General features: G+C 42.4%; 2 protein-coding genes across 2 annotated transcripts; both read right to left on the bottom strand.

The window, feature by feature from the left end:
* Positions 1-50,519: 50,519 nt before the first annotated feature.
* LOC124798782 (piggyBac transposable element-derived protein 4-like) lies at positions 50,520-126,318 on the bottom strand. The gene is made up of 2 exons (XM_047262312.1): positions 126,180-126,318; positions 50,520-52,135 (listed from the first exon to the last, which is right to left on the bottom strand). Exons 1-2 carry the CDS (start codon positions 126,316-126,318, stop codon positions 50,520-50,522), a joined length of 1,755 nt encoding a protein of 584 aa, XP_047118268.1.
* Positions 126,319-129,650: 3,332 nt separating this feature from the next.
* LOC124798204 (arrestin domain-containing protein 17-like) lies at positions 129,651-287,907 on the bottom strand. Its single transcript, XM_047261506.1, has 6 exons — positions 287,719-287,907; positions 183,068-183,184; positions 168,565-168,785; positions 147,531-147,713; positions 137,038-137,223; positions 129,651-132,079 (listed from the first exon to the last, which is right to left on the bottom strand). The coding sequence occupies exons 1-6, from the start codon at positions 287,837-287,839 to the stop codon at positions 131,906-131,908; spliced, it is 1,002 nt and encodes a 333-aa protein (XP_047117462.1). The 5' UTR covers positions 287,840-287,907; the 3' UTR covers positions 129,651-131,905.
* Between the last annotated feature and the right edge of the window lie 451 nt (positions 287,908-288,358).

Below are 288,358 nucleotides of genomic sequence, written 5' to 3'. Positions count from 1 at the left end.
ATTATTATATTCTTCTTGAAGTCCGAGGGTATTTCTCCTGTCTTATACATCTTGCTCACCAGATGGTAGAGTTTTGTCAGGACTGGCTCTCCCAAAGCCGTCAGTATTTCTAATGGAATGTTGTCTACTTCCGGGGTCTTGTTTCGACTCAGGTCTTTTAGTGCTCTGTCAAACTCTTCACGCAGTATCGTATCTCCCATTTCATCTTCATCTACATTCTCTTCCATTTCCATAATATTGTCCTCAAGTACATCGCCCATGTATAAACCCTCTATATACTCCTTCCACCTTTCTGCTTTCCCTTCTTTGCTTAGAACTGGGTTTCCATCTGAGCTCTTGATATCCATACAAGCGGCTCTCTTTTCTCCAAAAGTCTCTTTAATTTTCCTATGGGCAGTATCTATCTTACCCCTAGTGAGATAAGCCTCTACATCCTTACATTTGTCCTCTAGCCATCCCTGCTTAGCCATTTTGCACTTCCTGTCGATCTCATATTTGAGATGTTTGTATTCCTTTTTGCCTGCTTCGTTTACTGCATTTTTATATTTTCTCCTTTCATCAATTACATTCAATATTTCTTCTGTTACCCAAGGATTTCTACTAGCCCTTGTCTTTTTACCTACTTGATCCTCTGCTGCCTTCACTACTTCATCCCTCAGAGCTACCCATTCTTCTTCCACTGTATTTCTTTCCCCCATTCCTGTCAATTGTTTCCTTATGCTCTCCCTGAAACTCTGTACAACCTCTGGTTTAGTCAGTTTATCCAGGTTCCATCTCCTTAAGTTCTCATCTTTTTGCAGTTTCTTCAGTTTTAATCTACAGTTCATGAGCAATAGATTGTGGTCAGAGTCCACATCTGCCCCTGGAAGTGTCTTACAATTTAAAACCTGGTTCCTAAATCTCTGTCTCACCATTATACAATCTATCTGATACCTTCTAATATCTCCAGGATTCTTCCATGTATACAACCTTCTTTTGTGATTCTTGAACCAAGTGTTAGCTATGATTAAGTTATGCTCTGTGCAAAATTCTACCAGACGGCTTCCTCTTTCATTTGTAACCCCCAATCCATATTCACCTACTATGTTTCCTTCTCTCCCTTTTCCTACTCTTGAATTCCAGTCACCCATCACTATTAAATTTTCGTCTCCCTTCACTACCTGAATAATTTCTCATCATACATTTCATCAATTTCTTCATCATGTGCAGAGCTAGTTGGCATATAAACTTGTACTACTGTAGTAGGCATGGGCTTTGTGTCTATCTTGGCCACAATAATGCATTCACTATGCTGTTTGTAGTAGCTTACCCACACTCCTATTTTTTTATTCATTATTAAACCTACTCCTGCATTACCCCTGTTTGATTTTGTATTTATAACCCTGTATTCACCTGATCAAAAGTCTTGTTCCTACTGCCACCAAACTACACTAATTCCTAGTATATCTAACTTTAACCTATACATTTCCCTTTTTAAATTTTCTAACCTACCTGCCTGATTAAGGGATCTGACATTCCACACTCCAATCAGTTGAACGCGTTTTCTTTCTCCTGATAACAACGTCCTCTTGAGTAGCCCCCACCCAGAGATCCGAATGGGGACTATTTTACCTCTGGAATATTTTACCCAAGAGGATGCCATCATGATTTAACCAAACAGTAAAGCTGCATGCCCTCGGGAAAAATTACGGCTGTAGTTTCCCCTTGCTTTCAGCTGTGTTAGCTGCATACTTTACTGTAATTAATTAATATGTCATTGTTCTGACATATAGTATCTACAAAAATCTTTTTTAAGGAAAATTTACTCTATATATGACATCTTTGGTTTTCATCCAGCACTGGTGATGAAATTTTGTATAGTTCTTTGATGCGTCTCTGAAAATAACAATGATTATAGGTGGCCTGTTCCCAAGAAACAATACATGTAGCATGTAGGCAAAATCTCATGCAATTAATGTGTGAACTGACTCACATTCTTCTGGAAACTGCACTTCCTTCTCCTACTTCTTCTTATTCTCCTCCTCCTCCTTGATATCAGATAAATCAAAATGTGTGTTCATGGTTTAAGACTTCAACATGCAAGATTACAATACCTCCTGAGGCAGAGTGTCAATACTACATATACCTATCTGATGTATGCGTCTATATGATGTGATACAATAATATTATTAAAAGGGTAGTTCAGGGTTGCAACAAGTTTCCCCAAGTAAAATTCCCTGATATTTCCATGATTTCCAGACAAGTTGTAGCATTTTTCCCTGACAAATTTTGAACTCTCAAGGTTAAGTAAAGACATAAGTTGTCAAAAAATGTAAGGACCTCCTTATTTCTAAACATGCAAGCAAAAATCTTAAGTGCTAAGATCAACGTCTTTTGTAATGAATTTTTTTTAGATGGAGAAAGCAAGCCAAATTGTATATATATTTCATTAAGAACAATGATATTATTTTATTTCAATAAAACAAAACACATTTGGTGAAAAAAAATGTATTTCCTTGGAGTCACAAGACAGATTTAAAATACATCAAATGAACTCACAATTGTGAATAAGAACTACCATCAGCTGTAAAACACCTTCACTGATTTCAGAAATAACCGCAATAATAAGCTGGCCTCTTGACAGAAATGTATAAGGTGCGGAAGAGTTGTGTAAACCACTAGCATAGGTGACCACCAATAAAATGTTGGTTCTACTATGTTCGCCATTGTTGGTTATTACTCACTGTGTTATGTCTATTAATTTACAAGTATTGTGTGATTTTTCTTTCAAGAAATACATGAGTACATAGTATACAAACTGCCAGTGACTACCATAATTTTCTTCTTCTTATTATCCATACTTTCTAATATATAAACTACTTTTGAAGTGTCAAAATGTACTAGAATAAATAAAATGTCTATAAAAGACCACACTGTACAATGTACTTGTGGTGAGACAGTCGCAATTTCTGAAATCCATCATCCATCTCTGGGTTGCTGAGGAGCACTGCAGTCCTGGGTCCAAGGATAAACCATGGAAGTCTGCCGCATTATGCCACACACGAACAGACCCATTCTGCAGATGGATTGGTGAGACTAGATCCGACGTGCAGGGCCTGCACATTACTGGGAAACGATGGGCTTCAGATCAGCAGGGCGAATCCATTAAAGATACCCACAAAAGTTGATTTTGGCCCATCTAGAGGTCCACTCGTGTGGCCAGGTATTCACATGGCACAGACAAATCTTGATGAAATGAAACCAAGATGGTAAATCCATGCAACAGATAACATGTGCAAGTACTCTGAGAATCAATACTAATGAGGATAGGTAGTATCTTGCTGTACAGATGGTCACTGAGTTGCAGACAGCCACCTAGAAAAGACAACCACACTCTCACAACTGAATTTGTGGCCATAGCCTTTGTCAGAGAATGAGAGCACATACACATTCACAAAATAACTCAGACAGAACACGTGCATACATGACTGCCATCTACGGCCGCTGCATCAACAGTATCTGAGAATCAGACACAAACAAACCACTCTTCACGTCTGCCTGCCTTTGGTTGGGAGCTGCTAGGCTAATGGCAAGAAGTGGTGGCAGCACTAACTGCAAGATGAGGGGAGTGGAGGGGAGGGGAGAAGCAGTAAGAATGAGGGAGAGGGGAAGCAGCGCAAGGAATTCATTTGATGTATTTTAAATCTGTCTTGTGACTCCCAGAAAATGTGTATTTTTGTCACCAAATGTGCTTCGTTTTATTGAAGTAAAATAACATCATTGGTCTTAATGTGCCCAGTCAGTAATGGTGCATGACATCTCAGTAAACAAACCATTTCATATACTGAGACAAAAATGAGAGTTTTCCAGTGTTTTTTACAAATTTCCCTGGCACATTTGAAATTCCCTGATTTCCAGAACTTGTGGCAACCCTGATAGTTACTACTCGTCATATAGCAAAGATGCTGAGTCGCAGATAGGCACAACAAAAAGACTGTCACACAATAAGCTTTCTGCGAACAAGGCCTTTGTCAAATTGATTGATGTGATACAATGAATCACGATCATGTATAATTGGAATTATAAGTATCAAACAGATAGGATTAAAGTATGAACAAATGAACCACACAAGGTGACTGGAAACAGTTCTCCATGTCGACTCAATTTCTACTCCAGCATGTCAGGATCTTCCTCAGGGAACTAATCTGCATGCTGACTTTGTTTCTGCTGTTGCTGCTCAAATTTATCAGGCACTGAATCATACACGTCATGGAACTGTTGAAATAAGGGAGAAGTAAAAGAAATCCATGAAAAACATATACATCTTTATACATATACATATAATAGAGGGAAACATTCCACGTGGGAAAAATATATCTAAAAACAGAGATGATGTGACTTACCGAACGAAAGTGCTGGCAGGTCGATAGACACACAAACATACACACAAAATTCAAGCTTTCGCAACAAACGGTTGCTTCATCAGGAAAGAGGGAAGGAGAGGGAAAGACGAAAGGAAGTGGGTTTTAAGGGAGAGGGTAAGGAGTCATTCCAATCCTGGGAGCGGAAAGACTTACCTTAGGGGGAAAAAAGGACAGGTATACACTCACACACAAACACCCATCCATCCGCACATACACAGGAATGGTTTAATACTAACAATCAAGTATATCAGTCAGTTTTTTATGTCTGGAGATGGCAAGTCTCTGGTGTCACTTCATGATGATAATGTGATGATGATGATGATGATGATGATGATCAACCATTCACTACAGAGTGTGAAGCACAATTGGTGGTTCCACTTAGTGGCTACTAAGCCTGGACACTGCAGATGAGTGGTGGCGGTAGATACCCACAGTGCCACAGAAATTGGAACAATTGTTTTGGACTGTGTCCATATCCCCAGGTCAGTGTTTAAAAAGCACAGCACTCCATCTTCAGGCCACAAATGGCCCATCGGGACCATCCGACCACCGTGTCATCCTCAGGTCAGGATGCGGATAGGAGGGGCGTGTGGTCAGCACACCTCACTCCCGGTCGTTATGATGGTTTTCTTTGACCGGAGCTGCTACTATTCGGTCGAGTAGCTCCTCAATTGGCATCACGAGGCTGAGTGCACCCCGAAAAATGGCAACACCGCATGGCGGCTGGATGGTCACCCATCCAAGCGCCGGCCACGCCCGACAGTGCTTAACTTCGGTGATCTCACGGGAACCGGTGTATCCACTGCGGCAAGGCCGTTGCCAGGTCAGTGTTTACCACTTTACAAAAGAAACACTTTGGTGGATGGGCAGTAACATGTAAGATCTGGTGTTGCCATTTTAAAGTACGACAAGTCCTTCATGTCCAAATATTTTTTTTTTTTTTTTTTTTTTTTTTTTTTTTTTTTTTTTTTTTTTTTTTTTTTTTTTTTTTTGGTGTGTGTGTGTGTGTGTGTGTGTGTGTGTGTGTCAGATGATGGGATCTTGTCTCCTGAACTGCATTTCTGAGGCTATGTTTCTAATATTAGTGGTTGTATGCTAATGTATTTATAATGATTATCTTAACAACCACTGCCCCAATCCTTAAGATGGGCAATATTAAAAAGCTGAAATATTTCAGATGAAGTTTTGTACTTACAAGGAATTTATTTGAAGTGGGAATTAGAACAGTGGAGACTCCTAACACTTCAAGGCGTAGATGTTGAAGCAAAAAACGTATCAAAATGCTCCCAGACGACTCTGAAATGTTGTACAAGATACACATAAACTGTAGCAAAATGCTCCCCAAACTGCAGCCTCCATCACCAACAGCACCACTGTCAGCACTCTTTTCACCACATGAGCATTCCATACTTAACAGTGCTAGTTGGCAGTCCATGAGTTCCACCTCTGCACTGCATTTTGTATGAGGGTGGTCAAGCTGGAGCTTACCCAAAGGAATCTGAACCTGGCATATGCTCACTCCAGATGCATGCTGCTTGGTATTTTCACTACAGTCAATAATTCCAGTGATGATGTATAGGATTTCTAGTCCTATTTATGTGCCCAGATTTATTTACATTTTGGTCACCCCCTCTCTCCAGTTCACTACCAGCTTATTCTAGACAACTTCATTGCCTACAAAGACGGTATGTCCAAGTACCTCACAAGCCACTGTATGGCGCATGGCAGAGGGTGCATCATACCAGTATTATCAATTACACTTGCATCCCATGTTCATGCACTAATTGAGTAAAATATGATTGTGTATACACCCACATGTTACATACTAAAATCCAGTAACACTGTTACAGCTGGAGAGGTGAATGTTGCAGTTGTTTGTGCTGATATCTGATATAACTGATATCATCATTATCTGACAATTTTACTTTCATGTCAGAAAATCATGATTTTTAACAAATTAATACTACACTGTACTCTCAGTCTGATGACAGTCATACAACAACACATTCAACATTGGAGAGAGTAACACCACATAAATTGGTGCACTATATGATGCTAGTGGCATAGACATTGGAAATAGTAGGAACTCAAAGTATGGAATCAATTTGTGTCTCCTGCTCCAATGTATTATGGAGCTTTTTGGAAATGATTTTATGTGCTCCTCCAATATATGGTTGATAGCATGTAGTTCTTGATGCTAGTGTGGCTGGTGGATAGAAACTTCCTGGCAGTGTTAGATGACATCTCTACAATGGAAAACAGGTATAATTTGATGAATCATTTAAAAATACAGAGCCAGCCGATATATTAGATCACATTTTATTGTAAGAATGATTGTTGGAGTTTAACATTTTGTTTACATCAACATTATATTTCCATCACACTGAGGAATGCCTACAGTAAAAATTGGAGTTAGTTTTTGAGATGCTATGGTTCAGCTGGTTAAGGATCCTACAGTTAGTTTGGAGTCTAATGCAATCTGAATTCACCATGGGACCTACTATTTAAATTTATGGAATCTACTACTACTACTACTCCTACAACACATTTTTCAGTACTATACCAACTAAGCCAAAGTCACCCACACATCATTATGAGCTATTATAACCCATTTTCCTGTACAAGAAACCTTACAATTTATGGTATCCGAAATGAGAGGGGCGATGTGCAGTTTTTGATGTGTGTGGTGTTAAAGAATTTGATACTGCTTCTGCTAAGCATCAAACCTTAGAAAGACACCATGTATACTCTGCAAACCTGCATACAACACATTGCAGAGAATATCTTATGTGACTGCTAATTGATCCCTTTTTCTATTCCACTTGCATATGGAGCAGTTTGGGAGAAGGGGGGGGGGGGGCAGAGAGAGAGAGAGAGAGAGAGAGAGAGAGTGGGGGGGGGGGGGGGGGGGGAATGAATATGTACCTCTGTCAAATAACTAAGTGTTCAAGGGTGGTGATCTTGTGCAATGTCTATTCTGTAGCATTGAAAGATTCAATTTAAGGTGGACATATCTTAAACAGAATGAGATTTTCACTCTGCAGCGGAGTGTGCGCTGATATGAAACTTCCTGGCAGATTAAAACTGTGTGCCCGACCGAGACTTCAACTCGGGACCTTTGCCTTTCGCGGGCAAGTGCTCTACCAACTGAGCTACTGAAGCACGACTCACGCCCGGTACTCACAGCTTTACTTCTGCCAGTATCTCGTCTCCTACATTCCAAACTTTACAGAAGCTCTCCTGCGAACCTTGCAGAACTAGCACTCCTGAAAGAAAGGATATTGCGGAGACATGGCTTAGCCAGAGCCTGGGGATGTTTCCAGAATGAGATTTTCACTCTGCAGTGGAGTGTGCGCTGATATGAAACTTCCTGGCAGATTAAAACTGTGTGCCCGACTGAGACTTGAACTTGGGACCTTTGCCTTTCACTGGCAAGTGCTCTACCAACTGAGCTACCGAAGCACGACTCATGCCCGGTACTCACAGCTTTACTTCTGCCAGTATCTCGTCCCCTACATTCCAAACTTTACAGAAGCTCTCCTGCAAACCTTGCAGAACTAGCACTCTTGAAAGAAAGGATATTGCGGAGACATGGCTTAGCCAAACGAGATACTGGCAGAAGTAAAGCTGTGAGTACCGGGCGTGAGTCGTGCTTTGGTAGCTCAGCTGGTAGAGCACTTGCCCGTGAAAGGCAAATGTCCCGAGTTCGAGTCTTGGTCGGGCACACAGTTTTAATCTACCAGGAAGTTTCATATCAGCGCACACTCCACTGCAGAGTGAAAATCTCATTCTGGAAACATCCCCACGCTGGGGCTGCTTGTGTCTGTATATGTGTGGATGGATATGTGTGTGTGTGTGTGTGTGTGTGAGTGTATACCCGTCCTTTTTCCCCCCTAAGGTAAGTCTTTCTGCTCCCGCGATTGGAATGACTCCTTACCCTCTCCCTTAAAACCCACTTCCTTTCGTCTTTCCCTCTCCTTCCCTCTTTCCTGACGAGGCAACAGTTTGTTGCGAAAGCTTGAATTTTGTGTGTATGTATGTGTCTGTTTGTGTTTCTATCAACCTGCCAGCGCTTTCGTATGGTAAGTCACATCATCTTTGTTTTTAAATATATTTTTCCCGCGTGGAATGTGTCCCTCTATTATATAGAATATATGTTTAAGTTAATGTGACAAATAAAATTACATCAGTGAATATGTCTGGTTCAAAATGGTTCAAATGGCTCTGAGCACTATGGGACTCAACTGCTGAGGTCATTAGTCCCCTAGAACTTAGAACTAGTTAAACCTAACTAACCTAAGGACATCACAAACATCCGTGCCCGAGGCAGGATTCGAACCGGCGACCGTAGCGGTCTGGCGGTTCCAGACTGCAGCTCCTTTAACCGCACGGCCACTTCGGCCGGCTGAATATGTCTGTCAAGCACATAAGAAATTATGCTATAAAAACACTTATTATTTGTATATTGTATTAAACATAAGATAGATTCATATTCAGCACAGATAAAAATTTTGTAAAGATATTATATAGTTGCTAAAATGTACCCTGAGAAATCCTATATCACAAATGTGATCATTGGGATGATAATAAATAAATAAATAAATAAATAAATAAAAGAAACCTCCAAGGCCTGATGGGATCTGGGGATCTTATCAGATTCTATATAGAAATTTTGACTGAGTTATCCCCTCATTAACAGGTAATATTCTGTAGAGCCCTCAAACAAAAAGCTGTGCTGAGTAGTTGAAAGTAAACACAAATCTCAACTGTCTACAACAAGAATTGCACAAGACTTCCACAAAACAACTGCAAAAAATCTTTGATGTTATGCTGTTGTAGAATCTTGGAAATATTCCAAGTCCAAATTTAATGAAGTACAACAATCTCCTCCATGCCAACCAGTACAGTTTTCGAAAACATCTACTGTACAAAACCTGACTCATGCTTTAGTCATGTGACATCCTGTAAGCCATGGATTTAGGTAGTTTTACATGTTTTTCACCCATGATAATCTAAGTTTAAGTGGGCAGCTGTGTTGTCACATCTAAACAAATTTATGTACAGTCTTGAATTACAGTAACAGAAACTTATGTTAATGTATTCAGTGTAGAGTTAAATGGTTAGAGCAGAAGAGACATAGTCATGTTGTGAAATTTTTGTTTAACTGTCAGCCATCCATATTTTTCTGTGTACTTGTAGCTTTCCGCTGGTTATTCTTTCCAGGTTTAAAATAGAGACCATGTCACAGGTATGATCATTTGAGTGATGATGTATGTGAAAATGGCAGAGAGCATCATAAGACATCAAATATAACCCACTCCTTCAACCATTTCTTGGGTATATACACCTCACATAATTATTGTGGTATCAAAATTAAAGCAAGTCAGCCACATAAGAGGCATAATAATAGTCCTTCTCCTTGAGTACCATGCTAATATTAGATTTCTGAAAGATTCATGCAAAAGAAACAATTGTGAAATGTTATTTACACCATAAAATTTGAGTTTTTTTGTTGATTTTTCCCCGTCAGACATCAAAGAAGCCCTGGGACTACAAAATGCATCAAAATACATGCAAGGAAAAGGAAATGGTTTGAAATGTTAGGAAAAGTAGGTATAGGACAGATTTCATACTGCAAGAAATGCTGTACTTTATTCGGAAAAGTGATTAACAAATCAAAAATCAATTCTTTATGGGCATTAATTAAACAAGATAATCAATTGAGCAGTGTCAGAACTTTGTTATTAAGGAAAGCAACCAGATACTAAATGATAGCCAGGTAACAATGTGTTTAATAAACTCTTCCTTGAAGTAGCTCAGAAGATTTGCATAGACGGTTCAAGGGAGAAAGCAATAAAATACACGCATTATATATGTAAGCAAATTACAATTACTCCATGCTCTGCCAAATAAATTCAGACTGTAATTAATTCCATCAAAACAAAAAATTCTCATGGAGTTAGAAATTGAGTAAAGTACTAAAATCTTGTTCTTCACATACATGGAATGTTTTTAGTCATACCGAAACAATTGGCTATCATTACCACAGAGGACATTTCCAGACAGACTGAAACATGCAATTGTCAATCCCCTTTACAAGAAATATAGTGAACAGTCTCACTGCTTATCTTCTTCTTAAAGGTACTGGCTAAAGTCATATACGAAAGTATCATGAAATGCCCCTCCCCCCTCTAAAAAAACCTCTCCATAGAGCATTCTAGTTTTTAATTCACAAATCCAATTAGTCAATATTTGAATGACTAGATATTGAGAACTGGTATCTTCCTGCGAATTATCGAAAGAATTTATTGCTTGGTTCACAATATTGTAAAGGCTGAGGTTGAGGCCTCCATTGTTACCAGGTTGTCTGAGTGAGGAGTACAGTAGTGAGGGCCAGATGGTTTGTAGGTCCTGGTACGAGGCCATTAGCAAAACATTGATGTATTGACATTAAGTATTACAATCCAAACATAATGTTAGCAGCTGTATGAGAGTCAGTGGATACTGCATGCAGCTCTGGGCATGTGCTCATAAGTGCAACCTCAGCAACACTTGAGGTCACTGCCTCTGTCATACTGCTTTCTTAACCCACAATATCGTGCAAAGAAGGTGGTCACTTGATAGAAGACTGTTGTACCAAAGCACTTTGATTGATGGCAAATGGGTGTGCTCAGGTAAATACCAACAGCTGTGCACCAGCTGTAGGTGGAGATATCAGGTGACAATGTGACTCAACACCAGAGGTAGTGGCACTTCTCTTGGGGATAAGCTGGTTTGGGTCCTAGTGGTGGCTAAAATTTTCCAGGCAAGTTTTTGGTAATGCAAGAGTGACATTCAGCTCTGCAATGACTTTTGCAGCTCTCCTCTTACGTTTCATGGAAATCCTCTTCAATGACTGTCTGTCATCATAAAAATGTGCAATTTCTTCTACATTGTGACACAGCAGATTATGTCTTTCTACTTTCACTGTATACAGTATAAATTTTTGATATGATGCCTCTTGAAACACCAAATACTTCGACTATCTTGGTTATGGAAGCACCCATCATAAGAGCACCAAAAATTTGCCCATGCTTGATTTCATTCATTCATTTGTTCATACGTTCTGTAAATCCGCTCAGGAAGGAGAATCTTCAGGGATGAGTCAAGATATAATATGAGACAAATTATCACTCCACTGCTTAATGCTATTGAGGCTTGCGCCATCTGAATTTAACCAAGTACATTAGTTAGAAAGTGCTACTTTGAAAAAAGTTGATGCTGTCTCTTTTTATTATACAGATGCTGTTTATCTACTATTACTGCAGTAATGTAATATTTACTTGGTAACCCAACATTTTTCAAATGAAATGCTTTTACATCTATAAATACTGAGTTAATTTGAAGCACATTATTACTTGTTATACAACTTTGACACAGACTGCTGTTTGCCACATGGCTATCAGTAATTTAAGTGCCATAATCTAAATATCCAGATAATTTGTAGAATGAGTTTCTAATGAAATATTGTTGTATCAAACAGTATAATGACTTACCTCTGCATCTCTCCAAGCAGCTTCAGAATTTACTTAGCAGAGTTGGGTTTGTCTAGATGTCAGCTAAAAAGTATATTTTGTAGCTAATACATGGAGAGTTTTGTATTTCAATTGGAACTTGAGCATGATAGGAAGAGTTTCCAGATGTAGAGATGAAGTTTAGTTTAATACAAAGACACTCAGAAGTTTCAATGGATAATCGTCTTGATGTTGAAGCTCTGTTGTCTGTGTTCGCTTTAACAATACCATATGTTTTTGAGTGGGGTCCACCTTTAGTAAAACACAATTTTGTTTATTGTCCCAGACATGTTTCACTGCAGTTGCAGCTTCATCAGAGGTTTTTTTGTTATTATGGCTTCCTACCACATGGTGTGGTTTTCCTGCTGTATTACATTTTTACAGTGACTATTTTTCTTTACAGTTTGTCACCTGCAAGGTTTCTTTTTTCGTTATCTTCTTCATTGTCAAGTTCTATGTATTGAGTTGTCACTGTCACTGTCACTGTCACCTTGCAGGTGACAAACTGCGAAAAATATGGAAATGAGCGTTTGGCGTCATTTGCTGGGAGGCCTCTTGCAGGGCAGGTCTGGCCACCTTGGTGCAGGTCTTATTACATTCGACGCCACATTGGGTGACCTGCGTGCTGCATGGGGATGAAATGATGATGAAGACAACACAACACCCAGTACCTGACCAGAGAAAATCCTTGACCCAGCCAGGAATCGAACACTGGCCCATAGGTTGGCAATCCGTCATGCTGACCACTCAGTTATCGGGATGGACACAAACTGTAAAGAAAACAGTCACTGCAAAAATGTAATACAGCAGGAAAACCACACCATGTGGTAAGAAGCCATAATAATAAAAAGCCCACTGATGATGCTGCAACTGCAGTGAAACATGTCTGGGACAAAAAACAAAGTTGTGTTTTGCTAAAGGCAGACCCCACTCAAAAACATATGATATAGTTTCAATGGAGTTCATTTACCATTTAGTCAAGGCACATCTGAGAACAGCTAAGTGTTAATGTAGAACTTTGGTAGCTGACCTGTTGCTCCAACTTCTATGACATAAAGTCTGTGTCACATTGACAAATAAAATGTTATAAATACTTTCTCAGTGTACCCTCAACTTATTTCACTTTTCATGGTGTATAATCTTAAAAAGAGAATCCAGTTCTTGGCAAGATTTCCAGGACAACAACTAGATATCAAGCTAAGTATTATTCATTATTGGGTTACACCACCCTCATAGACTGTTTCGCTTTACTGAGAACATTAGATTAGATTAGATTAGATTTACTTTCATTCCAATTGATCCGTAGTGAGGAGGTCCTCCAGGATGTGGAACATGTCAGAAAAACAACAATACATGACAAATATTTAAACTAAAACAAATAAGCTAATGTACCATTCCACAGGTCCCAAGTGGAATGATCGTCATTTTTTAATGAACACTAAGAGTCATTTTACAAATACTATTGCACTGAATTTAAAATAAAAAAGTTTTATATTTATTTATAAGGTAAGAAACATGTAATACAACTACTGTAATACTTATTTACAATGAACACATTACTGCACTGAAATGGTGCAGAAGTTAGATTATACTTACACACACACACACACACACACACACACACACACACACACACACACACACACACACACACACACAAATTTTCAGTGAACACATTACTGCACTGAAATTGTGCAGAAGTTATGTTGTACTTATATACAAATCAGTTGGTTTTCCTCAGAAATTCATCAATGGAGTAGAAGGAGTTGGCCACCAATAAATCCTTTAGGCTTCTCTTAAACTGAATTTCATTGGTTGTTAAGCTTTTTATGGCTGCTGGCAAGTTATTGAAAATGTGTGTTCCTGAATAATGCACACCTTTTTGTACAAGACTAAGTGACTTTAAATCCTTGTGAAGATTATTCTTATTTCTAGTATTGATTCCATGAATTGAGCTGTTGGTTTGAAAAAGTGATATATTTTTAATGACAAATTTCATTAAGGAATAAATATATTGGGAAGCTGTAGTTAGTATCCCTAGTTCCCTAAACAGGCTTCTGCAGGATGTTCTTGAGTTCACACCACATATAATTCTTACTGCACGTTTTTGTGCCCGGAAAACTTTAGCTTGGCTTGATGAATTACCCCAGAAAATAATCCCATATGACATTATGGAATGAAAGTAAGCATAGTATGCCAGCTTTTTCATTTTTATATCCCCTATGTCTGATAAAATTCGCATTGCAAACAGAGATTTGTTAAGACGCTTCAGCAGTTCTGTGGTGTGCTCCTCCCAGTTGAATTTATTATCAAGCTGTAATCCCAAGAATTTAACACCGTCCACTTCTTCTATCTTCTTGTCATCATATGTTAGACATATACTCTTGGGACACCCCTTACAAGTTCTGAACTGCATGTAGTGTGTTTTTTCAAAGTTTAGTGACAAAGAATTGGCTAGGAACCAGTGATTAATGTCTACAAATATTTTATTGGCTGATCTTTCTAAGACTACACTTGATTTGCCATTTATTGCAATGTTTGTATCATCAGCAAACAAAACAAACTTGGCATCTGGTAATGTTACTGATGAAAGGTCATTGATATACACAAGAAAAAGTAAGGGCCCCAAAATGGAACCTTGTGGGACCCCACATGTAATTAGTTCCCAGTTGGATGATGCCTGATAGCTTGATACATGTCTCTTTCCTAATAACACCCTTTGTTTCCTGCCAGAGATATAAGATTTGAACCATTTTGCAGCATTTCCTGTTACACTATAATATTCTAGTTTACTTAAAAGGATATTGTGATTTACACAGTCAAATGCCTTTGACAGATCACAAAATATACCAGTTGCCTGCAATTTTTTGTCTAATGAATTAAGTACATTTTCACTGTAAGTGTAGATAGCCTTCTCAATATCAGAACCTTTTAGAAATCCAAACTGTGACTTTGACAGTATGTTATTTGAGATAAGATGGTTATAAAGACGACTGTACATTACTTTTTCGAAAATTTTTGAGAATGCTGGCAACAGTGAAATTGGACGGAAATTTGATGCTATTTCTTTATCTCCCTTCTTAAACAGTGGCTTAACTTCAGCATATTTCAGCCATTCGGGAAATATTCCACTGATAAACGACTGGTTACACAGATAGCTTAATATGTTACTTAGCTCAGAATCACATTCTTTAATTAACTTTGTTGATATTTCATCATACCCACTAGATGTTTTTGATTTTAAAGATTTTATGATGGACATTATTTCTGTTGGGGTAGTGAGGGTCAAATTCATATTATGGAAGTTACTTGAAATGTCTGGTCTAAGGTAATCCATAGCAGCATCTACCGAACCTGACAACCCCATCTTTTCAGTAACAGTTATAAAATGTTTGTTAAAAAGTTCTGCAACACTATACACATCTGTCACCAATGCATCATTTACTCTTAATGCTATTTGCTCCTCTTCATGTCTGGTTCTACCGGTCTCCTCCTTCACTATATCCCATATTGTCTTTATTTTGTTATCTGATATGACTATCTTTTCCTTGTAATATATTTGCTTTGACATCCATATTACAGTCTTTAATATTTTGCAGTATTTCTTATAATGTGCTATAGCATCAACATTGGAAATGTTTCGGATTGACAGATACAGTTTTCTTTTTGTTTTACAAGATACCCCTATCCCTCGAGTAATCCATGGCTTCTTTGTAGACTTTGCTCTAACCTTGGTAAGTTTTGTGGGAAAGCAGTGTTCAAATAAGGTAAGCACTTTATTAGCAAAAATGTTATATTTTTCATTCATGCCATGAGCACTGTAAACATCAGTCCAGTGAATGTCTCTGAGGAGTGTCCTAAAATAATCAATTTTTGGCTTACTGATTACCCTCTTGAGCTCAGATTTAACAGATTTTATATCCTGTTCAGTATTAACATTTAACAGAAGGAACTGCATGTCATGGTCTGAGAGGCCATTGACTATTGGTTTTGTAATATAATTTTGTTCATTTGACTTTTCTATAAAGATATTATCAATGGCTGTTTGTGAGCAAGTGGTTATCCTAGTGGGGAACTTTACTGTGGGAATTAAGTTGAATGATAGTGTTACTAACTCAAATAGGTTCTTATTGGGAGAGTCTTTAAGGAAATCTACATTGAAATCACCAGCAACCACTATTTCTTTGTTTTTGGTTGTTAAATGGGCCAGTACAGCTTCAAGGTGGTTTACAAACAGATTAAAGTTACCTGCAGGTGCTCGATATACACTTAATATTATGAAAGATTTTTTGTGAAAATCTAATTCTGTTGCACATGCTTCCATATGCTGTTCTAGGCAAAATTTATGAATGTCTATGTTCTTAAATTTATGACAGTTCCTGATGAATGTGGCAACTCCTCCTTTCTCCATTTCTGATCTACAATAGTGAGATGCTAACCTAAACCCTGTAACACTTAAAAGTTCTATACCAGTGGTCACATGATGTTGCAACATGAACAGATTATTTAAGTGCCATCCAAAAGCAAGCAGAACTGTAACAAAGACCATTAATATCTACTTCTGGTATTAAAAAGTAAACATTGTTTGTCTAAAATTGCATAATTTGCATCTTTGTGTGGTTAAGACAAACTGTTTGCTGTGAATCATGTATAAGCCTGTTCAACTAACATTTGAGCTGTGTCAGGCTAGGATTGAGTTTGGATCCTTGATTAGTATGTTTGAGTTGTCAGCAAACATTACAGTTTTTCAGTTGCCCTTTGAAGTCATTGGAAGATAACTTATGTAGAATAAAAACCAATCTCTGTGGCATGTTCTCCCATTCTGAAGTTATTTGCATACTAAATACAGAGTATGTTATAGTTGAATTCTTTTATCTTGGCGGCTTGAGCATGCCCGCCCAGATGCGGGAGATTGCTGCATTGCCAGTTGCACACAACGCACGCACCAAGAGAAGCAGCGCCATAGTATAGTTTGCAAGCTTACGTTTAGGGGGGAGCGCGCAATTCATGAAGTAAAGTCACCACGGCCGCATTAACCCTTTCGCTGCTACAAAGACGTGCTCCCCGCATTCCGCGCTGTGCACGATTTTGTCACTGCACTGCTCGCCTGTGCACACACGTCATGTTCCGACTGCTTTGACACTCTTATCAATCGATTCTACAAAAACTATTTGGCCCAAAAATTAGATTTTTACACATCTTCTTGACTGATACCTTCCCCCCATAAATGACTTAATTTTGTTTCGATGTTCAATGCAGTTATTATGCAGCATTAAATATAGTAAACCATTGCACGAAATTTTGAAGAGTTTGCAGAGGTAAAAGTCCATAGAGTATACTTTCCATATGGTCGATTTTAGTTGCCACAATGTTGAGAATGAAATGTGGACAAGATACCTAAATTTCATATAAAATTTACTGTATAACAATAGCTCATTTAAGTACCACATAGGTGTCGTATGTAATATTGAGAAATATTCCGTCTTTCGCAACTGTAACAAAAGTTTTATTTACACTGAGCACGTTTGGCTTTATTTTAAAGCACTTCAATCAATCAAAAGGAGGTAGACAAAATACATTAAACAAAACTGTGGGCTTACAAAAACATTAGGACTTGAATATACCGTCTATCAGTGAAGTGCTCTGAGCTATGTCAAATATAATTTTTGTGTGTGGCACACCAAACATCATTTATTTGCTAAAACACTGATCTGCCAACACAAACATTGAATATTGTGTTACCGCAGCACAAAACTACAAAAGGTGACTTGGCAATGGAGGAGACAAAATACTGTCCACTGAAGATGCTTCAAAAGAGAGAAACGCGTCTGGTCTAAATAAGCCCCTTATTACAGTTGCAGAAGAGGAATATATTTCAGTACCATTGGTAAAACTGCGACTGTGGAACAAAAACAAGAAAGAGAACATGAGTACCATTGTGTATGTGCCATACCTTTCCTTGATTGAAGTGCTTTAAAATAAAGCCAAACGCGTCCGGTGTAAATAATACTTTTGTTACAGTCGTGAAAGACGGAATATTTCTCAATATTACATTCGACACCTATATCGTACTTAAATTAAATGAGATATTGTTATACAGTAAATTTTATATGAAATTTAGGTATCTTGTCCACATTTCATTCTTGCGGCAACTAAAATCGACCATACGGAAAGTATACGCTATGGACTTCTACCTCTGCAAACTCTTCAAAATTTCATGCAATGGTTTACTACATTTAATACTGCATAATAACTGTGTTGAACATCGAAACAAAATTAAGTCATTTATGGGGAGAAGGTATCAGTCAAGAAGACGTGTAAAAATCAAATTTTTGGGCCAAATAGTTTTTGTGGAATCGAATGATAAGTGTGTCAAAGCAGTGGGAACACCATGTGTCTGCACAGGCGAGCAGTGTAGTGATGACAAAATCGTGCACAGCGCGGAATGCAGCGAGTACGTGTCTGCAGTAGCGAAAGGGTTAATGAAGAGACAAAGCACTAGAAATTTCAAAAAATTGCATTCAAACGAATATAATTAGTGATGTAAGGCACTTCGATATTGTTTTTAAGTAATGAAAATATTAAGCACCGCACAAGGTTTGCACTCATAACCTTTCGCATAGCAGCCCAACACCTTAACCGTTACGCTAACGCACCTTGTCTGACTACATAACGCCATAAGGAATATAAGACTTCACGTAAAATACTGACAAACACTGTTGGTATGACTATGAATTACTCACGCTTCATCAAAGTACAATAGGAAATAAACAATTACCGCCGTTCTTTATTGCGAAAAAGCGGTTCGTGAGAGTGATACAAACACCTTTCCTTGCTATCGCCTGAATTAGGAGTCTTATTGCTTGTTTGGTTTAATTAATTAATAGAATATGAAGCAATTGGTATAAAGAATGCTTTTTCCAAACTTTCTATAAAAGAATGTCTGCTATTAAGACATTGCTTTTGTTCTATTACTTTATTTATCACTGAACGTTTCTAAAACTGAAGACACTCGTCCATGCTCTGCACTACAGTCGAGATGTGGCAACGTCGTTCTCTGTTCATTGGCTGACTGTGTTTTGTGACGTCAGATGCGCAGAACGAACCTAAACTCGGCCGCCAACATAAATGACTCGCACTTTAGTAAGATCCTCTGATTTCTGTTGTGGTGATAATACATCATCCATGCAAGAGGGATGCCGTTAATCACCATAACACTTTACTTTGCACAGAAGCTTTGTAGACATTTTTGATCTACACTCAAAGGCTTTGGCAAGATAACAGAATATGTCAACAGGATAATTTTTCTTGTTTAGCTCCATCAGTACATCTGTGGGGTCTTGTATTGTCTTCTGTGTCCAGGACCCCACTCCATCCTTATTTTTAGCCATCAATCTTCTGGCTGGTTTGATGCAGCCTGCCATAAATTCCTCTCTCTTGCCAACCTCTTCATCTCAGAGCAGCACTTGCAACCAATGTCCTCAATTATTTGCGGGATGTAACAGATGTCCTTTCATCTGCTCCTTCTTCTTGTCAGTGTTTTCCACATATTTCTTTCCTTGCCAATTCTCCGGAGAACCTCCTCATTCCTTACTTTATCAGCCCACCTAATTTTCAATAGTCTTCTGTAACACCACATCTCAAATGCTTCGATTCTCTTCTGTTCCAGTTTCCCCACGGTTCAGTTTTCACTACCATGCAATGCTGTGCTCCAAACATAAATTCTCAGAAATTTATTCCTCAAATTATGGCCCATGTTTAGCACTAGTAGGCATATCTTGGCCAGGAATGTCCTTCTTGTCAGTGCTAGTCTGCCTTTTCCCTCCTTGCTCCGACTGTAATGGCTTATTTTGCTGCCTAGGTAGAAGAATTCATCAACTTTGTAATCATCAATCCTGATGCTGAGTTTCTCACTGTTCTTATTTCTCCTACTTCTCATTAGTTCCATCTTTCTTCGATTTACTCTCCTATCCATATTCTGTACTCATTATATTGCTCATCCATTTGGCTAATTCTGTAATTCTTATTCACTATACTGAGGATAGAAATGTCATTAGCGAATCTTATCATTGATATCCTTTCACCATCAATTGTAATTCCACTCTTGAACCTTCCTTTTATTTCAGTCATTGTTTTTTTGATGCATAGAATGAACATCAGAGGCAAAAGACTACATCCCTATCTTAAACTTTTTTTAATCCAAGCATTTCATTCTGTGTCTCCCACTCTTATTGCTCCCTCTTGGTTCTTGTATATATTGTATATAACCCATCGTTTCCTATAACTTAGCCCTGTTTCTGTCAGAACATCTACATCTACATCGATACTCCGCAAGCCACCCAACGATGTGTGGCGGAGGGCACTTTACGTGCCACTGTCATTACCTCCCTTTCCTGTTCCAGTTGCGTATGGTTCGCGGGAAGAACGACTGTCTGAAAGCCTCCGTGCGCGCTCTAATCTCTCTAATTTTACATTCGTGATCTCCTCGGGAGGTATAAGTAGGGGGAAGCAATATATTCGATACCTCATCCAGAAACGCACCCTCTCGAAACCTGGCGAGCAAGCTACACCGCGATGCAGAGTGCCTCTCTTGCAGAGTCTGCCACTTGAGTTTATTAAACATCTCCGTAACGCTATCACGGTTACCAAATAACCCTGTGACGAAACGCACCGCTCTTCTTTGGATCTTCTCTATCTCCTCCGTCAGACCGATCTGGTACGGATCCCACACTGATGAGCAATACTCAAGTATAGGTCGAACGAGTGTTTTGTAAGCCACCTCCTTTGTTGATGGACTACATATTCTAAGCACTCTCCCAATGAATCTCAACCTGGTACCCGCCTTACCAACAATTAATTTTATATGATCATTCCACTTCAAATCGTTCCGCACGCATACTCCCAGATATTTTACAGAAGTAACTGCTACCAGTGTTTGTTCCGCTATCATATAATCATACAATAAAGGATCCTTCTTTCTATGTATTCGCAATACATTACATTTGTCTGTGTTAAGGGTCAGTTGCCACTCCCTGCACCAAGTGCCTATCCGCTGCAGATCTTCCTGCATTTCGCTACAATTTTCTAATGCTGCAACTTCTCTGTATACTACAGCATCATCCGCGAAAAGCCGCATGGAACTTCCGACACTATCTACTAAGTCATTTATATATATTGTGAAAAGCAATGGTCCCATAACACTCCCCTGTGGCACACCAGAGGTTACTTTAACGTCTGTAGACGTCTCTCCATTGATAACAACATGCTGTGTTCTGTTTGCTAAAAACTCTTCAATCCAGCCACACAGCTGGTCTGATATTCCGTAGGCTCTTACTTTGTTTATCAGGCGACAGTGCGGAACTGTATCGAACACCTTCTGGAAGTCAAGAAAAATAGCATCTACCTGGGAGCCTGTATCTAATATTTTCTGGGTCTCATGAACACATAAGGCGAGTTTGGTCTCACACGATTGCTGTTTCCGGAATCCATGTTGATTCCTACATAGTAGATTCTGGGTTTCCAGAAATGACATGATACGCGAGCAAAAAACATGTTCTAAAATTCTACAAGAGATCGACGTAAGAGATATAGGTCTATAGTTTTGCGCATCTGCTCGACGACCCTTCTTGAAGACTGGGACTATCTGTGCTCTTTTCCAATCATTTGTAACCCTCCGTTCCTCTAGAGACTTGCGGTACACGGCTGTTAGAAGGGGGGCAAGTTCTTTCGCGTACTCTGTGTAGAATCGAATTGGTATCCCGTCAGGTCCAGTGGACTTTCCTCTATTGAGTGATTCCAGTTGCTTTTCTATTCCTTGGACACGTATTTCGATGTCAGCCATTTTTTCGTTTGTGCGAGGATTTAGAGAAGGAACTGCAGTGCGGTCTTCCTCTGTGAAACAGCTTTGGAAAAAGGTGTTTAGTATTTCAGCTTTACGCGTGTCATCCTCTGTTTCAATGCCATCATCATCCCGGAGTGTCTGGATATGCTGTTTCGAGCCACTTACTGATTTAACATAAGACCAGAACTTCCTAGGATTTTCTGTCAAGTCGGTACATAGAATTTTACTTTTGAATTCAATGAACGCTTCACGCATAGCCCTCCTTATGCTAACTTTGACATCGTTTAGCTTCTGTTTGTCTGAGAGGTTTTGGCTGCGTTTAAACTTGGAGTGGAGCTCTCTTTGCTTTTGCAGTAGTTTCCTAACTTTGTTGTTGTACCACGGTGGGTTTTTCCCATCCCTCACAGTTTTACTCGGCACGTACCTGTCTAAAACGCATTTTACGATTGCCTTGAACTTTTTCCATAAACACTCAACATTGTCAGTGTCTGAACAGAAATTTTCGTTTTGATCTGTTAGGTAGTCTGAAATCTGCCTTCTATTACTCTTGCTAAACAGATAAACCTTCCTCCCTTTTTTTATATTCCTATTAACTTCCATATTCAGGGATGCTGCAACGGCCTTATGATCACTGATTCCCTGTTCTGTACATACAGAGTCGAAAAGTTCGGGTCTGTTTGTTATCAGTAGGTCCAAGATGTTATCTCCACGAGTCGGTTCTCTGTTTAATTGCTCGAGGTAATTTTCGGATAGTGCACTCAGTGTAATGTCACTCGATGCTCTGTCCCTACCACCCGTCCTAAACATCTGAGTGTCCCAGTCTATATCTGGTAAATTGAAATCTCCACCTAAGACTATAACATGCTGAGAAAATTTATGTGAAATGTATTCCAAATTTTCTCTCAGTTGTTCTGCCACTAATGCTGCTGCGTCGGGAGGTCGGTAAAAGGAGCCAATTATTAACCTAGTTCAGTTGTTTAGTGTAACCTCCACCCATAATAATTCACAGGAACTAACCACTTCTACTTCACTACAGGATAAACTACTACTAACAGTGACGAACACTCCACCACCGGTTGCATGCAATCTATCCTTTCTAAACACCGTCTGTACCTTTGCAAAAATTTCGGCAGAATTTATCTCTGGCTTAAGCCAGCTTTCTGTACCTATAACGATTTCAGCTTCGGTGCTTTCTATCAGTGCTTGAAGTTCCGGTACTTTACCAACGGAGCTTCGACAGTTGACAATTACAATACCGATTGCTGCTTGGTCCCCGCATGTCCTGACTTTGCCCCGCACCCGTTGAGGCTGTTGCCCTTTCTGTACTTGCCCAAGGCCATCTAACCTAAAAAACCGCCCAGCCCACGCCACACAACCCCTGCTACCCGTGTAGCCGCTTGTTGCGTGTAGTGGACTCCTGATCTATCCAGCGGAACCCGAAACCCCACCACCCTATGGCGCAAGTCGAGGAATCTGCAGCCCACACAGTCGCAGAACCGTCTCAGCCTCTGATTCAGACCCTCAACTTGGCTCTGTACCGAAGGTCCGCAGTCAGTCCTGTCGACGATGCTGCAGATGGTGAGCTCTGCTTTCATCCCGCTAGCGAGACTGGCAGTCTTCACCAAATCAGATAGCCGCCGGAAGCCAGAGAGGATTTCCTCCGATCCATAGCGACACACATCATTGGTGCCGACATGAGCGACCACCTGCAGATGGGTGCACCCTGTACCCTTCATGGCATCCGGAAGGACCCTTTCCACATCTGGAATGACTCCCCCCGGTATGCACACGGAGTGCACATTGGTTTTCTTCCCCTCTCTTGCTGCCATTTCCCTAAGGGGCCCCATTACACGCCTGACGTTGGAGCTCCCAACTACCAGTAAGCCCACCCTCTGCAACTGCCCGGATCTTGCAGACTGAGGGGCAACCTCTGGAACAGGACAAGCAGCCATGTCAGGCCAAAGATCAGTATCAGCCTGAGACAGAGCATGAAACCGGTTCGTCAGACAAACTGGAGAGGCTTTCCGTTCAGCCCTCCAGAATGTCTTTCGCCCCCTGCCACACCTGGAAACGACCTCCCACTCTACCACAGGTGAGGGATCAGCCTCAATGCGGGCAGTATCCTGGGCAACCACAGTCGTAGTCCGATCAGGGGATGCGTGGGACGAGCTGGCCGTCCCCGACAAACCCCCATCCAGACCCCCACAGTGATGCCCATTGACAACAGCCTCAAGCTGTGTGGCCGAAGCCAACACTGCCTGAAGCTGGGAGCGAAGGAATGCCAACTCAGCCTGCATCCGAACACAGCAGTTGCAGTCCCTATCCATGCTAAAAACTGTTTTGCAAAGAACGTCTGAACTAATCTACAGAGAGCGCAAACAAATCGACAAAATTTAAACGGTTATTAAAATACAAGATTGCCTAGTAAATGCAGTAATGCTGCTACTTGCGCACTGCTGACACTGCTCGGCGGCGGAAGGAGACTAAGCGAAATTACACTATTCAAGTACTAAAACACGATGCTACACTCTCAAATACTATAATACGCCCGAAATTTATGAATTAAACAATGCAAGTACCAAAAACACGCAAAGAAATTAAGAATTAAACTATGTAACAAATGAGTGAGCTAGGAGTATACGACTTGCTGCTCAGCTGCTTATCCAACGGCGGCAGGGAGCACACTGACTGTGACCAACCGACACTGGCCGTTCAAAACAAAAACAGTAGACAAACGACTACGCGAGTTTACACTATTCAGGTACTAGAACGCGATGCTACAACTCTCAAATACTATAATACGCCCGAAATTTATGAATTAAACAATGCAAGTACCAAAAACACGCAAAGAAATTAAGAATTAAACTATGTAACAAATGAGTGAGCTAGGAGTATACGACTTGCTGCTCAGCTGCTTATCCAACGGCGGCAGGGAGCACACTGATTGTGACCAACCGACACTGGCCGTTCAAAACAAAAACAGTAGACAAACGACTACGCGAATTTACACTATTCAGGTACTAAAACGCGATGCTGCAACTCTCAAATACTATAATACGCCCGAAATTTATGAATTAAACAATGCAAGTACCAAAAACACGCAAAGAAATTAAGAATTAAACTATGTAACAAACGAGTGAGCTAGGAGTATACGACTTGCTGCTCAGTTGCTTATCCAACGGCGGCAGGGAGCACACATCTTGCATTTGACATTGCTGAATGCTTTTTCCAGATTGACAAACCCTATGAATGTGTCGTGATTTTTCTGGTCTTCTTCCATTATCAACTGCAACATCAGAATGGCCTATCTGGAGCCTTTATTCCTAAAACCAAACTAATCATCATGTAACACACCCTCAACTTTTTTTCCATTTATATTATTCTTGTCAGCAACTTGGATGCAAAAGCTGTTAAAGTGTTGTGAGATCATCATGAGACCTGTTGGCTGTTGCAATCTCTGGAATTGTGTGGAAGATATTTTCCAAATGTGAGATGGTATATCACCAGACTCGTACATTCTACACACCACCATGAATACCTAATACTTTTGTTGCTACTTCTCACAATGTTCTTAGAAATTCTGATGAAATGTTATCAATCCCTTCTGCCTTAGTCAATCACAAATATTACAAAGCTCTTAAGTTCTGATTCTAATACTGGATTTCCAATCTCTTCTATATTGACTTCTTTTTCTTCTATCACCTCATCAGACAAGTTTTCCACCTTATATAGGCCTTCAATGTACTCTTTCCACATACCCACTATCTTCACTGCATTAACACTGGAATTCTCATTGCACTCTTATCACCATAGCTTTTAATTTCACCAGAGGTTGTATTGGCTTGTCTATATGCCAAATCTGTCCTTTCAACAATAATTTATTTTTCTGTTTCTGCTCAGTTTTCATGCAGCCATTTTACCTTAGCTTCCCTGCACTTTCTATTTATTTCATTCTTATGTAACTTGTATTTCTGTATTTCCCTGAACATTATTTTACTTCCTTCTTTCATCAATCAAATGAAGTATTTCTTGTGTTGCCCATGATTTCTTTGTTGTTATCTTCTTTGTACCTATGTTTTATCTTTCTAATTTCTGTGAGTGCCCTTCTTAGAGACATCCATTCCTTTTCAACTGAGCTGCCTACTGAGCTATTGCTTAACATAGTATCTATATCCCCAGAGAACTTCAAGCATATCTCCTCATTCCTTAGTACTGCAATGTCCCACTTCTTTGGGCACTGATTTTTCCTGACTAGTCTCTTAAACTACAGCCTGCTCTTCATCATTATTAAATTGTGATCTGAGTCTATATCTGCTCCTAGGCATGCCTAACAGTCCAGTATCTGATTTCAGAATCTCTGCCTTTCCATGATGTAATCTAACTGAAATCCTCCTATAGCTCCTGGCCTTTCCCAAATATATCTACTCCTCTTGTGATCCTTGAACAGAGTATTCACTATTACTTGCTGAAATTTATTGCAGGGCTCAGTATTTCTCCTCTCATTCCTAGTACCAAACGCATATTCTCCCATAACCCTGACTTCTACTCCTTCACCTACAACTGCATCCCAGCACTCCATAACTATTAGATTTTAATTTCCCCCTCTGTACTGAATTGCTCATTCAGTATCCTGATAACTTTCTCTTATCTCTCATCTATGACTTGCGATGGAGGCATGTATACCTGAACTATTGTTGTTGGAGTTAATTTGCTTTTGATTCTGATGAGAAAAACATCACCACTGAACTGTTCACAGTAACTCCCTCTCGGCCCTACCTTCCTATTATAATGAATCCTACTCCCATTGTACCATTTTCTACTTCTATAGATATTACTCTATACTCATCTGACCAGAAATCCTTGGCTTTTTTCCATTTCACTTCACTGACCCCCAGTGTATCTAGACTAAGCCTTAACATTTCCCTTTTCAAATTTCCTACCTTCCCTATCACCTTCAAACTTCTGACATTCCACACCGTGACATGTAGGATGTTACCCTTTCATTGGTTATTCAATCTTTTTCTCATTGTTACCTCCCCTTGGCAGTCCCCTCCTGGAGATGTGAATGGGACACTAGTATGAACTCTTTTGCCAGTGGAGATCATCATGACACTTTTTTCAATTATAAGCCACATACCCTGTGGATATAAATTATTTGCCTTTAATGAAGTGGTTTCCATTGCCTTATGCATCCTCATGCTGTTGATCATTGGTGATTCTTCCACTTTTAGGTGCAGTTTCCCATCCCAAGGACAAAAGGACAAGAGAGTGCCATGAACCTCTGTCCACTCCTCCGCCATCTTTGACAAGGCCGTTGGCAGAGTGAGGGTGACTTCTTATGCTGGTAGTCTTCAGCTGTCATTGCTGATGAATTTTATTCAAAATTTAAGTGATGGCAGGGTTTGAACCCTGGACCAAAGATGTTTTGATTAGTAATCAAAGATGCTAGTCCTAGACAACAGGCATATCTTCAGAACCCTTTACAAAATCCCAACAGAGATGGTCAATAAATTCTGATCAGTTGAATCAGTACTCTGTCACAGGTCACTTTCTCAAATTATTCTGAAAGAACTGGAAGAAATGATGTAGGTCTGTAATCAGAAATAGTTTGCTTATCATTACTTTTGTAGATGGGTGTTACTGCAGCATACAAAGTATTTAAGTCATTCAGGAAATATGTTCTGAGTCATGGATTCATTACAAAGATAGGTTATGGGTAATCCTATCACAACAGTACAAGTTTTTAATATCCTACAGGGAACACCATCATTGTAAGGGGTCGGCCATCCAGCATCTGCGTTTATGTTTAAGCAAGTATTTCTTATAGTATTTCCATATTTTTGTCCAACATCTTTAGATGTTGAACATCCTAGATATAAACATGCTTGCACTTTTTTCCTCGTAGATCTCTTAATTTGTGAGATCATTTATAACTTTTTTTTTGTAGAGGTCTCTACAAAAGCCAAACTGAAAAGCAGGTAGCAGTTTATAGTATCAGAAATAACTTAGTATTCTACTGCAGGCTACTATCTCAGATAGATTTCCTTCTTCCCAAAATTTGAGAACAAATTTGTGAACATAGGTGTTCAGTATCTGGTTTATTCAGCGTTAATCATTTACAGCAGAATAGGTTTATACATTCAATATAAAGAGTAATTATAATGAAAGTTAAACTTTCAAACTGCTGTAGAAATAACGCCACTTGCCAGAATGACATAAAATTGCAACAGAATATTATAGGAGAAGGGGGAAAACGTATGGCAGGAGAAAAATAAATAGTTACAAAATGTAACAGGCATAATCCGTATCACTTCAGGCAGGAGGGTTACCTTCATAGCCTTTGATGTTATTGAATTTAGCATATGTTAAAATTCAAGAGTAAGTAAGAAACATGTACTTTTTTGTTTTCTCCAAAGAAAATTCCTGCCCTGAGATACAGGCCTCCAAAGATGACATTGCAAACACCGTTTTGAAGATGAGAATTTCACAATTTTTTCAAAAATGTTGTATCTCTGTAACAGTTCTAAATATTTTGTTAGAGTTTTTTTATTTGGAAGATAATTGCTTTATGATTACAATGGTATCCTCCATTTGGTCATATCTGTCAAAGTTCTTTTACTGTCGCCTTTTGAATTTTTTTTATAAGTTACAGAAAAAAATTTTTTTTTTCAGAGAAATTAGATTTTTTCTGTTGATTATTACCATGTAGTACTATATTATCTGTAAAGGAAAGCATCCACTTTTAAGTTGGATAGGTTTTACTTTAAAAAGTAATTTTTTTAACTTTCAAGGGTAATTTATGTCTTCATTGTAGTTGTTTCTTACTAATTTCTTTGTTACAATGTTTATTTCTATTGCCTTTGTTGCAGTTATTTCTTTTCACTTTCATTGTTGCAGATATTTCTTACACTTTGTTATAGTTTCTTGTCATTTTTTTTGTAGTTAATGTTCAGTGCAGTTTTCTGTATTGTAGTTGTTCAGTGCTAATTTGTTTACTGAAGAAGTTTCTAAGAAATCTGAGACCATCCAGGGTGTTTTCATGAGGAATTTGCCAGTTGACACAGTTGCAATGTGTTTTGTTAAAAGGACTGTGTGAAATGTCTCCTGACTGGGGCCACAAAAGAGTGAAGTGTGCCGACTATTTGGAAATTCATAAAATAGTGATATATAAGACAAACAAAAAACAGACTTTGTTCAGGGAGGGAATAAGTGTTCTCATTTGAAGACTCTGTTTCAAAGTGAAAATGTTTCCAGTGACAACTTTTTGTGTTCTAAATGTTTTGACAGAATAAGAACAATGATAGCATCTGAACAAGGTGAGGCCTCCCATGGTGCAGAAGATGCTCATTTTGCATCAGTAGAAGAAGAATTAAATGCCATGAATCAGTCAACTGTAGAGGTAGGTGTTAGTCCTATTAAGAAACTGTGGTCAGTGAAGTCGAGTCATATGCTCTATGTATCAAGAAAGCACAGAGAAATTACTAAAGCTATGGATGAATACACTACAGCAAAACTGACCACACTCCTCAAAGTAGAAATTCCATCTTCAGAAGAAAATGAACCAAGGCACTATTGCACCTCTTGCCAGTAATTTTTCACAAATATCAATTCAGCTGTTGAATATTGTGCATCCTACAGTGAAAAGATGCAAGTTTTAACTGTTATTCCAGAGAAATTTTCAGAGAAAAGAATTTTGAACCACATTCTCTCAGTATCAAAGGACATGGTAGGCAAACCAAGAAATGTGAGGTCTGTAAAAGGAGTCTCTGGAAGATCAGATCCCTATTATGGTTATCATGTAGAAGCAGCTCAAGTTCAAATAGTGCAGGGTCATTCCACGTCAAGTCATTCAGGCCATGAAACCCATTATATAGTTGTGAACTGAGATTTTGTTTACTGCTTTTGTATCTAATATCATGAAATTTCGACAATTTTTATTGCTTTCTATACATTTTGTTGGTAGCAATTTCTGCAATGCATTACTTCAAAGCAAACTGCAAAAATTTGAAAATTGGCTGCAGTTTTTAAACAAAATATGGTATGCTGACAGTTTTTCCCTGAATATGCTTTCAGACATGTAGTTTCTGAAAACATATTAGAACTGTCCAATTAAATTTTTGTAAATTAATTTTATTTAATTTTACTGTTAAATTAGAAAAAATATTTTGGACAATTGCCCCCCTCTGGAAAATACTGAAAAAATTAGAAAGTGATCTACAAATGATAAAGTAAAGTTTCATCACACACAAAAAATCAGTTTTGAGAAATGAATGGCACTGGGATATATATATATATATATATATATATATATATATATATAAAAAACAAAGAAGATGTGACTTACCAAACGAAAGCGCTGGCAGGTTGATAGACACACAAACAAACACAAACATACACACAAAATTCTAGCTTTCACAACCAACGGCTGCTTCATCAGGAAAGAGGGAAGGAGAGGGAAAGACGAAAGGATGTGGGTTTTAAGGGAGAGGGTAAGGAGTGATTCCAATCCCGGGAGTGGAAAGACTTACCTTAGGGGGAAAAAAAGGGGTGGTATACACTCGCATACACACACATATCCATCCGCACATACACGGACACATACAAGACACAGCACAAGAATATTGTGTGTATGTTTGTGTTTGTTTGTGTGTCTATCAACCTGCCAGCGCTTTCGTTTGGTAAGTCACATCTTCTTTGTTTTGGCTTGTGTCTGTATATGTGCGGATGGATATGTGTGTGTATGCGAGTGTATACCACCCCTTTCTTCCCCCTAAGGTAAGTCTTTCCACTCCTGGGATTGGAATGACTCCTTACCCTCACCCTTAAAACCCACATCCTTTCGTCTTTCCCTCTCCTTCCCTCTTTCCTGATGAGGCAACAGTTTGTTGCGAAAGCTTGAATTTTGTGTGTATGTTTGTGTTTGTTTGTGTGTCTGTCGACCTGCCAGCACTTTCATTTGGTAAGTCCCATCATCTTTGTTTTTAGATATATTTTTCCTACGTGGAATGTTTCCCTCTATTATAACCATATCATTAATTTGAACCCAACAATTATATATATATATATATGAGACTCCTTACCGTCTCCCTTAAAACCCACTTCCTTTCGTCTTTTCCTCTCCTTCCCTCTTTCCTGATGAGGCAACAGTTTGTTGCGAAAGCTTGAATTTTGTGCGTATGTATGTGTCTTGCCAGCACTTTCATTTGGTAAGTCACATCATCTTTGTCTTAGATATATATTTCCTACGTGGAATGTTTCCCTCTATATCTAAAACAAAGATGATGTGACTTACCAAATGAAAGTGCTGGCAAGACACATACATACACACAAAATTCAAGCTTTCGCAACAAACTGTTGCCTCATCAGGAAAGAGGGAAGGAGAGGGAAAGACGAAAGGAAGTGAGTTTTAAGGGAGACGGTAAGGAGTCATTCCAATCCCGGGAGTGGAAAGACTTACCTTAGGGGGAAAAAAGGACGGGTATACACTCGCACACACACACATATCCATCCACACATATACAGACACAAGCAGACATATTTAAAGACAAACTCTTAGTGCATTGTGGCATTAGCAGTGTAAGTGCATCTGAGAAATGATGCACAATACTAAAATCCGTATCACAGTTCAGCCATTTTGCTCCAGTCTTGGTTGGTGATATTGGTACAATACGATGGACATATCGTGTTCCAGGAATTGTTTCTGCACTTCTGAAGTGCTGAGAAAGATAATGTCTGACTTGTACCATTTCATCTTTTGAAACAAAGGGAACTTAAATGGCTTGCAGGTTCTCATGACAGAATTCAAATACCTGTGAAGCTGTAAGTATTTGATCTTTATAAACTCTTTTCAAACTTGTTTTCATGACAAGTCTTTTAACAATGCCACCAATACCATCACAGGGATATTTGCCATGGCTGGTAACAAAAAAAAGGACCAGCTGCACTTTATGTTGAAATTGTGTTCATGGTAGCAGATATTTCTGAAATTCTTATAATTTTTATATTGTGCAGCACAACCATCAGTGAAATATTTAACATACACAAGATGAATTTCTGGAAATTCCCACTTTAAAAAATTCAGTAGTGTCTTCTGAGACTGGTACACCAAGTCAACATCATGTTCTAGATCATCAGAAACAATACAAATGCTTTTTCGCATGCAACTGTTTTTTTAAATGTATATGGACAGTGTGAAGAATGCAGCTGCCATTGTTCCAATGGTACCCCTGTACTTCGTCTTGAATAACAAAATTGAGATTTTCACCGAAATCCATTAAAATTAACACTGATCTTTCATCAAGTGTTTCCTTCTTCATTTTCAGATAATCAGATTGTGACTGAGAAATAAAAGATTGTGGAGCAAGTTTTTCAATTTTCTTAATTTTTGTATCACAAAATTCTGACAGAAAAGTGATTTGAACATGTAAAGTCATTCTATCAGTTGATACCCGTCGACTGTACTGAACCATCTCATCAGGATCATAGTCTTCTATTTCATTTTCTAAGTGGGTTTGAAGCAATGAACTGGTGGGGCATTTTTCACACAGACGAAGTATACAGGATCAGCTATTTATTTCATATGTTATTATTTCAATAGAAATGGAATTTAGAGGCAATTTAATGTTTTGGTGGTAATGACACACACATACAGTATGTGTTCCTGATAATCCTGCACGTATACACTATTTTGGCCGAAGAGAATCAAATTTTGAGAATCCTACTTTGTCTTCAGGACACTTTCTTTTTATAGAGAAAATACAGTTCAAATAAATTACTTAAAACTAGACGTTTTTGTTCATAGTTATTTTTGGTGGTGCTCACTTTGTCTTTTTCCCAAGCATTACTGTTGTGTTTTTGCCATCCAAATAAAAACTCTTTACTTTTTGCACTGTATCATGTGGCATTGTCTTTCCTCTTTTCTGCTCAGCTATTGATGAAATACCCTTCTCCATTAAAAAAGCTGTTGCTTGTTGTACCAAATATTCAGAACCTGAAATTTGGAGCTGACTTTCTGTCCAGACCAAGTTGGCGGCACAAGGGTAAGTAACTGAATTTTTCACAATCATTTGAATATTCAATTTTCTGTTTGATTTTGTTCATGGGTTCATCACGATGTTTTGCCTTTTCTTCCAGTTCTGTTAAATCACTGTCAGGGATAGCGCCTGCATCAGCAGCCAGCTCAACTAGATATGTATGTGAAATTTTAGTTTTCAGAGCCCCAGCTGCTAAATCCAATTTTCGTTTGGCTGCTGCATACCAACTATGCCAAGCAACTGAATGCAGTTTTGCAGGAGATGCTCCTAAGCTAGTTAAGCTAGTATTGAGCACAGATTTTTCAGTAGTCTGCACCTTCACGTTACTGTCTTTTATATAGTCTGGTGATGAAGTTGTTCATTCTATCCCATTGTTTCACATTATTATTGTAACATTAGAGGACTTACTTTTGTTTTGGAATAAATAGTTAAAACTGCAACAAACTGAATTTTTAACCAATAATTGACTCTGGATACGTCTCAGTACAAGAGCTCAGTGAACACATGACTGGAAGATGCAATACATGTAGTGGCAATAAAACAGTGTTCTCAGATATTATTTGTTCCTATGGAAATCTAGTGTAGCCAACTTCAGCAATTTAATGATGACATGGTAGTCATGAATTAGCAACTTCAATACTTATTTTACAGTAATGTTGTTTCTGACATTTCCCATTATTTCTACAAACTGATTCTTTTTGTGTGACACACTGGAATATTTATAATAATATTGTAAATTTTTCAAAGGTATCTATGAGGGGACGATACCTTAAAAAATTATACTGTCCATGCATGGATCCTGATTAAAATAAATTATTTACAATTTTTTCTAAATGTAGATGATGGATATTCACTACAAGAGGAATTACTATAAGTTAAAAAAATTCAAGTTTCCACTGCAAAAACTGTAGCAACTATTGCATTTTTAAATTATAAAGGCGCTCATCTATGAAAGCCTGAATTCCTGAATCTATACAACTTCTTTTTATAATAAGTGAAAAAGTAATTGACTTGCAACATTTACATTTTGTAAATGTGAATATATCTAGGTAAACTTACACTACCCAGAATTTCAATAATTTGAATGAAAATGGATGTCATTTCCTAAAATTTATGGATGATTTGATGTGGAATGACCCCAGAGTCATTCTATCTGGAAGATAAATGGAACTGTTCTCACCAGAGTGCCAACAAAAAAGACACTATAACTGTAACAGCTGAAGGTCAAAAAGTTGTGAAAGTGAAGATGTACATGACTTGCAGTATTAAAGAAACTTTTGCAATTTATAATAGCAACTATACAACTTCACATATTGGAAGATCAAAATTTTATGCGCTATGACCTAAGTGGATAGTTCCACACCCACTTAGATATGTGTGTTTATGTGTCTACTGAGCAGATTTTGAACTTTGTGTGGTAACTGTGAAGAACTTACTGGAGCATGTGACATATTACACCTTGGTTGGGCGTGTGAAGTCATCAGTAGTCTGTGACATAAAGTGAGAGACATAGCAGATAACTCTGCAGAAATTACATATGTGACATAAGAGGAACATAAACTAATTAAGAAAACTGTTGTCTTTGACAGTTTCATTGATGAACTTGGTAAATGGTCAGTGAAAGCAGTAATGCTCCAGCATCTGAAGAAACTGCAACAATGACACATTGCTGAAGTGAAAGGGTGTGTACAAGATGAAGAACTATGTTTAGTGCTTCACTATGATTTTGCTGAGAACTGGTCTGTAATTCTCTTACAAGACGTACAAGGGTATCATTGGAGTAATGACCAGGTTTCAATTTTTACAAGAGTGACATATTTTCAAAACAAGATCACAAGTATTGCAGTTATAAGTAATGACACAGGCCATGACTCAGCACTTGATTTGCTAGCAATGCACAAAATTCTTCAACTGCAAACAGGAGCACAGAAGATCATCATTATTTCTAAGGGTGCAGCTAGTCGTATTAAAAACTGTTACCAGCTGTTTGAATTGACTAAGCCACTTGTGCCAACTGACTGGTTATACGGTGCTGCTGGTCACGGGAAGGGGCCTTGTGATGGTGTAGAAGGCCTGATGAAGCACCGTGCTACAAAACATTATCTTTCCAGACCAAATACAGCTGCAATTCAGAATGCTCAGGATTTTATGAGAGTTGTGAAATCTTAAACATCCACAGCTCTCATTCTTTTGTCCAAAGAGGAAATCGAAGAATTCCATGATCAGAAAAAAAGAAGAATGGTCCAAACAGACTATTCCTGTGAAAGGAATTCAGAAGACACATTTTTGGACTCAAAATGTTAGATGAACTCATACTGCACGCACTTTAATAAGCAAGAAAGAAGAAATTTCATGTATTTGGCCAACACCTCAGAAAAAGCAGGATAATATTCAGATTCACAACCTGAGAAGGGGGATGTTTGTGGTGTGTGTGCATGACTATAAATAGTGGACTGCAGAGATTATAAGTTAAACGAAATAGTAATAAATTTTATGTTACCACATGGACCAGCTGCTGGATATAGGTTTCCAGCTGAAGGACAGCAGCAACACAATCAGTGCTTACTTCCTGTTCACAATGTTTTGAAGACTGTAAGTGCAACAGTTCATTTAGGTTCAATGAAAGGCATCACTGTATATCAAACGAAGATACTGAAGCAGTGGAACACATTCTTAGTTCACTGACTGCCTAATTTCAGTACAAAACAGAGTGCACAGAATTTGTATAAATTGAAACCTTTAAGCCTTTGGACCTTCCACAGACATTTTAGACCCATTTAAAATACTTGAAAAATGAGTTCCTTACTCATCTTTCAAAACTAAAATTATGTTAAATAAGGCTAGGTCTTGATTTTTATGAGCCTGTTATGTGATAATGTGGTAATAAAACAGGTTGTATTTATGGCAAAAATTTCAATTGTTTATAAAACCTGTTCAACCTAAAAGTGGGAGCTCTCCTTTTCAGGGAATGTAGAACTATATGGTACTAATCAACAGAAAAAAATAAAAATTTCATGGATTGGCATTTTTGAAAAAAAAAATATAAAAGAAGTTCAGAATGCTATAGTAAAAGAACTGACAGATAAGTCCAAATGGAGGATTTCTTTGTAAGCATAAAGCAATTATCTCTCAAATAAAAGAAAACCAACAAAATATCTAGAACTGTTCCAGAGATACAACATTTTAAATATTTTTCCAAAAATCGCATCTTCAAAATGGTATATGCAGTGATATCTTTGGAGGGCTGTATCTCGGAGCAGAAATTTTTTTTGGAGGAAACAAAAAAGTACATGTTCCTTACTTAGTCCTTCTTTTAACATATGCTAAATTCAATAACATCTGAGACTATGAAGGTAAGATTTTTTTCCTAGCCTGCCTGAATTGACATGGACTATGCCAGCAATAGATGGTGCTGTAAGCCTCATAATTTAATTGTGGTCGACTACAAATGCCTAAGGTGTACATTTAACATTAAACAAACTGTACTACTCAGTGTGCATTGATGCACAGGTGTGACAATGTTAGTTACGGAAGCCCATTCACCACGGCAAAGTCATGTCACTTTGGATGGGAAAAATCGGTTTTTAATAGACCTGAGGCCAAAAACTGCGTAAGAAGGATCAATCACATCAGTTTGTAATTGTCCTGAGGCCAAAAACCACATAAAAAGCATCAGTCAAGATCAAACCAGATTATTAATTTCTGTGTGACTGGTGCAAAACATGTTCGATATGCCTCAACCATTTTCTGCAACAGGTTGAAATCAGGAAACAGCATGTTCCACAACTGATCGAAGTGTTTCCAGGGTCACATTGAGAATGTATTGCGCAATGCATGCCTTCAATATAGCTAAGTTTGCAATTGGAACACTGAACACAACATCTTTCAGGTAGCCCCACAGCCAGAAGTCACACAGATTAAGATCAGGTGATCGGGATGGCCAGGCTGTAGGGAAATGGCGGCTAATAATTTTAGCATTTTCAAAATGGCACTTCAGCAGCTGCTTAACTGGATTTGCAATGTGTGGAGGTGCACCATCTTGCATAAAAATGATCCCAGCCACACATCCATGCTGCTGGAGAGTTGGAATGATGTTGTTGTGCAAAAGACACTCATAACACTTACCAGTGACGGTACAGGTAACAGGACCGGAAGCACCTGTCTCTTCGAAAAAATATGGCCCTATGATAAATGATGCCATAAATCCACAGCACACAGTGACCTTTTCAGTATGAAGTGGTACTGGTTGATTTGTGTAGGGATTTTTCATTGCTCATATTCGACAATTCAGTGTATTGACATATTCTGTCAAAAGGGAGTGGGTTTGTCTGTCCACAAAATCTTCCGTGGCCAATTATTGTCCACTTCCATGCAAGCAAGAAATTCTAAAACACAGGTCTCTCTTACTGGCAGGTCAACAGGAAGCAACTTGTGTACTTGGGTAATTTTGAGTGGATAGCAAAGAAGGTTGTTTTGTAGGATTTTACACACTGTGCTGATGGTTATGTCCAATGTTCGGGCAATTCTCTATGCACTACACATTTGCACACCACCACTTGTCTCCTCCTGCATTGCTGTGGTCACTGCTTCTACTGATGTCAAATCAATACATTTCCTCCCTCTACCAGGTTGCAAACCATAAGAACCTGTTTTTTTTTTTTTCAAATTTCTGAATCATTTTCTCCAGATCCACGGCAGTCATTGGACTAACACCTTGTTTCAAACCCTTCAGTGTGCGGAACTTCCGCAGTGCAATGTGTGCACAGTCATCACTCTTGTAATACAGCTTTACAAGCAGAGCATGATCCTGCATTGAGACAATCATGTCAAATGTTGCAGATGCTAAAGGAGGAAAAGCCATGCTGTGTGTAAAGCAATGCTGTGTTAAAGTCCGCGTCATGTTGGAAGGCGGCCATTCTGCACATCCCCCTCCACTAGCCACTGGCAGCCAATAATATTCATTCTCTCTCCAAGTGGCTAGCAGTAACTTACAGCTAGACAGTGAGAATCTCACTCCTACATGCTGCACTGTTGCTGCAGTTCACGACAACCAAATTATTCATTCAACTGTCAGTTTTTTTTGTTTCCTTTTTTTCTTGTAGCAGTGTAGGTGTGAATGTGTATCTGTAAATGTTTAAGTGCAACTTAAAGATTTATAACTTATTTGAAAGCAGGTCTCCTACTGTGGACATTTGAAGATACAAGAACGGACTCCAGAATGAAGATGTCAGAGCTGTAGCAACCATAGAAAAAGTTGGTTTTGTGTTGTCTGGAAAGCATGAAAATCTCTAGGAACCTGTAACACAAATGGATGGTTTTTATAACAATGTTTTAAAGTGCTCCATGTGAATGATAACTGCCTGACATCACAAAAATGTGTTACAGTTATGCAGGAGAAAATTAGCTTCAGTGGTAAGGGACAATGTAAAGAATTTTAAAAGACGCTGGTTCCTGACATGTTAAGAAGAGAGATTTAGTTCAAAGAAGTGATATATGTGCAGCATGAACTACATCCCATATAAAGATTCATGATACAAGAGAAGGAAGTAGTTCAACATTGTATTACCTTGATGAAAAGTGGACCAATTACAATCATTCCAGGAAGATCCACTGGAAAATGAGTGATGGTACTGGAGGTTTTAAAATTTTCATACGAATAGGTTCTGGTATAGTTATTAATTTAATTGTATAATTTGTATAATTTGGTACAGCAGCAGAGGCAATATGTGGTATAATAGAAGTGTGTCATAGTACAGCCTTTTCTAACATTAAGGAATTACAACTTCAAACATTGTTGCCTGGAATAATGTGTGGAAAGAATAAGCAAGATTTGTATGTATATCACCCTTCAGGCTAGAATCTTAAGCAATTTGATGGAATACAGTGAAACAATAGTTTTTCAAAGTGATAATTTTGTCTTATCAGTAATAAGAGTTAAGTTTGCCTTGGCATAAGAATCTGTTACTGTGGAGTGTTTTTCAATAGAATCAATTTTGCATTGAAAAAGCAGAGCAGGTATTTATTTACTAGACAATGAAGTAATAATGAAATAATAAAATAATGAATAATGTTAGGGTCTTTATGGTTAGGGAGCCTGTCTCTGCAGCAGGGATATTTTTTGAGAATGCACTCCACTAGCTAACGAGATAAAAAAGGTAAGTAAAATAATGGAGCTGACAGACATGACTAATGAAAATGATGAATGTATAGAAACAAATGTGGTGTAACTATAGCGATGATCTAATTTTGAAGCAGGCAACATTGGGTACTGTATGTAGTGTGTAGTTCATGACACTGCAGCTGGGAATGAGAGCTTAACAGAAAGAGTAATACTTCAGTGAGATATAAGTCATATAATGCTGCAGTATCTGGTCTATAGATTATGTGAAAGCTTCTATTTGTGTTCTGAGGAATTATGAGCTTAAAGTGGCAATGCTGGAATGAAGAAAAGTAGCATTGCTGATTAATGGATAACTGTGGTGCAAGAGTGATGTGAATATTCTGACAGGTCAACTATTTGGTAACATTTTGTGATTTTGAGAGGATTTAATTTTCTGGTTGAATCAGAGTAGTGCTCAGAGTTGAATAGAGAAGTGGGGAAATGATTTGGTACAACTTCAGTCCCCTCAATTTTGATTTGAACAGTAATTAACTTATATGATGGTGACTCCATTCTTTTTTTTTATAACATAATGATTCATAAATCTATGCTACTGCACATCATAAGTTTTTGCTATTTTTTTAAATGGGAAAGAGACCCATATCTTTCAAGTTTAAACAGTTTCAGACATTTATGACTTAGTGTAATGTTTTAAAGTGTAATGTGTACCTGATTTTAAAATTTTTTCTAGTCCACACCTTTCATACTATAGTAAATTTTTGTGCTAAATGTTGTGATGTTGTGAGAACTGTGTAATGTATCTATGTATGAAGTAATGACCATTATTTGCCATTAGTGTTAAACAATTTTTTCCTTATATTTAGAAGTAAATGTGAGTGTACTAAAGTAGGGTGTTTTGTCTAATTTTTCATGTACTGTGGCAGAGTGGAATCACCTCTAAGGGAACTGACAGTAGTGCTTTTCCTTACTAACTGCCACCTGGACCTGTTGAAGGTCTGGACAACTTGGTGAGAAAATGTGTAAAAGCTCATTAAAAGTGTGAAAGTGCTTGTGAAAAATACTAAACATTGAGCAAGTGAAATTTTCTGTCTAAAACAATGAACTGCAATGTGCAGTGTAATTTAACTTTATGCAACCCATGAGGATTTATTTTTTTAAGCAAGATAGGACAGGTACAAAGTGATAGGTATCTTAGAATGTAATCCTTGTTCACCCAAAAACGACATCACTTATGATGAAGATGCCTAATTTTTATTAAAAGTATAACTTGTGGATATTTTGTGCCATTCTACAATACACCATATGTAAATATTTTTTATGAGTATTTGCATATGGTCAGTTCATATAAGTATAAATTTGAAAAAAACATATGTACTGTAGTATTAATATGATTTCTTATGTAATATTCTTTTGTGTGAGGTCACTTGTGGTCATTGAATTGCCCAGTTACCTATCTGCAATATCTATCTGGTCAATCCAATGAGGAAGTGATGTGACGAAGCAAGCTGGGATATTTTTACTTCCCCTCTTGTTTTTGCCATCTGCCTCCTTAAAATTCATTTTTTCATGTCTCCATTAACATACGTGAGTATAATCTGCATTTTGATAAAAGAGAGAGGTTGGCCCTCAGTTTTAAAGAATATAACACTAAATCTAATTTTGTTCTTAGTTTTATGTATGTAATTGATTTTCTAATTTATTTTGACTATTCTTAGTTAGCATCTTTTGTTATAGGGTGAAATCAGTAATTGTTTCATAACTTAAATTCCGTTGTTGAATTATAAACAAATATAAATTCTGTACTAATTTCAAACATTTGGAGGAACAACTAATAGCATTCTTTAAGTATTTATTTGGCTCTATTCAAAAACATTTTAGCAAATCCAGCTCTTAATTAAATACATTAAATATAAAATACACCAGAACTGTAGTAAAATGCTTCCAAAATTACAGCTTCCATCACCATCAACACCACTCTGAGCACTATCACATGAACATTCCATACTTCACAGTACTAACTGGCAGTCTGAGAGTTCTACCGTGCAACTGAGTCTTGTATCAGGGCAGTCAAGCTGGAGCTTGTCCATTACTTCCCTTAGATTTCTATGAATGAATAGGAACCCAACATATTTGCACTCCAGATGCTTACAGCTAAATGTTTCTTCTCTAGTTAATCTCTACAGTGACAGTGTCGTTTCTGGACCTATTTATGTGCAATAGATATATTTACCTTCAGATCTCACTCCATTTAATTCCCAACTTCTTGTAGACAACTTCACTGCCTACAAACACCCAACATCTAAACAAATAGCCCACAACCTGCTGTAAGATGCATGGCAGGGAGTACCAGTATTATGATTACCTTTTCCTTCCAATCTCATGCATGATTAAGTAAATATACACCCACATCTTACACATTGTAATCCAGTAACACTGTCAGTGCCTGATAGTTGAATATTGTAGTTATTTGTGCTGCATTCTGGTATAACTGATATCAAAATCTGACAACACTACTTTCATGTAAGCAAATCATGGATTTTTGTAAATTAATGCTACACTGATGAAAATTCTATAACACATTTAACACTGCAGAGAGTAACATCACTTCCAGTGGTGCACTATGGAATGCTAGCAGTATGGACATTTGATATAGTGGAAACTTAAAGTCTGGCCACAATTGTGTGTGTGGCCTGCTTCAGTGTATCATGGCACTTGATGGCAAGTAATCCTGGATGTAGCACTTTCAAAAGGTTTTCAGGCCTAGGGCGGAGCATTTCCAAAAAGTTTGTAAACTGTTTGTGTGCCACCAAGGTTAAAATATCCACAGGTCATAGACGACAGGGTTGCAGAGATGTGTACAGCCAAGCAGATGTGTAACTGACTGCCCAGGTGAAGAAAGGGTCTACCAACAGTATCTCCTCACCGACTGTTTAGCAAAAGCTGTTGCATATAGGTCTGTGCAGAAGGCACATGATTCATGCCCCCTTCTTGATCTGCTGAAACGTTTGAGTTCAGCTACTTATGCAATAAGGGTAATTGCAAATTTTGGTGATAAACATCTTAGTAAATTAGCTTACTACGCCTATTTTCATTCATTGCTTTCATATGGCATCATATTTTGGGGTAATTCATCACTGAGGAATAAAGTATTTATTGCACAAAAGCGTGTAATCAGAATAATAGCTGGAGTCCACCCAAGATCATCCTGCAGACATTTATTTAAGGATCTAGGGATATTCACAGTAGCTTCTCAGTATATATACTCTCTTATGAAATTTGTTATTAACAACCAAACCCAATTCAAAAGTAATAGCAGTGTGCATAACTACAATACTAGGAGAAAGGACGATCTTCACTATTCAAGATTAAATCTAACTTTGGCACAGAAAGGGGTGAATTATACTGGCACTAAAGTCTTTGGTCACTTACCAAATAGTATCAAAAGTCTGACAGATAACCAACAAGTATTTAAGAAGAAATTAAAAGAATTTCTGAATGACAACTCCTTCTACTCCGTAGAGGAATTTTTAGATATAAATTAAGGAAAAAAGAAAAAAAACAAAAATATTAAAAAAAAATAATAAAAAAATAAAAAAAATAAAATAAAAAATAAAGAAAAACAAAAAACACAAAAAAATTGTTTTATTAACTTAAGTATGTTGTTAAATTAACCTAATTATGTCATGTATTGGAAAATTCGACTCGTTCCACATCATTACGAAATATCGTATTCATGATCCATGGAACTAGTATTAATCTAATCTAATCTAATCTGTTCATCAGTGGCTGTTGGTGTGTACAGCCCTGCAACAATCATTTGAAGGATTTAGGCTGGAGAAGGGATACAAATATTTTTTTGTCATTCCCTTAGTGATCTCAACATTCTGGAAGGCACAATACACAAGTATGCATGTCAACCCCTACATGCAGTTCATTCTTTCCATTGTATGATGGCATCAATCTGCAGGACAGTGCAACAAGTCATACAGCTTAGTGTACACACGCGGTTCAAAGAAAACTAGGGGTGAGTTTACCATACTCCACCGGCCACCAGATCCCACAGATTTAAACTCAACTGAGAATCTGTGGGACCACATCAATAGGGCTGTTCATGCCATGGATCCACAGCCAAAAAATAGCTGACCATGGCACTAGAGTCAGCATGACTGATGGGGATCCTGTCTTTACCCTCTAGAACCTCACTGACTCTCTTTCTGCAAAGAGTGGTTATTCAGACTTTTGACAGGTAGTCACATTAATGTGACTGGACCATCTAATTTATTTGAGGAGTCACTGACATTAGGTCACATTCTGTTTATTTGAGGGATGGTTGGATTTTAACATTTTGTCTCTGTTGATATCTAATTCCCATCACACCAAGGTGTACCTACAGCAAAAACAGGTGTTAGCTAAAAAATAATACTGCCACCCATCAAAAGAGTTTTTGGGTCACTGTGGTACAGCTAGCTTAGACTCCACAGTTATGAATCTACTACTATGGCTAGTTGGGATACAATTGCATTTTATAGTATGAATCTGCTGCTAAAACCTTACTGATTTCAGCATGGAACCTGCTGATTGAATCTATTGAAGCTACAACTATTATAACCACTAGCTTGAAGCAACCTTACAGGTCATCAGAAATTATTTAGGAATCACTAGGAAACATTTGACGTGTTTGTCAGTCTTTTATGTATATTGAGGTGTAGGACACTTGCAGTCCAAATTGAAAGGGCCACTCTGCAATGTCTAGAGCTATTTTCGACACTTGTAAATACAAGACTTCCATGCTACTTCTGTTGAGTGAAAAGCAATGGATAACTGAAATCTTTTGTGTCCAACAGACCAGTCCATTACTGCTCTGTCAATTTTACTTCAACTTATGGACCTAAGGAGAATTGTATGGTGTTAAAGCACCATCAACATGTTCGCATTCAGAAAACATTTCAATAAGAAATCCTCTAGATGTGTTGTATGTCCTATGTATTCTGTAAAACAAAGTTTTGGTGAGGTTCTGTCTGCATGCATATGTTTCTCTAGCCATTTGTTTGACTTGAAAGGTGAATCAGCAGCTAAATATGTAAACATAATGTACTTAAGTGATGTAGGACCACTAAATATGTGAAATTGCGTGAAACATATCAAACTGTTATGATTATTATCATGAAAGGCTTTCACAGTTAGGGTTGAGTCATTCTTTAGCTTCATAAAAAAGAAATGGAAGACTTAGATTCCTTGGAAACATTAACAAGCCATTATATCACTAGCACCAGTACTCATCAGAAATGTGTCTGAAACACAGCTTCATAGTGGTTGTGGTTTTGGATCTGTAGCAGAAATGAGAACACCTTAACATGATAGTTACATGGACACTACTGCCACATGTTAGAACTACATGTACTAATTTCCATCTGTTCCACTAGCTGTGTTTTGCTCTCTTACAGGTGACATGAAAGTTGATGGTGTTAAAACTAACAGAATGCACTGAGATCATCCTGGTATTAGGAAAGAATAATAACTGTGTTATCACAGAGGACTTCAACCAATACAAGCCAGACAGACAATCCATCACTCACAGTGTGGAGGTGAAACTGTAACTGCCCTACAATTCCTGATATACACTGTACCCGGCCACAATTATATGTACTTAAGTTATCGGAAAGCACTGATTCCAAGGAAAATCAACCACAATGATGTTAATAAGACAAGTGGATGCACTGCCATGATAATGAATGATTGCAGGCAAGATTTATCATTAATGAGAAAAATGCAGACTAATGAAATTTTAATGGTTTAATAAAATAAGACACTCACCAACCCTAAAGCAGATAATTTACTCATGAAATCAGGAAGATCAGGAAGCTACTTCTAAAATATGGTTTCCAGTATATGAGAGCTGAAAAGTAGTGCCTTCAAATTTTTTATTTGTAAACTCTAGAAACTTTTTAAATAAAATGAACTTTATTAGGCCTAACATTATTTATTTTTATTCTTCAAGCCTACATATTTATTTCTCAGTGTTGTCGCCCAAGTGATAAACACTTTTCTCCTAATGAGGGACCAGTTTGTTGGGACTGTATGTAGACTGATGAAAGGAAATTCAAGGCATCAGATTGTCACAGATGTTGCAGTGCTTGTGTGTGGTCAGTCATTGTCATGCTGAAGGGAAGGTGCTCCATGTGTGGGTGAACTCTAAGAATTCGTGCTTTGTTTTCTGTGGGTCTTGCAGTACATTGCAGAGTTTAAGATGGTGCCTTTAGACACGAATTCCATATACAGCATGCCCTTAACATCCCAAACACTGTGAGCATGACTTTGCCTGCTAGCGGATGGAGAATTGTAGGGCTGCCCCCATCCTTTTAATAGGTCATTCATGTACTACATGAAGGAAGCTATTACTAAGATAGTTTAGCACATGTGGCATGCACATGTAGGTTTCTTAGGATAAAGAAATATCTCCAAGTGCTCTATAAGACATGTTCTGATTTGAGAAAAAGAAGAATACTGCCCCAGTAATTAAAGAGAGTAGCATTTGGCATGGCAGTTTGGAGAAATAAAACATTAATACATTATTTGTTAACTGGAGGAGCATCTACAAATAGGTCCCAGAACTAGTCTGACTTATATACCATAACAATGCCCAAATAATAGGTATTACGGACAAAACATAGCTGAAAAAATGTTAACAGGAGTGAGATTCTAAACCCATTGGAATGTATATTGCAATGATAGGTTTAATGCCGATGGTGGAGGCGTGTTTCAAAAAAAAATGCGACAATGTCTAGTGAGGTCCATATACTGTAGATTTTGAATGAGAAATAATTTGGATGAAGATAAGTGTAAAAGGTGGCTCAAACACGATCATCGGATGATTTTATACATCACCATGCTTCAGAAATAGTAGTGGCGGAAAATCTGAGGAAAAACTTGGGCAATATTTCGTGCAATTTTCCTGGTAATGTTATAGTGTTGGGTGGAGATTCGAGTGCAGGCCTACCAGGTAGGGTGAGTAGTAGGGACAGGGAACCATGTGAAACTGTTCGGAATGCCTTATCAGAGAACTACCTTGAGCAGGTAACCAGAGAACTGACTAGTGAAGGCAACATATTAGATGACCTTGTCACCAACAGTCCCGAACTTTTCAACTCAGGTGTGGAACAGGGTATCAGTGGAACAGGGTATCAGTGCTCATATGGTAGCTACACCATCACTGAATTATGCTATAAATAGGCTTACTTGAGCAGTCAACATAAAAGTTTCATCTCCAGCACTGACAATGTTGAGCATCAATGGACAAAGTTCAAAAGTATTGCACTACAAGCTTTATACCCGCATGTGCCGAGTACAATTGCGAGGAATGGAAAAGACTCGCCGTGGTTCGGCAGCTCAGCACCCGTGTTAGAATGCTATGATGAAAGCAAGAGAGCATCACTGCAAATTCAAATGTAGCCAAAGCTGCTCAGACAGATAAAACCTGAGCAAAGCCAAAGTCAGCGTAAGAAGTGCCATGTCTGAATTGTTCAACAACTTGGAAAAACAAAAAATGTTCAAATGGCTCTGAGCACTATGGGACTTAACATCTGAGGTCATCAGTCCCCTAGAACTTAGAACTGCTTTAACCTAACTAAGGACAGCACACACATCCATGCTCGAGGCAGGATTCGAACCTGCAACCGTAGCAGTCACACGGTTCTGGAGTTCGAGTCTCGGTCCGGCACACAGTTTTAATCTGCCAGGAAGTTTCATATCAGCGCACACTCTGCTGCAGAGTGAAAATCTCATTCTGGAAACATCCCCCAGGCTGTGGCTAAGCCATGTCCCCGCAATATCCTTTCTTTCAAGAGTGCTAGTTCTGCAAGGTTCACAGGAGAGCTTCTGTTAAGTTTCGAAGGTAGGAGACGAGGTACTGGCAGAAGTAAATCTGTGAGCATGGGGCGTGAGTCGTGATTGGGTAGCTCAGTTGGTTGAGCACTTGCCCGCAAAAGGCAAAGGTCCCGAGTTCGAGTCTCGGTCCAGCACACAGTTTTAATCTGCCAGGAAGTTTCATGCTTGCCATTATTATAGATGATGTGCCCCATACGAATAGCAAAATTCTGGAAGACTCACTGAAGTTTCGGAACATCGATGCTGTCAATGACCTCCTGAATGGCTGTTTTCAGCTCAGCAACGGTTTTGAGGTTATTGCTGTATGCCTTGTCTTTAATATAGCCCCACAGAAAGGATTTGACTGTGTTCAGATCCGAAGAAAATGACAGCCAATCGACGCGCATGCCAATGGCGGACCCCAAAGTGGTTCTCAAGGACATCAAAAACTCTCCTGCTTCGAAGGAGTCGAGCTCCGTCTTGCATTAACCACATCTTGTCGAAATCAGGATCACTTTGGATAATGGGGATAAAATCATCTTCCAAAACCTCCTACGCACCGTTCGGTAGTCACCATGCCATCAAGGAATATCGCACCAACTATTCCATGATTGGACATTTCACACCACACAGTCACCCACTTAGGGTGAAGAGACTTCCCGCTCGCGAAATGCGGATTCTCAGTCCCCCAAATGTGCCAGTTTTGCTTATTGACGAACTCATCCAAATGAAAGTCGACTTCCTCGCGAAACCAAACCACTCTAATTCCCATCATGGCCCGCGTCCTACAGTGCAGTTTGAATGTCCATCGTAAACCGTTCAGAGGTTATGATGATTTCGTTTGATATAGTTCAATAACTGCCGCTCTGTGGTCTGCCTAAGGAGCTCGCCCACCTAAAGTCAGTGTTCAGGAAAATGATTACTGTACCCGGCAGATTAATAAAAATGGTTCAAATGGCTCTGAGCACTATGGGACTTAACTTCTGAGGTCATCAGTCCCCTAGAACTTAGAACTACTTAAACCTAACTAACCTAAGGACATCACACACATCCATGCCCGAGGCATGATTCGAACCTGCAACAGTAGCTTAACGCGGTTCCAGACTCAGCACCTAGAACTGCTCAGCCACCCCAGCCGGCCACAGATTAACAGGACACTATCAGTTAAAACCGGCAACCAGGAAGCGGATGAATAGAACACGCTGGCAAAATCCTTAGATTTTCTTCCTTTTCTGCGCAACATTTTGCTTGAGATGCAAGAATTTCAGGTGACAGTGGTTTCTACGCGTGGTCTAAGATACAGACATTCCGGGATCAGTGAAGGACGGATGATCAGTTATTGCGAAAGACCCGATTTTACAAAATACCTTACCAATGGGTTATGGCTTACATAGATCAGACCACATGCACCATGAAAGAATGCTGCAGTTGAGAAAACAGAAGTAGAGGACATAAAATGCAGACTGGCAATTTCAAGAAAAGCATTTCTGGAAAAGGAAAATTTGTAGATTTTTGTTGTTGTTGTTGTTGTTGTTGTCTTCAGTCCTGAGACTGGTTTGATGCAGCTCTCCATGCTACTCTATCCTGTGCAAGCTTCTTCATATCCCAGTACTTACTGCAGCCTACATCCTTCTGAATCTGCTTAGTGTATTCATCTCTTGGTCTCCGTCTATGAGTTTTACCCTCCACGCTGCCCTCCAATGCTAAATTTCTGATCCCTTGATGCCTCAGAACATGTCCTACCAAACCGGTCCTTTCTTCTTGTCAAGTTGTGCCGCAAACTCCTCTTCTCCCCAATTCTGTTCAATACCTCCTCATTAGTTATGTGATCTACCCATCTAATCTTCAGCATTCTTCTGTAGCACCACATTTCAAAAGCTTCTATTCTCTTCTTGTCCAAACTATTTATCGTTCATGTTTCACTTCCATACAAGGCTACACTCCATACAAATACTTTCAGAAACGACTTCCTGGCACTTAAATCTATACTCGATGTTAACAAATTTCTCTTCTTCAGAAACGCTTTCCTTGCCATTGCCAGTCTACATATTATATCCTCTCTACTTCGACCATCATCAGTTATTTTGCTCCCCAAATAGCAAAACTCCTTTACTACTTTAAGTGTCTCATTTCCTAATCTAATACCCTCAGCATCACCCTTTTTAATTCGACTACATGCCATTATCCTCGTTTTGCTTTTGTTGATCCATTTCGTTCAACAGAATTACAATGTCATCGGCGAACCTCAACGTTTTTATTTCTTCTCCATGGACTTTAATACCTACTCCGAATTTTTCTTTTGTAGATATTGATTATAAATTTAAATGTTCGAAAGTATTTTATAGAAGCATTTGTGTAAAATACAGACTTGTATTTAAGTGAAACGTGAACGATAAACAATCTGCCAAGAAGACAATGGATGCTTGCGAAACGTCTTGCTTGAAGAATGCTGAAGGTTAGACATGTAGGTATTATAACCAAACAAGAGATTCTGAAGCAAATTGAGGAGAAAAAGGAAATTTTGGCACAATTTCTGAAGGAGCTGGCTGACGGGCATATTATTAGGCTTCAAGCAATCAGTTTCATTCCTGATTGCATAAGGAAACCAAGACTTAACTACGGTAATCAGATTCGAATCGATGTAGGATGCAGTGGGTATGTATAGTTGAAAAGAATTACACAGGATAGGCTAGCTTGGAGCGCTGTTTCAACACAGTCTTCAAGCCGAGGCCCACAACAAACAAACAGTAAGACGAACCCAGCGCAAATAGCAAAACCTTTCATTAGCTAGGGCAGTTGCGTATTTATTGCCAGAATATTTGTTCAATATAGATATATAAGAATATACAGCCTACAGTTGCAGGTTAACTTCATCGTTTACCTAGGTTTCAACGTTAGTAATAACGTCTTCTTCAGAACATAAAATATTATTTAAATGTTTGCCTAAAACAAGCCATGTCCTAAGTCAACTTTATGAAACTTGATGCATAACCATAAGGTTTTGTCACTTTTATTAAACAAGCTGTAGCAAATTCACTTTAAGCCCGTTGTATGGGCCTCGTCGTGTGACAAGTTGACTTAGGACATGGCTTGTTTTAGGCAAACATTTAAATAATATTTTATGTTCTGAAGAAGACGTTATTACAAACGTTGAAACCTAGGTAAACGATAAAGTTAACCTGCAACTGTAGGCTGTATATTCTTATATAAACAATATCAGTTGCTGTCGCTGCATAAAAATGTTAAAAATTATGTTCAATATAGACTCTAGAACATGTCATTTGTGATGTATTTGTGTATACATCTCTATTACTCACCGCAAAACAGCTTTATACACCGCTCAATCGAGAGAAGCGATGAGGTCTTCTTGGTGTTAACACTCTCTGTACCAGGCCTATTTTATGCACCCGTCCCTAGAAACCGGGCAATTTTACCAATATTAAAAAAATTACTGCATCAAATCTACTGTTTGGATTGTGGCAAATTTGGTACCATCTTGAAGCTGCACATTTCTACTTTAATTCTGAGTGAAAGAAACTACTTTACAATGCACAGCTTTAAGGTACAGTTATAGAAATCACTTAGATGTTTTAAGAATTTAGAAAAAGTCATACGAATAAGGGAATACAATTGTGATTTATTTTTAACCAAAATTGTGGCACTACATTACATGTTTCTGATAGTATACAGTATTACATATAAATTTCACACAGAATCATATTGTTTTTTAGTGTGGAAAATTTTAAAGCAAGGTTCCAGGCAGAGTGCAACGCCACACTGTTCACATTCGTATCGTGTCTCTTTGCGAGAAGCCTTGCCACTCTGTTTCTTGCTCCTGGAACTGCACACGTGACACACACGAGCAGCATACTTCTTAGTAGTTGCAGGTATGTGCTGCAAAAAATGTCTCTTTGTTAGCCGACCTACAGTTCCTTCATTTCTTGGAATGAATTCAAGTGTGTCGTCTTCAACAAGCTGAACTGCAAGCACTGTTATAAAGTCTGTTATTGTAATTTTCTTCCTGTGCACTGCATTGTACAGCCAAAATGCATTTGATACTCCCATAAGCAGCAAATGGAAATATAATTTTCGCCACCATTTCACAGTTCTGTGCTGGAACGGATTGTACTGCAGGCGTTGGTCTCCAATATCCACTCCAATTTTATTGAGGTTGTAATCAAGTACCTGAAGTGGTTTCAATACTACAGACCCATTTCTCTTAGTATGCGTACCAAATGTTGCTTGATGCCTTGTAGACAATGTATACACATCTCTCTTATCTTTCCACTTCATTGCCAATACATTATCTTTACGCCGAAAAGACATTTCGCCCTTTTTCAGCGTAGCAGATACTAAATCTTTAGGCAATCCTTTCCTGGATTTGTTCACAGTACCAACAGCTCCAGTGCCTTTCTCTGCCAGTTGCTGAAATAGCTCTGGACTGGAATAAAATCGATCTAAATACACAGTGTGGCCTTTGTTCAGCAAGCTGCTGTCAGACAACAATCGCAAAATAACCGCAGACGAAGAATTGTCAACAATATGCTTACCAGCATAAACTTCAAAATTTACAACATAGCCACTACTGGCTTCAGCAACAGCATATACTTTCAGTCCATACTTATGAGGCTTATTTTGCATGTAAACACGGAAACTCACACGACCTCGAAATGGGCAAATTCCTTCATCAATTGTCACTTTTTCTGAGGGACGATATGCCTGGATACATCGCTCCTTCAAATTATTATAATATGGCAAAACTTTGTAAAGTGGATGAAATCCATCTTCGCCTGGTTTTTTCTGATTTGAATTGTCAACAAGATGCAAGCATGACAGTATCTGAGTGAAACGCAAACGGCTCATGACATGGGGACAAAAGTTACAACTAAGAACAGGATTAGTGCTCCAATGGTCCGCAATTTTGGGCTTTTTCGAAACACACATGTGGAAAATAATACCCAAGAAACGCCTCATCTCACTTATAGTCACTGGCTTCCACGAACTCAAAACTGAATGGGGCTTCAGATTATTTCCTCTTCTTTTCTTCTGTATTGTCTGTGATGCATACAAATTTGTCTGTCTCTTGAGTTCATTTACGTCACTGTCAGTAAGGAACACTTTACTGCAATCCAGTACAGAACTCGACTCATCAATATCCACTAGTATCTGCCTGGGTGTCGTGTTGACAGGCAGAGGTCGGTAGGTGTCAACTGCAGTCCACTCACTGTCTTTCGGATACGGCACAGCTGCTGGATTTGAAGCAACACCTTCAACATCATTCTCGTCTTCATCTGAAGACAAACTGTCATCAATCTCGTCTTCTAAAAAGAATATCACATTATGTGTAACTACATACATCGTTTACACATGTTCAACAGATATGTGCGTACTGCACAATTACGTGGAAAATTCGGAAATACGTACCTTCAAACACACCATTGCATTCAGAATCGTCTGAATCACTCTCTACATTATCCAGAGTGTCGCTATGATTGATCAAATCCGCAATTTCTGCGTCTGATAAACCGCGCCGAAACATGATGACAAACAACTGAATGATATACAGACTGAGAACGCAAAGATAAGTTTTAACATGAATTACAGCGCTGCCGTGACATCTATGGACGCATTTTGTTAATAAACATCTGAAAAACGTATAGCGCTGGCCAAACCCGTAGAAATAACGTTGCAGTGTTTTGAATGAAATTAAATGTAGCGGCCCGTAAATTTTACGGGCTTGGTGATTTTCGCGCGATCCCAGGCCCGTAAATTTTACGGGCTTGGCGCTTAGAGTGTTAAGCCGGCTCTCAGGATCTGTTGCGTATTGTTACCGAGCGAGGTGGCGCGGTGGTTATGACACTAGAATCGCATTCGGGAGAACGACTGTTCAAACCCGCGTCCGGCCATCCTGATTTAGGTTTTCCGTGATTTCCCTAAATCGCGTCAGGCAAATGCTGGGGTGGTTCCTTTGGAAAAGGGCACGGCCTATTTCCTTCCCCATCCTTCCCTAGCCCGAGCTTGTGCTCCGTCTTCGTCGACGAGACGCTAAACACTAATCATCTCGTCCTCCACTGTATTGTCTGGTCACTGACACTGCAACAACTTCACTTACAAGGGAACCTCCCCATCGCACCCCCCTCAGATTTAGTTATAAGTTGGCACAGTGGATAGGCCTTGAAAAACTGAACACAGATCAATCGAGAAAACAGGAAGAAGTTGTGTGAAACTATGAAAAAAATTAATAAAATATACAAACGGAGTAGTCCATGCGAAGATAGGCAACATCAAGGACAGCGGTAGCCCAGGAGCGCCGTGGTCTCCTTGTTAGCGGCAGCAGCTACGGAACGAAAGGTTATAGATTCAAGTCTTCCCTCGAGTGAAAATTTTCATTTTTTATTTTCAGTTTATGTGACAAACTCTTATGTTTTCATCACTTCTTTGGGAGTGATTATCACATCCACAAGAAAACCTAAATCGGGCAAGGTAGAAGAATCTTTTTACCCATTACCAAGTTAGGTGGGTCGACAACATATTCCTGTCATGTGACACACATGCCGTCACCAGTGTTGTATAGAATGTATCAGACGTGTTTTCCTGTGGAGGAATCGGTTGACCTATGACCTTGCGATCAAATGTTTTCGGTTCCCATTGTAGAGGCACGTCCTTTCGTCTACTGATCGCACGGTTTTGCGGTGCGGTCGCAAAACACAGACACTAAACTTATTACAGTGAACAGAGACGTCAATGAACGAACGGACAGATCATAACTTTGCGAAAATAAAGAAAGTAAAATTTTCAGTCGAGGGAAGACTTGAACCAAGGACCTCTCGTTCCGACTCACGCTAACCACGGGACCACGGCGCTCCTGAGCTCACATTCTCCTAGATGTTGCATATCTAGCGCATGGACTACTCAGTTTGTATATTTTACTAATTTTTTTCATAGTTCCACACAACTTCTTCCTGTTTTCTCGATTGACCTGTGTTCAGTTTTTCAAGCCCTATCCACTGTGCCAACTTATAACTAAATCTGAGGGGGGTGCGATGGGGAGGTTCCCTTGTTAGATCACTTTATAGGTCTCGGGCAGTCGCAGAGTGCCGTCGGAGAGAACAGTTAACCACATTCGATCGCCTCTGACCATGTTTTCCGTTTTATCCCTTGCCCTGGCTTTGTTGTGTATGAACCTGTTTCACGAAATCATTTCCAGCCCCCCCCCCCGCCAATAACAACAGATGAAGCCAAATGAAGCTCTGCAGACACTGTACAGATATTCCACCCTTACTGCAATAATGCCACTGCCCGAACATGTTCTGCCTCAATCAGCTGCCTCATGGTGACTGGTGAAACGTATACAAAGACACACTCGTTACTTACTAAATGGCAGAATGAGACACTGCTTATCCATATGACTCGTAGGCATAGCGCGATACGTTTCAATACTGTCACGGTATTCTAACGCATTGTGGAGGATTGTTCTCATCATTTAAACACATCGTAACACTATGAGCAACAGTATGTATACATCTTAATCACGGACGACATGTATATCGTACACTCAATCAAATTCTTGCCCCTCTAATTGTTTTGAACAGTGTATTAGGAAAAAGTTACAACTTGAATGCAGTTTTCTTATGACGACTGTCAGTAATGATAAGGTTTAATTACTGTTTTGGCCACTCTGCAATTTGTGGCGCTTTCCGTAGGACACGAATTCCTACATGAACCAACGACCGCTGGCCGAAGTGGCCGTGCGGTTAAAGGCGCTGCAGTCTGGACCCGCAAGACCGCTACGGTCGCAGGTTCGAATCCTGCCTCGGGCATGGATGTTTGTGATGTCCTTAGGTTAGTTAGGTTTAACTAGTTCTAAGTTCTAGGGGACTAATGACCTCAGCAGTTGAGTCCCATAGTGCTCAGAGCCATTTTGAACCAACGACCAATGACGGTTTTTGCGCATGGGAGGCTTTTCCGCTGACTCCAAATACCACGTTACCATTCTCAGGCCTATTAAATGATGTACTAACATCGTACGAATCTGTTTTTAATTACCGTTTGTATCGGGGACTCAGGTTAATCAAAAATAAATACGGCATTGTGGCAAACAAATACAGAATCAACCATTGTATCATTACATCTAAAATGGTAACTGTGAAGCTAATTATTATAACTGGTCCTCCGTAACTACTTGCTAAACTGGGCTCAGTGAGAATGCTCGTCTATTATGACATATTGTCCTTCAGAGCGTAGGGATACTGAAGACGATGCATAGAATATTATACACTCCTGGAAATTGAAATAAGAACACCGTGAATTCATTGTCCCAGGAAGGGGAAACTTTATTGACACATTCCTGGGGTCAGATACATCACATGATCACACTGACAGAACCACAGGCACATAGACACAGGCAACAGAGCATGCACAATGTCGGCACTAGTACAGTGTATATCCACCTTTCGCAGCAATGCAGGCTGCTATTCTCCCATGGAGAAGATCGTAGAGATGCTGGATGTAATCCTGTGGAACGGCTTGCCATGCCATTTCTACTTGGCGCCTCAGTTGGACCAGCGTTCGTGCTGGACGTGCAGACCGCGTGAGATGACGCTTCATCCAGTCCCAAACATGCTCAATGGGGGACAGATCCGGAGATCTTGCTGGCCAAGGTAGTTGACTTACACCTTCTAGAGCACGTTGGGTGGCACGGGATACATGCGGACGTGCATTGTCCTGTTGGAACAGCAAGTTCCCTTGCCGGTCTAGGAATGGTAGAACGATGGGTTCGATGACGGTTTGGATGTACCGTGCACTATTCAGTGTCCCCTCGACGATCACCAGTGGTGTACGGCCAGTGTAGGAGATCGCTCCCCACACCATGATGCCGGGTGTTAGCCCTGTGTGCCTCGGTCGTATGCAGTCCTGATTGTGGCGCTCACCCTCACGGCGCCAAACACGCATACGACCATCATTGGCACCAAGGCAGAAGCGACTCTCATCGCTGAAGACGACACGTCTCCATTCGTCCCTCCATTCACGCCTGTCGCGACACCACTGGAGATGGGCTGCACGATGTTGGGGCGTGAGCGGAAGACGGCCTAACGGTGTGCGGGACCGTAGCCCAGCTTCATGGAGACGGTTGCGAATGGTCCTCGCCGATACCCCAGGAGCAACAGTGTCCCTAATTTGCTGGGAAGTGGCGGTGCGGTCCCCTACGGCACTGCGTAGGATCCTATGGTCTTGGCGTGCATCCTTGCGTCGCTGCGGTCCGGTCCCAGGTCGACGGGCACGTGCACCTTCCGCCGACCACTGGCGACAACATTGATGTACTGTGGAGACCTCACGACCCACGTGTTGAGCAATTCGGCGGTACGTCCACCCGGCCTCCCGCATGCCCACTATACGCCCTCGCTCAAAGTCCGTCAACTGCACATACGGTTCACGTCCATGCTGTCGCGGCATGCTACCAGTGTTAAAGACTGCGATGGAGCTCCATATGCCACGGCAAACTGGCTGACACTGACGGCGGCGGTGCACAAACGCTGCGCAGCTAGCGCCATTCGACGGCCAACACCGCGGTTCCTGGTGTGTCCGCTGTGCCGTGCGTATGATCATTGCTTGTACAGCCCTCTCGCAGTGTCCGGAGCAAGTATGGTGGGTCTGACACACCGGTGTCAATGTGTTCTTTTTTCCATTTCCAGGAGTGTATCTGCTATTTTATACCAATGTGTTTGGTACAAGGATGCGATCAGGGATGTAAAATCTTTCGGTAAAAGAAATTGACTTAAACCAGAGGCTATATATCCTGCTTGTACAGACTATTTTAGCCATCCTGGAAAGAGTAATTGGCAAGCTAGTATTCTTCCATGTTGTTATAAGGACTTCTAAACGTTGCGAAGAAACAAAATGTCTTAAGGCAAAACGAAATAATTAATACTTGTAGATACTTAGCAAATACATCTTATGACATACCAATAAATAAGCTTCGGTTTAAGCTCTGGAAATCTGTATAGAATATTGTACATTTTAATGTGTTCTCTGTCACCGTACTGCTCATTTCATATGCTACTAAACGCTGTTTAAAAAAGTATATCGATCCATTGTAAAAGAACTGGAGTTAATTCCACATCTTGATAGATAAAAAGGTTTACTAGCGTATTTATCATGCGACACAATACGTGACTCTTTGCAAGCTATCGTTTAAGAAAAAAAAGAAGAAAAAGAAAACGAAAAAAAGACAATCTGCGGCTGTTAAAATCACATGATTTACGACCAGCGGGACGGGGTATTAGTCGCATCGCGCACGAGGCCCGTCCTGCGACATGTCATTCAATATCTCGAGAACGGGGATAATTATCGTTCTGTTCTCAACTTTAAAAACAATTTCTATATGTTGGCTAAATGTCATACGCAATAATGAGTACCTAAAGTGAACTAACTACATGCAAAATCTACGCAATGCGTTTTTCCTTCTACAAACTCAATAACATATCGTGTAGTGGTTTACTTGAAAGCGATTCAGCAAGTAATCGTGACGGAAAACGAAAACAAATTCATTCTTTTACCGAGCGAAGATATCAAGCTGTAAGATGGGAAAGAAAGAAATTTTTTTCACTGAATAGATTCCTTGAAATCGGATGGTAAGTATTTCATAGCGACGGTCACTTCCGCATCAGCGCTCCGGCAAAAGTTATTATGGCCGGGATTACGTAACTGACGTCACGCTCAGAGCGTTCTGTGATTGGCGGCGCGCTGCACGAAAGCGGCAGCGGTTCGATAGCTACGGACCCCGACGCTAGGGGCGTTTCCATAGCAACTAGATGCTGCTCAGGGCGTTCTGTGATTGGCGGCACGCTGCACGAAAGCGGCAGCGGTTCGATAGCTACGAACACCGACGCTGGGGGCGTTTCCATAGCAACTAGATGCTGCCACGGGCATCCAACGAGCGCGAACAGGACCTAGCTCCCCTTCGCGACACTGAGCGGCGCCACTCATATTTCCGCGCTATAACGGCGGATAAGAGCTGAATTTGGATGAACAAACAACTCAAGCCACATATTCCACCACAAAATATCATTTGCAGATTTACTGCTTATTAGTCTATTATTAATGCAACATGTGAAGTCACTGTAGAACAGGAGGGATGTATCTACTCATCTAAAACACCTAACTCGTCTTCTTTATCAACTCGCTGTTCGGCCCTTCTAAACGGGGTTGCATTTCTGTGAACTTCTATGTACTCGAGGGTACCTGGGCGGCTCCATATCCGCCAAATTTTTGGAGGGCGCTAATGCCCCATAATATAATGAACGTTGATGATTATAGACAGTGAGGTTGAATTTTAATTTTCCGTGTAGTCTGGAAACGGGTTGTTACTGAGATCAGTTATCGCTGCTCTATTTCGGCATCAGTTATAAGTAACTGCCAAAAATTAATTACTCGTGCTACCGAATGCACAAACCGTATCCCTCCGTACGTGGTACAACCTGTTGTGGATGCTGTTATGTATTAGCGCAAAAAACAGTTATTGCGGTTATCAGTAACTGGCAGCAGTGTCTGCTGAGCTGTACCATGCTATGAAGCTGGGCGAATCCTGAGCTCCAGAACCTTCCAGTTAATGACGTCTCAGGAGTAACCGGTGTTTCATTGTTGTTGTTGTGGTCTTCAGTCCTGAGGCTGGTTTGATGCAGCTCTCCACGCTACTCCATCCTGTGCAAGCTTCTTCATCTCCCAGTACCTACTGCAGCCTACATCCTTCTGAATCTGCTTAGTGTATCCATCTCTTGGTCTTCCTCTACGATTTTTACCCTTCACGCTGCCCTCCAGTACTAAATTGGTGATCCCTTGATGCCTCAGAACATGTCCTACCAACCGATCTCTTCCTCTAGTCAAGTTGTGCCACAACCTCCTCTTCTCCCCAATTCTATTCAATACCTCATCATTAGTTATGTGATCCACCCATCTAATCTTCAGCATTCTTCTGTAGCACCACATTTCGAAAGCTTCTATTCTCTTCTTCTCTAAACTATTTATCGTCCATGTTTCACTTCCATACATGGCTACACTCCATACAAATACTTTCTGAAACGACTTCCTGACACTTAAACCAATACTCGATGTTAACAAATTTCTCTTCTTCAGAAACGCTTTCCTTGCCACTGCCAGTCTACATTTTATATCCTCTCTACTTCGACCATCATCAGTTATTTTGCTCGCCAAATAGCAAAACTCCTTTACTACTTTAAGTGTCTCATTTCCTAATCTAATTCCCACAGCATCACCCGACTTAATTCGACTACATTCCATTATCCTCGTTTTGCTTTTGTTGATGTTCATCTTATACCCTCCTTTCAAGACACTGTCCATTCCGTTCAACTGCTCTTCCAAGTCCTTTGCTGTCTCTGACAGAACTACAATGTCATCGGCGAACCTCAAAGTTTTTATTTCCTCTCCATGGATTTTAATACCTACTCCGAACTTTTCTTTTGTTTCCTTTACTGCTTGCTCAATATACAGATTGAATAGCATCGGGGAGAGGCTACAACGCTGCTGTCTCACTCCCTTCCCAACCACTGCTTCCCTTTCATGTCCCTCGACTCTTATAACTGCCATCTGATTTCTGTACAAATTGTAAATAGCCTTTCGCTCTCTGTATTTTACCCCTGCCACCTTCAGAATCTGAAAGAGAGTATTTCAATCAACATTGTCAAAAGCTTTCTCTAAGTCTACAAATGCTAGAAACGTTGATTAGCCTTTCCTTAATCTTTTTTCCAAGATAAGTCGCAGGGTCACTATTGCCTCACGTGTTCCAACATTTCTACGGAATCCAAACAGATCTTCCCCGAGGTCGGCTTCTACCAGTTTTTCCATTCGTCTGTAAAGAATTCGCGTTAGTATTATGTTTCATATAATGTGAAAGTCATCTAACAAGGAAACTGTCCAATCTGACATGTCGAAAGGGTGGCATCTTTTCTTATAATACGCGAAGAGTGCCGTTATAAATGATGAAGGAAAGTGTCTTGCTCCTGACGAACCATTCCCTTGGGTCAGTGGACTGTACTGAGGAAGTGAACCTTTGTAAAAACGTATGTGAAGTGAAAAACAATGAATTAAAAACTGTGGAGTGTGTTACTGAAGGATAGGCTATCATTTTTAACTCCCTTGCATCCCAAGATACCTGCTGCAAAATTTTCGGCTCATTATGCGTTCGTGCTAGCGCTACCTCGCATTAATACTGCTGCAGAACGTGTGTTCTCGGCCACAAAAGCTTTGTGGACTGATGCAAATAATAGGTTTAGTTTGGAAGCTATTAAGAATCTAATTATAATTAAGACTCATTTTCAGGATACTTCATGCGTTAATTTTAAAAAAATTCTATTTGAAAAAATCAGACTCCTGAATGAAGTGCATTTTTCTGTAAAATACACTCCTGGAAATTGAAATAAGAACACCGTGAATTCATTGTCCCAGGAAGGGGAAACTTTATTGACACATTCCTGGGGTCAGATACATCACATGATCACACTGACAGAACCACAGGCACATAGACACAGGCAACAGAGCATGCACAATGTCGGCACTAGTACAGTGTATATCCACCTTTCGCAGCAATGCAGGCTGCTATTCTCCCATGGAGACGATCGTAGAGATGCTGGATGTAGTCCTGTGGAACGGCTTGCCATGCCATTTCCACCTGGCGCCTCAGTTGGACCAGCGTTCGTGCTGGACGTGCAGACCGCGTGAGATGACGCTTCATCCAGTCCCAAACATGCTCAATGGGGGACAGATCCGGAGATCTTGCTGGCCAGGGTAGTTGACTTACACCTTCTAGAGCACGTTGGGTGGCACGGGATACATGCGGACGTGCATTGTTCTGTTGGAACAGCAAGTTCCCTTGCCGGTCTAGGAATGGTAGAACGATGGGTTCGATGACGGTTTGGATGTACCGTGCACTATTCAGTGTCCCCTCGACGATCACCAGTGGTGTACGGCCAGTGTAGGAGATCGCTCCCCACACCATGATGCCGGGTGTTGGCCCTGTGTGCCTCGGTCGTATGCAGTCCTGATTGTGGCGCTCACCTGCACGGCGCCAAACACGCATACGACCATCATTGGCACCAAGGCAGAAGCGACTCTCATCGCTGAAGACGACACGTCTCCATTCGTCCCTCCATTCACGCCTGTCGCGACACCACTGGAGGCGGGCTGCACGATGTTGGGGCGTGAGCGGAAGACGGCCTAACGGTGTGCGGGACCGTAGCCCAGCTTCATGGAGACGGTTGCGAATGGTCCTCGCCGATACCCCAGGAGCAACAGTGTCCCTAATTTGCTGGGAAGTGGCGGTGCGGTCCCCTACGGCACTGCGTAGGATCCTACGGTCTTGGCGTGCATCCGTGCGTCGCTGCGGTCCGGTCCCAGGTCGACGGGCACGTGCACCTTCCGCCGACCACTGGCGACAACATCGATGTACTGTGGAGACCTCACGCCCCACGTGTTGAGCAATTCGGCGGTACGTCCACCCGGCCTCCCGCATGCCCACTATACGCCCTCGCTCAAAGTCCGTCAACTGCACATACGGTTCACGTCCACACTGTCGCGGCATGCTACCAGTGTTAAAGACTGCGATGGAGCTCCGTATGCCACGGCAAACTGGCTGACACTGACGGCGGCGGTGCACAAATGCTGCGCAGCTAGCGCCATTCGACGGCCAACACCGCGGTTCCTGGTGTGTCCGCTGTGCCGTGCGTGTGATCATTGCTTGTACAGCCCTCTCGCAGTGTCCGGAGCAAGTATGGTGGGTCTGACACACCGGTGTCAATGTGTTCTTTTTTCCATTTCCAGGAGTGTATAAATGAGAGTGAGAAATAAATAAGCTATGTAATCATTGTCTATCCTAGTTAAAAGTCTGTTTATATTAAAGTGTTTTATTGTGTTTGCGTATGACAACAATAACACGATGAAATATTTACTCGGTTAGTAATGCATGGCATTTCGATGCTTTTTTAATGTGAGTTTTAACAAAAAGGTGTGACGAGCTGTGTAGTTGTAGCATAAATGTGACCGTATTTTTGGAAGCTGAAACCAATATGGGTGCCCGTACAGGAAGGCAAGGGAGGCCGTGACACAACCCCCACCACACCAGCCAGCTCTCGTTGTCTTCAGCTTCTGGCGTCTGCAGGTGAGGCGTCGACTTCCTCCATAACTCCAGCCTTGCCTTCTCTGGTGAAATGGTGAGCTTCTCGGATGTTCTCAGGAAGCTCTTTCGCGATCTCAGCCGTTGCTGTGGTGGATTATGTCCGTGCAGTGGATGGGCACTGTCCTGTTCCACTTTCAGTCTCTCCTTGTTGGCAGCCACTGCTCTGCGTACCCATGGTGGCGCTATTCCAGCCAGGCAGTAGAGCTTATCAGTTGGGGTAGGTCTTAAGCAACATGCGGCCAACCTGCAGGTTTCGTTAGGAGCAATGTCTACAGAAACATCATCTTGGTCCTTTTCAGGACCACAGTTGACCATCACATCGATGAAACGCGTGCTCAGAATATCTGACATGCCAGATATTTCTCTGCACGTTCGGAAAGACTCCCGAGCGTGCTGTCCCACGCTATGACGTCAGAAACTCGGCACGCTCAACGCTCAACGTTCGGATTCACGGTCCGTGTGCCGACGGCTTTAGCAGTGCCAGTCGTGTTGACAGTTCGAGCGGCGCGGTCTATTGCCCGACGAATTTGTCGCAGTTCTGAAGCGAATGCTGTGAAGTGTTTCCTTCAGTTTGGAAATCGAGTTGAACTTATGAGGGTTTACGTCAGGGGAGTGCAGTGGGTGGTATAGCACTTAGCAACCCCAACAGTCAAAAGTCAGTAAAAGGCTGCACTGTACGTGCTGAGCAGTGTCCTGCAAAAAGATGGTCAGGTCCTGCAGAAAGTGTCATCACTTCTGTCTCTATGCTGTTCATTTTTGGAACACAACCTACGACCAGCTTAGAGACATAGAAGTTGTACTCATTCTAGTAAATAATGAAATTGTGCGTCGTTAAGATACTACTTTACTGATGATTTTCCTGCGTTTGGCCTAACACTGAGGTTCACAAAGCTAAGAGAATTTCAAAGACAGTACAACAGATTCATTCCCGCACGATGCAGCGACTCTTATCAAGGTCCATTTGCTGGGACTGGACAGTGGACGCTAATGGGAAATATTTCCCTTCAATCAACAGCATCCGAACATGGATATGGACCTATTTTCAGTCAATTTAGAATCCTGTAATTGGTCAGATTCAGATACTGACTCGTTAACTTTGCTGCCCTGTGACAGATTTTTGAATGTCTTGCGTGAAGAGATCCCGTTTTAGCAGAACAAGCGATGAAATTTCTAATACCTTTAGATTCGGTACATAAGTGTGAATCAGGGTTTTTTAACATTGGTGTTCCTAAAGAAATAAACAGGCCTATATAAACCGATTGGAAGTTGAACTAGCCTTAAGGATAAAGATAACGTCTTTTGAACCGAATTTGGAGTTCATAGTTAAAAATAAACAGCTACATACTTCTCACTAATAGAGAACAGCTAAGGTAATATAAATGTGAAACTGTAATTGTTTTATTGTTAAAAGTTGACGCTTGAAATACATTGGGAAAGAGCACAGGTAGTTCCAGTTTTCAAGAAGGGTTGTCGAGCAGATGCGCAAAACTATAGGCCTATATCTCTGACATCGATCTGTTGTAGAATTTTAGAGCATGTTTTTTGCTCGCGTATCATGTCATTTCTGAAAACCCAGAATCTACTCTGTAGGAATCAACATGGATTCCGGAAACAGCGGTCGTGCGAGACCCAACTCGCTTTATTTGTTCATGAGACCCAGAAAATATTAGATACAGGCTCCCAGGTAGATTCTATTTTCCTTGACCTCCGGAAGGCGTTCGATACAGTTCCGCACTGTCGCCTGATAAACAAAGTAAGAGCCTACGGAATATCAGACCAGCTGTGTGGCTGGATTGAAGAGTTTTTAGCAAACAGAACACAGCATGTTGTTCTCAATGGAGAGACGTCTACAGACGCTAAAGTAACACCTGGCGTGCCACAGGGGAGTGTTATGGGAGCATTGCTTTCCACAATATATATAAATGACCTAGTAGATAGTGTCGGAAGTTCCATGCGGCTTTTCGCGGATGATGCTGTAGTATACAGAGAAGTTGCAACATAAGAAAATTGCAGCGAAATGCAGGAAGATCTGCAGCGGATAGGCGCTTGGTGCAGGGAGTGGCAACTGACCCTTAACGTAGACAAATGTAATGTATTGCGAATAGATAGAAAGAAGGATTCTTTATTGTATGATTATATGATAGCGGAACGAACACTGGTAGCAGTTACTTCTGTAAAATATCTGGGAGTATGAGTGCGGAACGATTTGAAGTGGAATGATCATATAAAATTAATTGTTGGTAAGGCGGGTACCAGGTTGAGATTCATTGGGAGAGTCCTTAGAAAATGTAGTCCATCAACAAAGGAGGTGGCTTACAAAACACTCGTTCGACCTATACTTGAGTATTGCTCATCAGTGTGGGATCCGTACCAGGTCGGCTTGATGGAGGAGATAGAGAAGATCCAAAGAAGAGCGGCGCGTTTCGTCACAGAGTTATTTGGTAAGCGTGATAGCGTTACGGAGATGTTTAGCAAACTGAAGTGGCAGACTCTACAAGAGAGGTGCTCTTCATTGCGGAGTAGCTTGCTGTCCAGGTTTCGAGAGGGTGCGTTTCTGGATGAGGTATCGAATATATTGCTTCCCCCCACTTATACCTCCCGAGGAGATCACGAATGTAAAATTAGAGAGATTCGAGCGCGCAAGGAGGCTTTCCGGCAGTCGTTCTTCCCGCGAACCATACGCGACTGGATCAGGAAAGGGAGGTAATGACAGTGGCACGTGAAGTGCCCTCCGCCACACACCGTTGGGTGGCTTGCAAAGTATAAATGTAGATGTAGATGTATACTGTGTAGACTTTAGAAAGTGTTTTAATTTGCTTCATTATCGGCCAGGAGAGAATTTGAGCATTTTGCTTCCTCTAAGTGCTGTTGGGGTCTTGGCGGCATCATTAGAAATGTTAATTGCATCAGCTGTGCTCATTTTCTCATTGTTGCTAACGCGATTAGATCCAACAATTTTTGCACCATATCGGCGACGCAAAGGGTTGTTACAATAACAAGTTGAATTTAATTTCATATTCTTCGCTACTTACCAGTACTGTATATGAAAATAACAGTCTCTGTAATGCCAACTCACATTTTTTAAAAGTTCACCTGCGCAGTCTGTGAGGGAGAAGGGGCAGTGCAATAGGGCCGACAACGTTTACTCGCGCAGAGCACACGCACTTCAGAAATGTATCTCCTCTGTGCCAAAGACTGTATTCTCTCAACTGTTGGCATCAGTGTGGAAAGAGAGGAGAAGAACTAGCGGTGGAGGCGGTAGCTCTTTCAAATGTTCTACTGCTTGGTAAAAAAAAATTCAGTGGTTCAGGAAGGAAAGGCCAAAATAAATAAATAACTGGCCCAGGACAAAAATTTGGGAGCCTCTGCTGTAAGAGATACTAAAAATTTGAAAAAACTGTTTGCATTACCATTAGCGACACACAGTGCACGTTTTTCGTCTGAAACTGAAATATTTGTATGAAATTTTGTGTGCACTTTTCTCTTACTTGATTCCAAATGGGAAAATAAATATACTGTTTCACCACGTCCAGATGACTTACAGGGTGTTTCAAAAATGACCGGTATATTTGAAACGGCAATAAAAACTAAACGAGCAGCGATAGAAATACACCGTTTGTTGCAATATGCTTGGGACAACAGTACATTTTCAGGCAGACAAACTTTCGAAATTACAGTAGTTACAATTTTCAACAACAGATGGCGCTGCGGTCTGGGAAACTCTATAGTACGATATTTTCCACATATCCACCATGCGTAGCAATAATATGGCGTAGTCTCTGAATGAAATTACCCGAAACCTTTGACAACGTGTCTGGCGGAATGGCTTCACATGCAGATGAGATGTACTGCTTCAGCTGTTCAATTGTATCTGGATTCTGGCGGTACACCTGGTCTTTCAAGTGTCCCCACAGAAAGAAGTCACAGGGGTTCATGTCTGGCGAACAGGGAGGCCAATCCACGCCGCCTCCTGTATGTTTCGGATAGCCCAAAGCAATCACACGATCATCGAAATATTCATTCAGGAAATTAAAGACGTCGGCCGTGCGATGTGGCCGGGCACCATCTTGCATAAACCACGAGGTGTTCGCAGTGTCGTCTAAGGCAGTTTGTACCGCCACAAATTCACGAAGAATGTCCAGATAGCGTGATGCAGTAATCGTTTCGGATCTGAAAAATGGGCCAATGATTCCTTTGGAAGAAATGGCGGCCCAGACCAGTACTTTTTGAGGATGCAGGGACGATGGGACTGCAGCATGGGGCTTTTCGGTTCCCCATATGCACCAGTTCTGTTTATTGACGAAGCCGTCCAGGTAAAAATAAGCTTCGTCAGTAAACCAAATGCTGCCCACATGCATATCGCCGTCATCAATCCTGTGCACTATATCGTTAGCGAATGTCTCTCGTGCAGCAATGGTAGCGGCGCTGAGGGGTTGCCGCGTTTGATTTTTGTATGGATAGAGGTGTAAACTCTGGCGCATGAGACGATACGTGGACGTTGGCGTCATTTGGACCGCAGCTGCAACACGGCGAACGGAAACCCGAGGCCGCTGTTGGATCACCTGCTGCACTAGCTGCGCGTTGCCCTCTGCGGTTGCCGTACGCGGTCGCCCTACCTTTCCAGCACGTTCATCCGTCACGTTCCCAGTCCGTTGAAATTTTTCAAACAGATCCTTTATTGTATCGCTTTTCGGTCCTTTGGTTACATTAAACCTCCGTTGAAAACTTCGTCTTGTTGCAACAACACTGTGTTCTAGGCGGTGGAATTCCAACACCAGAAAAATCCTCTGTTCTAAGGAATAAACCATGTTGTCTACAGCACACTTGCACGTTGTGAACAGCACATGCTTACAGCAGAAAGACGACGTACAGAATGGCGCACCCACAGACTGCGTTGTCTTCTATATCTTTCACATCACGTGCAGCGCCATCTGTTGTTGAAAATTGTAACTACTGTAATTTCGAAAGTTTGTCCGCCTGAAAATGTACTGTTGTCCCAAGCATATTGCAACAAACGGTGTATTTCTATCGCTGCTCGTTTAGTTTTTATTGCCGTTTCAAATATACCGGTCATTTTTGAAACACCCTGTACCATACCTATAGTCCGTGAGACGAGTGATTGGTACTGACAGTTCCGGAGGGCAGACGGCGCTGTTGCCGAACGTGGCTCACAGCACGCGGCGCCCTGTCTGCTACACGCATTCTCTAGCAGCAGAAATAAAAGCGAGACAAAATACAAGTCGTATTGATACGCGTGAATTTATTTAAAGTTGATGCTTGAAATATATTAACTCGAAAACTGATAAAGAGCTATTTAGTTCAAGTATCTAAGATGTTGAAACATAATAAAGTTATTTGTTAAACTTCACAACTGAAATGAAAACTATTTTCGCAAGTTGTTGAACATTAGCAGTTTTGGTTTCCATTGTTAAGTATCAGCATTATTAATTTGTTCTACTACAAGCTACAGAATAATTGGTCAGTGTATTAAGAGTTATAATCTGAAGAAAGTACTCACAATATGGTGATCTGGTTGTAGATCGATAGCAAACTCCCTCCTTACATTCCTGAATACGTTGTAGTTACTGTAATGGAAAAACACCACTCACATCACTGTCAGAATCTGATTTGACATTGTCTTCCTCAGCACTACTCGAACTACCACTGCTGTCTCCCAGATGTATAATTAAATTTTCGATGCATTCTTCCACAACCCCTTCGGTTTTGGCCGCCTCTCTGATGGCACTTGCAGCGCTGTTTACAATTTTAGCCCACGTCTCGCTTGTCGCTTTATTGATAGCTGCTGGAAGGAGAGTTTCCACTTCAGAGATCGTCAATTTTTTATTGTTTGCAGCAATGTAATTTTTTATCTGCGCCCACACTCCTTCAATTGAATTGAAGTGACAGTGGTATGGAGGAAGCCGAACGATTTCATGCCCGTGCCTTTTAGCTATCTCGTCAATTACATATGTCGGAAATTGGGGTTTCTTTTGTGCCACAATTTCGAGCAGTTCCGCCTTCCTTAAATCTTCTCTGAAATCTACTTTTCGCCGTTTCAACCACTGAATGATAGCGTCTTTTTTTGTTGCCAAGGTTGGTGCCTTATCGTGAACAACGGAATGATAAGGCGCATTGTCCATAACAATCACTGATGGACTTGTCAGATTCGTCATAAACGATGTCTCGAACCATTCTTGAAATACTACGCTGTTCATTTCTTCATGGTAATCTCCCGTCTTTTTTGACCGAAACATTTTCAAGCAGTTTGGCACAAAACCTTTCGATGTTCCTGCATGTCAGACAATAATACGCCCTCCTTTGCCAACAGGCACTGCCATTGTCCCCTCGGGCGTTCCATCACTCCAGCCTCTACGTAAAGAATGGCTGGCATTGACCCAAGTTTCATCTAACCACACTATACTTTCGAATCCCACACCCACACCATTCTTGAAATACTACGCTGTTCATTTCTTCATGGTAATCTCCCGTCTTTTTTGACCGAAACATTTTCAAGCAGTTTGGCACAAAACCTTTCGATGTTCCTGCATGTCAGACAATAATACGCCCTCCTTTGCCAACAGGCACTGCCATTGTCCCCTCGGGCGTTCCATCACTCCAGCCTCTACGTAAAGAATGGCTGGCATTGACCCAAGTTTCATCTAACCACACTATACTTTCGAATCCCACACCCATGATCCTGCGCAGAAATCTGCACCGCCATGCAACTACATCTGTCCTTTCCATTAATATTTTGCGTCCGTTAAACAGTGAATAGCTGAAGCCTATGTCTTTCGACACTGTACGCAATGAAAATTTGCTCCCTTTAAAAAGATCGTATTTCTGAAGCGACACCAGTAATTTAGATAGAGTGGGATGTTCCCTTCTCTTATAATAGCTGTATATATGACGACGAATAGCGTCTTTCTGAAAATCGTCCAAAGCTGTCACCTGCTTATTTCTCAGTCGCTTCTTTCCTGGTGTGTGCAGCTTTGTTGTGCCACTCTCGTCACAATCTACACTATACTGTTCTTTCCCTATCTTTACAACAGTGTTCTTACTTATTTTCAATGCTGCTGCAGTTCTCTTCACAACCTGAACAACATGAATTAAGGACCCACCTTTGTCCTTTTCTTTCTCAAAGTAATCCCTCACAGAGCACACGAATTCACGGGCCTGGGTGTGTAGCACACTTTTCTTCCTCCGTTTCACTTCTTGTGTTGGGCTGGTACTACCCGCCGCACTAGACATTGTTTACAACGAAACATAAACAAAGAAATACTAAAAACAACAAAAACTAAATAAACTGCGAATTCAACTTCAGACAAACGACGAACGACCGCACCGCCTGCACGCGAGACACTGGTAAGTTTCATAAGCGCGCGCGACCGGGTTTCAGAGCGGCAACGTGGCCCTTGCTACCCACTCAAAGTCAGGCCGTCATTGGCTGCCTGCCTGCGGTCGCTAGGCAACGGAAAGACGCTACCGAGCTGTCAATACCAAAGACTCGTCTCCCAGACTATATTCCTGACGCCTAAAACCTGTGAATCACACGTATTTGCTACGATTGTGTTCACTTCTGGCTTTATACAGAAACTCGTTTCCTGCGAGTCTACTCGCAGTTGGTGCCAGTGGCCAGTTCGTTCGTACGAGATAACTCGCAGCTGGCAGACAACGTGTTAAGCTCTACAATCTGGCACTACGTAGCTTGATGCAGTTCTTATGAATCGTACTATATGGCGTATTATCAGGGGAGCTAGCGTAAAACTTTTTTACGTAAAATGTAGCTGGCCAAATCTGAACTGCTGTTCAAACTTCCATGGAACGTAGGTATGAACCATTCTGATTAAACCAGCTGTCAAAAAAACTGCATTAAAATCGGACCTTTCGTTTGGAAGTTATGATGCAACTGACATACACAAACACACTTTAAACTTGTAACACCCCACTGTTTGCATCGCCGTTTAATAAGGAAACAAGTGCAGTAATACTCTGTCTAGAGTCTTGGCATCCATGCATCACATTCAGAAGGAAGAGCCCACTTCGATTTGCGTGGATAAGTCATATATCATTTAAAAAAATTGTTGCGCCCTCAGAGACGATCCATAGTAGTTGAGAGTTAATTAAAAGCATGCGCTGCAATATTCACGTCAACAAAACAATCACGACAGGGCTACCGCTAGGGAAATCCAGCTCAGTAAGACCAACTTCAGTGCAAGTATTACTGAATGTCTCGTCAGCAGACAGGTCGTGTAAACGCATTCTATAATGTGGTGTGGTAGGTTTGGAATACGATGTGGAAACAAAGTGTAAAATATTTTTACGGTGTCAAAAATGTGAGACGTTACATGTTGGAACATCCCATGACCGAGACTTGGATTTTATTTGTGAAAACCGCAATATTTAGGCGTCCCGGCTGGGTGTCGTGGGGTTTCCTACCGTGGGGTTTCCTACGAGCAGTGGCACACTAAACCTGTCAGAGGCCCGGGCCGGCAAAACAAATCGAGGCTCCCTTTGTTGCCCCCTCCCACCCTCCTCACCACACAGGGTTTCTCCGAGAGTTTCAAACGCAAACGGAAGGAAGTCCCACGCTGCTTATCATCTTCATTTTGTGTCGTGATAATTTACAAGGTATAACGTTATTTTACGTAACACTGAAAGTGGCTGCTCTCGTAATTTCGTTACTATTATTTAGTAGCTATGTTGCCCCTCATACGACAGATATCATTACATGATTGCTGTTGTTCGAAACTATTATTTATGTTTCGCAACTAAGTCGGCATAGAGCGAGCGGAGTGTATAAAAATGAATTCTTATTTCCCAAACCAAGAGGAAGGTCACTGTCTACATAAAACTTCGTTCAGTGCATGGTGGAGGGTACTTTACTTACGGATTTCAACAAAAGCCCCTGTGTTGCTCCGAGCAGGTCGTGGTGGCCGAGCGGTTCTAGGCGCTACAGTCTGGAACCGCGCGACCGCTACGGTCGCAGGTTCGAATCCTGCCTCGGGCGTGGATGTGTGTGATGTCCTTAGGTTAGTTAGGTTTAAGTAGTTCTAAGTTCTAGGGGACTGATGACTTCAGAAGTTAAGTCCCATTGTGCTCAGAGCCATTTGAACCATTTTTGTTGCTCCGATCTTGATGAAATTTTGCACATTTGATCTTCAAAACAAGGGGAACCTCACCGTCCACGTGAAATTTCATACGGTGTATGACGGAGAGTGCCTTACAACGGAATTACACACCATTTGACTGATCAGCTTGGGAGTTGGCTCATGTATGTATGTTTTCGTGGTGGAGGCATTTACACAAGCCAACGTTTGCTGGAATGCGGATGGTTGGCCTACCTTTAAATAAATTCAACATTGTCTCGTCAATCAGCATGAAAGTTGGCAGATATACGTATTTTTTCATAGACAGGGAAAGAGGAGATGGCACGACGGAGACGGAGGAGGAGATATACGGAGAGAGGAGAACGTGATGGGGGCAGGGAGGGGGGAGAAGGTGCATCCAGAGAAGTGAGAGAAGCAGATTAGAAGAGAGAGGGAGCAGCAGGTAAACAGAGAAAGGGGGAAGGTGATGAATGACTAATGGAACACTGTAATAAATACATAAATTAGGGGTGTTATTATGAATTTGATGTACTATTAGAAAAAGCGGAGGAGGAGGTGGACAGAGACGCGAAGATGGATGGAGAAGGAGAGGATGATGGAGAGAAGGAGGAAGTGTTGTGAGAGAGGGGGGCAGATGGAGGAGATGGAAAGAGAGGCGGATGGGCGGAAGGAGGAGGTGGAAAGAGAGACGAGATAGGACTAAACGGACAAGAGAGATGAGGGAAGAGGGGATGAACTGCCATATAACTGGGATGAAGAAATATCCGGGCAACGCCGGATTTACAGTTAGTAATTAGATAAAGATTTACGCGATAATGGGCGTGTTCATCTGAAAGAAATTACAGAATATTTCCCCTAGGGTTAGATACGGCGTATAGACAAAATGGCTCTGAACACTATGGGACTTAACATCTATGGTCATCAGTCCCCTAGAACTTAGAACTACTTAAACCTAACTAACCTAAGGACATCACACAACGCCCAGTCATACGGCGTATAGAGTCTCGATAACTAGATTGTTGTTCTTGATGTCTAAAGATGATAAAATTCGTTGCTTAATATAGATGATTCCACCAAAGTTCATCTAGTTGGAATTTCATCTTTATAAAATGAACTACATAATAATCAGCTGAAAAATGCTCCTGTTGGAGCACAATAAAGGCAAATATGATCGTGTTTAAAAGTCTCTGACAGAAAAGTGGGCAACCAGCTGTCTGAGTTCTCATTCCACCTTCCTCACCAAAAATTCTGGAAGCTATTTGGTGCCTATTATACTCTATGCTGCTGCGTATGAAATTTGGCTAACATATTGAATTTTTGTTTAGACCTGGGAGGAGGTCTCTATCTGTCCTCGATCTCAAAGAGAATGGATCCTATGTAGCGCATTCACTCCCGATCTCAACACCGACGGGAATTCAATATTCTTACATCCCTCATATCTCCTAAACCGCTTGAAACATCGAAACAAGATTTTGGCGAGTGATGGTACACAAGGAGAAGAGTACTTTGCCAATTCGTAAACACACTGAACTTTCTTATCTATGACGATATGTCAGAAGTTGTACTTATTTTTTTCATTCCAAGGACCGTAATTCTTTAAGAGTTTGCCGGCCGGAGTGGCCGAGCGGTTCTAGGCGCTTCAGTGTGGAACCTCGCGACTGCTACGGTCGCAGGTTCGAATCCTCCCTCAGGCATGGATGTGTGTGATGTCCTTAGGTTAGTTAGGTTTAAGTAGTTCTAGGGGACTGATGACCTCAGATGTTAAGCCCCATAGTGCTCAGAGCCATTTTTTTTTCTTTAAGAGTTATCGACAGCTAGTGAGACAAGAGTTCCCGAGTATGAAAATGAACATGAGATTCCTTCTCTTATGTTACCACAAACAGACACAATGAGATCTTTAGTAAGCTATTGAGCTCTCTGGTCGCCAATTACTTTTTTAATGAGACACTGTGTTTCAGAATTCTGCCACAATAGCTGCTGCAAAAATGAGTTGTGCAAATTATATTGTGTTTTGGCAAAAAAAGTACCATCAAACCTGTCAACAAGAGATATGTGGCCGCTACTCATAAATGGTGATGCTTCTTCGAATGAGAAAAGGTTAACAATTCACACAAAAATAAATCGCCAATTCTGTTGGAATTTTGGTTGAATCCCATAACCTGTCGTATTTTTAAGACTGAGCGACTGGAATGGAAACTTACCAAAGGATTTTATTCCTTTTCTTCATCTGATCAGTATTAAAGTAATGACGAGAGTACCCTTCAGGCGGAATGACAGACACACACCAGATGCTCCGACTAGTCTTGTTTCGAATTGTATCGAGTGGATGGACGTATATGGGTATGGAGAGAACCTCGTGAATCCGTGGACCCTGCATGTCAGCAGGGCACTGTTCAGGCTGGTGGAGGCTCTGTAATTGTGTGGGGCGTGTATAGTTGGAGTGATGTGGGACTCCTGATACGTCTAGATACGCCTGTGACAGGTAAGAATCCTGTCTAATCACGTGCATCCATTCATATCCAATATGCATTCCGACGGACTTGGGCAATTCCAGCAGGACAGTGCGACACCCGACAAGTCCAGAACTGCTCCAGGAACACTCTTCTGAGATTAAACACTTCCGCTGGCCACCAAACTCCCCAGACATGAACATTATTAAGCATATCTGGGATGTCTTGCAACGTGATGTTCAGAAGTGATCTCCACCCCCTCGTACTCTTGTAGAATTATGGACAGCCCTGCAAGATTCATGGTGTCAGTTCCCTCCAGCACTACTTGGGACATAAGTCGAGTCCCTGCCAGGTCGTGGTGGTGGTTGTGTTTGGGGAAGGAGACCAGACAGCGAGGTCATCGGTCTCATCGGATTAGGGAAGGATGGGGAAGGAAGTCGGCCGTGCCCTTTGAAAGGAACCATCCCAGCATTTGCCTGGAGCGATTTAGGGAAATCACGGAAAACCTAAATCAGGATGGCCGGACGCGGAATTGAAACGTCGTCCTCCCGAATGTGCCAGGTCGTGTTGCATCACTTCTGCGCGCTTGCAGGTGCCCTACGCGATATTAGGCAGGTGTACCAGTTTCTTTGGCTCTTCAGTGTATTAGTTTCTTTGAATAAAATATTGAGTAGTAAAACATTCCATGGTTTAGTAACAATGTCCAGGTGTCTCCTCCCCCCTTTAACACTCTAGGATTAAGTTCTGTTGTTGCATTGAATCCGTACCATACCCTCGGAAATCGCTAACGGAAACCACGACATGTTCAGAATAAAACAGCCATACATTTCTGTCAGACAGTAGTAGCAATGTCATTGCTTCATTCGTATCAATTTAAGATGTCATCTTACATTCCAGCCTTACCACATCTCTGACGAAAAAAAAAGTACGAAGCCATAACTCTACTTATTTATATAGTATATGTATTTTAATTTGTGTGTGCATGCGACGAAATAGTCACGTACAATAAATGTACCCATCAACTGTACGATAGAATGACGACAATGAAACTTATTGACAAACCTGGACTCGAACCCAGATTTCCGGCTTATCGGGAGCGATTGCCTTACTTTTTTTTTTTATTTATTGCGGACGTCCGACGATACCCGTTCAGTTTGTTCGATGGTCCGTTCGCTCAGTTCTTTTATTAGAAAGGAAAGCTAGCGCTCTGACCGAACACGCTTTTTTTTCTGTCGCGCTGACCACTTATAAATATATAAAGCAACAGTTCTTCAAGGTACCATTTAAACATATACAAATGAGTGTTAGTTAAACAAAATATTAGAACAACATTAAATACAACAAAATATAACATATTCTGTCTTCTTCATATTTTTAGCAATAATCTTTATTGAACAAACTAACAGTACATACATATACACTATGCAAGAGTTGTTCAAGGTACCATTTAAACATGTACAAATGATTGTTAGTTAAACAAAAAAATATTAGAAAAACATTAAACACAACAAAATATAACATATTCTGTCTTCTTCATATTTTTAGCAATAATCTTTATTGAACAAACTAACAGTACATACATATACACTATGCAAGAGTTGTTCAAGGTACCATTTAAACATGTACAAATGATTGTTAGTTAAACAAAAAAATATTAGAAAAACATTAAACACAACAAAATATAACATATTCTGTCTTCTTCATATTTTTAGCAATAATCTTTATTGAACAAACTAACAGTACATACATATACACTATGCAAGAGTTGTTCAAGGTACCATTTAAACATGTACAAATGATCGTTAGTTAAATAAAAATATTAGAAAAACATTAAATACAACAAAATATAACATATTCTGTCTTCTTCCAGCTTTTTTTTTTTTTTTTTTTTTTTTTTTTTTGCTTGAGAACGTGGATAAGGGTGTTGCATCACGTGACAGGTAGGCATGGCACACCCCAACTTTGAGGGCGACGCTGCGGAGATAACCGTCAAAACTTTGTCGGTAAGATGGTTTTCAGGTGAGGGTGCTATGCGCGGTCACAACTTTGTACCAGAAGTCAAGGACTCTATGCGGACCACTCTGAAAGAGGTATTCTAAAGCCTGTCCTCGAAACCTCGAATGGGTATGGTGCTTAGCAAGAAGGTAGTGAAATGTCTGGGGCAACAACAAGAAATCCGGGTTTACCGTCGTTGGCGGGCACGGAGGTAAAAGCCCACGATTCGTTGGATGAGGAGCCATACGTTTCGTTTAAGGGGGCACGTAAGACGGTGCTCGTCGGTGTCTTCGAGCTGACAGTCAGGGCAGAGTGGGGAGGTGGCCAGTCCTATGCGATAAGGTCGACTATTAGTCGGGAATTTGCCATAGACTAAAATATACCAGAGTGCAGACACAGACGACGGTAAAAAGGGTGCATGCACACACCCCCAAACCGTTCGCCAGTTAATGTCAGGATGCTGTAGCACCATGGGGTCGCAAGGGTTGGACAGCATAAACAAACGATAATAATCTGTTGTACGGGGAAAACGGGTGACTGGCAGATCGGCCCGAACGTAGCTGAGTTTTATGAAACAATTGGCGACGTGGTACAATAATGGAGAAATAGGTGCCAACTTGATCGGTGGATCGAGAGAAGCTGGTCGGAGGACATCTAAGAGACTGCGTGTTAAGGACGGGACCGGCCCCTGCCAGTGTCACAACATAGTGTGGACAAAGAGTGCAGAAGATGGTGCCCGCATTTTTATTAACATTTGAAGATATCACTAATTGGCAGTGCTGTAAGACGGTGAGATAACCTTGATCTGATTATTCTCATGCCGGCCGCTATACTAAATAAGCAACCAAGCCATCTGTCACAGAAAATTATCAGGAATCGGCTACATTACTAGCACACTGGTATTCTGCGCAGACAGGCAATTCCTTAAAACTTGGGTGTAATATTCGTAACTGCAATATAACTCCAGGCAACCAGTGCATATATTGACTCTATTATGTACTTAATAAGACTTGTATCGATTCAAACATCGAAAATCTGCTTATTCTCTCCGCCGCTCCATGGTACCATTCTGAGAAGGGTCTCTCTGATACTCTGCACGTAGGCACAGCCAAAAAGCATGGGCTCTCCCGAAATTAACAGTACGAGCCAATCAGAAAGCTGGATTCTAAAAATTTAAACTGGATGTTATTCGGAGAAGTCATAACGAAAAATCGCAAAGCCTGAGGGAGATCTTTTATCTTCCTAAAAAGCTTTCTGCAAAGAATTCTATATTTATATGTAAATTAAAGACCGAGGGGGGAGGGGGCGGAAGGAAAGGAAAGGGAAGGAATTACTGGTCAGCTACATCGTGACATTACACGGAATCAGCGGCAACGAGTGAAAATGCTCGCCCACTCCCAAGGGGCTCACGGTTCTTTCTTGAGGTCGTGCTATTGCAGCCCATTCTTCCTTCCCAGGCTGCATTCCCTTAACCTTGCCCTCCCTCCCTATCCTCACTCCTTCCCCATTGCCCTCCCCTCCCGTCTCTCAAAAAAAATGGTTCAAATGGCTCTGAGCACTATGGGACTTAACATCTGTGGTCATCAGTCCCCTAGAACTTAGAACTACTTAAACCTAACTAAACTAAGGACATCGCCACACATCCATGCCCAAGGCAGGATTCGAACCTGCGACCGTAGCAGTCGCGCGGTTCCGGACTGAGCACCTAGAATCGCTAGACCACCGCGGCCGGCCCCGTCTCTCAGTGTGCTGATTTATGTTGACATGGCTATCCACCTGGTTCCCTGTACTGCATGCAATTTTGTTCCTTCTTCCTGTTCTCTTTAATCCTTTTTGGCATTTAGGTCCCCACTTGAGGTTTCACCTCCACTTCTAAACTTTTTGTTTGTAGTGTGAGCCGTTTGGGGAAGAACTATGTCCCTAGCGTCTACAGTGTGGATTCCTCTCCCCCCTTCCTTCCCGTCTTCCTTCTCCACCATAGCCCCCCCTCCATCCTACTAGATCACCAGCACGTGTAGCCAGTCCATGTGGTGGGGTGTTATGTACCCATCTGGCTGAGCCCCCTGACAGCACAGGGATCACACTACCGATACCTGAACTGTTCCCTCCCCATGTATGCCAAGGAGTGGTTCTTGTCTTCCTGGAGCATTGGAACTTCCAGCAATGGTGGCCATTGCTGTGGCTGGGTGGCGCCCAGGGGAAGCCCCTGATAAGAGTAGGTGGTATCAGGATGGATGCCTGGCTCGAGAACCGTATGAAACTGCAAAAATCTGGTCATTCTCAACTGACCATCTCTTCTAATGGTGAAGGATCATCGAATGCTGCTTTGTATGACCTGCAGCCTTCCCTTCCCTGGCTATATGGTGGGAGGAGGGCCAGGTTCGCCATCATGGGATGAAACACTTTCCCCACTACCTCGTCTGTACTAGGACAGATGAGGACACATTCACCTCCACAAAACCACTGTTTTTTATGGAGAATATCGAGGACAAGTTTGGTGAAGTGGAGTCTCTTAGTAAGATGCGGTCAGGCTCCCTGTTGATTAAAGCTTCCTCTGCCGCCCAATCTGCACTTCTTCTTGCTTGTGATTGTCTTGGCAATGCCCCAGTGTCTATTACCCCTCACCAATCCCTGAATATAGTCCAGGGAGAGATTTTTCATAAGAACCTCATCGTGCAAACTGATGAGGAACTCAGGGCTAATGTGGAGTGATGCGGCCTTCATTTTGTTTGACATGTGCAGAAGGGTCGCAAAGACAACTACACCAATACCAGCACCTTCATTCTGGCTTTCGAGGGGGATACCCTCCCAGAGAAGACCAAGGTTATGTGCTACAGATGTCATAGCCACACGTCCCAGTACCCATGAGGTGCTTTTGGTGCTTGCATTTTGAGCATATGTCTTCCCGCCGTATGGCGGACCTCCTTTATGGTGACTGTGGACATCCAGTCCTGAGGAAAGCCCCTGTGTTCCGCCCTCTGTGTGTGTGAATTGTCACTCACCTCACTCACCCAGCTTACAAGACAGAAAACAAGATCCAAGAGTACAAGTTCCTGGATCACCTGTCTTATGCTGAGGCTTGCCAAAAATATGAGAGACTCCATCCGGTGTCACTTTCTTCAACTTTTGCCTCTGTTACATCCTTCCCCCCTCCTACCCCCGTCCTGTCTCCCTCTCCCCTCCTCCTCCCCTGCAGTTCCCACGACCTCCCCTCCAGGAGCCACTCCTCCTCACCAGCTGATGAAGTGCCCCCCTTCTATGAGACGCACGATCTGTGCACACCAAGATCGCCCACTCTATTTTGGTTCTGGATCTTACTGAAGTCTGTACTCACTTTGTGGCGTGCCTCCTCCACCTCCAAAAGAGAAGAAGAAGGAAATAAGTCCCAGGACAAGACCCACCTGATGCCCCCAGAGGGACCGTCTCCACCCACGCTAACACAGTCTGACATCTTATTTATGGATGTCACTCCATCCTTGTCAGTGACGACCACTGACCAAGCGAAATGACCACCTCTCGGCTACTTTATGTCTAACCTGGACCCTCACTACACAATAATCCAGTGGAATTGCATTGGATACTATTGTCACCTACCAGAAATAAAACGTTTTGTTTCCCCCTATTCTGCATTCTGTCTTGCCCTTTAGGAAATGCTCTTCCATGATGACCACTCTCCAACGTTTTGTGGTTATCAGGCTTTGTGACAGAACCATGCTGGCCGTCGTATAGCATCTGGGGGAGGGGGGGGGGGTGAACTTTCGTTCACTCCAATGTCATTAGTGGTTAGAACCTTCATACCAACCTGGAAGCAATAGTAGTTAGAGTGCAAACGAATCTGGCAATCACCATTTTCAATGTCTACCTCCCTCCAAGTAGTACACTTCCTTGTGTTGCATACAGCAACTCCTGCCCCCATTTCTCCTCCTAAGGGACTTCGGTGCACTCAAGTGCCACTTATACAGGTAAGGGTCTGCTAATTGACCAACTTATTACAGCCTTTGATTTGTATCTCCCCGATGACAGTACCCCTACCCACTTCAGTGCTGCTCATGGCACCTTTACTGCTATTGATCTCTCCCCTGCTCTTGTGACTACCCCACATTGGTTACCCCTTGATTATTTTTGTGACAGTGACCACTTTCTGGTGATTTTATCGTTCCCCTGCTGCCACCAGGCAGACAGGCCCCCACGTTGGGCATTGTACAGACCCAACTGGCCTTACATACATTTGCTGTGTACTTTCACATCTCTCTCGAATTGCACTGATGCTGTCGTGCAGGGCATCTCTGCCACTATTCTTCATGCTGCTGGCACTGCTGTCCCCTACCAAAGGCCCCCCTCATCATCGATCGGTACAATGGTGGACCAAGGACGCAGCAGTCACTGTCCAGGACCACCGACGGGCGCTGCAGTGATTTAAATGACACCCTCCACAGACCACTCTCCTCGCTTTTAAGTGTCTCCATGCTAAGGCTCATTACCTTATTAATCAGAGTAAGAAGGAATGCTGGGAGCACTATGTTTCCTCCATGAGAACGTATGCTTCTTCCTCAAAGGTTTGTTACAAGCTTTGTGGCCTTCTGGGCCACCAGCAACAGTCAGCTGTCCAGGTTCTTGTCCTCCAAGGTGCTCTGTGCACTGATCCATTAGTCCTTGCAGAACACCGAGAGACAGCATTGGTGTCCTCTTCCTATCTCACTATCTTTTCTCCAGCAGAAATGCCAATTTGAATAGACACCTCTCTGTTTCAGTCTCCACCATGCTGAGCTCTATAATGAAACCTTCACTGAATGGGAATTCTTGCAGGCTCTTACTTCTTCACATGACATGGCCCTGGGACCCAGATTCCATCCACAGCCAGATGATCCAATGCATGGACATTACCCATAGACAATATCTACTCAATGTCTTCAATCACATTTGGCTCACAGATGCTTTCCCATTGCAATGATGAGACAGTGCAGTTATCTCCGTCTTCAAGCCCAGAAGAACCCAATGTCTCTTGATGGCTACTGCCCAATTAGCCTGATGAACATACGTTGTAAACTGCTTGAGAGAATGGTTGGCTTCTGATTATGTTGGGTACTTGAATCTCAGGGCCTTTTCTCCTGGTATCAGTGCAGCTTCTGGGAAGGACAACCTCCAACTGATCATTTACACAGATTGGAAACAGCAATCCAACACCTTGCATCGGCACCTTGTTGCGTTCTTCTTTGACCTCACCTCTGTAAGGCATACAACATGGCTTGGCGCCATCAATTTTTAGTTATCCTCCACAACTGGGGCTTCCACGGCCCCATTCAGATTTTTATCCACAAGTTTTTATCCCACCAGCTCTTCCGGGTTTGAGTTGGGACTTCACTCAGCACTCCTCATACTCAGGTGAACGGTATCCCACAGGGGTCTAAGTTAAGTGTCATACTCTTCCTCATGGCCATCAATGGGCTTTTAACCTCTGTTGGCCCTGTGGCTACCCCTGCTTTGTATGTTGATGTTTTTGTATCTGGTGCAGCTCCCTCTCCATAGCATCTGCTAAGTGCCATCTCCAAGGTGCCACCCGACAGGCTTCTCCATGGGTCATCTCCCATGTCTTCCAGTTATCTCCCTCCAAAAAGGAGGGCTATGCATTTATGTCGTCAACCTACAGTATATCCTGATCCAGAACTTGATTTAGGTGACCAGCTCCTCAATGTTGTAACAAAGTCCCATTTCTTGGGCCTTATTTTTGATAAAAAGGTGACTTGGCTGCCCCATATTTGACATGTGAAGATGACTTGCATGCTTTAAGTTAATGCTCTCTGCCTCCTGGCCCACACATCTTGGGGCACAGACTGTGCTACTCTTCTCCATCTTTACTGTGCTCTGGTCTTCTCCATACTAGATTATGGTAGTCAGGGTTAAGGCTCAGCAGCTTCTTCCACTCTGAAAATACTTGACCCTGTTCACCATTGTGGGGTGCTACTCGCTACTGGTGCCCTTCACACTAGTCCCATTGACAGTCTCACAGAAGCGGGCATGCCGCTCAACAGATATGATCAAGCCAGCTCCATGTTTCTTATGCAATCTCCATTTGCCATTTCCCTGGCAATCCTGTGTATCCTATCCTCTTTGCAAATGAGGGCTGTCTCCCTCCTGATAACCAGCCATGGGTGAGATTGCCAGGTGGAATGCATCTCATTTCCTTCTGTCAAGATTAACCAGTGTTACTCTCATCACCCTTTGGTCTTTGCTATCCATGACCTTCTCTCAGCCCTTGCCCATGCCACCTACTCAGTTGTCTTTCTCTGGGTCCCAAGTCATGTGGACACCCCAGGGAATGAATGGCTGACCATTTGGCTAGAGAAGCAGATACTTACCCCCCATTCCCTTGCATGATTCCAGCTGTGGATATGTGGATTTACATCTAATCTCTCTTTGCCCAAAAGCAGAATGACATCTGGTCCAGTACTGCTCTCAGTAATAAATTCCACACAATCAAGGAGTCTATAGTCCACTGTCTTATTCTGTGTACACATTGGTCATACCAGGCTCACTCTTTGTTTCCTCTTGCATAACAAACCACCCCCACAATGTGGTTGTGGAGCCAGACTGCCGGTATCTCATATATTAGTGGAATGTCCCCCTCTTTTGGCCCTTTGTACTAGGTATAGTCTTTCAGATTCCTTAAATTTAGTATTAGCAGATGATTCTTGGGAGGTTGAACTGGTCCTCAGTATCCTCCGTGAAAGCTATTTTTATTTTCAGATATAAGGTTTTGCTGTACTCCTGGAGCAGGGACAGGGTGGTTGTGGTTGGGGCCTCTCATCATGTTTTCTCAGTCTGCGACCCATCACCACCACCACCCCTTCCTTGCAAAGACCACTCTTTTATCCCTATGTTTTTCCAGTTTTTAGATTTGGGCTGCCCTTTTATACCTTCTCCTGTATGTATTTTAATTTCCTCATATTTATAATTCAACTTCTCTGACTGTATCCATCCACTTTTAGTGGACTCTCTCTCTCTCTTACATGTGTAATTTTGGAATGATGGGACAGATGACCCTGCTGTTTAGTTCCATAACACCCCCCACCCTCAATTAATAAATCAATAAAATGTGTGCTGCACTGGGAATGGAACCCAGAATCTTCTGCTTTCTAAGCAGGTGCTTTAAGCACTGCACCATCCAGGACACAGTGTTATCACAACTATCTCAGCACCCCTCACAGCTGACACACACATCCACTGAACACCACTTGCCTAGTAAGCAGGAGATCCTGGGTTCGGATATCGGTCCGGTACACATTTTCACTTGTCGCTGTTGATTTTGTGCTGACAGTAATCCCATCCTTTTCCTTTCCTTTCTCCACCATCTACCTTCAATTTACATGTAATGTTTCACAGGTGCAGAGTCTGCGTGATGTCTGTTCTTCCAAGCATGTCTGAAGGAACAGACATCATGCATTCATATATTTCTATATTTCTTTTGATAGAAGAAATATGTCCTGTACCTGTCCAGGAGAGTGACCTAGGGGAGCGAGAACAGACAAGAATGCTGGATTGGCTAGCTATGGGTGCACCTCACCCTAGGGCCCAACATGTATATGACAGCAAATTCCTCTTAAAATGACCCTTAGCTCCCATAGCCAGCTTGTAAGCTTTCAACTCCTTGAAATCTCCATCAAGCCATATAGGAAAGGGCAGAAAACAAACAGTGAAACAAAGCAGTGTATGTAAATGACTACTTCACATATCATCCTCAGAAATATGTTAGTGGGCAGTTTCAGAAGCTTTTTTGCACCCTTATTGTCTGACAACAGACGCGCCATGGTTGACAGATCAATGCTGTGCCAAGGGGTCAACCTAATATTCCTCAAGTGTACTCATCTGGTGACCATCTCACACTCAAGCATATATACTGGTGTAGAGGGGATTTTATTTGACAGGACACACACTGAAGAGGCAAATAAACTGGTACACCTGCCTAACATCATGTAAGGCCCCCGCAAGTGCAAAGAAGTGCCACAACACGATGTAGAATGGACTCAACTTATGTCTCAAGTAGTGCTAGAGGGAATCGATACCATGAATCCTGCATCGCTGACCATAAATCCATAAGATTATAAGGGGATTGAGATCTCTTCTGAGCAGTCTGTTGCAAGGCATCCTAGATATGCTCAATAATGTTCTTGTCTGGGGAGTTTGGTGGCCAGTAGAAGTGTTTAAACTGAGAAGAGGGTTTCTGTAGCCACTCTGTAACAATTCTGGACATGTGGGGTGTCACAATGTCCTGCTGGAATTGCCCAAGTCCATTGGAATGCACAATGAACATGAATGGATGCAGGTGATCAGACAGGATTCGTACATACGTGTCACCTGCCAGAGTCGTATCTAGATATATCAAGGGTCCCATATCACTCCAACTGTACATGCCCACATCATTACAGAGCCATCACCAGCTTGAACAGTCCCCTGCTGACATGAAGGGTCCATGGATTCATGAGGTTGTCTCCGTACCCGTACATGTCTATCTGCCCAATACAATTTGAAATGAGACTCGTCTAACGAGGCAACAGGTTTCCAGTCATCAGCAGTCGAATGTCAGTGTTGACAGGCCACAGGCCCATGCAAAGTGTAAAGCTTTGTGACATGCAGTCATCAAGGGTACACGAGTGGGCCTTCAGCACCAAAAACCCATATTGGTGATGTCTCATTGAATGGTTCGCAAGCCGGCACTTGTTGATACCCATCATCAAAATCTGCAGCAATTTGCAGAAGGGTTGCACTTCTGTCACAATGAATGATTCTCTTCAGTCATCATTGGCTCCATTCTTGCAGGACTTTTTTCTGGCCGCATCGATGTCAGAGATTTGAAGTTTTACTGGATTCCTGATATTCACAGTACACTCGTGAAATGGTCGTATGGGAAAATTCCCACTTCATCGCTACCTCAGAGATGCTCAGTCCCATTGATTGTGTGCTGACTATAACACCACGTTTAAACTCACTTAAATCTTGATAACCTGTCATTGTAAGAGCAGTAACTAAGCTAAGAACTGAGCCATACACTTGATTTATATATGCATTGCCGACCGCAGCACCATATTCTGCCTGTTTACATATCTCTGTACTTGAATACGCATGCCTATACCAGTTTAGTTGGCAGTTCAGTGTATAATAATAAGGGAACACAAGCAATTATAATATTGCATATTCATAATCCTTTGTCGATTTCATTTTCTTGTTTGATGATGGCACCGACATTCACATATATTGCCTGTTATTAATGTTCACGCATATATTCATTGCAATTTACAATAAATGATATCATTTCCACCTCTTGCTTTACAGGTTCAACTCAGTCATTCAGATACATGATAGAATAGCATCTAATACAAGGCGAAAATTACATTACTGTTCTGCAGTGCAATACTGTTTGTCACACAGACTGCTTCAGTACACTTTTGACACAAGTGAGATGAGTAAAAGAATTTTTGAATGTTCATAGTTCCAACCATATCTCATCGATACGTGACCTGAATCACAAGTTCAAAGTCTGTTTCTTGTGCAGATAAAAAACCTTTACTAGAGCTAATGTGCTGACTAGCGTAGAAGTTATCTCTATAACCTGCTCTTTACGGTTTATGGTAGTCCATCTGCACCTCACTCACAGCATGTAGTGACACAGAGCTTAGAGTTATTAGCTCTATGATCTGACTGGGCCTCCTCAGTAGATGGTGTGAGCAGTTGCAGAAATATTCATGACTCACAAGTGGCCTTGTGAGTGTCTTATAAGAATGTTCATTCTACCACTAGCACACAGTAAAGAAGATGCCAACATTGACCAAAATGTTCTACACTTCTCTGATTGGCATGACTCATGATGCAAGTACACAATGAGGGTTCATGTTCTTGTACAAAGGTGTGAAAACTAGTTGTGTAATGTGATCTTGTCATGCTTCAGTGTCCATAGAGTGCTTCTCTGGATAGTGTACCATACTGGTTAGTACATGTGTCGGTTTGACTAAAAGCCAGGCTGATAGATTCTCATGTTGACACAAGTTTGATTACCTTTGTCACATTGTTTCATAGTCTGCAGAACTGAAGGGCACAGTTGTTGCCATACACAGGTTGAGCAATTATTCATTCTGGGGAGCAGTGTGGCACCTCAAGTGGAGTGGGTAACCCCTCCAGGCCAGCAACCAGGTTTGTAGGGTATTGTGGCAGAGCAGCCATGTATGTAGAAGAATATGCCTCTTCCCTCTGCTGGCCGTGGAGTGGCAGTATGCTGACAGGGAGCACCCACACAGCAGGCTCACATTGCAGAGTCCCTCTAGCCTGCATTACTGACTCAAGGTTACATTACCTCCATTCAGGGCAACTGTGGCTGGCTCCAGCTATTACCTCTATTCCCAGTGTGCTCCCATGTCTCACATTGAATTTAATTGTCTCTGAACAGCTGTACCACTTCAAATTAGATATACAATAAAGCATTTTAGGTAAAACCATTGCACATGACAACTGTTTCTATGCAATAAAAGATAATCCTAACATACAAATTATGAAGCAGTAGCAATAATGATGGCACTGTGGCCTACAATGAATTTTGTATTGTAATAAGTGCCATAAACTGGGTATACTTTGAATCACTTTTTTCTCACATTTTCTTGAAACGTGTCTCCAGTCTCCATTATTTGGTGTACAGATTTTTCTCTTTGCATGGATACTGTAAGCAGTATATTAATTTAGCTGTATACAATCTGATCATTATAAATTTCTAAATTTCATCTTTATGTACCAAAGTATGTATGTAGAAAGTATCTCCGTAGGAGGAGGATGCTTTGCAAAAGTTTCAGTATTCCATGGAATATGAATCAGAGAATGGATGTGGTGCAAATTTGTCACTTGAGAAGTTTTCTTTGCATCATATTCACATACATACACCATTTGAAGTAGGTGAAAAACTTCATCAACACACATATAGGTCCTTATTACAGATGCAAAAAGTTGTAAAATTTTAAAATTAGACAACATTTCTTAAAATAAACATATCAAAATTGAGTTCATAACCAGATTTAATTTAATTCAAACATTTTGAAATATCCATTATTACTGAGTTGCTCTGGTGGTTTAATGGACGCCAAAGTATCTTCCCAACCATAACTTAAATTATCAGCTGTTGTAGGCCACTTCCAAGCTTTCTTTTCTGTCTACCTTGAAGAAATCACCATGTATTTTCTGTACTTATCTATTGGAAACAGTTTATTTTCACATGTGAAGATTACAAACCCGTCACATAATTTCTGTAGAGGTTGTAAACTTCCAGAAATTTGAGCTCTATACAATCCTGACCGAACTATTCCTCAAATCCATTGCTGACTATGATTTCCTGATTTAGATTCTGAGTTAGTTACAGTAGCAGGGTATTCAGTCCTTTGATTATCTAGTGGTTTTTCCTTCCATTCATTCTGTTTCCCAACATAATGCCCAAAAGAACAGATACCACACAATAAAATATGTACACATATGCACCTTGAAGGCAAAATGATATCTTCTGTGTGGATTCACTCTCTCGTCTGAATCCTTGTGGGCCTCAGCTGAATAGCTGCAAGCAAATAGGGGACAATGGATGGAGGACACTGTATCAGTAATGTGTGGTGCATGGGAATTTGGACTGGGCAGAAGGCACACCTGGATGGCCAAGACAGTTAAGGCAGCCATTCTAAAGAAGAGGAGCATCTTGGTTTGAGTCCTAGTCCAGCAGAAATTTTCACAAGTTGCTGTTGCATTTAATGCAATGCCTGTATGCAGCTGAGATCTGAAAAATTTCTCTTTCATTCTATAAATTCAGCTGCTGAATCATACAATTGGTGTCTGTTCCTCCAGACACGTTTGAAAGAATTATAGCTTTAAAGTATAACCTTGGCACAGGTGGGTGAGGAGGATGAAACACAGTTATGTTAATAATTTGTGGACATGCCCAGTGACTGCATAAGTTGTTAGTTAAAAGTTGAAAGTAAACAGAATGATGTGAGCAAACCCCATAACGTTGCCAAAATGACCATTGTGAGCAGCAAGCTGGATGTGTGACTTTCAGATCATGTACTCAACTCCTCGAATTAACTCAATGGCCTATCTTACCAAAATACATGGAGCATGAACAGGGTAGCCAGTGGTAGTAGCAGCCTGGAGAACATGATTTCCGCCCTCTATTTGCAGTCAGTGCCTAAGTACAGACACCCTCTTGCTGGTGGCAAGGCTTGTCTCATCAGTCATCACTCCAAGCCTAACCTGACACCTTTACTCTCCAAAAATCTAAAATTAAGTCATTACTCTGCAGAAGCTTACAGTGAAGTCATTACTTAGCAAAGGCCAAGACTAAAGTCTTCACAAAACCCAACTGCCAGTTGTACTCTTCCAAATCCTACACTCAAGTATTCTTTTGGTCACTCTGGAACTTTGCTGTTTTTTCATCAGAGCAGGAACTAGCTGCCAAATGTTGCCAAAGATTCTGAGTGTGAACAAGTAAAACTTAAGTGAAGATGTAAAACAGTCTCCTACTCTCATATACACTCCTGGAAATTGAAATAAGAACACCGTGAATTCATTGTCCCAGGAAGGGGAAACTTTATTGACACATTCCTGGGGTCAGATACATCACATGATCACACTGACAGAACCACAGGCACATAGACACAGGCAGCAGAGCATGCACAATGTCGGCACTAGTACAGTGTATATCCACCTTTCGCAGCAATACAGGCTGCTATTCTCCCATGGAGACGATCGTAGAGATGCTGGATGTAGTCCTGTGGAACGGCTTGCCATGCCATTTCCACCTGGCGCCTCAGTTGGACCAGCGTTCGTGCTGGACGTGCAGACCGCGTGAGACGACGCTTCATCCAGTCCCAAACATGCTCAATGGGGGACAGATCCGGAGATCTTGCTGGCCAGGGTAGTTGACTTACACCTTCTAGAGCACGTTGGGTGGCACGGGATACATGCGGACGTGCATTGTCCTGTTGGAACAGCAAGTTCCCTTGCCGGTCTAGGAATGGTAGAACGATGGGTTCGATGACGGTCTGGATGTACCGTGCACTATTCAGTGTCCCCTCGACGATCACCAGTGGTGTACGGCCAGTGTAGGAGATCGCTCCCCACACCATGATGCCGGGTGTTGGCCCTGTGTGCCTCGGTCGTATGCAGTCCTGATTGTGGCGCTCACCTGCATGGCGCCAAAGACGCATACGACCATCATTGGCACCAAGGCAGAAGCGACTCTCATCACTGAAGACGACACGTCTCCATTCGTCCCTCCATTCACGCCTGTCGCGACACCACTGGAGGCGGGCTGCACGATGTTGGGGCGTGAGCGGAAGACGGCCTAACAGTGTGCGGGACCGTAGCCCAGCTTCATGGAGACGGTTGCGAATGGTCCTCGCCGATACCCCAGGAGCAACAGTGTCCCTAATTTGCTGGGAAGTGGCGGTGCGGTCCCCTACGGCACTGCGAAGGATCCTACGGTCTTGGCGTGCATCCGTGCGTCGCTGCGGTCCGGTCCCAGGTCGACGGGCACGTGCACCTTCCGCCGACCACTGGCGACAACATCGATGTACTGTGGAGACCTCACGCCCCACGTGTTGAGCAATTCGGCGGTACGTCCACCCGGCCTCCCGCATGCCCACTATACGCCCTCGCTCAAAGTCCGTCAACTGCACATACGGTTCACGTCCACGCTGTCGCGGCATGCTACCAGTGTTAAAGACTGCGATGGAGCTCCGTATGCCACGGCAAACTGGCTGACACTGACGGCGGCGGTGCACAAATGCTGCACAGCTAGCGCCATTCGACGGCCAACACCGCGGTTCCTGGTGTGTCCGCTGTGCCGTGCGTGTGATCATTGCTTGTACCACCCTCTCGCAGTGTCCGGAGCAAGTATGGTGGGTCTGACACACCGGTGTCAATGTGTTCTTTTTTCCATTTCCAGGAGTGTATTTTCTCCACATTGAACCAATAAGGGTCTTAGATGTTGAAGATGGCCGCAAATCTCTCGCACTCAATGACACAATTCTGAAAAGGGCTTGTCCAATTCTGCACATGTTGGTACAGCAACGAATCCTGGGCTCTTCCAAAATTAACAGTATGAGCCAATCAAAAATCTGAATTCTGAAAGTTTAAACCAAACATTATTTTGAGGTATCATAATTAAAGTTCGCATGCCCTGAGTGAAACCACACCTGCCTAGAGATTTCTTATCTCACTAAAAAGCCCTCTGCAAAGAATTCCATGTTTCTTTTGCAGAAAAAGTATGTCTCATATCCCTTTTGGAGAGGAAGCTGTGGGAATGAGAATGGATGGGAATACCAGTCTGGATAAATGCGGCTACTTCTCTGTCTATATCCCAACATTTATATGATGGCAGATGCCTTTTAAAAGGACTCTTATATCTGCAGCCAGCTTATAAACCTCAACCACCACCAAGCGACATAGGAAGGCGTAGAGAAATGAACAGTAAATGGAAACAATCACTGATGATGCTAATCCAGATCTGCAATTACACAGCATTATATCTGAATAACTACTCGATCAGGGGAATTTGCATATCATCCTCTGATGTATGTTAGCAAACAGCTTCAGAGAAAAATGGCCAGGTTACTCCCAATTTGATTTTGTATTTATAACCCTGTACTGACCTGACCACAAGTTCTGTTCTTCCTCCACTATACTTGACTTATTCCCACTATATAGAACTTCAACTTATCCATTTCTCTGTTTACATTCTCTAAGCTCGCTACCCATTTAAAAGATTTAACATTCCAAGCTCCAACCCATAAACTTCCAGTTTTGTTTTTCTTGATGATGATGTCCTCCTAAGTGGTCCTCACTCAGAAATCTGAATGGGGAACTGTTTTACCTCAGATCGTTTTAATCAAGAGGATGTGATCTTTATTTAGCCATACAGATGAGCAGCATACTCTAGGGAAAAATAACGGCGTTGGTTTCACCTTTCTTTCAGCTGTTTGCACTACCAGTACTTAAAGACCACGTTTGTTCATTTTGTAAGGCTACATTTGTCACTCATGCAGACTGTTAACCCTATAACTACTGAAAAGGCAGCAGCTCATCTTCATAACTGCACATCTGTGTGGCCTCTCCTCAGATACCCCTCTACTGTGGTTGCCCATGCAGTATGGCTATCTGCGTCACCGAGTCACTTAAGCCACCCCACCTCAGTGAGGTCCGTAATTCATGGTTTCTATTGTTGTTGTTATTGTTCTTGTTGTTAGTCTGAAGACTGGTTTGATGCAGCTCCCCATGCTACTATATCCTGTGCAAGCTGCTTCATGTCCAAATAACTACTGCAGTTACATCCTTCTCAATCTACTTACTGTATTCATCTCTTGGTCTCAGCCTATAATTTTTACCCTCGCCCCCCACCCCCACACACTTCCTTCCAGTACTAAATTGGTGATCCCTTGATGTCTCAGAATGTGTCCTATCAACCAATCTCTTCTTCTAGTGAGATTGTGCCACAAATTTCTTTTCCGCCCTATACCGTTGAGTTACACGATCTATCCATCCAATCTTCAGCATTCCTCTGTAGCACAACATTTCAAAAACCTCTATTCTTGTCACTTCTAAACTGTTTGTTGTCCATGTTTCACTTCCATACAAATACTTTCAGGAAATACTTCCAAAAACTTAAATTATGTTCAATGTTAACAAATTTCTCTTCTTCATAAATTCTTTTCCTGTCATTACCAGTTTGCATTTTGTGTCCTCTCTACATTGGTCATCATCAGTTATTCTGTTCCCCAAATAGCAAACTTCATTTAGAACTTTTAATTTCTCATTTGCTAATCTAATTCCCTCAGCATCCCCTGATATAATTTGACTACATGCCATATCCTTGTTTTGATTTTTTGATGTTCATCTTATATCCTAGTAGTATTTTACCCCTGCTATCTTAATAATTTCAAAGAGCACGTTCCAGCCAACATTGTCAAAAGCATTCTCTAAGTGTACAAAGGCTTGCCTTCCCTTAACCTATCTTCTAAGAGAAGTCATAAGATCAGTAGTGCCACACATGTTCCTACATTTCTCCATAATCCAAACTGATCTTTCCCGAGATCGGCTTCCACCAGTCATTCTCCTGTAAGGGATTTGTGTTAGCATTTGCAGCCATTATTTATTAAACTGATAGTTTAGTAATGTTCACACCTATCAGTCCCTGCTTTCTTTGGAATTATTATATTCTTCTTGAAGTTTGAGGGTATTTCGCCTCTCTCATACATCATGCATATACATCTTGCACACCACTCCAAAGGCTATCTGTAGTTCTGACAGAATGCCGTTTGCTACCAGGGCCTTATTTCAACCTAGGTCTTTCAGGCTCAATCAAATTCTTTTCAGAGTATGATATCTAGCATGTTATCTTCATCTATGTCCTCTTTCTTTTCTGTAATATTGTCTTTGCATAAATCTCCCTTGTACAGACCCACAACATACTGTGGTGAGTCCACTTTCACCAGTTTCACCAACATTTATATGGAATGGTTCAAGGAGGAAGCCGTGGAATCAGCCCAATGGAAATGTACCTTTTTCTTCCAGTATGTGAACAATACATTCGTCATATAGCCACATGGAAGAGACAAGTAGAATGACTTCCTCATACATCTCAGAACCGCACAACAACACATAAACTTTACCATGGAAGACAAAGTGAATGGAGTGTTCCCCTATCTGGGTGTCTGGTGAAAAGAACAGACAGCATGATGAGCCATAGCATTTACCATAAGAACACCCACAGCAACCTATACTTACATGCGGACAGCTGCCACCACCTAGTGCAGAGGAATGGCATGCTCAAAACATTGCTGCATAAGGCTTGTATCCTCCCTGAGAATGAGGGCCTCAACAAAGGATGGTGTACCGGAAAAACAGCTACACAGAGTGGCAAATTCAGAGAACTCTGTGATGCTGACAGTACAACTGGCAGAAACAGAAGAGGAAGCTCAAAAAGATGTGGCCACTGCATATATTCTGTTTTGTGGCATATCATCAGGAAAGATAGGTCAAATTCTTTGGAAACATAAACTGAAGATTGTCTTCTGCCCATCAGCTAAAACATATGTCTATTTGGTAGTGCCAAGCACAATCCTCAGACTAAGGAAATCTAGAGTCTGTGAGATGCCTTGCCAATGTCGTATGACTTGCATAGGTCAGACATTGTGTACTGTTGAAGATCGTAACCAAGAACACAAATGCAACACCAGACCACAGCAAGCTATCTTGACGGTAGTCACTGAGTATTGCCTATTGGAATTACATGGAATAGACTATGCCCATACTGACATTCTTACACAGTCGCCTTGCTTCTGGGACTATGTCATTTAGAATCTATTGAGATTTGGCTAAGGAAATGATAGATAGGTTGTGATACTTACTATATCCTTAGCAAGGCCTGAGAACCTGTATTGAGTCTGGTTAAGAAGAGGAAGAATATATCCTACAGTGAACTGACTTTGGGAGCAGGTAGTGCAACAGTGCAAACACTGTCAGAATGAGTGCCTGGGTGCAATGCTTAGACAGAATGGCGTGGGGGTGTTAGGAGGGGACAGGGGGGAGGGGGAAGGAGGGGGGGAGATGCTGGATGCACACGTGCACATTGGCGCAAACCGCTTAAAGAACACAAGGTCAGATGGGGGGGTGGGGGGTGGGGGGGGGGGAGATATAAGCTCTGCTTCAGCTCCAGCTCTCGCACTTGTCATCGCACTTAATGGTGGCAATGTAGTCACTTGCCAAAATATTGTGCCCATTGGACACTGACATGTGGCCATTCATTTGTGAACTATTTTGTTGTAAATTATGCTGGAAGAAGTTGAAGAATCACAATGTAAGTGGGACAAATGCGTAAGTGTCCATATCACCACATTTGCTTCTTCTAATTGATATGTCTCTCACATTACTTTTTTTACCATTTTATTGTTCCATTGCACTCCCACCTTCTTGTAATTGCTCTTCAGTTTTATTGGGCACAGATTTTGATGATGACAGTGCAAAAACATGCCATGCCAGAAAGAAACAGGCTTCAGGTTAATGATCAGTGCAATCAATTTATTCAGAAATTCATATTTTTATGCAAACCCTGATAAAAAGCAAAAATTTGTCAACTTATTTAATTGCACTAAAGTCACCACAATTTAGGATGGTCCTTTGGACATAACAATAAGTGGGACATGATTCTTAATAGGGTGTGAGATCACCACAGATGGCAGTGCACGCTCCACAATATGCTGCCATGCTGACCCTAACGTTGGTAAGGAGCTCTTGAGATGGTGTGTTCCATCCCTCTGGAGTGTGGTTGACAAATGCTGGATAGTCATTGTTGCAAACTGTCTCCCCAACACGTTCCGCATGCCAAATGGGATTTATATCAGGTGAATGGGCAGGTCAGTCCATTTGCTGAATATCTTCCTCCAACTGCCATGTTCAATGCAGCTCCATATCGTCACCCATAAAAATGAAGACATCAGAAGGAGTACACTGTCACAATAATGTTGACTGATCAGTTCAACAGAGCACTAAAATGACCATGTCAACACTGTTCCTGGGTGCAGCACATTTCCCCACTTCATGCCATATGAGGGTATGTCCAGAAACACTACTCAGGCTGAATCCGCTCACATCCAAGCATACAACTCCACTCATTGGCCCAGTCCCCTTTGCCCTTGGCACCATCACACACAGTGTAGTCCTGTTAAATGTGGCTGCAATTGCACCCGTTGATTGATGTTGGTCCCTTCTTGCCTGTTGCACAATTTATTGCTCACCTGCTGCTGTAGTTGATAGTGATACAACTGCATGGAGGTGGTCTCTCTGCCCGACAACAAGTACATTGTGTTCTGTGATGTCCAACTTTCTGTGCAGGACTGGGAGACCTCTGGTAACATGTTCCCACAGTCTCATTCATTTCCACCAGTGACTTACATGTTAAGGTACTTTATGTGTCTCTACTTTAAGTTTTACAGAGCAGTATGTGTTCAAGGCAATATTTTCTCATGTTCTGGGCCTAGTATGTGTTTTAATGTTTACAGTCATTTCTCCCTTCCTCTTCCTTGTTCTACAATAGAACAATATTAGCTTGTCTCTGTCCAGATGTATCTATTCAATTTCAGTGACTTAGAGTAACATTCAGATGAACATAGATACTTTGCTGATCTTTCATTTGTCCCTTATTTTGTCTACTGGTACTATAAAGAATTTTTTAATTCTATGTCCTTTTATGTTTTGATGTTAAACACCAAATGAGTGTTTTCTTTTTCAGATTCAGGAATTTGTTGAAGCTGCAGTATATTGCTTTCTTAGCAGCTGCTTCAAGTGTAACTACTTTTTCTTTGTAACTCAGTCTTTTGGAAGAATCCACCCTCAAGAGGTACTGTTCAGGCAGAGGAACTCAATGGAATAGGAAGGATACTGCTTTAGACATATTGTGTACAATGGCTTGTAACCATGAAAGTACCTTTTTAGCAGAAGCAGCCAGATTTAGATCATCACATGTGAATTCCACTATTTTAGGATTATGAAATAATGGGTATGAATGTTGTTCATACCCAACATCTTAAGAAGCAATCTGATGGTGTAAGGCAAAGGTGCAAGCAAAGGCTACAGAGAGAAGGGTGAAGAAGACCAAGAGGGTCTTATTGCTAGTTAGTGGTCAAGGGAGGTGACTACCAGAACTTATACATAAGGCTCTGAGCTATGATTACCTAGAAACTAGTTCTTTTAAATCAAATGCAGAGCTCAACTATGTCCACTGATTTGGCCTCTTTGTGGAAAGGTCTTGGTAAAGACAAGCATGTAATTACAGTAATGGGTGAAAGGCAAAATCTCAGTCCATAATATTAGCTACACAATGGACACAACCACAGTGCCAGTCCAGTACAGCAGTGTCAGCCGCCAAACTTGTCTCTTTAGGATCAGAAATCTGATGTCCCAGTAAGTGGGGAATTTGTTCAAGTAATTCCTGTATGGTACCCTTAGGCTCTACATTGTGCCTTCTTAATTCATTGGCCAGTTCACTGCATCTCAGATAAGCCAGAATGTATCCTGCAGAATATGAACAATATCAGCAACTAAAACCTAATGTACCTATATCATATCACTGTAACTCAATCAATTGAGTTTGCTCTGCTACTACTACTTTTGAAGCATGGTACGGACCATGGGAAGACAAAGGGTGGAATGACTGACCCAGCTCAGTGACATTTATACAATGCACTTTTAATACATACCATTTCATGTAATAGCACGTTTTGAAGCAAAATCATAGAGATAGCAAACAATTAGAAACAATCATTTTACAGGAAACAATGACCCACAGTTACAAAGCAGCATAACAGCAAAACAAATCTAAATTGCAATAACATGTGATGCTTATGTCATGTATTGGCTGGGGTAAGAAGTGGGTACCATACTTGGAAATAACTTAGATTAAATTTGAAAAAAAAGGTGGCAAGTCTCTTAACAAAAAACCAGGGCAAGCTACGCCGTACCAAAGTTTTATCTTCAAGTTATTTAATCTTCACGTTTCTTAAATCTGCTTTAGTTAAAAGATACAGTATCAGCCACTTGGCAGTTTAACCAAATTTAAAAAGTATATAACGGAACTGTAAACATTATTTCCCTCTCTCTGTACAGTCATATTTGATGTGACCCACCACCAATTCGTCTCCTGTGCCAAACTTTTCATCGCAGCATAGCACTTACAACCTATGTCCTCAATTATTTACTGGGTGTATTCCAATCTCTGTCTTCTGCTACAGTTTTAATCTCTACATCTCCTTCTAATACCATGGAAGCTATTCCCTGATGTCTTAACACATTTTCAGTCATCCTGAGCCTCCTTCTTGTCAGTGTTTTCCATATATTCCTTTCCTCACCTTTACTGTGCAGAACTTTCACATTCATTATCTTATCAGTCCACCTACTTTTCAACATTCTTCTTTAGGACAATATCTCAAATGCTTCAACTCTCTTCTGTTCTAGTTTTGCCACAATCCACGTTTCACTACCAAACAGTTCTCAGCTCATAACGCACAGTCACAAAAATTTCTTCCCCAAATTAAGGCCTTTGTTTGATACTAGGAGACTTCTCTTGGCCAGAAATGCCCTTTTTGCCTGTGTTAGTCTACTTTTTATATCCTCCATGTTCTGTCTATCATGGGTGATTTTGCTGCCTAGGTAGCAGAATTCCTTAAATTCATCTACTTCATGAACACCAGTTATGATAGGTTTCTTACTGTTCTCATTTCTGCTGCTTCTCATTACTTTTGCCTTCTTGGATTTACTCTGAATCCATATTCCATACTCATTAGACTGTTCACTCCACTCAGTCAATCCTGTAATTCTTTTTCACTTCCATTGAGGATTCCTATTTCATAAGCAAATCTTATCATTGATATTCTTTCTCTTAGAATTTTGATCTCACTCTTGAAGTTATTTCCGTCATTGCTTTTTTTTATATATGACTGAATTCTAGGGGAAAGTGACTACATCCCTGCCCTACACCGTTTTTAATCTGAGCACTCCATACCTTGTCTTCCACTCCTGTTGTTTTGTCTTGGTTGTCATAAATATTCCATATCACCTGTCTTTCCTTATAGTTTACCTCTATTTTTCTCAGAATTTCAAACATCTTGCACTTTTTTACTCTGTTGAAAGCTTTTACGAGGTCAACAAATCCTGTGAACGTGTTTCAATACATATTACCAAATATCCAAGACAATAAGAAGCAGTCCCTTTCCTTATGTGTTAATTGGTTTGGGTCCCTGGTGACAAAACTGCGTGTATCGTTTTTAGCAAAAACTGAGTAATATTGATGTTTAAAATCTTTAAATTACTTCTGTAACTCAAGTTAATTAATAATTCACACATGTTGTGGTTGGTAGGAGTCTTAGACTGTTATTGTCATTTAAATGACCTATTGTTTAATACTGTGGCTTTCGTTAATGACCAAACTAAGTGAACTACAGCAGTGCACTTCTGTTTGGTGGATTACTACAAAACAGTACATAAAATGTGAAGTACTGAGTGAATGAGGACCTTGTTTCATGCCACACCTAATATTTTGTTAGTAACTTGTTAGAACTACCAGTGATTATTGTGCTTCACTAACTTGTCTTTCAATAACCTTACAGTCTATGTGAGTAATTCTGCAACTGGTCTCTTGCTTACTGGAGGACACCAACCCATCCTAGGTGCTAAACAATTGTACAATGTTGAAAAGCTGTTAACAGTCTGAACAATAAAACTTTGGCACTAATAAATGTTTGAGAAAGTGCAGACTAAATTGTGGTGTTATGTACATTTCTTGAGCAAGCCTCACCAAACACTCAATAATATATACAGCTTCAAGGCAAAAGACTGCTGTGCTACTGAGGAAATGATGGAAACTACAGAAATCAGGTTGGTGTCCTTTACAATTTGGTGCCCTGTTGAGTGAGGAGTTGTCTCACCCTGTCGCAACCAAAAAGAAGTCATGCATGGGAAGGACTGTTCCATCTTATCACAGTCAAAACAAACCTAGGCAGCACCAATTATAATCTGGTGGCCATGCTTTCGGAGCACTTCACAGTAGAAGCATTACGTATAAAAATTCCAGTGACCATGGCAAAAATTGTAAAATGATAGGCACTGAACTTAATATTAAAAGTAAACAGTTTGAGTTAACATTAAAAATAATTTGTGTGATACAAATGAAACAAGAATGTGAGTAGGACAGTGTATTTAATGTGAATGGCAAAAGTAAAATTAGTTAAGAGTCTGTGCAGTTAATAATAAATGGACATAGCATGGAGAGGATTTTACTCAATCTGGGAAAAGGAGATCAGCACCAATTTGGACTGAAAAGCAGTCAGTCAGAAGATGCAGCTTTGAATCCAGTAGTAAACACTAGACTGACACAGAAGTACAAACAAGCTGACATGGAAATTACTGGAGCAACTAAGCAGTCGACAAATATAGGGGCAGTTTCAGGGAAAAATGTTTGTGTTATCAGGTGTACATTAGAGACTGACAGAAAACATGAGGCAAGTTTGAAAGGAATCCATGACAGTCAGAAGAAAATTGTAATGTTTTAAATTCAGAAATGTACCATGTTTAACTGTTGTTGGTTCCTGTCAGTATGAGTTACCAGAAGAATTTATGATCTTATAATGAGGGCAGTGGATTTATTTCTGACACAGAGCATGTAGATATTGATGATTTTTGGCATTGGCGAACATCAGCAAACTGTTAATGAAAATGTTGGTGGGTGTAATGGTGCTGAAGTAGTGTATGTTCAGTTGCTGAATGGTATTTCTGATAAAATGGAAAACAATGTCATTGAATGTCAATGTGCAAAAGAATGTGAAGTGTTAGTAGTTGATAGTGAGTTGGGTGATGTGCAAGCAACTGAATGTGGAATGAGTGAGGTTGAAACAACATGTGTACAGTAGTGAATGAAACTGTTGGTGAAATAGAGGATATTGTGAGGGACTGCAGTGTCAGTGTAGGATATGTCAATAATTAAAAATAATGTAAATAACCTGCAAATAATTGTATTGAAGAAAGCAAGATTGACCAACAATATATGGATTTATGTGAAACAGTGCATGAATATGATGTTAATATGAATGGTCTTGAAAGTAAGTGTGAAATTTCTGCAGTTAGTAAGAAAGTAAGTGTTCAGCAGTTAGTAAAAGTTAATGTAAATAGTGTCGTAATGAAAGATATACATGTTGGAAAGACAAAGTTTGCTAAAACACAGAAGCCTTTTGCAAAGTTACCAGCAACTGCTATGTATGAATTATTAGAAGTTGACAAAGATGTAAACAGTGTAATTTACTTACGGCATGGCCCCCAACTTGGAGGACCTAGTTTTGTATTAAGGGCTTGCTCCCCTAGGAAGGCTGGTTTCCCCATACCTGAGAAGGCCTTCCTTCCCCATGGATGATATGATCAGAGAATGAAAATGAGACAGCCTCAAGCCCCGCAACTTGATAGCATCAGGGGTTGCCCCCGTGGGGTTCTACTCTTTTCTGGTCTCTCAATTTTTTTTTACAGAGTAAATTAGTTCCACATTAGTGTGTTAGCATGTCAACCAAGTTTTACTGCTGTATGATAATTATAGAGCACACTGGACTTCCATGAATGGCTGTACTTTAATTATAACCACCTAGCAGAAGTAATTACATAATTTATTGCAATATTGTAGCAAAAATATCTTCTAATTGTTTTATTCCAGTTTTAGAAAAGACTGTACTATTTTTGTAATGTAAGCTATCTTGTGTATGCTTTTCAGTAACCTGTTCCCAAGCAAGAGTGCAACAACCCACACTGTCATTAGTGCATGAAGATGAATTCACCATTTGGAAGCTGTGAACTGAGATGTTAATGAAAGCAACAGGATTCTGAGCAAGATTTGTAGTGAGTGATAGTTGTAAAAGTCCTGTTATTATTATCTATTATCTATTATAATGAGAGCAGGGAGATGAGCATAAAATAATGACTCATGGAGTTGATTGATTGAGTATACAATACAAGATCCAATTTATTGGTCAAATTACACTATACCGACCCCAAGTATAAATAATTGATACAACTTAAGTTAATATGAGAATGACTAACAGGATAAAGCCTGTGGTGTCACCGCCAGACACCACACTTGCTAGGTGGTAGCCTTTAAATCGGCCGCGGTCCGTTAGTATACGTCGGACCCGCGTGTCGCCACTATCAGTGATTGCAGACCGAGTGCTGCCACACGGCAGATCTAGTGTAGACTCACTAGCACTTACTCCAATTGTACAGCCGACTTTGCTAGCGATGGTTCACAGTCTACATATGCTCTCATTTGCCGAGACGACAGTTTAGCATAGCCTTCAGCTACGTCATTTGCTACGACCTAGCAAGGCGCCATATTCTTCAAGAATGTATTCTGAACCGATAATATTGTGAATCATGTACCGTCAAGAGCGATGTTCATCATTAATGGACTAAAGTTAAGTATGAAACCAATTATGTCCGCTTTCTGGATACTCATTCCTTGTCATGTTCCAGACCTCACGTCAATATAGTTCATCCCTTCTCACACCAGCCTGCGTGAGCTAAAACGTGTGCATTTTGGCCTCCTCTAGTAACATGGTGTTGGCTCTTCTGCGAACACAACAAAGCCATTAAAAATTTAATCGCTGCGGCAGTATCAGAAAACAGTATCCAACCATTATCTTCCGTAATATAGTTTCTGATAATTAGAGACTTAACAAGATCTTATTAAGGCAAGAATCTTTAAAAACAACAACTAAAAAGCCAAAATTATTACTTTTATAAAAGCAGAATACAGTCACCTTTATTTATCCCCTTTATCGAACAAACCATGATCATTGGACCCACTAGTCTTTTGATCCACATTACAACCCAGTATATGAACACCTTCTACAGCAACATGTACAGAAGTATAAAAATCTATAATGAATACAAAATGCTTCCCTTCAGTTGCAGCACCCCACAACAGCTGCCATTATCCTGTCCAGCAACCGAGCAGCATAGACTGTGTATATGGCATGTTTTCCTTTTACAGAAGCAACAATACATATATGGAGTTCATCAGCACAGACCGTGCCACCTCCTCCCCCCCTCCCCCCCTCCCCCCTCCACACAAACACACACACACACACACACACACACACACACACACACACACACACACACACAAACACAAACACAGACTGGAAATGCCGGCCGGAGTGGCCGAGCAGTTCTAGGCACTACAGTCAGGAACCGCGCGACCGCTATGGTTGCAGGTTCGAATCCTGCCTTGGGCATGGATGTGTGTGATGTCAGGTTCATTAGGTTTAAGTAGTTCTAAGTTCTAGGGGACTGATGACCTCAGAAGTTAAGTCCCATAGTGCTCAGAGCCATTTTGAACACTGGAAACAACAACATTTCCCCAGCTTAACTAATAATATGCAAACACCTGTAATGCTTCAAAACTGTTAGAGAATCATGAGTCTATTACTCTGGTACCTTGTAAGGATGCCTTTAGTGTTCCTTTTAAAATACCATTGACACATTGCAAATGACTGATCACCATTAAATTCAGCATCCTGCCTCCAAACCACAAATAGTTGGTATTTCATGAGAGACAGACTATGACAACAATGTTGAACAGTTCTAATAGGCTTCTTTCACAAACTCTCAGCAGAGACACAGTACAACCATACCTTCATTCAAATGTCAGCTTCATCATGCAGTTATCACATTTTCTGATCGAACATTGATACTTTTGTAATAACACTGCTTGAGGGGGCCTGAGCACACAATTTGTTCCTGTCCAATACTCTTGGTCCACCAGCCACGCCTCGCCACCACATTTCTGGCTTGCCTCACTCCAGTGAACAATCACCTCACGCGCAGCTAACTACTGCACCAAAGAACCAACAGTACTTCCTAGCCTGAAGAGAGAACAGTGCCCCTTGATGCAACTCTTGAAAAGTGTTGACATGGCACATACTCCCCACCCCCTATGCGGATTGTGGCTATCACTGCAGCACACATACTTGCCCTGAGGACCCAGTTTTATCTGAGAGAGGTAACCTCTAATTGTTCGCCAGTTCCAAGATCTGTTAAGTTCACCATAACAGTTGTAACAAATTCAGTGACCTCCAAGGATCACTTGGAACACTGCAGAAATTTTTAGTGATCCTCTCTAATGCCATACTGACTCCTTTATAGGTCTTAATCAATGCACAGTTCTCAGTTTGTTAAGTATTTAGCTGCCGCCTTTGATTATAGCATTTCTATTCTCTTTCGCGGGCTTGCAAACTATTCCTTTTTGCTGGCCACCACTTTGCAGTCACCTGAGGAGAATCCGTGTTCTCCAGTAACAAGTCCTCAGTGGACCACAAATTGCAGAGAGGGGTGGCTAATATATAACTCATCATGAGATTGGCTATAGCAGGCTTACAACTCTTGTGGCAAGCAGTATTGGAGGCCAGCATGAGCCATGGACATGAACAGTCCTGTCCACCTTGATTGGTACTATGGTAAGTTATTAACACAGATTTTAAATTGCAATTAATTCCCTTTCTATACAAAGGGTTAGGTTAATAGGGGGTTTTATTAAGTGATGGATTTCCATACCAAGCCAAAATTGTTTGAACTTGGTAGACATAAAAGTAATGCCATTATCTGTCACCAGCATTGAGGCAGGCCAAATGTTCCAAAAATGCCTTGTAAATTTGAATAACTATCTGTTTGTTAGCAATTTGGGTCATTAACAACCAAACAAATCACATAAATGCATCCACACACAAGAATAAATTTATTGCCACTAATTGACTGAGACAGAAGACCCACAGAGTCAATATAATATTTTTGTTGGAAAGATTTCTCCCCTACCTTGGACACCAAGAATCCCCCCTTAATATTCCAAGCTGACTTACTAAACGCACAGACATCACAGGCCTTGCAGATATTCTTATCCATGCCATTCCAGATAAACTGCTGCCTGATCTTTTCCTTGGTTTCCCAGATTCCCAAATTCCTGCCCACAGGTGCAATGGACACAGTTCCTTAGGAGCAACAACCCTCAATTTCTTTGAGCTGTGTCCTCTGCAACTCATGACTCTGCCCCTCACAGCATATGGTTTTACCACTTCACCCCTTTTCAACATTTCTTTAATCAGGCATAGATCCTGGTCCTGACCCTGAAACACTCTAACGTTCCTAAACAGAGACGGAATCTGAGTCAAAGTAGACATCAGAATAGGTCTCTCATTTCCATCTGCTGAACTCCATTCATTTGTTTGTTGTTTCTGTCTTTCAGCAAACATTTGGCTCAGGCCATCAGCGATCACGTTTGCCGACCCCTTAATATTATGCACATCAAATTTAAAACTCAAAATCCTAGTGGCCCACATTGCAATGCATCCGGTTTTACAGGGCCTGCTAATACCCAACTGAGGACTTGGTTGCAGTTTCCAGTGAAAATTTATGATGTTCTAAATAGTTTTTAAACCTCTCAGTCCAAAATAACACCTCCAATGCCTCCAGTTCATAAAAAGAACATTGCTTCTTCAATTCATTCAATCCTGAGGAGGCACAGGTGATCACTTTTCTACCCATTTCCTGCTCTTGCTACAAAACTGCCCCCAGCCCTAAAGCTAACACATCTGTTTGTAATACGTATAAACTCTATATACATAAACCTTCTCCCATTACAGTATGTCCTCAGAACTTCATAGGCAATCCAGCAAATACTATCTTTGTAGGATTGGTTGTTAACCAAGTCATTCTTAAACATTCAAATACCATACGTTCATGTTGAATATACTCTTTCATAAAACATCTGTAAATGACCAAGATCAAACAGATAATGGAACTTGTATTCAAACTTGATATCCAAAAATACCATCTCCATTAACTGGATAAGTACAGCTGCACCTGTTGCTAGGGTGAATGATACTTGATTGAACTTGAATAAGTTCCAGTCAGTAACATAGGCTGTTACTGGCTTGGAAGTTTCATCCAATAGTATCTGATTATAGGCCTGGTTAAGGTAGACCATGGTAAATATATGAGCTCTCACAAGGAATCCAAATGCCAAATGCAAGTCAGGAAGATGTACTGACCATACGTGACCTTTTTATTAAGCTACCAGTAGTCAACCATTGGCTACTGTTCACACTGGCATTTGCCACCAAAATATATGGGGAGCATAAGGTGATTTTGAGGAATGAATGACACCCTTCTGTAATATCTTATCCAGTTGCTACTTTAAATGCTTCATCCTAGGTGGAGATAATGTGTAATGTGGCTTCTTTACCAGTACTTGATGTGGTAATCCAATATGGTACTCTAATAATCTGGCAATGCCTAATTCATCCATGAGAACATCCGAATACTTAGTGCACATTCCTTCAGTTTGTTCCCTTAATACCTCATCCATGTGAGCAAATTATTCTTCCAGTAGTTCAACCTCACCTCACCCCACATTTTCACCCTTCTGTGCCGTGGTAAACATGCTGGTCTTTTTCCATTGGGCAAAAGGAGAACATTCTTTTTGGATGTAATTTAATATAAAACTGGCCACTAGACCAATTATGAATTGATCCCACCTTAGCAAACCAATTGACTGTGAGGATACAACTGGCAGCTAAATTTTCTGTCACTGTCATATCCACCTTCCCAGAAAATTCCCCAAAATTGGCTTTAATCTTAAACAACCCTTCTTAAATTTGTTTCATTTGACGTCCAATACTCTCTGGATTCTGGACACAATTTCCTCATTTGCATATATGCATCTAGTCAACAAACCAATCGTAATTAATCACCAAAATGACACTGCCTAAGTCTAGTGGCATGTACTCAAGCTCCTTGTTCAGGGCAGCACATACAAACAGCATCTGCTGACCCACCTTGTCATGAATTGCACTCATAATGCTTCCCTGACCATTAATTAATTACCATAATGCTTGCATTCCTGAAGCACATTACTGTTATCTTGCAACTGCTGAAACTGAGTCTTATCTACCTTGGCCAAACCACTCATTCTGTGGTTGAAATGAGCCTGCAGTCTATCCATTTTATTGGCAGTAATACCCCCTTGCCCCATAGAATTTTAATAATTGTTTCAAGTGCAGCAGAAATTGAGGGCCACTGAAAGTTACCACGTTGGTGTCAGAAATCTTACATAGAGGTGTGACTGTTTTGAAATAATCCTTCCATCACTTCCCTGACAGTACCTTCAACTTGAATACCCCTTCTTTGCAATTTATAGATGAGCTCATCCCACTGCAACCATACTGAAATAATAAAGGCAGATCAGGAACAAATATATTACCATAACTACACTAATTACACCTCAGTCAACCAATTATGCTCTGCTGCCAAAGTGTAATGGGAGCAGAGAGTTGTGCCTAAAATAATTACTTGTGGATTTGATTGATTTAGTATACAATATAAAGCTAAATTTATTGATCAAATTGCACAATAGTGGCCCCAAGTATAAATAGCATAATTAGTGCAATTTAAGTTAAGATAGGAATGACTAACAGGTTAAAGCTACTAAAAATTGAATTGTTGCAGCAATATCTTATCAGAAAACAGTTTCCAGCCTTTGACCTCCATAATATAGTTTCTGATGATTGAAGACTTAACAGGATGTTGTCTTCAAAAACAACAATTACAAATCTAAAATTGTTACTTTTATAAAACCATAATACAATCATCTTGATTTATCCCCATTATTGAACAAACCATAATCATGGGACCCAGTAGTCTTTCGATCCACATTATAATCCAGTAGATGAGCACCTTTCACAGCATCATTTGCAGAAGTACAGAAATCTATAATGAATACAAAATAGTGCATCCCCTCTGTTGCAGCATACCTCAACAGCTGCTGTTTTCCTGTCTGGTAACTCAGCAGCATAGGATTTGTATATGGCATGTTTTCCTTTTACAGAAGCAACACTACATAAAGTTCATCAGCACAGACTGTGCCCTCCTTTGTATGTAGACACACACTAACACACACACACACACACACACACACACACACACACACACACACGCACACACACACACACACACACACACACACTGGAAACAACATTTCCCCAGCTTAACAAATAATATGCAAACACCTGTAATGAGGTCAGTACCATCAGACTGCTTCAAAAACTTTAGAGAAACACCAGTCTATTACCCTGGCACCTTACAAGGATGCCTTTAGTGTTCCTTTTAAAATTCCATCGACACCTTGCAAATAACAGACCACTATTTAACTTAGCGCCTTGTCTCCAAACCCCAAATAGTTGTTGGTACTTCACATGAGACAGACTGTGACAACAGCAGTGAACAATTGTAAGAGACTTCTTCCATAAACTTTCAGCCGAAGCACATACAACAATCCCTTAATTCTAATGTCAGCTTGATCATGCTTGCATCACTACAAATACAGTTATTTTCTGACTGAACACTGACACTTCTGCAATAACACTGCTCAAGCAGGGCACTGAGCACATCACTTGTTCCTGGCCAGTTCTTATGGCCCACCAGTTATACCTCACCCGCCATGCTTCCAGGTTGCCGCACTCCAGTGAACAACCACCTCACTCACAGCCTGTGGTACTTCCCAGCCTGAAGAGAGAACAGTGCCCCTTGATGAGACTATCAATAAGTGCTGACATGACATGCTATTGCTGAAATTATGATTTTTTTTCTGTGTCTGTACCTATATAAAAGTAATGAAATATTCCTTGTGTATTTCTGTATGAAGGACAATGACCAGTAACAGTAACAGATTCCAGTTATAGATTAATGTCTATTATTGTAAATTATGATTGTATGTAAATTTGATATTTGTCAAGATATTTGTATACAAATGCTGTACATTGGATTATGCAGTCAGTTATTTATCAGTATCTGTCTGCATAATCCATTGTGGAGGTAATGTGACAAAGCAAGTGTGAACTACTCCATTTGTGATGATTGCACCCTAGAAGATTAATAATTTTTCTTCCCAGTAATTTTGCTATGAGGGTTGTTTGAAAAGTTCTCAGTATCACCATGCGAGGTCAGCACTAGCACAACAAGTTTTTCACATGTTAGGAATGACAATGAAATTGTGAGTCCCAATCAAAGACTGTCCAAGAGATTGCAGAAGAATGTAACATTTCAGTTGGATCACATCATGAAATCCAGACACAGCTTCTTGGAATGCAACGTGTTGCTGCTGAGTTCATACCACGGCTCATGAATCAGTACCAGAAAGGCCTCAACCTCACAGTCTGTGAAGAGCTCTTGGATTGTGCAAATGATAATGAGGTGTTTCTTAAGAGGATTGAAACTGGTGATGAGACTTGGGTCTATGGTTATGATGTTGAGACCAAGGTTCAATCTTCACAATGAGTCAGGAAAGGTTCTCCAAGACCAAAAAAAGCTCATCAGATCAGGTTAAATGTCAAAGCCATGCTGCAAGTTTTCTTTTACTTTGTAGGATTAGTTCATCGTGAATTCATGCCACAGGGAAAAACTGTTAATCGCTGGTACTATCGGGACATGTTGCGACACCTGCAACAAAATGTGAGAAGCAAACGGCCTGAAATGTGGTGACACAATTCATGGTTCTTGCAACACAATAATGCACCTGCACATTCACCTCTCCTGGTGTGTGACTATTGCACAAAAAACAAAATGCTCCATATTCTCCAAACCTGGGCTCAGCAGACTTTTTTATTTTCAAATTTTAAAACCACGTTGAAAGATTGAAAATTTGCAATGATAGGCAATGTAAAAGAAAGTTCTGGCAAGAGGCATATTGTGACTGCTTCTGGAAGTGGAAAATGCAGTGGGAGTGGTGTATCAATTGTGAATGAGAGTATTTAGAAGGAGACCATGCACAATAACTAAAAGGTAAGCATAGAAAAATGTTGTGGATGAAGTTGCGGAATTTTTTGAACAGAACTTGTACACTTCACCGCAGGAGTAAATGATTTTATACACTCGTGTTGTGGCAAGCAGCAGGGATAGGCCCTTTGTTGTGTTTGAAATTTTGCGCACCTTTCTTATTGATTTAAACTTGGAATCCATACCATGTTTTCTGAGTGCTCCATTGAGGCAACCTGTGATAGTTTTCACAAATGGAAGGGAAACTTTCTCTTTAGTTGGGTCTTTTTCATTAGATGCCCTAGAGCTTTTAAGGTGTAGTGCCCTATTTATCACTTTGTCAGAACAGCTGTTTCTTCTGAAGGCAGTTCTCAAATGATTGAGATCGTCCTCCAAGTGCTGCAGTGCACAGACTCTTGTAGCTTCGTCCACCAATGTGTTTGATACTTTTCTGAACAATATAAATTCAGAAACAGAAGAAAATCAAAACATTTGAGAGGTGGTGCTACAGAAGAATTGGTAGACTGATAAGGTAAGAAATGAGGAGGTTCTCTGCAGAATTGGTGAAGAAAGGAATGTATGGACAACATAGACAAGAAGAAGGGAAGGATGGTAGGACATGTGTCAAGGGATTAGGGAATAAATTCCATGGTATTGGAGGGAGTTGTAGAGGATAAAAGCAGTAGAGGAAGACAGATTGGAATACACACAACAAATGACACTGGTCCACAGTGAATTTTTGCAGAAACCAAAGTAGATGGTCTTTATAGATTTCGTTAAGCTGAACATGAATATCATGATTAAAACTGTCTCCTAGACAGATGGGACTTTATGTTTCATGTATATTGCTATCATAATCAAAAGGACATACATCAATTGAACTTACCTAGTTTATTCACTATGCTTTTTTGTCTTCCTCTTGTGGGTTATGTCTGGACCATCACTCTGTAGCATCTAGCAGAAATCAGCCAACATAGCTGTCATCCACCATCCCGTGTACCATTGTTCCATGAGAGTAATGTCCTGGTGTAACCACTCATTGTGCTCATCACTGAATGCAACACAGTTCTCTGGGAATGCATCAAAGTGGGAGTAAAGGAAGTGTGTCTTCAGGGCCATGTTGGAGCGAGTGACCTCATAGGCATGAATGAGTTCATCCACAAAGCCCATGTAATTTTTGGCTCTCCTTTTCCCAAGAACCATGTTGTCACATTACAAAAACAATGCCACATGTACAGCTGATCAGCTGTTAGAGTGGACTCATACAGCTGGCTTAGCTGTGGACCAACAAAAATCCCCTCTGTGCTGAGTTATGGAAACTTCTTACACAAACACTGAAATGTTGCTTCATTCATGTGCATAGCCTTAACAAATGCTGTCACAAGTTCCAACTTAATATGCAATGGTAGGAGAACAATTTTTTTTTAATTCACTGTAAGTTCTTCAGCAATATTTTCGACCCAGCCATCAGAGCAGCTCGTGGACACCATTTTCTCTGTATGTGGTCCTTTTTTCTTCCTTGACTGTCTTCCTTGCAAACCTAAAAGCATCACAATGACTGCAATCTCCACATACCAGTAATTTATGATCACTGTAATTAACGCAGTTGAGAACTGTTTTCTACATGGTATAACGTTCTTTAGCTACGGCAGCTTATGTAACAGGAATGGACGGACTTTCATTATTATTGTATAACAGTACTGCCTTCAGGCTCATATTTTAGCCATCTATAAAGGGTTGACACTCATCTGGTTTGTATGTAATGTTCAGGTCTTTCAACAAACTGTCAATGTCACTGCAGAATGTAATGTCACCTTCAGTACTGAAATGACACTTACATTTTCTCTGAAGCTCCTGGAACACATACACAGTTACTGTGTCAGTGAGAAGTCTCCATTGCTGCAGCCATGAGGCCAAAAGTTTGGCTTAGTGCCTTGGAGGATCTAAATCCGTAATTAGATAACTAAGGTCACACTGCCTAATGTTGTGTTGTTCTCCAGATTATGATGTCAGTGTAAATGTTGGGCCTGTGTCACTGGCAGATGAATTCAAGTTTTTGGCTGTATGCGTCAGTTCAGTATTATTGCTATCACTGCTCGTTGGTGGTACATGTGGAGGAACAGGAACTGGCAATTCTTCACCATTAGCCACAGGGCAGATGACAAATGGGATGTCAGGATACTAAATATTCCTCTTCCTCTTGGTATTGACTCCTTTCCTGAAGGGAGGTGCCATGCAAAAATAGCAATCCAATGGACAATTTGTGGGTTCATACCAAATAGCAGGTATGCAAAATGCTGTGGTGACATTTTTACCATGCATACAAGCATTCAGTGTAAATGAACACAAGGTGCAACACATATGTGGAGCCCAAGATTTATCTTGGCTTCCAACATGACACCCAGAATACAAGACATATGCTTGTTTCGTTACTGTCGTAAATGGTTGCCTTCTTGAACCACAAATAACATGTGCTCGAATATATCAAAAGTTATCAGGTTTGTTACTGCAAGTGTGGGGTTCTTTTGTGAAAGCACACAAGTGCACACTAATCCAATTCTTCAATTTCAACATTTCAGCTTACATACATTCACTGCCAACTGCCGTGACACTTGTTTCAGTACCAAGAGAACTAACACAGCACAAGTGCATAAAGCTGTGACAGATGACAGATGACAGTTAATATTGCGACTGGTTTCTACAATCAACAATGTTCATGTGACAGGATAGTGTGCACATGAGTCATGGTGTAAAGCAGTGTTGCCAAACTGTAATGGAAGCATCCACACCACTCAGTTACTACCCAGGAACCCTTGTCACAATGCCTTTGCATGTAGCTCTTATAATGTCTTGTAAGTGTGTCTGTGTAATGTAGGCACCTTATTTACCTGTAACCCTGAGCTATAAGACAATTTTAATCTTGATATTCACGTTCAACAAGTCCAAATCTTCAAAGCACAGCTAATTTAATTTCTGCTAAAAATGAAAATTTGAGGACCAGTGTAATTGAGGACATAGGTTGCAAGAGCTACTCTGAGATGAGGAGATTGTCATAGGAGAGGAATTCATGGCAGGCCATATCAGACCAGTGAGAAGACTGATGACTCAAAAAAATAAATAAATTCTAATATAAAGTTCACTTCTGGAAAAGAGGTCAGATTTTATTCTGGGATGTACAGTTACCTAAGAAATCTGACAGAACATTAGGGCATAAAGTCTAAAGAAAATGTACTCATGCACATAGATACCTTCACATAAAATTCCAATCAACATCCAGAGCAGAAAAGAGAAATTATCAAACTAATGGTGGACAGGACTACAATAATCCATGAACCATAATACTTGGAGAATAAGCTTAATCATTTAAGAACTGTTTTCAGAAGAAATGGCTGTGGATTCAGTGTTTAAACCAGCAAGAAAGTCGATGAATTTTGAATATTGCAGAGAACCTATTCCCGCCTCTTGCCACAGCAGGAGTACATACAGTCCCTTGTATTTGGAGTCAAGTGTACACAGAAACTACAAAAAGAAGCATTAATGCCCACCTTAAGGAACACGAGAGCAATTTTTGCCTAGGCAAGATGGATATATCAGCAGTAGCAGATCAGGGAATCAATAAATTTGTTTCTCTGACACAGTGCTCTTGTCAAGAACTAATCACTGCATGCAAGCTGTTCCCTATGACTGGCTGAAAATAAGACTCTGATTATGGCTCAAGTGTACATGGATATGCTTGCCTTAAATTACTCTACTGGCCATTAAAATTGCTACACCAAGAAGAAATGCAGATGATAAACAGCTATTCATTGGACAAATATATTATACTAGAACTGACATATGATTACATTTTCACGCAATTTGGGTGCATAGATCCTGAAAAATCAGGCATCAGAAATGCAGATGATAAACAGCTATTCATTGGACAAATACATTATACTAGAACTGACATATGATTACATTTTCACGCAATTTGGGTGCATAGATCCTGAAAAATCAGTACCCAGAACAACCACCTCTGGCCGTAATAATGGCCTTGATACGCCTGGGCATTGAGTCAAACAGAGCTTGGATGGCGTGTACAAGTACAGCTGCCCATGCAGCTTCAACATGATACCACAGTTCATCAAGAGTAGTGACTGGCATATTGTGACGAGCCAGTTGCTCGGCCACCATCGACCAGACGTTTTCAATTGGTGAGAGATCTGGAGAATGTGATGCTGGCCAGGGCAGCAGTCGAACATTTTCTGTATCCAGAAAGGCCCGTACAGGACCTGCAACATGCGGCCGTGCATTATCCTGCTGAAATGTAGGGTTTCGCAGGGATCAAATTAAGGGTAGAGTCACGGGTCGTAACACATCTGAAATGTAACGTCCACTGTTCAGAGTGCCGTCAATGCAAACAAGAGGTGACCGAGTAGTAGTAGTAGTAGAGGGGTTTTGTGGGCGCACGACAGCAAGGTCTTCAGCGCCCGTTCAGTATCATAGTGAGACGGGTGTCAAGAAAAAAACTCAGAACATTTACATAAAACGGAACATAAAACACGGGGAACACCGATGTGTGGGATGAAGCAGGGCGTCAGCAGTAAAACATGGACAACACAGGAAGAAAATAGTAGAGGGAGCTAAAACAATGTAGCAGATGGAAGTGGCTGGCTGACCGCAAGGAAAAAAGGGAGGAGTCAGCCACTCTGCAATACACTAAAACCTCCAGCCTAAAAGTTTGGGCCAGAGTCCAGACACATCACAAAACTTAAAAACCCTAGACACACACGTCTCATCGTTAGCCAAAACACAAGGCAGATCCCCATCAACTTGTGCTTCTGCCCTTGCATCACGGTATAAAATGCGGTCTGTTAAAATGTGCCGGACAGAGATGTGCACACCACAAGCATCACAAACCGGAGGATCCTCCCGCCGTAATAAATAGCTATGCATCAGAGGACAGTGCCCGATCCGAAGACGTGTGAGGGCCACCTCTTCCCACCTGAGCAACCGGCAGGAGGAAAGCCACGGCCGAGTGGTTGACTTTACCGACCGCAGTTTATTGGCCGTCACCGCCAGCCATTCGTCCTCCCACAACTCCATGCACTTCCTGTGGAGTGCTGCGATGACTGACTGCAAGGGGATAGGACACTGGACCACATCCTGCTCTCTGCAGGCCTCCTTGGCAGCCCGATCAGCCTGTTCATTGCCCCATATGCCGACATGACCAGGCACCCAGCAGAAGGATACCTCTTTACCCCGCTGTTGGAGCAAGTACAGTTGGTCATGTATCAGCTGGACCATCTCCTAAGTCGGGTATAGGTTCTGCAGTGATTGTAAGGCACTAAGAGAATCGGAGCAGAGAAGAAATCGATTGCCCCGAACACGATGCATTTGCTCCAGTGCCTTCAGGATCGCGTGGAGCTCCGCTGCAAAAACGGTATATTCAGCAGGGAGGCGAATCCGGGTAACATGTTCAGGGAACACCACAGAACAGCCAAGGATAGTCTCCTGTTTGGAGCCATCAGTATAAACGACAGTGAAACCGTGATGCACATCTAAAATGTTAAAAAACAGAGACTGGAACGTAAAATCTGGTGTGCCATCTTTCTTAAAATTAGTCAAATCTAAAATAAGTTTGGGTCTCCGGTGGAGCCAAGGTGGAGATCTGCTCCAACCGTGACGTAAAACACAAAGACCAGCCATAGACATCGCACCGAGGCAATCCTGTGCGCGAATCCCATAGGGCTGCGTCGCACGTTGCCGGTTATGAAACAATCGTGCCAGAGGAGGCTGAGCAACGGTATGGTATGCAGGGGTGTATGGTGTGGACAAAGTTTTATACGCCTGGCGCACTGTAAGTAGCCATCGCCGCATATGAAGTGGCGGTTCACCAGCCTCTGCACAGAGGCTTGGTATGGGGCTAGTTCGGAATGCCCCAATGGCCAACCGAAGCCCTTCATGGTGCACAACGCCCAACAACTTTAAGTAAGAAGGCCTCGCAGACCCATACACCATGCACTCATAATCGAGCCGAGATCGCACAAACGCCCTGTAAAACTGGAGCAGACAAGTCCTGTCAGCTCCCCATGTACTGTGGCTAAGACATTTTAAAATACTTAAAGCCTTAAGTGACCGCCGTTTCAGGTCTTTAAGATGAGGTAACCACGTGAGCTTCGAGTCAAAAATGAGCACCAGAAATCTCACCGTGTCTTTAAAAGTACGAATAGTGTCCCTCATCCTCAACTCAGGAAAGGTTAAAATCGAACGAGAATGGTTAAAAAGAACACATACAGCCTTCTCGGTGGAAAACTTAAAACCACTCTTCTGTGCCCAGTCATCCAAACGCCCAATCGTAAGTTGCAACTGACGAGTTGTCGTTGCAAGGCTTTAAGAAGAGCAGAACAAAGAGAAATCATCCACAAACAAAGATCACTGGACAGGACTTTTCACTATGGACGTAATGCTATTAATAGCGATGGCAAAGAGAGTCACACTTAAAACGCTACCCTGAGGGACACCATTCTCCTGCTCAAAGCGATCAGACAGGACGTCACCAATACGGTATCTAAAATATCGTGGCGAGAGGAAAGACTGAATAAAAAGAGGAAGGCAACCACGAAAACCCCATTCGTGAAGCTGCTCCAGGATGAGACGCCTCCAAGTGGTATTGTAGGCCTTCTTGATGTCGAAAAATACACCTAGAAGGTGATGACGGCATAGGAAATCTTGTTGTATAGCCGCCTCCAGGAGGGCAAGGTTATCGAAGATGGAACGAAACCTTCTGAACCCACACTGAAAGCGACTAAGGAGTTGCCAGGATTCTAACATCCAGACAAGGCAGCGGTTGACCATCCGCTCCAAGGTCTTCCCTAGGCAACTAGTGAGGGCAATACTATGGTAGCTACTTGGGCTCGTGCAGTCTTTCCCAGGTTTTAAAAAAGGGAAACTGCCTCACGCCACACGTCAGGAAAGTGACCCGACGCCCAAATGTCATTAAAAAGTGCGAGGAGGAGTTCTCTGTTGCGCATTGTGAGGTGCCATAGCATACTGTAATGGATCCTGTCATGAACAGGGGATGTGTCACGAGCTCCAGACAATGCAGAATCCAGCTCCCACATAGAAAATGGCCAGTTGTAAACTTCATGAGAGGTGGACTGGAAGTTCAGACTACTTCTCTCAGCAACCTGGATCCTGACTGGTTGTTGCAGTAACTGTGGCAAAATACGCTGCCATAGTCTGGGCAATGTCTCGCGGCTCCGTGTGGAGAGTGCCGTTAGTCATTACAGGAGCTATGGCGCACCTCCCTCCTCTGCCAGAAATTCTCTGGATGGTCTCCCACACAATGGAACTTTTGGTGGAACGATTAATGGTGTTCAGGAACGTTTACCACGACCTCTTCTTGCTCTCATGAATAGAGGTGACCGAGATGTGTAACCAATGGCACCCCATACCATCATGCGGGGTGATACGCCAGTATAGCGATGACGAATACATGCTTCCAATGTGTGTTCACCGCGATGTCGCCAAACACGGATGTGACCAACATGATGTTGTAAACAGAACCTGGATTTATCCGAAAAAATGACGTTTTGCCATTCATGTACCCAGGTTCGTCATTGAGTACACATTGCAGATGCTCCTGTCTGTGATGCAGTGTCAAGGGTAACCTAAGTCATGGTCTCCGAGCTGATAGTCCATGCTGCTGCAAATATCATTGAACTGTTCATGCAGATGGTTGGTGTCTTGCAAATGGCCCCACCTGTTGACTCAGGGATCGAGATGTGGCTACACAATCCGTTACAGCCATGCGGATAAGATGCCTGTCATCTCGACTGCTAGTGATGCGACGCCGCTGGGATCCAGCATGGCATTCCGTATTACCCTACTGAACCCACCAATTCCATATTCTCCTAACAGTCATTGGATCTCGACAAATGTGAGCAGCACTGTCGCGATATGATAAACCACAATCAAGATAGGTTAGAATCCGACCTTTATCAGAGTCAGAAACATCATGGTACACATTTATCCTCCTTACACGAGGCATCACAACAACGTTTCACCAGGCAACGCTGGTCAACTGCTGTTTGTGTGTGAGAAATCGGTTGGAAACTCTCCTCATGTCAGCACGTTGTAGGTGTCACCACCAGCGCCAACCTTAAGAGAATGCTCTGAAAAGCTAATCATTTGCATATCACAGCATCCTCTTCCTGTCGGTTAAATTTTGTGTCTGTGGCACGTCATCTTCATGGTGTAGTAATTTTAATGGCCTGTAGTGTAAGAGTACTCTTTGCTGAATGTAGTCAAGACATTCTGTTAGGTAAGAAGTGTCAGAAGATCTTACCAACAATGAAATAAACATGAGAATTGGCAAAGTGGTGATCAGGAAGCTTTGCACAAGAGTATGGCATAATAAAAACCTTACAGTGGCCACAAAAATGCTCATCCACCAAGAATGAGAGGAGAGCACCTTCTTGTATGATGCCGAGATCTAGACATCATATGCAAAACAAGAATGTGAGCTCATCTTTCATTTGTGGTGCTTACAAAACATTCATGGTGCAACATGGAGGGAACATGTGACAAGTGGGATCGTTCTGAATACAGCAAAGCTACTGAGCATTACTGCCACTCTCAGGGACCATCACATGTGTTGACTAGGACACCTACAACATATGGACCATTTCTGTCTTCCCCAATGTGCGCTACTTAATGAGATAGCATTTTCCAAGAGACCCTCAGAACATCTGCATTGTATTTTAAAGATTGTATCAAGTGTGATATGAATGCATTTAATAAATACTGTGACAGGTGGGAGGAGCAGCATGCTGGACGTCCATAAATATGTAAGTACAGGATGCTTACATCTATTTGAAAAAGAAAGCACAGTTAGCCAAGGCATGTTCCAAGGATTATTTTAACATAAGTGCTTGCAGTGCAGTGTGATATCTGTGTATGCGAAGGTGAGAATACGCAACATATCTAGGAATGCTGTAGCCATGAAGCATAGGGCTGAACTCCAGTGGATAAAGAGTGAAATAAGAGAAGTTTTTAATGAACAAGTTGTGGAAGCTGTAAACAATAAGTACAGAGACTTGTTTTTGAAGTACAATAGTATAAGCAAGCATTTATGTGGAAAGAGTGCATTCAATAAAGATAATTCTATCACTCAGGTTACCTCCCATTTGGAAATTGGATGCACTCAGTGATGTAAGTGACTTATGCTGTATCCTTAGTGGATAAGCAGAGCAGAAGTGTGGGTTCAATTTGAGGAAGTTTTCCAGGATGTGAGGATATGCAACACAAAGCAAACAATTAGTAATAACTTGTATTAAGAGAAATAAACAGATTACATAACTTCTGATATGTTGAGCAAAGCAAAGTACAGGATACAGTGTTCATAGATAATTTGTTCTTCTCTGCTGGCTAGCTGGTGTACGTCTGCTGTATGGCTCGTCGTCTTTTCAGCAGGAAGACTCAGTGCTCTTCTTCTATTGGCTACCGCGTGGCGGGGCGCCCTCGTGGCGGCCTGCAGCAACTTTGCTGCCAACCTGCGTTTCTTCTCGTGGCAGGCGCAGTATCACAGCTATCGATACTGCAACTTATAAATTATAGAGTGCAGCAATCGTTTATCCTTTTTAGATTTTATTACACAAATCCAGATTTCAGCTAGTAGCTAGCATTGAGAATGGCTAGCTACTAGCCGAAATCTGGATTTGTATAATAAAATCTAAGAAAGATGACTGATTGCTGCACTCTATAATGTGTAATTCTGTCAGTGTCAGAAAGGCCCATTCCTTTTCTGGTCAGATTGAAAAGTTGACCAACATATGCTTTACAAAGAAAGAGATGGGACTTCTAAACAAGGATTTACAATTTTCTCCATATGCATCCCTTTCTGATGTTGGCATAGCTGAAGTCAAATCTAAGGTGAAGAAGTGTGTGCTTATGGTGAACTTAATAGTAGAGAGGAAGCAGAGGTAGTGAGTAAAGCACAGAAGCTTTTGTCTAGGGAACTGTTAAAAGAAGAGCAGAACAAGGATAAGAATGGTAAACTGCTGCTCATAGAGAGGATTAATTGTAAATTATGTAACCATAAGACAATGACAATTAAGGCAAAGAAGGATAATGCCTCAGTGGTTATTTTTGAAATTGAATATAGGACCAAAGTGTTGCAGCATTTAGTGGATAACAATACAACATTCACAGATAAGGAAACACTACATTTTTTCAGGTAGCTCTCAAGAATAATGTGAAATGGACACGTTTTGTTTTTCCCTTTTCGGAAAAGTAGTATGATCAGTATGAATCCTAGATTATCCCCTTTGATCACACAGATAAAACTGCATAAAGAAAACAAGAATATGTGTGTTATTGTGAATGGAAGAAATGCAGCCACGGTAGAATTGAATAAGTTACTTTTTAAAAAACTTAAAACATAAACATCTTTCAAACAGATTATTGTGTAGCAGACATCATAATATTTGCCAGTGAAGCTAAGGAGATTCAGCTCAATGAGGATATAGTACTTGACTTCATTTGATATTGTTAATCTTTACAAAAATATCCCTATTGAGGACATATTCAGGGTTAGTAAACAAAATCTAATACGTGACAACCACAGCTATTGGGGACATAATTGTGTTCACGGACCTTCTGAAGTTCAGATTCGAACATAATTTCTTTGAATTAGACAAGAGTATTTGAACAGAAAGGGGGTTTGGCAATGGTCAGCTGCTTATTGGGTCTATTGGCAAATATTTTCAATAATGACTTTGTGTTGAAGATATTCATGAATAACACTTGGATAGCAGATAAAATCATTTTCATAGGTGCTACATTGGTGATACCTTTCTTATAGTTAAGGGAGGGAATGGGCATGTAGCAGCCAATCACAACAAATACATACAGCAGCGTATGAATATTAAATACACACTTGATAATGAGTTAGGTAATGAAATAAACTGTTTGGTTTAATGGTGACATAAAGTGGGAAGAGATAAGGTTTTTCCATTTTTTGAAAGCCCACACACATGGATGTAATGATTCAAACTATCCTGTGCAACATAGGAAGGCCTTTTTTATGTGATGGTGATGTGCATTAACAGGCTCCCATTAGCCAAGAACCGGGTTCATAAAAAAACTTGACATACTTACGCAAGTTGCAGTGACAAATGCCCATAAGAGTAAATTAATCACATGGATGTATTAGAAACACAGATGGGTTAAGACTCCAAGTCCATAAAATAAAAAATTCTTGATAGTACAGTACCATGGACCAAAAACTATGAAACTGGAACAGCCTTTCCCAAAAGATTTCAGACGGCATTCCAGGCAGCATAGATCGAAACACTAATTGAGTAAGGAGGTACAACAGCATGGTACTGAGAAATTTGATGCATCTGCTATATATAAGTTAACATGCAATATAAAATTTTAGAGAGCATTCTGTAATTGGAGAAAAGCAGTGATTGGTACAAAATGCTAAAAATCAAATAAAAACAGTCTCAATCCTGTTTTTTGAAAGTCCCCCCACCCTTCCCCCCCCCCCCCTCCACACACACACACACACACACACACACACACACACAAACACACACACACACAGATTAAATGATTCAAACTATCCTGTGTGACATAAAGGCCTTTTTCATTTGATGGTGATGTGCATTAACAGTCTCCCTTCAGTTGAGAACCAGGGGCATGTAACAGGTAGTATACAGGAGATGATGGAAGTGCTACATGTCACCTCTAAAGACTTGCAGCTTGATATTTTAGAAGAACTAGAAATATATAAAAATAAAATCAAAGAACTAGATAAGGTACTCAATGAAAAAGTAGGCTTTAGTAGAATGGTTTTTTTTGCCATGTTTAAGCAGGAACTTCAACTTGTCCAATACTTGGTCGATATGGATGCCAATCCCTTAGGTAGGTTGTTCATGCCAGGAGTACTAGTAAATGAGATAGCCTCATGGAAGTTTCACTCCAGGTAGCAGTGATAGAATGTGTATATAAAGTTATGGAAGACATTATAATTTTATGACTGGCATAGTCTTCAGGGTGCCAACAGCATTGCCGCAGCAGTAACACCGGTTCCCGTCAGATCTCCGAAGTTAAGTGCTGTTGGGATGGGCTAGCACTTGGATGGGTGACCATCCACTCTGCCGAGAGCTGTTGGCAAGTGGGGTGCACTCAGACCTTGTGAGGTAAACTGAGGAGCTACTTGATTGAGAAGTAGCAGCTCCGGTGACGTAAACTGACATACGTCTGGGAGAGCGGTGTGCTGACCACCTGCTCCCCTATATCCACATCCAGTGACTCCTGTGGGCTGAGGATGACATGGTGGCCGGTCGGTACCGTTGGGCCTTCCAAGGTCTGTTTGGACCATTTTGAATAGTCTTCAGGGTATGGAACTACTATATTATTAATCAAATATAATGCTGCAGTACGAGCCTGTAATTATATTCATATTCACTATACACATGTGTTTTTGGCATGTTGGTGTGTGCTTGCTATTGCTGTGATGGGCACACTATATTTTTATACATTGGGACAGATGAAGTAGGCATGTTCCACATGCCTCTTTTACATTTCTGTAATTTATATCACACATATTTCTTGGCCATATAATGCCTACGCCACTGTAAGAAGTTTTATTATCTGTAAATAAAGGCTCATTTTTGCACTTCTTAACCAAGTTATATGTTATACCCCGCTTGGGTAATTTATAGATATTTTATCATTTTTAATAATAATATTTTATGTCATAATATTCTTTTATTAGATTACAAGAAATATACTGTCTGTAACTGTGGACATGTTCTTGTACAGTAGTTTGCTATGACTACATGTTATGCTGTCTATGATGCTGTAAGGTCTTTTATGAAAACTATGGAGATATTTCCATTTTATTTTTTATTCTGTACGGTAATTTTTTAAAATTGTAGCTATAGACATGATTTTGTACAATATTTTATTAAGACTACATGTTACATTGTTTGTGATGCCATAGGGCCTTTTATGAATACTGTGGAGATTTATATTTTATTTTATTCTATATTGTAATTTTTAAAATTATTGCTCTTGTTGACAGTTTTCACTGTATCCTTGTTATGTAACTTGCAAATCACACCATATGTGGCATCATAATTTTACAAGGTTGTTATTATTTTAATGGTGTTTGAACCAATTAAGACCAAAATGTGGTTTTAATTTATTTCACTTCTCATTGTGTGATTTGTAATGTTATCATTACAATAGAACAACTGTTTGGATAATAAGCAGTTTGGCCCTTTGCGCACAGCACTACTAGCAGCTTCTGGTTCTTTTACCTGGTAACTGGTGATGTTTTTGAACATCAGTGCCGTTAACCATAGTTTGTGTATTTTGTGCTGGACTATTTGTATTGCCATTCTGGACTATCTGCAGTTGCTGTCTCCAAGCATACTTATTTGACTGTATTTTAATTATTTATGAAGACCATTTCTAACCTTTCATGTAACCTTGTACATAACAGGAACTAATGCCTATAATCATACTTCAGTTGCATAATTATTGTTACATCTATTTGAACTTTGTTTTTATAGGATACTTTGAAAATGGACATAATGTCCAAAACTAGTCACCACCAATAAATAAAAGATACATCTTACAGCAACTTTTAAAAGAATTCCAACCATTTATTTCAATAAAGGAAAGTTGCTGACCTAGGTCTGTAAAAGCGGGAGGCACTTGCCAAAGACTGCAGTAGGTGGATGAAAGGGATGGCAGCAAATTCCATGACAGTGCCTGGTTCAACAACTTAGCTGCAAAACAAGCATGTAGACAAGCACTTAGGACAGACCACTCTTTTGGTGTGATACACGCTGTCCTACTTGTGGTTGCCTAGTGGGCTCTCACATTGGACTTCTGAGTCACTAACAAAAGATCCTGCACAATGCTAATTGAATCTTCCATTAGGAATTAGAGACCATGGGCCTTGATGATGAGTCAGTACTATGTTATGATGTACAGAGAGACTGTAGAAATTCAAAAAGCACAAAATCAGCTTTAACAGAAAAGGAAAAAGGTTGGAATAACATATATTCAAAGATAAGTCGAGATCAGTATTGCCTCACATGCTTCTACTTTTCTCTGGAACCCAAACTTGCTATAAACCTGGATATGTGCCACATGTGTGGCTATCAGCATGGCAGACTCAAACAACCCCATCAGCACCTGCACAGGCCAGCCACCAGAGGTTGCCGCAACTTGTGCACCCACCATGCCATCCACCAAAATTCTTCTCTGTAAAAGGACAGTGCAGCAAGTGGTCACCCTTGGTTGTTTTATACTATGCATTGTTCTGTTTCTGTGCTTGAGTGTACTTGTATGTGGATTAATAAACTCTGTTTGTGGCTACACTATTAACTGTGGATTACATTACAGCACAGTTAGAGACAATTGTTGTTTTCCCTTCCATGTGTACGCCGTCTATTTGGTTACTCCCTGAGTTCTTCCAGCCATGGAGACAGTGCTCAAACCTGTCCTTGGGAATCAGTGTTCTCTTACCATTGTTATCGTGAACTCGTTGGCCACATTCACTACACCAGCTCCCACAAAATAGGTGTACCGGCCGCCCTTTCCCCCTTCCAATAACGCGGTTGAAGACTGGGAGGCTTTGACATCACTTCCTCACCTTTGCTGTCATTGATGTAGACTGGTGTAAGGCTTTGTTTCTTTCTTGGAAGTCTCCTCCAATCCACTAGTTGTTGTGTCAGTTAGCCCCACTCCAGGAACCCACGTCACATTCGTTCAACGACATGTGAAGGTTGTTGTCCAGTTATCACTGTAAATGCATGCATATCATTGCAGCATATGTTGAGTCCTGTCATTGTCATAAACTGCCCCACCAGTCTTATCAGGCTAGGGCAGCTGAACTCTATGGCCTCAGTCGGAAATTCAGTTAGTTATCAGTGCTCATTTCCGCACTGATGCTACGGTCCATGATGTCATCATTCAGTTGGCTCCTGACAAGGAGGTGGGTCAACGTGCACTACAGAGCAAAAATCCACATTTAGCTGAAGAGTTAAATATTGCCCATTCTTTCAAGGTGTCTTGTGCTGCTGGTGATCAGATTGAGGCTCAGTGTGCAGTCACCACAGTGGCCCCTGTTTCTGGTTGTTGGGGATCAGTTAGTTCTTAGGGGCAGGATGTTATGGCGATAGTACAAACACGGCCTCCATCCCAGATTTGACAGAGACATGCCAAACAACAGCAACTATACAACAGTGGCAGCACTTAGTGCTCACTATGCTACCCGTGACCTACGTGCTGGGTGACCTGCAACAGCTGCAGAAGAAAAGGACGTGTAGCATCTGTGTATTATTCCTAGCCTTCTCCTGAAGTATGGACATGGATGTTAATTGTGTGTATCCAGTGCTTATGAATAATAACAAATGTTTATTGCAGTGTGACTGATGGACAATGTGCTCCATCTACAACTGGACGTTGGTGCACCTGAGACCTTGATAAAATCACAAACTTATGTAGACTTAGGATCTCTGGCATTTTTTCCTGTTATTTGATGGTTGGTGAATTACAGCAAGCAGCATATTCCAATTATGAGGCAATTTGCAGATCCTAGTGTGTAAAAATGGTGGTTCATTCCTTTACTTTTTCTGTAGTGGGTGATGCTGGCATGGATTGTTTGTTTGGTCTGGATGCTTTCAATGCTTTTGGTTTCTCTATTGTGGATGCAGTGCATCTCCTTTCTGACCAAGTCTCTTACCAAAAGTTACCATGGATTCTCTATGTTCAGAGTTCTTGTCTCTTTTTACAGATGGATTAGATTGTACCAATAATTTTATGGCACACATTACTCTGAAACCTATGGCTTAGCCTATTTCTTCCGTGCATGCTCTATTCCAGTGACCTTGGGTGAAGAAGTGAAATCCAGATCGGACAGACTAATAATGTTGGGGTCATCCTGCCTATTACACAACGTAAGTGATCTCCCACCCTCATGATTGTTAAAGAAAAACTGAAAGATCAGCTTCACCTTTGTTTTGTTTATCTAAGCCTATATACAGGTTCCATTGGATAAGGATTTGAAAAGGCTCCTTCTGATTAACATGGGCTTCAGACTGTACCAGCATCAGCACCTCCTCTTTGGTATGGCTAGAGCCCCTGCGATTTTCAAAGTTTCTTGGAACAACTGACAATGTCCATTTTGGGGTGCACCAGCTACCTTGACGACATCGTCATGACAGGTGCATCCATGGATGAACACTTATGCAACTGACACTCATTTTTCAGTCTTTTAAACTGCTATGTTGAAGTGCAATGTGGTCAAGTCCACTTTTTCAGCCTTCAGTTGTGTATTTGGGGTTTGAAGTTTCTTGGGATGGTGTAACGCCTGTGCATCATCATGGGACAGCTGTCACGGCTCTGCCTCACCCTACAAAAGTCAAAGGACTCCAAGCACCTTTAGCAAAAATTGTTATCACAGATTTGTTACTGCTGCAGCAACACTGGCCTATCCTCTCCATCAGTTACTCCACAAGGACGTTCTTTTCTAGTGACACTGGCCTGTGTGCACGAGTTCACACTTTTGGAATCTGAATTACATTCCACTCCTTGTTTGGCTACCTTCCATACTGGCCACCACCTGGTCTTGGCAACGGACACTTCCAGTATGGCCTGAGGGCCATTCTTGCAAATCACTATGAGGGTGGTTCCAAATGTCCAATAGTTTATGTGTCAAATACACTTAACTCTGCTCAGGACTACTCGTAAGTTGAGAAGGAAGAGTTTCATGGTCTCTTGTGTGGGTGTAAATTCCACCTCATTATGGACCACAAACCTTTGGTTTTGTGGTTTAATCCTGCTTTTTTGCCTGAAAAGGCATCACACATCTTCAGAGTTGGGCCTTGTTTATGTCTCACTAGAACTATGAAAAACATCTTTGGCCTAACACTTGCATGGATGCCGATGCTGAGGCACTGTCCAGGCTTCCAAGGGGGTCAGATCACTGGTTTTGATCAGGATGAACTACTTTGTTTTCACTTATATGTGTGGCCCAGTGTACAGTGGAAGTGTTTTCTATTACGGGCTCCAGATCACAGCTGCTGTTGCTGCTGATCCTGTTTTGCACCATGTTGTTCACTTTCTTCAGCATGATTAATCGGACAGGCCCCCAGGCAGGGCTTCTGACCCTTTACATAAGTATTTTGCTCTCTGTCACCCCTTTCAGTGTTTGAGGGTAGTGTTGTCTTAGCTACAGATCGGCTGTCACCCAGGGCTGTGATCCAAGCTGCATTGCAGCAGTATGTGCTTGAGCTCCTGCATCGAGGACACTGAGAAGTGCTGTGTGCCAAGTCATTGTGGCTCATTGGCACATGTTTAGTTCACCATCAGCAATGACATCAAGCATTTTGTTGCAGCTTGCTCTTCATGTGCCACACGGCAGGCAGCTGTGTCACTCACTCCATGGTCTACATTGCAGCATCTGTGGCAACGTGTCCATGCTGATTGCGCGGGACCCATCCTCACTTCATTGTTAATTATTAATGCCTTCTTTAAATTTCTATATGTTGTCCATTGTCCTGTGACATCATCCATGGCTACAGTCCAGACCCTTTATAAAAAATTTCTATTGAAGAATTGCCATTTACATGTGTGACAGGTGATAGTCTGCTGTGTGTGTCGCAGATCTTCCATGATTTCTGTGTCTGTCGAGGCATTCACCATGAAACAGCTTCTCCTATTCACCCCCAATCTAATGGTAAGGCAGAATGTCTCATTTGCATGTTTAAGGTTCAAATGAAGTAGTACCTAGAGGACTTTGCTACAGACAATGCACTGACACACTTCTTGAGTTCCTACAGGTTCACGCCAGTTGGGTATTGGAGCTCAGCTGAGGTGCTCCATGGTCGTCAACCCTACACCTTCATCCACCTGCTTATGCCATCTCACCAACATCCGCTGAAGTGGCCCTCGTCACGGTTCGCTCCCAGCTCAACAGTCTGGTGTGGGAGTTTAGCTGCTGACCAAAATGGACTCCAACCACAGTCCACAGCTGTTACGGCCACTACCTCTTTATGGTGCATGGCAGTGATAGGCTAGTGGTGCACCATCATGATCAACTGTGTCTTAACACTGTGGTGAGTGCCATGTGCCCATTACCATTGCCATCACCTCTGCCTCCTCCCTCAGCAGGTCTCATTGGGCATTCCTGCAGTGGGGATGGACCTACCTTCCTTGTGAATATTGCCACCTCCTGCCACTCCTCTGGCGTCCAGCACCCTGATGCCTGCTGCTGGCCCTACCCATGTGGCTGTGCTGCCGTCTGCACTTCCATTGCTGGCTGTGTTGGCGCCAGCAGGTCCCTCCATGATGGCGTCCCTGGGGCATCTGCCCAAGCGGCCAGTATGTTTGCCATCAATACAGATCTGCTACATTGAGTTTCTGGATATCAAAATGCTTCCTGTGCCCTCGTCATTCTCTCTTCTGGTATGTCGCAGGGGGCCAGCTGCCGCACATGTCCACAGCATGTCACTTCCACCCTTACTCACAAGTTCCAGCATGGAATGTCCTTCTGCCATCAGTGTCACCACCTGTGGTGCCCACCACAGATGACATGCATGTGTAAACAGTCATCCTGACATTTGCATCATAAGAGTGTCCTTTTCACAATGCAGAAGGGGTGCTATAACCCTGTGAATCATACATGGATACACACTGTAGGCATGGCCACCAGCAAGCTAGATTCATACACTCTGCCGTCAGCATCTGTGCTGGCTGGCCACCAGAGGCCATCTGTGACTTGTGTACATGATACTGCACCCGCCTCCCCATCTATCGGCAGTCTTCCCTATATTAGGTGAGCACAGCAGGTGCTCCTCCTCAAATGCATTATACTGTTCAATGTACCGTTTTATGTGTGTGTGTAATTGTATGCGGATTAATAAACCCTTGTTCTTTGTGGCCACACACCTGTGTCTTACATTACGACAAAACTGATCTTCCCTGAGGTTGGCCTCTACCAGTTTTTCTAATCTTGTGTAAATAATTTGATGTAGTATTTTACAATCATGACTTATTTTAAACAGAGTTTGGTTATATTAATGTGTTATAAGTATTTTAATGAATAAAATAATCCTTCATTCCTTTAGCCAATGCTTGGAAAATGGCAGGTACTATTTGAGGTATGGTTGGCTTTGAAATATGAATTAAATGTGCAAGCATTTGAAAGGAAGTGTAACAACTATTCTTTGTTTCACACTGCTTTTCTAAAACTTCTATCTTTCTTTGAAACAAGTGTTTTTTTTCTTTCCAAATATGTTAAAATTTCAGAATCATACACAGCCTAGAAAAGTTATGAAAAACAGTGTTATTTTGCAAACTCAGCTGATGCACACAATGTGCATAATTCCTTGGGACCAAGCCATATAACAAGCTAACTTGGAGGTAATGTGTATCAGAACCAATGAACGAGCTTAGTTTAATGTACATTGCTCTCAGAATTTTTTCTCTCGGTGTTGACTTGAAGACCAGGGTGTTGGCCTACTTTATTTCTCCACACTCTTGACATGTTTCTTTTATCTTCTGTGACAAATCAGCTAAAGTAAACAGTAATTATTCAACAAATGTGTGTAGCATGAATACTGTGTGTAGTAGATAACATCACAACTTTGAGTATTTCCAAATATCCTATTGCAGATTAGCAATAGTTAATTAGTAATGCAGTTCCTAAAAAATGCTTCATTTTACTTTTCTCGTGTTCTTCTTCATGGCAGATTCTATGGAATGAGTTGAATTAATTTATCAATCTGTGATCTAATGATCAGTATTGCTGAAATATTAGTTCACACTAATGGTGACAGATTCTGAAAGACAAATGTCTGACAAGATTAGATGAAAAGTAAAACAAAGGGTGTTATTAAGGAACATTATAATTTTTATTTAGAAATATTTCATAAAAATGTATTATCTACATACATATTTGGTAAAATCACAATGTCTTAACACTCTTTTAGTGAAGTATTGCTCTTTAGATTATCATAGCCAAAAATTTATGTGGACTAGGTGTGTTCAGTATTGAACTGAACCACTTATTAGTGTTAACACATAGTGATGTGATGAGTGTGCACCTGTATAAACTTTCTGGAGAAATAAGAAAAGCATTCTAGTAGAACTTGGACTCTGCACTTATCACTTAAGCTACTGAAATATTAATTACATTGCACAAATTTTGGGATTAAAAATAGACATAGGTGACAGTGCTTATTGCAAGCATGCCTTCATTCATAAGGAGGGCCTACATTGACTAAACGCTAAACAGTACACACAGAAAAATAGTAGCTTTTTTCAAAGTAGTTGCTTTTATGCTAACCATATACATTTTCCATTAAAGTATTTTTTTATTACAAGTCATTTGTAATCAGTTGAATAAAGAAACTTCATAAGTAATTTGTGGTGGCTAAATATGTACCTACAGCCTTTAATTTTCTCTTCCAAATTGGACCTACTGAATGAATTAATGAAACACTAGTACAAAGTTTCAGTTTGTCACTAATTCTTTCCTACAGTGACAAACTCCACTTTTAAAATACGAAAAACTTATTATTACATGGTCCTACACTAATATTCCTATATTTCTGTTATAGACGTAATATATGCTATCAATTGTTACTACATGTACATATTGATTATTCAAGAGAGTTACATTTCAGTACTGGACATTTAAGAGCAAATCAAAGAAACAGTACAAAATCATTTTAATCCTGGTTAGAGTTGGGCTCACAAAGAAATGTAAGTTATTAAACTATTGGTATATTATATTTGGATTATACACTGGAACTTTATTTACACATATGAAATATTTATTTCATTATGCTGAGGGTAAAAGGAACAAATCATATAGCTGAGAGGAAAAAATTATTTTTACTAATACACTTACAAACTTCCATACTGAAAAACAATGAAGTCAGTCAGACAAAATGTGAAGTATGACTATTGCTGCCAATGAAGCTAAATTCAAATAAAATGAACCAAAAGCCACTATTTGCTGAGAAAGTGACTATTGTAGGAACTGCTTCTTGCCAAATAAAAGAAATGTGTGTATGTTTAAAAGTCTGAGTAATGTCCCTTCCTCTGATGGTAGAAAGGAAGACCCATGTGATATCCCATTTGCTCAGTTCATTACTTTTTATCTTGAAAGTCCTTGAAATTTTCATGAAAAAGCACCCTTAATATAATTAAATTACTTCTGATGATATTGCTGACTCCAGTTCACATACATTTGTTCTAAGAACAATAAGTAAAAGTTGAACACTCACCGTATTATATGAAACATCTACAGTTTTATCATCTCAACATTTTGAAAAAATTTGTTCTTTCTGACTGACTCGCTCTACAGTTGCAGAAGGAGAGCAGAAAGACAGCAGGAAACATGTTGTAGGAACATAAAGTCAGCACAGTACATACAGGGGAAAGTGAAATCTGCTTCGCTGACTGGTAAAGCTGTCCTTTTTCATCATCTGACAGAGTTCCATTCCCTCCAAAGCAAAGGCTTCCCCATTCTCTCTTAATGCTCTTCTAAAATGAGCACTTTACAGCAATTCTAGGACTGCAGCTAACCTCTGCTTGTTGAAGCACCCATGTTATGACCACAAAATTTTGTGGTGTCTCTCTCTCATGAGTGAACTCACACGTTCCATCCAAATTTTTCTTTTTTAGCATACACTATGGCTTTATGGTTACCTCATTTGCCCCAATCTCACCCCCTCCCCAATTCATTTCTGTTAAGAAAATTTTAAGCAGTGTTGCTGGTGTTGTCAAACCACTTTTTGTAGTCAAAATATTTATAATTAATATATCAGCATCCACTGTCCTTTGACTTGTTTGTTGACTTCCCCCACATTTTTCTGATATCTAATCAGAAATACTTTTCAGTTCAAGCTTTTCTTACTGCCATGACACCCCTTCTTTAATTTCTCGTAGTCAATATACAACTTTTCTTTTTGATTATTTGTTAGCATCTCTTTTAATTCTGTGTCATTGTCAGTTCAAGAATAGTGCTAATATGTACACTCCTTCAAATCTCTTATGTACAAGACAAATCTTTGGATATTTTCCTGTAAAATTTACTCATTCCCCCATTTCTTGGAGAACAGAAGCACCAAATGCTCTCTAGTGGTACTAATTCTCTCTCTGCTGTTTCATCCCATTTACAAATTCTTAGTTTACAACCTAAAATAAAATCCCATTTTTTACATATTCTACCTCAATTCATTTTTATCATGGCTTTTCCACCTGGATGTTGGTGCTCATAAAGAGTACCGTTTTTTAAGCAAGTACTTTTGTGAGTTCAATTTTGATTTACATGATGACATTTTCAAAATTTCATTCTTTCTCCATGATTACATTTTGCTTTTGATGGCATTCTTAGTACTCTAAGTAATACAGCTTTGCATCTCTGTCCCTTTCTGTTTATATACATTCATCATTGGTAATAACAAAAATGATAATGGTATACACAGAAATTTATTCCGGGCTGAGAAGGGGGGGGGGGGAGGGGGGGAAGGACTCTAAAATTGTCATTTTGCATATAAATGATTTTGTAATTTCTAACATGTCACATCACTAGAACTAAATCTTATAGGTGACACAAAAAAATTTATTATATCCCAGGGAATTGATGGTTATCCTCTCATCCAGCAGGGGCGGAGTGGGATTGGAGGGAGGGGGGGTGGAGAAAGTTCACCCTCTTGTGGATACCTGGGATAACCATAGTGGTTCATAGTTTTGTTCCTTGTTTGTGACTGTTTCTGGATTAACAGACCACATAAACACTGTAATTCCTCCCACATACTCTTACTTACAAAATGAAAGTTACACATGGTTATGCCTTACAGTTGAAAAATCCCTTAGTAAATAATGGAAGGATTAAAGGTAACTACTCACGACACAGTTAAACTTTGGTGTTTTCAATTTGTCTGTGTACTTAATGACCGTTCAACACTTCAACTATACAGTAAGTGGCTACCTTCACTCCTCCTATTATCCCACTACAACTTTCTTTCACAGTTAGATTCCTTGAGAATTCACAAAAATTTCTTTCAATGTACATTTAATAATACTAATAATAATAATAATTTAGTAGCTGTAAAGCAAATAGAATTAACTCTAGATATATTGATTCCTAACAATTGGCACATATTTACAGAAATATATAAAGTATCTGAAACAATTTCTTTCCTGCCAGTTTTATGTTTCTATCCACAATATTAGAATAAACGCTTTCAACTGAAATGTAGAATTCATGACTGAAGACTAGTTTATAAGTATTACAATGATATGATAGTTGTTACAGGTCAATATTACAGTTAATGACACTGTCCTATGATGCTAATAATATTGACAGATATACTAAATAAATGTGTCAAACTTTTTCCTTGATAAATGAATTGTTACTTTGTACAATAAATACTTTCACTTATTACATGTTTAGTTAGGATTAAGAACATAAATGTGGGTGTGCTTTTTTTTAAGTATTAATTTACGGTGGTGTATTCACATGTACATGAGACAACAGACCTCACAAATGATAATGCTGTTCTGTTGGTATTGTTTTTAAAGCTAAACCACTAAATATTAGTTATTTATTTAAATAACTCTTGTTACATTACTTAGTGTTTTTAACATTTGATGAATAATACTCAAACTGCCTTTGAAAAAACATTTCATGCACTCCAGTTGCTAATCAAAATGCGTTTAGTAAACTGATAACAAGAGATCATTTACTATGGGTAGAAACTTTCTAGCATTGCAAACAGTTAGTACAGTGACCTGCACTGTTTCAGACAGACATATATCTTGGGTCTACGTATCAGATCACAGCAATAAATGAAGGACTTCACAAGAAGTGCACTTGTTATTTATGACAAATTCGCAAGCACAGTCTTTACCAGTGCTATTTCAGTCAAATGTCTTCTCTTCAAGCCACGGTCGGAAAATGGGCAGTGTTGATGGATAGTGGGTGCCCTGTTTACGCTGCAGTGTGCCCTCTTGATTTCTAAATGGATATGTGGCAAGCATGATGGGTAGTTGCACCTTAATCTCCTTATCCAGGCTCTTTGGTTCTACGATGAACTGTAACAATTTAAGTATGTTAAATTGTAAATCAAAATACAGTTGCTACAAATTTGTATGAGAGCAGATCTGAAAAATTAATATGGAAGACGATTTCACCCAATTAGAAGCCACAATGGCTGTAGTCTGAATAATATTTTATTTTCATGCACTCCAGTTGCTAATCAAAATCTGTCTAGTAAACTCATTACAAGAGATCATTTCCTACAGGTAGAAAGTGTCTAGCATTGCAAACAGTTAGTATAGTGACCTGCACTGTTTCAGATGAACACATATCTTGGGTCTACAAATCAGATCACAGCAATAAATGAAGGACTTCACAAAAGATGATTTCAAACATACATCTGCATGTGTATGGATGCGTAAACAGTAAGTGTAAAGACTCATATTCCTAAAATCATACTAAAAAACTGGCTGTTATCTGCGGCTCATGCATGATTGCTTTAATAATGTAAGATCTTCTTCCATATTGATATTATGGTTGCTGCACCTAAACTGAACAAATTATTTTTCTTAATTTAATATTAGGTGTAGTAATGGGATATCTTGGCTGGAAAACAAAACAACTGAACAAGTAAAGACAACTCACCGTAATGAAAAAGCATGGAGCACTCATGACGAAGAAACAGAATAGTTTAACTCACTTTTTGAACTTTCAACTTTTTGTATTTTCATTCTTCTATAAAGTTAGACACATTCACAAATACGCACATGCATTTAAATGCTTATTGGTTGTCATAGACATAATGTGTCAAAATAACATGGAAAATGTAATGAGCAGGACGAGTTAGTGGTTACGGATATACAGGCAGAGATGACACAAACATGTCAAAAGAGGAAACTCTCCTGGTTGCAGGTAAGGACTGTTGCATGTTGTGCATGGGGTTCAAACAAACACACACACACACACACACACACACACACACACACACACAGTGGGTATCTGCTCTTCTAAATGGGCAGTTCTTACTCATTCAGTGATTTAATAGAGAGTATTATAGTATATGTGTTGTATTGCATAAACAGACACAATTCTCTTGCACCCCATATCCTAATTCTCCAATCACTACCACAAAGCAGCCACAAAGTAGGTCCCCACACACTACACATCATCAACTCAGAATGATGTAACCATAGCCTTTGCCAGGATTTTGACCAGGTTTCATCATGCCCTGAAATGAAGAACATCCTTTCCATAATCCACAACAGCTGTCCACTTGAATGAGTGTATAATGTCAAACTATGGCTAAGAGCAATCTGTGCTCTCTCCCAATCCATTCACCCATTTCATCATGTGCCACCCACAAGTTCCCCTGCCTGCACCAGGGTGGGCTCCCCAGTATCACATTCTGACCTCATTTCCTTGCTGCCTTTCCCTCTCAACCATCAGCCCCTCTTCACTCCACAGCTGTCTTCATTTTCCCACATCCTTGCTCCTCTAATCTGTTCACCTTATACAACACTTCCTCTAAGGCCTTTTTCCTCTTTTATCTCCAGTCAATTATTTGTTGGATATATTCCCATCTATTGCTCTCATTATCCTGCAAGTAATTTTCCTTTATGTCCTAATACATGTCCTGTCATCCTACCCCTTTGTCTACTCACTGTTTTCCACATACACTTTTCCTCATTTTCTACCTTCTCAGTAGACTTAATTTTCAGCATTTTTCTATAACATTTTCTCAAATACTTTGATTATCTTCTTTTCTGATTTTCCTACGGTCACTTTCACATGCTTACAATGCTGTATGCCAAATGTACATTCTCAGAAATTTCTTTCTCAAATTACGGCCTCTGTTTGATAGTAGACATCTTTTAGTGACACACGCTCTCTTTTGCTCTGGTTACCTGCATCTTATGCCTTCCTTACTTCATCTGTGATACACTACTTCGCTTTCTTCACTTCGCCTACTACATGGTTCTCACTTTCAATGTTAACTTTATTATTAGTCTCCTTTCTGCTATTTCTCATTACTTTCATCTGTCTTTGGTTTGCTCTCATACCATATTTTACTTTCATTTACTGTTCATTCCGTTTAGAAGGCCCTGAAATTCTTCCTCACTTTCACTGAGGAAAGCTACATCATCATACCCTTTCAAACTGAATTTTAATTTCACTTGAAGCTCTTTTTTTATTTCCATTACTGCTTCTTTGACGTATAGGTTGAAAAGTAGATGAGGAAGTCTGCATCTTAACCTTCCACCCTTTTTTGTCCAAGAACTTTGTTCTTGGTCTTCTTTTCTTACTTTTCTCTCTTGGTTGTTGTGTGCATTGTATATTACCACTCATTCCCAAAAGTTTATTTTTATTTTCCTAAAAATTTCAAACATCATCTACCATTTGACATAATCAAAAACTTTTTCTAACACTATGAAAATTTTCTGATTTTTCCTAAGTCTTGCTTCCATTCTCAACATCCGAACAGTCTCTCTGATGCTTTTACCTGCCCTAATGCCAAACTAAATATCATCTAACAGAGCCTCAGTTTCCTTCTCCATCCTTCAGTATATTATACCTGTCTGCAGCTTGGATGCTTGAGATTTTAAGGTGATTGTGGGTTAATTCTCACTTTCAGGGCCATATCTGGGGGGGGGGGGGGGGGGGAGGAGGAGAGTCAAACTGGACAACTGTCCAGCAAGTAGAAAGATTTATATGTTCAGTAAGCCAAATAAAGAAACAGTGGTGTCATGTCTCAATAAGGAACTTGAGAAACTTTTAGCTCAGGACAAGAGATTGTAGAAGAACTATGGCTGAAGTTTAAAAGAATATCCCGTAGTGCTCAGAGCCATTTGAACCATTTAAAAGAATAGTTGATTTTGCACTGGATAGCAATACATCCAGTAGAACAGTTCATGATGATACGGACCCTTGATGGTATGCGGCTGCTGTCAAGAAACTTCTAAGGGAATAGAAACTACTAAATAATATATGTAAAACAAAGCATAGGGCATCTGATGGAGAGATACTGAATGAAACATAGTTGACTGTCCTTGTGTGATGCCTACAATGACTACCATAGCAGACTACTGTTGAAAGGTCTTGCACAAAATCCAAAGAAATAGATGGATGACAACAGCAGTTGTGACACATCATTTACTGGTCAGACTATCAGGACTGTGAAGAACAGGTGTATTGAGCATAAATGATAAACTAAGGTACAACAGCCAAGCAAATATGCTATTGCAGAACATCGTCTTGACACCAGTCATCCTATGGAAATATAATAACACTGAGATTCTGGCATGCACTTCCAGCTATTGGGATAGTGTTACTAAGGAAGCAGTTGCAATTGAATTAGCATGTAACCTTGTAAGTAAAGATGGAGGTTTTTTGCTGTGCTTGTCAGGACCATGAAATGAATGACATATGCCAGCAGACTAAGGCAAGACCCCACATTGCAGTGCGCACCACAGATGCCTTTAGGAACATGCGGGTCCTGGACTAGTCTCCCAGGTCTCTTGATCTGTCACACACTGAGCACGTACAGGATGTGATGGAAAGACATATAATCCAGCCAGCAATCTTTATAAGCTAACACAGGCATTGCAGTAAATTCCTCCAGATGTTATTTGCAGGCTATGAGTGTATTTGTGACCATGGAGGTCAAACCTCATAGTGATGTTGATAATGGGTACCAATGCTGAATGGAATCATTTAATTCTCATTATGTGATGAAAATTTCAATCACAGTGTAACAGTTTTCATGCCTCAGTGTACTTGCCATGTAGCTCATAGAACTTCCTTGCATTTGGGTAATTAGATCATTTGAAAAATGTATGGCTAATGAGGTATGTTTTTAATTTTCTTTGAATTGGGTTGGTTCCCCAAATTCTTCCTTTATATTACTATAGAAATTATTGAACACTTTTGTACTAGAGTCCATAACTCCACTCTGAATAGGTAAATAGGTAAAGTTAACATGAACATTATATTGTATATTGATTGTGTAAAAAACAGATCAGCTGAAACTTGCTTTTATTGTCCTCAACAAAAACACATTCAAGAGTAAATATACTGGGAAGTGAGTTTGAGAATTATGAGATACTTAAAGATACCCATGCTATATGTGCATTTATTTACTTCATACATTATTCTCAGAAATTATTCAGCTCTATGCAGTACTTTAAGAGATTACTGCTGGCCAATAGCCATACAGTAAAAACCCATGAGAAAAGGACACAGACCTTCATTTTAAATAATTAGAAGAAATTATTAAGCCATCAAAGAGTGACTTAGAAGCAAATCAAAAAAGAATCACAAAACCCTAAAAAGTATACATGCTCATATGGACACTCTACAATAAAACCCATCAACACAAAATTGAGACACTAAAACTCAGTGATACTTCCAGAAAGGCACAAAGAAATACACAACTGAAATAACACAAACTGGTGGACAGTAGAAATTAGAGAAATAGGAGTATCAGGAACAGAAAAATCTTGAAAAAAATTCAGGCTAGTAAATAGAAAAAGACTCTGGATGAAGAGAGTAACATCAGAAGTATGCATACACAGAAACAAGAATAGAGACACATATAACAAAAGAAGAATCAAGTTTACAGACACATTCACAGGATGAAAGAGAACAGAATAACAAAAAAAATTCTCAAATTCATATTTTCGGGCAAGGCAAAACTTAAGTGGATAAAGGAAGTTATGGATGGTCTCAAACAGCTACACGTGACAAAAGGCAACATGAAAGATCAAGAAAACTTCAGTAATACCATCAACATACAAGAACTAGAAACCACAAGACAAAAGAAGAACACAGGATCCAAGTCAACAAAAGAACGAAAAAAAGAAATATGACTTGAAAAGAATTAGAGAAGAGAGAAAAAATAAAAAGAAATATTTATAAAAGTATTCCAGTACAGATACTCTAACAAATGATTTCTGAATAAACAATTATATCAGTAATATTACTGGGAAGAGTAAAGCACTGAGGAGAGACAACTCACATAGACATCATACTGGACGTTAATGAGGTGGCAACCACGCAGATTGGTGGGCGGCAGTGGCGGCACGTACAGCTGCTCCCCGCGCCATTCGTCCGAGTCCCCAGGCCGCACCTTACCGCGACTCAGAGCTGCCAGCTCACGAGTTTCTGTCTGCACCACTTTATTGCGTGACACATACTGGATTGTCTGTGGGCAGCACACAAAGGCAATCAGGACACTGAAAGGATACAACTATTTGTTGTTGCAAGCTACATTATGAAGTGACTCGGCTTCCTCTTGTACGTAGGTACAACTTCTTTTGCATATTTCCACTACTTATTGTGTTGTTTTCTGATGTTAGGAGCAAATTTTTGACTGCACCAAAGCAAGCAGTGAGGATCATACGTCTGTTAACTGAGAGTCATCTCATGGGTGGATCATCAAAGAGCTAGGCATTATAACTACATCTTGAAAATCTACAGCTTACTTTCAGTACTAAAGTTCTTCATTAATAATTCATTGTAATTATAAAGAGGAAAAGCTATGTCCACAACTACAGCACTAGAAGGAAAATGAGCATTGTTACATATTATCCAAAGATATCAGTGTTCAGCAAAGATATCAGTATGCAACCACAGAAATGTCTGGTCATTTGTCCAATAACATAAAATATCTGGAAAGTATCAAAGCAAAATCTGATCTAAAATTACTTCTTCTGGGCAACCTCTACAACTTCATACTTCAATATTTAACTGAAGATGTGTAGTACATTAGTAAGTACCATTAATTTGTTGTTAAATCCATGTAAACATGCATACTTCTAATTCTCCCATCACCCCCATGAACAACATGCAAAGTGGCACATCCTTCATTGGCCAGTATTACCTCAAACAGTCACAGTTTAGCCACATCCTTTGTCAGGGCTTCAGCTACCTATCACCATGGCTAAGAATGAGGAACAACCTGCTCACAATCTTCCCACCTCTCCATACTTAACAATCATATACAACCATTCGCTCGATGAAAGAACCGTACCCAAAGACTGGAAAGTTGCACAGGTCACACCAATATTCAAGAAACGTAGTAGGAGTAATCCACTAAATTACAGGCCCATGTCATTAAAGTCGATATGCAGCAGGATTTTAGAACATACATTGTGTTCAAACATTATGAATTACCTCAAAGAAAACGGTCTATTGATATGCAGTCAACATGGGTTTAGAAAACATCTTTCCTGTGAAACACAGCTAGCTCTTTATTCACATGAAGTGTTGAGTGCTATTGACAAGGGATTTCAGATCAATTCTGTATTTCTGGATTTCCGGAAGGCTTTTGACCTGCACCACACAAGCGGCTCATAGTGAAACTGTGTGCTTATGGAATATCGTCTCAGTTATGTGACTGGTTTTGTGATTTCCTGTAAGAGAAGTCACAGTTCGTAGTAATTGACAGAAAGTCATCGAGTAAATCAGAAATGATTTCTGACATTCCCCAAGGTAGTGTTATAGGCCCTTTGCTGTTCCTTATCTATATAAATGATTTTGGAGACAATCTGAGAAGCCGTCTTCGATTGTTTGTAGAAGACGCTGTTGTTTATGAACTAATAAAGTCATCAGAAGATCAAAACAAACTGCAAAATGATTTAGAAAAGATACATAAATGGTGCAAAAAGTGGCAGTTGACCCTAAATAACAAAAAGTGTGAGGCCATCCACATTAGTGCTAAAAGGAACTCGTTAAAACTTTGGTTACACAATAAATCAATCTAACTTACAAGCTGTAAATTCAACTAAATACATAGGTATTACAATTACGGACAACTTAAATTGGAAGGAACACATAGAAACTGTTGTGGGGAAGGCTAACCAAAGACTGAGTTTTATTGGCAGGACACTTAGCAGATGTAACAGACCTACTATGGAGACTGCCTACACTACGCTTGTAGGTGCTCTTTTAGAATACTGCTGCACGGTGTGAGATCCTTACCAGGTAGGACTGACGGAGTACATCGAAAAAGCTCAAAGAAAGGCAGCATGTTTTGTATTATCATGAAATATGGGAGAGCATGTCACAGAAATGATACAGGATTTGGGCTGGAAATCATTAAAAGAAAGGCATTTTTCGTTGCGTGGAATCTTCGCACGAAATTCCAATCACTAACTTTCTCCTCCAAATGTGAAAATATTTTGTTGGCACTGACCTACATTGGGAGGAATGATCACCATGATAAAATAAGGGAAATCAGAGCTCGTCCAGAAAGATATAGGTGTTCATTCTTTCTGCATGCTATACGAGACTGGAATAATAGAGAATTGTGAAGGTGGTTCGATGAACCCTCTGCCAGGCACTTGAATGTGATTTGCAGAGTATCCATATAGACGTAGGTAGAACGTGGCACTGCATCACCCACGCCCATCCTTATGCAATACCTACTCCCATACCCTTGCCATATGGCTCGTATCCCAGTAGAAGACTTAAACTGAAGCCCTGCCCTATGCACCCTTCCAGCACATCCTATTTCAGTCCCGCCACAGGCGCATCCCACCCTATCCGAAACAAGGCCATCTGCAAATGCAGTCATGTTATATGACAGCTCAGTTATAACTGTTGCACAGCCTTTTACGTGAATATGAGCATCACAATATTAAAAGTAGAAAAAACTACTTCTAGCTTTTGGAACTGTTAGTTCCTTCATCAAGGAGGAAAGAGGGACCAGTTTGGAAACACTGGTAAAATTCCCTATGAGGAATGAAGAACACAGTACAACATCCAGTCCCATTTTGTTACCAGTCCCAACTACTTGCAGTGATTTAGTTGTAAAACCAATGGTCAGTAGCTTATCTGACAATGATGACCAAATGTTAACAGCACAATATACTGACCAGTTAGGTACAGATTATAGAGGAAAAGTATCACAGAATTGTAAAAAGTGACTTGATCATGGCGTTTAGACAGAAATTTCAGGAAGAACACTGGGGAGCAACTTGTAACACAGACTCGGATATGCAAAACTTAACCTTTTCTCAAGCATACTCATGCACAACTTTGAGTCTTGTTTCCCCATACTACAAATATGGATAAAACTGCAAAGTAAAATACATCTAGAAAGCTGAAAGTAAACAAAGCATCTCTAATTACAAACCTTTTTCACTCTTCAAAAGCACATAAAGTTGCCCATAACAAAAAAACTGACTCATTTAACTGTGCAGAAATTGTTAACTGTTTCTCAGTTTCGCTTTCATAAGAGATTCTCCACAGAGAAAGCAATGTGAGACTTCCCCAGTGAAGTCCTGCTAGAGCATTTTATCATGTGCATCACAAAAATCTACGTCACAAACTAAAGTGTTATGGCATTAATGGTCTCCCTCCTATGTTGACAGACTCTTACCTTCACATCAGAAAGCAGAGTGTCTTACTGACAGATTGTGTAACAGGTTTGAAATTAACCTCATAATGGGGGAACATAAGGTGGAGTACCATAAGTACCAACTTGGCCTGCACTTGTTCTTAACCTATATGTAAATGAGCTTCCAATCGCTTTAAATGGTGTTTCAGAAAGAATGTTTGCTGATGACACAACAACAATAGCCTAGGTTATGACAGCTGAAGAGACCCATATGTGAAGCATGGGTAGCAGTTTAGGTCTTAATATAACAAAGCAAAACTGACCTTCTGGCACCAGAAGTTGGCATTAATGGTCACAGCTTATAAATTAAACAAACATATAGCAAGATAAAATGATGGGAGATGGACTTAACAGATTCTGTATTGGATTTTCCCACAATAATGGAAGATAGCTAGATGACAAAAGGAAAAAGGAGGACAAACTTGGATGTGGAAATCTGAAGATTGTAATGTATGAATAATTTTGGAAGAAGCCTATTTCCAGCAGTAGATACTGAATGGCCATTGATTATGATGATGATGGTGACTGACTCATATCTCTGAAGGTTTGTCTTCTTCATGGGACCTATGTAACACAATCAATGAATTAATTAATTACTTTGTATTTTAGATTTTTGATCATTTCTGCTTGTATCCTAAAGTTACAAACGAGGTCTGTTCAGAAAATTCTGTACCATCCACAATTTCGCACCGACGGTGTCTTGGAGCGAAATGCAGTTGGCGTGCCTGCACACCCCTGTGTTTAATGTGTAACTGCTGGAAGTTTCATTATTGTATATCTGTTAATTATTGTTCAGTGCTGTATTGAGTAGAACGATGCACTGCACAATTCTCGAACTTCAAGATGGCAGAGTTAGAGGAGTAACGCGTCTGCATTAAATATTGCGTGAAACTCAAGATACCCTCTACAGAGACTCACCAAATGTTGCAGGAAGCCTACGGCAATGGGTGCTTAAGCCGTACTCGGTGTTACAAATCAGCCAGATAGAACTTAAAGATGATCCTTGGTCAGAACACTCTTCAGTGTTTACTGACAACGCTCACGTCAGGAACATCAATGAAAATGTGCGTGCCAATCAAAGACTGACAGTCTGAGAGATTGCAGAAGAATGTAATATTTCAGTTGGATCATATCATGAAATCCTGACACAGTAACTTGGAATGTATCATGTTGCTGCCAAGTTGGTCCCATGGCTCATGAGAATGACCTTCCCATCACAGTGTGTGAAGAGCTTTTGGATTGTGCAAATTAGAACAATATGCTCTGTCAGAGAATCATAACTGGTGATGAGAGGTGGGTCTACAGTTATGATGATAAGACACTGAAAGGACAAAAATTTTCAACGATAGATGAGATAAAGGAAAATTCAGAGACGGTGCCTCATGAGTGTGTGCGCGCACGCACACACACACACACACACACACACACACACACACACACACACAAAGAAAGAGCCACTGATATTGTCCTGTCTTTAATGCCTCTGTCTGCCACTATCAAGGAGAGGACTTGTTTGATGATGTGATTGAAGAAGAAACAGGAGTCGACAGGGAACAGATAGGGCATCCAGCACTAGATTCAGAATTTAAAAGAAGAGTGGATGAATTAAGATCAAATAAGGCAGAAAGGATAGATCAAAAAGCCTGAGGGAAGTGACAACTAAATGATATGGTGTATAGAATGTATGAGACTGGCAGCATACCATCAGACTTTCAGAAAAACATCATCCACACAATTCCAAAGATAGCAGGCGCTGACAAGTGTGAGAATTATCACACAATCAGCTTAACAACTCATGCACCTAAGTTGCTGACAAGAATAATATAAATAAGAATGGACAAGAAAAGTGAGAGTCTGTTAACTGACAATCAGTTTTGCTTTAGGAAAGGTAAAGGCTCCTCCAGGGAGGCAGTCCTGATGTTGCGGTTGATAATGGAGGCAAGGCTGAAGAAAAATCAGCACTTATTCATAGGATATATTGACTTGGAAAAAGCATTTGAAACTGAAATGGTGCAAGAAGTTTGAAATTCTGAGAAAAATTTAGTTTAGTATAGGCAAAGGTGGGTAATATACAGTTCATACAACAACCAAAAAGAACGATAAGACTGGAAGACTAAGAATGAAGTTCTCATATTAAAATGAGTGTAAGACAGGGATGTAGTCTTTTGACCCTATTGTTCAATCTATACATTGAAGAAGCTATGACAGAAATAACAGGAAGTTTCAAGAGTGGGATTAAAATTCAAGGTGAAAGTATATCAATGATAAGATTTTCTGATTCTCAGTGAAAGTGAAGAAATTTTACAGGATCTGCTGAATGGAATGAACAGTCTCATGAATACAGAATATGAATTGACAGTAAATCGAAGAAAGACATAAGTAATGAGATGTAGCAGAAATGAGAACAGCGAGAAACTTAACGTCAGAACTGGGGATCACGACGCAGACAAAGTTTAGGAATTCTGCTACCTGGGCAGCAAAATAACACATGATGGATAGAGCAAGGACATAAAAATCAGAGAAGCACTGGCAATAATGTCATTTTTGTCCAAGAAACATAGGCCTTCATTTGAGGAAGAAATTTCTAACATTTGTAGCATAGCATTGTATGGTAGTGAAACATGGACTGTGTGAAAGCCAGAACAGAAAAAAATTGAAGCATTTTCAGAATGCTGAAAATTAGTTAAGTGATAAGGTAAGGAATGAGGAGGTTCTTCACAGAATCATTGTGGAAAGAACATATGGGAAACACTGACAAGAAGAAGGAACAGGATGATAGCACATATGCTGAGACATTAGGGACTAGCTTTCATGTTATTAACGAAAGTTGTAGAGTACTGCTGGGGCAGACAGAGATTGGAATACATACAGCAAATAATTGGAGATATAAGTTGCAGGTGCTACTCTGAAATGAAAATTTGAAACATGAGAGAAACTCGTAATGGGTCACATCAAACCAGTCAGATGACTGACGACTCTCTGTGCAAATTACGGCACAAGGGACATGGTAATGAGAAGAGTGGTACTCAAGAACGTACCCCAAAAAAACATGAAGTAAAATTCTTACAATAAATATTCCATTTATGACACGTGTTAATGCATATTTGGGCAGTAATTTCTGAAATACTATGAACTATACAAAAAAACTACTTTGCAAAATATCACATTTTTATGTTGCACGGAGCTGAACTTTTAACATGATCAAGAAAACTACAAGGAAAAAGTATGCTATGGAATTTGTTTTTAAAAGTTGTTGGGATGAATGTGTCATCTTGTGCACAAATAATATGAATTTGTTACAACAAAACATGGCATTTTAAAAAATCAGAATTAAACCTGTCAGTGGTGAATATATTATACACATTACACTGTGAATAAATATCAAAGTGCACAAGGACTATCGTCTAACAAAAGTGTCAGTCAGTGTTTAATTGTTGTACTTTGCAAGACATTGGTGTACAGAAGTGTAGTGTGTGACAATATTCCACAGTTCTGATACCCTGGCCAGGTCTTCAATTTGCTTTGCTGAGTAATAGTCTCATTAACAGAAGACATCATATTACCAAAAAGAATGCAGGTGTACATTCATATGACACAAGAAATAAAGACCACACAGACAGAATTGTTTAAGCATATCTTCACTACTTAGACACACAACTATTAGAGCGTCTGCTTGAGAATGTAACCAGTGGCTCAATAAAGTGTATGTATTTAACCAAAAAATTTGGTTTCAAGGTAAACTTCATGGAGTCATATAAGAAAATAAAAAGTACATGAATCTGTACTGACAATATTTTAACAAATTATAAAGCTGATGACACAAGGAAGACTTAGGATTTCAGACCGCTTTGCTCTGTTTATTGAAATAATGCAAATGAACCAAGTACTATGAAAACTTATAGCAAACCACATTTTACCATTGAAAATTTAAAATTGATCTGCTCTAAATTAGAAGATATGAAAGTGGCAACCTGAAAATGATATTCCAATCTCTGTGAATTTTTACCTATTTTTAGAAAATGTTTTACATGTACTTAATGAATTTCTCCACAAATTTTTTCACAAATATTGGAGAGAGTTGTTGTAATGTAAATTAAAAAATTTATAGACAAAATCAAATATAATTTCAGATGATCAATATTGCTTTCAAACAGGCAAAAACACAATAAAGGCTATTAATGAGTTTGTGAAAAAAATCAGTTCTGCCTTAGACGAGTCAAGAAAAGTTTCAGGGTTATTCTGTGATGTCACAAAAGCATTTGATTGTATAAACCATCACTTGCTCCTGTATGAAATGGAAAGACATGGAACTGGAGGTTGTGCTTACTATTTAATGAAATTTTTCCATTTAGAGTGTGCCACACAAAAGTGTCAAATAAGCTGAAATGGATCACTGCTAGAACAAATAGCCAATGGGGAAAAAAACAACTGCACAAGCAACTGAAATATAATGAAGACCCTGTTGCCATTAGTTATGTTAAATGGTAAAGGATATGGCTTACAAAAACACGTCCTGGCCCATGGACACAAATCAGAGACTGCTTGGTTTGTCATAAAATCAGATCTGGGAATTAGAACTGACAGAAAAGATATTTCCAAAATTAAGGGGAGAAATAAAATTGAAACAAATGTTGGTCAGATATCAGAATAATTCAATAATTTTTTAAAGAAAATGTATCAGATGTAGATGCTTATACATAAAAAGTACATTTAGGCCAGCAGGCAGAAGAATACATCAATAAATTTGAGAAAACGTCAGAGATGTAGAGAATACCGCATTAAGCTAAAAAACAAAAATTCTGCTGGGAAGAGTGGCATACATATCAAAGCAGTTAAAGGAGCTGCCACGATAATAGCTCACCCCCTTTGCCTCTTTGCTCAATAATTAATAAATCACTTGAAGAAGGCCACTTTCCAGATGCCCTAAATTATGCAGGCATAAAACATTTGTTTAAAAAACACTCACGAGAAGGTCTGGGGAACTACTGCCCAGTCTCTATTCATCCAGTGTTTTCACAAATATTGGAGAGTGTGGTGCTAATGCATAGAAAAATTAAATACAATTTCGGATAATCAACATGGCTTGAGTTTGTGAAAAAAAAATCAGTTGCACCTTAGACAAGTCGAGAAAAGTAGCAGAATTATTCTGTGACCTCACAAAAGCATCTGACCGTGTAAACCAGCACTTGCTCCTGTATAAAGCAGAAAGACAGGTTACTGGGAGTTATGCTTTAGAATGGTTTATGTCATATCTCACGAACAGAAAACAATGGGTAGTTATGTCAACAAGCCAGGGAAATTCCTTCTCTGATCGGTTGATTATTTTATAAGGCCTTCCACAAGTTTCAATTCTGGGTCCAATTTTATTTCAACTTTATATAAAGACTTGCACCTAAACATAAATTCACACTCAGTTTTATTCGTTGATAATGCAATCCACATGTTTATTTATATATAAAAGCTGACTTAGGAATTTTCCCTTGTGCCAGACTGTGTGTACAAGATCGTGTGCCGATTTAAAGTTCTAGAGTAACATACTTTACTGTTCTCATCACTTCTGCGTGATCTGCATTGATTGTACGAGGGCTATCCACAAGGTACATTACGTTTTGGAATTAAAAATAAATAAAGTATAGGAAAATTTTTTATTATATACAGATGAAAGCCACACTTAAATACTACTTTTCTACATAGTTGCCATTTAAATTAAGGCACTTATCGTAGCGATGGACGAGCTTGGAAATTCCTTCCTCGTAAAATTCGGCCGCCTGCGCCTTCAACCACGTGGTTACCTCTTTTGGCACAGAAAAGGTGTGATTTTTGTGGATTTCCTGGAAAGAGGCACTACAATAAATTCTCAAAGGTATTGCCAAACTCTGCACAACCTCAGTAGAGCAATACAAAACAAGCGCAGTGGAAAGTTGGGCTCAAAGATCTTGCTGATTCACGACAACGCCCGGGCCTCATCTGCCGTACAGTCCCGACCTGGCACCGAGCGACTTCCACTTATTCCCAGCAATGAAGAAGTCGTTGGCTATGCAGCGTTTTGATGACGACGCACAGCTTCAAGAAGAGGTAACCACGTGGTTGAAGGCGCAGACGGCCGAATTTTACGACGAAGGAATTTCCAAGCTCGTCCATCGCTACGATAAGTGCCTTAATTTAAATGGCAACTATGTAGAAAAGTAGTATTTAAGTGTGGCTTTCATCTGTATATAATAAAAAAAATTTCCAATACTTTATTTACTTTTGATTCCAAAACGTAATGTACTTTGTGGATAGCCCTCGTATCAATACCCATTTGTACTGTGAGATATTGTGATATTTTAACATTTGCAAGTGCTGCAGTAAATTCATACTGTTATCGTCAAGTTTTTGAGAACAATAGGACTGTCCTCGGTTAAAACAATCCTCCTTAATGATTATGTAGCCCAAAAGCAATATTACAATATAGAGCAGTATGTATGTAAATAATGGGTTCAAATGGCTCTGAGCACTATGGGACTCAACTGCTGAGGTCATTAGTCCCCTAGAACTTAGAACTAGTTAAACCTAACTAATCTAAGGAAATCACAAATATCCATGCCCGAGGCAGGAGTCGAACCTGCGACCGTAGCGGTCTTGCTGTTCCGGACTGCAGCGCCTTTAACCGCACGGCCACTTCGGCCGGCGTAAATAATGGGGGATATTTTATTAATCTTATGTATGCACTGTAGTTAGCTATGCGTGAAAATAATATTTATACCCAATTATAAAACACCAACCAAATGTAAATTATTGAAAGCATATATATATATATATATATATATATATATATATATATATATATATATATAATTTTTTGTGAGTTGGTACTGTAGCCATATGATTTCAAGATTATTTACATAACTTTAAGAGTTACATATAAATACAAACGTAACTGAATGTACAAAATTAGTACGAAATTTGATAATTTTTTGTTTGAAGTGTAACATGTAGGTTAAATATTTTACGACGTTACATTTAGCTGTCGTGTGCTATACGTAGTACGAATATAATGTAGTCAAATGGAACCAAACGGTAACCGGCCAGTGAACAGCTCGGCGGTTGTGCAGAGACGAGAAACGCACCTCGGTGAGGCAGGCCTTTGTGGAGCTGATGGTGACGCGGCTCCGGTTGTGCACGCTGGCCGAGATGCCGATGGTCTCGCCGGGCACGTAGCCGCCGCGGTCCAGCGAGACGCGGCAAACGACGGGCCCCGAGTTGAGGCAGCGCACGCCCAGCTGGTGCTCCACCTCGCACTGGAACGGCTCCTGCACACACACACAGCCGTCTCATTATCAAGCACCCACTAGGAACACTCGACAGGGCGCAATCACTGTATCCGATAAAACGCTTTTAGACGAGCAACTTCATTGTCTGACATGACGACTCGCAACAAGCAGTTATACCACAGTCTAACGGAACAGTTGCGACACTTCGCCTCGATTTTGTTGCCTACCGCGCCAGCAGCGCCCCAAGCGGCCAATAGGTTAAATTGTGAGTTCGGCGCTATCGTGAGAGCGAATAGTGGTTGTTTATTTTGATTTCTACAATTGTTTTTACAAGCGGGAGTGTTTGTAGCGCAATAAATTGCAGCAACAACAGGAAGAAGACAGCATAGCCGTCTTTTTTTAGGTTTCCTAAGGATCCTGAGAGGTATGTAACATCGAGTTATCGTCAGGATTCACTTACAAACTACATGTGTATTAATGATTAATGTTTCGTTTTAGGAGCAGAAAATGAATAGTTAATAGCAGACGAGAAGACCTTTTGAAAAAAGACCCAGTTTACCTGTATAATAATATTAGGTTTTGTTCGCTACATTTCGAATAAAACCAGTCCATGAACGAAGACAGTAATAAACTCTTGTCGAATGCAGTACCCACACTGTTTGACATCCCAAATAAGCTACCTAAACTGACGATGAAGAGTAAATTGCCACAAAGATTCGACAATCCATATAAAGCTATAAAACAGCCCTATGGCATAGAAGCATCCAGTTCAACTGTCCATGTATCAGTGCCAGATTCGTGTGAATCGTCAACACAGACCTGCTTTGGCGATGAAGTGGTTAGATCAAGTGTCTTACAAAATCGTGTGAAGTGTCAGAATGTGCAGATCGCTAGACTTCGTGCAAAACTATTACAGGAAAAGGAAAGTGCGTGCAGACAGCGACGGAAACTGTATCAGAAGGATCACATGAACGAGGACAAACGAATGTTGAAGTCTGTAGGTATGCATTTCATTCACGTCTGTTGTTAGTCACTTAATTTCCCTTGCTCCCTTCGTGTGATGACATTATTTTGTTAGCACTGTGTTCACTGACAGATTGTTTGAAAATTATTCAAATATTTGGTTTTGCGTGAAATGTAACGTAATCAGCTCATTATAAAGTTTTCAACATATTTCTCCCACTATTTGGCAGTTGCTTGTCCCACGTAGAATAATATAAAGATAAAGGTCGCACTTGTGGCAACAGGCGACAATGACAAACACAGTAGGCCGACAGAACGATAAATGAGCTGTCGATCGCTTTCGCATGTAGAGGTACATGTCTGTGCTTCTTACGTGTGAATCTGTGTGTTTATATTCTTTTGATATCAACGTGGTAAGTCGCAATTCTATCCAACGTCACAAGTGTTTCTTCACGAATGTGTTATAGATTGCCACTCGATTAATGGTTTTTGTCCATACTTGTGCTTATTTTAGAATCTTTTTAGAAACATATATGCCTTCTGATACTACACAAACCGTTGGAGGCAAGAAAATAACTCAAATATTTCGTAAATTACGTAGGAAATGGATGCAAAACAAACATTATGCTTACGACGCGTGTGACGTTCACCTTACACGCCGCTTAGAGCGCTAGTGTAGTTCCATCCATCAAACGGTAACAACTTTTAAAGCAATGAGTGTCGCGACTGTTGTGTTGGACTGTGGTTATACTGCAGGGCACCAGGCGTTTTATTCCTGTACTGAATCTTGCCTATCTCGAGTGGTCATTTTCGTTTATATGTCAGCGCTAAAATTGCGTGTGTTGTGAGAGCTGTCTGCTATGCAGGATTGTACTAGGACTGTTGATATTTTTAAAAATATCGGGTATCCGCTATATCAGTATTTAAAAGAACATTATTATCCACCCTCGACAGATCGAAAAAAGTATCCATATATCGATATATTGACGGTAAAGATATCGATGTAATCGGCTATAAAAATATCGGCTGCCCGTTCTAAATATACTGACAGTTTTAGAGTTACATGTATTTAAGTACTGATTTATTATTGTACGAGGGGGGACCCAAAAGTAAGCGGAATCGTACTGCTGCACATGTGTATTTGTAGTAGCAGGTTGCGCCGCCAGAGGGTTGTAGTAGGAGCTCTGCTGAGTCATTCTGCCACGTGGCATCACCCAACAGTGAGAAGTGTGGTTTCTTTGACAGTTCTTTAAGTATGCGTACAGTGCAGACGTGACACGAGGAAATGGCTAGTTCTTACGAACAACATGCGGCAGTGAAGTTTTGTTTCTTGCTCGGCAAGAACGCAGCAGAAACTGTTGCGATGATTCAGACAGCCTACAAAGACCATGCTCTTAATAAAACACAACTGTATGAATGGTTTTCTCGGTTCAAAAAGGGAGAAATGGTGGTTGAAGATCAGCCCCGTTCCGGTCGACCTTCAACTGCTCGAAGCAAAGACAACATCGACAAAATCCGTGATCTCATCAGTGAAGATCGACGCAGGACAATCGACCAACTCGAGAACTTGTCTGGGTTATCCTGGAGCTCAATTCAGCGCATCTTGACCATCGATTTTAGGATGCGAAGAGTGGCAGCAACATTCGTGTCTAAGCTTCTTGCCGGAGATCAAAGGGATCGTAGCGTTCAAGCTTGTCTCGAAATGAAGGACATATTCAAAGATGATCCACATTTTTCCAACAAAATCATTACAGATGATGAGTCATGGTACGATCCAGAAAGTAAACAACAGCCATCACAATGGAAGTCACCTGGCTCACCTCGACCAAAAAAAGCTCGACAAGTTAAACTGAATGTGAAAAGATGTTGATCAGTTTTTTTGACATCAAAGCGATTGTACACTCTGAATTTGTCCCTGAAAACCAGACAGTAAACCAACAATTCTAGTTGGAGGTTATGAAACAGCTTCGCAGAAGTTTGTCGCGAAAACGACCGGCTCTGTGGGATTCTGGCGTGGTTCCTGCATCACGACAATGCTCCCGCACACACGGCTCTCAGCGATCGAAAGTTTTTGGCATCAACAAAGACGACTACCTTGACCCACGCGCCCTATTCGCCGGATTTAGTACCCTCAGACTTCTTCCTATTCCCGAGGATGAAAAGAGACTTGAGAGGGAAGCGTTTTGCGGACATGGAAGATGTAAAATGCAATGTCATGTAAGTGCTAGCAGGTATCAAAAAGGACAAATTTAAAAGGTGCTCCGAACAGTGGAATGAACGTTTGGACAAGTGGCTCTGAGCACTATGGGACTTGACTGCTCAGGTCATCAGTCCCCTAGAACTTAGAACTACTTAAACCTAGCTAACCTAAGGACATCACACACATCTTTGGACAAGTGTATTAATGCTAATGGAGAGTACTTCGAAAAAGGTTAAGGTTGTATTTGAAAACAATAAAGTATATGCTTTCTAGAAAGAAATTCCGGTTATTTTTGGGTCCCCCCCCCCCGCCCCTAGTACAACCTCTGACAATAAATTTCGGTGAATGACGTCAGAACAGTCGATCGGGCAGCACTGGCGACTTACAATGGTGCTCCTGCATAGCGGCCGGTGTTCACAACCTGCCCCCCGCCGTAGTTTAGTTGAGCATCGTCTGTGTTCCGTTTTTGAGCTGTTGGGCGAAGTGCTTGTTCAGTGCATTGATTCTGAACTCAGAACAGGACAATGAACGAGCAAAGGACCAATTTAAAGTTTTGTTTTAAGTTCGACAAGACACCGAAAGAAACGCATGCAATGCTGGTACATGTTTATGGGGATCAAGCACTGTCCATGAAGTGTGTTTACGAGTAGGTCGCCCATTTTTGAGGAAGCCGGGAAAGTGTATTTCTCACAATCCCCTGTAGCGGACGACCGGCGACCGCCGTCAGTGACGAAAACCTTGAGAAAGTGAGGACATTAATCACGAACGACCATCGATTAACTGTTGCACACGATAGCGGATGAACTCTAGATGAACCGTGGATCAGTGCGACAAATCCTTACCCAGGATTTAGGGAAGAGGGAAACGTGTTGATGTCTTGTGCCCCATCACATGACTGACAATCAGAAGCAGGCACGTTTAGAGGCTTCACAGAATTTTGTCGAAACGGTAGATGCAACACTCAATTTCTTGAACTGTATGGTCACTGAGGATGAAACATGGTATCTGTGTTACGACCCTGAAACGAAACTGCAACGCGTGGAAAGGCGTTCTCCGACATCACCTCATCAGAGAAAGGTCAGAGCCGAAAAATCACGCGTCAAAACGATGCTCAACATTTTTTTCGGGGCATTATCCACAAGGAATTTCTACCTGAGGGAACGGCGTTGAAATTTTGAGCCGTTTCATGCAACGTCTACAAAGGGGACAACTGCAGTATGAACAACAAGGTTCCTGGTTTTTTGTTCACGACAATGCACGCACACACAGCCAATATCTCAAACAGTTCCTGGCAAAAAAGAGGATGGTGCAACTTAAACATCCACCATACTCGCCAGATCTCCACACATACCTTACATCCCGCGAACAGAGCATAATGATTTGAGCAAAGAGGCCATAATGGAATAATGTGGTATCATGGGTCCCACAAGGATCAGTATTGGACCCATTACTTTTCTCATTATACGTTAAAGACATGTCGAATCATCTCCCATTGCGAATCTCTTTTATGTGCTGACAATCTTCAGTTATACCTAAGTGCAAGCCCAACAAATGTGCTCACAGCCATCCAGAACATAAATGTTGACGTACTTCCTTTGCTAGAATGTGTGCAGAACTTAGTTTGAAACATAAACCATCTCTTCTTTTCTCTTTTACTAGTGCCTTGTCCCACAGTTTCATATGGTAGGCACGGATTTGGCAAGGTTAGTTTTAAGGGGTGGACGGATGACCTTCCTGCTGCCACCCCGTACCCCCGTGACATAATTAGTGTACCCCTGGTGTCTGCATCTAGTGTAATCCATGGAATACTGTGAAGCTGTTCGGATGTCTGCGAGTCGTGTAACTGAGGCGGAACGTGGGGACCAGCCCAGTATTCAGCTATCGGGGTGTGGAAAACCGCCTAAAATCCACATCCAGGCTGGCCAGCACACCGGCCGACGTCGGTAATCTGCAAGGTGGATTCGATCCGGGGCCAGTGCACCTACCCGAGTCCAGGAAGCAGTGCATTAGTGCTCTCGGCTAACCTGGCAGGTAGGAAACATAATCCATTTAAAGCATAAGAAATCTTAGTCGCTCACAGAAGACTCCACACTCGGCAGTAGGCACAGTCATAGCCACCTAGGGTGGCTTTGGCACAGTCAACTAATTGCTTACGACACCGACTGACTCACGATGAGGTTGATGGCTGATTTACCTGTAAGCACATGATATGACACACAGCCACGTCCGAGGCAGGATTCGAACCTGCGACCGTAGCGGTAGCGCGGTTGGAGACTGTAGCGCCCAGAACCACTCAGCGACTCCAGCCGGCAGAGAGAGTCGTTCGTTTACAACGAAATTTACTGGTTCAAATCTGTAGTTGAGCTGGTAACGAAACAGCTTATGGTCGATTCGTACTTAAAGGATGGGAAAGACAAAGCATCCCAAAAAAAGCATTTCAAATAACGACATTCATATAAGTCGTCAAAAATGATATTCATACAAGTCGTCAATGATGACATTCACACAAGTCGTCAACAGAACGGGCTGTCAACGTCAAAGTCTCTTTACTATAAAGTTTTGAAGATTACACTGTTTTTGAGGGGTGTCTAACAATGGCAGGGTAACCAACTCACGCCGCACTCACGTTTTAATAGTGGATTTCTTGCTTTTTTTCTTCTGAGCCTCTATACATTTTGCTTTGTTTTCGTGACACATTGCACATGTTCCATGACGGCTTGCATAATTTTTCCATGAGTGTTCTTCCATAAGAGAGGCCAGATATCGGTAAGCGAAAAATGACCTATTTTTTACAATACCTTAAGAGAGGAAGATCTTATTCTATGCATAAATAAGAACATAAACGGTTGGAACAGTTTTCATGAAATAACCTATTTTTAAACAGTAGAAAAGTTGGCTAAACTAAAGGGGATTCTTCCACCTAGGTTGTATTTATTTAGACTCATTCATTCCAAAGCTAGTTTTGGCGTTTTAGGCCATTATACAGTGAATAGTTTGTACATGATGAGTTCTTACTTCCTTTGGAATGCAATATACTTTAACGCAGCGAAATAAGCACTCGTCTACATCTCACCTACGGAAGACTAAGTTATCGTACATAGTTTTTTTGTATATATATATATATATATATATATATATATATATATATATATATATATATATATATATGTGTGTGTGTGTGTGTGTGTGTGTGTGTGTGTGTGTGTGTGTGTATAACACCATAGCTCTAATGCTCTAGTGATTTATTTTGCTTTTGTTTCATTTAATATGACATCATTAAGCTTCTGTAAATATTGTTTGATTGAACGATAACACAAAACTGTATACTCCTTTCTTTGTTAAAACTTTGATGTCATGATTTGATCCTATGCAATGTAGTATATCTGTCATTTAAATTCTTTGGCCCATTTGGAATGAACAAAACTTACTCTATATAATTATAATTTCTGTGTGAATAATTTTTTGTAGAAATGTCAACATGTGCAAATGTTCTGTTTTATTGAATGAACTTGGTTGCTGTTATGTAAACTGCTGATCCTCACTTATGGTTCTTAGTTCTTTAATGTATAAAAGTCATAGTGGTTCCCCTCGGGAATGGAACTGAGTAGCGCGCGCAAATTGTGGTTGGCCTAGGTGAAAAAGGTGGAACAAGAGTCAGTCGGGGACAAGCACGAGTCGGGGACGAGCTACCAAACTGTGCACTGCCATGTAAAAGATACATATTGTTCTGGTTCTGAGAGAGGCTTTTTCTGCTACTTTCCAATGCCTCGTATGGATAGATAAATAGCTGGAACTATTCTGGAATTTGTATCTATCATCGCCACCAAGAATTGACAGAGTCCAGCAGTTCTACCTGCAAATCCACCTACCAACATGCAGTTGTCGCCACATTGAGCAATCACTGTAATGTAATACTATAATGATGTACAGTGAAGGATCAGCTTAATGGATGTGTTAGTGTGCTCAAATATAAGGTAATTTATATCTGAATTTATGTACCTACCTTGATTTTTCTCCTCATCATAACACCTCTCAGGGTCCTCTCCTTTTGAACTAAAGTGATTACCGAGTGTCCTTACTGAAAGAACATTAGAGGCCAGTGTTTTGCTAATTGATGCCTCTTGAACATAGTTAAAAGAAAGTTAAAGTTAATGTGGCAAGAGAGTGAGTTAAAGTTAATGATGCTTGATAAAAATAATTTTTCTAGTAAAACTGCTTATTAATGTGTTGTTGCCAACTTCAAATTAAAAGTTCTTAAGACTGAGGCTTATAAAGTTTTGCTTAATAGATGATCACATTACTGGCTGTTGTAAATCGCAGAAGGTGAGTCAGTTTCTTACATATATGTTAATTTTGTGTCTCACGGTAGTAAAAGTGGAAAACTGCAGTTGTGAAGCGTTATATACTCATGTCTGCTAAGTGTTTGTCTCTCTTGTGTATTAGAAGTGCATATTAATAGTATAACAGAATCCACAGTTTGTCTATTGTGTTAATGCTCGGTAACAAGTAACGGAAAGACCACTAATTAGGAAAACCATAATATCTTTATTCAAATGATAGTCAGAAGCAACCTGTTAGTGGATTCCAATTAACTTTCATTTTAAATAGTAAAGTATTTAACTGAGAGAGACTTAAACTATATCCAATTAATGATTTTGCATTGAATAGTAATAATAACGTTATAAAGACCATTCAGTTTGTGTAAGCCCTGAAAGTAACAGTGTGTTTCGGTATCTGTTATAATTTTGCAAATAGTTTGTGCTGCTCTAACTGTTAGTTTCAATCTTACCGTAAACATATGTGTGTGTCAGAGTTCACTGCACTCGCGTGTGGCAAAGTATAGGTTGTGTTTATCCGTTAAAATTACTAATAACTATTTTCTTGAACGAGAATGTTAATCATTCTCTTGCCTAGTTAGGCTGGCGACCGTTTTCTTTATCCATTAAACAGTGCAGATAGGCAAAATTTGGTTTGTTACTGTTCAAACATTTACGTAATTCTGACTTTCATTTCCGATAAGCCACCTCCGTTAGGTACAACACGGTCAACATAACAAAATTCCTCTCAGAGGGTAACACTGCTCTGTTGCTTTATACCATAATTGCTTTAATAAGACAGTTTTATTTCACAACCTGCCTCCAGCTTCGAGGTTATGGTATAGCAGTAGCGGACAGGAGTGTTATATATATATATATAGTGCGCTCACTCGAAGAGCAAGACGACTGCGGGAGGTGCTTTTTTGTCGGCTGAAGAACCGAAAGGTCGCCGCACTGAAATTGCTCGCATGTGCAACGCACGCGGAGCATTTGTTCAAGTGGGCCAATTGTGTACTTACTAGAGCGTGCCCTAACGGGTAAGATGAAGTCGACGTGACCTGCTGGTGACATGCTCCTTGTTGACAGTTCACTGTACTTCTCAGATGCCGAGCAGTGTTCTTCATTATATTTTGTGAATGTGTGAGGAGAAAAAATGTTATAAAGTACAGGAACAATAAAAAATTATTATTTGTCAGAATGTATCGTGGGCTCTCAAAGATTTTCAATACTGCATTAAAGTTAACACAGTATTTTGAATTTATTTTGTGCCCGACTTTTGTTAACTTGAATAGAATGTTGTTGGACCTGTCACCATATATATAGTCGTTTTATTAATCAGATGCATTGCCTGCAGGTATATAACATTTATTGCTTATTCAGGGACCATGCTGATCAATTCGGATACTCTCTCTCTCTCTCTCTCTCTCTCTCTCTCTCTCTCGCTCTCTTTTTTCCAACGGAAACATCAGATTATTTTTGAACTCTCCGGACAATCGGTGTTGCAGTTCTGCAACAACTAACCAAAAAAACTGATTATTTCATCACGACAATGCAAAAGCGCACACACGATTGCGTCTGTGACACTATTACGACGTGTTTATGATGACAAAAACTATCCTAGACTGTGACAGACGCACCAGTAACTACCCACCCCTAATTCTTTAATGGATCTAATTCCATGCAAAAAAACAGCTTCAAACGTCTGATTACTTTACAAATGAGTCTACGTGTTCCACCTACCTTCAAGGCACTCATTATGAAACACTGGATGAGTAAAGTCTGGCTAATTCGCGTTCCGTTTTCAGAAAAGATAGTTTCTCACACATCTCGAAGTTTATGACCTCATATTTTATGAACTATTTCGTACAATGATATAATTTTGCAGGTACGTTCGTTGGTATATAAAACATTGTCACTACAAAATGTGTTAGTAGTAAAGAAGTAATAAAGTAAATTTAAATATTTTCAACATTTTGCGGCCCTGTCAGCAACTGTATCAATATTAATTTTAATTTTAAAAATCAACAAAAAACATGGCTCTGAGCACTATGGGACTTAACATCTATGGTCATCAGTCCCCTAGAACTTAGAACTACTTAAACCTAACTAACCTAAGGACATCACACAACACCCAGTCATCACGAGGCAGAGAAAATCCCTGACCCCGCCGGGAATCGAACCCGGGAACCCGGGCGCGGGAAGCGAGAACGCTACCGCACGACCACGAGCTGCGGACTTAAAAATCAACAGAGACTGTTGATTTTTATAATTAAAATTAAGTAATAAAGTAAAACGTCATGCCAGATGCTGAGATTTTACTCCATGAAAAACTAAAATGTAGTGAGCGATAAGCTTAAATTGTTCAAATGGATCTGAGCACTATGGAACTTAACTTCTGAGGTCACCAGGCCCCTAGAACTTAGAACTACTTAAACCTAACTAACCTAAGGACGTCACACACATCCATGCCCGAGGCAGGATTCGATAAGCTTATTTCCTTTCATTATTTCGTGGGATATTTCGACGACAGAAACTTCCGAAGAGATTCGAAATTACGTTGGAAGTCGCCTATGCGCTCACATTCTGAAATGCTGGATAAATATAGTGTGGGTAATTTGGGCGTCATTAATTAAGGTGCCTCATTATATATGACAGTTGCTGATTTTTTATACTTCGCTCACTATTTTAAATCTTTACCGCTAGATTATACTTCTTAATGAACAGAGTATGAATGCATTTTAAGTTTTTAAATTCGGCCAGTAATAGTATGAAATAATGAAAATCAAGTTTGCGTTACCTCGGTAGGCGTTAGATTCGCAACCTTCAGTATCTACTAACTGACGGTTAATATCGATTGGCAGTCTGTGCTCCTGCTGTGTCCCACACGAAATAACAGTAGGTACTTTCGCTGGTAGTTCCCTTTCTGGAAAAAAAGGTTGTAACTTACCTGTTCAGATACATATCAGAGGTTACGGTTTGGTGAAGAAAGTACGGTCCTCATTCGTGTTTCACTAACGGTACACCACAGTCTCGTTTTACATCATGTACAGGCTCTTTACGTAACTGACACGAGCGTCTGCAGAAATTTATCCGCGGGGAAGTGTATGTGTGTGTGTGTGTGTGTGTGTGTGTGTGTCTGTGTGTGTGTCTGTGTGTCTGTGTGTGTGTCTGTGTGCGCGTGTAGGGGAGGTGGAGGACGCGCAAGATTCAAATACACCCAAACGAATTTGCTGAACCACAGTATTATTTCGTTGCTATAGGCGAAGTAATACTACAAGTGGCTAAACGACATGTGTAGCAAAAGTCATGGGAAATCACTTCAAGACTCTGTACTCCAGATTCCAGGGAGGGAGGGGTCAGTTGCCCTCTCTTGACCCCCATCCACACCTCTGCAGTGACTGATGGGATTTTCATTACACTACCGTCGATAGATCTGCGAGTTCATGGACTCTGATAAACGCAACAACGCTTCATCAGAGAAAAAACAATATCAGTTCTGGAGCACGCTGTCCTTAATGAACGGATTGCAATAAGCATAAGAGGCACTGACGTCGAGAAACGGTAACTAAATTATTATTATTATTTTTTTTTTACTGTGGAGAAAAAATTTATTGGATCAGCCAAGTATAAATAATTGGTGCTTAATAAACTGATACATAAATAACTGGAATGGAATCACAAGATCACATATGTACAATAAGCACAAAATATATCAAAGACATGCAATATATACGTAGATTGTTCTGTGTAAATGGAAGTAAAACTTGAAGACTATAGTGAATATTACATACTACACACAATATTTTTCATACATCACAGAATATTACATTCAAATTCAAATGACAATAACAGCTTAAACAGTTTAAAGAGAATAAAATTTCTTTAAAACAAGTGGTACTACATTTAACCTACATGACTGAAAATGCAAATTAATGGGTCTTAGTTGGTATAATAGTACTGTTATTTACTAAATTTTAAATTAGCTGTTAATAAGGATATTAATAAATTTTTCAACAAGGAAGTGTGGCCTTCTGCAAAATGCGCAATATTTTCCCATGGGATATAAAAAGAATTAATCACTATACCACACTTGGTGTGTTCTTTCTAAAGTCACACCCTAGATACAGATAGAGCAACATATATGGTATACATACAAAACACTGTTGTGTCACTTCTAATACCTCTTTGAACACCATCACTTTATGTAAACTACGGTGAATACATGGTTTTGCATACACAGAATATTGAAAACTTATTTGAGCACAAACTTATATCATACACTTTCTACTATTACATCAAAGTTATAACATTACACTACACCTTTCATACACAAAGTAAATGCTCTATGATTCAATAGCAAATGGAATCAAGACACTCGAAATATAAAGAATCACAGGAACTTTGTTACATATTTATTTACAATAATATTACTCAAAATTTCCATCTTTCCAGATTGGTCAGTTGACGCGCTGTCGTTAGTCCGTAACGTTTCAGTTTGAGTTTGCGCACAGTTCTGTTAGTTGATGCTACCGACACAACAGTCAGAAGCGCTAAATGCTGCAACGGTTTTCCTGGGACTTCCTAGCAACGCTATTCACAATCCCCAAAAACCGATACACCACGTGCCAGAATCCGAGGAACGGACCGTTCCCGCGAAATGCCGAACATTGGTTGCATCGTAAGGGAAATGAGTTATAAGCGAATGGCTGACGTAATTTAGCCTAAGAGAACTACAACAATGTACTGGAGGAGGGAGCTGTCACTAAACAAGCGTCCGCACAGTTCATGAGAAGAAGACATCTCGGAGGGAGACTATATCTGGGTAAAGAATATTTCTCTGTACTCTAAATAAGTACCGTTTCGTTACTGCTTGAAATATTTCGTTACTTGCATGTCTCTTCCCCGCACGCAGTTCGTCGTACCGACTCGTTAGTTTCCGAATTCCTCCAATTTCTTATCAGCGTGCCGAGTCGGTAGTGACAAGGAGAACGAATACATTTTCTCACTCTTCGTGTTTCCTTTCCCACCAACAGTTGCTTGTCGGGCTCGGGCAAGGTCGCCAGAATTCGTAAACCTCCAATTCCTTACTGCCAGATACGTTTCGTTAGTCTCGTGAATACAAACGCATAAGATGGTGTGACTGAATTGTGCCGGGAACTGTGTATCTCGGACATCAATTACTTCGATCTACCCACGTTTCTTACAAAGTTTTCAGTTCGATTGTACAACTTAAGTGTGATACGAGCTGAATTACGAGGTTAGTTCTATTTTACAACTCGTTATACAATTCATATAAGTTGGTTGTTGTTGTGATCTTCAGTCCAGAGACAGGTTTGATGCAGCTCTCCATGCTACTCTATCCTGTGCAAGGTTCTTCATCTCCCAGTACCTACCGCAACCTACATCCCTCTGAATCTGTTTAGTGTATTCATCTCTTTGTCTTCCTCTACGATTTTTACCCTCCACGCTGCCCTCCAAGACTAAATTGTTGGTCCGCAGCTCGTGGTCATGCGGTAGCGTTCTCGCTTCCCACGCCCGGGTTCCCGCGTTCGATTCCCGGCGGGGTCAGGGATTTTCTCTGCCTCGTGATGACTGGGTGTTGTGTGCTGCCTTAGGTTAGTTAGGTTTAAGTAGTTCTAAGTTCTAGGGGACTGATGACCATAGATGTTAAGTCCCATAGTGCTCAGAGCCATTTGAACCATTTTTTGAACTAAATTGTTGATACCTTGATGCCTCAGAACATGTCCTACCAACCGGTCCCTTCTTCTAGTCAAGGTGTGCCACAACCTCCTCTTCTCCCTAATGCTATTCAGTACCTCCTCATTAGTTATGTGATTTACCCATCTAATCTTCAGCATTCTTCTGTAGCACCACATTTCGAAAGCTTCAATTTTCTTCTTGTCCAAACTATTTATCGTCCACGTTTCACTTCCATACATGGCTACACCCCATACAAATACTTTCAGAAACGACTTCTTGACCCTTAAATCTATACTCGATGTTAACAAATTTCTCTTCTCCAGAAACGCTTTCCATGCCATTGCCAGTCTACATTTTTTATCCTCTCTACTTCTACCATCATCAGTTATTTTGCTCCCCAAATAGCAAAACTCCTTTACTACTTTAAGCCTCTCATTTCCTAATGTAATTCCCGCACCAACACCCGATTTAATTGGACTACATTACATTATCCTCGTTTTGCTTCTGTTGATGTTCGTCTTATATCCTCTTTTCAAGACACTGTACATTCCGTTCAGCTGCTGTTCCAGGTCCTTTGCTGTCTCTGACAGAATTATAATGTCATCGGAGAACCTCAAAGTTTTTATTTCTTCTCCATGGATTTTAATTCCTAATTCGAATTTTTCTTTTGTTTTCTTTTCTGCTTGCTCAATATACAGATTGAATAACATCGGGGATATGCTACAACCCTGTCTCACTCCCTTCCCAACTACTGCTTCCCTTTCATGCCCCTCGACTCTTGTAACTGCCATCTGGTTTCTGTACAAATTGTAAATTGCCTTTCGCTCCCTGTATTTTATCCCTGACACGGGTAGCAGATCTATGCAGTGCTGCTCTTCTGGGGGAACGCTGGGAGATGCGTACCCCCAAACTTTTTCGTCGATAAAGTAATTTTTTTACGATGTTGAGAACTTGGAAGAGTGCCAAAGATTAAATTCACGTACGTAAATTTTTTATTTCATTTTTTCGTGTTCGTAATTGCAATACGAACGATCCCAGTGCAGTTTTTGGTGAGAAAATCGACGTCATTGACTGTTTCAAGCATTTCGAAGCTGCGGCAACCGTTCTCGACAACAGAATCGCTGGCAGCCAGTTCGACAAGCATGTAGTGCCTCCGCCCGCTAATAGTGGGGGATGGCAGTGCTAAACGGATATGCGTACGCTCAAATCGCATGCTTCATTTGAGGTGATGTAAACTGTTCGATACCACTTTCTCTTGTATGTTTGTGTGTTTCTCGGTATCACCTGCTTCATTTGAGCCAGTTTTTTGTAGTTCGACATGTTGATGACGTCATGGCTAAAAGCAGATGGGTGGTATCCCATGCTTCAGTTGTAACAAACTTTCGCTGCATTGTATCCTATGTCGGAGTACCCTCAAACTTTTTTTTGGAAAAAAGCACTGGGTCTATGTTCTTGTAAAAAGAATAGGAGACCTTACTTTTGGGATTACCCTCGTAGAAGAAAACTGTAACCTTTGAACCGTGAATTTACTTTTAAAAAAATTTTGTCTTAAAGAATTTACTTTATTTACTAGCGATTCATCAAAAACATTAACACATTTAATCACACTAGGTGACCGTGGAAGTAGTTGCCAGGAAGTAACTGATGGAAAATGAAAATACTTTTAACAAATGTGAATTTTATTCCTAAAAGCCTTTTCAAAAACAGATTTAAAATTACAAGCAGAAAAGCACCCTTGAAATATCAAGCTACAATTTTATTTAGATGCAGAAAGAACAATATTAACAGTATGAGCCTTCGGGCTGAGAAGCTTGCCTGCACCCTTTCAATACGGCCGTAGTCATGACTGCTCACAACAACCTCTGAAAGAATACACTGGTGCAAATGTGCAACACACCAGATTACTTTAAACTAAAAAAAATTTTAACAATTCACACAAACACGTAAACTATGCACCCCGTAAGAGGGATGGAAATGGTACAACACTCAAATTATTTGCCACCGTCAGTGCAATTCTTTTTTTTTTTTTTTTTTTTTTTTTTTTTTGAGAACTCTTACGGTGGAAGGGTTGCAACTTTATAACCTAAAATGACTATTTAAATAAAACCCATAAAATGCAGACTTACATAAAATGTACAACATGCTGTACATTACACATATACCACTTCGCAAGATAGTAGGCAAGATAAAAACATGTTTCAAGAATTCGGCCTTTAAGCAATAAATTCGTTAACACCGAATCCGACAAACATGACAGAGGCAGCTATTAACGTACGACAGACCGACCGACAGACAGACAGACACTAACTGCCGAACAAATGCGGACGAGATGCAGACGAGCAAGCTGGGGACGAGAAACTGACCAAGAACACAAGTAGAATTTAACAAGCTAATGACACAACATATCACGAATCACTTAACTTCTAATAAACTGCGATTCCTGGCGAAGACCTGGCGCAGCACCCCCAAAACGCTCGCCCGAACCGTCCGCTGCCAGCCGCTTCAACGGACGCAGGAAGGCGCGCCGATCTCCCGCCTCACGGCGTCGCATCTCGCCCCGGCCAGACCGATGTCGTGGGTTGACTCCTGTTGCTCTCGTGTCGACCGCGAAGCCACTACCCCTCGCTATACGGCGCGGCCACTGGGCTCACGTGGCGACCTCACATGCGTCGACGTTCCAGGCGAACAAGTCACGTTGTGTCCCAGTGCGCGACCGATCAATCGATCGATCCAACCGCCAATGCCCATTGCCTGAGCAAACTCGAGCAGACTGGCGGCCTAACACATACTAGCACTCCGGACGACCGACAGACACTAACCGCCTCACCAATGCGGACGAGAGACAGACCCAGACTAACTTGGCTGACCAACTGACCAGACTGGCCCAGACTCACAGACTGCCTCCGACTCGCCGAGACTCACAGACTCACTCACCCCTCTACCGAGTTTTTTTTTTTTTTTACTTTATTGTTATTTTAACAGCTGAACAATCAGGTAGGCTGGCAGCGGCATGCGACGCCGCTCTTCAGCCATACAGTTGACAATCACAGTACAAGAATGGAGAATGAAAATGAACATAGTGACGGGCAAAAAATAGTGGTCAGAGTCACTCAAAAAACATGGAGCCGTTCACACTCGACGAGAAAGACACTGAAAACACGTTGACACGGCGCACATAACACTGATGAATCCGATGGCACAAGTGAACGGAGAAGCGTGACGGCGGACACTAAAAACACTAAACGACGTCACACACACGAGACACAGATGGCGATAATCTCTGGCGCGCGAAAGTCCACGTAGCGTGTGCGAGTCCGGGGACCTGCGAAGAGGGGAAGAAGGGTGAGGGCGGGTGGAGAGGGTGGAGAGGGGAGAACAGAGATGCCAATGGCTGAGGAGAGGGGAGGAGGAGTAGAAGGTCAGGGGAAGGGAGGCCCGGGGGAGAAGTGGGGAGAAGGTGGGGGAAGGGATGGAGGGTGCCCAGATACAGGAAGAGGGAGGGAGGATCAAAGTTGGTAGGAGGGGTAGATGGAGGGGAGGAGGACATCATCAGGGAGGGGGAGCTGGCGGAAGCCACCTTAGGAGAGGGTAAGGAGGGTGGAGAGATGGAGACCGGGTGGGACATGGGAATACAGACGCGGCAGCGGGCGGGGGTGGGAGAGGATCGGGGAGACGAGCGGGTGAGGAGGATCGAGTTTGCGGGAGGTGTACAGGATCCGTATCCTTTCAAGGAAAAGGAGGAGGTGGGGGAAGGGGATGAGATCGTACAGGATCCGCGTGGGGGAGGGGAGACGGATGCGACAAGCGAGGCGGAGAGCATGACGTTCAAGGATTTGGAGGGATTTATAAAAGGTAGGGGGGGGGGCGGAGATCCAAGCCGGATGGGCATAACAAAGGATAGGGCGGATGAGGGACTTATAGGTGTGGAGGATGGTGGAGGGGTCCAGACCCCACGTACGGCTGGAGAGGAGCTTGAGGAGACTGAGTCGGGAGTGTGCCTTGGCTTGGATTGTCCGGAGGTGGGGAGTCCAGGAGAGGCGACGGTCGAGGGTGACGCCAAGGTACTTAAGGGTGGGAGTGAGGGTGATAGGAAGGCCATAGATGGTGAGATAGAAATCAAGGAGGCGGAAGGAAGGGGTGGTTTTGCCTACAATGATCGCCTGGGTTTTGGAGGGATTGACCTTGAGCAACCACTGGTTGCACCAAGCGGTGAACCGGTCAAGATGGGATTGGAGAAGGTGTTGGGAGCGCTGTAGGGTGGGGGCAAGGGCAAGGAAGGCGGTGTCATCGGCAAACTGGAGAAGGTGGACGGGAGCTGACGGCGGCGGCATGTCCGCCATGTACAAAAGGGGGGAGAGGACGGAGCCTTGGGGCACACCGGCAGAGGGGAAAAAGGTGTAGGAATCTGTGTTATGGATGGTGACATAGGAAAGATGGCGGGAGAGAAAGGAGCCGATCAGACAGACGTAGTTAATGGGAAGGGCGAAGGTTTGGAGCTTGAAGAGGAGACCGGAATGCCATACGCGGTCATAGGCACGTTCGAGGTCCAGGGAGAGGAAGATTGCGGAGCGACGGGAATTAGGCTGTTCGGAAAGGAGATGAGTGAGGTGAAGGAGAAGGTCGTCGGAAGAGAAGGACGGCCGAAAGCCACACTGGGTAACGGGAAGGAGGCGGTGCTGGCGGAGATGCTGGTGGATGCGTCGGGTGAGGATAGATTCCAGGACCTTGCTGAAGACCGAGGTAAGGCTGATGGGACGGTAGGAGGAGACGGCGGATGGCGGTTTGCCAGGTTTAAGGAACATGAGGATACGGGAGGTTTCCTACAGGTCGGGGTAGTAACCGGTGGACAGGACTACATTGTAGAGCCTGGCCAGGGTGGAGAGAAAAGAGACAGGAGCTTCACGAAGGTGACGGTAGGTGACACGATCGTGACCAGGAGCGGTGTTGCGTTTTGTGCAGAGTGTAGCAATGAGATCCTGTGTAGTGATAGGAGTATTGAGGTCCGTGTGTGCAATGTGGTCCAAGTACTGGAAACCAGGAGCGAGGGGAGGGACAGAGGTGTCAGTTCGATCGCGGATATCCGGGAAGAGGGAGTAATCAAACTGGGGATCATCGGGGATGGAAAACACATCGGACAGGTAGGAGGCAAAGTGATTGGCCTTAGTAAGGGCGTCAGGGAAGGGATGATCATCATGGAGAAGAGGATAATAGGGGGAGGACTTAGTTCCGGTAAGGCGACCCTCTACCGAGCTCATAGCGCCCCTTAAATGCACGTGAACAGGCAACTTTTCCCCATTCCCACCAGAGGGAGACACCAAAGCTGCGATTGCCACAGCAGCGCCAATGCCAGAAACAGAAGGCGACTGCTTTACACTACGAGCTGCGGCGTGCTCTTCAAAAAAAATTTTTTTCCCCGGCTCAACCTTTTTTCCCTGAGAGGAGGTAATAAATAATGTGATTTGTATCGATAATCGTGTACAGTCAGAGTACGGTCCACAACAAGTTTCAAAAATCATTTTATGTAGTGGCGTGCAGTAACGAATAACTCAAGTGCGCGTCATTTACGACGGTGGCAGAGTTTAGGTTAGTTCTGCGCATCTGACGTCACAAAACACAGTCAGCCAACGAACAGAGAACGACGTTGCCAGAGGTTTACTGTAGTGCAGAGTACGGACGAGTGTCTTCAGTTTTAGAAACATTCAGTCATAAATAAAGTAATTGAACAAAAGCAATGTCTTGATAGCAGACTTTCTATAAAAGAAAGTTTCCAAAAAGCATTCTTTATACCAATTGCTTCATATAAACCAAACAAGCAATAAACCTCCTAATTCAGGCGATAGCAAGGAAATTCATTCTCACTAATCGCTTTTTCGCAATAAAGAACAGCAGTAATTGTTTATTTCCTATTGTACTTCGACGAAACGTGAGTAATTCATAGTCATACGAACAGTGTTTGTCGGTATTTTGTGTGACTCTTTAAAATCCTCCAGGAATCCTATAGAATGACGAGCTGCATTAGCGTAATGGTTAAGGTGTTTGGCTGCTAAGCAAAAGGTTCTGAATTCAAACCTTGTTTGATGCTTAGTATTCTTTATTTAAAAACAATATCGAAGTGCCTTACTTCATGAATTTTATTCGTTTGAATGTAATTTTTTGAAATTTCTAGTGGCAACTAAAATCGACCACATGGAAAGTATACGCTGTGGACTTTTACCTCTGCAAACTCTTCCAAATTTCGTGCAATGGTTTACTACATTTAATGTTGTACAATAACTGCGTTGAAAATCGAAACAAAATTAAGTCATTTATGGGGGGAAGGTGTCAGCAAGAAGATGTGTAAAAATCAAATTTTTGGACCAAATAGATTTTGTGAAATCGAATGATAAGTGTGTCAAAGCAGTCGGAACATCATGTGTCTGCACAGGCGAGCAGTGCAGTGATGACAAAATCGCGCACAGCGCGGAATGAGGGGAGCACGTCTCTGTGGCAGCGAAAGGTTTAATGCGGCCGTGGTGGCTTTACTTCATAAACTGCGCGCTCCCCCCTAAACGTAGGTTTGTGAACTATACTATACTACACTATGGCGCTGCTTCTCTTGGCGCGTGCAATTGGCAACGCAGCAATCTCCCGCGTCTGGGCGGGCACGCGCGAGACGCCAAGATAAAAGAATTGAACTATAATACAGGATGATTCAAAAAGAATACCACAACTTTAGGAATTTAAAACTCTGCAACGACAAAAGGCAGAGCTAAGCACTATCTGTCGGCGAATTAAGGGAGCTATAAAGTTTAATTTAGTTGTACATTTGTTCGCTTGAGGCGCTGCTGACTAGGCGTCAGCGTCAGTTGATGCTAAGATGGCGACCGCTCAACAGAAAGCTTTTTGTGTTATTGAGTACGGCAGAAGTGAATCGACGACAGTTGTTCAGCGTGTATTTCGAACGAAGTATGGTGTTAAACCTCCTGATAGGTGGTGTATTAAACGTTGGTATAAACAGTTTACAGAGAATGGGTGTTTGTGCAAAGGGAAAAGTTCTGGATGGCCGAGAACGAGTGATGAAAATGTAGCACGCATGCAGCAACCATTTGTTCGCAGCCCAGGAAAATCGACTCGCAGAGCTAGCAGAGAGCTGCAAATTCCACAATCAACTGTATGGAGAGTCCTACGAAAAAGGTTAGTTATGAAACCTGAACGTCAACTACCCGAGGCGATGGATCAGCCGGCAGGCAGCCCGTGACAGAGCACTTCATCACTGGCCTCCAAGAAGCCCTGATCTTACCCCCTGCGATTTTTTCTTATGGGGGTTTGTTAAGGATATGGTGTTTCGGCCACCTCTCCCAGCCACCATTGATGATTTGAAACGGGAAACAACAGCAGCTATCCAAACTGTTATGCCTGATATGCTACAGAGAGTGTGGAACGAGTTGGAGTATCGGGTTGATATTGCTCGTGTGTCTGGAGGAGGCCATATTGAACATCTCTGAACTTGTTTTTGAGTGAAAAAAAAACCTTTTTAAATACTCTTTGTAATGATGTATAACAGAAGGTTATATTATGTTTCTTTCATTAAATACACATTTTTAAAGTTGTGGTATTCTTTTTGAATCACTCTGTATTTTGTAACAGGTATGCGCCTCGACAATACCGAGTACATACGGTACAAGATGCAGTCGTTACTTTTACAGCAGCTGCGTACAGTAGTGGTACTCACGGCGAGTGCGGCGGGCTCGAGGTTGAGGTCTATGGGGTTCATGACGATGAAGACCTGCTGGTTCTTGTGCGTGAGGCCGGAGGGCTGGCGCAGCGCCGCCTTGCAGAAGTACTGCACCCAGCCGTGCTGGCCCAGGAACGTCGAGGGCAGCCCCAGCGGCAGGCCCAGCTTGAACGGGAAGCTGTGGATGCCCGCAGACAGCATCACGGCGCCGCGCTGACCTGCCCAACACAAACGCCAGGCTCACAGAGCTGCAGCGACGCCCAAAACTGTAACTACACTCATGCTCATAAATTAAGGATAATGCTGATACATGGTGAAACAACGCTCTGATGGGCGATTTGGGTATGACCATGCGGTGCATTTGACCTGCGGTCGTCGCACGATGGCGCTGGCAGCAGTCCACATACGCAGAGGTGTGTTGGTGCATGTCAGAGTACGGTGCAGCGAGTAAGTGTGCAGACGTTTTCAGACGGGCTAATGGTGACTGTGTGTTGAAAATGGCTCAAAGAACACTTATTGATGACGTTATGAGGGGTAGAATACTAGGGCGACGGAAGGCTGGTCGGACACAGCAGGTCGTAGCATGAGCCCTCCGTGTGCCACAGAGTGTGATCTCGAGATTATGGCAACGATTCCAGCAGACAGGAAACGTGTCCAGGCGCTACAGTATGGGACGTCCACAGTGTACAACACCGTAAGAAGACCGATATCTCACCATCAGTGCCTACAGACGGCCACGGAGTACTGCAGGTAGCCTTGCTCGGAACCTTACCGCAGTTGTCTCCAGACACACAGTCTACAGACGACTGAACAGACATGGTTTTTTCGCCCGCAGCCCTGCAGGAGCATTCCACTGACCCCTGGTCACAGTAGAGCCAGTAAAGCCTGGTGTCAAGAACACAGTACATGGTCATTGGAACAGTGGTCCTAGGTTATGTTCACGGACGAGTCCAGGTATAGTCTGAACAGTGATTCTCGCCGGGTTTTCATCTGGCGTGAACCAGGAAGCAGATACCAACCCCTTAATGTCCTTGAAAGGGACTTGTGTGGAGGTCGTGGTTTGATGGTGTGGGGTGGGATTATGATTGGTACACGTACACCCCTGCAAGTCTTTGACAGAGGAACTGCAACAGGGACGTCATTTTGCACCAGGGGTGCAGTGGGTCCCACCTTCCTCCTGATGCATGATAACGCAAGGCCTCATCGAGCTGCCATCGTGGAGGGTACCTTGAAACAGAAGATATCAGGTGAATGGAGTGGTCTGCCTGTTCTCCAGGCCTAAACCCCATCGAGCACGTCTGGGATGCTCTCGGTCGACGTATGGCTGCACATCTTCAAACCCCTAAGACACTTCAGGAGCTCCGACAGGCACTGGTGCAAAAATGGGAGGCTATACCCCAGCAGCTGCTCGACCACATGTTTCAGAGTATGCCAATCCGTTGTGCGGCCTGTGTACGTGTGCAAGGTGATCATATCCCATATTGATGACGGGATACATGCTCAGGAAACAGCGGCGTTTTGTAGCACATGTGTTTCGGGACGGTTTTCTCAACTTATCACCAATACCGTGGACTTACAGATCTGTGTCGTGTGTGTTCCCCATGTGCCTATGCTATTAGCGCCATTTTTGTGGAGTGCCGCGTTTTGTGGCACCACGTTCTGCAGTTATCCTAAATTTATGAGCAAGAGTGTAGTTCAGTGCGAACACAAGAAAGCCACTGAGTATGAAGTCTCTTGAATGCTGGACTCTGTACGAAGGGGTCCCCAAAAGTAATCGGAATCATTTTTAAAAGCTGTATATTTTCAAAATGTTTACAAAACAACCTTATCCCCTGCAAAACGCTCTCCATTACAACTAATACATTTGTCCAACTAGTGCTTCCACGGTTCGAAACTTTTTTTGTAGTCATCTTTAGAAATGGCTCACAGCTCCTCCCTCGTTTTCTTCTTGACTTCTTCAATGTTATCAAATCGGTGTCCTTTCATGGCCCTTTTCATGCGTGAAAATAAGAAAAAGTCGCACGGAGCCAGGTCAGGCAGGCAAGGTGGGTGGGGCAGCGGAACCATGCTATTTTTAGCAAAAACTGTCTAATAGAGATGGCTTTGTCTGCAGGTGCGTTGTCGTGGTGGAAGAACCAGTCTCCTATCTGCCAAAAATTGGATCTTTTTTGACGGACACTGTTGCGCAATCTTCTTAAAACTTTCAAATAAAAGGTTTGATTGACGGTCTGATCTGGGGGAACAAACTGTGAATGAACTACGCCCGTGGCATCAAAACAGCAAATCAGCATTGTTTTGATGTTTGATTTGACTTGACTACATTGTTTTGGCCGGAGTGACTATGACGTCTTCCATTGGCTTGACTGTTGCTGTGTTTTTATGTCGACAGCAGCATGACTCATCACCAGTAGGGACAGTCAGTCAGAACCCGAGGAACAAACTTGGGGACAACCTTTTCCATTCCCAAATCTTCCGTTGAAATTCGCTTAACCGGACTCCAACATACCTCACTAATCTCTGACAATTGATCAATTGTCTGTCGACGGTCTGTGAGCACAAGCGCTCGAATTTTTTCAATATTTTCATCGATTCGGGCAACTGATGGACGTCCAGAACGAGGATTGTCATCAGTCGACATGTCGACATTTTTAAATCGCGCAGACCACTCGCACACTTGAGTTTTTCACATAGTGTCATCTTGGTAAGCTGTTTTCAACATTAAAACAGTTTCAGCAGCATTTTTACCGAGTAGAAAACAAAACTTCACAGCTGCACGTTGTTCAGTTAAACTTTCCATCATAAAAAAGGAAACGAGAACAAAACGGCGCTAGCGAAAACAATCACTGCAGATTAACAGGGCAAGCCTAGTCGACAACACAGGCGGCACTCAACTGTCAATGAGTTGCGCTATACACGCGTAGCGTCAGAAATGCGTACTAGACAAGTTCCACGCACGGCAATGTTATTCCACTTTTCTTTTTTTTTGGGTGGGGGGGGGTGCCCTCGCGAACAGGGTGTCCTACAGGAAGGTGTATATTTTTGTTTGATTATTATGACGTTTAATGTATGTTTAAGCTGATTTTCCAAATCCAGCTGAAATGAGGCCATAGCGAGTCGGTTTTCGGGCGATACGCCACTAAGTGTGCTGCTGCTTCGACACCACCCAGTCAAAATCCTAGTTGCACGGCTTTCAGTGTGGCGTCAACTGAGGTTATTCGGACAGTCACTGGTGTTTTCATCTTATGATGTTAGCTTTGAGCCAAGACTCCAACAGAACAAGCAGAAAGCATAAATGGATTTAGATGTGGGTTTTACGCAGCAATAACACGGAGGCATCAAACACACGCTTAAACGAAGCAGCGCTCGTAACTAAAACCCATTCATGAACCACTTTCGCATAACAAAAGTAAATTACGAGTGCTTGTTGAGCTGCGTATCGATCCCTATTAGAAAATCCGATACTCACATTAGGTATGCACTACTTGCTCGAGTGAAACTATAAGTGACATTTCGATGTTTGACATCTTTCCAATACACAGAGGTGAAAAAAGACATAGAAGAACTCCTAATATCTCGTCGAAATTCCTTTTGCCTTGCGTACTACACCAACTAGACGTCGCTTGGAATCAACAAGGCGCTGGAAGTCCCAAGCAGAAATACTGAGCCATGCTGCCTCTACAGCGATCCATAAATGCGAAGGTGCTGCTGTTTCAGAATTCTGTCCACGAACGGATCTCTCGATCATCTTCCATAAAAGCCGGCCGCTGTGGCGGAGCAGTTCTAGGCGCTTCAGTCCGGAACCACGCTGCTGCTACGGTCGCAGGTTCGAATCCCGTCTCGGGCATGGATGTGTGTGATGTCCTTAGGTTCGTTACGTTTAAGTAGTTCTAAGTTCTAGAAGACTGATGACCTCATATGTTAAGTCCTATAGTGCTCAGAGCCATTTGAACCTTTTGAATCTTCCATAAATGTTCGATTGGATTCATGTCAGGGGATCAGGATGGCTAAATCATTGGCTCAAATTATCCAGAATGTTCAAACAGTTGTGGCCTGGTGCCGTGGTGCATTGTCTTTGCGAACATGAAAGTCCATGAATGGCTGTAAATGGTTTTCAAGTAGCTCTATATAACCATTTCCAGTCAATGATCGGTTTAGTTGGATTAGAGCACCCAGTCCACTGCATGTCAACACTTGCCACACAACTATGGACTCACCACCAGTTTGCACCGTGTCTTGTTGATAACTTGGGTCTAGGGCTTCGTGCAGCCTGCGCTACACTCGAACCCTACCATCACTTTTCAACTAAAATCGGTACTCATCTGACCAGGCCACGGTTTTTCAGTCTTCTAGGGTCCAACTAATATGGTCACAAGCCCAGGAGAAGCGTTGCAGGCGATGTCGTGCTGTTAGCAAAGGCACTCACGTCGGTCGTCTGCTGTCGTAGACCATTAACGTCAAATTTCACCGAACTGTCCTAACTTTCGTCATGCATCCCACATTGATTTCTGCGGTTATTTCACGCAGTGTTGCTGTTAGCACTGCAGATTCTAAAAATAACTCCAAAAAAATTTGGTCGTACGTAAAATCTATGAACGCTACAAATAATTCAATACCTTCTCTTGCTAACAGTATGGGTAATGTAACCGATGATGATAAGCAGAAGGCCGAAATTCTAAACCTATCTTTCAAAAACACGTTTACGGTAGAGGACTGCATCATCATTCCCCCTTTAAATTATCGAACAAACGGGATGGCTAACATAGTGTTTCGTGTATCTGGGATTGTAAAACAGTTAAGATCTTTAGACGCCACCAAGGCATTCTGGCCCAGAAGGTATCCCCGTAAGATTTTATGTTGACTATGCTGAGGGAATTAGATTAGAAAATGAGACACTTAAAGTAGTAAAGGAGTTTTGCTATTTGGGGAGCAAAATAACTGATGATGGTTGAAGTAGAAAGGATATAAAATGTAGACTGGCAATGGCAAGGAAAGCGTTTCTGAAGAAGAGAAATTTGTTAACATCGAGTATAGATTTAAGTGTCAGGAAGTCATTTCTGAATGTATTTGTATGGAGTGTAGCCATGTATGGAAGTGAAACATGGACGATAAATAGTTTGGACAAGAAGAGAATAGAAGCTTTCGAAATGTGGTGCTACAGAAGAATGCTGAAGATTAGATGGGTAGATCACATAACTAATGAGGAAGTATTGAATAGGAGTGGGGAGAAGAGAAGTTTGTGGCACAACTTGACCAGAAGAAGGGATCGGTTGGTAGGACATGTTCTGAGGCATCAAGGGATCACCAATTTAGTATTGGAGGGCAGCGTGGAGGGTAAAAATCGTAGAGGGACACCAAGAGATGAATACACTAAGCAGATTCAGAAGGATGTAGGTTGCAGTAGGTACTGGGAGATGAAAAAGCTTGCACAGGATAGAGTAGCATGGAGAGCTGCATCAAACCAGTCTCAGGACTGAAGACCACAACAACAACAAACAACATGCTACATATATAGCACCATTCTTATCCATCACCTATCGGAGATCACTGGAACAGCGGAAAGTTCCACGGGACTGGAAGAAGGCCCAGGTCATAGCAATCTATAAAAAGAGTAAAAAAACGGATGCACATAATTACCGGCCAATTTCACTGACATCGATTTGTTGCAGAATCGTGGAACACATTTTGTGTTCAGACACAATGACCTTTCTAGACTCTGAGAAGCTCATCTGCAAAAACCAGCACGGTTTTAGGAAACAGCGGTCATGCGAGACACAGCTGGTCCTCTTTGTGCATGATATACAACAGGCTCTAGATACCGGCTCCCAGGTTGATGCCACATTTCTCGACTTACAAAAGGTGTTCGACTCAGTTCAGCACTGTCGCTTGCTCCAAAAAAATGCGCGCTTACGGCCTATCCGATGACATATGCGGCTGGATAGATAGTTTTCTAACAGACAGGGAGCAGTATGTCGTAACTTCAAGCGTAACTTCAGGTGTGCCCCAGGGCAGCGTAATAGGTCCGCTGCTTTTTGTGGTATACATAGACGATCTGATTGATGGTATTGACAACGGCATTAGACTGTTTGCCGATGATGCTGTAGTCTACAGGAAAGTAGTATCACATGAAAGTTGTGAACAAATCAATGAGGATTTGCAGAAAATAAATGCGTGGTGTAATGACTGGCAGCTATCTCTCAATATTAGTAAGTGTAGCCTACTGCGTATAACAAGGTGAAGATCCCCATTAATGCACGAGTACAAAATAAATGGCCAGTCTTTGGAAGAGGTAACACCCGTCAAGTATCTGGGTGTGACTATTCGAAATGATCTCAAATGAAATGATCAGATTACACAAATAACGGGCAAGGCGAATTCTAGATTGCGGTTTATTGGTAGAATCCTGAAGCGATGCAGTCCTTCAACAAAGGAAATAGCTTACAATACGTTAGTTCGTCCAGTCTTAGACTACTGTTCGTCTGTAGGGGACCCTTACCAGTTGGGTCTGATTCAAGAGATTGAGAAGGTCCACAGAAGAGCGGCAAGACTCGTAACGGGTACATTTAGCCATCGCGAGAGCGTTACAAATCTCATAGAAAGTTTTAAGTGCAACACACTTGCAAATAGACGGCGAGCTAAACAGAAGGGGATCACTAAATTCCGAAATCCGATCTTCACCGAGGATGTAGAGCATATATTATGACCACCAACTTTCAAATCGCGCAATGATCACCATTCAAAGATAACGGAAATTAGAGCTCGTACTGAGGCGTTCAGACAGTCGTTTTTCCCTCGCACGATCCGCGAGTGGAACAGACGGGGGGAAATATGACTTTGGCCCGAATTGTGCCCTCCGCCACACACCGCTTGGTGGCTAGCGGAGTAAATATGTAGATGTAGACAACACTACGCAAATGTCGCTGCTCCCGGTTGTTAAGCATAAAGGCCATCGGACACTGCGTTGTTCGTGGTGATAGGTAAGTAATGCGTGAAATTTGGTAATTTCGGCACACTTTTCACACTGTAGATCTCGTAATACTGAATTTTTTAACGAGTTCCGAAATTCCCGTTGTGCGGACATAATCACGTCGGAAACCTTTTTACATGAATCAACTGGGTACAAATGACAGCTCTGCTATTGAACTGCCCTTTTATACCTTGTGTATGCGATGCTACCGCCATCTATAAATGTATATATCGCTATCCCATGACTTGTCACCTCACTGTAAGTACCACGTTCCCAGAAGTAGAGTTCCAGTTTTCTTGTCTGATGCGTTTAATGCTGAGCCCGGAACCCCCATTTCGAAGCTAATACGAGGGTGAGTCAAATGAAAACCTTAAGTATTTTTTTAAATATTATTTATTGTGCAGAAGTGGTACAAAGCTGTATCACTTTTCAACATAATCTCCTCCACTCTCAATGCAAGTTCTTCAGCTCTTACAAAATGAAAAAATTCCTTTAGAAAAAAATTATTTTCGTAGTTCGCGCAACCAGTCATGCACAGTGTGTCGTACCTCTTCATCAGAACGGAACTTCTTTCCTCCTATTGCGTCTTTGAGTGGTCCAAACATATAGAAATCACTTGGGGCAAGGTCTGGTGAATATGGTGGATGAGGAAGACTCTCAAAATGCAGGTCTGTGATTGTTGCAACTGTTGTACGGGCAGTGTGGGGCCTTGCATTGTCGTGTTGCAAAAGGACACCTGTTGACAGCAATCCACGTCGCTTTGATATGACTGCAGGCCGCAGATGATTTTTTAGGAAGTCTGTGTATGATGCACTGGTGACAGGCATGTAATGCTCCAAAATGACGCCTTTTTCGTCCCAAAAGAGAGTCAGCACAACCTTCCCTGCTGATGGTTCTGTTCGAAACTTCTTTGGTTTTGGTGATGAGGAATGGCGCCATTCCTTGCTCGCTCTCTTCGTTTCCGGTTGGTGGAAGTTAACCCAGGTTTCGTCCCCAGTAACGATTCTTGCAAGGAAACCATCACCTTCTTGCTCAAAGCGCCGAAGAAGTTCTTCACAAGCATCAACACGTCGTCTTCTCATTTCAGGAGTCAGATGCCGTGGTACCCATCTTGCAGACACTTTGTGAAACCGGAGCACACCATGCACAATGTGGTGTGCTGACCCATGACTAGTCTTTAAACATGTTGTAATGTCATTCAGTGTCACTCGGCGGCTTTCCTTCACTATGGCTTCAACTGCTGCAATGTTCTGTGGAGTCACAACTCGTTGTGCCTTAGAGGTGGGCCAAACGGTTATTCTGGAGTAACCGTTATCACAGTTCCAGTTATTCTTTGATAACCGTTATCGGTAACGGTTATTAATAACTGCCAAGTTATTTTTCGCTAGCGAATACCGATAACTCCGACAGTTAAATAACGACATAGTTGGAATCCATCAGTTTAGTTATCAGTGTAACTGCGAGTAGTGTGAAATAGCAGGAATGTCGCATGAATCGTGTCATAACCTTAGCTTATTAACTCCGGGTACATTTTAGTTGATGTTAGAACGATTATTAGTGTTTCATATTATATGTTTGTAGGTTATCGGTCGCTATTAGAAATATTATCTTCGCAGCTGCGACAGAAAGTACGCGGAACTTCGCCAAAGCACTGTTTAAGTAAAATGTTAACAACGTGCGTTTTTAAGTATGAAGTAATATGTAAACTGAGTACTGTAGGTTAAATTCGAAGCTTAATTTCTTGTGCTGCTCGCATAATAGAATAAAGTGTACAGCCTTATAATACAACAAAAAATATACGTAATGTGACATATTCGTTTACTCCTGTGCTGTAAAAGCTAGTCGTATTGGGGAAAGTGTGAGTACGCTAATCCAAGTTTTATGTCAGATTTGCAAACTGCTCGATTTCTCCAGCGACAGCATGTTTATAACATATGAAGACATGCAGATCGAAAAGGTTGACAGTGTTACATTTCTGGGACTACAACTCGATAATAAATTCAGTTGGGAAGGGCATAAAACATTTTTTCGTTCTATTATTTCATAAGGGAGCATATTCTGTGGTAACTTATCAAACGTAGCTTCGCATGTAAAACGTGTAATAAAAATCGTTTGTGGTATCAATTCAAGAACATCATGTAGGAACCTGTTCAAGGAACTTTGTATTCTAACCACAGCTTCCTAGTATATTTATTCCTTTATGAAGTTTGTTTCAAGTATTTCCAACCAATAGCTTAATACATAATATCAGTACTAGAAATGGAAACAGCAATCTACATAAAGACCTAAAATTAGTTACCTTGGTCCAAAAGGGGTCCAATATTCAGGAACATGCATTTTCAATAAACTGCCAGCAAGTCAGCAACCATTAAAAACTTGGTTTCAGATAAGGCACGGTTTACAGTGTGTTTGAAAGACTATTTGATACAGAAGTGTCTGATTCCACCCGTCATCAATATGCCGGAAATGGCTATTTTAAGTGTCTATGACGTCACTACATACACATGGCAACAAACACGAAGTTACATATAAATAATACAATAACATTTCCCACCAAAAATACAATCAAACCAATGGGACAACTGCGGGAAGTTGGGGGTTTTAGGGTGAGGACAAGCTAGTAAAAAAAACACACCATGATCCCAAAACACAAAATGAAGAACAAAAAGAAAAAAAATACAGCATTCCGCTACACCAACAAAAATCTGCAGGAATCGGACACTTCCCTTGAACAATATAGGTCAACTATAGGTGACCATACCAAAACACCAATACCTACAACTAACAGTACGAAAATTGGAATCAGACATTTCCCTTGACCTACATAGGTCAACCTCAGATGACGATACTAAAACATCAACACACACAACTATGAAAATGGGAATTGGTCATTTCCGGTGACCTATATAGGTCCATCACAGCTACTGATGCCAAAAAAACAACACCTACAACTGCGAAAAATAAAACCACAATCCCAAAAGTCCACAAATCAATCATCCCTACATAAATTAAATCACATTCAATACTTCATAAATACACAAAACATCACAGCTAGAAAAAAAAAAATATTAATTACCACCAGCAAATTCCGGCACTGCAACCTAGATCGACAGCCCCCCCCCCCCCACACACACACACACACACACACACAGACACACAAAAACCAACTCATAAACACCGTGCCGTAATGACATTCACACACCACAACACCTTTACGTCGAAGCAGACGGGTGGAATCAGACGCTTCCACTGACCCCTCCTTCTACTCTGTAGATGAATATCGTAACAGAGACTGATAGACCAGCTTAGGTAAAAATTCTGCTATATTTCAGTTTTGACAGCACTTGGTTGCAACAGTCAAGATCGGGTATTCTGTGCACGATAAATTTATTAAAAGTACGTAACTGTGTTTTATTCTGTCAGTGTACCAATTCTGTAAATATTAGCAGTTACTGTGATATATTCACATATTTTGACAATCTCCTGACAAATGATGAGGATAATAATTATTATATTCCACTGTATTATGTTATACTTTCTGACATGTTATTTGTCATTCGCGATGGCCAGCGGCTATTTCCGTAGCAGTACGAAAATATTTGTTCGCTCCAGTTACTATCCTCTCTGGAAATATCACCTGGAACTACGACCTTTAACTGGAGTCACCGAGTCAGGAACGTCTACACACACAGTTATTCCGTTACCAGCTGCCAGGTTATCTGTGGTGGTAGCCCGATAACTACCAGAGAACTAGAACTACGAGCCAATAACGATAACTGCCAGAGGAGAATACTGGTCTCTGACAGTTATTTCCATAGTCGCTCGAATTCCTAAGTAACTTTCCTTGTACTACCCGTCCAAGCTAAATTAACACGTAAGGCGGTGGCTTAAGGGAACGACCGTACTTGTTAATGCCTGTACTGCAGCTCCTATCAGCCACGGCTTGGACATTAACTTTATTTAATTGTTTATGCTAAAAGTAACGAAGGCCCACGAAATAGTACACAGTTCTTATCAACAGATGGCGCGCAGTCTCACAGTTATTCCCATGGTCTATAGAACGCCTTCCAAATGCGCAGTACAATCTTCGGTCAACAGATGGCGCGAGGCACTGTTGACACTAAACAGTTATTGAAATAACTGCCAGAATCAGAGGAACGGTTATCGCAGTAACCGTTACTTCTCAGTAACCGGTTATTTCTATCAGTTACGTTATTTTTTGCCACCTCTATTGTGCCTGACCTGGACGAGGAGCATCTTCCACTGAAGTCACACAATTTGGGAACTTCCTACTCCATTCGTAGATTTGCTGCTGTGACAAACATGCATCACTGTACTGAACCTTCATTCGTCGATGTATTTCTATAGGTTTCACACCTTCACTACGCAAAAACTGAATAACAGAACGCTGTTCTTCCCTGGTGCAAGTCGCGGCCATCTTTATACGGATACTGCGACGGTATGTGTGCATCTGCACTATGCTGCCACCTACAGGCCATTCTGCACGCTGTTTGTAGAACGCTTACCAACTTACAGGATAACGGCGCGAAATTTCGATTTGTTATTACAAATTTAAGGTTTTCATTTGACTCACTCTCGTATTTTCAGTCCTGCATCCCACATAGTTAAATATGACGAAATATTAAAGGTGTTCGATACTGAATTTTCGAATTATGTTTCTTGCAAGTGCACTAAAAGACACTGTAATATAGTTGGTGTTGATATTCATGTTTCTTTATTAAAAACTACAGTCATGCTAAAATTATACTGCCACCAGAAATCTTGTTACTTTCTTTCTCAAATTTACTAAACAGGTGTGCATTTCTTGTCACTAATGGAACCCGAATATACTGACAGTATTCCACTAATTTTCGTCATTTGTATACTTCCGTGAGTTACTATGAAACTTCATATCATCTTTCACTAATTACTCAACAGTATTTTTTACTCATACGCAAATAATATCCACATTTCAGATAACAGAAATAAAAGCACGAAACCTTTAACTACCAGCAACCTTGAAAGCTGATATTACATTCCTGTTAAAACACACATCATGTTGTCGTGGATCTGGGCAAAAATCATATAGAATAAAAACAGACAGTTCATGTTGTCGGCACTTACTATGCAGAATGAAATCTTACGCCACATCATTTTGTCATTAGCTGTGTGCTTTCCATCCTGCAAGAAACTTTTTTATATTGACCAAGAACAGTAGCAAAATTATTTGCATGCACCTTTCATAAACTCACTTGTATTTTAAATTAAGTGTAGCAGTTTTTTTCTAATGTACATTAAAGAAAGTGAATTGCTGTTTAGTACAATTTATTTTGTCTATGACTATACTTTTGCTACATTATTTTGAAAAATCAATCTTTTTTCGTGCGAGATGGACCTGCGGACGCACTACCCTTATAACTTTTTAATGTGTTGTCATATTCACTGATGTGGGCATTGTAAATGCTTATTTTAGCTTTGCAGTAATTACATCACAACACCTACGATTCACAATGTCAAGTAATATTCAAATTATTTTATTAATAACATTCATTTTTGTGTTTCCATAAACAACTGTTTCCAACAACCAATTCTCAGAGATTTTTAACAACTACGAAACACACACAAGGTAAAATTATTCACACGGAAAAAAAACCGCCATGGTGCTTTGAAATTCAGTCACGAGATGGCAGTCGGAAGACGCTAATCGGTGGTGGGGGAAGAAAACTGGCGTCGCAAAGCTAAAGTTAAAATAACTCTAACTTTTGTGGCATGAGTAAAAGTGGCATCACTCGAATGTGGCCACACGCAACTTCAGTGACGCCACTCGAGTGGTAGCTAAGTCCCGGCACTTTTGTTGCATGTTCAAACCAGTCTTTACACCAGTATAATTTATAGATAGCTTCTACACTGACTGCCATTACTGAAAAGCCAAACACAAGTTTATTTCTCAAAAAAGTAAATCACAAAAATGGCTTCCATCACTGGCGAAGCATTACAGAAGATCTCTGTTGGTCCATCATGGCCAGAGGACATCGGCGTGGTAGCAGCCTATCACGTCTTCGAATTAAGCAATTGTATAACGATTGAATTCACAATGTCCAGTGATTTATTGCGCTATGCGACGAGTTCGTTTATTTGGATAAATGTGTATGGGGCCTGAAGATGGCATAATGAAATGCCGAAACTGGTAGGCTTCAGAATAAAGTAAAATAATTTCTTAAAGTCCATTTCTGGTGGTGAATTTTATTGACATTGACATTACAGAAGACCTCTGCGGAAATTCCTTATTATGTTCTTCATCATTTCTTGAGGAATCGCCAGGGCCAGTTAGACCCAAGCGACTCAAGCCGCCGCTTGGGGGCACCAAGCTGAGACTTCACCAGAGACGACCCAACTGTTAAGATTTCTACACAGAAATCACAATTAGCAGCGCCCACTTGGGGCAATTAGCGAAGAAGGTCGTCCACGTACCAAGTGCAAGATATGTATCACCATTAGTAGAGAAACTGAAGAGGGACAAGTGTACAATGAGAGAGGGTGAAAGGGGGGGGGGCGTCAATTAATTAATCCCTTGTGTGGAAAAATATTCATGAACCATCCTCATCTCTTCCCGGATTGCGGTTATCATCTCATATGCTTCGACATCTACATCCCGGAAGCCACCTTACGGTGTGTGGCGGAGGGTACTTCGTGTACAAGTGTAACTTCCTCCTCTTTCCTGTTCCAGTTGCATATGCTTCACGGGAAGAACGACTGCTGGTAAGCATCCGTGTGGGCTCGAATCTAATTTTATCTTCATGGGCATTCCGCGAGATATACGCAGGAGGGAGCGATTTATTGGCTGACTCTTCCACGAACGTACGCTGTAAGAACTTTGAAAACAGACCATACCATTTTCTTTTATTTCACGTCTGTGGTCACAAACTTGTAGGTCTCCAGACTTCCAGTTCCGGTCAGCAATGACCATCTTCAGATCTGCAGCAAAATTTGGGAAAAACACAAGATACAACTAGCAGATTATCTACAGATTAAAACAATAAATAGACCACGATGAAAAGTATTACCGACATACATGTGAATTTGTGCACTTTAAATATGATGAGGTATACCTGTCATTTATTCGTTTCCAACTTGGTAAAACAAGTGGCATGTTAGAACCCCGAAAACAACTTTTTTTACCTTTCCAGCTTCTTCTCTCAAAATTACTTTCAACGGACTTTAATTTTTAATTCTCAGCGCTCTATCTGTACCATTGTTACAGTTATTATGTACTGATCATGTATTACACATATTGTAAAATTAATATACTGTAGATTGGCTGGTTAGATTTAATAGTGAACCTGAAGACTTTAATTTTTGCGTGTGAAATGAATGCACAAGTAAATATAGATTTAACCTGTTATTTTTTGACCTCAGCTCCGCATCGAAACCTCATAAATTTTTCCCTCATTCTGCATCATCCGCCAAAGTCCATGTTATCATCACGAAGCGCCCGCGTACGTGAGGAGGAGTGCAGCTTGTGTAGGGGAGACGTACCTGGTTCGCCCAGCAGGCGCATGCGGAAGTCTATGTAGCTCTCCCTCTCGTAGATGCGTGCGGCGCGCGCTCCCTTCAGCCGCACCACGCCCTCGCCCACCACGTGGAAGTGCAGACCTGCAACACGCCAAGGCAGGCGTCACATCATCCACTGTCATCTGTCACAAGGCGTTTCTGAGTACCAACAACTACACTCCTGGAAATGGAAAAAAGAACACATTGACACCGGTGTGTCAGACCCACCATACTTGCTCCGGACACTGCGAGAGGGCTGTACAAGCAATGATCACACGCACGGCACAGCGGACACACCAGGAACCGCGGTGTTGGCCGTCGAATGGCGCTAGCTGCGCAGCATTTGTGCACCGCCGCCGTCAGTGTCAGCCAGTTTGCCGTGGCATACGGAGCTCCATCGCAGTCTTTAACACTGGTAGCATGCCGCGACAGCGTGGACGTGAACCGTATGTGCAGTTGACGGACTTTGAGCGAGGGCGTATAGTGGGCATGCGGGAGGCCGGGTGGACGTACCGCCGAATTGCTCAACACGTGGGGCGTGAGGTCTCCACAGTACATCGATGTTGTCGCCAGTGGTCGGCGGAAGGTGCACGTGTCCGTCGACCTGGGACCGGACCGCAGCGACGCACGGATGCACGCCAAGACCGTAGGATCCTACGCAGTGCCGTAGGGGACCGCACCGCCACTTCCCAGCAAATTAGGGACACTGTTGCTCCTGGGGTATCGGCGAGGACCATTCGCAACCGTCTCCATGAAGCTGGGCTACGGTCCCGCACACCGTTAGGCCGTCTTCCGCTCACGCCCCAACATCGTGCAGCCCGCCTCCAGTGGTGTCGCGACAGGCGTGAATGGAGGGACGAATGGAGACGTGTCGTCTTCAGCGATGAGAGTCGCTTCTGCCTTGGTGCCAATGATGGTCGTATGCGTGTTTGGCGCCGTGCAGGTGAGCGCCACAATCAGGACTGCATACGACCGAGGCACACAGGGCCAACACCCGGCATCATGGTGTGGGGAGCGATCTCCTACACTGGCCGTACACCACTGGTGATCGTCGAGGGGACACTGAATAGTGCACGGTACATCCAAACCGTCATCGAACCCATCGTTCTACCATTCCTAGACCGGCAAGGGAACTTGCTGTTCCAACAGGACAATGCACGTCCGCATGTATCCCGTGCCAGCCAACGTGCTCTGGAAGGTGTAAGTCAACTACCCTGGCCAGCAAGATCTCCGGATCTGTCCCCCATTGAGCATGTTAAGGACTGGATGAAGCGTCGTCTCACGCGGTCTGCACGTCCAGCACGAACGCTGGTCCAACTGAGGCGCCAGGTGGAAATGGCATGGCAAGCCGTTCCACAGGACTACATCCAGCATCTCTACGATCGTCTCCATGGGAGAATAGTAGCCTGCATTGCTGCGAAAGGTGGATATACACTGTACTAGTGCCGACATTGTGCATGCTCTGTTGCCTGTGTCTATGTGCCTGTGGTTCTGTCAGTGTGATCATGTGATGTATCTGACACCAGGAATGTGTCAATAAAGTTTCCCCTTCCTGGGACAATGAATTCACGGTGTTCTTATTTCAATTTCCAGGAGTGTATATAATGAAGGTGAGGGCGACATGAACGTTAACTGCAAAAAATTCTGACTGGCCGTTAGTGCGTTTTGAGATGTCATTTGGGTATATGGTATACAAGGTTGGTACAAGTATCGAGCCCTGGGGATTCTTACGGCGATTTGGTTTAACTTGCAACAGAACGCCTGCGGTCATTATACACTGAAACTGGTACACCTGCCTAATATCGTGTAGGGCCCCCACTAGCGCGCAGAAGTGCCGCAGCAGAGCGTGGCTTGGACTCGACTAATGTCTGAAGTAGTGCTGGAGGAATTGACACCATCAATCCTGCAGAACTGTCCTTAAATCCGTAAGAGCACGAGAGGACGCAGATCTCTTCAGAACAGCACGTTGCAAGGCATCCCTGATATGCTCAGTAATGTTCAAGTACGGGGAGTTTGCATCATTATAGAGCCGCCACCAACTTGAACAGTCCCCTGCTGACATGCAGGGTCCATGGATTCCTGAGTTTGTTCAAAATGTTCAAATGTGCGTGAAATCTTATGGGACTTAACTGCTGAGGTCATCAGTCCCTAAGCTTACACAGTACTTAACCTAAATTACCCTAAGGACAAACACACACACCCATGCCCGAACGAGGACTCGAAACTCCGCCGGCACCAGCCGCACAGCGTGTTTGTCTCCATATCCGACTCGTCCGAGCAGGCAACATGTTTCCAGTCGTCAACAGTCCAATGTCGTTGCTGACGGTCCCAGGCGACGCGTAAAGCTTTGTGTTGCGCAGTCATCAAGGCTACACGAGTGGACCTTCTGCTCTGAAAGCCCACATCGATGATGTTTCGTTGAGTGGTTCGCACGCTGACACTTATTGATGGCCCAGCATTGAAAACTGTAGCCGGCCGGAGTGGCCGAGCGGTTCTAGGCGCTTCAGTCTGGAACGGCGCGACCGCTACGTTCGCAGGTTCGAATCCTGCCTCGAGCATGGATGTGTGTGATGTCCTTAGGTTAGTTAGGTTTAAGTAGTTCTAAGTTCTAGGGGACTGATGATCTCAGAAGTTAAGTCCCATAGTGCTCAGAGCCATTTGAATCATTTTTGAAAACTGCAGCAATTTGCAGAAGGCTTGCAAATCTGTCACGTTGAACGATTCTCTTCTGTCGTCGCTGGTCCCGTTCTTGTGGGATCTTTTTCCGGTCGCAGTGATGTCCGAGATTTGATGTTTTACCGGATTCCTGATATTCACGGTACACTCGTGAAATGGGCGTATGGAAAAATCCCCTCTTGATTGCTCCCTCAGAGCTCCCTCCTATCACTCGTGCGCCGACTATAACACCGCGTTCAAACTCACCTAAATCTTGATAAACTGCCATTTTAGCAGCAGTAACAGATGTAACAACTCCGACAGACACTTATTGTCTTACATAGGCGTTGCCGACCGCAGGGCCAGTATACATATCTGTGTATTTGAATACGCATGCCTATACCAGTTTCTTTGGCGCTTCAGTATATCAATAACTGAACTCCCTATTGTCGCTTTAGGCCGCTAATAACAAGAGTCCACTTATTACCAAATCCTTTTTTTTTTAAATTTACGCAGTAGCGAACCTTGAGGGCATCTTACTTCGGTTCAGCTTAACTTAGTCTAATTTTTCTCTGATATTCTCGTGAAGTGCCATTCCGAAAGTGTGTTAATAAAAAATGTTTCAACAACAAGTTGAAAAATATCTCATAAAATATATATTATTTTTTAGTTTTTAAATTCTTACAATGAAATAATTAATATGCAAGAGAATCATGTCATAATATTTGTATATCACGTCGAAGAATAGAGAGTGAATATCGGTTGCAATTCAAAGATAGTGTATACGAGAAATGTTGAAGAAAATCTGTAAACCTCATTCATTTCTTTATAAAACAAAAGAGTTTCCTCGATTTATTTATTTTTCTCAATGTGCCAGGAAGGAAGCTAACATTACAAAGCGTACTCTTGTTATAAGTGGTCTTACGGTCACGCTAAGTTATTCTTACCCTGATGTCTTTAAGATCACTCTTACAGGGCGAATAGGCAAGCTCGAAAGGCTGAGACGTGCAGTGATCTATCTCACTCACCAAACTCGTTGATCGTATCATCTTGCGAGTGTTCTAACAGCTTCTCGCTTCCCACTTTTTCCGATCATGCGACTCAGTCCTTCTTGTAGTTCTCTGGCATCCATCGCGTCCCGGACCTCTCGACTTCAGCTCCTCCAACATCTTCCTCGCTTTCTTCTTTCCGCTGGAGTCCACTGCCACACGTTCTTTGGCCATCGGCTATCATCTGCACTTTCTACATGTCCATAACATTTTAGGCGATTCACTTCTATGGTGTCTATTATTAAATTATACACGCCCATAGCCTTTCTTGTTTGGGTGCTTGGTATACGGCCCAGCCTGGAGATGCCACAACTTCGTCTACAAAAGTCCATCTCCAGTCCAAGCAAGCTGTTTCTCTGACGCGTGTTTGTTACCCACGTTTCTGCCCCGTACGTAGCGATGTTTACAACAGCTGAAGGATGTATCGCCTGTTTGCTCGTTTTTGTTATTCCAAAGGGCGGAGTTCAGTCGAAATACGGCCCTCCTGCCGTGTACTTTTTCCATTTGATCGTAACCCCAGTTACTTAAGGCACTTGCAACCGCTGATCTTACTGACTTCAAACTTCAGATCCACTGATTCACCATTTTTAAGTTGGGCACTGAAATCAGTACAGTAAGTACAGTAGGAGCAAAATTGATAGTGGAGCATATCATTGATGTCTACAGTATTTAGTATCAGATTGATTGGGGTTAACCCGCAGCATAATCCGACCATTGGATCGGCAGATATTTGAATTTTAATTGAGCGCCAGCGTCGACAACCAAGAACAACGATTGTAGTGCGGTGGTCCCGTTAACATGCAAGTCACCCAGGCGAGCCGGCGTGAGGTGTTAGCAACAAGCCAGGGACAGGAAAAGTAGTCCACCCATAAATACACATTTTTGCGAGATTAGCATGCTCGAAAAATTGTTTCAAGAAGTGTTTTCAGGAGCTTCCACTGGAGAAAAAAAAGGGTTCAAATGTATGTGAAATCTTATGGGACTTAACTGCTAAGGTCATCAATCCCTAAGCTTACACACTACTTAACCTAAATTATCCTAAGGACAAACACACACACCCATGCCCGAGGGAGGACTCGAACCTCCGCCATGATCAGCCGCTCAGTCCGTGATTGCAGCGCCGAAGACCGCTCGGCTAATCCTGCGCGACTTCCACTGGAGAAAGCATTTCACGACAAGATATCGACAATATTATAAATATTAGGAAAGGAACTTGTATGACGTCACAATTGGTGGAAAAGTCTGCAATAGAGGTCACAGACCATTGTGCAGAGTAGAACATGTCACATGCTGGCTGAGGTATGACCGGTTTCTCATGGCAATTCCGCCTCGCTAATACAATAAAGCTTTGTAACTGTTTATTTCATGCTGACAAAGTCTGAGTATGAATAGTTTCGTAGGCAGTAGCTCTAATTGGTATACTGAAAGTATATTTTTGGTTGCGACAATATCTACAGACTTAGAGGTTGGTAACGTAAAAGAACAAACGTTAAGGCACGTCATTGCGAAATCTCACATCATGCTGTCGACGAGTTGGATGATGCTTATTATCTGGTTGTGAAATCTCCAGTGTTGTATTAAATGGTCGCTAATGATGTTTTGGTCACGACTGTCCTTTTATCGTCCTTGAGAATATCTTGCGTCCCTTTGGTAAGCAGATTGAGAACTATCCTGGGGTGTCGTTGTCCAAGTGCCGTGCGGCAGTAGCAGTATTTTTGGAATCTTTAATTTAAAAGTGTTTCTCGGACAGTTAGAATTAGCGTCTACTGTAGAGGCTCCATGAATTCTGATGTGTAGCAATAATATCTTTGCATTTCTCTTGTGACGAATGCACACCAAAGTAACAGCAGGACATGGGGCTTCAACAATATAGTGTGTTTTAGCAGATCATCGTGTTATTTCTGCCATGGTGTACGAACCTATTCCTGAGATGTGTTGTCTTATGGAAAAGATTAATTAGGTCACCACAGATGTGTCGCAGCTTTGGAAACTCCGCGGACCAGGTAAGGTCAGGTAAATTTAACAGCTCGTTTACGCGCGGCTGGACCAGGAACCCACATAACCAGGAAACTCGATCTCAGTTATCACTCTACCACGACCTCCATATTCGGCTGCTGGCAGAATGTTTCAACATAATGTTATAGGCGTAATTTTCTGCATCTTCCTCCCATCTGACTAAATCGATGTATTAATTCTTCATGGGCCAATAGTCTAAGAGGTTTCTGAGGAGTGCAGTACATAGTATTGAAACATCAACGGAGAGAGGGGAGAATGTTACAAGGCTACAGTCAAATAAAAACTATTTCAAAATTAATGAGATATGATTGAAACACAATGGATTGCGGCAAAGATCTGAATAACGTGATCACTGTGACGCTGGAAACAGTAACATGTAAAAGGGGCGAACAAAAAGATTCCGTTCGAAGGCCGTACAGTCCAGAACAGGTATGCCAGTCACGCAAAATCGCCGTGAGCATTGAGCAAATCGTCCCACCAACGCAACAGGTTGAAGACACCCGTTCTGTGAAACACCATGTCCTGTTGCGTGAAGAGATGCGTAACTGCCTGCTGCAAATCCGCGTCCGACAAAATCGTCCATCCTTCAACACCTTTTCTATAGGACCGAAGGAGTGATAACCGCGTGGGGAGAGATCAGGAAGATAGGACGTAAACTCCAGTGTCTCCCACTTGAATTGGCGTAACTTCTACGTTACTACATTTGTGATATATGGACGTGCGTTTTCAAGAAACAGCAAACCTTTTCGTTGCTTTTCGACAGTAATCCTGCCTCATACACATTCTTCACTCCCTGATGGGTGTCTACCCGTGTTTGTACTTCGACAGCCAAAAAAATGTTCAAATGGCTCTGAGCACTACGGGACTTAACATATGGGGTCATCAGTCCCCTAGAACTTAGAACTACTTAAACTTAACTAATCTAAGGACATCATACACATCCATGGCCGAGGCAGGATTCGAACCTGCGACCGTAACGGCAGCGCGGTTTCGGACTGAAGCGCCTAGAGCTGCACGGCCACAACGGCCGGCCTTCGACAGTCAAGGAAAGAATAACAGCACGTCGATCCTGTTTCGACGCATTTGGTAATAACGTCGTCATACGAGGATAATCCAAAAAGTAAGGTCTCCTATTTTTTTATAAGTACATGTTTATTTCTACAATGGTTCACATCAGTTTACAGCTTGAACATTTATCTATTTTTCGTCATAATCACCATTTCTGTCGATGTATTTTTGTAGACGCTGTGGCAGTTTTTGTATGCCCATGTCATACCACCTCGCCGCCATGCTGTTCAGAAAGTTATGAACCTCTTCTTTTCCGATAAAACTGTGAGCGGTGCTTCGGGAAACCTCAGGAACCAACGTGCAGAGGTCATCCAGGGTGATCCGCCGATCTTCACGCATGCTTTGCTCAACCTTCAACACTGTCTCCTCAGAAACTGACGGTCTCCCGCTCCTTTGTTCGTCGTGTATTTCAGTCCGAGCAGCTGCAAACTCTCTACACCACTTACGAACATTTTTGACATCCGTGCGCGACTCACCATACACTTCCGTCAATTGGCGATGGATTTCAATCGGCGCAGTGCCCTTTGCGTTCAAAAACCGAATAGCTGCGCGCAATTCGCACTTGGTGGTAACATCCAACGGGAGCTCCATTCTCAACGGCTGCCAAGCCAAGACTGAGCGCCTCAGCGCGGCGTGCGCATGTTTACACACAGAGCGTGAAGCACTCTTCACACAAACAGAGTTCTGTACCAAAAAAAAATTGGAAATCTTACTTTTGGGATTATCCTCGTAGTTCACGTTTCCACATTCACCGCAAGCAGGTGGGAAAGACACGAATGCCACGTTAATGCCTTGCCTACATGTTAATGCTTATTCACTGATGAACCAAAAGATTACGACCGCCTGCTCGATAGCTTCTTGGGGGATTTCTCTAGCGCAATATATCAACGATTCTGCGTATCATCGATTCTACAGTTCGTTGGTAGATTTGTGAAGCTATGAGGTGCCAGGTGCCTACGCACAAGTCATGTAATTCCCGTGAATAATTGGCCGTTGATTTCGGTCCGCGGTGATGGCGCTCCATACCGACCCAGATGGGAGCGACCCCATTCACATCACGCGAATTTAGTGGCCAAGGCACGGACGTGATTTCACTATCATGCTCCTCGAACAACTGTAGCTCGATTCTGGTTGCGAGACATCGACAGTTATACGCCTGAAAGACGACATCGTCGTCAGGGAAGACATAAAATACGAAGGGATGCAGTTGGTCCCCAGCTGATATCGTTTCTTCGATTACGACAACAGATCGTATGCAAGTGCACATGAATGCCTGTTGTTGTTGTGGTCTTCAGTCCAGAGACTGGTATGATGCAGCTGTCCATGCTACTCTCTCCTGTGCAAGCTTCTTCATCTCCCAGTACCTACTGCAACCTACATCCTTCTGAATCTGCTTAGTGTATTCATCTCTTCGTCTCCCTCTGCGATTTTTACCCTCCAATACTAAATTCGTGATCCCTTGATGCCTCAGAACATGTCCTACCAACCGAACCCTTCTTCTAGTCAAGGTGTGCCACAAGCTCCTCTTCTCCCCAATACTATTCAATACCTCCTCATTAGTTATGTGATCTACCCATCTAATCTTCAGCATTCTTCTGTAGCACTACATTTCGAAAGCTTCTATTCTCTTCTTGTTCAAACTATTTATCGTCCACGTTTCATTTGCACACATGGCCACATTCCATACAAATACTTTCAGAAACGACTTCCTGACACTTAAATCTATACTCGATGTTAAATTTCTCTTCTTCAGAAACGCTTTCCTTGCCATTGCCAGTCTACATTTTATATCCTCTTTACTTCGACCATCATCAGTTATTTTGCTCTCCAAATAGCAAAACTCCGTTACTGCTTTAAGTGTCTCATTTCCTAATCTAATACCCTCAGCATCACCCGACTTATTTCGACTACATTCCATTATCCTCGTTTTGCTTTTGTTGATGTTCATCTTATATCCTCCTGTCCATTCCGTTCAGCTACTCTTCCCGATCCTTTGCTGTCTCTGACAGAGTTACAATGTCATCGGCGAACCTCAAAGTTTTTATTTCTTCTCCATGGATTTTACTTCCTACTCCGAATTTTTCTTTTGTTTCCTTTACTGCTTTCTCAATATACAGATTGAGTAACATCGGCGATAGGCTACAACCCTGTCTTACTCCCTTCCCAATCACTGCTTCCCTTTCATGCCCCTCGACTCTTATAACTGCCATCTGGTTCCTGTACAAATTGCAAATAGCCTTTCGCTCCCTGTATTTACCACTGACACCTTCAGAATTTAAAAGAGAGTATTCCAGCCAACATTGTCAAAACCTTTCTCTAAGTCTACAAATGCTAGAAATGTAGGTTTGCCTTTCCTTAATCTATTTCCTAAGATAAATCGCAGCGTCAGTATTGCCTCACATGTTGCAACATTTCTACGGAATCCAAACTGATCTTCCCCGAATTTGGCTTCTAACAGTTTTTCCATTCGTCTGTAAAGAATTCGTGTTAGTATTTTGCAGCCGTGGCTTATTAAATCGATAGTTCGGTAATTTTCACATCTGTCAACACCTGCTTTCTTTGGGATTGGAATTATTATGCCTTTCTTGAAGTCTGAGGGTATTTCGCCTGTCTCATACATCTTGCTCACCAGATGGTAGAGCTTTGACAGGGCTGGCTATCAGTAGTTTTAATGGAATGTTGTCTACTCCCGGGGGAATGCCTATAGTATAATACTGCTGGCACCAGTCTGCGTCCGTAGCGTGTTGCACGTTTCGAGCAGCCGTTCGCCTGGATGACTGCTTTTGTGGAGATGACCATGTACCTGGTGCAGCAAAAACCTGATTAATCGAAGCCAGACGTTTCCAGTGATACACGATCCAATCTCGATGATCCCATTACAGTCCTAACTGACGAAGTCGTTGGGCCAACTGTAAAACTCATGTTCTCCTGACCTACATTGCTTACATATTCCGCCCTCACAATCATATTCCACACATCAAGACGCTTCATTCGAACCCAAACTCGATAAGATAAAGAATTCATGTAAACAATATGCAAATAACTAGTAAATCGCAAGTGCACACCGAGATTGAAATACTCGAGGCTGGCATGCACACACACATTCAAGACACGACGGCCATAAAAGCTTTTAGTTCGGGAGGGGCAAGCTGCACACCAGGAGGCTGGTCCCTTCCGAGGACAACTCAGCCTATCTGTGTCGGGCGGTGACCGCCCATAGAGCAGTCAGCGTTTGCCCTAGTGAAAGGAAGAACGACCCCATGTTCGGCTTAAAAGCAAATTCCGCTACATTGTGTGGGAGCGCCCAGCCTATGCATTCTTTACAAATGTAGCACGCAGTTTCAGAGGTTTTCACAGGGAGACAGCAAACACCAAACGCCGATGCTACAGATTTCCGGATTGGTCGCCTTAAACAAAACGTCATTCTCCCGTTTTAGAAGAGCAATGCTGATTGGCAGATGATAATCCTGACGCCTTGAGCTGAAGGAGTAATGGAAGAGACCGAAAAGATATACCCCTTCAGGTCTGGCGTGGAGAGGGGCTGTTCCGTTGTCGCTCTTGGAGCGAGAACACGTAACAAAAGCGTGCGCGCTCGTACGTGTACTCAAAGAGCGAGGAACATGTCTCTCCTCAGTACTTCTCTGGGAAAGCACCTCTGTCGAGAGCGAATCAGAGTGTAACTCTATCTTGAGTCCTTGCGATTAAATGTTGTTCACTGTGTTGGCCGCCACACTTATTGTGCGGTGTGAACGGACAGAGTTACAATTAAACGCCTGCGAGCGAATTTTTGGGTGGCATAGTGGTGAACTGTTTGTCTGACTAGTGTACCACGGTAATAGTTAGACTAGGGGCGAATAGGAGTCCTTGACTTCATCAAGGCGTAGAGAGAGTTTGATTGGCGAAGGTCAATCCAGATAGAACGAGAGTTATCTTATTTGTCAGCAGCGAGTGGCGCAGACAGCAGTCATCACAGCTTACGGTATTGTGCGCTACAGCTATTGCGAGCCCCATATTTCCTCCACAACAGTACACTTCACTGCATTTCACACGCAACAGCCTCGACCGTGCCTAGCAACATTCTAACGGATAATTATTCAAGTTGAGTAGGTGTGGCTCTCAGCCATTCTGCCAAGTCAACAACAATCTTAAACTTTGTATAGATATTTCACTAGCGAATCCTATCCTTAAGAAGTAACTTCACATTCAGAACAGAACCCGGAAATAACTTGTTCAGTTCATAACTAAAAGTGCCATTGTGATTTCTCAGCATTTTTGCAAAATAAATAATAATTTTCGTTAGTTTCATGTTTTTCTTACACTAACTAGCACTACTCCAGTACCCAAGTATCCCACTAGTTACGTAAGAAATTTTGTGAATTTTTGCGTCATTTTCTTACAGCAGACGACACCAGAAGATGTTTATTGCTGAAAGTTTTTCAGGCATTTCTCTTTAGAACGTTAGGAGCGTCTGTCTGACTTGTGTAGTAGTGTGGTGGTGGAAATTGCATCTTGCAGGAGCCACAGGGTAAAGGGTGCATCTCAGATTAATCCGTTGCGCAGAATGACAGAATAGCACCCACACGCTCACACAACGCGCGAACATGAAGGAGTCCTCTGCTGCAGAGCCCCTTGTTCAACGATGTGCGTTGAATGGTGTGCTCCAAAACACATGTGCCTCCACCGGCACTGTGTTCTTTCGCCATAAGTGCCAGAAATCGGCAACTATCCTACTTTACAGACCAGAAAAGCCTCCAAATCCCAGATTCTGTGAAGAGTCGTGTATTAAGTCCGACCAGTTAGCTCCTACTGATAGTTTCACTGTCCTATCACTTTACGTAGAGGCTCACGACAGCTGCAAGTGGACATTCGACCAGCCGGCCGTAGTGGCCGTGCGGTTCTAGGCGCTTCAGCCCGAAACCGCGCTGCTGCCACGGTCGCAGGTTCGAAACCTGCCTCGGGCATGGATGTGTGTGATCTCCTTAGGTTAGCTAGATTTAAGTAGTTCTAAGTCTAGGGGACTTATGATCTCGGATGTTAGGTCCCATAGTGCTTAGAGCCATTTGAACCATTCGACCAGCTTCGCTGTGTTCGAGATACTCGTTCACTGCGTAATAATAATATGCCCTTTGGTAAAGTCGCTTATGTCAGTGGATTTCTCCATTACCAGCGCATATTTTCGCTAGGGTAGTTCCCGATCCGTCTCTGCTCGGCTACCATACTTTTATTACTGTGGCACGTGACTGCAAAGCCACCAGGAGGCGTCCAACCTTGCAGTGGACAATGTGTAAGCAGACTGTTTAGGTTTTTATGTTGGTACCGCCACGTAGCGCTCTGTATAAAATCACTGACTGTGCTGTGTGCAGTCCGTGGCTGGTTTGTGATGTTGGAATATTTGCTATTTTAGTGTTGGCCAGTTGGATGTGAACAACGGGTAGCGTTGCGCAGTTGGAGGTGAGCCGCCTGCAGTGGTGGATGTGGGGAGAGGGATGGCAGAGTTTTGAGAGCGGACAATCTGGACGTGTGTCCGTCAGATAAACGAAATTTGTAAGACCGAATGTCATGAACTGATATACATATTATGACTTCTGAACACTATTACGGGCCGGCTGGTGTGACTGAGCGGTTCTAGGCGCTTCAGTCTGGAACCGCGGGACCGCTACGGTCGCAGGTTCGAATCCTGCCTCGGGCATGGATGTGTGTGATGTCCTTAGATTAGTTAGGTTTAAGTAGTTCTAAGTTTTAGGGGACTGATGACCTCAGATGTTGTCCCATAGTGCTCAGAACCATTTGAACCAACACTGTTAAGGTAAATAAATTGTTTGTTCTCCATCATAATCTTTCATTTTTTAACTATGCCTATCAGTAGTTAGTATCTTAAGTAGTTAGAATCTTTTATTTAGCTGGCAGTATTGGCGCGCACTGTATTGCAGTGGTTTGAGCAACGAAGATTTTTGTGAGGTAAGTGAGTCATGAAAGGTATAGGTTATTGTTAGTCAGGGTAATTCTTTCGCAGGGATTATTGAAAGTCAGAATGCGCTGCGCTAAAAAATTTTTAAAAAATGTGTCGGTTTACTGTTGATCAGAATAAGTAAAGAGATAAATGTCTGAGTACGTTCAGTTTTGCTCAGTTGTTTCAAAATCAAATAACGTAGATATTTACCAGCATTGTCGTTCTTAATTTTTCTAAGGGAATGTTTCAAATGTTTTGCCTCATCATTGGCGCATTGGGGTCGCGCTACGCTGTATATACGCTGCACCAACGCCCTCAGAAGGAAACTTTTCGATCGCTCCTTACAATATGTTCACATATTTCCCTTGTAAGGTTTGCATACTGTTCCAATCCAATTTTCATCACAACTTAGCGTCTTCTATTTTTGGGGAATGTGGTTCTACAATCACTGAATGTATTAACATACAGGTTCGTTACAATTATAGTTTCGCTACTTAAACTTGTGTAGATGGAAAACTACACAGGTGGCAAGAGTCATGGAATAGCCATACATACACATACAGATGGCGTTAGTATCGCGTACACAGGGTATAGAAGGGAAGTGACTTGACACAGCTGTCATTGGTACTCAGGTGATTTATGTGAAATGGGTTCCGGCGTGATTATGGCAGCACGACGGCAATTAAAAGACTTTGAATGTGGAATGGTAGCTGGAGCATGGCGCATGGGACATTCCATTTTGGAAATTGTTATGGAATTCAATGTTTACGGACGGACAGTGTCAAGAATGTGCTGAGAATCCAAATTTCAGTTATTACCTCTCATCACCGACAAAGCCGTGGTCGACGGCCTTCACTTAACGACCGATGGCAGCGGCGTTTGTCAAGTTGTCAGTACTAACAGACACGCAACAATGCGCGAAATAACAGCAAAAGTCAATGTGAGACGTACGATGAACGTATCTGTTAGCACAGTGCGGCGAAATTTGGTGTTATTGTGGTATGGCAGCAGACGACCGACGCGAGTGCCTTTGCCAACAGCACGACATCGCCAGCAGGGCCTCCTGGGCTCGTGGCCATATCGGTTGGGCCCCAAGACGACTGGAAAACCGTGGCCTCGTCAGATGGGTCCCCATTTCAGTTGGTAAGAGCTGATGTTGGGCTCGAGTGTGGCGCAGACCCCACGAAGCCATGCGTTGAAGCTGCCAGCAAGGTACTGTGCAAGCTGGTGGTGGCTCCATGGAATGTACTGGGTCACTGAATGGCAATGGTTATGTCCGGCTACTTGGAGACCATTTTCAGCAATTCATTGACTTCATTTTGACAAAGAACGATGGAATTTTTATGGATGACAGTGTGCCATGTCACCGGGCCACAATTGTTTGCGATTGATTTGAAGAACATTCTGGGCAATTCGAAGGAATGTTTTGGCCAACCAGATTGCCCAATATGAATGCCAAATGAATCGAGAGGTCAATTCGTCACGAAATACTGCACTGGCAATATTTTCGCAACTATGGAAGGCTATAGAGGCAGCATGGCTCAATATTTAGGCAGGGAACTGCAGACGACTTGTGGAGTCCATGCCACGTCCAGTTATGTCTTGTGCAAAAGGAGGTCCGATACGCTATTATGAAGTATTCATGAGTTTTGTCGCCTCGGTGTATTTACCATATTGGTACCCGTTTATACAAATGATGTCCAAAGTGCGTACTGCAGGATTTGCGTTGCTAATAGTGTTGGTGTTTTGACTTGCCATTAGATGCCGCTAATGGCCAGGCGATGTGGAGTTGGAACACAAGCATCGGTGTACCCTACTGTTGCAGACAGTCAACAAGGGTCTGAACAAGGTGAGCAGCGCTTTACTCGTAAAGCCGTCGTATCAGAACAACAGTATTACTGTAAGTCTGCAGGCTTTTGTGGCCGTTGTCACTGAAGTTAAAATCTTCTGGGTTATTAGGCCGCGTCATGTTTCTTCTAAAATGTTTGACGTTTCGACCCCTCTGCTGTGTTCTTCCTCAGGATCTTTTGGTGAACAACTACTGCTACAACACTCTAGCAGTAGTGGACACCAAAAGATCCTGAGGAAGATCTAGCAGTAGTGGACACCAAAAGACGCTGAGGAAGATCCCAGCAGAGGGATCGAAACGTCGAACATTTTAGAAGAAACATGACGCGCCGTAATAACCCAGAAGATTTTAACTTCAACAGTATTACTGCTGCTACTCTTCGCGAGTACCGACGTCTTAAAGGAATGCGGTCTTAAAGGAATGCGGACAGGTCCTGTTTACGTGACAGAGTTGAAGAACACGATTCGGAAGTTCGAATTAATTGGCGATTTGGGATTTGCTCCTGGGAGAGGCCACTGATCAATTGCGCCAAAAATTGTTGAAGAAGTTGCTGTTGTCACGGCTGAGAATGGTGCACTTAATTTGCGACCTACAGCAGTGCACGAGCTGCGTCACAACGGCTGAACATTCCGTGAGAAATGCTGAGAATTATCTTGAAATGGTATTTCTAGTGCCATTCCATGCTGTCGTGGATGCCGATGGTCGTGACATAGCTGCCTCCGCGGTAACATACAACGGCCCGCCGATGTACCCACGTCAAACACCTGTACAACGGAACCGCGATACTGTAGATCTATCGACTGCGGGCATATTCGTTCGTACACCACTCGAGCTTTGAACCACAGAGCACGTCACTCCCGGCAGTCTCATCCTGGACTTCACTACCGCTCATACCACGATGGCACACTATTACATCTTAGTTGATACGGGGGCGACATACGCGGGATATTTAAGAGAAACTGTGCTTTTTCTAGCTTTTTTTCGGCGAGTGTCAATTTTAAGGGCGCATAAAATTCAGATCGTAATGAGGACAAACATTTTTTTTTGCACAGTTCACAGATATAACCTTGTTCTGTCTGCCCCCGGTACCTGAATGGTCAGCCTGACGGATTGTCAATCCTCTGGGCCCGAGTTCGATTCCCGGCTGGGTCGGGGAATTTTCTCCGCCCAGGGACTTGGAGTTGTGCTGTCCTCATCATCATCCTATCGTCCTCATCGACTGCAGGTCGCCCAAGTGGCGTCAAATTGAAAGACCGGCACCCGGCGAACGGTCTGCCGGACTGGGGGCCCTAGCCAAACGAAAAAATAAAAACTTGTTCTACATTAAAGCGTCAAAGAAACGGGTACAAAGATGCCTGTTCAAATACAAAGATGTGTAAATAGGCATAATACGGCGCTGCATAAGACAACAAGTGTCTGACACAGTTGTCAGATCGGTCACTGCTGCTACAATGGCAGGTTATCAAGATTGAAGTGAATTTGAACATAGCATCTGCGAGGTAGCCATCAGGTGGGTATTTTTCCGTATGACTATTTCACAAGTGTACCGCAAATATCAGGAATCCGGTAAAACATCAAATCTCCGACATCGCTGCGACCGGAAAAAGGTCCTGCAAGAATTTAGACCAACGACGACTGAGGAGAATCGTTCAACGTGACAGAAGTGCAAGCCTTCCGCAAATTGCTGCAGATTTCAATGTTGGGCTATCAACAAGTGTCAGCGTACAGGTGCGTTTACACTGCGATTTGTATCGGCACATGTATGAGATACATGTATATGCGACTTTGCGACATGTATCGCGACTTGTATGAGTTGACAAGTATCAACCTCATGCATGTATGAGCGTGCGTTTACACTGGTTGAGATGTATCACTGTGCGATGGCTTCCGACGACGATTTGCAAGATTTCATATTTTTATGTGCTGATACACTTGCTCTTTTAGAAGATGATAGGAAGAAAAGGCGGAGGAAGCGTAGATGGTGGCACAGAGAGTTTCTCGCGAATTAACGCTAGAAGATGGTGCATGTTTTAAAAATTGTGTTAGGATGAGTATGGAGGATTTCCGCGGTTTGTTATCACTTGTGGCTCCTCTTGTGTCCAAAACCAACACAAACTTTCGGGAAGCGATTCCACCAGAGGATCAGTTGGCAGTAACACTCCGTTTTTTGGACACTGGGGATTCCTCTTGAAACGAAGATTTCATTACAAAACATTTGCATTGTCGCGCGATTGCTAATGCCAACGTCTGACACACGATTGTCGGCATCCGTTGTCAACATTATCACGCGAGGCCGCCGGAATAATAGCAAAACATTGATATACGTGCCAGATGCATGAAAAAATTATATAATGTATTACATACACTGATATATATATAAAACTTTTACCTTCACTTCTTTGGATAAAACTTGCACAATGGCCTCGCAAACACGAAGAATAATGTTGCATATGGCACTTTTTGATATTCTATGCAGATACATTAACGTCGAAACGACAGTCGGCACCTTCAAAACTCAAACAGCCGCCAAAGAGCCTGGTACTACGCATGCGCTAGTCGTCGAAATAAGCGGCAGTCGACAAGACGACAGGAAATGATAGTACCGCGCATGCGCGAGTTCTTCAAATGTCGCTCATACATGTCGCGTATATGGCCAAAAAGCGATATACAAAATGTATACGCGACATGTATGAGCTCGAGGGTCCGCATACAAGTTCCGTGAATTTTTGTATGAGGTGATGTATCGCGACATGCCAAATTGACATGTCGCTCATACATGTCGCGATACATGTATCCCAGTGTAAACGTACCTTACGAACCACTCAACGAAACGTCATCGATATGGGCTTTCGGAGCCGAAGGCCCACTCGTGTACCCTTCATGACTGCACGACACAAAGCTTTACGCCTCGCCTGTACCCGTCAACACCGACAATGGACTGATGACGACTGGAAACATGTTGCCTGGTCGGGCGAGTCTCGCTTCAAACTGTATCCAGCAGATGGATGTGCACGGGTATGGGGACCACTTCACGAATCCTGGACCCTGCATGTCAGCAGGAGACTGTTGAAGCTCGTGGCGGCTCTGTTGGAGTGATATGAGACCCCTGTTACGTGTAGATATGACTCTGACAGGTGACACGTACGTAAGCATCCTGTCTGGTCACCTGCATCCATTCACGTCCATTGTGCATTCCGACGGACTTGGGCGTTTCCAGCAGGACAATGCGACACCCCACATGTGCAGAATTGCTACACAGTGGCTCCAGGAACACTCTTATGAATTTAAACACTTCCGCTCCCCACCAAACTCCCCATACATGAACATTACTGAGCATATCTGGGATGCCTTGCGACGTGCTGTTGAGAAGAGATCTCCACCCCCTCGTACTCTTACGAATTTACTGGTAGTCCTGCAGGATTCATGGTGACAATTCCCTCCAGCCCTGCTTCAGACATTAGTCGAGTCCATGCCACGTCATATTGCGGCACTTCTGCGTGCTCGCGGGGGCCCTACACGATATTAGGCAGGTATACCAGTTTCTTTAGCTCTTCAGTGTATTTTCTTTATTTTCTGATTACTATTATGTCAAAAGCGAGACGCTGCGATTGAGCTTACAATTGTAGCTATTGCGAGGGAGAAGGCACTGGTGTTAAGCTTGAACTTTTGTTTGTTAGATCATATGTCTTTACTGATGAACACTCCTCGTGTATGTTAGTTAAGAGTTTGTGAAGCAATTGTGTTAGTAACTATAATATATACTAGGCTATGGTGGAGCGTATTTGTCACACCGGCGCGCCGCCAGCGTCGCAACGCACCATAGGCGCCCATTCATCAGCGAAGAACGGCAGCTTAGTAGTCGCTTTCCAGTGCAGCATTGATGCGTTTAGTTTTTGTTGCGAGTAGAGATGAATTGCAAATAAATGCTCGATATGCAAGCAGCTCACATTAAATGAACATTTGTATAGCACATTTCAACAGGACGTGGAAAAGTCTGTTAACTCGAATAAATTTTTCAGTAAAGACGGACAACTGAAACAAAAACTAACTTAATCGCTTTCGCCGTTAGCTGAGATCTCGCTGCTGCTATTGCAGTCGTCAGCTTGGATCATCAACGGTTCTATTGCTGTGTCAAGACAGTGGGCTCTTTCTGCATAACTGTCTTCAAGTTTGAGTACATAACTCACTGAATTCCTCCAGACACTTTGGGGAACGCTATCCAGAGGGAGTGACAACTGTAAAGTATCATTTACTTTAAAATTCTTGTTCTCCTTCGTTACCGTGTTCTTGAAAAATGCCAAAAGAAGTTCAATGGTTCTCAATTCGCAGTGAGCTAGAGGCAACCACAGAAGTTTAATTTCCTTGCCCACTGATCGCAGTATACTTTCCGAAAGGTATTCCTGTACCCTTGCCGGCCGCGGTGGTCTCGCGGTTAAGGCGCTCAGTCCGGAACCGCGCGACTGCTACGGTCGCAGGTTCGAATCCTGCCTCGGGCATGGATGTGTGTGATGTCCTTAGGTTAGTTAGGTTTAAGTAGTTCTAAGTTCTAGGGGACTGATGACCACAGAAGTTAAGTCCCATAGTGCTCAGAGCCATTTTGAACCTGTACCCTTAAGTGAAGCCGCGCTTGTTCCAGTTAGCCAACTTTACGAAATTTCTCATATACTTTGGCATTAGATGGAAGCTCTACGTTATTGTTTTCAATCGATTCAATGACAGAATGGCTTCTCCATTTCGTAGATGGATTTCGTGATACTGGATTTATCATCGTACGATATGGAGCCTGATCTAAAACAGTCGCATATCTGTTTGTTAATTTTTCGAGAACGCTCCTAAACCACTCTTCGTAGGGACATTCATTTCAGATTGATAATATGCACCTCCTTTTTGCCCAGTAAAACAAAAGCCAGCGTTTTGCAAGAGCCCATCTTCGTTACCAGTGTAACATATTATAATGCTTTTTCCAGAACCAGACGGTGTTTGAATTCCTTCTTCCAGCCATTCCACTCTCGAACACTTCCTCTGTGATAAACGTATACATTTTCTGATGCACAAGGCATTTTTTTCCTGCCAACCAAACTTTCTGGAATGATTCGCACCACACCAAATGTCATTAGTGTAATAAATAGTCCATCCAGTGTTGCGCAAGTGTATTGTTTCCCGCAAGAACACGTCTCTTTTTTCCTGCTACTTGGTTATTTTCCATCAGCACAGGTTTTTTGTTGAACTTCTTGTATTGAAGCCCAAGGGTGTTTCACTCATATCAGGAAAAACCTCCACTTCAGTCTTCAACTTTTCCAACACTGCTGCCATTATTGGAAACTGCTTTTCCACTTAGAAGTCGTGGTTGGTTGGTTGTTTGGGGAAGGAGACCAGACAGCGTGGTCATCGGTCTCATCGGATGAGGGAAGGATGGAGAAGGAAGTCGGCCGTGCCCTTTCAGAGGAACCATCCCGGCATTTGCCTGGAGTGATTTAGGGAAATCACGGAAAACCTAAATCAGGATGGCCGGACGCGGGATTGAACCGTCGTCCTCCCGAATGCGAGTCCAGTGTCTAACCACTGCGCCACCTCGCTCGGTTAGAAGTCGTGGATTTTTCTTCTTGTGACTCCCAGGGTAAACTATCCCAATACAAACTTCTATGGCCTACCAGAACTTTTTCTTGGTGATACAAGACATGAAGTTTCTCTATATTCTCGTGAAATTCGCTTCACTGTACTTTCACTGATACCGAGACATTCAGAAGTTCTGTGTATTGCTTGTGATAAAGGAACTGCTCAGCCCTGTTGTTTTCCGGCCACAAAGCAAGCAAACGCACTGATCGTTATAGACATTTCACAACTCTGTAAATGATGCATGGTTTCACATAAGTACAAGTCAACTAATTATGTTGGGGCACTGTCTCACGCGAATGGGATTACGATTGTTTCCTGCCTGAAAGCCGCGATGTAAACAATGAAGTGGAAATGCCATTCAGAGATCCGCCAACATAACACAAGCGAGCACACGCCGCATAGAACAGCAAAATCAAGTAAATTAAAGGTGTGATATTAGCGTTTTGTGTACATTTACGTGCACAAAAACATGACAGCTGTGAAAGGCAACAACAGAGCTTGCATTTACACTTTTCGTCTTGTTAATATGTATCACCACTAAACGAATTTCAGCGATCTACGCCCACCGATATCAGGACAAAACAACTAACTGCAAAGCAACGACAATTCATCAGGAAATTGAGTATGGTTGTATCTTTAAACTGTGAAATGCAAATTTTTCTCCTAATTGCGTTCTGACTTCTATGACTTCTCTGACATTTACGAGCACAAAAACATAACAGCTGTGAAAAGCAACAACAGAGCTTGCATTTACACTTTTCGTCTTGTTAATATGTATCACCATTAAACGAATTTCAGCGATCTATGCCCACCGATATCAGGACAAAACGACTAACTGCAAAGCAACGATAATTCATCAGGAAACTGAGTATGGTTGTATCTTTAAACTGTGAAATGCCGCCCCCTTTTCAACTATAATTTAATATTCACACAGCAAATAAATGTAGACAATTGCATGATTCCGGCGAGGCGTCACACATGGATGTTCGTCACGCAATGTTAGTTGAAAGTCAGGGGTCAATAATTATGAAATGGGGCCGGCCGCGGTGGTCTAGCGGTTCTAGGCGCGCAGTCCGGAACCGCGCGACTGCTACGGTCGCAGGTTCGAATCCTGCCTCGGGCATGGATGTGTGTGATGTCCTTAGGTTAGTTAGGTTTAAGTAGTTCTAAGTTATAGGGGACTGATGACCACAGTAGTTGAGTCCCATAGTGCTCAGAGCCAGCCAATTATGAAATGGATAGTATTAGGAATTCTGATTCATGGCGCTCCAACCTCGGTGTCAATCACGGACACTGCTGATCACCATCCCAGTGGCTGCTCTAGCCCATTAATCATAGTGTTGCACTATTCTGTTTCCGGCTTTTCGCTCGTTGTAGTGTAAACTCATATTCGACTCATGTCTGCTGTTATTTGTTGTTTCCCATTCACGGAGACAACAATTTCCCCATTGAAAAAGAAAAAACCACCAGTATGGGCTTGAACTGAAAACTACGAAATCGAATATGGAGTTCCCAAGTTCTGCTTGAGACCTAGAAACCGATCTCGCATGCCACTGGGCACGTTCCCCTCCACGAGGCAACTATGCGATTTGTCTTATTCAATCTTTCACCTTACGGGATGTGGAACGTGAAATTCCACGTTGTGGCGTCACAAAACTCGGCGAGCTCCTCGCAGGCGAACGTTTTCTCGTCCCTTATGAGTATGGGATTCTGGTTGCGGGGAAACTCCGACCAGAAAAGAAAGTAACGTTTCAAGAGAATGAAATCGTTGTGGGCCAGACATGCATTCAGTCGGAAAGATGGAAGATAGACCAGAGAATTGTTAGATTCCAAGAGGTAAGAAAATACCGTGACTCCGATATAGAGGAGGGTTGGAAAGTGACTATAGTTACCGTGCAGCAGCACCACGGACGAGTGCGGCTCAATACAGCACCGCGAAAGAAAGTCGAAAAATGTGGTTCGTTATTTCCCGTTCCACTGACGTATTTCACGGCAGTCACACTGGGGAGAAACCTGGGGCGTGAGGTGAGTTGTCGGCCCCCGGTATCTGCGAGAGGAATCGTAACCCAGCCAGCTAGCAGCTCCTAGCCGTTGCTTTCTCACGCCTGCGCGCCTTTCCTCCGACACTCGCTTCCTCACTGGTAGCGGGCGTTAACTGTCACGCCTGCATCGATGAAACGCCGCCTGAGACCGCTACACGTACTGTGGGAAACACTCTTATATGCAATCTGCATAACGTCCCAAGTAATGTAATATTGATCCAACGAGATAGTAAACAGCGGATTCAGGCATTGCGGAATAGTCAGGCAACAGGGGGTGCCCGCCATTTCTCCCCTCAGGTGCTGCTGCCTCGTGGTAATATCGTACACTACTTCTGAGGGCTCCCTTGATGAAAAATAGCTAGAGTTGTAAAACTACCACAGACTACCATTAGTAAGCGTAGACTACCGTAGGTTTCCTAGAAACTTTGGCCAATTAGGGTCGTATCTGCGCCGGCCGAAGTGGCCGTGCGGTTAAAGGCGCTGCAGTCTGGAACCGCAAGACCGCTACGGTCGCAGGTTCGAATCCTGCCTCGGGCATGGATGTTTGTGATGTCCTTAGGTTAGTTAGGTTTAACTAGTTCTAAGTTCTAGGGGACTAATGACCTCAGCAGTTGAGTCCCATAGTGCTCAGAGCCATTTGAACCATTTGGTCGTATCTGCATTACCTGTATGTTATGTGTGTTGCATACCTATCGGGCGTTACCTCATAACGATCGATTTCTTTACGTATGCGATCAGTGTCTTACAAAATTCCCCCTAGAAATCGGAAACGGTGAACTTGAAAGGTGGCTGTCCTGTTTGCCATGATGATTTTCAGGTAGTTTTGACCATGAATGTGAATGAAGTTGGAAATTTGATAAATGTACTCAACCTCCGTAATATCGATATAATCATATTCTTTGTAAGACTGTGTTTGAGACCAGAGCTGTTGGTGGAGGCAGCATTATATAAAAAGGATTTTGTAATAATATGTTTTGAGGAAATATATTGAGCAAATGAGATTATATTAAGGACCAATGGTAAAACCAACTTTTACGGTAATCCAGTTCTTTATAAACACATCAAAAAACCTTTTCTATCACCCCAGTTCCCAGAACTCCTGAAGACAGACGTTGACTGTGGATATTGTATAACAGTCTCTTTGAATGTTCAGAGACGTCACTAAACCCACCCAAAGATGTAAACAACCATGCATTAGCAGTGCCTATTAGACGGAGGGGGTCCGACAGCCGATCAGTTCCAGTCATTTCACCAGGAAGGAGGTACACGGCTTGTGTTGTCTGTAGTTCAACCATGCCTAGACGGTCAATACCGCGGTTCGATCGCGTCCGAATTGTTACTTCCCGCCAGGAAGGGCTCTCAACAAGGGAGTGAACCAAAGTGATGTTATTCGGACATGGAGAAGATACAGAGAGACAGGAATTGTTGATGACATGCCTCGCTCAGGCTACTCAAGGGCTGCTACTGCAGTGGATGACCGCTTCCTACGGATTATGGCTCGGAGGAACACTGACAGCAACGACACCATGTTCAATAATGCTTTTCGTGCAGCCACAGCACGTCGTGTTACGACTCAAAGTGTGCGCAATAGGCTGCATGATGCGCAACTTCACTCCCGACGTCCATGGGGAGGTCCATCTTTACAACCACGACACCATGCAGTGCGGTACAGATGGGCCCAATAACTTGCTAAATGGACAGCTCAGGATTAGCATCACGTTCTCTTCACAGATGTCAGATATGCCTTCAAAAAGACATTCGTCGGAAACGTGTTTGGAGGCAACCTAGTCAGGCTGAACGCCTTAGACACACCGCCCAGCGAGTGCAGCAAGGTTTTGGGGTGGCATTATGTTTATGTGCGGCCGACATACGCCGCTGGTGGCCATGGAAGGCGCCATCCTCCGACCGATAGTGCAACCCTATCGGCATCATATTAGCGAGACATTGGTCTTTATGGACGACAATTAGCGCCCCCATCATGCACATGTTATGAATGACTTCCTTCAGGATATCGACATCGCTCGGCTTGAGTGGTCAGTATGTTCTCCAGACATGAACCCTATCGAACATGCCTGGGATAGATTGAAAAGAGCTGTTTATGGACGACGTGGCCCGCTAACCACTCTGAGGGATCTACGCCGAATCGACGTTGAGGAGTGGAACAGTCTGGACCAACAGCGCCTTGATGAACTTGTGGGTAGTATGCCACGACGAATACAGGCATGCATCAATGCAAGAGGCCGTGCTACTTGGTATCAGAGGTACCGGCATGAACAGCAGTCTGGACCACCACCTCTGAAAGTCTCGCTGTATGAGTGGTACAACATGCAATGTGTGGTTTTCATGAACAATCAAACGGGCGGAAATGATGTTTATGTTGATCTCTATTCCAATTTTCTGTACAGGTTCCGGAACTCTCGGAACCAAGGTGATGCAATTGTTTTTTATGTGTGTATTTGTAACTATGTAGCTTCTCATTGTTAGAACGTCGCATATGAACTGTTCACAGTAACACACTCTGTTCCCTATCTTCCTGTTCATAACGAATCCTACTCCCGTTATACCATTTTCTGCTGCTGTTGATATTAGCCTATACTCATCTGACCAGAAATCCTTGTCTTCTTTCCACTTCATTTCACTGACCCCCACTAAACCCAGATTGAGCCTTTGCATTTCCCTTTTCAGATTTTCTAGTTTCCCTACCACGTTCAAGCTTCTGACATTCCACGCCCCGACTCGTAGAACGTTATCCTTTCGTTGATTATTCAATCTTTTTCTCATGGTAACCTCCCCCTTGGCAGTCCCCTCCCGGAGATCCGAATGGGGGACTATTCCGGAATCTTTTGCTAATGGAGAGATCATCATGAGATTTCTTCGATTACAGGCCACATGTCCAGTGGATACACGTTATGCGTCTTTAATGCAGTGGTTTCCACTGGCTTCTGCATCCTCATGTCGTTGATCATTGCTGATTCTTCCGCCTTTCGGGGCAATTTCCCACCCCTAGGACAAGAGAGTGCCCTGAACCTCTATCCGCTCCTCCGCCCTCTTTGACAAGGCCGTTGGCAGAATGAGGCTGACTTATAGTTATGCTACTACGGACAGGGGACCTACAGTTGAACGAGGAATCGTTCGTGGCGGCTTCTCACATCGTTGAGAGGTGAAGGCTACGTTATACGCAGACTGAAAATGTCCATGGTCCGACCAGTATTCGATCCCACGACCTCTCGGTTTCCACGCACGCGCTTTGCCGCTAGACCACCTTGACCGACAGTAAAATAGGCTCAGTCGCCTTACTATACTCAAAAACTATATTCCGAAATGTATTACACATATGGTGTTTTCTATGTCTCATTACATCTTGTTTTGTGCCAAACGTAGTTTTATTTTCTATGTTTTCAAAATAGTTAAAATGGCTCTGAGCACTATGGGATTTAACATCTGAGGTCGTCATTCCCCTAGACTTAGAACTACTGAAACCTAACTAACCTAAGGACATCACACACATCCATGACCGAGGCAGGATTCGAACCTGCGACCGTAGCAGCAGCGCGGTTCCGGATTGAAGCGCCTAGAACCGCTCGCTCACAACGGCCGGCGGCTGCATCATGACTTGACACCGGTCATCCTACGGAATACAACAACACGGAGATTCTGGCTTGCACGTCCAGCTGTTGGGATAGTATTATTAAGGAAGCTGTTGAAATCAAACTATCAAGCAACCTTATAAACAGAGATGGTGGATTTTGTTTAAATGCTGCTTGGAATCCGGCTCTGTCTCTCATCAAAAAACAGAGGGACAGAATTAGTGCTACTTCACCTGTTGATTAATTGTCACTATCAATATTTCTGATTTTGGTTATCTTTGTTAGTGTTGACTCTGCGGTTACTTGTTCTGTGTATGGTATCTTCCTTTGTTTCTCCTATGTGAACCGAGGTATTAAATTTCCTTGCACATTGCTTCCTCCTTGCAGTTGTGCCTTGAGAATGGCAGGATGTGCCCCTGTCGAAATATCGGCGGTGGTCGATGACGTCACCCGGCAGCAAACCCGTAAGTTATTGGATATACTCTGTTTATCATAAGAATAAACCTGATGTAAACAAACGCAAACGCGATGATTGGTCAGAAGCTGTAGCACACGTACACTGGTGTTGTTACGCTCTTGGAAGTAGGTCTTATTTACGTATTACATATATCATTAATAAGTTACGTTAAATGAAATTGTATTAACGGGCATAAACGTTTTTCTGAACAACACTTTAGTTATGTAGTTTTTTACTTCAATGACCATGTACAGTCACAATCTCTGTACTGTTGTGTTCTGACTGTTGGGTTGTTAATACAGTCTGGCTGCGTTCTGTTCCGTAGTGTAACAAGCGTGTCGAACACGGCTAAACAGTGTCGAGTTATAGGTCGTTGTTAATGTTTTTCATAAATTTTCAGAAAAAATCGGGTTTCAAGTTTTTCGAGGGACTGTATTTGACGCAGTTGCGGCACAAACACACGTTAGATGTATAGCGGAATCCGTAGCATAGTATCGTGATAAACGCTGAGCAATTTATGGATCGCTGGTACAAGTCTCACCATATTCATCCTTTTTTTCGTTCAATTTGAAAAATTCTTTCATCATTTTTATTAATAATGCACTTCTTCTTCTTTCTAATTACATATTGCACGCGAAATTCCTGTTTTCATTTCACATATATATATTCTTAATTATCGAAATTTTATCACAGAGGGTTAATCAAGGTTGCTTAAACTAAGAAAACGTAACAGATTAATTTTTAAGGGCAAAAACGAAAATACTCTATTTGGACTATGTCCAGTACAAATGTAGTCTCATACGAACGAGAGCGGTAAGTGTCGTAGAAACATGAAAAACAATCATTTTCACAGCATCGGACACACCATACAAACGCTGCATTTTTACATTTGCCATTGTACCATTACAATATGAACCCAATAGAACTGATCTGAATTCAAATTAAGGGATTTGGCCCCAGAAATAACAAGACTGTTAAGCTGCCCGTCGTACTGGAACTAAGGCAAGCAACTTTTTCACGTGTCACTTCCGAATGCTGGCGGATTTAGCCTACAAAGGCACGTCATAAAAGGAGAAAATGCACCTGCGTGGCTTCGTGGATGCTGTTATTGATAGACTCGTTATCAACGTAGCAGATGACAGTTCTAGAACTGAAATGTATTTCTCGGATTCGGATAAGGAAGGAGCTAAGAGATTCCAGACGATTGACTGTAATTAATCCCTTCAGTGGCTTCGGTATTCAACAATACGGTGAAATCCCTGCAGTATGCTTTTGTATCACACACAGCTCGGTCAAAAAAATAACCCGCTGTTTAAGATAGAAATTTTCATCACTCTTGTTTGTAATTAGAATACTATGTTAGGTGAGAACGAGAGCATTTTATGCTTTCCGTCTGGTCACCTAAGATGCGAGCGGTAGTGCTGGAGTTTTGCCAAATAATATTTCATTCTCTTTAATCGTCATTCGAAGTTATAGTGTTGCTTTGTTCGTCATTTTTACGTCTGAACTACACCTGCTCACATCATTGTAGATTATTTTAGACCAGATGGCAGGCCAGTGCTGTCCGAGTTTAAATGCGCCGGTGAAACTATTGTCCTGCTTTATCGCTCAGTCTATGTGATTGTAATACAACATATAACGTATCCTTATAGTCCTGCTTGACTGTACTGGACACAGATCGGCTTCAGGTCCACGTGAGACGAAATCCAATGAGATTCAATCAAACGCGGAAGAATACATGGCGTAATGTTTACGTCAGGTTTATTCTTATCGGAAGCGGAGTATACATGCGGCGAGCACAGGGACGTGGAAGCAGTGAACGGTCCCGCGTTGCATACAGAAATGGAACGAGAAGCAATTTACGTTGTTCAGCGTGAAGTAGACTGTGACATGCTCTTCTCAGTGGTTTGTGGATAATGGATAGGGAAAAGCTTTCACAGTTGCTACCAGTGGGGACAAATTCTCCAGTGCCCGAGAGTACTGTAGATTTTTTGTTCTCTTCAATTGCATCTCGTAACAGTCCTGTGTATCGCGACACGTTGCGAAAACCGTGTAAATGCACTTTAAATAATGAAGAGAAACTTGGAAATAACGCACTTTATCGAGCAAACGCCGTTAGCAAACAAGGAACTTGATAAGAAATGAAAGTTACAGCACGTTTGTCGCACTTCACCTAATCGTTCGGGAATGACTCACTTGATGGCGACACGTTACCGTTCTCTAGTGCACTCTAGGGAGACATTTACGAACTTAGCATGCCTTTACCGCAGTGAAAGAATTGCGAGTGCCAGAAACAAGTATACTTACTGGTACGTTCACACGGATCATATTTTACGGCAGTATTTGGCCGCAGTAGCGTTGCCGTCAACTGCTACAATGTGGCTGCAATACGCGGCAATTTTGCGGTATGGCTGGGCAACATTACCGATATGCACGCTTTTGCAGATAGTTGCCGACAGTTGGATGAGGGGATGCCAGTATTGTCCATCAAGAGTGGAGAATATTTCATGATGCAGGGCTGTATCTATCTCTGTAAATGGTTCCGCATCACTCTCTCCTTTGTTTCCCATTTGTCTCACCAACAGCGCTGCAGCCACGTGTCTGAGCGAAAACAATATCGTCGTGCTTTTGTTCGGTCGTTGGGATGCGTACATATTGTCACATGTTTTGTTGTTTTTTGTAGTGACTTAGTTGTGTGCAGCAATGAAAAAGTTGACAAAGAAGACAACTATGAATTTCATAGATGCGATTCATCTACGACCAGTGGTACGGGACGTTCTTGATAAGTATCAAAAAATTTTGAAGCTATCGAATCTCTACCAAAAGCGAGGCAAAAAATGTTGCGTAGAGAGAGGGGACATTACTTGGTTTTCATTTGATGCCACGAGCTTCGTACTATCTCGAGACATACCTGAAGCAGGTATTGATACTGTAAACAGTGACGTGTGCTGATGAACAAAAATAAAATATTGGTAAAAGTTGTATTCTTATTTAAGACTTCCTTAACGCTCGTAAAATGTACGTTTACAGTGGATTATAAGACATGACATTTCGTACTTGTGTAATAATTGTAATTATCTAATGTATAAAGTATAAATTATGACTTCCTTTCAATAAAACATGGAGTTGCAAATTTTACGATTGTTTAGTAGCAATGTAACATCCCCCCGTCCCTTTGGTGTTCTAGGGTTAATTATATCCTTCAGTTCTTCTGCGAATGTGTTGCGCACTTCTGGTATCGTGAGGCTTGTTGATGGTTAGTAAACTTATAAAAGCCGGCCGCGGTAGCCTAGCGGTTCTAGGCGCTTCAGTCCGGAACCGCGCGACTGCTACGGTCGCAGGTTCGAATCATGTCTCGGGCATGGATGTGTGTGATGATGGCCTTAGGTTAGTTAGATTTAAGTAGTTCTAAGTTCTAGGGGACTCATGACCTCAGGCGTTAAGTCCCATAGTGCTCAGAGCCATTTGAAACTTTTAAACCAGTGCATTATACTTCTCTACGATACACCAAGAGCTAAAAATGGTTATCCCCAATCGGGTTTTAACTGGTACACACTCTTTTACATTCGTATCTGTTTCAGCAGTTCTCAGACAACTTGTTTGTACTAGATAGTCGAAATCGTGTTTCGACATTCTGGTAAAATTCTGCAACAAGTATATATCACGTTAGATTTTCTGAAGCATTCCGCCTACAAAAGAAATACCGCGTCCACGAAGCCCGATTTCTCCTCTCTTTCTAACTTTGTTCCTTATATTGTGTAAACGCAGGAGAACAGTACTCACTTCCACTAGCTCGCGTTCGTCCATTTTGTGACGAAAGGACTGCTGATATTTTTAAAAACATTGGAAATCTAATATATCTATATTTTTAAAAAAATATTGTCGACCACCGATATGTCGATAAGAAGAATCGGAATATCGATGAACACATATAGAAGTACTGGCCTACAAAATATCGGCTGACATTGTAAATGTACCGTCGGTTTTAGAGCTGTGTATTTAACTATTGATTTATTATGAGATATTCTTCTGTCCGCCCCCGGTAGCTGAGTGGTACGACAAATGCAATAAATAGAGAAGTAAGGAAAGAAAAGAGCCGGCACGGTAGCTCAGTGTGTTTGGTCAGAGGGTTAGCTGCTCTCTGTATTTAAAAAAACTGGATTAATGGATCAACGATCGACCTGAACAAGCGTCATGGGACGTCCACCCCGAAGAAATACAACAAACAATATCGAACAAAATGAGATTAAAAAAGGCGGTCAGCGCGACAGAATGTCAGTCCTAAGGTCCCGGGTGCGTCGGAGATTTTTCTCCGCTCAGGGACTGGGTGTTGTGTTGTCCTAATCATCATCATTTCATGCCCATCGACGAGCAAGTCGCCGAAGTGGCGTCAAATCGAAAGACTTGTACCCGGCGAACGGTCTACCCGACAGGAAACCCTAGTCACACAGCATTTACATTTATTTATTAGATATTCCGTACATAAACAAGCTAGCACCCTGCTTATGCCCCTTACAGCAAGAACTGAAAGGAAAACGATGCATGTTCACGCTTGGCGATAACCACTTTCCTAGCAATGGTAACTGCACGTAAGTGACACAACAAAAGGTGTCCGATGGGTTTGTCGTTCGGTTTCGTACATACCGGCTTTGTCCGGAACACTTGTGTCAACTTCTGTTTTTTTCATTGCTGGAAACGCCAGCGACCTAGCAACCGCAGTGTCAAAATTGCATGGTAATATTAAACGTCGCATTTTCTGTTGGTAGCGCCGAACGTCGATTACGTCAGCATTTCCCCTCGCACGTCTCCGCCCGCCTCAAAGCCAAAGCTTTTCATTTAGATTTTTGTTCATTATTTTCAGTGAGAAGAAAGCTGATGTGAAGAAATAGCACCCTAGTTTCGTTAAAAACTGTTTTCTAACGCAACTGGTGTGCTATTTCTCCACATCGGAAGTTTTGTTATTCCATTCACACCATCACCCCCCCCCCCTTACACTTCCCCCCCCCCTCCCCACCGCCAAATTGGAATTTGGAATCTGATTTCCTTTGTGTCACCTATACTTGTTTCACACGGTCAAAAAGAAAGACTGGATGTGATGAAAGCTCAAAAATTTCTGAGACTCCTTCACATAGTGAAAGTAAAATTATGTTCTACTTCAATTTCAGAACAACAATTTCAAATATATGCCGAAAATTGTGAAAAAAATATAATATAAAATAAAAAATATCGGTACCCGATATTGCATTTTCGATATCGATATGTCCGTGAAAACATATCGTCAATGCCTCTCGATATTATTAGGAAGTAGTATCATCATATCGATATATCAACAGCCCTAGTTTGGCCCCGTATAAACATTTCTGGCCCACAAAAGTATGGCGGCACACATTGCCGGGTGACAATAGTGGCCAGTGTTCAGCGAAGGCGGAAAAAAAACACAAGAAACGAAGGTTGTTGAAGAATTAACCGGGAGAGTTGTCACGGCCTACGACAAGTAGCCTTTACCTCGGCCCGCCACATCTCACGTGTACTGCTGTCACAGCGTCAGTTGTACAGTTTCACTTCGTCCAAGTAGAATCATAAAGAAACGAGCGGTGCCGAACGTATGTCTGACGCTGACGTGGTTTGTGTGGCAACACTGCAATTGATTCACACAGCTGCCGCCTACGCATCTCGCCCATATTGAGCAATGGTGTTGTTCTTGCTGCCACTTCGCTACGGTATTGTAGGAACTCAAAAGACCGGCGAGTGGGCTATGAAGCAAATATCCTGTTTTAATGAAGGCTTCAGACTCTTTCGATTTCTGCCGACTGAGGAAAAGAGCGAGACTGTTTGAGTTAGTGTGCTCCAAAGTATTTGATATACTAATAGATCTCACAAATATTACATAGTTTCATACGATTTTGACTACGTGTCATGGGCAGCCTTAAATGACAACCTCTGAGACATTGAGACTGTGGAGTTAGTTAACGAAAACTTATTACCGAAGTGATAATTTTCTATACACTCTCCGTGTAACGTATATCTACTTACAAGGGAACCTCCCCATCGCACCCCCATCAGATTCCGTTATAAGTTGGCACAGTGGATAGGCTTGAGAAACTGAACACAGATCAATCGAGAAAACAGGAAGAAGTTGTGTGGAACTATGAAAAAATAAGCAAAATATACAAACTGAGTAGTCCATGTGCAATATAGGTAACATCAAGGATAGTGTAAGGTCACGAACGCCGTGGTCCCGTGGTTAGCGTGAGCAGCTGTGGAACGAGAGGTCCTTGGTTCAAGTCTTCCCTCGAGTGAAAAGTTTACTTTCTTTATTTTCGCAAAGTTATGATCTGTTCGTTCGTTCATTGACGTCTCTGTTCACTGTAATAAGTTTAGTGTCTGTGTTTTGCGACCGCACCGCAAAACCGTGCGATTAGTAGACGAAAGGACGTACTTCTCCAATGGGAACCGAAAACATTTGATCGCAAGGTCATAGGTCAACTGATTCCTCCACAAGGAAACACGTCTGATATATTCTATATGACAATGGTGACGGCATGTGCGTCACATGACAGGAGATTCTTCTACCTTGCCCGATTCAGGTTTTCTTGTGGCTGTGATAATCATTCACAAAAAGTGATGAAAACATAAGAGTTTGTCACATAAACTGAAAATAAAAAATTAAACATTTCACTCGACGGAAGACTTGAACCAAGGACCTCTCGTTCCGTAGCTGCTCACGCTAACCATGGGACCACGGCGCTCCTGAGCACACATTATCCTTGACGTTGTTTATCTTCCGCATGGACTACTCAGCTTGTATATTTTGCTTATTTTTTTCATAGTTCCACACAACTTCTTCCTGTTTTCTCGATTGACCTGTGTTCAGTTTTTCAAGGCCTATCCACTGTGCCAACTTGTAACTAAATCTGAGGTGGGGTGCGATGGGGAGGTTCCCTTGTTAGTATCATAACAATGGTTCTATTTTCTCCCGATTAGCAACGTTTGTTGACATGACTATTGCCGTGTTTCAACATACGCAATAAACAAAAACTGGTAAATTTTCGAAGCAATTTAAATCGCATTAGCACCCAGTCTAGCCTGACACTGATGATAACTCGTAAATGACCATCTAAATTAGTACGCAATAAACGCATAATGTGAACTGAAGGAACACGCAGTTCGCAAACTTAACTGTTACTGAAAGTAATTGCCTAATTAAGGATTTGCGCCTTATCAGGAAGCTTAAGTGACGGAGAATCCGGTACACATTTCATATTTTGTATATGTGTCGTAGTCCGAAACTCCAAAAACGCAACTGATTTTGTATTCTTGTTAACATCAAAATTCTATTCAGATTTTTACGCCATTTAATTAATGGACAACACGTTAAGTCACAATCTGAAGAAAACTAACTTTAAAATGTATATTTGTCGAACGAGTTTTCCAAACACTTTTTAATTAAATTACCTGTACTGGAAACTGAACCAATATATTTCTATAATTAATAGCCACTACAACAGTATGAAATTTATCAAAGATAATAGTTAATACCTAATTCATTTTTAGCGCTTATATTGTTTTCTATTAATTACCTGAGTAAGGAGGTCATACTGAAATTGGTAAGTTGATACTAGCCGTATTTCTACGGTCTTTGATGCTTTGACACTCTCTGCTTGGTAGGGCTGAGTTTGAAAATGACTCGAACTGTTCGAACAATTTACGTCACAGTTCGGGAAATCTCGCGCTCTGTCGATCTTCTGATCGGCCTGCAATCTAGTGACTTTTGTTGGTACTATGAAAACGAACGGTCTTGTAATTTATTCTCGCGATAAAAATTTGTCACTTTATTACGATACATTTCGTTTGTTAAGCATTTAATTCTTTATTAGTTGTGTTGAGTGTTTCATTCGAATGTTGACGTCTTGTTTTCAAACTGATTAAAATCTGGTAAAGTTTTTATCATCATCATCATCTTGGACAGTTTCCAGCCACTGGCTGGGTCTGTCGGGAACACAAGCCTCTCCATCGTGTTCTGTCTTTCCACCATTCCCCCTCTTCCACCTTCGTCCAGTTCTCTCCTCTTCTCATCACACATTCCTTCACTCCCTTCACGCATCTATCTCTTGGTCTTCCTCTGGGCCTCTTCCCCTCCAGTTGCAGATCAAACATCCTCTTTGGAATTCTTCCCTCATCCATTCTCTTCATGTGTCCATACCACTGCAGTCTTGATTTTTCTATCCTGTCCTGTACTGGTTCCTCCTTTAGTCTTTCCCTCACATACAAATTTCGCAATCTGTCTCGTCTTGTTACACCCAACCTGCTCCTCTGGAACTTCATTTCACTAGCCTACTTTTGTCGCTTTTGTGCATTACCCATGTCTCACTTCCGTATGTCAATATGGGGACAAAGTAGGTTCGGTATATAATTCCCTTGGATTTCTGTGGCACCCCCTTGCTCCAAATAAGCCCCCTAATGCATTTGTAGAACTGCCCTGCTTTTCCGCACCTTTCATTTATTTCCATTGCGTTTCCCCCCTTACTTTCAATCACGCTTCCCAGGTACTTGAAGTTCTCTACCACTTGTAGTTTTTCCCCTCCACAAGTTATATCCACATTTGGCCTATTCTTCCTCCTTGTTGTGACGATTATTTCACTTTTCTTTGCAGAGAAATGCATTCCATATTGTGCTGCCGTTGCCTCCCATGCATCTAACTGCTCTTGCACCTCCTTCACGCAATTTCCCCATAACATCAGGTCATCGGCAAAAAGCACTGCTTTCATTTTATGATCTCCAATTGCATCTGATACTTGCTGTAGAATTTCATCCATAACAATAATAAACAATAAAGGCGAAAGTGCACTTCCCTGTCGCAGCCAATTTTCCAGCTTGAACCATGCAGTACGTTCCCTCCCCACTTTCACACAACTCTCACTTCCCTCATACATTTTTCTGACTTTTCGTGTTATCTCTTCATGTTATTTTAATTTCTGCACAGAGATGTAATTGCTCACTTGCAACCACTTGGTTAATCATTACCGTCCTCTCATAATGAAATAAAATATTATTCTGGGTTCATTCAAGGCATTTTGGAGGGCAACATTTTCGACTTTGTCTGTTACCTTTACTTAAAAATCGGCATAAATGTTTGCATATACATAGATACTGTGTGAGACCTCTTATTGTAAATTTAACACAATAGGAGCTATGCAGAGTCATGTTTATTGTTGTGGCGAGTTCGTAGTTTCTTGGGTATCCCTTGCATTCACACCGCGTAAGTCAAATGTCACGTGATAGTTCGAACAAGCTCGATACCATATCAGACGCTGCGGTGTATTGGGAAATCTATCGCGTTCGAACGCGTTTATGGTTTATCGCTGCTGCTTGAATGTATCAGTGAACAAACGTGATTGTCCAGGATTCTATATATGGAAATGTAGTGCAACATTATTATGAAACGTACAATGGACGATAACACAGGCTGGAAGTTAATCTACCAGTGAACAAACGAAAATCTGTTACAAATTTTACGGCCAATGTTGTCATTTAAAATTCAACATGATGTATTAAACATTTTCTATACAGTATTTCCGAGGACCTGGGAACTACACAACGCAGCTTCAAGAAGATCAACAAGACACAAGACAAGTGAAACTTTATTTTGGACCCTTTGATCATCCTCGTAGTTTCAGACATAGTCGTGCTAACCTCACGTACAATGTGGAGAGCACGTGAAGACTATTGGCGAGACTGTCGAAGGCCGCTGCAAGGCAATGGAGCTCATGAAGAGAACTGCACTGTTTTCCACTTCGATACTCTGAAGTTTTTGCTCAATGTATGGGTTACGAGGCACTTATCCAAACAGCGAAATAGCTTTGAGCATATGACATTGCCAGCGACTGGAACATCTTGTGAACGCAGCTTCAGCAAATAAAATGTGGTAAAAAAAATTGACAATAGAGTGTGGAGGAAAGTAGATTGTGAATCTAAGCTATCATGTCAATAGGATATGACACAGCTGATAAACTTAAGCTCATTAACATAATCAATGAATTCTTCTTTGCACAATGCAAGGAAATGCAAAGTAAAAATATAATAAAAATGCAAATAATTTTTCAGTGCTTAGTAGCACCTTTTTCATTTTGAAATGATAATTTATGCGCAATTAATAATTTATGAGAGCAGAATAAAATCTCTTCTTATAATACATCATACTAAATCCAATGTACAATATCTGTAATAAACAATAAGTTACAGCTTTTAATAACATGATTATCATGAATAATAGCCAGCTACACAGCTATGTAAATTGTTTATATTTTATTTCATTCACGATGATCCCATTTCAGCGAATTGCCATCGTCAGGTGCCCTGTAAATACACTCCTGGAAATTGAAATAAGAACACCGTGAATTCATTGTCCCAGGAAGGGGAAACTTTATTGACACATTCCTGGGGTTAGATACATCACATGATCACACTGACAGAACCACAGGCACATAGACACAGGCAACAGAGCATGCACAATGTCGGCACTAGTACAGTGTATATCCACCTTTCGCAGCAATGCAGGCTGCTATTCTCCCATGGAGACGATCGTAGAGATGCTGGATGTAGTCCTGTGGAACGGCTTGCCATGCCATTTCCACCTGGCGCCTCAGTTGGACCAGCGTTCGTGCTGGACGTGCAGACCGCGTGAGACGACGCTTCATCCAGTCACAAACATGCTCAATGGGGGACAGATCCGGAGATCTTGCTGGCCAGGGTAGTTGACTTACACCTTCTAGAGCACGTTGGGTGGCACGGGATACATGCGGACGTGCATTGTCCTGTTGGAACAGCAAGTTCCCTTGCCGGTCTAGGAATGGTAGAACGATGGGTTCGATGACGATTTGGATGTACCGTGCACTATTCAGTGTCCCCTCGACGATCACCAGTGGTGTACGGCCAGTGTAGGAGATCGCTCCCCACACCATGATGCCGGGTGTTGGCCCTGTGTGCCTCGGTCGTATGCAGTCCTGATTGTGGCGCTCACCTGCACGGCGCCAAACACGCATACGACCATCATTGGCACCAAGGCAGAAGCGACTCTCATCGCTGAAGACGACACGTCTCCATTCGTCCCTCCATTCACGCCTGTCGCGACACCACTGGAGGCGGGCTGCACGATGTTGGGGCGAGAGCGGAAGACGGCCTAACGGTGTGCGGGACCGTAGCCCAGCTTCATGGAGACGGTTGCGAATGGTCCTCGCCGATACCCCAGGAGCAACAGTGTCCCTAATTTGCTGGGAAGTGGCGGTGCGGTCCCCTACGGCACTGCGTAGGATCCTACGGTCTTGGCGTGCATCCGTGCGTCGCTGCGGTCCGGTCCCAGGTCGACGGGCACGTGCACCTTCCGCCGACCACTGGCGACAACATCGATGTACTGTGGAGACCTCACGCCCCACGTGTTGAGCAATTCGGCGGTACGTCCACCCGGCCTCCCGCATGCCCACTATACGCCCTCGCTCAAAGTCCGTCAACTGCACATACGGTTCACGTCCAAGCTGTCGCGGCATGCTACCAGTGTTAAAGACTGTGATGGAGCTCCGTATGCCACGGCAAACTGGCTGACACTGACGGCGGCGGTGCAAAAATGCTGCGCAGCTAGCGCCATTCGACGGCCAACACCGCGGTTCCTGGTGTGTCCGCTGTGCCGTGCGTGTGATCATTGCTTGTACAGCCCTCTCGCAGTGTCCGGAGCAAGTATGGTGGGTCTGACACACCGGTGTCAATGTGTTCTTTTTTCCATTTCCAGGAGTGTACATAAATAAGCGATGGTCTTAATGTAATGGTCTTGTAACTATGATCGGAAAAGCTATAATACATCATTAGGTGTTTTACCTTACATGTAACATCGTTACTGTCACTTCCTGTCTGTTTTAGAGTTATTATTTTCTCCCAGGTGTGCACTGGAGATGTATGTTGGATATTACTTGTTTTCCATATATGCTACTTTTCTGACAGCTTGGATGACAATGTGTCAACGATATTACAGGTTTACATAGTTACCATTATAAATGAGTGACGTGTGAAATTCAGTTATTTTTTCATATATATGTTTGTTTCTAATTATGTTTCTGCCTAGAGTTTGTTTTATTGGAGATATTTCTTTATGTTTTTAACTTTTTTCGTAATAATTGTTGTTGTCTATGATTTACGTTAGTGTTCTGTCTCTATTTTATACTATTCATGTTGTTATCGCTGTTACCATAGATATGTGTTTATTATTTTACGCCTTTCCCGATTTATAATGCGAATAAAGTTTTCTATATACTTTTGAGTTTTAGATTGATTTGTTCGTTCAGTAAATTTGTTAGGTTGCTCTATGCATGTGAATATATCTCTATTTCCTCAAGAATGTTCATGAATGTTCCCTTCTGCGTAATATGGAGGATTTATAGTGCTTCGTTTATGGGTTTTACGTCGTGTTTCTCTGCTTGTAAATGTTCAAAAAATGTGGATGGATTGTTTTCACTTTCTCTGGTGTGCTCTTTATATCTAATTTTGAAGTATCTACCATGTCATTAAAAGACATATTCTGCGGGCCCCAAACAACAAAAGTTAAAAAATTAGATATAGAGTTGGCTTTACTTAAATTTGTAATTCATTCGTTACAATGAAGTATTTAATTTGTTACATGCAATATTTGTCATCAATTTAGTTCATTTAAAAAATATTTTTCAATAACGTTCCATTGGTTTTTAAAATTTGCTACATCTGTGTGGGAAAAATTGCGAAAAGATAATTGCACGAGGGGAGAATTTTGCATTTCTGCCAGGTGCCCACAACCACCTCGGTACGGCTCTGTCGACCAATGACGTGTCACAGAGCACAACAGAAAGATGCAAGGACAGGGATTCGAGAGTCATTGTGTCGACTCGCCTCAGCTGCGAGTACCGGGAGGTGAAAGTCATTTGTAGGTTGGTACGACTCCATTAGGCTCAGGTTTTTGAAGCTTCTAGGCGTTCATAAAGAGTCTGCTACATTCTGCTAACCGGCATTTTAAAGGACAGCCTAAACTCTACTACCTGTTCGAAAAAGATCGCTCAATACCGACAGCTCTGAAGACGTTGACTGTCATAATTAAAACCCGAGTGGAAAATATTAATAATAGTTCCTGATAATTTAAAGTCTGTACCTCATTATCGAAAAATGTATTAAAATACATCTTACCGGGCGACTGAGCCTCGAAGAACCGCCCCAGGTACGGGTGGAGGAGTAAATGTGGTATCGTGTTGCTTCCCTGCACTGTTCAAGTGTTTTCCGTGCAGTACCAGCGCTCCTTTGCTCAAATCGAGACTTATTGGCAGTGGTGTTTCCTTCACGCACCTCTAGCGTCCAGAGTGGGCCTCCGCCTTGACTGTGGCAGTGACGCAACAGGGAAAGTGGGCCACGGCTTTGCCACACAGCACGCGCAGCTGCCGGACGGAAACGGCAAAAGCACGAGAGGTCAGTCAGTACTCGGTACTTGCTCTCGCCCGTATGCGCCTCGCGCAGCATTTAAAGGCTGGCTCTGAGCACTATGGGACTTAACAGCTGTGGTCATCAGTTCCCTAGAACTTAGAACTACTTAAACCTAACTAACCTAAGGACATCACACACATCCATGCCCGAGGCAGGATTCGAACCTGCGACCGTAGCAGTCGCGCGGTTCCAGACTGCGCGCCTAGAACCGCGAGACCACCGCGGCCGGCGGAGCATTTAAAGGGTTGCGCACAAGTTAAAGGAGGTGGTAGACGAGTCGGAGTGCAACTATCTTGGAATAGGGACATGTATTGGAAGTAATCCCGAGGCAGTGCAAACCTTGTGCTGTCGGGAGCAACTTGGGCATTGAATGCACACGCGCCTCCATCAATTAATCTCTCATAACCTGATGACATACTTTTCGACACCGCTGAAAACCATTATGAAGTAATCAAAGTCTCGCAGTCGATACAGACAATCTGATTCCGTGCGGTTCTAGGCGCTACAGTCTGGAGCCGAGCGATCGCTACGGTCGCAGGTTCGAATCCTGCCTCGGGCATGGATGTGTGTGATGTCCTTAGGTTGGTTAGGTTTAATTAGTTCTAAGTTCCAGGTGACTGATGACCTCAGAAGAAAAGTCGCATAGTGCTCAGAGCCATTTGTTTCACTATTACGCACAAAGATATGGACTATACAAAGTTATTAAAAGTGCGTGTGAAAACATTGAATGAATATTCTTGCTATGGCGACTTTAAAGCACAAAAATCGAGGAGCGTGATACACTATGTGATCAAAAGTATCCGGACGCCCCCAAAAACATACGTTTTTCACATTAGGTGCATTGTGCTGACAGCTACTGCCAGGTACTCCATATCAGCGACGTCAGTAAACATTAGACACCGTGAAAGAGCAGAATGGGGCGCTCCGCGGAACCCAACGGACTTCGAACGTGGTGAGGTAATTCGGTATCACTTCTGTCATACGTCTGTACGCAACTTTTCCACGCTCCTAAACATCCCTAGGTCCACTGTTTCCGATGTGACAGTGAAGTGGAAACGTGAAGGGACACATACAGAACAAATGCGTACAGGCCAACCTCGTCTGTTCACTGACAGAGACCGCCGACAGTTGGAGAAGGTCGTAATACGTAAAAGGCAGACATCTACCCAGACCATCATACAGGAATTCCAAACTGCATCAGGATCCACTGCAAGTACCATGAGAGTTAGGCGGGAGGTGAGAAAACTTGGATTTCATGGTCGAGCGGCTGCTCATAAGTCACACGTCACGCCGGTAAATGCCAGACGACGAGTCGCTTCGTGTAAGGAGCATAAATATTGGACGATTGAAGAGTGGAAAAATGTTGTGTGGAGTGACAAATCATGGTACACAAGGTGGCGATCCGATTGCAGGGTGTGGGTATCGCAGAAACCCGGTGAACGTCATCTGCCAGCCTGTGTAGTGCCAACAGTAAAATTCGGAGGCGGTGGTGTTGTTATATTGTGGTTGTGTTTTTCATGTAGGGGGCTTGCACCCCTTGTTGCTTTGCGTAGCACTATCACAGCAATTCGGGGATGGCGATTGCATCTCTCGACACGATCGAGCGCCTGTTCATAATGCACGGCCTGTGGCAGAGTAGTTACACGACAATAACATCCCTGTAACGGACTGACCTGCACAGAGTCCTGACCTGAATCCTACAGAACACCTTCGGGATGTTTTGGAACGCCGACTTCGTCCCAGGCCTCACCGACCGACAGCGATACCTCTCCTCAGTGCAGCACTCCGTGCAGAACGGGCTGCCATTCCCCAAGAAACCTTCCAGCACCTGATTGAACATATGCCTGCGAGAGTGGAAGCTGTCACCAAGGCTAAGAATGGGCCAACACCATATTGAATTCTAGCATTACCGATGGAGGACTCCACGAACTTGTAAGTCATTTTCATCCAGGTGTCCGGATACTTTTGATCACATAGTGTATCTTAACAACTGAAAAAGGTGGCACAGGTGCAGCTTCTCAGCAAATTACTAGAAACTGAAATGGACATCGAGAAGGCTGATACAAATTTTAAAAACATGATGAGCTGCTTCTATGTACGTACATACGGTACTATGGACCTGTATTATCGGCGATCACGTGACCGAACCGTATACCTCCTGCCACCTCGTTTGAATGAAGCTCTTCGATAAATGTCAGGGGATGCATTACTTAACATCCGTTGTGAGACGTGGATGCAACTGGACACAGCACCTGCGCTGTTTTCAGTGCAAATGCGCGTACCGTTGTCGGTGCCACGTATCTCTGGCGTTGGATGGGAAGGTGTGATTCAGTTGCATGGCTCTCTTGCTTCCCTTACGTGATGCGTCTTTATTTTATTTTATTTTTTCGTGGAGGCATTTCAAGGCCCTCGTGTACGTGACAGCAGTTCGCAACGACGAAACATCTTCCGTAAGGATACTAGCATCGTCGGATGAGGGTCGTCCGATGTCTGCTGTACTCGGTTGAGTGCGCCTGAATTTTCTATGATGATGTAATGCTCGTACTGAACTTGGTGGTCGCCACGTTGAACACCTCATGTAATGTACAATTCTGCTGCGTAAACAGTACACCATCTTGCCGGAACTCAGCGTAGATGTGCACTGGTTGTCCTTGTTCTCTTTCACCTGCCATCGCAGTCGATGTACAAGATCGAAACACCTACATACAGATAATCTAAAGATTGCAAACAAAGACAAGTCCTACACAAGTTTATTAAAAACGTACGTGAAAACTTTGAATGAATATTCACGCTATGGCGGCTTTAAAGCATAAAAAATTGTGGAGCGTGATATCTGAACAATTGAAAAAGATGGCACAGGTGCAGCTCCTTTACAAATTACTAGAAACTTTTTTGTGTTGTTTTAGGACTCAAAAACAACTAGGGTCATATGCGCCCATGTTAAAACTATAGAATACGAAGACAGAGAGGAGTTAAAAAACGACTACACGTCACTCCCAATCGAAGTAAGAGAAGACATATAAAAACGGGAACGTGGAGAAAGGTCTATAAAATACCCCATAGAGAAAGAGAGGTTCAGAAATAAAACTAAATGGCCTTCGCCATATTGCTACGACGGAGAAAAAGTAAAACGTGGTCGACAGTCCAAGCGTCGTTCGTTAAAATTACCGATGACTCAAACGGAAAAACCATGCGGGAACTTAAATCGTTAAAAAATGGGCATTCCGTCTGCAAATGGCGGACAATTAATAGTTGGGCGCAATGTGCACAAAGTGGTGAGGGAGCCGTCAGTTAACAAATGGCGATGGCTAAAAAGGCAGTGCCCAATAGGCTACCTAGTAAAGTGACCTCCTGGCGTGACGGCCGAAAGAAGGTCGCCCAAACGGCCGGTAGAGGCTTAACAACTTGGAGCTTATTCCCATGAATGGGGGACCAGTGCCGATGTCAAAGTGACACCACCTGCTGACAGACGGCAACACAGACATCACCAGAGGGAATGTAAGAACTAGTGGGCTGAGGTACGAGGACTGCAGCCTTGGCACCAGCGTCAGCGGCCTCGATTCCTGGCAGACCGACATGACCAGGAACCCACAGAAACGTCACAGTGGTACCATCAGTAGTGAGCAAGTGACAGTTTTCCTGGACCCGTTACACTAAGGGATGGGCGGTGTACAGCGCGCTGGAAATTGGAATAAGGACATCGAGGAGGCTGCTATAAATTTTAGAAAACACGAGCTCCATTGTAATGGATTCTGCAGTGTAAGATGTTTCCGAAATTGTCGAGTCTGAGTTAATCTGTCTTACTCGAGTGAAGTTTTGTGTACAGTTTTTTTCGTATGAAACAGAATACAAAAGATGTTATGAAAACCAACTAACCTTCACAAAATCATTGATTAACTTTAAGCAGTCATCAAGAACATTTCTCAAGTATTTCGCATTTCAGAAATAATAGCTGAAAATTGTTTTGAAATGAGAAATAAAGAGACTAGTCTGCAAAATTAAGGGCGGGATGGGTAAATTACCGCAACATATTAACTACTTGTTGGAAACGAGTGAAAGTGAGGAAGGTTGTCGCCAGATGTCCTCCTATCTGTGGTATCGATAGCTACGATGCCACGGCGTAGGTGCAAGTTCTTAGATTGACACTACGACACCGACACCGACGACAGCGCCCTCTAGCCGGCGCAGTGCAGATCTACGAGCTCCGCTCAAGATTCAGCCCATTTGCTTCCGAGGAGACGACCTAGCAACATTGTTTCTATTTCACAGTGGGCGAACCACTACTTGTAACTTAGTAGCTTGATGTACGGCCTCGCACCTACGTCCTCACCTCAGTGCAAAGTTATGTATTCGTCTTCTTGCTAAAGTAAAGGTGATTTTAGTTCACACTGGAGTGCCGAGAGTTCTACCTCACCTGGTCCTCCTAGTTTCCTACATTCGGCCTAGCCTTCAGTTTTCAGGAGCAGACCCACGCGCCGCCTTCCAGGCGGGATACAAAATTATCGTCACAGGGCGTGAGGGAGGACCACGTGAAAGATAGGCCGCGGCACGTGACACTGCAAGTCCTACGAGCGCCAGCAGCTGTCTCCGGCAGGGAGCGAGTAACTATGTCAGACAAGTTTAATAATTCTTGACTGCGTGTTTAAATGCAAGGAAATTCTCGATAGCACACGACAAAATTAAGACCTATGAGTGGGTATCTTTTCAATTAAATATTGAAATCCAGTCGACCCTGAACAGAGTCGAGAATTCACGAAGTGCGGCGGAGAAGCAGACTAGTGTGACGTCACAAGTTCGTTGCGTGGCTCCCTGTACCTCGCTGGCCCCGGCGTGAGGTCAGCGTGGCTGCAGCGCCAAACGAAGCCAGCCATGCAACACGACGACGCAGCTGAAGGAACGGGAAAGAAATGTGTGTGTTAATCAGTTGGTCCCCGGTAGCTGAGTGGTCAGCGCGACAGAATGTCAATCCTAAGGGTCCGGCTTCCAGAAGATACTAAGTTGGCAGTTATAAGAGTCCAGGGGCATGAAAGGGAAGCAGTGGTTGGGAAGGGAGTGAGACAGGGTTGTAGCCTATCCCCGATGTTATTCAATCTGTATATTGAGCAAGCAGTAAAGGAAACAAAAGAAAAGTTCGGAGTAGATGACATTGTAATTCTGTCAGAGACAGCAAAGCACTTGGAAGAGCAGTTGAACGGAATGGACAGTGTCTTGAAAGGAGGCTATGAGATGAACATCAACAAAAGCAAAACGAGGATGATGGAATGTAGTCGAATTAAGCCGGGTGATGAGACTCTTAAAGTAGTAAAGGAGTTTTGCTATTTGGGGAGCAAAATAACTGATGATGGTCGAAGTAGAGAGGATATAAAATGTAGACTGGCAATGGCAAGGAAAGCCTTTCTGAAGAGGAGAAATTTGTTAACATCGAGTATAGATTTAAGTGTCAGGAAGTCGCTTCTGAAAGTATTTGTATGGGGTGTAGCCATGTATGGAAGTGAAACATGGACGATAAACAGTTTGGACAAGAAGAGAATAGAAGCTTTCGAAATGTGGTGCTACAGAAGAATGCTGAAGATTAGATGGTTCAAATGGCTCTGAGCACTATGGGACTTAACATCTGTGGTCATCAGTCCCCTAGAACTTAGAACTACTTAAACCTAACTAACCTAAGGACATCACACACATCGATGCCCGAGGCAGGATTCGAACCTGCGACCGTAGCGAAGATTAGATGGGTAGATCACATAACTAATGAGGAGGTATTGAATAGAATTGGGGAGAAGATGAGTCTGTGGCACAACTTGACAAGAAGAAGAGACCCGTTGGTAGGACATTTTCTGAGGCATAACAAATTTAGAATTGGAGGGCATTGTGGAGGGTAAAAATCGTAGAGGGAGACCAAGAGATGAATACACTAAGCAGATTCAGAAGGATGTAGGTTGCTGTAAGTACTGGGACATGAAGAAGCTTGCACAGGATAGAGTAGCATGGAGAGCTGCATCAAACCAGTCTCAGGACTGAAGACCACAACAACAAGTACTGCGAGATCGACAGTAATAATCAATAGTTGGAAAACAAAACAGATAAAACTGGACAGATCCGTGAGGCAAGGCTGTCCATTGTCAATGGCTCTATTTGCTATAGCACTGGACCCGCTGCTGCGGAAACTCACAAACGACATCAGAGGATTCTGCGTAGGAGACAAAGAATAGCATGTATAGCCTACGCTGACGACCTAGGCAGCTTCATTGAAGATCATGAAGATGCTGGGAGAGTTGAAACCATCATAAACACATTCCAGAAAGCGTCAGGCGCCCAAACCAACCCCCGAAAAACAGTGTTACTGCCGATAGGGAATCAACGATTCAAACCAGACAGGCAGTGGTATAAAATAGCAGAAAGCCATAAAGTTCTTGGAATATTTATACAGTCTTGTCCACTCAGAATGGCCGCACACAACTGGAGGGACGTGCTACACACCATACGAGGTCTCTCCAGACAGCACGCGAACCGGAAACTAACAATCCACCAGAAAATAGAGCTGATAAACACGACGATCCTGTCGAACGCATGGTACCTGGCGCAAATCTTAAGCATCCCGACCCAAATTGCGCGAGCACTTACGAGCGCAGTGTACTACCTGTTGTGGCGTCGGAATATATTCAAAGTGGGGCAAGCAACGTGCACGGTGCCAACGAGAGGAGGGGGACTAGGTCTAGTTGATATAAAGACCAAATGTGCTGCCCTTCCACTAAAACGAACGCTCGCCATCCAGGACAAAAACACTGACAGCGTCAGAGCCAAGATAATTGCAGGATGCAAGCCCGCACATTCCCTTCAGAATGCGACACGTCAGGCGGCACTACGCCAACAAAAGTTACGTTCTGGACACCGTGGCGAACCCCAGCCACAGAACAGCCAAGAGAATATACTGGGCCCTCAGGGGGAAGCCGCCAAAAAGAAAATTGAACACACACACCCGCAGAGCAAATGGAAACAAATATGGTGAAACGTCTCGGAAAACGTGTTGCCTAAACATGCGATGGAGACATGGGACAAAATAGTTAACTCTACCGCGAGAACTTCAGAAACTTCGTGCAGATTCCGCTGCACACAGCGATCGCCAGAGTCCTCCCCAGCCTGTGACCCTCAGCACCGCCACCAGCCACCTCACCACACTCACCACAAGAAGAACGTGTGCAGTGATAGTGAATAAGTGCAACACAAAAGATAAAGTGCTTTCTCCTCTCGCCTCAAATAGTATAAAGCAGGGCCGGCCAGAAATTCTGCACGCGTGCGGTGCTCCTGCACATGTGCAACTTCCGGGTCACAGCGTGCACGCCGCAGCCGCCAGCGTTCATGTAGTGCATGTTTCTGCGCACAGATGTCGCTTTATCCACTTGCTGGGATACTCTGTACCGGCGCATCCTAGTGCTCTTTCCACAGCTTGCAAGCCAACCGTGGGAAGGTATTTCGCGTATTAAACATTTAAAATACTGTCACAGTCTACTCATTGAGACGTCTACTTTTATGTTAACAGTTTAACCCAGTAAGACAAGTAATACAGTTAACAACCGTGGGTTTTTATTAAGGCATCTTGACTGACGGCACATAAATATGAGTAATGTTTTTGATCTAGTATTTAAGAAAGAGAGCACTTAGCGCCTTCCAACGAACCTTATTCATGATTTCAAATAACTTTAAACTAATGCAAGGTTTCCTATAACTAATTCTCGCTGCCCTCAGTTACACCCACATAATTTGTCTCACTGACCTCTGAACAGAATGATAACCGCAGACCTCTCGATGATCACCTGTTATTTCAATACCATTATTGCTACATCTTTCACCAGCTCCGTCTGAAATCTGCATAATAACCGACAATTAGATGAATGTTACGTTTTATCGACTTCAGCTGAGCGTAGCCCTTCACACATTAAAAAAACAAAACCTAAATGTAAGTATACATTGGAACAATCGGTTTAATGACCAAGTTTCCTGATAATAATGTAACATGGAGCAGAATGAGGCACTAATGCACAGTTAGTAAACAATAATTTTTAATTATGAGAGGAATAAATCCAAACACTTTCATCACTGGTCATGAGAAATGACAATCGAGTTGATGTGTCTCATCCATTTTCTTAAGGACATTTAAATTTGCTTGCCGTTCTTCACTCTTCAGTACACTACACTCGTCTTTGTGATATATATTGTAGTGTCTTTCAATTGAAAACTTACGCTGGCCGCGTATTATTCGGCGGCATAGCAAACACTGAGTTTTCGCCAACGGCTACAAAAAAAAATTGCAGTTCCCAGTCATTTTTAAACGACTGAGAACATAGATCTCCCGTCCTTTGCTTTTTACCGTACCTGCCATTTCTCAGTACTTCTCTGTTAAGGGTACGGTTGCCAGGGGTAAACGAGACTGGGTATGTTGCGCTCTTGTTTGTACCACAGAAAGAGGGAAGTGGAGCCGCCGCCGTTCATTTAGGACACATGTCTAATAACAGATGTCGCTGTCCCTCGCTGTCGCACACGTGCGCACATGTGCAGCACTTCCGCACGTCTGCACGCTGTGCAGCGTTTGGCCGGCCCTGGTATAAAGTGTTTCTTCTTAGTGAAATCAGTGATACAAAGTGCTTCTCACCGAACATCTGTCATGCTCGCGGCCAAATCAGTGTCAAAAGAATGCCGAGTAGTACTACCAGTGTTTTTTTCGTTATTTTACTGTATTGTCTAGGATACAAGCATTACTTAGTGGAAAGTGCCAACTACTCACAATTTTTTCTTAAATGATTTCCTTTACTATATGCCCTATAAAATTTATATTGTTTACTCACACTTTCCTCTCTGCTTCTCTCATATAATATGACACAAATTTCTCTCTTCTTCAATTTATGTATAATCTGTAGCATATGTAAAAAAGTTTCTTCCACCTCTGCTCCATCTATCATGCTGATGTTTCCCTCATCCTGCCCCACCGAACAGTGCAATCTAGAGGAAGAGATCGAACCAGAGCGCACAATGTGCCTATGGCATCACAAGTGCATGGCATACAGAAACATGAACTCAAAATCAATGTGTCGATGCTACATATAAATTATTGTGCCTGTCCTGCAATGTTTTGCCTAAAAAAAAATGGCCATGTAAAAGGGTTAGAAAATAATATACAAACGAAAACCCATAAAATGACAGTAACGTTAACCAACACTAGGAATATAATAGGTTAATAGAATAAAATGTTTTCTAACGTATCGTTGTTAATATATTTAAATAAATATCTATGGTTACAAAAAAAGTTCGATTCCCGGCTGGGTCGGAGATTTTCTCCGCTCAGGGACTGGGTGTTGTGTTGTCCTAATCATCATCATTTCATCCCCATCGACGTGCAGGTCGCCGAAGTGGCGTCAACTCGAAAGACCTGCATCCGGCGAACGGTCTACCCCACGGGAGGCCCTAGCCACACGACATTTACATTTTAGCGAGCAGTTACGGTGCCCGTGCTCCGGAGATAACATTTAGATGACTACACTGGGGGAAGAATCATCGGGAACCTGGGAGAAGGACGAAGTGCAACGACTGTAGCGCAGGAGTTTGGTTTTGCTCACAATACTGTGTCACGTTCGTGGGTAGCGTTCCGAACCACAGAAACAGCTGTCCGATGAAGAGGAGGAGGTGGTCAACCACGCCCAAATACAGCGGCAGGTGACCCCTGCACTGTGAGACAGGCACAAGGACCTACAGGGGATAGGGAAAATAATGTGAACAGTGACAGTAATGGGATGGTTGTGTTTGAAGGTCAACAACGCAGGTAAGACACGTGTCGCGGTGGACTGTGCGTGCTCAGTACGGACCAGGCATGAGTGCAGGTTGTTTACGAGTAGTGCACATTTCGTGTTTGCATTCAGAGGCCGAGGTCGACATGCAATGAAAGACCTCACAGAGTTCCAAAGAGGGCAGATTGTGGGGGCCCGATCAGCTGGAGCATCAGTAGAGGTGGTCGTACGCTAACACGAATTGTGTCAATACGACACAAAACTACGCTGGCTTAAGTAACTGCAGAGATCTGTAGCCATCCTCGAGACCCCGTATCTATCGACACTGTCCGCCGAGCATTCCATAAAGCGAATACTCGTGGACGAGCTGCTATACCGAAACTATTAGCGACGACAACCAACGCAAAGAAGCGCAAAACATGGTGTCCTGAACAGCTGATTAGTGAAAACACGTCAAATGGTCCGATGAGTCAACGTTTTCGTTATTTCCAACATCGGGCCGAGTTTACGTTTAGAGAACGCCAGAAGAATCCTACAGTTCTGAGTGCTTGATTCCAACGGTTAAGCATGGAGGTGGAAGCGTGATGGCTTGGGCAGCCATATCATGGTATTCTGCTGGTCCCATCATCACTCTAAAAGGCCGTGTTACAGCCAACGATTGTGCGAACACTTTAGGTGATCAGGTGCAACCCATGATTCAAATGTTGTTCCCCAACAATGATGCCATATTTCAGGACGGTAATGCACCCTTTGACGCAGCCAGGACAGTACAATCGTGGTATGAGGAGCACGCAACTGAACAGCAGCGTCTTCCCTCGCCGACACAGTCTCCGAACAGCCGGCCGTTGTGGCCGAGTGATTGTAGGCGCTTCAGTCTGGAACCGCGTGACTGCTACGGTGGCAGGTTCGAATCATGCGTCGGGCATGGATGTGTTTGATGTCCTTAGGTTAGTTAGGTTTACGTAGTTCTAAGTTCTAGGAGACTGATGACCTCAGATGTTATGTCCCATAGTGCCCAGAGCCATTTGAACCATCTGACTTAAACATTATCGAACCTTTGTGCGTGGTATTGGAGCGCAGACACCGGAGCAGATTTCCGCCTCCCTCGTCACTACAGGAGTTAGAAGAGGTTCTGACCGAAGAGTGGCGTAATATTCCACTGGAGACTACACAATAATTATATGCCAGTATTCCAAGATGAATCGCAGCTGTATTACGGACAAATGGGGGTCCAAACCCCTATTATAAACCATTCCCAAGTGAATTATTTTGCCTATCCCCTGTACGTCCAACAGCGAGTGCAAATGCAACCACATTCAACAGAACTACAAGGGACACAATACCACACTCCACAGTGGCACGGCGACTGCATGGGGGGTGGTCTCTTTGCCCGACGACCAGCACGTTCTGTTCCGTTAACACACGCTGATCGCCGGCACCAAAAATGGCTCTGAGCACTATGGGACTTAACATCTGAGCTCATCAGTCCCCTAGAACTTAGAACTACTTAAACCTACGGACATCACACACATCCATGCCCGAGGCAGGATTGGAATCTGGGACCGTAGCAGCTGCGCGGTTCCGGACTGAAGCACCTAGAACCGCTCGGCCATACCGACCGGTTCACTTTCTACTTCTCGCAATATAGTACCCCTTTTATTTAGATACCGTTTTATTCACTGTCGCCATCGTGTTGTCTTTTTCTGTCGCCTTTCCTAACAAGAAACACATCACAAACTACCCAGCGTAGAAGTGGACGCAGAAGACACGACAGCGCTCTTGCATGCGGTACGTTCTTTACGCTAATTTTTGTACAGGTGCTTTCGTTCCCTCGAGTCTACGCTTGCGCACGAGGAAAGAGGCATCGCGCGGACGTGCCTGGAGAGTCGCGGTATCCGCCGCCGCAGGCTTTTTCCCTGGACAGGGCCCGTGCAGCCGGCACCGCTCCAGTGACGCATTCTGCACGGCCCCCAAGGCCGCCACCCACGCCCCCGCAGCGCGCTGACTCAGCGGCCTGCAGACTGCTGTCTCTGGTGTCTGGCAGTGTGGCCTCAACCGCTGCACCAGCTCACCAACATTTATCTCCGAGCACGGCTCCTTACGTACAGACCTACTGACGAGGCTCATGGTGAGCGAACTGTTTTTAACGAAGTAAGCAAAATGGCATACGAATAGAAGATTTTAAGTGTCTCGATACGTACATACAGGGTGACAATTATTGAACTACACGAAAAGAAAAACGTAAATTAGTTCAAACTAGGGCGTGCACACACTTTATTCAACATGTAAACGTCACTACAGATATTCAGATTCAGGTTATACACTCCTGGAAATGGAAAAAAGAACACATTGACGCTGGTGTGTCAGACCCACCATATTTGCTCCGGACACTGCGAGAGGGCTGTACAAGCAATGATCACACGCACGGCACAGCGGACACACCAGGAACCGCGCTGTTGGCCGTCGAATGGCGCTAGCTGCGCAGTATTTGTGCACCGCCGCCGTCAGTGTCAGCCAGTTTGCCGTGGCATACGGAGCTCCATCGCAGTCTTTAACACTGGTGGCATGCCGCGACAGCGTGGACGTGAACCGTATGTGCAGTTGACGGACTTTGAGCGAGGGCGTATAGTGGGCATGCGGGAGGCCGGGTGGACGTACCGCCGAATTGCTCAACACGTGGGGCGTGAGGTCTCCACAGTACATCGATGTTGTCGCCAGTGGTCGGCGGAAGGTGCACGTGCCCGTCGACCTGGGACCGGACCGCAGCGACGCACGGATGCACGCCAAGACCGTAGGATCCTACGCAGTGCCGTAGGGGACCGCACCGCCACTTCCCAGCAAATTAGGGACACTGTTGCTCCTGGGGTATCGGCGAGGACCATTCGCAACCGTCTCCATGAAGCTGGGCTACGGTCCCGCACACCGTTAGGCCGTCTTCCGCTCACGCCCCAACATCGTGCAGCCCGCCTCCAGTGGCGTCGCGACAGGCGTGAATGGAGGGACGAATGGAGACGTGTCGTCTTCAGCGATGAGAGTCGCTTCTGCCTTCGTGCCAATGATGGTCGTATGCGTATTTGGCGCCGTGCAGGTGAGCGCCACAATCAGGACTGCATACGACCGAGGCACACAGGGCCAACACCCGGCATCATGGTGTGGGGAACGATCTCCTACACTGGCCGTACACCACTGGTGATCGTCGAGGGGACACTGAATAGTGCACGGTACATCCAAACCGTCATCGAACCCATTGTTCTACCATTCCTAGACCGGCAAGGGAACTTGCTGTTCCAACAGGACAATGCACGTCCGCATGTATCCCGTGCCACCCAACGTGCTCTAGAAGGTGTAAGTCAACTACCCTGGCCAGCAAGATCTCCAGATCTGTCCCCCATTGAGCCTGTTTGGGACTGGATGAAGCGTCGTCTCACGCGGTCTGCACGTCCAGCACGAACGCTGGTCCAACTGAGGCGCCAGGTGGAAATGGCATGGCAAGCCGTTCCACAGGACTACATCCAGCATCTCTACGATCGTCTCCATGGGAGAATAGCAGCCTGCATTGCTGCGAAAGGTGGATATACACTGTACTAGTGCCGACATTGTGCATGCTCTGTTGCCTGTGTCTATGTGCCTGTGGTTCTGTCAGTGTGATCATGTGATGTATCTGACCCCAGGAATGTGTCAATAAAGTTTCCCCTTCCTGGGACAATGAATTCACGGTGTTCTTATTTCAATTTCCAGGAGTGTATGTTGGATATGCCTGCCATCATTGGCGATGATATGGCGCAGACGAATAGCGAAATTCTGCACGACCCGCTGTCGAGTCGGCACATCGATGCTGTCGACGGCCTCCTGAATGGCTAATTTCAGCTCAGCAGTGGTTTTTCGGTTATGTCTGTACACCTTGTCTTTTATGTAGCCCCATAAAAAGGAGTCGCATGTGTTCACGTCCGGAAAAGACGGCGGCCAATCGAGGCCCATGCCAGTGGCCTCTGGGTACCCCAGAACCAGACTGCGGTCCCCAAAGTGCTCCTCCACGACATCACTCTCCTGCTTCGATGGGGTCGAGCTCCGTCTTGGATGAACCACATCTTGTCGAAGTCAGGGTCACTTTGGGTAATGGGGATGAAATCATCTTCCGAAACCTTCACGTACCGTTCGGTAGTCAGCGTGCCATCAAGGAATATGGTGCCGATTATTCCGTGACTCCACACTGCACATCACACAGTCACCCGTTGAGGGTCAACAGACTTCTCGATCGCAAAATGCGGAGTCTCAGTCCCCCAAATGCGCCAGTTTTGCTTAATGACGAACCCATCCAAATGAAAGTGCGCTTCGTCGCTAAACCATCACGCATCGCGGCCAACAGTGCAATTCGAACGTCCTAACTCAAACAGTTCAGACGTCATGATGATTTTATTTCATATAGTTCAATAATGGTTGCTCTCTAAGTGGGAAATGCGTTGAGGTAGTGTACTTAACACTCAATTGGAGCTACAGCTTTCCTTTGCATCATTGCAAAGCTTTCAGCGTATGTCGGTTGAAGCTCTTCACTTACCTTCCATCGCAACTGAGGAGGGACTTTAAAAGTATAGCACCAAATACGACGACCAGCATAGCCTGAATGAAGGCTAGCTTTTATACTCTGGTTATTAGTAACTGGAGACATCTGCGTTACTGACACTTCCGCATTTCAGTAGCTGCTATACTCATAGGCGTCCGAGAAAGCGGCGCTTGGCTCCCCGCCCCCTCGCCTGTGGAATTTGGAGTACGAAGATTTTATTCATTACAGAATTCTCACATACTTCTGAAACTAATATCCCGTCATGCTCTTTACCTTCTCGTTTAGCCAATTGTAGCATTACACGGCTGATTCCAGTGAGAAAACACCAAGGCTTTAGCAACTGCTGTATAAATTATGTTTCGACTGTAATTTTTTGAAAAAAATATGAATTCTTTACGCACACAAATTGTCAGTCGTATCTAACATAAATGGAAGTTTCACCTCAGAACAAACTTTCAGTTACATCTGTTTTAATATACTGTTAAATAATTTCCAAATTCTTTTAAGTAAGCGCATTTCCTTTGCCCGTCAAGACATTTCTCAACTTTCAACCGGTTCTCTCCACAAGACGATAAAAGGACAGAACTCCATACAGCAAACATCCTGTTTGCCGACGATCACACAACACTTCCAAATTCTGAAAATACACTACAACAAGCTCTATATGAACTTAATAATCAGCAAATTTACTCTTCCTGCTTGTACACTGTCACCCTTGAAGAACTCGATATTGGAAATAAAATTCAAAAATTTGATGGAATATATACTACAATATGTAGAGCGCTAAGAAACGAAGTGAGGAAGGAAACAAAATCTACATGAGTAAGGAGGATCTATAAAGTTTATAAGGGGGACGAAGCGAAAGTCCTCACCAGCACGCACAAAAGTCGAGTTGTTGTTGTTTTTTTTACAAAACAGACAGGTCGTAATGTGACAAACACGTCGATGTTTCATACGTGAAGTGACAGTACAACAACTAATCTATGACCAGATGAGAGCAAACACAGATGTCAGCTGGAAAAACGAATAATTTTGGCCGGTCGGAGTGGACGAGTGGTTCTAGGCGCTACAGTCTGGAACCGCGCGACCGCTACGATCGCAGGTTCGAATCCTGCCTCGAGCATGGATGTGTATGATGTCCTTAGTTTAATTAGGTTTAAGTAGTTGTAAGTTCTAGGAGACTGATGACCTCAGAAGTTAAGTCTCATAGTGCTCAGAGCCATTTGAACCATTTTTTTGAATAATTTTGAGTATTATTTTATTACTGTAATAATAACGACATGACCTTTTTTGTAAACTATCGCATATAAACAATTTTTTTTTTTTACTCCAGATTAAATTCTCTGAAGATACCTTAATGAAAAAGGCCAAACGCGTCTGTATTATAAATAAACATCAATTGCAGCAAGAAAAGGGTGTTTCAATTTATAAAACGTATTTTAAGAGAATAGTGACGCTATTAATCAGTAGCTAAAAGTCGCTTGTAGAAACTTAACAGGCGCCCCTGATATTCATCCTCTCCACAGGGAGCTGCTCCTCCACGAAGCCCGGCCTTGGCTGGAGACTTCGATGCACGGTTGCCACACGAACTCCGGCGCGGCTGGCCCCAGCGCATCGGCTCGGCAGCGCCGCCGACGGCTCACGCCTCTTCATTTCCCGCACCGTTGCGTCGCCTGTCGCGCAGCTTAGCACTTGCGCAATGGGTCCGGCACAAGGCCGCGACAGCTGCCTAACTGTTCTGCGCTGCGCTTTCGCCGATGGCGAACACGATTTAAGGACGAGAAGCAGTTTCATTTCAAGGATTTGTGTGGCAAAACTTATTGCCAAACGATCTCACCCGAGTAACTAACAGTTACGTTCCAAACGCACTGTAATACATTAAGAAACTTCTATTGCTCCTCCTCGTAATCAGAGATGAATTACATTCAGACCATGAGCTCTATTACGTGCTGAAACTCGGCAAAGCAGTAGGAATCTGAATGTATCGCAGCAGCCCTGTCCAGTCCAGACACGTTGTGTCTGGCCAGAAAATACACCTGTACCGCCTAGTGGATGGGCGTAGGAAGCCAGATGGCACTGACCACCTACAGCAGTGGTTTTCAGCCTTTCTTAGACCATTACCCCTGGGCGCAACCAGTCATTTGCTAGCAGCCACGACTCCCCCCCCCCCCCTTCCCCACATTATCACCAACTTTAGCACCTAACTAAACAGTAGAACGAAAGACTTTTCTTGGAACACTTATTTTTTAAATGATGTAAGATAAATGATATTTAGTTTGTTGGTGTGTGTGTTAGAATCAATGACGGAGGAATCCGTGGTGCATCACCAACTTTAGCACCTAACTAAACTGTAGAACGAAAGACATTTCTTGGAACACTTTTATTTTTAAAATGATATCAGATAAATGATATTTAGTTTGTTGGTGTGTGTGTTAGAATCAATGACGGAGGAATCCGTGGTGCTATTCACAACTCCTCCTCTGAAAAGAAGAAAAACTATCCACAGTGAGCCGGCCGTGGTAGCCGTGCGGTTCTAGGCGCTACAGTCTGGAACCGCGCGACCGTTACGGTTGCAGGTTCGAATCCTGCCTCGGGCATGGATGTGTGTATGTCCTTAGGTTAGTTAGGTTTAAGTAGTTCTAAGTTCTAGGGGACTGATTACCTCAGAAGTTAAGTCCCATAGTGCTTAGCCACTTGAACCATTTTTGAACCTCTCCTCTGCGGCACTTACTTGACCTGCACAATGCAGCCACATTTAAAATCAAGCAAGTTCAGATGTGTGCACTATACTTGCTGTTCGTAAACCACTTCGTTGGTGCACTCCTTACTTCTGAACTGCCAGAAACTGGACGACTTTAGGCTGTTAATGCTTTGTGTCTAACCACTCTAATAGTAATAATGAACTGTGTATAGCACTATAGTAGCCATTATGTAGTTACTGTTGTCTCGTGCTGTCAATTAATTCATTTATCTGTTTCGAAGCGAATAATGAAGCAATTTCTGGACCACTTCAGGTACTACCCACAGCTTGGAGAAGATATTTGCTTGAGATATTTAGTATTTGTTACGTATATGTATCACTTTTGTCATCAGCGATGTACTGGACAAAGCACTACGTATGTGTGTAGTGAGTGGACTATGTGAGGAACCTGTAACCTCCACTCCATTAGCTCTACTAATTGAGAAAAAGTAGGTATTGATAACTTATATAATCTATATTAGTCTTACAAAACTGTGATAATGGTAATGATTTCCTGAAAATAATGTAGTTTCGTGACTGGAACAGGATGGAATCGTTTAGTTTTTACCTCTTAGGGGGTAATTATTACCAGGTCGGGAACCACTGATCTATAGCCAGCAAGTAGCAAATCGCTGATTCCCTATCAAGAAGCACATCTACTGGCACCGCCGGCCCATAATTCAAAGTAAGCCGATAAAGCTGTCACACAAACAGCCCCGTTTGCCGCACTGAGAGGCAAGTTCGGTAATCAAACTGGTCCCTCTAATAACGACTCTGGCTTGTTACAGGAACGATTTAGGTCGCAGGAGCCAGCCAAGGACACATCACAGCAGCTAAAGACTACGTTAATTCATCGATAAACCAACTACTAACTTATCCTGGGCATAGTGGAACTACAAGATTCAGAAATGACTTTTTTGTGAGTCATCAGTCTTCTGACTGGTTTGATGCGGCCCGCCACGTATTCCTCTCTGTGGCAAACTCTTTACCTCCGAGCTGTATTTGCAACCTACTTCCTCAATTATTTGCTGCATTTATTCCAATTTCTCTCTTCCTTTACAGTTTTTACCCTCTACAGCTTCCTTTAGTACCATGGAACTTATTTTTCCTGATGTCTTAAAAGATGTGCTATGATCCTGTCCCTTCTTCTTCTCAGTGTTTTCTACACGTCTTTTTGCTCGTCGATTCTGCGGAGAACCTCCTCATTTCTTACCTTCCCAGTCCACACACTTTTCAACACATGTCAAATGCTTCTATTCTCTTCTGTTCCAGTTTTCCCACAGAAAGAACATATCTACCGAAATTTAAATTTTCATTCGTTTGCATCACCCAATAGCTGGAGTGGAACTCTATGCACTGTGCAGAGAGATCGCGCGTATAACCCCTGAACATGATTTTCCTGGCTGTTGATTATCATGAAAGATGCAGAATGGACATATTCGGCGCAGTTGTTCCCTTTCTTCAATGTAAGTCTGTCCCATCTGCATTTTGTAGTTCAGTTCATAGCAGACTCGCTGCTCATAATGTCACAAAGCTGAAAACAGTTTGTTGTGGAGAACCATAAAGAAAGTGTCTCTCCTTCAAAGTGATGAATTCAGTGACATTCTGGCTTTCAAGAAATGGTGGCCCAGGGACTATAAAAAAGTGATGTATACGGTGAGACAGCAAGAAGAGGTATTCCTAAGGAAAATAAAATTACTTTTCAGTTGACCAAGCTGAAGCGTATTGAATGTACATCAGATATGAAAGGGAAGATTGTTGCTTTTCAGTATATTGATTTACAAGTGAAGCACAGATTTTCTCTTAAATGCTACAATACCCTTCAGAGCCTACCTCAAGAGAAAGCACACATCACTGGTAGTGTTCTAAAATGAAAAAATAGTGAAGGATCTGCAAAATCTTGCGCAACATGTTCCTGTAACACGCAGTGAATTTTATGAGACACTTTTCAAATGTCCCACAACATACACAGAAGAAGAAAACAATGAATGAGAAGAAAAACTGCCCGTAATTACTCTAGTCAAATGTTTTCTGTAGATTCTTAATGATTTTGCTCACTTCCTACAATTATCATGTAAAGTCACATTATAAAAGTTCTTTATGACACTTCACTGTCTATCTCAATAAAAAAATTTAAGTTTCCACTATCGTAAAATTCAAACTTTGCAAAAAGGACAAATATACAATATATACGGTGCACACTAATTGCCTGATCTGTGACATGTCGGAGTAGTTTTCGTTTCACTACTTTCAGGAAACATGATTGCAAAGCTGCAGAAAAGTTTCATGGGCAACTTACGTGTTTCAGCTATCGAAGGAGTTTTTTGTCTACTGAAAATTTGCTCTTTTGTTTGATGTGTCCTTTCTGCAACTTTAGTTCAGTCTCTTCCATTATTAATTAAATACAGCTGAAATTTAGATTACCCTCTCTAAGATTCGCTGGATAAGCAAAGCTAGCATTAGAACATTAATGGTCAGGATAGTGAGAGCAAAACTTATGCCGTAGAATGTGGTCTGTGTTCTTTTAGATTTAGAAACTGTAATGAGTTTAATGAACGGTGTATAAAGTAAACGTCTTCCTCCATAGCTAAGTTGTCGCCCAGCCTGACTGCTACACGGAAGGCCGTGTACTACAGAAAAGGACAATCGTTATGGAATCATTACTTCAGAAAAATAATCTCTGTATAATCATATTACAGAGGAATATATGAGCAAAAATAAACAACAAATTACCCGTATGAAAATTTACTGAACAAATGAGAAACTAGTTTTATTGACCTATGCTGGGGTAGTCACTTGTGTTTACGACTTCAGGATTCAAATGGTTCAAATGGCTCTGAGCACTATGGGACTTAACTTCCGAGGTCATCAGTCCCCTAGAACTTAGAACTACTTAAACCTAACTAACCTAAGGACATCACACACATCCATGCCCGAGGCAGGATTCGAACCTGCGACCGTAGCGGTCGCACGGTTCCAGACTGTAGCGCCTAGAACCGCTCGGCCACTACGGCCGGCACTTGAGGATTCTCACTGGAACATTCACTACGCAACTGCTTTCTTTATTAATGTGACAACGCTGTATTAACTTGTCGAATTAGACATATGTCATAATTATGCAATGAGTAGTAAGAGATCTGTGAATTGAATGTCAGTGTCAACAAATCATCACAAAACGCAAAAAAGTGTAGGGCACATAGAATTGTTTCACAGGTTTCTATAACAGTTTAGCTAATTGTTAAATGAAACAACAAGTTTATTGTCACCAGTCACTGTTTAATCTCCACGACCCGTTTCAAAGGTTTAAATCTCCATCATCAGGTGGATTTACATTTGTTGATGTGATATTTGTGTGTGTGTTGTGTTACGGTTTTTTGAAGGAACTTGTGGCACTGTCTAATGGAGAAAAAACAGTGTTTCTGAACATGGTTTTGGGTTTCTTTTGACAAAAAATTAATCGTGTATCTAACGGTAAACATAAAATAAGTGAAATAAAGTACCTCCAGTGGTCAGAGGTTCCTTTCACTGCCGTAACACATCACATGCATACCGTCATATTTTGTAAACAAATATGGAGTCGGAAACTATTGGGTGCATGGATCGTATAGCAGAAGAGAAAACATTGTCACGAAGTACAAAGAATATACGTGAGAGAAAGTGAGAGGGACAGAGAGGGTGGAAAGAGTGATTGTATGAGAGCAGGTTATTTCTGTTACATGTAATAACTGCCTAAAGGCTGCGATAATACACTGGTTAATGCTTAAAAATATGCAGATCGGTGTGCCATTTTTTAAACATTAATCAATGTATTACCGCAACCTCTAGGCAGTTATTACATGTAACTGATATAATCTTAAGACTCCTTGCCTTGTAAAGTTTGCTCTCACACAGTCACTGTCCACCCTCTCTCCCTCTCACTTTCTCTTTCTCCTCCTCCCCCTCAGGCTCCAGCACGTCATATCTGTCTATGAATCACAACCAAAATGGTTATTTGTGTATAATTTTACTACTGTAGCCAATATGATTATTGTACTTAAAGTTTGCAACACTTCACCTGATTGTATAATGAGTATGAAGTTTAAGCTATTTTAACTTGTCAAAAGCGGATTTATATCCCACCTGAAGTATTTATTCCAACGAATGTATTCAACACCTCAAATAACACCTCCAAATCCCTTAAAAATTTATACTGTAATAATGTTGTCAGGAGGTATATTCTTTGTACTCACAAATTTGTTCGGTATAACAACCATCTGTTCTTCGTTTCTCTCTGTTGTGGGCCATTTGAAAAGTCTCTCATAATATTCACTGTGCTTGACTTGTCCATCAATATACTGAAAAGCAACAATCTTTCCTTTAATGATTTGTAATCTTTTTAGGTAACTGTTTGGAGTTTCTGATGAGGACACCCATAGTCAGTATAGAAACTATATATATATATATATATATATATATATATATATATATATATATATATATATGTATGTATGTGTGTGTGTGTGTGTGTGTGTGTGTGTGGTTATTCCGCCAATATGTTCCACATCACAACGCTTTCGTGCATACGAGGTATGGAACGAGTAACTAACGAACTATACTACCAACATTAATAATTTGTCGTACCACGCGGGACCCATTCAAAATAAGCGATGTTTATACTTACACTTCCGTTACTTGTGCCAGTGTAGACGGAAAACCACCTACCATATGGATACGTAACTTTATAGAAATGATGTTCAGACGATGCGCTCCGGGAATTGCGTTGTTAGCATTCACAGCGTCATGGTTCAAAAAATGGTTCAAATGGCTCTGAGCACTATGGGACTAAACATCTGAGGTCATCAGTCCCCTAGAACTTAGAACTACTTAAACCTAACTAACCTAAGGACATCACATACATCCATGTCCGAGGCAGGATTCGAATCTGTGACCGAAGCAGTCGCGCGGTTTCAGACTGAAGCGCCTAGAACCGCTCGGCCACAGTGGCCGGCTCACAGCATCATGACTTGCTGTTAGGCGCCGTAATGGTCTGGCGACGTAAGGTTGAAACACAAGGACCAGAATGCATTACAGTTACAGACGGTCAACATGAGTCTAAACAAAGTGAGCAAGGCTTCTTTTGAAGCTGTTTTATCAAAACAAGGACAGTAGTGCCGGTGCTTTACGCGAGTATCGAGGCGTTAAATGAATACGGGAAGGTGCGCTCTCCCCACACCGGAGCTGAAAAATATGATTCGGATGTTCGAATTAACTGGATATTTGGAATTGCTACTGGAACAGTCCGACTGCCAATTGCGCCACAAACTGTAGAAGAAGCTACTGTTGCCATGTCTACGAATGCTGGACGCAAATGTATGGTCTTCAAGTATTGTACGAGCTGTGTCACGGCAGCGGAACGTTCCATGGTCGACCGTGCTGCAAACAACTGTGAAATGATATTCGTACAAACTTCACATTACTGACCAAGCCGGTCGTTGTGGCCGACCGGTTCTAGGCGCTTCAGTCCGGAACCGCGCGACCACTACGGTCGCGGGTTCGAATCCTGCCTCGGGCATGGATGTGTGTGATGTCCTTAGGTTAGTTAGGTTTACGTAGTTCTAAGTTCTAGGGGACTGATGACCTCAGATGTTAAGTCCCATAGTGCTAAGAGCCATTTGAACCATTTTTGAACTGACTAACTTTTGCCACGTAACGCAATTATTCGAGTAGACTTTGTTCTCACGTTTCTTCCAAGGGTTGAAGTTGGCGACATGTGGTCTTGGAACATGTTATGGAGCGATTAAGGCATCTTCAGGCTCAGAGAGGTAGTGAACACTCACAATTGTCGCATTTGGGTATCGTCAACGCGGGCAAATGTTCATCAAGTCCCTCTGCATAGTGAACGCGTCATTGTGCGGGCCGGCTTCACTGCACAATTCGAGACTGGCCCGTTTTTCTTTGACGAACTCGGATCCCAAGATGCGAGGACATGCAGCGTGAACGGCACACGGTACTGTGACCTCCTTCGCCAACGTGTGATCCCTACTCTACGGGAGACAGGTGCCTTGGACGCTTTGACGCACGATGAAGCTCCACCTCACACTGCTCGCGAGGTCACTCGGTTATTTAATAAGACATACAGAGAAAACCGATCATTGGCCAATCGTTCCAAACTGCGTGGCCAGCCAGATCACCAGATTTCAACTAGTGTGATTTTTGATTGTGGGATTACTTGAAGTACAGGGGTTTATCAACGGCACACTAACACACGATGGAGGCCAAAGATGAGCGTAGCGAGGGAGGCAGCCAACATCCCACCTAAGATGTTGCGGGCAACAGTAGATCAATCTTTATTGCGGTTCCAGGCTGTCCTGTATGCGGATGGTAGTCACACTGAGCAACGTTTGTAACTTGGATCGTAAACATGGTACGCAATTAACAAATGTTAATGTGGTGTCACCGCCAGACACCACACTTGCTAGGTGGTAGCCTTTAAATCGGCCGCGGTCTGTTAGTATACGTCGGACCCGCGTGTCGCCACTGTCAGTGATTGCAGACCGAGCGCCGCCACACGGCAGGTCTAGAGAGACGTCCTAGCACTCGCCCCAGTTGTACAGCCGACTTTGCTAGCGATGGTTCACTGTCTACATATGCCCTCATTTGCAGAGACGACAGTTTAGCATAGCCTTCAGCTACGTCATTTGCTACGACCTAGCAAGGCGCTATATTCAGTTACAAGAATGTATTCTGAACACATAATGCTGTGAATCATGTACCGTCAAGAGCGACGTTCATCATTAATGGATTAAAGTTAAGTATCAAACTAATTACGTCCGCTTTCTGAATTCTAATTCCTTGTCATGTTCCAGATCTCACGTCAGTATAGTTCTTCCCTCCTTACGCCAACCTGCGTGAGCTAAAACGCGTGCATTTCGTCCTCCAATCGTAACACGGTGTTGGCTCTTCTGCCAACACAACAGTTACCCTCTCATGTGGAAATTAAATTGTATTTCTTTCAATGGTTTAATCGTTATTTCTCTCCCTCGTGTCCTTGAAAATGTTTCCACAAAGTTTAATAGTGCTACGACTACTCGTGTTTCATGATGGCTCCCTAAAGTAGCGAAAGTTTAATTATAACCGCCGGCCACAGTGGCCTAGCGGTTCTAGGCGCTTCAGTCTGGAACCGAGCGATCCCTACGGTCGCATGTTCGGATCCTGCATCTGGCATCGATGTGTGTGATGTCCATAGGTTAGTTAGGTTTAAGTAGTTCTAAGCTCTAGGGGACTGATGATCTCCGATGTTAAGTCCCATAGTGGTCAGGGCCATTTGAACCAATTATAACCTCCTTGTAATTTATGAAATCTTTCGCGTGCATGGTTCTGATTTCTGCCAGTAAATTAAGATGCGCTAAGTCACTTCTTTCTTTCAGTCGTCCTCTAACGTACTTCCCTATTTTTTCAGTTTAGCTAATATAACGGCGGAAACGCTTTCATTTGGATGTTCGACATTTTAACCTTGCGAAATCCCGTTGCCAACTGATAATACGAGGGTGAGTCAAATGAAAACCTTATCCTGTAAGTTGGTAAGCGTGCTACAAACAGCGTGCAGAATGGCCTGTAGGTGGCAGCATAGCGCAGATGCACCCATACCGTCGTAGTATCAGTATAAAGGTGGTCGCCCCACATGCGACTTGCACCAGGGAAGAACAGCGTTCTGTTATTCGGTTTTTGCGTAGTGAAGGTGTGAAAGCTATTGAAATTCATCGACGAATGAAGGTTCAGTACGGTGGTGCATGTTTGTCATAGCAGCAAATCTACGAATGGAGTAGGAAGTTTGCAAATGGTGTGACTTCAGTGGAAGATGCTCCTCGTCCAGGTCAGGCACAACTAGTTGTGACTCCACAGAACATTGCAGCAGTTGAAACCATAGTGAAGAAAAACCGCCGTCTGACACTGAATGGCATTGCAGCATGTTTACAGATTAGTCATGGGTCAGCACACCACATTGTGCATGATGTGCTCCAGTTTCACAAAGTGTCTGCAAGATGGGTGCCACGGCAGCTGACTCCTGAAATGAGAGAACGACGTGTTGATGCTTGTGAAGAACATCTCCGGTGCTTTGAACGAGAAGGTGATGGCTTCCTTGCAAGAATCGTTACTGGGGACGAAACCTGGGTTCACTTCCACCAACCGGAAACGAAGAGAGCGAGCAAGGAATGGCGCCATTCCTCACCACCAAAACCAAAGAAGTTTCCAACAGAACCATCAGCAGGGACGGTTATGCTGACTCTCTTTTGGGACGAAAAAGGCGTCATTTTGAAGCATTACGTGCCTAGAGGGACCACTGTCACCAGTGCATCATACACAGATCTCCGAAAAAATCATCTGCTACCTGCAATCAAAGCAAAGCGACGTGAATTGGTGTCAGCAGGTGTCCTTTTGCAACATGACAATGCAAGGTCCCACATTGCCCGTACAACAGTTGCAATAATCACAGACCTGCATTTTGAGTGTCTTCCTCATCCACCATACTCACCAGACCTTGCCCCAAGTGATTTTCATATGTTTGGACCACTCAAAGACGCAATGGGAGGAGACAAGTTCCGTTCTGATGAAGAGATACGCCACGCGGTGCATGAGTGGTTGCGCGGACTACCAAAAGAATTTTTTTTCTAAAGGAATTTATGCACTTTGTAAGCGCTGGAGGACTTGCATTGAGCGTGGGGGAGATTATGTTGAAAAGTGATACAGCGTTGTACGACTTCTGCACAATAAGTGATATTTAAAAAATATTTAAGGTTTTCATTTGACTCACCCTCGTATTGACATTGTTATTGATGGTGTGCGGGTCGCATCAGTATGTTGAAGGTTTGACAAACAAGTGCTGTCAGTAAATACTGAACGTGGGATTATGTATGCTCGGTCGAGGTGGCGGCGCCGACCCGAGCTGCTGCGGAGACCGGTTCCGGCTGACGTAACGCCTACGTCACACGCCGGAAGGCCGCGCCGACAAAGCACTCCGCAGCGTCAGTGGCCGACGACCCAGCAGAGAAAGCTGCCCGTAAGCGGCGGCGGACCCCCTCTGCTCCATCTCGTGATCTACCAGCAGCAGCGCAGCCCGTATCAGCCGGTCAAAGCACTTCGTCCAGTGTTGCCCATTCTTTGGACTGTCAAAGTGGTTCAAATGGCTCTGAGCACTATGGGACTTAACATCTGAGGTCATCAGTCCTTTAGAACTTACAAGTACTTGAACCTAACTAACCTGAGGGGACCCCACACATCCATTCCCGAGGCAGGATTCGAACCTGCTGAAGCGCCTAGAACCGCACGGCCACACCGGCCGGCCTTTTGTACTGTCCCTTGTAAAATTGTCCTCATAGAGAGTCCAACATTAGCAAGCAATGCTTCTGCGAGAGTCACCTCCCACTGTTTTACAATATGCTACAAACCATGGATGAAGGGCAACAGGCGGATTCCATATTCCTACACTTCCGGGAAGCGTTTGACACAGTGGCACACTGCAGACTGTTATCGAAGGTTCGAACATACATAATAGGTTCTCTTCTTTGAGAGAGGGTCGAAGACTTTCGACGTCGTCGAATCCTGGACGGCGAGTGTTCTTCAGATGTGTAGTGTCACAAAACCGCTCTTGATCTGTATACGCGGTGTCCCAGGTGGAATGGTAATTATTCACAGATGACACGGAAGATCAGTCAAAGCAAAAAAGTCTAGTAATTCTAGGCTCCAAACAGCTGTGAGCACTGCTTAATCTTCAATACTGTGAAAGATATCTCATCCACTCCAAGCTCATTGCTTTCCATATTTTGGGAGGAGATAGCATGGGCTAAAAAATTAAAAAGTTGTCCAGTAAACATTGGCTCTAAAATGCATACCTTAAGAACTATAAAAATTTATTCAGCAGAAGAAGTGTCTTTCGGGTAAGCGAAGATGAACAAGCGCTCGTAGATCTTAAAGGTTGTAAGTAGTCAGTTTAGGTTTTTATGTTCGTAACGCCACGTAGCGCTCTGCGTGAAAATCGCTGACTGCGCTGTATGCAGTCTGTGGCTGGTTGGACTCATTGTTGGAATATTCGCTTGTGTAGTGTTGGGCAGTTGGAGGTGAACAGAGCGTAGCGTTGGGCAGTTGGAGGTGAGACGCCAGCAGCGGTGGATATGGAGAGAGAGATGCCAGAGTTTTGAGAGGATATAAGTATAAGCGGACGAACTGGACGTGTGTCCGCCAGAAAAAGGAAATTTGTAAAGATGGATGTCATGAATCGATATATATATATGATGACTTTTGAACATTAGTAAGGTAAATACATTGTTTGTTCTCTATCAGAATCTTTCATTTGCTAACTATGCCTATCAGTAGTTACTGCCTTCAGTAGTTAGAATCTTTTGTTTAGCTGGCAGTATTGGTGCTCGCTGTATTGCAGTAGTTCGAGTAACAAAAATTTGGGGGGGTTAGTGATTCATGAAAGGTATAGGTTATTGTTAGTCTGGACCATTCTTTAGTAGGGATTATTGAAAGTCTTATTGCGTTGCGCTAAAAATATTGTGTGTCAGTTTAGTGATGATCAGAGTAAGTAAAGAGATAACTGTCGGAGTACATTCAGTTTTGCTCAGTTGTTTGAAAATCAAATAACTTAAGAGTTTTACTAGCACCGTCATTCAGAATTTTTCAGAGGGGAAGTTTCAAGGTGCGCACTTTAGAGACCATATTTGCTGGACATTTTGTTCTCTTGTTGATCCACATTTAGAGATCATATTTGCTGGACATTTTGTTCTCGTGTTGATGCACACAACCACCTCTCAAAATGTCCAAGGCAAAGAATTTGAAGTAGAAGAGATTACTTCTACAGTATCGACGATGAGCAAGCAGTCACAGCTCTGACGATATGCAACTTAGATCCCACGTTTACTAGCCTTTTACGTTTCAAATGATCCTTCTTGTCACATCCGTGAATACTGACCATCCCTAATGGGACACCCTGAAAATACAGCCTGATTTCTTCCACCGTGTACAAATTCTTGGGATTGATCGATGACAGGATACGGAACAAAAGAGGTCTAATGAACTTATGTCCGGAAATGCATGGATTCCACGTTCGACACCATTTATTCAATCATACTTTGCTACAGAGACTGCGGTCTAAAACGCGCTGTACCATGCAGACACAGTCACAGTATGCATGGTTTCCTCCTAGAGGGTTATACAGAATGGTTACGTATTTGAAACGAGAGCTTGCTGACATGGTATTTACTAACGGGAGGGCAAATGGCAACGGGCGGCGGGCAGCGAGGTTTCATCAGGAGACCTATCCCCACCGACAACAACCACAGCATTCGATGTTTGCAACAGTGCTTCGCCGTTTGAGACAGCGTCGTTTCAGGGGACGGCGACCGCCTTGTCAGTACCAGGCAGTTAGCCCACCAGTACAAGGTAAACCAGACGACCACGTGCAACATCCATGACAAGTGTTACTACCCTTATCACTTACAGCGTGTGTTGGGCTTACTAGCGACAGTCTTTCCACATCGGGAGCAGTTTTGTCAATGGTTTCTTCAACAGGCAACAACGATTCCGTGACCTATGTCATCCTTCATATTACGGATGAGGCCACCTTTACGTGGAGTGGTATCTTGAACTTTCATAACAGTCAGCTGTGGGATAGTATGCAGAATCCCTATGGTATGGTGACAGCGAATCATCAGCATCGTTGTAGGCGGAATGTGTACACCGAAATAACTGGCTACCTTATTTTAGGACCATTCTTCGTTCCACGTCGCCTAACAGGCCGGAACTATGGTGCTTCTTGCGGGTGGGTTTGCTTCCCCTACCGGAAAAAGTCCCATTAATGATTCGAAGGGCTGTGTGACTGCTACATGATGGTGCTCCAGCCCACTTCGCCGTTAACGTCCGGTCACATCTCAATCGTGTCTTCCCTGGGCGACGGATCGGACGAAGGTGTCCAGTTGCATGTTCTGCACGTTCACCAGATCTCAACCCGTGCGATCTCTGGTATTGGGGCCATCTCAAAAGTATCGTGTACGCAGAGCCCATTCCAGATCTGGAGACGCTGGAGCAGCGTATTGATGCTGGCTCTGACACTGTTCGGATGCAGCCTGGCCAAATTGAACGTGTGAGACAGAACATGCTACGGCGAGTACACGCATGCATTGAGGCATATGAAAACCACTTTCATCAAATACTGTAACTGTGGCTGCACGGTACAGCGCGTATTAGACAGCAGTCTTCGTAACAACGTGTGACTGAATAAATGGTTTCCAACACGGAAACCATGCATTTTCGGACAGAAGTTCATTATACCAATTTGTCCCGTATCTTCTCATCGATCGATCCCTAGAGTTTGTACATGGTGGAAAAAAAATCACCCTGTGTAATCGATCTGACAGGTAAGATGAGCAGCAATCACCGACTGTTTGCTGATGACGTTATAGTGTACGGGAAAGCATGGTCGTCGAGGGACTGTCGGAGGTTACAGGATGACTTGCGCACAACTTTTGTTTGGAATGATGAATGGCAGCTTGATCCAAACGTGGAAAAATTTAAGTCAATGTAGACGAGAAGGAAAAAGAATCCTGTAATAAGCGAAACCAATATGAGTGATTGGTTGGCACACTTAGTCGTAACGTTGCAAAGCGACACGAAATGAAACGACCCCGTAAAGTCGCTCGTAGGGAAGGCTAATTATTGACTTCGGCATATTGGGAGGGTTCTCATAAAAAAAACGAAAAAAAGTCTGTCTGGTCTATTAAGGAGACTGCTCGAGAGTTTGGGATCGGCAGCAGGTCGGATTAAAGGAAAACATCGAAAAAATTCAGAGAGCGTGGTTAGATTTGTTACAGGTATATTCGATCCACACGCAAGTGTTACGGAAGTGCTTCCTCAGCTGAAATGAAAACCCTTGGAGAGAGCAAAATGTCCTTTTCGTGAAACACTATTGAGAGAATTTAGACAATCAGAATTTGCGACAGACTGCAGAATGATTCTACGGCCATCAACGAACGTCTCGCTAGAGGACCGCCAGAATATATACGACAAATCAGGGCTCGTTCGGACCCATATGGTAGTCGTTTTTCTCTCGCCCCACTTGCGAGTGGTACAGAATAGGAAATGATTGTTGGTATAAAGTATCCGCCAGCATGCTGGCGAAGGAAGAATTATTTAGATATAGATGTAGGGTTAATATGTAGTTTTTCACTTTCACCTGAAAGTTTATACGACTCTCAACGCAAATGTGAATCACCAAGAAAAGACGGTCTTGATTCACTGTTTTCCTCTTCGGAGGGTTTAAATGAATCAGAGGTCTATGTAAATGAAATGGCTTAAATGGCTCTGAGCACTATGGGACTCAATGTCTGAGGTCATCAGTCCCCTAAACTTAGAACTAATTAAGCCTAACTAACCTAAGGACAGCACACACATCCATGCCCGAGGTAGGATTCGAACCTGCGACCGTAGCAGCAGCGCGGTTCCGGACTGAAGCGCTTAGAACCGCTCGGTCACATCGGCCGACTATGTAAATGAATTATGATAATTTTATGAGATATAGCCAAATTAGTTTAAAGTTAGTTCTTCGTAAAATGTGACTTTGTAGCTAAATGTAACAGTCCTCAAGTCCGGAGTTCAATCCCCGAGGAATCGTGGAATATTTTATCTTCGAAGAATGCATGGAAAGCAGTAGTTGTGTAGGAAGTCATATAGGGTTGTAGCCTATCCTAAAAGTTGTTCAATCTGTACACTGGGCAAGCAATAAAGGACACCAAGGAGAAATATAAGTTAAATGGCGATATTTGTGGTTCTCGATTTCTAGTCTAATGGCGGTATTCCAGATTTTATCTGGACGCAGTCGTACCGGTATTGGTGATTGTTCAGTTGTGTCGCTTTATTTCGCTAATAACAGCAAGGCTGGCGACCTTAGTCATTGACTACTTCCCTTGGTAGCGTGGCATGCAGAGAGTAAACTACTTCCCTAGCGAGGCCGTGCGGTCTAACGCACGGTTTACCGGGCGGGAAGGAGCGCCGGTCCCCGGCACGAGTCCGCCCGGTGGATTTGTGCCGAGGTCCGGTGAGCCGGCCAGTCTGTGGATGGTTTTTAGGCGGTTTTCCATCCGCCTAGGCGAATGCGGGCTGGTTCCCCTTATTCGGCGATTGCTGCGCAAACATGTTCTCCAAGTACGCATACACCACCATTACCCTACCACACAAACATTGGGGATACACTGGTCTGGTGTGAGACGTTCCCGGGGGGGGTGGGGGGGGGGGGTCCACCGGGTGCCGAAGCGCACAATAACCCTGGGTTCGGTGTGGGGCGGCAGAGGGGTGAAGTGGACTGCGATAGTCGTCGTGGGGTTGCGGACCACTGCGGCTGGGGCGTGGACGGCGCCTTTCCGTCGTTTCTAGGTACCTGGTTAACATAACATAACTTCCCTAGCGAGCGTGACATGCAGAGAGTGAGTCCGTCTCGAGTCTACCGGCTCAACAGTGGGAGCCGTGAGGTCGCGTAGCGGGGTCCCTTGCTGCCTCCGGAACTTCTCGCGGCGTGCCTCTGTTACGGCGAGAGGGCGCGCACGGGACTATGCAATGCGGAAGCGGAAAAGTTCGCGACTGCGTGAGAGCTAGCGCTGTTAGCTGGTGCTTACATACTCATCCAAAGGAGTTGTTTCGAGTTATTTTCCTATGGCGTGAAAAAGAAGAAAGGAAAAACAAATAGAGAATCCTTTAGCAAACATTTTGATTTGCGGAACGTGGAGTCTGCTAAGTTATTGTCAGAAGACTCGGACAAGCTGTGTGTCGGTAATAACGTAATTGCACAGAAGCAAAGGTGTACGCGATGACGCCCTCTCTCCCTCCATTTATCCCTCCTATCAATGATCCTCACCTCCACCTCCTTTCTCTCTGTCCTTTCCCCGGACTCCCTTCCACCCCCCCCCCCTTCCATCCTATTTTTCCCTGCCTATCCTCTCTCTGCCTCCCTTCTCCCCCCCCCCCCCCAGTCCTTTTGCATTTTCCTCCTCTGCCTTTTCCCACTCCTCTCGCATCTGCCCAGCCCCCCCTCTCTTTAGAGTCCTTGTCCTTCATCGGCTCCTTCCTCCCCTCCCCCCCCCCACTTCGTTTTTCCTCTCCTTCCCCCTTTTCTTTCCCATCATCTGTCCAGGTTCCCCCCATCTGCCCTCGGCTGTGGTATGTCATATTTGTACCAACTTTTTAGTGCAGTGTTCAAGTGAGTGTTTAGTGTTGTGCGTCTTTTCCAAAGTGTTGCGAACAGAAATCATGCTGTCACTCGGTGTGATTTTTATATCTCTTGCGAACAGAAACCAGACTGTCGCCGTATTTTTTAATTGTCTGTCTATTATTTTACCTGTCTGCTTCCTGTGTATTTTATTAGCATCGCCAAGCCTTTGTTTTATATTTAAGTTCCACAATTTTCCGCCATTTTACGATTTAAGTCACCGATTTTATCGCCTGCTTTTATTATATATTATCTTCGTTTAAAAAAAAAAAAATTCTGTAGGCTGAAGAGCGGCGTACTTAGCTGCTGCCAACCCGCCCCCTTCGGGAGGAATAGAATCTCAATAAAGGAAAAAAAATAGATGTACGCCATAGGGAAAGATGGGTAATATACAAAATGTACAAGAACCGTGAGGATAAAATAGAACAGAACAAGAACGAAAGGTCGGATTAGAAATGGACTTAGTCTTTTGTCCATACTGTTCAGTCTACGAGGGCGTGTCGAAAAGTAATGCCTCCAAATTTTTATATGAAAACTCTTAAAGCTTTTTAAATAAGACAAATGTTATTACCATTCTATAATTTTAATTTTCATGTCTACATATTTACAGTCCTCTGCCGCTAGAGGGCCCCGAATAGTAACGTAATTATGTCGGTTTGTGTGAAACAGCGTGCTTTAATTGAGCTTCGAATTCCAACAGTTGGTCCACACATGGAGAACCCTCTTTTTCTGCATGATAATGGCAGATTCGATCACACAGTCCCACCTTAGCCCCAATCGATTTTCATCTGCTTCCAAAAGTTAAATAACACCCTCTAGGACTTTACTTTGATAGTGAGGAAACGGTGCAAGCAGAGGTGAGGTAGTGGCTTCGTCAACGAAGTGAAACATTCTACAGTGACGGCGTCAGTACATTGGTCTCTCGTTGGGAAAAGTGCGTTCGTCGCCAGAGTTACCATGCTGGGAAATAAATATGAAAACATGAAGAATAAAGATGCAGAATGTTAATAATGTATCCTGTATCTAAAAACCCTTAGCAGTTTTCATATAACTTATTCGGAGGCATTACTTTTTCGCACATCCTCGTACATAGATAAGAAGTAATGACAGAAAAAAAAGAATTATTCGAGAAGGGGATTAAAATTCTGCGTCAAAGGATATCAATGATAAGATTCCTTGATGAGATTCCTGTCCAAAGTGAAAGAGAATTACAGGACCTGTTAACTAGGGTCAGTGGTCTAATGAGTAGAAAATATGCATGAGAGTAAACCGAAGAAAGACGAAAGTAATGAGGAGTAGCAGAAATATGATTCATGATAAACTTAACACAAGAACTGGTGACCATGAAGTAGACGAAGCCAAGAATTCTGCTACCTCTGAAGAAAAATAACATGACGGACGACGCAAGGAAGACATAAAAAGCAGACCAGCAGAGGCGAAGAGGGCAAACCTGGTCAAAAGAAGTCTACAGGTATCAAACATCAGTCTTAATTTGAAGAAGAAATTTGTGAGAATGTTCGTTTGGAGAACAGAATTGTATGGGAGTCAAATGGGAAAACTAGAGCAAAAGAGAATTAGTGTTTTAGATGTAGTGCTATAGAAAGACGCTTAAAATGGGGTGGACTGGCAAGGTAAGAAATGAGGAGCTTCTCCGCAGAACCGGTGAAGAAACAAACGTATGGAGAATACCAAGAAGAAAGGCCAGGATGGTACGACATCAGAGAATAACCTGCATGGTACTAGAGGGGGCTGTAGAGGGAAAAAACTGCAGAGGAAGACAGAGATTGGAATATATCCAACAAATAATTGAGAACGTAAGCTGCAAGTGCTACTCTGACAAGGGGACCCTCCATACTTTAAATCACGGATTTTGATGCGCTTCAAATATGTTGTAGAGGCACTTATCCTGAGTACCTGGCTATTTCGTTTTTTAGCGACGGGCCTTGGTTTTAGAGAAAATCGATTTTGAAGCTCATTGCGCGCTTCGTATGCCCGTAACATTACACATATTCCGAGCAAGTCAGCGTAGCGCAGCAGTGAAGGTTCACGGGTACCGCACTGGAAATAACGTCTTCGAATATTGCTCGTGTACTTTCGATCTTTTTTTTCAAAATCGATCGAATTTTTCAATTTTATTTCAAAGAATATCAACAAACCGTGTAAGGTGTGCGAAATTATAAAGATATATTCAGTTATTAATTGTTTCTGTCGTACTATTTTACAAAATGTTACTTTTCATCGTCCACACTGCTTGATGTGCCAGAACAGTATTGTGTGTTATACTTATCGCAGAAACAACCGAAGGACAAATTTTCGCAGCACCACGCGCATTTTATGAAAGCAACCGTCTTGCTGGCGCACGGTTTCTTCATAAGCGATACCGGGAAACACAATTCTTTTGCATTCAAAAAGATTTCTTTTTCATCCGCTAATTTCGATGCGAACCATGCGTATCTAATCATGCTTTCAAAATTAGGTGCGCTGAATTGATGTGGGATTAGCAAATATAATTTTATCGAATCTTCCCTAGAAGCGATCTCTCTATTGCCTTTCATCAAGTCGGGAGCATTCTGAATAATTTTCGTGAAGATTTGGACCTGTCGGGAAAAAAAAAACAACATCGCAATGCTGGCAATTAGGAGTGGAACCACTTTTAGGATGCAGGTGCTCGCTTTCCTTTTATCAGTCAATAGATGATAGTATAAAGCTGAATCGGTTTGCCCTCCCACGAATCGATAACGTACAAAAAAAATTTCTGTCCCACGTACGGAAGAATTACAGAACGCAAAAATTCTTCGTACACCAGTTTAGTGAACTTCCTGGATTTCGTGCAGGACACGACTTCATTTCTGTATTTCCCAGTTAATTCGTCTACTCGTTTTTGAACGTTCGGACCAAATTTTCCGGACGGTTCTTGCATACATAAAAAAAAACATATGGTAGCAGGATTCGAACACGGTACCTCCAGCGCGGTAGCCGTGAATCTTTACCGCTCCGCTACGCTGACTCGCTCGGAATATATGTAATGTTACGGGTATTCGAATCGCGCAATGAACTTCGATTTTCTCAAAAACCAAGGCCAGTCGCTAAAAAACCGGATAGCCAGGTACTCAGGCCGGCCGGAGTGGCCGAGCGGTTCTAGGAGCTTCAGTCTGGAACCGCGCGACCGCTATGGCCGCATGTTCGAATCCTGCCTCGGGCATGGATGTGTGTGATGTCCTTAGGTTAATTAGGTTTAATTAGTTCTAAGTTCTAGGGGACTGACGTATCGTAATGTGATAAACACGTCGGTGTTTCATACGTGAAGTAACAGTACAACAATTAATCTATGACCAGATGAGAGGAAACATGGATGTCAGCTGGAAAAACGAATAATTTTGGCCGGCCGGAGTGGCCGAGCGGTTCTAGGCGCTACAGTCTGGAACCGCGCGACCGCTACGGTCGCTGGTTCGAATCCTGCCTCAGCGTGGATGTGTGTGATGTCCTTAGGTTGGTTAGGTTTAAGTAGTTCTAAGTTCTAGGGGACTGATGACCTCAGAAGTTAAGTCCCATAGTGCTCAGAGCCATTTGAATTTGAACCAGATACTCAGGATAAGTGCCCTCTACAACATGTATTTGAAGCGCATCAAAATCCGTGATTTACAGTATGGAGGGTCCCCTTGTGAGATGAAGAGGATGGCACAGGAGAAGAGTTCAAATCGCTCTGAGCACTATGGGACTTAACAGAAGAGTAGTTCGTGGCAGACTGCAGCAAAACAGTGAAAAGGCTGATGACCCAAAAAGTATTGTGGCGGCCGCCATTATCACAGCCCATTACGTTAAAGTGTGTCATGTTAGAGGTAATTCCTGTTTTTAATTCGTGTTCAGATCTGTCGAATGGTATACATGTCCACATGCGCTTTGCAATATGTTGTAAATAACATGGCTTTAACGTCCTGTCGACATCGAGGTCATTAGAGACGGAGCACAAGTTCGGATGGAGTCAAGGAAAGGGAAGGAAAGGAAATCGGCAGTGCCCTTTCAAAGGAACCATCCCGGCATTTGTCTGGAGCGATTTTAGGAAATAAAGGAAAATCTAAATCTGGATGGCTGGACGTGGGTTTGAACCGTCGTCCTCCCGAATGAGAGTCTAGTGTACTAACCACTGCGCCACCTCGCTCGGTAATATTTTGTAATATTTCGACTACGTGTCGGATGATTATTGATTTTCTTGTCACCTTGCACCTGAAAGTTGTTCTACAGTCGAAATCTGATAATGAAGTAAATTAATAAAAAAAACTTAAAGAGTCAAATGGTGGCAATGATTTCATTTTTCTAAAAAAAACTGGAAGACACATATTACAGTGTTGCTGGAAGAATGAAGTTCGTTTACATTTCCTCTTCTTATAATTGCTAATCTTGGAAACAAACGACCCAACTTCCTAGCATATTTTGAATAATAACACTAAACAATGTCTTAATGGTAACTCATCACCTGGAAGGTAGTGACTGCACAAAAGCGCTCAGTAAGAATAATACGTGGTGCTCACACGCAGTCGTGTTGTAGACATGTCTTCAAGCAATCAGACATTTTGACTGCACCTTCACTATACATGTATCGTCCCTCTTACGCCAAAATCACAAATGTGCGAAAACGGCGATTTTCACTTTTATCCATCGGCGAATTTCATTTATTTTAAATACGCGAAACAGCAATGGCATGGGACTCTTTTCATTCCAGCATAGGAAAAGTTAGTATGTGCCCGTGTACCATCCTGAAGGATGGGCACACATCGTTCGAAGTTGCTGGAGCAATTCTTGTCTTTTCGTCGTCCTCACTTGGCTGTATGACATTTTTTTGAACTTTAAAAATTACCAAAAAGACACCCTCAAGATTTCAAAGCACAATTTTTGCCTGCTCCATTATAACTACGAGGGTAATCCCAAAAGTAAGGCCTCCTATTCTTTTTTTTTTTTTGTAAGTACAGAACTCTGTTTGTGTGGCAGTTGGTCACACTGCTATGAAGAGTGCTTCACGCGCTGTGTGTAAACATGCGCAAACCGCGCTGAGGCGCTCAGTCTTGGCTTGGCAGCCGTTGAGAATGGAGCTCCCGTTGGATGTTACCGCCAAGTGCGAATTGCGCGATGTTATTCGGTTTTTGAACGCAAAGGGCACTGCGCCGCCAATTGACGGAAGTGTATGGTGAGTCCTGCATTGATGTCAACAATGTTAATACGTGGTGTAGGGAGTTTGCAGCTGGTCGGACCGAAATTCACGACGAACAAAGGAGCGGGAGACCGTCAGTTTCGGAGGAGACAGTGTTGAAGGTTGAGCAAAGCATGCGTGAAGATCGGCGGATCACCCTGGATGACCTCTGCACGTTGGCTCCTGAGGTTTCGCGAAGCACCGCTCACAGAATTTTACGGAAATCATTAAACTACGGGAAGCTGTGAGCAAGATGGGTGCCACGCATGCTGTCTGAGGACCACATGCGTCAACGAGTTGATGCTTCCCGCGCATTTCTTCACCGCCTTGCAGCCGAACAGGACAACTTTCTGGATTCAACCGTCACAGGTGACGAAAGCTGGGCATACCTCTTTACACCTGAAACCAAGCAACAATCACGCCAGTAGCGGCATCCTTCTTCGCAGCATGGCGGCGAGCGGGTATGACATGGGCATACAAAAACTGCCACAGCGTCTACAAAAATGCATCGACAGAAATGGTGATTATGTCGAAAAATAGCTAAATGTTAAAGCTGTAAACTGATGTAAACCATTGTAGAAATAAACAGGTCTATGTACTTATAAAAAAAATAGGAGTCCTTACTTTTGGGACCACCCTCGTGCATCAACATCTATACACCGCAAGCCAACTTACGGCGTGTGGCGGAGGGTACTTTGCGCACAACTGTTACTCCCCCTACCGCTTTTCCTGTTCCAGCCGCGAAGGGCTTGCGGGAAGAAGCATTGTTGGTAAGACTCCAGTCTCTCTAAATTTTACCTTCTTGGTCTTTTCGCAATATGCACTTAGCAGGAAACAGTATATTGATTGACTCTTCAAGGAGAGATGCGAAGTTCTTTTACTGTTTTGTAAGTCACAATTGGAAAGGGGCTCCACTGAAGTAAGCTTAAAAAGAGCTTCTGCAAATATGTCTGTTCTCAACGCATAAACAAAAAAACTTCCCAAAGCAGCAGGAAATCCTCAGACGTAATATGCGAGAAACAGAAGATTACGTGGAAATATCTGTAGTATTGGAGCAGTGTTTTGAGCCTACCGCCTGAATCAGATACAGATGATGATGATGATTGGCTTGTGGGGCGCTCAACTGCGCGGTTATCAGCGCCCATACAAATTCCCTGCCTTAGCTCAACCCAATCTCGCCACATTCATGAATGATGATGAAATGATGAGGACAACACAAACACCCAGTCATCTCGAGGCAGGCGAAAATCCCTGATCCCGCCGGGAATCGAACCCGGGACTCGGTGCTCTGGAAGCGAAAACGCGACCGCGAGACCACGAGCTGCGGACCGAATCAGATACAGAAGAGTATCTCCATGTACTGTAGGTTACAGGCTTCTGTCGACTGGGTTGTTTGTATAACGTTTTATTGTAGATTTAAACTTTGGCTTGTAATTTCTCTTGTTTATTTTGAAGCAATGTAATCGGAACTGACATTCGATATCTCTCATTTAACACGTATAGGAAAATTCGGTACGTCTTGGTAATCCCAGAAGAACGAATCTGCAATTACAACGTCCCCTACCCTCGATATCAAGGAGAAGGAGGTATTATTATGAATCTTATACCCTAACAGTGTGGTAACAAGAAATCAGAACCAAGCTGATTTGTTAAGGTACCATATTTCAGACTGTGTTGCAGTCCGTCGCCTGCATCTCAAAAGTGGTATAACGCACATTCGTTGTTTTGACATAAGGGGTTCGATGTATTCTATAATGCAATTCGCCACAAATAACCCATCGCAATTTGAGAATAACATCGATATCCATACCTGTAGGACTAGAAGAAAAAAACAGATCATCGTTAAAGCTGTCAGTTGATCAGAAATACGTTTTATATATTTTGACCATTTTTTACTAACATTAATGTCTGACAGGCAGTGAAACAAGTTTTAAATCTAACTTAAAAACATTTCTTCTGGATAGCTCCTAATCCGTAGACGAATTTCATTAAAAAACTAGTAGCCTACAAAAAAATAAATAATATGTTCATTAACGTTACATTTATGCCAGTCTGCCATTTAGGAACTTGTAGATGCCCAGCATGTAGCCATCTACCGAAACTAATCATCTACGCAACACACTTACACCCATGGCCTCAGGTTTCCAAACAGCAGAGAGACGGGCGTCTGGTTTTCCAGTAACTGATCCAAAAAGGAGGTCGAGGTTTGAGGTTTTTTGTGGGGAAAAGAAAACAGCTGAGCGTGGCGGCCGAGGCAGAGCCGAAAGCAGCCGAACGGATCGCTTAATAACGCACCCGAATGTGGCCAGCGCCGGCAGACACAGTCAACCCGTGGCGGCTCGCTGAGAATTCAGCAACTGTTGACGGAGACGGCAACCAGTCGGAAGTGTTGTGGAAATGATTTTATTTTGTTACAGGTTTCGGGCAGCTACGCCACCGTCATGCGACCTTTATTTTTTTTTGCCAAGGTCTCGAGGGACATGACACACGCTCCTGCGATATCTGGGCAATATTTGTGTTGTAAAGAAAAGTGAAGTGTTAGTGAGCGATATTGAAAACGATGCAGTGCGTGTTCTTAAGCCTAGCGATTCGTTTCGAAAAGGTAAATGAGTTACTGAAAGTTGCAGACGAGTTTTGCTGTTTGAGGAGGAAAATACACTGTCCAGACAGACTTACGTGGCCACGCGTCAGACGTCTGAATAACCACCTTTTGCAGCGCGGAAAGCTGCGAGACGTGCAGGAAGAGAGTCAGTGAGGTTCTGGAAGGTACCAACAGGGATCTAAGGCCCATGCCGACTCCAGGGGCCCTATTCTGTATCGTTCATAACGATCGGTGTAGTAGCTTAGTCTCGGTAGTGACGTCACTTTCGGTTCTTTATCGAAATATCCTATTCAGTAAACTTCTGAGACCTGTTACCGATCGGTCCTCCCACCGATTTTACGACAATTGTACCGAGTGGTTTTGGATATCGGTGTGGCCCTGCCGATCGGTGAGCTGTGGTTTATGTACACCTATAACTTCTTATTTTAAACATATTTAGCGGTTTTGGATTAAGATTTAGTGATTGTGTTACTAAGGAATCACCAGAGGACACATCCGGTTGGAAAGTGAGTTCACAATAGACTATTTTCCTTTATTAGAAATATGGTTAGGTTATGTTGTTACTGTGAATGATTATATGCAAAAAAACGTTTTCGGTCAATATTCTCTCAAAATACGTGTAATTATTATGCAAATAAGAGTTTAAAGATCATTAAATATCAAGACATCGGCTCTGTTTACGTGTATTACATGAGTGTGAACTGACGTTACTAGTGACTTTGTGTACTTTTTCCCACAAATGGTTTAGTTAGTAATTATCGAACCGTGTTTACAACTTTCAAGTAAGAATGGAAAGCAATTATGTGAAGCATGATATTGGAAACTTTCCAAACTATCACTCATTTATGACTTAGGCTGCAGCGTTTGGCAACGAAGTCAGCCTACTTTCTTCTACACAATAGTGCAAGAATTGAGCACTATCTTTCTGTTGTTTGGCGTGGCCAAGTAGTGCCTGCACGGTAGCTCAGTCCCGCCTACGATCTATTCTACTTCTGACCTCCGCGGATGGGAGAGCGCGTCGCAGATTGCGCGGATTTTATTTCTTTTTGCTTTTCCTTTTTCCTTTCTTTTTCTTTACCCAGAATTTATATTTCTTTTCTCTTTCGCATATGTGTTCCCATAATTTCACGCTATTAGTGAATATTACAAAAACACATGCAAAAAAATAAATAACAACGCCTTCCACTACTGTTGATTCCTGTTTCTCCCACTTCCCTAAGCACCACAGGCTCGGTGGTGGTGAGGCGGACACTGTGGCCAGGCCTTGGGTTTCGACCCCTGCCCGCTTTGCCCCCCGAGCCCCCACCGGTCCACTACAAAATTAAAAAAAAAAAAAAAAAAGCGTGTTAGGTCAGAGAGCCGGTTGGCCTCTGTAATAAATAAAAGAAAATAAAAAAAAAAGTGGTCAGCGCGGCGGTCTGTCACGCCAAGGGGTCCGGGTTCGATTCCCGGCTGGGTCGGAGATTTTCTCCGCTCAGGGACTGGGTGTTGTGTTGTCCTCATTATCATTTCATCATCACCAACGGAAGGCAACGGGAAACCACCACTGGAATCACTTCCCTAGACGCTCATGCGGAGGACCTTTTAATGGTTCTTTATTTACGTGACCATTACGGCACTCCAACCCCATGGAAAAAAAAGTGTGTTTGGTCAGAGGGTTAGCTGTGTTCTGTAATAAAAAAACTAAGTGCACGGATCAACGAACAACCTGAACGATTGTCATCGGACGTCCGCCACAAACAAATTCAATGAACAGTATAGAACAAAGTGAGATCTGTGTATTTTCCTGTATTGTCGTTAGAATGACTCCCTGTTCGTATCTGCTCCGCTTGTATATCTTCCATAACACGTCAGATGCCTGTAACGCTACCAAGTGTTACTCAATGTCGACTCATGATGTTTCGTCTCATCAGTGCATTTTGTTGGTATTGCAAATTCATTTTCCATATGTTGCAATGCATCACATGTATAGGACAAACTCCAGGTTTCTAATCAATTAAGTGACAGAAGCCGCATAAATAGACTGCGGTGACAAAAGTCAGGCGACATCGATATGCACGTATACGGATGGCGCTAGTATCGCCTAGACAAGTTATAAAAGGACAGTGTATTGGCGGAACCGTCATTAATACTCGAGTGATTCTTGTGAAAAGGATTCCGACGTCATTATGGCCGCACAACGGGAATCAGCCGACTTTGAACGTAGAATGATAGTTGTAGCTACGCGCATGGTGAATTATATTTCGGAAATTGTTATGGAATTCAATATTCCGAGACCCATAGTGCCAAGAGTGTGCCGAGAACAGCAGATTTCGGGTATTACCTCTCACCACGGACACCGCAGTGACCGACCTCCTTCACTTAAGGCCTGGCCAGACAGAATGCGGCCTGGCCGTCCGGCCTGTGGCCTTGAACCGCAGCCGGCAGGCCGCACTGTTGAATCGCTCGTTACTGTATGGCGGCGGTCACACACAGTGCGGCTTTGACGCACCGGCATACGGCCTGCCGCACCGGCCGCCGCCGCGTTGTCACAGATCACAGATTCGCCGCAAGCCGGAGCGGCTGCTTGCCTCTGCTGGCGCACTCAACTGCTCTGCTGTCACACTGGAAGCAGCGGCATGAGGCGGTTTTTGTCTTGCAGCTCGTAGTGCACGCATCATGGACACAGAAAGACTTATAGAGAAGGTGAGGGAATACAACTTTTTGTATGATACACGCGATCCTGATTTGGAGGTAGAATACTTTTGCCCTCGATATACTCTTGATAGAAAGCTGAACAGTGTTGTCACTGTGACGTCCATAACTTCCAATATCAACTACTGTAAACTCGGTAGTATGGATCAACGATCGCCAGGAGAACTAGCTAAAAGAACTGTTCGTAACAGAAGAACTGGGATCCACTATCCTTCGGGCATTTTAACCTGATAGGCTTTCCGTCTATGCTTCCAAGGCAGTCCGGAAACCCCCAAAGTTCTAGAAATCCTTCTTCAGATTTCTTCCACATCTCTGTTGTAGGAGTATGCAAATACTTGGTCTGTAGAACAGTCCATATAGCCTGGCACACTATTTCACAATGTCTGAGACTGTTGAACGTCCTAACCGAAAATAAAAAGCTATGGTCTCGTGACTGTCGCCTGTAGTGAAGTATCTGGAAAAGATTAAAATCAATGCCGATAGAACGAATAGATAAGTTAACGACCAAATATATGTTTGTTTAAATTCAATGACAATGTTATGAATACAATGAAGTAAAGCAATCTATTAAGTAGAAAGTTCTCTCTAGTGGGACATACGGAACTAGATGTTACTATCGTTTGCCGTATTCGTAAACACTGCAGATAAATTTATCATTCCACTCGTAACTACGTTGTGGGATAGCACTTTCTTCCGCCAAACCTTTCATATCATACAGCAAAACTAAAATGGAATAAATTATACGACTTCTGTTTGAAGCACAAAGAGGCCACAAATGGTAAAACTTACCTCAAACAAATGGCTAGTCTGTGCTTTGTATCAATCGGCTTTCTCCAGTTCGTTGTGCATTTCTCGGTGCTACCTTTTTATCAGGCGATGCAGTTCCTTGAAACATTCTCAAAAATGTTGAAATGTGTGTGAAATCTTATGGGACTTAACTGCTAAGGTCATCAGTGCCTAAGCTTACACACTACTTAACCTAAATTATCCTAAGGACAAACACACTCACCCATGCCAGAGGGAGGACTCGAACCTCCACCGGGACCAGCCGCACAGTCCATGACTTCAGAGCCTTAGACCGGAAACATTCTCGTGACATACGAAAATATTTGATCTTCGTCAGACTCAAGATGGTATTCTCTTAAGCTTTCTCTCTTGCTATTAATGTCGTGCACCCAACATCTCCTCTTCTTGGTGCTATTTCGTATCGGTTGTGCGAGCTACTCATTTCTGTACTTTAAGCTTAATAATGGGGTTCGGCTCTTTCCACAGTGTAACAGCTGACGCATCAAGAGTCCCTGCGGCCGGCCGGCCGTTGCCTGTGTGGCGTCCCTGGCCGTTGACTGGCCCGGCCTGCCGCTGCACCGTCCGTCGCAGCGGCAGGCCGGATTCTGTCTGGCCGGGCCTTTAACGTCCAAGTGCGGCTGCGTTTGCGTAGAGTCGTCAGTGCTAACAGACAAGCAACCCTGCTTGAAATAACCACAGAAATCAATGTGAGGTGTAGACAAACGTATACGTTAAGGCCGAGCCGCGCGGGATTAGTCGGCAGTCACGGACTGTGCGGCTGGTCCTGGCGGAGGTTCGAGTCCTCCCTCGGGCATGGGTGTGTGTGTTTGTCCTTAGTATAATTTAGGTTAAGTAGTGTGTAAGCTTAGGGACTGATGACCTTAGCAGTTACGTCCCATAAGATTTCACACACATTTGGACCCTTTTTTTTTTTTACGGCAGCAGACGACCGACGCGAACAGCACGACATCGCCAGCAGCGCCTCTCCTGTGCTCGTGACCATATCGGTTGGACCCTAGACGACTGGAAAAACCGTGACCTGATTAGATGAGTCCCGATTTGAGGTGGTAACAGCTGATGGTAGGGTTCGAGTGTAGCGCAGACCCCATCGACCCAAGTTGTCAACAAGGCACTGTGCAGGATGGAGGTGGCTTCATAAAGGTGTGGGCTGTGTTCACATGCAATGGACTAGGTCGTCTCGTCCAACAGAACCGATCACTGACTGGAAATGGTTATGTTCGTCTACTTGGAGACCATTTTCAGCCATTCAATGTTCCCAAACAAAAACGAAATTGTTAAAGAGACTTCCTAGCAGATTAAAACTGTGTGCCATACCGAGACTCGAACTCGGGAACTTTGCCTTTCGCGGGCAAGTGCTCTACCAACTGAGCTACCCAAGCACGACGCACGCCCCGTCCTCACAGCTTTACTTCTGCCAGTACCTCGTCTCCTACCTTCCAAACTTTACAGAAGCTCTCCTGCGAACCTTGCAGAACTAGAAGCTGTGAAGACGGGGCGTGAGTCGTGCTTGGGCAGCTCAGTTGGTACAGCACTTGCCCGCGAAAGGCAAAGGTCCCGAGTTCGAGTCTCGGTCCGGCACACAGTTTTAATCTGTCAGGAAGTTTCATATCAGCGCACACTGCGCTGCAGAGTGAAAATCTCATTCTGGAATATAACTGTCATGGACGACAAAGAACCATGTCACCGGGGCACAGTTGTTCGAGACTGGTTTAAGGAACATTCTCAACAATTCGAGAGAATGATTTGGCAGCCCACATCGCCCGACGTGAATCCCGTCAAACACCCATGAAATATGATCGAGAGCTCAGTTCGTGTACAAAATCCTGCACTGGAAACACTTTCGGAATTATGGATGGCTATGAAGGCAGTGCAGGCGACTTCCAATGACTTCTTGAGGCCATGAAACATCGAGCTGCTGCAGTAGTCCGGGCAAAAGGAGGTTCGACGCGATATTGGGAGATATCCCATGATCTCAGTGTATTTCCAACCCAACGCAGCCGCGGATATCTGCCCGAAATATGTAGCGCAATTAAACGAAAGTTTTTCCAAAGCATTTCAGGCTACCTGCGATCCCCCTTGGCATTTTTGAAAGCCCCTATGTCTTTTCTGAGACAGTCTTCTCCGTCTGGAAAAATTCAACTCATTATTCCACATTCCCCGCCTATAGTAATGACGCTGTCCAACAGGAACTGAACTGGGTACGAGGTGGAGTTGTGTGATAAATTTTCACTCGCTTTCTTTGGCCACCTCTGGGGAGAGTCGCTGGCTATTGACGCAAAAGATCCCGGGTTCGATTCCCAGTGAGCGCGACGAATTTTTTTCATACAGAAATTTCAGACAAAGTAACCAGTCAGCCTCGTGCGCGCCATATGGGATGCTGCTTGATTGGAGTGGCAGCGAAACTGAGACAAAAGCTACCGACTAGCTAAAAAATCCCATAGGCTTCCACTAGAATGGGAGCAGCATAACACTTTTTTATATTATAGTCGTTTATCCCATTAATAGCAAGATCATCTGTAGTAAATGATAAACGAGGAAATCTATCATTACGCATGAAATAACCAACAGATGGAATGAATATTCTGAAGAAATTTACAAACGAAAAGATATCATCATAGAAAAAGTACTCAAAGAAATTCAAGGGCGCGAGTAGATGAAGTGGGTCTCTCAGTTATGAAAATGGAATGTGAAGCAGCATTGAAAAAACTGTGAGCAAAAAATCCTTCAGGTTGTGAAAGACTCCCAGCTAAGCTCTGGTACAATTGCGAAGAAAAGAGCGATAGATGTACTTTTTGATATTAGAAACTGTTGTCATAATTGCCAATGTCTTCCAGACAACATCGTAGAATGTAAAACAATACTGGTTCATAAAAAAAAGAGGATACAGCAGATTGCTCGATTATCGAGCGATAAACCTAATTTCACATGCAGCAAATCATTCACACGCATAGTAAAAAACAGAATAAAATGCGAGAGTGAATAGGATCAGTTTGGTTTCAGACAAAAATCTGAACGAGAGATGAGACCATAGCATTCAAGAGCCTGTTAGGGAGAAAGTGAATTTAAATCGAGATGCTTACACAGACTTCATTGATCCTGAAAATGCATTTACCAGAATTACGTGGAAAAAAACCCTTCAAGAATATGAAAGAATTCCCATTCACTGCATAAGATTTGCATATGATATTGACTTAATAGCTGGTAGCTAAAAAAATGTGCTTTGTAAATTCTTTGCAACTACGAAACAGTTTGAACCAAAATTAAGATAGCAAGCAAATCAAAAATGAGGAAGGCCCCTGATGTAAACGGGTAAAGAAATAAAATAGAAATAGTCAATCAATTTTATTGTTTAGGCACCTGCTTCACAGAAGAAAACATACGCAGTGTGAAATCAGGAAAAGAATTGCATCAGCTAAACATGCTTTCAGCCGAATAAGACAACTACTAGTAAACAAGTCGTTAGTCGCTTAGTAAGCGGGGAAAAAGTCAAGATGTTCATTTGGAATGTGGTCGTGTCTTCGCTGGTGGGGGGCGGGGGGTGGGGGTGGGGGTGTACACCTGCGTAAGCAGAACAATGTTGAAAAAGGGATGGAACTGTGGCTCCAGAGCACATTAATGAGGACCAGTTGGTTGGTTGATTGATTTGTGGGAGAGATGGTTCAAATGGCTCTGAGCACTATGGGACTCAACTGCTGTGGTCATCAGTCCCCTAGAACTACTTAAACCTAACTAACCTAAGGATATCACACACATCCATGCCCGAGGCAGTATTCGAACCTGCAACCGTAGCGGTCGCGCGGTTCCAGACTGTAGCTCCTAGAACCGCTCGGCCACTCCGCCCGGCTGTGGGAGAGACCAAACAGTGAGGTCATCAGTGCCATCGATTTAGGGAAGGATGGGGAAGGAAGTCGGCCGTGCCGTTTCATACGAATCATCACGGTGTTTACCCAAAGCGGTTGAAGGAAATCACGGAAAACCTAAATCAGGATGGCCGGACGCGGGTTTGAACCTTCGTCCTCCTGAATGCGAAACCAGTGTGCTAACCACTGCGCCACCTCGCTCAGTTACCATCTGGTAATAAAGAAGCTCCATTGAAGATGTTTTGGTTTGGGATCAATGGCAAAGAAAGCTCGTAGCAACTATGAAAAAAAAGAAAACAACTTAAGTCCTTGGGAGACCTTGCAGGCACGTCTCTGTCTCCCATATGTATATATATGCACTGGAAGGAAAAATTGTTAGGAAAGCAAAGGGATGTGAAAAAGAAGTCGAAGATCTGTTGGAGCTAAAACAGGAAGAAGATGATGATGCTCGCTCAAATGGAAACTCGTGCAGCCGACTGACGTGAGCTGGTATCAGCTGGCAGTCGCACACGCAGTGCTTCTATAGTCCGGAGCTGAGCAGTAAACAGGTGCGGCGGCGTCGCCGTATTTGGCTGGGCACGCAACCGGCAGCGGCGGCAAGTATGGCGGCTGGAGTGACGTCAGCTGTTGTTACCGTACAGCAGGCGGACGGTAATAGCGGATCGGCAGCTGTTTCCTGAAGGAAAACAAGTTCCTCTCACAGAAACAGGACGGACTCAGAAAAAAAACATCAGGTTAAAAATAACTCGATGTGTTCACATACGACACTTGCTAACTACGCACGCTAATAGTGTTTCCTTACACTTTCGTGAGGCGTGCTATATCGTCGACTACAAAAGATACGATGTACGGAGTGTCACACTAAATGTGTGACTGGCTCGATGAGTGTTTGACAAATAGAATCCAGTACGTTACACTGGACGGCGAATGTTGCACAGAAACGAAAGTAGCACCGTCTGCGCGCTAAGGAAGCGAAAAATGACCTCTAATGTTTTCCGTGTACCTAAATAGTTTCTCAGAAATCATCAAAAGCACTATACGATTATTGGATGACGATCCACTTTTATACGGGAAAGTAACATTGTTGGACGACAATTAGGACTTGCAAAGGGACTTGAACAAAATACCCACTAGGTATAAGGATTGGCAGCTTTCTCTAAATGTGAATCTAATGTAAGATACTGCCTCTAACAAAGAGAAAGAACTGTGAAGTATTTGATTAAAAGATTAATGAACAAGATCTTCGCACCATAAGAAGTATTTGGGGGTAATACTGAGAAGTGATATGAAATGGGACGATAACGTGAGATCAATACCTTAAGCACTGATAGCCAAACCAGTTCCAAGCGCCGTGAGGTTTCCTGAGAAAGGCCTTGCAGAAAGACATCGCTGTAATCTGAATTTGGAAGTATATGTGTTTGTACAAGCTTTTCATGTTTTTGTAGGGCGTGGAGACATACTGATCCCATCTTGCACACTGTAGTTACGTACTCAGCCCAATTTAGATTTTTATCTATTATTACTCCTAGACAATATACTGAGGGTGAGAGGTTGATATTTGTCCCAATTACGGTTAAAGATAGCTGGGATTCCTGCTGTTTAGGACTAATAAGACTAGAATAACCAATGAGCACCGCTTGTGTGTTTGATAGGTTGAGCTTTCATTACATATCCTGCGGCTATTTTGACAGCACAACACTGGTCGCTATTGCGATTCTCGATAGCTACCTTCAGGTTTGTTGGCTTTGCAGTTGGATAGAACTAGAGGTCATCAGCATACGGTACATGGGGCATTTGAAGTAGGACAAAACTGATGACACATGACGTACGTACAACGAAAAGAGTGTGAGGCCCATTACGCTGCCACCAGCGTAGATTTCGCGTAGTGATAATGAGGAAATGATTGAAGATATTAATGAGCACGGAGATATTTTCGCTTGTTGATTATGAGAATGGAATAGGAAAGAAAATCGACAGTAAGGGTACGATGTATCCTTCGCCATGCACTGAACATTGGCTTCCGGAACATTTACGTTGCTTTAGGGGTATATTTCCAAAGTTCCTGCTACAAAAATTGTGTTCGAGGTTTACCGAAGAGGGAATAAATCGTGTTATTTCCGGAAATAATCCGAAGCATTCCCCTTTGGTTGGAATTTTTACCTTCACGTCTATGAACAGTTGACTGGAGAGACTTTTTCTTCGCCGCAGTTGAAAGTTGTATACTTCCGGTTCAGCAGTCAGATGTTTCGAAGCGATCTGAGTGCAACTGGATTGCAACAGACCAGCGATGAGTGGTCTAATTGTAAGAGTAGTAACTTTTTTTAACCTTGCCTCTCGTTGTACAAGTTCTCTATCTTTACATATATTTAAATGCACTTTCCGTCTAGATCACAATTTCTGTGTATTGCGTGTTTTGGCTTATTTTCTGATGCAAGCATTTTAATTCAGACATGAATGTTAGCGTCACTGTGAAATGAATGACTATGCACATAGTTAACAAGAACTGACGTTGTACATCATAAATCATTTGACTCCGGCTCTATAATTAAGTTTTTTTTCAGCTATCAGAAAATAACACGACCCGAAACACGCAACTAACAGTAATAAATCTACTCTGAGACCTGTACGGTAAGTTATTGAGGCCTTCAGTGCAAAACCTAGTTTGTTGTAGCTCTTCACGTCTATCTATCCTGTGCATAACTACTGCATCCCACATCCATTCCCCCCAGCAACTAAACTGGCGATTTCTTGAGGCCTCAAAAATGTGCCACGTCAATCGATCCCTTATTTTAATTAAGTTGTGCTATCGAGGGCGTGCTGAAAAGTAATGTCTCCAGTTTTTTGTGAAAACTCTTAAAGCTTTTTTAAATAAAACAAACGTTAACGATATTTTACATTCATGTCTACATACTTTCACCCATATAACGCAAAAGGACTCCGAATTATAGTGTGTAACGAAACTATGTCGATGCGTGAAAAACAGCGTGTTGTAATCAAGTTTCGACAAATATTTTCAGAAAATACCTCCTAACACATTTATATTCAGTGTTAAGAAACTTCTCTTTTTCCGAAAAGCATCTGTCGCTATTCCCAGTTTGCATTTTCTATCCTTTCTACTTCTGCCATCCACAGCTATTTTGCTGCCCACATAGTAAAGCTTATCTACTATCTTTACTCCCTCATTTTCGAATCTAATCCCCTTAGTATCGTCTGGTTTGATTCGACGACAACCCATTACTCTTGTTTCACTTTTACTGTTGTCTGTCTTATAACATTGGCTATATACATTATACATTCCATTCAAGTTATCAAGTCATCTGCTGTCTCTCATAGAATTGCAATGTCATTGGCAAACCTCAAAGTTTCAATTTATTCTCCTTAATCTTTAACTCCATTTTCAAATTTGTCTCTGATTTCCTTTACTGCCTGCACAATGTACGAACTGAATAACGGGTGGAAGAGGCTACAAAGGTTTCAATTCTGTACAAGGCTACACTCCAGACCAATACTTTCAGACACGACTTCTTAACCCTTGAATTTATGTTAGAAGTTAAAATATGTATCTTTTTTTTAGAAATGCTTTCTTGTTATTGCAGATTTGCATTTATCATCATCAGCTATTTTGCTCCCCAAACAGCAAAACTCATATACTTCGTCCAAGTTCTCATTTACTAATTTCCTCAGCGCAATTTGATTTTGATCCGTTACATTCCACTAGTACACTTGAAAGTAGCGAGTCTAGCAGACCTTCTTAAAAGGATTTAACGGTGCAGAGAGTTGATCTGTGAGCCGTAATTACGAGGCCCTTCGCCAACGGTGGTGCTTTTATTACGTCGTGTAATGGGCCAGCGTGTGTCGCGCACGCAGGTTCTTGGTGCTTTGTTCACACATTTTCATAGTGGACGGCAAAACATGCACAAAGGCCTATTTAAGATAGGCTGCTCAGCGAAGGTCAAGGTTAACTTGAAGAAACTAAGAAAAATCGACAACAAATGGACACTGTGTAAGACAGGATAAGAAATCGCGCAGCGTTTGGAACAATAGGCTACTAACGAAGAGCAGACAACAGAGGAAACTTAAAAACTCTCAGAAACGGTCAGAAGACACACAAACAATACAATGAATGACTAAGAACAGATTTTGGAGAGGTGAAAGTCAAAACCCATCAGCCCAACTAGCGAGTTTAACGTTCTCTTTGAATGGAGAGAAACATGAAGAGGAACTGGGTTAATATAAAGATCAGTTAGAAAGGAAAGACCCTGGTCTGAAGACATTTTCAACCTGAAATCGGTAATTAGTCAAAGACATAGTTGTAACATTCTTTGCTTTTAAAAAAAAAGCTTTGGACAATGTTGATAGGGAAATCCTATATGTCGTAATCCGGTGAATTTGGAGTTGAAACAAAGTTGGCTAACCTAATCCCAGAAACTCTGACAGATGCAATCTCAAAAGTAAAATTTACGGGTGAGGTATCTGGATCTTTCAAAATAAATACAGAGTCAGACAAGGGACGGGTTATCTACATTTCTCTTCAACTGTGTCATGGAAAAAGTTGTAACAAAACTGAGAGACTTCAAAATATCGCTACTCGTGCTCGCGATAAAGAACAAAGGTGTTGCAATAAATTGCCCAGCATTTGCGGATGATTTTGCCATACTTTCTGAAATTCTGATACAGCGGCGCAAGTCAGTCCTCTGGAAGAGACAGCCAACATGACAGGCTTCAAGCCTCTGCAGAGAAAACGAAATTTATGACAAATATAAAAAGTGCTCCAAAATATTTAACAACAAATATTGGGCAAATAGAAAAGTTAACAAAATCAAGTATTTGCGGGAGATAATTGAAGAAAAAAGGTTAGAAAAATATGCTTGAGAGGAAAGGATATACAGGGTGGAAAACGGTGTATGGGATGACTAAACTATCTACAGCAAAAAGTGCTTATTTAATATACTTAAAATAAAGTACTCCAACACAATAGTGAAACCAGAATGGCCGCGCCTGGTAGACGCGAGGTCTTGGGCGCGTTGCCACGGTTCGCGAGGCTCACCCCGTCGTAAGTCGAGTCCTCCCTCGAGCATGTGTGTGTGTGTGTGTGTGTGTGTGTGTGTTGCCCTTAGCGTAAGTTTAAGTTACATTAAGTAGCCTAGGGACCGATGACCTCAGCAGTTGGTCCCACAGGAACTTACCACAATTTTTATTTTTTAAAAAAGAGAAGAAAAACAGAATGCTCGTATACTAGCGAATGACTAGTATTACAAGCCTGATAAATTTCAAATGCCTCTGAGCACTATGGGACTTAACAAAAAAATGGTTCAAATGGCTCTGAGCACTATGGGACTTAACATCTGTGGTCATCAGTCCCCTAGAACTTAGAACTACTTAAACCTAACTAACCTAAGGACATCACACACATCCATGCCCGAGGCAGGATTCGAACCTGCGACCGTAGCAGTCGCGCGATTCCGAAATGAAGCGCCTAGACAAATTTCAGATGTTAGAAAGAAGTTTATTCTGAAAATGTTAGGTTCTCATAAAAACGTAGCATTTTGGAAAGTTTAGAACTAACGATGAATTTATAGAAACATATCAGAAACAATAAAGGAGACGAGATTATTATATGAAACTTCCTGGCAGATTAAAACTGTGTGCCCGACCGAGACTCGAACTCGGGACCTTTGCCTTTCGCGGGCAAGTGCTCTACCAACTGAGCAGAAGTACAGCTGTGAGTACCGGGCGTGAGTCGTGCTTCGGTAGCTCAGTTGGTACAGCACTTGCCCGCGAAAGGCAAAGGTCCCGAGTTCGAGTCTCGGTCGGGCACACAGTTTTAATCTGCCAGGAAGTTTCATATCAGCGCACACTCCGCTGCAGAGTGAAAATCTCATTCTGGAGATTATTATATATTGGACATATTTATGGATTAGATAACGATAGACTCAGCAAGCATAGGGAAAGGAAATTAACAAGCACCTGCATTGAAGAGGTTAGGAAAGACTTGGAAAGGAATAACGTAAGAGAAGCAGAAGTATTTGAGAGAGAGACATTTAGGGAAAAATGTTCAAAACTGGAAGGATTCCAAGACAGGAAGGAAAAGAAGACTGGCGCAAAATGGTCTACAGACGGCAAAAGGAAACAAAGTGAGTGAATGACGGAATGAAGAAAAGAACAACAAAAGATTAAGAACTGAAATAGGAACGTGGTTCTAGACGGTAAAAGGAAGAAGAAAAGAACTGATTTCGTTTCATAAGACGAAAATTGGAAGTGGGTGAGCGCAATGGATTAGGAAACTGAGGCCTTCAGACCAGTTGTCCACGGCATCTGGAAGCGGGAGTGGATGACGTGTTGCTGTCAAGATGGAGGGGGAGGTGTCGAAACACAGCGCTATTACATATGGAGGGCGCCACCATCAGTTGTCCTCAACATCCGCCCACAGCTACGCTCTCCGAAACATCCGTGAAGAGGAGTTGGATGTGAATAGATGATAGGTTCATCCAGTACTTTCAGAGTGCATTACTCTTCGCGTACAACGCTCAAGAGGCTGCGGTTTTACGCCAACACTGAATGACAATGGGTAAAGCAGTGTTAGAAATTGTATTTATTTACCTATAAAAGTTTAATTATTACAACAATTTGTCTACGAGTTGAATTTTGAATGCGTATTTAATTTTCGGCACCACTATCTGGAGCGTCATGCGCCTAGTAGCAATCAAACTGTGCTAGGCTTAAAGAAAATTATCATTACATAAAACAGTTTTTGTTGTTTCCTCAGATATACTCCAAACTATAAGATGTGAAGCAGAAGACGATTCTATGAATGTTGGAAGAAGCCTGGCACAATATGAATGATATCAGACGCATGATGACCCGCTTATGGTACTGAAAACTAAACGTACATTCAAAATTCATCTCGCAAACGAATTGTTATAGAAATCACACGCTTTCGTAGAGAAATAAATGCAATTTCTAGTTACGCTCTAGGCAATGTCATCCAGTGTTGAAATAAAACCGTTACAGATTGAGAACAATGCAATGTGAAAGTATAGCAAGTCCAATTCGTTTTCGCCAGAAGATATTTTCTATTCTTTAGTACGATAATACTGGAATGAATATACGTACTGCTATGAGGGTAGGAAACGAGAAATCTATCATATTAAAGAGATGCCGAAGAGTAAGACAGGGCTGTATTTTCTCGCCATTGTTTTTTAATGTTTATTCGGACTATATCTTCAAAGAAGTCCTTGAAAATGTCGAGGTACGAATAGTCCGGAATGCGGAGGAAGTGAACAATGTAGGCTACTCTGATGATAATGCAATATTTAACTGACAGCTTGAATAGTCTTCAGCATCATGTATCCCGAATAACGAAAGTAATGAGCGTTATGGCCTAAAAACCTACATCAGAAAACAAAAGTAAAAGTCATCAGCAAGAAAGATTTACCAAACTGTCATCTAAACATTAATGATACTGAACAAGTACACAGATACGCACATCTGTAAACTAACAACGAATGGGACAACTCATAGGAAATCCGTATTGAGAAAGCTAGAGCTGCGTTTTGTGAATCGGCTACTGTGTTCAGGACCCTTGCCCTCCGAAACAAAATTAAGATTTCTCGTTTCTACACATTCCCTATCCTTTTCTACGGAGTTGAGATCTCGATTTTGACCGAGACGACAGGCAAATGACTTGAGGCATTTGAGATATGGATGTACTAGAGATGGCTAAAGAGTGCTATGGGCAGATAAAATTACTAATAACGATATTCTCCTCAAAATAGAGAGAGTAAAAGAACTCCTAAATACAGTAAACTGCAGTATCTTGGGCACGAAATTAAGAATGGAAATAGGTATAAACTGCTTCTGAACGTTCTTCAGGGAAAGATATCTGGTAAAATAGGAAGATGAAGATCATTTGAGAGCACAAAGCAACTTGACTTCACACACGAGCCAGTAACCTTCTGGAAGAAGCAGAGGTGATATAGCTATTGGTGGTCACCAACATCTGGAACGGACAGGCTCTAGAAGAAGAAATGTTAATCATTCTTCCTGTACCATCGACACGCGCCTTTTCCTGTTGTCGCCTGTCTATTTTTAAACGATTGAAAGAGGCCTTTGGAGAAAAGAGAGCCACGTGTATGAATATCAAGAACTCAGATGGAAACCCAGTTCTAAGCAAAGAAGGGAAAGCAGAAAAGTGGAAGGAGTATTTAGAGGGTCTATACAAGGGCGATGTACTTGAGGACAATATTATGGAAATGGAAGAAGATGTAGATGAAGACGAAATAGGAGATAAGATACTGCGTGAAGAGTTTGACAGAGCACTAAAAGACCTGAGTCGAAACAAGGCCCCTGGAGTAGACAACATTCCATTAGAACTACTGACGGCCTTGGGAGAGCCAGTCCTGACAAAACTCTACCATCTAGTGAGCAAGATGTATGAGACAGGCGAAATACCCTCAGACTTCAAGAAGAATATAATAATTCCAATGCAAAAGAAAGCAGGTGTTGACAGATGTGAAAATTACCGAACAATCAGTTTAATAAGTCACAGCTGCAAAATACTAACACGAGTTCTTTACAGACGAATGGAAAAACTAGTAGAAGCCGACCTCGGGGAAGATCAGTTTGGATTCCGTAGAAATATTGGGATTCCGTAGAAATATTGGAACACGTGAGGCAATACTGACCTTACGACTTATCTTAAAAGAAAGATTAAGGAAAGGCAAACCTACGTTTCTAGCATTTGTAGACTTAGAGAAAGCTTTTGACAATGTTGACTGGAAGACTCTCTTTCAAATTCTAAAGGTGGCAGGGGTAAAATACAGGGAGCAAAAGGCTATTTACAATTTCTACAGAAACCAGATGGCAGTTATAAGAGTCGAATGGGAATGAAAGGGAAGCAGTGGTTGGGAAGGGAGTGAGACAGGGTTGTAGTCTCTCCCCGATGTTATTCAATCTGTATATTGAGCAACCAATAAAGGAAACAAAAGAAAAATCGGAGTTGGTATTAAAATCCATGGAGAAGAAATAAAAACTTTGAGGTTCGCCGATGACATTGTAATTCTGTCAGAGACAGCAAAGGACTTGGAAGAGCAGATGAACGGAATGGACAGTGTCTTGATAGGGGGATATAAGATAAACATCAACAAAAGCAAAACGAGGATAATGGAATGTTGTCAAATTAAATCGGGGGATGCTGAGGGTATTAGATTAGGAAACGAGACACTTAAAGTAGTAAAGGAGTTTTGCTATTTGGGGAGCAAAATAACAAATGATGGTCGAAGTAGAGAGGATATAAAATGTAGACTGGCAATGGCAAGGAAAGCGTTTCTGAGGAAGAGAAATTTGTTAACATCGAATATATATTTAAGTGTCAGGAAGTCGTTTCTGAAAGTATTTGTATGGAGTGTAGCCATGTCTGGAAGTGAAACATGGACAATAAACAGTTTGGACAAGAAGAGAATAGAAGCTTTCGAAATTTGGTGCTACAGAAGAATGCTGAAGATTAGATGGGTAGATCACATAACTAATGAGGAGGTATTGAATAGAATTGGGGAGGAGTTTGTGGCACAACTTGACAAGTAGAAGGGTCCGGTTGGTAGGACATGTTTTGAGGCATCAAGGGATCACAAATTTAGCATTGGAGGGCAGCGTGGAGGGTAATAATTGTAGAGGGAGACCAAGAGACGAATACACTAAGCAGATTCAGAAGGATGTAGGTTGCAGTAGGTACTGGGAGATGAAGGAGCTTGCACAGGATAGAGTAGCATGGAGAGCTGCATCAAACCAGTCTCAGGACTTAAGACCACAACAACAACAGTGTCATAGGAAGACTTCACGCTTTCGTGGCCGCTGTCAAAATCTTCTGGGTTTTTAGGCCGCGTCATATTTCCTCTGAAATAATCGTTGATCCGACCCCTCTGCTGGGATCTTTAATAAAATAATGTTCACATGTTTCGTCCTGGAAAAAGCTTACTTTCAGTTTTATGACAAGGGAAGTACCGCAGCTCCAACCGATCAAAAATTATTTTAAAATACTGAGATGTGTCTGTTTTGCCAACGATAAAGTCATTCATCCGCAAAACTCTGCATCGATATTTGAGTGTTAGTGGAACTAAAGACTACAGAAGCAAAATCTGAATGGAACATTATGCACGTTTGACAAGGGCAACGTGTACACGCGGTACTGGGACAGTATTAGTCCACCACCAGAAGCCACAGTAATCGCATTGTGCAGGTCTTAGAACCCTGCTGGTCCGTGGTTGGTTCGTTGATTTGGGGGAGGGGACCGAACAGCGAGGTCATCGGTCCCAGCGGGTTGGGGAAGGATGGGTAAGGAAGTCGGCCGTGCCCTTTCAAAGAAACCATCCCGGCATTTCCGTTAAGCGATTTAGGGAAATCACGGAAAACCTAAATCAGGATGGGCGGGCTCAGGGTTCGAACCGTCGTCCTCCCGAATGTGAGTCCCGTTTAGTGATCAGAGCGTCACCTCTCTCGGTGCTGCTGTACTTTAATCACTTCATTGAAACTGCACATTTGCTCTTCGATGACGAATAAGGAAAGAACACAGAACACATTAACCTCTAGTTTGGGATGTAGATGGGGCAGTAAAATGAAAACGAATCGGATGGAAAAAAATAAGTAAACAGTTTATTATTTGAAAAGTAATGGCCTTAACTGCTAATACATTTATTCCACTATGAGACAGGACGGTCAATGCGTTCATGGGAGAATGTTTGCAGGTGCCAACGGCAACCGGGTTAGTGTGCCCGCCCACACGTTGCCAAAATTGTTTCGACTACGCTGCAATAGTTTTGATGGGAAGCCCTTACACATCCTCCGTACAGTTCCTGTCTCTCCCCCATGAGATTTCCACATTTTTGGGGCCATGAAGAAAGACATGGTGGCCCTCGATTTGCTTCAGAAGAAGACGCGCACGACTAGCTATAATCATGGTTCCATTGGCAAACGCAAACATTTTTCCGTGAAGGCACCGACTGTCTTGTCTCACAGTGAGATAAATGTATTAACAGTCACGGCGATCGCTTTTGAAATAATAAACAGTTAACTTACCTTTTTTCCATCTGCCTCGTTTTCATTTCACTGGCCCTTATATTACAAGCACTGTATGTGTTGATACATATTGCTATAAGCAGATGTTTAGAATTTCCCCGGAAATAATACGTCATTTATGATTGTGAATCTGCTGGTCATAGCTCACTGTTACCCGGTGTTGCTTCCACAGCGTTAGACTCAGTTCCGCACAGTCGCTTGCTACAAAAAGTGCGCGCTTACGGTCTATCCGATGACATATCCGGTTGGATAGAAAGTTTTCTAACAGACAGGGAGCAGTATGTCGTCCTGAACGGGGCGACTTCAACAGACACAAGCCTAACTGCAGGTGTGCCCCAGGGCAACGTAATAGGTCATCTGGTTTTTACGATTTACATAAACGATCTGGTTGGTGGTATTGACAGCAGCCTGAGACTGTTTGCCGATGATGCTACAGGAAAGTAGTATCACACGAAAGCTGTGAACAATACAATGAGGATTTGCAGAAAATAAATGCGTGGTGTAATGACTGGCAGTTATCTCTCAATATTAGTAAGTGTAACCTACTGCATATAACAAGGCGAAAATCCCCGTTAATGTACGAGTACTGAATAAATGGCCAGTCTTTGGAAGCGGTAACATCCGTCAAGTATCTTGGTGTGACTATTCGAAATGATCTCAAATGGAATGATCAGATTACACAAGTAGCGGGTAAGGCGAATTGTAGATTGCAGTTTATTGGTACAATCTTGAAGTGATGCAGTCCTGCAACAAAGGAAATAGCTTGCAATATGTTAGTTCGTCGAGAGTATTGTTCGTCTGTATGGGACCCTTACCAGTTGGGTCTGATTCAAGAGATTGAGAAGGTGCAAAGAAGAGTGGCAAGATTCGTGACTGGTGCATTTAGCCATCGTGAGAGCGTTACAACTCTCATAGGAAGTTTGAAGTGGGACACACTTGCAGATAGACGGCGCGCTAAACAGAAGGGGCTGCTCACTAAATTCCGAAATCCGATCTTCGCCGAGGATGTAGAGCATATATTAATACCACCAACTTTCAAATCGCGCAATGATCTCCATTCAAAGATGAGGGAAATAAGAGACCGTACTGAGGCGTTAAGACAGTCGTTTTTCCCTCACGCGGTCCGCAAGTGGAACAGTAGAGGGGAAATATGACTTTGGCGAGAATTGTGCCCTCCGCCACACACCGCTTGGTGGCTAGCGGAGTATATATGTAGATGTAGATACCCAGACCAGTTAATCTCCACACACCGACTGTACACAAACGCATTTTTTTTTTTTTTTTTTTTTTGCGGATAACTGACCTTAATAGACGGTACAAATGACATCTAAGTATTTTAAAACAATTTTTATTAGTTTTACCTGCTGGGGTCTGGTTACTTCCCATGTACGAAGGTTTGAGCGCAGCACTGGGCGTCTTTGTTCGAATGTCTACCATTAAAGAGCAACACTTTGCTCCATTTATGTCACTCTCTTCTTTCGCTGCGACTGAAGCAAGCGTGTTTATATGTACTTCTCTCTCTGTGTACGCTCCAAGACTTCAACCTAACAGGCATCCCACACACTCGAGCAATATTCCTCTCTGAATCACGCGACTTGCTTATAACCACTGTTCCTTACACGAAATGCGTTTTCCTTGTATGCCACCAGTGAACCAAAAATCTGCCATCCCCTTTTATTCCCGACTGAATTTATGGACCGTTCCGCTTCACGTTCATTCTCCTTTAAATGACGTCACGCCCACTTTCAGCCGTAACTGTTTTCTTTGCGTTACTGAAGTCTCTACTTTTGTGCCACTTTCAAGCATCTACAAACAAGTTAAACGACACTAATTTTTTTTCTTCCAGGTTTCCGTACGGCGTTACCAATACCAGATTTATGCCACCGGAAGTGCGTTAAAAGTTTATTTCTCTTCTATTCGGTACTGTGCGAGGCATTTTTCTGCGTTGCGTGCCCACTACCGATCACGTTCCATCTTCGAGACACTTCCTTGCACGAGGTAATATTGTAAACCTCCCGACGTCTTCTACAGTTCGGTAACGCGACACAACAGAACTAGCGACAGCGCTATCTACAAAAAACTTGTATCTGACAATCGTCGTAGCAGCCTGCCAACAATGGACAAAATATTAACCTCGTCGAAATGCTTGCATTATCACTATGAATACAGAAATAATAAGTTCACGAAACGTAACAATGCAATAGCCTCCGACTCTGTAGGATCACAGCATCACAACCGGAGTCTTCACGTCATGCTATCACCTGACGATAGGAATGTCTGGCAACACCCAGTGAAGCTATCACGTACACCCATTGCAGCGAGTGTCTGGCTTGATAGAATTCTGCGAAACAGTCGGTTTCAAAACACTTGGAGAGCCCGTGACGCAAGCCTCTTCACGTACATGGACAACATACCAGGCCGATGTCCAGGAAGGGCGGTACGAATGGTGACTACCTTGTTTGAGTGACTTAGAGACTGACAGAATCGCCTATCTGGCCGACAGTCGATAAAAGATAGCTAACTTTCCTAATAAAATTCCGATAATTAATGTAAGAATGTCTTTCAGGCCCGCGCCAAAAGAGGCAGTGGAGGTTATTTTATAGTAATAACATGTCGCTCCGAAGAGTATAAATAAATAATCTTTCTTCCCATGTCAAATCCGTGGAACATGTTCCTTGCGTGAATGGATAGTGAAGAAACCTTAATATGTGCCGGCCGCGGTGGCCGAGCGGTTCTAGGCGCTTCAGTCTGGAACCGTGCGACTGCTACGGTCACAGGTTCGAATCCTGCCTGGGGCATGGATGTTTGTGATGTCCTTAGGTTAGTTAGGTTTAAGTAGTTCTACGTTCTAGGGGACTGATGACCTCAGATGTTAAGTCCCATAGTGCTCAGAGCCAGAGTCGAGCCTTAATATGTGGCAGGATAGAAAGCACCTCTGCCAGGCAGTTTATAGTAATTTCCAGTGTACTGATGGGAACATAGACGTTGTCTTCCGACAATAGCTGTCGTCAGTTGCCCAGTGTCCGCGTGGCGAAGTAGTGCTAGCACCCCAATGCACCCCTTTCCGGTGGGATTGGTGGCAGCCCTAGGCTATATATAGATGCATGATGACCACGCACGTCCTCATCTCCGTCGTGCTAAGGTTTGAAATCACCCTCTAAGTCACTTAGCGGGCGGCAAAATGTCGAATTTCTGTCGTTATGCACTAAGCGAAGTGGAGCTACCAGTCCCAGTTTTCTTCATTTACGGCTGAAAACAAGTATTCATTGAACGACTTATTAGTATTAGACATATACACTGCTGGCCACCGTAATTGCAACACCCTGAAGGAAGCATCCGAATCAAGTGAAATTTACACCATGGGTTTGCAGCGATGAGATATGCAACTGATTAGAATTTCAGCGCAGACGCACATCACGCGCGCCTGTGGCGCCACCTCATAGCGCCATTTAAGGCTTGGCGATTTCGACGAGTGTACGTTCGGCACGTGTGTTTACCTTGTGGTTGTTTCGCAAGACGATCAGTTATGCCTCGTAGACAACAGCGAACATCGTTTGATCAAGTATCCGAGTTCGACAGAGGAAGGATAGTGGCTTGCCGAGAGTGTGGATTATCATACAGAGAAATCGCTAGTCGTGTTGGACGAAACCAAACAATTGTAATGCGGATATGTGACCGTTGGATGCAGCAGGGTACGATGAACCGACGTGGTCGATCGCATTCACCTCGGTGCACCACTGCACGTGCTGATAGGCAAATTGTGCGCATGGCAGTGACGGATCGCTCAGTGACATCCCGAACCATAGCACAGCACATTGCGTCTGTAACGCATCATCCAGTGTCTGCGCGTACCATTCGACGCCGTTTACAGCAGAGTGGTCTGTCCGCAAGACGTCCATTGCTTCGTCTACCATTGACGCAGAACCACAGACGTCTCCGTCGCCAATGGTGTGATGACAGACGGATGTGGACGGCAGAATGGAATGACGTTGTCTTTATTGACGAGGCACGCTTCTGTCTGCAGCACCACGATGGTCGGATTCGAGTGTGGAGACACCGTGGAGAGAGGATGCTGGACAGCTGCATTATGCACCGCCACACTGGTCTTGCACCGGGTATTATGGTATGGGGCGGTATTGGATATTACTGTCGCACACCTCTAGTACGCATTGCCGGTACTTTAAATAGCCGGCGCTACATATCCGAGGTGCTGGAGCCAGTTGTCCTTCCTGACCTTCAGGGCTCGGCCACAGCCATATTTCAACAGGATAATGCGCGACGACACGTGGCACGCATTGTCCAAAGGTTCTTCGTCAATAACCAGATTGAATTGCTTCCCTGGCCGGCTCGCTCTCCGCATCTTTCGCCGATAGAAAACATGTGGTCCATGGTTGCTCAACGAGTGACCCAGATTACATACCCAGCTGCCACACCAGATGATCTTTGGCAACGTGTGGAAGCTGCTTCGGCTGCTGTACCCCAGGAACACATCCAACGTCTCTTTGACTCAATGCCGAGACGTGTGGCAGCGGTGATCTCCAACAATGGCGGCTACTCTGGCTACTGATTCTGGCAGGAACCACATGTCACAGACGTCTGTAAACGTAATCATTTGATACTTGGTCAACATGTTATCTACACAATAAATTTTGTTGTGCTACCTCTTGGCTTTCTTGGTGTTGCATTTACGGTGGCCAGCAGTGTAGTAGTAGATTTGGCCTAATTTCTCCGAAATTGCCAATATTAACGTGATGGCCATTGTCTTTGCATTTAGACAGGTAAAAGGGTAACGAACAGTTGGAAACATTGTATTGACAGTTCTTTCTTTTTACAAACGACAGTATTACAGTTCTTGGGCGAATTCCTGTCTTTCTTGCAGCGTGAGTCATTCAGTTCGTTGCTTCAGAGTAGTGGAAGACGAAATATCACCTTTTCGAAGGAAGCATTTACTGTTTCTGACGATTCCCGAACGATACGTGTGAAATGTTTTATTATGGTTTTATAAGAAAGCACATCAATTTCCATTCATAATGTCCGATTTTTGTGCTGAATATGCGTTTACGTTTCATGGCTTTTGATTAATCCACATCAAGATAAGAAGCATCATAAATTAGAAAACGTTGGTTAAAGAGAAAATTCTAGTAGCGAATTACATATTAACACTGTATTGGAAAGGAATTACGCTTCATGCAAGACACCTTTGTGGTTTTGTTTCTCCCAGACATGTTTCAGTACTCTTTGTGCTACCTGTAGCGGCTTTGTTTATTTTCTTCTGCAAAATTGTTACATGGTAATCTTCAAAGTAAACTTATGGTACACAATATTTACATTTGTAAAATGGGCGATTATTGTCAAATAAAACACAAAAAAATACACAAACCCACTGAAGATACCACAAAATGTGCCGAAACAGGTCTGCGTGGAACAAAACCACAAACATCCGACGGAATTCCTCTCCAATTTTCTTAGCAAGCACGGAAACAAGAAGAACTGCAACATTCACAAAATTATTAACAGCGTATCCTCTTAAAATCTTCGTCATTCATCGAGTTTCAGACGTGAGAACCAGCATCATCTTAACTTTCAAACGATGTGTTCGTCAATTTTTTTTCGTATTTTTAAAACAGCTTTTTGCCTATGGAACTAAACATTTCTACGTTTCACATATACTTCGGTGCAACCAAACGCTGCACAGTATTTCACCACTGCAGGAAAGAAACCTTTACTGGAAATATCTAGATAAATCTAACAGTATTCCAAACTGCCTATTGGCTTCTGACTCGGGTTTCTTCGGCCGACGTTCGTCTGATGATTTTACTGACGTTTCGCCAGCGCGACTGGCCAGTTCTCCACCGGCAATGGAGGCTGAAGCTTTGACAATGCCAGCCACTCGCGCTGGCGAAACGTCAGTAAAATCATCAGACGAACGTCGACCGAAGAACCCGAGACAGAATCCAATAGGCAGTTTGTCAACAAGTGGCCACGAAAGCCTTAACAATTTTGTAGTATTCCAAAAGTCGTCTGCAAATGGATACCTGCATTCAGGTGAACGAGATGTTCGTTTCAACGTAACGTCATGTGATGGTGTGTGTCATCTACGCCTGTCTCTTAACGTCCGAGCACGGCTGACGAATGCCGTGTTAGTACCTTTCGCGCAGTACAAGCCGGCACTGGGCGCGGTGGTCGATGGGAGTGACCGTAAACGGCAGAATCCCTTACGGCCGCTCTCGTCATCCACCGAGCCCAGTGCTGGCCGGCTTGGACCGCGCAAAGGTAGCGTGTAGTGGAGTAGGCAGCCGCCTGTGCTTTGAGTACGTAAGACTCACCCAGAGCAGGTGTCTCATCTTCCAGTTCCATGAGCACGCGCCCCGACAGGAACTGCCCGGGGAAGTAGAGTAGGTTCGTGTTGTCGAACAGGATGAGGAACTTTAGCAGCTTCCGCGACATGGCGGCGCCGCGCTCTTACCCACACCGCAAGGCAAACTGTTCCGATCCGCGCTGCACGACCTACGGCTGCAGACTGAAGCTGCGGCCGGCGCGACGCGAGCGCGCCCTTGCGTCACCTAGCGACGCGCTCTCGAACTAAGGCGTCCACCACCTCCTCCTCCTCCTCCTGCTCCTCCTCCCCCCCTCCCTCCCTCTCTCTCGTTCTCTCTGTCTGTCTGTCTGTGTGTGTGTGTGTGTGTGTGTGTGCAGGTATCACTTTTTACTCTACTGGCGTATATGTTACACTCACAGGCGCGGTGTTGAAAAAGTAACAAGTGTGGATCTGCGCCTGAGGTGACGTTACGTTGAAACGAACATCTCGTTCACCTGAATGCAGGTATCCATTTGCAGACGACTTTTGGAATACTACAAAATTGTTAAGGCTTTCGTGGCCACTTGTTGACAAACTGTCTATTGGCTTCTGTCTCGGGTTCTTCGGTTGACGTTCGTCTGATGATTTTACTGACGTTTCGCCAGCGC

This window comes from Schistocerca piceifrons, chromosome 5 (assembly GCF_021461385.2).
Source record: "Schistocerca piceifrons isolate TAMUIC-IGC-003096 chromosome 5, iqSchPice1.1, whole genome shotgun sequence".
In the NCBI taxonomy this organism is placed as follows: domain Eukaryota; kingdom Metazoa; phylum Arthropoda; class Insecta; order Orthoptera; family Acrididae; genus Schistocerca; species Schistocerca piceifrons.
This window is presented reverse-complemented; position numbering and strand designations above follow the sequence as displayed.

Bases quoted from the DNA above. Each gene is read 5' to 3' on its own strand.
- LOC124798782 (XM_047262312.1), bottom strand. From the start codon at position 126,318: ATGGAGGGACCTGCTGGCGCCAACACAGCCAGCAATGGAAGTGCAGAC. The intron at 52,136-126,179 runs GTAGGTCCATCC...TATTCTTTTTAG, and splicing joins TGGCAATATTCACAAGGAAG to AAGACGAGATTGATGACAGT.
- LOC124798204 (XM_047261506.1), bottom strand. From the start codon at position 287,839: ATGTCGCGGAAGCTGCTAAAGTTCCTCATCCTGTTCGACAACACGAAC. The intron at 168,786-183,067 runs GTACGTCTCCCC...TGTGTTGGGCAG, and splicing joins GCGCCTGCTGGGCGAACCAG to GTCAGCGCGGCGCCGTGATG. The intron at 137,224-147,530 runs GTGCGTTTCTCG...TGCTGCCCACAG, and splicing joins CAAAGGCCTGCCTCACCGAG to ACAATCCAGTATGTGTCACG.